This window comes from Aethina tumida, chromosome 4, assembly GCF_024364675.1.
Source record: "Aethina tumida isolate Nest 87 chromosome 4, icAetTumi1.1, whole genome shotgun sequence".
NCBI lineage: Eukaryota > Metazoa > Arthropoda > Insecta > Coleoptera > Nitidulidae > Aethina > Aethina tumida.
In genome coordinates, this window is record NC_065438.1 from 1231205 (window position 1) to 1519562 (window position 288358).

The 288358-nt window shown below is 29.0% G+C and overlaps 13 protein-coding genes and 3 non-coding genes across 20 annotated transcripts; 9 read left to right on the forward strand and 7 right to left on the reverse strand.

Annotated features, from left to right (window-relative positions):
* The first annotated feature begins 69315 nt into the window (after nt 1-69315).
* Nucleotides 69316-133931, forward strand: LOC109600712 (probable nuclear hormone receptor HR38). The gene is made up of 4 exons (XM_020016890.2): nt 69316-70415; nt 116414-116523; nt 126441-127815; nt 130551-133931. The coding sequence occupies exons 1-4, from the start codon at nt 70286-70288 to the stop codon at nt 130805-130807; spliced, it is 1872 nt and encodes a 623-aa protein (XP_019872449.1). The 5' UTR covers nt 69316-70285; the 3' UTR covers nt 130808-133931.
* A 450-nt stretch (nt 133932-134381) lies between these two features.
* Nucleotides 134382-211822, reverse strand: LOC109600716 (5'-AMP-activated protein kinase subunit gamma-2). 2 transcript variants are annotated; one of them, XM_020016893.2, is made up of 13 exons: nt 211510-211822; nt 205951-206709; nt 193138-193524; nt 192488-192679; nt 180808-180826; nt 156415-156548; nt 144215-144263; nt 138445-138582; nt 136927-137255; nt 136659-136862; nt 136452-136598; nt 136256-136393; nt 134382-136196 (listed from the first exon to the last, which is right to left on the reverse strand). In XM_020016893.2, the coding sequence occupies exons 2-13, from the start codon at nt 206707-206709 to the stop codon at nt 135945-135947; spliced, it is 2748 nt and encodes a 915-aa protein (XP_019872452.2). In that variant the 5' UTR covers nt 211510-211822; the 3' UTR covers nt 134382-135944. The 2 variants fall into 2 exon arrangements, with proteins under 2 accessions (XP_019872452.2, XP_049822552.1); XM_049966595.1 differs by lacking the exons at nt 205951-206709; nt 211510-211822 and adding an exon at nt 195549-195667.
* A 7518-nt stretch (nt 211823-219340) lies between these two features.
* Nucleotides 219341-221934, forward strand: LOC109607355 (polypeptide N-acetylgalactosaminyltransferase 35A). Its single transcript, XM_020023851.2, has 7 exons — nt 219341-219733; nt 219790-219928; nt 219989-220286; nt 220340-220702; nt 220760-220912; nt 220966-221439; nt 221494-221934. The coding sequence occupies exons 1-7, from the start codon at nt 219517-219519 to the stop codon at nt 221623-221625; spliced, it is 1776 nt and encodes a 591-aa protein (XP_019879410.2). The 5' UTR covers nt 219341-219516; the 3' UTR covers nt 221626-221934.
* Nucleotides 221935-225360: 3426 nt separating this feature from the next.
* LOC109600718 (nuclear receptor subfamily 2 group E member 1-like) lies at nt 225361-232419 on the forward strand. Its single transcript, XM_020016896.2, has 6 exons — nt 225361-225390; nt 229647-229907; nt 231122-231376; nt 231427-231564; nt 231619-232056; nt 232111-232419. The coding sequence occupies exons 2-6, from the start codon at nt 229661-229663 to the stop codon at nt 232353-232355; spliced, it is 1323 nt and encodes a 440-aa protein (XP_019872455.2). The 5' UTR covers nt 225361-225390; nt 229647-229660; the 3' UTR covers nt 232356-232419.
* A 253-nt stretch (nt 232420-232672) lies between these two features.
* On the forward strand, nt 232673-234633 carry LOC109600715 (zinc finger protein OZF). Its single transcript, XM_020016892.2, has 4 exons — nt 232673-232865; nt 232918-233770; nt 233820-233987; nt 234039-234633. The coding sequence occupies exons 1-4, from the start codon at nt 232728-232730 to the stop codon at nt 234422-234424; spliced, it is 1545 nt and encodes a 514-aa protein (XP_019872451.2). The 5' UTR covers nt 232673-232727; the 3' UTR covers nt 234425-234633.
* A 500-nt stretch (nt 234634-235133) lies between these two features.
* LOC109600720 (protein timeless) lies at nt 235134-246099 on the forward strand. Its single transcript, XM_020016897.2, has 14 exons — nt 235134-235376; nt 240364-240484; nt 240535-241097; nt 241148-241567; nt 241623-241954; nt 242010-242370; nt 242425-242711; nt 242951-243149; nt 243208-243353; nt 243497-243942; nt 244040-244240; nt 244451-244604; nt 244668-244748; nt 245125-246099. The coding sequence occupies exons 2-14, from the start codon at nt 240391-240393 to the stop codon at nt 245375-245377; spliced, it is 3537 nt and encodes a 1178-aa protein (XP_019872456.1). The 5' UTR covers nt 235134-235376; nt 240364-240390; the 3' UTR covers nt 245378-246099.
* Nucleotides 246100-246261: 162 nt separating this feature from the next.
* LOC109600721 (WD repeat-containing protein 55 homolog) lies at nt 246262-247605 on the reverse strand. Its single transcript, XM_020016898.2, has 2 exons — nt 247053-247605; nt 246262-246997 (listed from the first exon to the last, which is right to left on the reverse strand). Exons 1-2 carry the CDS (start codon nt 247603-247605, stop codon nt 246324-246326), a joined length of 1227 nt encoding a protein of 408 aa, XP_019872457.1. The 3' UTR covers nt 246262-246323.
* A 316-nt stretch (nt 247606-247921) lies between these two features.
* Nucleotides 247922-249393, forward strand: LOC109600722 (programmed cell death protein 10). Its single transcript, XM_020016899.2, has 5 exons — nt 247922-248062; nt 248117-248291; nt 248345-248477; nt 248527-248691; nt 248984-249393. Exons 1-5 carry the CDS (start codon nt 247991-247993, stop codon nt 249066-249068), a joined length of 630 nt encoding a protein of 209 aa, XP_019872458.1. The 5' UTR covers nt 247922-247990; the 3' UTR covers nt 249069-249393.
* A 36-nt stretch (nt 249394-249429) lies between these two features.
* On the reverse strand, nt 249430-254161 carry LOC109600711 (fl(2)d-associated complex component-like). 2 transcript variants are annotated; one of them, XM_049966975.1, is made up of 7 exons: nt 252606-254161; nt 252315-252553; nt 251828-252041; nt 251545-251772; nt 250696-251075; nt 250355-250629; nt 249430-250298 (listed from the first exon to the last, which is right to left on the reverse strand). In XM_049966975.1, the coding sequence occupies exons 1-7, from the start codon at nt 253856-253858 to the stop codon at nt 249525-249527; spliced, it is 3363 nt and encodes a 1120-aa protein (XP_049822932.1). In that variant the 5' UTR covers nt 253859-254161; the 3' UTR covers nt 249430-249524. The 2 variants fall into 2 exon arrangements, with proteins under 2 accessions (XP_049822932.1, XP_049822931.1); XM_049966974.1 differs by having other exon boundaries at nt 252279-252553; nt 252606-254160.
* A 219-nt stretch (nt 254162-254380) lies between these two features.
* On the forward strand, nt 254381-257668 carry LOC109600714 (F-box/WD repeat-containing protein 5). Its single transcript, XM_020016891.2, has 7 exons — nt 254381-254593; nt 254766-254976; nt 255032-255748; nt 255805-256065; nt 256124-256355; nt 256412-256624; nt 256676-257668. Exons 2-7 carry the CDS (start codon nt 254775-254777, stop codon nt 256968-256970), a joined length of 1920 nt encoding a protein of 639 aa, XP_019872450.2. The 5' UTR covers nt 254381-254593; nt 254766-254774; the 3' UTR covers nt 256971-257668.
* On the reverse strand, nt 257666-261866 carry LOC109600726 (E3 ubiquitin-protein ligase PPP1R11). Of its 2 annotated transcripts, XM_020016903.2 has the most exons (3): nt 261620-261866; nt 258074-258185; nt 257666-258020 (listed from the first exon to the last, which is right to left on the reverse strand). In XM_020016903.2, exons 1-3 carry the CDS (start codon nt 261698-261700, stop codon nt 257737-257739), a joined length of 477 nt encoding a protein of 158 aa, XP_019872462.2. In that variant the 5' UTR covers nt 261701-261866; the 3' UTR covers nt 257666-257736. The 2 variants fall into 2 exon arrangements, with proteins under 2 accessions (XP_019872462.2, XP_019872461.2); XM_020016902.2 differs by lacking the exons at nt 257666-258020; nt 258074-258185 and adding an exon at nt 258222-259285 and having other exon boundaries at nt 261620-261862.
* LOC109600725 (succinate--hydroxymethylglutarate CoA-transferase) lies at nt 259766-261613 on the reverse strand. The gene has a single exon (XM_020016901.2). The coding sequence runs from the start codon at nt 261561-261563 to the stop codon at nt 260298-260300; it is 1266 nt and encodes a 421-aa protein (XP_019872460.1). The 5' UTR covers nt 261564-261613; the 3' UTR covers nt 259766-260297.
* Nucleotides 261867-263281: 1415 nt separating the features above from the next.
* LOC109600723 (sodium-coupled monocarboxylate transporter 1) lies at nt 263282-268056 on the forward strand. 2 transcript variants are annotated; one of them, XM_020016900.2, is made up of 11 exons: nt 263282-263427; nt 265692-265912; nt 265963-266122; nt 266175-266292; nt 266346-266413; nt 266471-266625; nt 266679-266819; nt 266877-267095; nt 267146-267575; nt 267631-267913; nt 267966-268056. In XM_020016900.2, exons 2-10 carry the CDS (start codon nt 265701-265703, stop codon nt 267907-267909), a joined length of 1782 nt encoding a protein of 593 aa, XP_019872459.1. In that variant the 5' UTR covers nt 263282-263427; nt 265692-265700; the 3' UTR covers nt 267910-267913; nt 267966-268056. The 2 variants fall into 2 exon arrangements, with proteins under 2 accessions (XP_019872459.1, XP_049822994.1); XM_049967037.1 differs by lacking the exon at nt 263282-263427 and adding an exon at nt 263847-264261.
* A 1249-nt stretch (nt 268057-269305) lies between these two features.
* Nucleotides 269306-269377, reverse strand: Trnag-ucc (transfer RNA glycine (anticodon UCC)). Its single transcript has one exon. It is a non-coding gene; the product is annotated as a tRNA-Gly (tRNA).
* Nucleotides 269378-269708: 331 nt separating this feature from the next.
* Trnag-ucc (transfer RNA glycine (anticodon UCC)) lies at nt 269709-269780 on the forward strand. The gene has a single exon. It is a non-coding gene; the product is annotated as a tRNA-Gly (tRNA).
* A 1430-nt stretch (nt 269781-271210) lies between these two features.
* On the reverse strand, nt 271211-271282 carry Trnag-ucc (transfer RNA glycine (anticodon UCC)). The gene has a single exon. It is a non-coding gene; the product is annotated as a tRNA-Gly (tRNA).
* Between the last annotated feature and the right edge of the window lie 17076 nt (nt 271283-288358).

Here is a 288358-nt window from a genome sequence, read left to right on the forward strand (position 1 = left end):
AATAGCAGACTTGAAAAAGTTTATGGGACACGATGGCCAACACGTAAACCAAAGAATTTATTGCATTTGAAACTTCCTGACTGGTGTTGTGTCTTTAGAAACGGCGACAATTGAACGTTTAAATGTTCAACATCGGCCAATTTTTACCAATTCGTGCGGCGTTAAGTGCAAAATCTGTTTCCAGCCTTTGCATTAAACTTTATTCCTTATGCGTGTGCCTATTTTGCAATTACAACGCGTTATTTAATTCGAATACGAAGTGGAGAACGACTGTGTGTTTGTACATTTGTTTTAAGGTGTAGCTGTGGACTTTTTTTTATAAAAATAATGAAGAAAATATCCTTTCTTATTCATGTTTGGAGTTCCAGCGATATTGTTTATTAAAATATTGAATTTCATCACGTTTACTAAAACCATAATTAACATTCCAATCAACATTCGAATAATGAAGGCAATTAAATTGTTATTAATTGCTGTTTTAAAATAATCAATAAATTATAGTAAGGTAACTCATCTGTAACATCTTACTACATACTCATATCAGATATAATAAATCGATTGATATTTTAATCCAGTGACTGTTTCCGATTTTAGTTAATTTATTGGTGGGGATTAAATAATTAATATAATTATATACTGTTTCGTGTGCAATTAATTAAAGATTTACATAAATATTGTTTATAATAAAGTGTTTTTTGTATAGTATATTGGTTTTCTTTTTGTTTATAAATAATATGACTCAATTTTAATTCAATTTAATATAAAATATGGTAATAATTAGAATAGCATACAAACCAGGTGTTCAAAACTTGAAGAAGGTTAGAAATCAAAGACACAAAGTAAGCTTGTAACAAAAATGAACGTGGTAGACATACACCAACTCGCCAAATAAATAATTAGTACAGTACTACCGGTGTTAAAGTTCCAGACAGGATATACGACGTACAAGAAACTGTAGAGAACTTCACGTGTGTGGTTTACACACCCGTCACACAAAGTGCTGTTAATAAATGACGGTAATATTTCACGAAATAATATCATTTGTCACGGCCCACTCATTGTTTTGCTGAATAATTTACAGCACGGACCAGAATGATATGAACAAAAACAGTACCGAAACCCTCCACTTAACACCGAAAACCGTATATACACAGACTTATATGGCATTTCTCGCAGACTTTCACATTTGTTATCAGATCTCCTTTGCATTTTTATTTTGCCCATAAATTGTTACAGAGAATTGGTATCTTCCCAACTATTTAGCGTCTCCTTATGCGCGACTGGCAAAGAGAGAGTCAACGGCGATTTAAAGCAGCATGTCGCGTTCAATGAGCAAAGCGGAGAGTGAAAAATTTCAAAATCCATTCAAAGTGCAGCAACTTGGGGACAATTAATTATGCATTTGCCGATGAAACCATATACTGCCGCTGTTATTCACGATAGATGTGTATCTATGTCTGGCTTTGGTGATTGTATAGGTTAATTAAGATTCGATGATAAATATTGATAAACGGTCGGTTGCTCAAACGAACTTTTATTGCCTGTCTTTGCAATAATAACATTTTTTCGTCGGTCTATTGTGCCCCTACTGTTGTTTATATTTTCCTTGGATTTACATTCAATGGTTTCCTCCGAAGTCCTACTACTTCTTTATGTATTGAAAAGAATTTGTTCTGATCTGAAGTTAACCCACACCAACAATCGTTTGAAAGTCTGAATAATCAATCAATGTTGACTTTTATCCAAAGCATGTGTGGTGATAAAAACAAATAATGATGGTTTCGGTTTTGTTTAGTCCAGGTTGCAAGCTTATATTGCAACCATGGCAAATAAGGAGTAGCCCAAGTCCTTTTCTTGTCGAACTAAGCTCGGCACGAGATGCATGTCACGTTGGATAGTTAAGGCCTACGTATCCTATTATGGTGGCTGTCGCTGAATGTTTTTATTGTTTAATTGGTAAAACCAACTCTATTCTAAGAATTATTATGTGTTCAATTACAGCCATGTTAAATTAATTAATTTACTTTAATTAATGAGAATGTTTGAGAGAAAAGAATGTTGTAATCGGTAATTGTCGTAACAATCATTGCCTAGTGTGTGTTTCTATTTCCAAAGGAATAACATTCCCGAACCACTATAAAAATTCTTGGCTTGTTTCGATCTGCTGATATTGCAATACTGGATATTTATATTTTATATCTTGAATCAACTTTTTTCGCTATTTTTTTACTTCATTACATATATTTAATTTTAAATTTAACCCTTTTAATTATAACTACAAGAAGAAAAATTGAAACTTACAAAGGTACTTAACTGTAGTTTAATTTATTCCACAACCTGTTCCCGTTTCTCCTCTTCCTTCTTCTATGAGGAAGTCTGATATATCCCCTTCAACAGAAGCTAAAGATATAACAAGCACTAATTTTCAGTTATTTGTCATATGCATAGTAAAAAAATTTGAAAAATGTTAAAAGTATTTCAGAATATCAGATATTGACTTCTAATTTCTACAATTAATCCAATTTTCAGTGCCAATAAGTGTCTTAAATTCAATTTTGTCCATTTTGACACTACACAGTTATACACTTGTAGAGATATAAAACATTAATCTGTGATATTCCCAGACATTTTTCATATTTATGGCCAAAAAATTTGAAATTTGTTTAAAGTATTTCAGAATATCAGATACTGACTTCTAATTTCTATAATTAATCTAATTTTCAGTGCCAACAAGTGTCTTAAATTCAATTTTATCCATTTTGACACTACACAGTTATACACTTGTAGAGATATAAAACATTAATCTGTGATATTCTCAGACATTTTTCACATTTATAGTCAAAAAAATTGAAAATTGTTAATAGTATTTCAGAATATCAGATATTGACTTCTAATTGCTACAATTAATATAATTTTTAGTGACAATAATTCATTTTTGTTCACTTTGATCCAACTTTTCTACAGTTCTGCACTTTTAAAGATATTTAAACCCTGAAATTCTGAGATATTTGACAATATTTTTAACAAAAAATGAGAAACAACCTTAAATTAAATAGTGGTTATTTAAACCTGTGTGTCAATTTTACCATAAATAGAAAGAACAAACGAAATTTCTACACTGATACTGAAAAATTTAATTGGAGCGAACCGCATTTTAATTTATGGTCAGGAGACCTACTTATAAATTCCATAATTATACACATCGCATACAAGGCGTAAAATTCGAGCTATGTTTAATCGAGATAATGATAATGCATCCAAAATAACCCAAATTTAAGTTTAAAACCTGTTATTTTTGTAATGAAATCAATAAATAATTTTAATAGTTCACATCTCTGTACACACCACTTAATTACAGTCCATTAGAAATTAGTCCATTAAGTAATACGCCGTAAACACAGTGTTCAATTCCAGTTGAGATTTTTTAATAAAACAACCAATTAAAAAAATATTTAAACAATCTATTTTGTAACAACATTAATACTAACTTGTTGCTGAATTATAATTATGTTTAATTTGATTTTGTAACTTGTTTTAATTAAAATTCTTAACATCTTGGTTAATATTTTTCTTTGTTTCCTTTTGAAACTGTCACTGAATCTCTAATTCATGCAAAAACGTTTTCACTACAAATAAATCACTAGTAGTAACTCTACGTGACAATACTTTTTATTTGGTTGCATAAAAATAACATTCGTCTTAATAGATTCGGGTTAATCTTGAAGTGTAACAAGTTTTCGGGAATTAAATATTAATGGATCGACTACTTTCTACTCAACAAAATTAAACTAGTTTTACTGCAACCACTTAAATAATAACAATAAAGATCTATTTCTATTGAAATTAATCACCTGAATACATTATCTGAATGGATCTTGCACAAGAGTACTTAAAGCCATTGTATGTATTCAGGTTTTGATAACAGTTTTATTATTCCATGTACAAAGGACCAGTACAGTAGTCCGTGATTTATTCGATACCATTTTTCCATGACCATTGTTGTGGTACTGCCCACTCAATACTTGCTGCTGTAATAAAAATATAAACATCTTTAATAAAAAATAATTAGCACTAGAATATCTTATGTTAAGTAAGTAACTTAAGTTTATTACTTAACTTAACTCACAGGGAGAAATATCTGGAGTACACCTTCCTAATTAACATTTTTCCTTAAGACTTTGGTGTCACAGGTGGTTCTGTCCTCACAGGAAGAAGTAAATTTGGCCATATTTATCAAATTAACATTCAAGAAGTGTCAATTATTTTGTTCCAAAAAGTTTTTTGAGTCCATTAAGTATATGAATATCCCATTTTGACCCAAAATTCTTTCAAATACAATGCAGGAACAAATAAAAACCTTTGAAAAATTAAAAAAATTAAGATAAGGGTGGAAACTACTAATTCCAACACCCAGTAAACTGATCACATCTTCGGTGTTCAATGTATTAACTGTTAAAAAAGACATTTTATATTAAACCGGTGGTATTTTATTGAGTGTAGGTATTTTACGACGAACCAGGAATATTTTATGGGTGTACACCCCAAACATAACAGTAAAAGGATCGTAAATCGGATGAGTACATGCGAATTGGTAGCCGACATCCAAACGCAAGCAACAGGTGCAAGATTAATCACTCGATCAGTTTCAATCTCGGGTCGAATCATGTTGTGCAAAATAATATAAATCAATAATAATGTGTGTCTAATGAATTTGTTTCGCAATCGCCGTCAACATTTAGCAACAGGAAGCACATAAATAACAGTAGCATACACGGTAGACTGTCCCTCATATGCGTTTCATTTTCCTAGAACAAAATGTAAGGTCTATTAATTGTACTCGTAGTGTGGGCACGTGATTAGTACTCGGCAAATTTATGATGTCCTCTGTTCCTCTTTACCGATCAAAATTTAACTAATCCCTGAGCCTTGATTGATTTACCGCTTACCCAGTAATTAACTGGTTTATTGACTGCCTACGATATTCTAGAATCCACTTGTCAATTTATTTAAAACGTGATTTAAATATTTGCAGGTTTTAACGACCAATTGTTGCATATAAAGGCCCTTATAGGGAGCGAATTCTTGAAATTTTAATCTGTAATTTGTTCCCATGGATAAATATGTCGGCTTTTTTCCCGGGTATCACCGCGGGACATCTATATTTAATTAATTAAGTCCACTTGGAGTTTATTAATAAAGGCCGTCGTTACTTTGTAATTCTAAATATGTGAAGGATTTGATATATATTAATTTACTACTTGTTTTTATTTGGATAATCTTAATATGGTAATAAGTACGGACACTCAGGCATTTCCATAAATGTGGTTAAACACATCTGATTTTAATGAGGAGTCATATTTGGTGTTAAAAATTTTAATGTTGATAAGCAAACTATTTTTATTTCATTGGTAAAATTAGTCCAAGAAAAACTTTTCAGCATAGTTGTGGACCAGATGATCAAGGGTCATCTCAGTCTTCTGATGAAAGATAATTGTTTAAACTTGGAACTATATGAATAGTCAATTAAGATAATATTTCACTTTTAAATTGGACAAATCTAAGAGGTTTATCCATTTAAGTAAAATTGTATTATTTATTTTGAAAGGAAGATGCCAACCCTAACAACTATAATTAAATAATTTAGTATAAGTAAATAAATAAGCAGTTATTTCACATGTAAAACAGAACCAGGAAACAGAAAGAGTGATGCAAATTGTGGAAAAAATCGTATCAAGACATCACTAGGTGTCCCCATAAAAGAAGACTTGCAGTACCAGTGAAGAAGTACCAGTTGTGCACTAGAATTAGTGCGTCAAGTTAACTACGAAGAATCTGAGGAATTATTCAGAGGTGGACCACTGGAGCTTATAATTGACACCCTTCAGAGTAAATAAACAAGTTGTTGCTGCAACGTGGGTATGAAACAGGAGAGGATTCTTCCTGGTTACCTGAGTACCAAAAAACTAGAAAGTGAAGCAAAATTTCTATTTAGAGTTGTTAGTGTAGGAAGAATTTTTGAATTTTTTTACATACGAAATCTAACATATATACAGTGTGGCCCATTTAATTTTATTATTTTAAAATATACAGTAAAATATGAAAAAGTGATTTTTTATTAAAAATCCTCCTTTATATTTTAAAATAGACAATTTAGTTTAAAAGAAAAATTAAAGTATCCATTTTAAATTTAAATTTTATAAAATATTTAATTTAAATTTATAAATTTTTAAATATTAACCATACAAAATTAAAAAAAAAAACAATTTAAATTTAGATAAATTAAAATATTTTATTTAAATTAATAATATTTTAAATAGTAACCTTAAAAAATTAAAAGTAATAACTTAAATAAAATAAATAAATAATTTAATTGGAAATTTGAAATTAAAAATAAGCAATTTAATTAAAAAATAATAATAATAAAATATTCAATTTAAATTTATATTTGAAATATTAAGCTTAAAAATTAAAAATATGTTAATTAAAAAAATAAAATAATAAATTTAAATTAACAAAATATGAATATTTTTTTTCCTTTTTTTGTGTGCACGATAAGAATTTTTTATTGTTCCATGTAGATGTGAATATTTTTATCAGAAAACACAATCACAAAATTTGTATTAGTACTAATGAATGCTTAACACATGTTTTTTAAGCACTCTTAGTTTTGTAACGTTTATAATAAAAAAAATGCCAAATCACACGTTCTACTTCAACACATAGTTACAAGGAGCATAGAAAAAACCATTTAAATATTTATAAAATCACAAACCAGCCTTAATTATAAATTGGATATGCGATTAGTAAACCTACCATGTTAATTAAATTAAGTATCAATCTGATCTGGCTTGTGATATGCACTTGGGTTGTAGAAAGCTTTTTTTATTGAACATTTACGGAAAATATATACCGGAATACACACCTTTAATATTTAAATCTTGTACGTTTGGAGCAATAATACGAAAAATGGACGGGGTAAATTGCAGCTAGGCGATTATCTCTCCTAGATTACCCACTAGATGTTTCACCACTGACAGGATTTCAAGATTTATTATCGACCTGCGTCAGGATGGTTAAAATGTATCTTTGAAACTTGTTTAAATATTGTTTATGATTCAATCTACCACATATCAAACTGTAACAAGTTTCTATCGTTCAATATTAATTAAATTAATGGGAATGTCGCTCTTAAATATTTGATTGACACTTTGGAAAGGCAAAAAACCGGCAAGAAATAGATGCATTAATTACGTTATTAATTCTATTAGTATAAGATAATTAGAGGTAATTTAATAAATTTTAATCCCCTTTGCAACGTTCCCACTCAGGGCCGATTTTTTCTACGCTGCATAATAAGAGCAATTATTTAAAATATACAGATAGAACGGAACCTTTACAGATCATCTACTTCACGAAAGTTATGTAGTGCAATCATAATTAACTTTAATGTTATAGCATATTCATCATTCGTACTTGAAATACAGTACCAGTTTCCGCACGTTTCAGATTTATGTAAGTGTTTATTTATTGTTTACATAACCAGAACCCGTCGATGAAAAATATGTGTATCGATCAGATTCGATCATTACACGAGGTATACACATGTATGTGTGTATTAGAAACTGCGATGATAATCGGTGAACGGCATTCACACTTTTTATGAAAATTCCGAGTAAGGTCAGCAAGGCCACACACGTCTATTTATAATCGCAGCTAATTTTCTTCGACCGCAGATTATTAACGCAAAATATGCATTTATATTAATACTAATTTAATTATAAAGCGCTCAGGTTTAATAAATCGACCTTAATGGGAACCGAAAGTTTACGTCAAAAACTTTTATCTTGGTTATCACTCATAGTCACTTAATTTAATTTCATTTAACTTGAGTAGAACACAAACGTTGTTGTTAAATTATTACTTTCCTTAAGAGATATATTATTAATTTGCATTAAATTTCTTAAGACCTTTCTTTGTCTTACACTGACACAAGAAGTAGAAGAAAAACGAAGGAAAACATCATCCAACATCAGCTATTTTTATGAATCGACGTAAAAATCTGATCTTCTACAGCATCCTCCGTCTTGGTACCCCATAATACCCAATATTTTACTCTTGTAAACGAAGGAGAAGACTTCCAGTTGAATTGACAAAGTCCAAAAGCTTTGGTTTACATCCAAAGCAACTGGTTAACCCACAGCAAGATAATTTGATCAATACAGACTTCAAAGCTTTTTAATTTTTCGAAAAGTTCAATAATTGAAGGACATGGAGTCCATAATATATCTAATCAACATGGACTGTCTAAAAATATTAAATATATAGTTATATTGTTGAATTTAATTTGTATCTTTGTATCTTAGTGGATTACATTAAAATCCAACAGGAATCTCAGGGACAAATTTATTAAATGTGTATAAAAAAGTACAGTTTATAATTTAAAATCAATAGAACTTGATGTTGTGTAAAAGAAAGGGCAGCCAGACGCAGCTTTTTCAGAAAGTAGATTGATGAAAGATGAAAACAAGCAACACGTGAGCCTAAAATCGAATTTTAAGTACGTCGTAAATTGTATTTTTACAGAAAGTAACTGCTAGCATGAGAAACGATGCACGGTTGAACAGCAACAAAATGCGATTGTAAGTACCGAAGACAGCTTATCGTTAAATCAGCGACTGTAAGGTATAAAACATAGCCGCCTTTGATAAGATACCGATCCTTGTAGCTGATCTGATTGAAAGATGTCAAAGAGTAGTATTTTAATTGGGCTCTTATTGTGTTTTCGCAATATTTACGGTCACCAACTCACCCGATACGGGAAATTGGAGAGGAACATGTGAACCAATTAACCTCGAAAGTGGTACTCAATTATTAAGCTTGGGATTCAGTGGACAGAACTTACGTTGGAAGAATTGATTCATTAAATTAGCCGAAAATGTTATTTGTAATGAACAACTTGTCAATTAAGTTTTTAAACTACCGACTCACTCTCTTAAGCTTTCAGGATGGTGATGTTACAGTGTGTTGACTCTATTCATCAGGAATTAAAACTCCTTAATCAACGAAACGTTATCGTTATTCTTAACTTGTTTTTTTATTATATATTCATCATTCATTCGTCATTAAATTATCTCTTTCTTTGTGGCCACACTTAGCTAATAAGTTAACCATTTTATGCCTTGTAATTTCATCATTCGATCCAGTTTTTATAAGCCTCTGTAATTTATAAGGTAATTTCTTTTTATAATTATATTCTAATGATTTAACACCGAAGTTTCGTATGAAAATAAGGACGACCTGGTTTTATAAGAGTGCCTGAAACGCTTCGAAAATCAATTTTTAATGGTAAATTAGGTGCTCAATGATTGGGTCATGTAAAAATCTAATCCTCCCTTTGTGTCAATGAATTTTTTTTATATCCATTATGTTTTCACATGTTTGTAACATCGTATTATAACGGTTTCTATTTTCAGGATAGATTCCTAAGGTGTTAAAGAAAATTGTGATGTACACTCTTGCATCAACAAAAAGACCTTTTGGGGATTTTTAGTTTATTTGGCACCTCTGTAAATATAATTGATACTTAATAATGGTAAAAACCAAAGTTTTAAAGCCTGATTTGACCCCGAAGCTTTTTACAAACCCTCGTACGAATTTAAAAAGCTTTGAAACCGTAAATTGATGAAGCATGTAAAAATTCAATCATGTTTCTGCGACAATGATATATATATTTATGTACATAAAGTGCGTTGTATACAATTTTTGTTATATAACATGTTTATGGTATAACACTCTAACGGTTACAATAACCTTTATTTGTTTCTGATAGTAAATCTGATGAGTTATAGTTTGAAAATTGTTGTTTGTTTGTCTTATTATACTAATTAACATTAAAAATCCCATACACGAATAGATTAGATACTGTTGTCGTGTAAAACATAAGTGTTAGTGAGGTAAAGGGGATTTTCACATTGGAGATGTTATTAATGATTCCCTGAAAACCTCTTGACCATGTAATATTTGGTTTTTGGAACTGTTTAATTTATTCAGCACGTTATTAAATTCAATTAGTATTGATCTTCAATATTTCACCAATTAGTCAATTAAATTAGTTGATTTTATATTGTTTATCTTATGATTTAATCTGTGATTAATTGAAATAGAACAAAAGGATGGGCTAAAAATAAACACTTACGTATTAGTAAAAGGACTATAAAAAATTTTTAAAACACACTCAATATTGTACTAACATTGTAATTCAAATTAAAAAATAATTGGTTACTTAATTCAAAAATTTAGATGTTTAAGATTGAAATGAAGGACTTTATTTAATTAATACAAGTACTGACCTGTACACTGAATAATTATTAAAAGTTTTTGTGGACTTTTAACTCATTCAACAGTTATTAATAAAAAAATTTGATACTGAAATAAGTTATTTAAGTTTTTGGTTCATGATTTACTTCAATAATTTCTTATGTGTGTTAATTTCTTTGTGCTAACTGTATATATTATTTGAAAGCTTGATTAATGAATTTAAATTATAGAATTGATTAACAAAGATATATTTCTGTATTTTATTATATTAATAAATTAAATTTTTATCTCAAAATTTGATTTCAAATATTGATATGAAGAATACAGATTAATTTACAAAAGAAGGAACAGCATATCATCATTAATAAATTCAATTATATATTTTTCAGTAAATTTGGAAGATTTATATAAAAAATATGTTTTAGAATTACAATAAATTAATATATTTATATAGACTACAGTAACACAAATTAATTTTCAAAATAAAGAGTACAACATTTTTGAAACTATACACAAAACTTGATTTCAAAGCCTGAAATGAAGAATCTAAATCAATTTTCAAAATAAGGAATAATTTTCTTTATAATTTTGAGGGACAAGATGATGTATGTATGTTCTCTTTTGGATAACGACAGTATTTATTTATTTATTATATATGTTCTGTATAATTAAACATGCCTCCAAATTAATCATTTTATCAAATAATCTTAATATCTTTGAGGGGTTTTACAGCGTCAAACGATTATTAATTTCATCAATTCATTATCCTTACCAAATCAAGACCTTTATGTGGTGGTGTATGTAAATTCGTAGATAAGTTTTACGCCAATGATATTATTAAAGTATAATTAATTGATTTTCCTAGCGTGGGTGAAGGAAAAGATGTACATTATGCTTTCAGGTCCAGTCTAGTTAAGTAACATCGTTTGTGTAGAAACAACATGACCAATGATTAATATTTTGTTATCTGATTATCTATAATTTTGTTCGTTGTAGAATTTAATAATCTAGGTGATTTTATTGTGAATATAATTTTATTCATTAATCTTTGCAATCCGTGTTTATTTTCATCCTCATAATTCCTTGATATTTATCATACTTATCTCAAGAACAAATCTATAAATTCCTAACAAGTCCTTTAAGTGTAAACTGACAAATATACTAATTGGTCTATATTTCCAGGATAATTTATTCAAAATGGTCGTTTCGTATCACAAATACATATCAATATGCGTGATTTTTTTTCATCCACATGATTATTATTAAATCGTTATTTGATATGTTCAGCGAGACCGCAATGCATGTGTACTTAATAGTAGTGGCTGTCATTTAAAATGATTTATGCACACAAGAAGGTCTACTTATTGCATTATTTGATTGGTTATTATTTTATTGAATCGATTATGGCCATTCGTATAGCCAGGAGGACCATTTGAAAGACTTTGTGGTCATTAACTATTGGAACCCAACACATAATATGCAATAACATTAATTGCCACTAGACAGTTATTGTTTTAATTACACTGTAATTATACGGGGTGGTCCACTAAACGGTAACGACAAGGCTGTGAGAACCGGGATTATTTTCATGTTAACTTCTTTGGTAGACTTGTGGCTCCTTTTATTAGGTAAACATCACGTAACTGATAAATGCATTTACACCGTATTATAAATTAAAGTGCCTCACGTATAAGTGTAAATTAACCACGGATTTATTTATATATGAGTGTTCGTCGTAACATTTAATTTTTATGAAAATTATTTACAGTAATGGTACATTTTAACATATATATTATATTCTCAATCAATTTAGTAGATATATAAATTCTAACAGTTAATTGAAATAATGCAAGGAACAATAAATTTATAGTAAAATATTGTTTATTGCTTCATGTTGTTTGCAAACCTTATAGTAATATTAGTTACTACTTTGAATAAATTAATTTGTTCATTATGGGTTGCCAAACTACTCTAAAAACACATAATTAATCGAAATCCATAATAATTATTAATTAAAACTCTTAACCATTAATTTGTTTAAACAGTTTCTTTGTTAAAAATGTTATTTTCTTTAATTTTATATAAATACATATTTTTTACTGCAAATAATTAAATAAATAAATGTTTTGTCTGAAATATGACTGAAATTATACAACACAAAAGTTTATACCAGAGAAAAATAATAAATAAATCCTAATTTGTTTGGTTTGGAGTGCTATTTTGTAAAATTAACCTTTTAATGTTCTAAAGTTCAGAAAGATATTATAAAACTCTCCACAAGAGGAGATACTAAATTCATTTTTATTATTTTATATATGTTGTCTTTGTTAAAAAAGTATTTTATGTGAATTTTATATAAATACATATTTTTTAATTTATATAAATTAATAAAAATAATTATTTTTGATATTATAAAAGTGTTTTGTGTGAATCATTTAAAAATATATTATAATGAAATATTTTTGCAAAGTTTTTACCAAAGAAAAATAATAAATAAATCCTAATTTGTTTGTTTTTTTAATGTAGTAAGGCTTAAAAAAATATCATAAAAGTCTCCACAAAGGAATATACTAATTAAAAATGTTTATCTTTATTAAAAAAGAGTTTTTATCTAAATTACTTACTTTTTTCTGATTTAAATTAATAAAACAAAGTATTATAATAAATTTCTATGTAAATTCTATAAAAATAAAATATAATAAAATTACATCACTACTTTTTACAAAAATAAGGAAGAAATACTAATTGGATTTAATAATTTTATACCATCCATATCATATATTAGCTAAAAAACTAAATTAATTAGAGAAATCTGTTTGTGGTTAATGTGTGTGATTTCACCATATATTTTTTATTAGAAACGTTTTCAAAATTATCTCATCAATTTGCCAATAACCATTTTTTTTAATTTTTTAATGTGTACTGAGTACTGTTATAATTTCTAAATCACATATAAATCATTAACATATCACGAGAATCAGTGATGTAATTTAAAAATAGTTTAAAAACATCCCTACCCCATTTGATAAATCGGATAAATTATCCCAGATAATTAAGATTTCGGCGACTATTCAGGCAAGATAATTTAAATGAAGCATAATTACTTGCTTATTTACTAATTACCTTATATGTACGGTGTAAATGATGTCTTACGTCTCATTTACCAATTTGTATAATTGAAAGAGCTAAACATCGGCAATTTGTTATTTTGACATAATTGTGTTTAAGTATTTTCATGTAATTTAGAGCAGAATATTTTTCTAATTGCGGCAACCAAGAAAGTAAGCACGACATAAATTACACCTGTACTTTGGTAAATAAGAGAAATGTTGATTGTGTAAACAACACAAACTTTGGTGATTGGTAATTAACAATAAAAACCATCGGTATGGCTGGTATTCTGAGCATTCACGTCTTAGATCTAAATAACAACAAATAACTTGTACAATAAACAACGTCCTCTAATAAGTATGCGTGGGAGTCAGTAATAAAACGCATTTAATATTCTAAATGTATAAAACAATGTCACTTTAGGGGCTTATCTCTCACAAAGATACAGAGAGTGAGAATTGTCGGTTGTGCGGTTTAAATATTTATTAAAATTTATCTGATTAGAGTTCTGCTTAGTGTCAATGGGAGATGTGTGACTGAATGTCTGCGAAGTTGCTAAAATGTATTATTTATGTCTGGAGATTAAAAAGGACGCATAACGTATTCCGAACGGTATTCCGGAAAACTTTGTAGTCTATTTGCTTTCAATTACTCTTCACGCATGTTCTTGCTGGATGATAATTATACACCTTGCATTCGCACTTTATTAAATTCCTGCTGCATCCGGCAGCATTTCCTTTTGCAGTTGTTTTATTGCCTATCGGTTCTAAGATTAATACGAAAAGTATTCATTCAATTTATTCCATTAAGGTAATTCTTATAAAATATAGTTTTCCTCAAACAGCTGATTAGAAAATTTAATTTATTAAATTGACAGTTGCTAAATCTGAAATCGTTTCAACACCCGAATTAATGGAGATTAGAAAAAGATGCTAATTACATATTATACAATAATTTAATAAAGACGAACAACCAACCATATGTGCAACTGCAACTGTTACAACAACAGCACTTACATCTCGATGTCTTTTGTAAAAGCGTTTGACAATATATCATGGTACCATGGTACATGCTCGTCGATTAGGTAAAAACACAAATGACAAAGGAATCTGCAAACTTTCTAGTCAATTACAATATTAATTGTGCGGCGAATTTTTCCGTGGCTATATGGTTTATTAAATTATGGTTAATTGTTATAAATTGCAATTATTCCGTTTGGCTAATGGCGTGTCTTGCGTTAGGAGTCGTAAATCGCATAACGCTAATCAAAACCAATCGGTAAGCGGTTGCGAAATTTTAATTTAATGAATTGTAAACAAAATTAACGGAAAATATTACTAATAATTTATTAAAAATTTTTATTATCTTATAAACGCAATGTAAATTTCGTAATTAATTGCATTTGTGTGGTTTAAATTGTTCATAACTTAGGATATAAAATGGAACAATAATACGCTTTTTATAAAATAATTTAATAATTTTAAAACCATATAATTATTAATGCATAAATAATACACTCTTTAAAAGGAAAATTGTTTTTTCATTTTGAAACTTTTAATATAATAATCTTAATTAATTTGTAGATTTTAATTTTTGTCTTAATTTTAATTACTTAATTATTTTAATTACTTAAAAATTAAGTAATAAATAATAATTATAGTCAAAATATTTGATAGTTTGTATCGACAAAAAACTATATAACAAACTCCAAATGAATTCCATCTACACAACAGTAAATATTAAAGGCTTGAAATTGAAAATTATTTTTTACTTACGTTTTAAAGAAATTTTAATTTTAGCAGAACTTTTATTGACTTAAACTTGAATTTATTTTTTCTCATAGAATATATTTATTTTATTTAATAAATTATGAGCAATAATTCTGGGATGGCAAAAATTCACATAAAAAATTAACAATTCGTTTTTTTAATAGAAAATTTAGTTTAATGTGGTAACATTGGTTTTTAATTCAGTTTAAATAACTATTTATTTACAACTTTTATATAAAACTAATAATAGAAAAACTATTTTTAATTAAACTAAGAACAAACCATATTTAAATTTTGTCTTATTTATACTAATTATAAAATATATTAATTGAAATAACCCTTTAGTTAGTTGAAATGTTTTTATTGTTTAGCTTAACTAACCACCCATTCACCATTTTATATAAAATTTAAATAAATAATAGAAACAAAATTTTTACTTAAATAAATAATACATAAATTTTGTCTTATTTACACTAATTATAAAAGATATTAATGAAAACCACCTTTTAGTTAGTTAAAATGTTTTTATTATTTAGTTTAACTAACCACCCATTCACCATTTTATATAAAAGTTGGATTAATAATAGAAACATTATTTTTACTTAAATTAAGAAGAAATTATATATAAATTGTGCTTAATTTACACTAATTATAAAAGTTATTAATTTAAAATACTTTTCAGTTACTTAACATGTCATTATTGTTTAGTGTAACTAATTACCCATTCACCACTTTATACAAAATAAAGATTAATAATAGAAAAATAATTTTTACTTAAACTAAAAAGAAATTATTCATAAATTTTGTTTTATTTGCATTAATTATAAAAGACATTGATTGTAACGACATTTTAGTTAGTTGACGTCTTTATTGTTTAGCTTAGCTACCCACTCATTTTTTATATCAAAATTAATTTAATAACAGAAAAAAGCTCTTCACTTAAACTAAAAAGAAAACATACAAAAGTTTTGTTTCATTTAGTCTGATTATAAAGAATATTAATTAAAATAACAATTTAATTAGCTAACATGTTTTTATAATTTATTTTAACTAACTAATTCACATTTTTTATTTCTCATTTAATTGAACAACAAAAAATTATTATAAATTATTAAGTAATTAAAACTTAAAATACCTCTATATATTAAATAAACTCCAAGAAAGTAAAAATTAAGTTTCAATATTAAAAAAAAAAGTAATCATTTTTGCTGCAATTTAATTGACTTAAATATGAAATTATTTTTCCCTCGATGACATAAAAAATGTTTCTCTTAATTTAATGTGGTCGGCAATGTTTCATTTGGAATGATTCCATTACCAGCAATAAAATAATTCGGCCACAGCAGGAATTGACATAAACAAGTGCAAGTCAGGGCTGTGATTAAGCTAAATATGGTCTGTACCTTAATTTATTTCGGCACGTTCACTTTTGCTCGCATTTTTTCCATTTTTAACGGCGCAATCGTAAAATTTAAACACCGAATTGCACAACGAAATAATTTTAATTAAAAAATAAACAACACCTACGGGCTAGTTTGTTTTGATTTTTGACTAATTTGAGGTGCTTATGAATTGAGTGACGCCACTGCGAGGAGATGTTGTTAAAACTGTACTGTGGGAACCAAAAGTTGGCCATAAATCCCGCAAAACCATAAATTCCGCAGCTCCGGCCGTTCATCTTCGGATGTTCCGTGAGTGAGCACTAATAGCTGTCAAATTGAATGTCATGGAGCACATACGAAAGTCGATAACTTAGGCTGTGGCTCAAAGTAATGAGCCTCACTGAAGGATGCTCATAATTTTCAATTATTAATAATGCGGAATGCGAATTAGTGGTAACTCAATTACCTTACAATGTTAAGCGTTAAATCTTGTTTATGTACGGCACCGGTTTCGAAAAAGTCGCTTATTGATTGCAATCAATGGCAATAAACATTCGTATAATTAATCATTAAATGGGGAAATACTTTGAGTTACGATGCCATGATTAAAGATGATGGGAATAAATGCCTCCACTTATTCGGTTCATTAACATAGAAGTAAACACCATCTTGCATTCAAGTTCTTTATGCTTTTATCATTTAGTCAACACCTTTGAACGTCTATTGATTATTCTGGAAATAAACGAAAAAATTCCAACAACAAATATTAGTCTGTGTCATTAAAAATCAATCATAAAACGGAACAGGTCAATGTCACAATTTTCGTCTGGCGTTTTGCATTCAAAATTAATTGAGTGCATTCGATTAAAATAAAATCAATTAAACTATCCTACATTCTTGAATAATCTTGGGCGAAGGTCGGCCCACTATTTTTACATTGTCTGGCAAAAAAACATGTTAACATCTAATCTGCACATACTTAAAACACAAATTACGTTTATCTGCGATCAATTTTAAGATTGTGGTACATTCTTAAGCGTCACCAACGTGAACATCAGTATTATAAATTCATAATTAATACTTCTATCTGTTCGTTTGCATTACTTACATTAGGACTGAGACACCGATTTGCATTTAATTGCATTGAAAAATCAGCGTGTGCATTAATGCATATGCCCATTGTTAGAAGAATAATAAATAATCAATTCCGTTTGTTTGCTCACAAAAGTTAAGAAAGCGTTAAAGCTCGCACACCCACAAGCTGAGAAAGTCTACGCTTCTCTACAATGTTTTTTATGTTGATTTTTTGAAAAAGAAATCCTTGAATGTAAAAAATATTTGACTCCATGATCACTAAATTAACTAACTAACTAACTGTTGAGTAGTGATTTGACATTTATTTTTATTGAGAATAAAATTTTAACAGCAATGTGATACATTATAATAAATTAACGTGGAAGAAAACAGAAACCAATAAAATCTGTTGTGTGAGATCAAAACACATTCGCTGTGAGAAATTGCAAATACTATTGAACATTCCCCATGCGATTATACTAAAACACAAGTTGCTGGGATTTATAATCAGACACGCACATCCTTGTTAATCGCGATAAAATCAGTGGTCATCTAATATGACTAAATGTGATTAATGGCAACTAGTTACAATGCAATTGATTTAAGAAAAGTAATTACATTTAATATTTAAATTGCACATATCCAATCTTGTAAATGACTTGGATAATTTTGCAATGTTATTTTTTTCACGTTATTTTAATTATAATAGGAAGTTTATTACAATTGTCATTAAGATTGATTTATATTAATTATAATATATGTGTTTACATAAGCATTTTTATACTATAAATTACGCTTTTATAAGCTAAACCTTAACCCAATTTGTAACAAAGAGTCTGTGATTTGGTTTCAATGAAGTTTTAATCACCTTAAATATTTCATTTTCAAAACGTTTTTTGTTTTAAATACTTAATTTTGTTTTTGTTGTTCATAATTTCTAATTAATTAATAATTCTAAACAATAAAATAAGTAAATAAATAAATAATTATGTCTTACAAGTAAGTACAGATTAGTTGGTGTGTTCAAACAGTAAATAAAAAATATATTTATTATATAAAGTGTGATTCTATAGTTTTTTTGGTTTACATTAAAAGAGATATATAAAATTGTAAATTTGTACTCCTTTTTTTGAATAAAGAGGAATTCTATATAAATATAAACTATATTTTTGTATAAATAATAATTAATAACTTTAAAAGGAAAAAAGTAACTTTAAATGTTTATATAGGAGTTTAATTACTTAATCTCAATTTTTGTCTTAAAAAATATTAATGTAAACTTCGTGAAAAACTGTATAAACTGTATAAATAGTAAAAAACTACATAAATTATTAGTAAAAATAATTATATACTATTAAATAATTGATATTTTAAAAATAAAATTAAAATCTACAAATTAAAATTCAAATAATTATTTAATTAATTATTAAGTAAAAGTTTCAAAATGGAAAAAAACTTTATATAATTTTATTAATGAGTAATTAATAATTGCTCAAAGCTTTAATAATAAATATTATTAAAAATAAATATTTATAAATTATTGTGAAAATATACTTAATTTTATAAATAATTAGCTTAAAAATGTTGGTGGCCTTAGGTCATAATTTAATTTTACTAATACTAATTTATTAATCATGTTTTCTGAATTTTCGTAATTAATTGACCCACGACTGATTTATTCTTTGTCTTCTTGCAGCATCTAAGGTCAAATGGAACATAACACATGTATTCTATAAAAAGTTTCAATATATTCACACAGTTATGTAGATTAACTAATTTCTTTGATCATTCCAAGAATCTATAAAATGTATATACAAATTAGCATGTAAATGATAATGAATGAACCCATTACACATAACTTATTACAATTAATATTAGAAACGCCTCTTTCTTGTATTCACCTACCATGCACAAAGCTGCAATAAATACGAATTAAAAAATTAATTGGAATAGTAATAGATTTTTTTCCATCCAGGATAATCTAATTAATATTTTTTGCAATGTTATATAAAACTCACAGCTCACAACAAAATCTGGTTCATTAACAATTACCCGCCTTTGTTGCACATTACTAAATTTAATATTATAATTTTATTCACCTTAGTTTATTAGATTTTACCTGTGAATAAATCAATTGTTACTGGATCCAGTTATAATAACAATATTTATTGTTACCATAAATATTTTATTACACGGATTATAAATGCATTTGTCCATTTTTCTGTCAATTTCATAATTTATTGCTTTATATGTAAGTCATTCTAGTACAATTCTCACGCATACTTCAATAATTTGTAACGTTAACTATTAAGTCGACTGAATGATTTATGTATTAATTCAGGGTTTGGTATTGTTTAATTATTAACAATAATAGAAACTAAATATTGAAATCGACCCAAGTTGTTTAAAAAACTTGGCGGGGAAAGTTCAGTTAAGATACAAAACCTCTTTTGATTGAAGAACAGGATGCTTAAGTAGCTATTTAATTATTCATATGAATTAGAACAATAATAATAATAGTTACATTACCATAACAGTTCTCTATTAATTTTTTTATTTGATCGAAGTCGAAAAAATTACATTTACCAATATTTACATAAGCACCATTGTTATGATTTATTGTCATTGAGATCGAATGCAGTTTTCGTACTTCAAAGCGACGCCGTGAACGATTTCGAATTTAAATGAGACAGGATAAAAAAAAAGTGGGCAATAACTTTTGTTGCAGGAAAACAATCGCGTTCAGATGCAATTAAATCTGAATCGAAATCACGCTGAAAATCGTTTCCTTGTAAACAACCAATAATTCTATTGTCTAATCTTGGAGAGATGTAAATGGAACTAAATCGCCGATACGATCTCGGACCATTTCGAATAAACGCCTAATCCGGTAAGTCCTAGATCACGCTAATCTCGTTGTTGCTGAGGTGAATGAAAGGAATGGAAAAGAATTGTATGAATAAAGGAAATATGTTTGTGTTTTTGTCAAAGGCAAGGCTTACAGTGGAGATAAATCTGCAGATATGCATACACTATGTTATTTCTTCAATATTCAGGAATAAAAAACCATTTTAATGGTAAATTATTATTGATAATCTCCTAAGATTTCTATTTCTATATATATGAAACGATCCATGTTACTATAAATTTTCTATAACGGTAACATACCATCCGAAAAAAGCATTATTTTCAAAAAATTTAAAATACTAATGAATGTTTAAAAGAAATTATCATTTTACATTTATTAGTCCTGAAAACGTTGGGCGCCAATTTTATATGACCAAATATATAAAAAACTTAAACTAAGTGAACTATATTAAAATTTTATATAATATTTATAAATAAAATAGTATTACCTTTAACAAAATGTTATAATATATTTTTAAGTGCATTTATTAATTACATTACAATATTTTTAATTTTTATGAAAAATGTTGGGCGCCAATTTTTATGAAAATTTTTTTGTATCTCTTATAATAAAATAAATAATGATGGTCAGAATATTATCTTCGCAATAATAATAATCATAATATATATTCATTAATATTTAATATATTTTTTCAAAATATTTATAATACTAATAAGTGAAATTATTATTTTACATTTATTAGTTGTGAAAACGTTGGGCGCCAATTTTATATGACCAAATATATAAAAAACTAAATGAACTATATTAAAATTTTATATAATATTTATAAATAATGTAATATTAGCTTTAACAAAATGTTATAATGTATTTTTAATTGCATTTATTAATTACATTTACATTAGAATTTTAATGAAAACTTTCTTGTATTTCTTATAATACAATAAATAATGGTGGTGAGAATATTATCTTCACATAAATAATGTAATATTAACTTTAACAAAATGTTACAATCTATTTTTCTAAGTGTATTTATTAATTACATTACAATATTTTTAATTTTAATGAAAAATGTTGGGCGCCAACTTTTATGAAAACTTTTTTGTTGCTTAATGAGCTCATTTAAATTTGTAAAAAAGTAGCTAATTGTTTAAAGAATGAAGTTAGATTAACCAGTTGCATAGTAGACATAACAATAACAGAACATTGGCATCTATTTCAAGTAATACAGCTCTTAGTAATAATAATAATAATAATAATAATAATAATAATAATAATAATAATAATAATAATAATGTTGTACCATTTCTCTGAGCACCACTGTGCATATATTCAGTTTAAAAGCGTAAATCGAAAAAGAAGGTAGAAAGTGACGACAATACCTTGGCAATTATTGAATCTTATAGTCGTTTGGGAAAGTTAAGATGTTCAGGAAATACAGAACTGGGTCGGAAAGAGGTTTGCGTTATTGTGTAACATATGAGTTTTTTTTTGTTCATATTGCACACACAATGTAATCGTCTCTATACATTAAGCGACTAATGAAACCATTTAGCGTTGAAGACGTGAGAAATGCTATAAAATTTATTAAACAAACATTCGATTGTTGCACTCTTCCTTATTAAACGTGTTGCATATCTACAACTAGTTCTAATTCGATTCTCCTTAAGCGTCGTTTCCTGTTTCCATTAAGGATGAATATTCCGAGGAAATAGTCTTCATATAAAATTTATACTCACAGACATAATTGTTATGTCCACGACCATTTATGTAATGGTCCTTCCACTTACCCACCTGAGAAAAACTCGGCTTATTACTAGAAACGGTATTAAAGTTGTCATGAAATATCCACTGTCGTGCTGTTAAATGCTTGAACTGATATGATCTGGTGGATTTATCGCCAATCTGGCCTTATGTATGTGTTGTGGATCAACTATAATAATGATTCTACATGTAAGCTTATCTGTATGAAGATTGGAATCAATTTTATTGATTAATAAAATAGTTTATCGTTTCCTATTTACTTGGAACAATATTTCCTCCACACACACACACAAAATCATAATAAAAAATTTGCAAGAGAAAAAATTATATAACATTAAACGTTTACAGATGTGCTGTCAATAAAATTCATAACCACACATCAATGCTGTATGTTAGAAAGTGCAAAAATTAACACGATGTACCATAGATCCTAATCTCAACTTAATTCGTTAACCCAAACCAAATTACATGTAGAGTATTGGATTGCCATTTCTCAGTAATTTGATATTTTTACTTACATAATTAACTGAAGAATTCGTATGTGTAATTAAGAATTTCTTTTGCGGCAGCTCACAAAAAATTCACGTACTCATCATCATAATTTTAATAATTACGATCATTATCTTTTTAACTTCTTGTTTCTGATGAAAAATAATCAGCAATGTGATGTTTTTGTTACGCAAACATTCCTAACATTTTCAATCTCAGTAAATTAATAATTAATGGTTTTTTTCAGTTAAAAATTATATTGCATAGTTTACGCCAACAATGCTGCTGTATTATGAGGATGAGGACAAAGCTAAGAAAAATTAAACATTAATAATTAAATATATAAATTTTATGCTGAGAAGAAAATTTCAATTTTTGTTTTAGGTACTTTTAAAAGTAATTTACACTTTTAATGTTCATTTTTAAAATATCTTGTATTCATTACTTCTAATTCTACTAATAATTAAATATTTTCTTAACTGATAACAGCCTCCTCAATGTAACCACGAAGAAATATAAAAAACGACTATAATTATTCTAATATAAAAATTTTATCAATTAATTATTTTGTTAATAAGTAAATTTTAAATAAACTTTTGATTTCCTATCAAATTTTTTCCTATAACTAATATAGATTCAGAATACTCATTGATTAAAATTTTTTTAACTGTAAATAAATAGTCTATTCAATGTAATCGTGTGGGAATATAAAAAACAAATAATTGTGATCAATCTTAGCGTCGTGAAAGTATTAATTTCGCATTTGGCACAGCACTTTTTAATACAACAAAAGTCGGTAATTTCAGAATAAATTAATCATGGCACAAAAACTGAATAACCTCCATTATGTTCACAATACGCACACAATCTGTAGATAATCGAAATAATTTAATTAGGTTGCTTATAATAAACACGGACGATACATCTTTGTCAGCCGACACTTTGTTTTTAATACATAATTATAATTTTTTACTGATTCAAAAGGACCGACTTTGGTCTGAGTCTGGAAACTGATAGAAGTGATTTATTAGACTAACAAAGCTAAATAAATTTATGTTAATTTTTGATAATCACTAGAAATTTTTATGTGACTTTAATTTATTGGTGAGTCAGTAATATTTACTGACGCAAATTCAGGAATTTTAATTCCGAAGCTATTACCATAAAAAAGTAAACTGGATACGAGCAAACTTTGGGATAATATAAATTATTTGATTTGTGGCGTAAATCAATTTTGTGAGAGAAATCGTATAATTATGGTACGTAAATAAATCGCACCGAAGCTGATAAAATCTAGAAATTACTGAATTTATGGTCTAAATTTAATTTGTACGAAAACATATTGATTCATTATTGATTTATTAAATACAGTTAAAACGACTGGGTACATTTAATTGGCGAATTATTTAACACTTAAAACGTGTCATTTTATTGGTTTTATTAAATTATACAACACCATAAAAAAGACGAATTTCGTCCTACTTTATATGGAGATAATGATGGCTATTATTTCTTCTGGTGAACGAGAATCCATCAAACAAATGACACAGGAAATTCTAATTTACATGAAACAAAGTTTCTATCGATTTTATTATAATAATTATGATTCATAATGACAAGGCGTATTGTAAGTTCTTACATAAAAACTTTCAAATTCGTCCGTCTGCTTTAACAATGTCCAAAATAACTGGGCACGGTGTTAGATATGTATGTGTTAGAGGAACAATACTGCTTTAGTCTTTTATTCTTTACTTGGTCTTGAATTGGATTATTCAACATTCCAAGAAGATGTGTGTTCTTGGAATTATATCACCAAGTATATCCTTCTTACTAATGCAAATTTCCAAAAATTAAATTTACATTTCACAAAAAAAAAAAAAAATAATCTGTAAATTGGGTATCCCAAAATTATATTATTTATCGATTAACACCATTATAATTAATTAAATTCTAAGAAGAAGTGTGTAAAATAATAAAGGCAAAAGCTCAAATTTATTATATTTTAATAAATCATTAAAAAATAATCATATTAAAATAACATAAAAAGTATAAAAATTGTTAAACCAAAAGATTAATTATAAAATTAAAGTTTTCCTCAGTTTATTCATTAACTCATTCAAATTTAATTGTTTGGTAAAAATCAGGATTGCTTTTTGTGGCCATTAATGTTATAAAATAATAAATAAAAAATGTATATCATATGACGTTTCTAATTGGTTGTAATTAAGTCAAGAAATATGGTGGTAAGAAGCTTACTTCTATTTATTCACATGCACCAGAATAAAATGTTATGTAAATAAGGTAGAAAGTCCCATAAATAAACCTTTTAATTAGCTTTTGAGTTAACTTAAATATGCTAAGTTACACCTTCGATAAGTAGTTGATTGTAGTGTTAATTGATTATTAAGTAAGAGCTTGTCTGATTTAATTTATTAATCTGGTATAAATGTGGTAAAAATTAAGCAAAATTAAAGATAATTTCTATGTTGAAAACAGTAAAATTAATATGGTTTGTTAAATTAATAATAATTTTTAGGGAAGCCATAAATATAATTTTTGGATTACTTTCCAGTTGAAAGTTTTCACCCAAGATAAACATCAATATAGATCTCCGTAGGATTTAATTGATTTTTAAATTCAGTAGGTCGTAAATTTTGGTGCTGATTTATATCACGTTCAGGGTGGTCCCCTCTTCAGCCAAATAAAGAACTCAATAACAAATCATGTCATTAAATAATTTATTTCCGAATTACCAACCGACGATTTTAGGTACTTAAACCAATATTTAGTTTGCTAATTCCACTTTAAGCATTAAAAACTGTGATGCAATGTAACAATCTGTACAAAGTGATTTGTGCAGACGATATTAGGCCTATCTTCAAGGCAAACTAATCAATCTAAATGCAAATTTCAGATACACGTTGAGTTTCTTGGACCCCCGAGCGACTACGTCAGAATTAAATACAAATGATTTTGTCCTCGAGATACGTTAATAGAAAAAATTTATAAATTCGACACATGCAGATTCTTGCAAAATTAAAATCACACCGAAATAGATGGTGAAGGATGTTCGTTGAACGTGGGTGCTGCTTTGGTAAATGACACAAAATTGTTTTTCGAGATTTTAATAACGATTTAATTTTTTTTCTAGCCTCAAGTTATACAAAAGTAATGAAAGTTTGTGAATCTGTTGATGTTTGGCAAGGATATTTCACTGCCATTAGGTTTTTTTTTATTAATACGTTTGGTCTGGGTTGTTCTTGATTTTTAAATGCCTATCAGATTATTAATTTATAACCTTCACGGCGATTAGATTAACTCCTGGGGAAAAATGGTGTTTAGAAAATATTCTAAATTAATAAAATAATCCACACACATACAAAACACAATAAAACAACATTGACTTATATTATAAATGTGAATAAAAGGAAGTCGACAAATAATAATGCTAATATTTTGTAGGAAAGTCTAAATTCAGGCTCATCATCATAATTTATGCATCCATTGTGGTACTAAATTAATCAAGCAAAGACAGAGAAAACAAACAATACTCAAAATATTGTAATAAAAAATCAATATATTGGATGTTTCAATTATGGTTTTGAATATGTATTCACATTAAATAATACCTAATAGATTATAATTTTATTATTGGGAATCTCCCGCTTAAAATAAGAAAGTTATTATAAATTATTAATGCGGCCGATCATATTCGAGTTGCTAAAAGTTACACAATAAAACAAGAAAATTTTGCAAATGAGGAAATTACAAAACAAGCAATACTAGGAGACACACTAAAGCCATTATCATTAAATAATACTTAAAATAAAATATCGTCTGTTTTATATATTTTAATTATATGTTTTGTATATAATAAAATTGGTTTTATCTTTCGAGAAGAAGTGTTTTTATTCAAATTAGTGAATCAAATTACTTACTTAAGTTTTGGACTGTAAAAGTAGGGAAGCACTGTTTTGGATATTTACATAAATTATGAATTTATATGAACGTATGTATAATGTTAAATTGATAAAACAAAGATGGTCGTATGGCATTTTCAGTCACATGCTAAGTAAGCCTGTTTATTATCTAAATCTGATAATTTTTATAACAAATTAAGCAAAACTGGTTTAGGAAAACAATCTATTTTGGAGAATTTCAATGAATTAAGTCAGTAGGTAAAATAATGTTATGGCTAAATAGTAGTTTTATTAACTTGTATTTTTTATTTTGCCCAATAAAATAAAATAGTTTTAAAATTATATAATTTATTCCCAAAATTGATTATGTCAAATAGTTCAGTTACAGCTGTGCTCCAAGCTTTTAATAATATTAAAATTTTACTGATTAAATACTGATTAATGAATAAATTTTAGTATTACCATTAAATTTTGTGTATGTAAAAGCAACAAATCACCTTCAGGAAGTTTCGTTGTCAACAATTCGATAACAAAAATAAGTTAAGTCTTGTAACAGACCCTCTGTAAAATATTTATTTGATTATATTAGTTCTGGGTCGACCCAGAAATATAAAATTAATTTATAATTTATTGTTAGTTCGTAACAGAATAATTCTTGCAATTTTTATAATCATCTTTAACTTTATAAGGTGATGAACAAGTGTATGTATGTATTAAATTTTAGTACTCTTTAGTTAATGCTTACACGATTATTATCACAATCGCTAATAACAGTTTTAACGCCTCGGCCGTTAAAACAACCATTTAAAATCACATTTGATAAGGTAATGAGGTGTTAATAACGAATCTCCGTAATCAAACTTGACAGTAACTAGAATTAAACAGGAAATTTTTACATTTGAATAAACAATATGAATGGGAAAATTGTCTAGTTACATAAAGTCCATGTTGCGCAATTATTCTGCGCGTTAATCCCTATAATATTTCGAAATAGGTAATTTAACCATTTATCGTAATGGCAGAAAAGGAAACACAATCAAACACGTTGCCGTCATAAAATCGAATATATACGACAATTTCACGGGCGTTTGAATACCATTAAGCTAAAAACACACGTTATTAATAATCCGACTGTAAAATTGTTTAGTGTGTAACAATAATTAGTTTAACCTTTCACCCCGTACGCCGTATCGGAAACATTGTGTGCTTTTATTCGTTTACGCAACACCACACGAACCTGATTCTCACGCGTTTCTATCTAATATGATCCTAATTTACCTTAAGAAGGCTTATTGAGATATTAAGCCGTTTCTGTCTAACGTCGATAATTTAATAAATGGTTGAAATTGGATAGGCACGCATGTGTGGCTGTGTGTAAATATTGTGAGGCAAGATGAGGCCCAAAAGCACAACGAAAGGGTCATTCCGATTTGAAACGGTAGTTGTATTACAAGAGATGTTTGCTTTATGGGACAAGATAAAGATTATAAATACTTATGGCCACTAAATAATGATAAGGTTCGTTGGGATTATAGGAAATAATACTTTTGATGGAGATTATGTGTTGTGGAATATTCATACGTACCATTTAAATTTATTTTAACTGCTCCAACAGAAATTCAGTCAAAGTTGTTAAGACATTTAGAATATTTAAGTCACAAGATTTACTACTTTATTAAATGGCCATTTTTTATCATAAGCTCGAATAAAAACCATAAAAAATATTAAAAATCCAACTATATTTTGCCATAAATTTAACAAAATTACTTAATAAAGATGACCAAAACTAAAATTTACTTATTTATTTTTATTATTATTAATACTACAATTCGACATAATGATGTTTTTGGTAGAAAGAATTTTAATATTATTAAAAGATTAGGTTCTCAATAATTTTGGTACTGCTGATAACTTAATATTGAAATATAATTTTTATGACAATCTAAATTAGTTAGAAAAACATAATATAAATTTAATAATTTGGATTTAGTCGGAGAATTTGTTTATTCATCTGTCTTAAATAGATTGCAGTACCCCAGTACTTCCACGAACCAGATTCGTACGCTCCAGCAAAACCTAGACCAAGTTTACATAATTCACCAACACAGACGGACATTGGACGTACCCGAACAGAAGATGGGATCGTACCGATCGTACGGAATGAAAGAGTAGCTCGTGAGACGGACATTACGGAACACAATGGCACAACGTGTGTGGCGTAACCGAAAACGGTGCGCGGAAACGCTCCCACTTGACGACGACGTTTGTCGTTCGCCTTTCTGAGACTTCGCTGGACATATTTTTTTTGCCCCCATTTCCCAGCACATCTCAATAGACCAGTGCCTTATCGGTCAGTTCTGCTTCTTCTCGAACCCGAGTCGCGGCGGCAAAAAGAGGTCTTCGATTTATTGGGATTATCTGTTGCACCTTTTTTTTTACTTCTTCTTCTTCCTGTTGCGCTCCTGCGAGCACATAGCTGCCAGTCACTTTGGCCGGATTGTTTATTGGCAAAGAACTGAGAGATTTCAATTAACTCATGCAGGAAATTATGAATTGGTATGGCTGCTTAACTGCACCTTCAGGATGAAATTAAGTAAAAATTGCTTACTTCTTTCAGTTACTCATTTTTTAGGCTTCCATCCTGCAAGCACATATTATGTTTTTGTGATTATATTATTAAATCACTCATATTACTTCAATTTCTTGTTTAAAATTAATTTTAAAGCATCTACATTGTGGTTTTTCCTTTATTAACTTCTCCACTTAACACACATTGATATGTTTTGTTGTATAGATGATGTAAAACAGGGCCAAGAATTGATATTACTAGCACTCAGAAAAAAGGTGTGGCTTTTGGACCAGATCTTAACAATTAATAAATTATTTATATACATGTATTTGTTATATAACCAGTTGCATACAAAATATATTGATGGTCAAATAAAAGGTATCCTTTCTGACCTACGGTCACTGTCAATTTGCTGAGAAAACATTGTGGGAAACACATTTCTGAAAGTATTTTCATTACTCATTGTCGTCGTCTGTGGGTCATTCATGTACCATTAGACACATCATTTATAAATTGCACTGGAAATATCTTTTACAAAGAACACCGCCATTAATTTTTCGGACAGGTGACTTATGGCAATCCTCAGACAGATAATTTCCTCCTTAAAATAACCGACGTTAATTTGATTAATTTGAGATTTTTAATTAGGCCATTGAGAAAAAGATTTGTGAACGTGAAGAGCTGACTAAGCATTAGAACAGTAAATCGGCTACTGCCACATCATAAAACTGAATAACGAAATCATTAAACAAATCCTTATCTCGTTAGCACTGTCAATACAATGAACAACAAGTCAATCAGTAAATGTCCATCATTGATCAGCTAATTACGTAATGCCAGGTAACTTCTGACTTGGCCTGAGTGCATAAATAAACGCCTTACGAATTAAAATATTCCAACATAAAAAGTGATTAGAGAAATTTTTATTACGTATTTGATTATTTGTGGATGTTTATGGTCTAACATCATATTATTCGTCAGGAGTTTGGAGCCTGAGGCCAGAATCTGTGGCGTAACACCACCGATGCGTTGAATTATTATTAAACTATTTTGGAATATGTTAATTCCGACAATTACATACATAACACAATGGATAAATGTGTGGGTAATGGTTTTTCTTTGCACCTGTTTGTGCAATTATTAATTTAATAAACATTTATTTTACTACCTCAATTTTTTCGATATATCACTGAGGTCATCTCTGAATTTCATACGTATAAAACTATTAATTAGTTATGCATATTTTATAGAATAAATTAAAAATATTATTAATATTCGAATACGTTAGAAATTGCACAAACTGATTTTATCTGTCTGACGTGGTTTATATTTTATTGAGCTATTAAATTTTACATTGAAACGGGAGAAATATCTATGGCTGTGCATAATGCTAATTTGTAATCGGATCCTTAAACAATAAAAATCACAACAAAAATGGACACTGTTAAATATTAAAACGTCAAAAATCTTAAACTGAAGACACCTGCTAAATTGTGGGAAAACGCGTCGAAATTCCGACATAATAAAAATGTAAAACAGCAGCAATTAAATATGTATGTTAAGACAAATCCTTCGAAAAATTTTATTAATATTTTTATGAATTAGATGGACAGATAATTATGAAAAATATGTGTGCCGTAAGCCATTGTTTATATTCCGTGCTGGAATTATTTAGAATATTCTGACAGGTGCCAACACCGTTCCTTGAGCCTTATCACCGTATCTAACACTCGATTTGAATTATGTGAGGCGATAAATTATGGGAATGGACGTGATCTCCGACCTTGTTAGCCCATTTTTACGTATCGTGGACAGTGTCGTTCTTTGGATGTGAGAATGTGCTAAATCTTGCTTGTATCTTACACCATTACGGTTCATGCCGAATCATAAATTTTAATCAATTCAGCACCACGTGAATCACCTCATAATATGAACATAAAAACATAATATACGATTACAGGATGCAAAATTATTATGAACCATTAAAATGAATAACTCTGCAAAATCATTAGTAGTTAATAGGTCTTTGTGTGTCAGGGTACGTTTTCCTTTTGCAGTGGTCAAGGTGATGGAGGCGGAAATTCCTCAGGAAACTATTACAAGAAGAATGAATGGACAACTGCAGTATTTGAAGATTCCATCTGAACAGTGGTGTCAGGACGAAGTACTTAAACTGGAAATACATCATTACCTCATAACAAGAAGTCATTAATCGCATGGTTAATATGTGTGGGTGTAGGCTGCACATATCCCAAAGTTAACATCATTGGTAAATAATTTAATATGTTGCGAATGCTCCATGATTTGTCAGGAATATATGACTCTGAGGAGGAGGAGGACACAATGGAGTATGATGATGAGCAAGAAAGAAGAACTAAGAGGCATTACGATTATAGACCCAGTAACTTTTAGGTTTACCTAGGTACCACCTTGTAGAATTTAATGCTTAACACTTCTTGTCTTACATTACTCTCTTCATTGTTTTCTTTGATATTTTGTGAATGTGACTGTTCTGATTCAGGAGTAGTGTGATGTCTTAGACCTTCAACGATGGTGTAAGTACTGCAACCTTGGTATTTGGTACTAAAATGCGTAACACTATTCCTCCACTTCAAAAAAATGTTGTGAACAAATCGATTCCTTTGATTGAAACCTTCATGTTATTATTCATTTAAATGCTTGAGTTAATATGTTAAGTTAAAGATCTCTTAATTTATTTCTTACTCTAGAACATTTTGTGTAAGGAAGTAATCATACATTGTAAAAACAGGTGTATGAAATATTCAATACGTTATTTATAAAATGACAGTGAACAATGAAAACACCATTTAAATACCGTTTCCCACAATATTATCCAAGCTAATCTCCGGTGTTAAATAAACTGCTTCACAGTTTCCCCAAAAGGCATGCTTTAATTTCAACAGCAAACCGAGTTTAGACAGTTCTCCATTTTGAATATAAAACTAATGGTAATTATCATGGTTTCACGGTCCGTGGTCTCCTATAAAACAAGAACTGTTATGGAACTTCCTTTAAAATGGTGAGCCACACATGCTAATATGTAATTTTCATCGTTACGTTTAGTCTAAAAGCAAAACTAATTAAAAGCCGTTTAATTACAGATGAAAAAGTGTTGAGCTGCAATTGAAGTCGTGATTTTAATTCGTAAAAAGCCTAACCTTTGACTTTATACGGCGTTATATAAACAATTTATTAAATAAAAATGGTAATCTCTTTAAGAACAATGTTACAACAATTATAAGCTTATTAATTAGCATTTATGTAAAAAATATTCAAATCAATCCATGCGAAGATCGTCATTACAGGCTTTGTGTAAATTACGATTTTATTTTTTTTTTTTTTTGTGTTTAATCGGTATGATTTAATCTTTGCTCATAATTTTATTAAAACAAGTGTTATGTAACTAATATTGTGTTACATTGGGTGTAATTCAATATTTATTGAAATTAAGAGAAGACAATCAATTGTTCTTCAAGTTTATATTTGGATGAGCGAAACAAATATCATTTATTTCCGTCACCCGACGTAATTAAGTGGCGAACACACCTTGCAGGACACCCTTAGACTTTTCTAAAAATAAATCACAGACGTCACAGGAACGTTAAGAGTATCTTATTTTATTCCTTTCCTGAAATATAATATAATTAATCCACGTTTTTATACATTTATTACCATTGACGCAGGAAATTGCACGTTATTTTAAATTATTTACGTTAATCCTTAAAATATAAGTCGTAAAAAGTGGCTGCGCAAGTTACTGTTGTGCATATATTAATTACTTAATAAGTGATAACCAGATAAAGATCTCAATTTAGTCAATACAAAATGCATTTAATTAAAGCCCATTAGATTTTATTACTTCTGTCTTATCTCTTCAAGATATAAATCATTAAGAGTCTATTGTTGAAATTTTGATTCAATGAGGACAAAGCCATTCGATGGGTTAATTGTTTTTTACGTCTTCAGATAACAGTGCTAAATAAATAAGTTCTCACGTCAATCATTAACTGAATTGCTGAGAACTTCAACAACTTAAATTTAAAATATTTTTTCATTTAATTTCTGTAATTTATGAATATATATTATGAATTTACTTTTACCCTCAGTTAAATCTGTTTTTGATGTGCTGAATAATAATTATGAATTGCACACTTTGCTTCTTTTGCAATCCTTAATTTCTAATTTAAGAATATATTTTTTAAACAATGGATTTCTATTGTGAAATCTAATGGTCTTAAAATAATAGGTAATCAATATCCAAACTTAATAACCAGTCCATCTTGTCTGCATTCAATAACATTCAACAATAAAACAAAAATCATGAGGTGCAGATTCTTATTCACATAATTACTTTTCGTCAGGACAATCGGCACATTAATTATGCAAACGGATCCGTTATTAATACGAAAAAAATTTAAATTAGAGGCGTTGTATTTTATATGCATTGATCGGTATTGATTCGGGTCTACACCGGTGGCTTATCTAAATTAAAATGTAAAAATTTTTAATTTTATGCAAATGGTTTTTATTGTGCTCGCAGTTTCTATTCTGGTGGCCATAATTGAGACTTTCGTATGCCTATGTCCAATTGGAAATGGGTTTTTAAGATGTCATTTAAATTTAAATGAAAATATTATAATATTATCGGAATTTGGGCTGTGGTACTAAAATTTAGATATTAAGAGATAATTAACTAGATTAAGTTTCAATATTTATGTCATTATATGATATCTTGAAAGTTTTTAAGGTTTTTTTGTTAATTTATAATATATTATTTTGTTTGTTTATATTTACTATATCTTTTTCATTTTACCTTTTGGTAATTTAAAACTAATATCAATATTTTTTATATTCTTTTTATTCTGGATGTCCTAGATATTCTGGATTTTCTTCAAATTCTTCAAATTCTTCAGATTATTCAGGTTTTTCAGTTTCTTCAGATTCTTCAGTTTTTTCAAAAAATTTTCAAGTTTATCAGATTTTTCAGATTATTTAAATTTTTTACATTGTTTTCATTGTTTACATTATCTACATTGCTTACATTGTCTACACTGTTTACATTATTTACATTGTTTACATTCCTTACATTCTTTACATTCTTTACATTCTTTACATTCTTTACATTCTTTACATTATTTACATTTTTCACATTCTTTACATTCTTTAAGTAATATAAACAGTTTAACAAAGAAAATGTCAAAATATAACATAATATATTCAAATAAACCGGGAACCATTTTCGGTACCAAATATTCACAAATTTGTTAAATATTTGTTATCCACATTAAACCTTAAAATTTTTACCAGAAACTAGAAAAAATCTTGTAGTACAGATACTCTTAAAAATAGAAGAATTGAAGACTTGGGTACCCAATAATGCATCGAGGAGAACCACATCAATTTCCATACTCGTGTCGGAGTTTTCGAGCGACGTGAATGATCTGTTATAAATTCGATTAAAGGATCAGTTGCGGCACCCACGAAGCATGGGGCCGATGCAGACAATGCAAATATCCATCAACGAGGAGTCGTAGATGTGAAAAAGTGGCTTTATTGTAAGTGTTTCACCACGGAATCCCATGTAAGTACAACGTAACAAAGTGTGCCGTGTCTGAATATTCCCGCATAAATCTGTCCGTGGCTTTCTCTACTATCTCTATTAGATCCGTATTGAAGTGCGGCAGAGAAGAATCTCATGACCCGCGCCTTTATAACACGACACTTTTAAGCAGAACCCATTGCCGTGGCTGAGATCTCCACGATGTTTATCTAGTCATCCGTACAGGTCCACGGTCTGCTCTTTGCTACCATAATCGTATATCTCCATCGGCGTATCTCTCCAGCCGTTCCTTGCCCGTTGTTTACCTTACAAACGAGAATATTTTCCCTTCAGGTGTACCTGTTCGGTTCGGTTCGGTTTGGTTAAATGCATATCTGCCGATAAAACGTCGTCATGATAAAATTGTTAAAGGAAATAATCGTTAAGGTTGTCAACTAACAGAAGAATGGCTCGGCGCGATGTTAAGCAAGCCCAAGATCGTGGAAAGAGCACGGATGCAGATTGCCATTTACGACATAATACCAGACTTTGAAATCTGGAAAATTTGCATTGTTCCACACAATTTTATTTACGCTTTTATGGATTATTCAAATATATCGATAATGAACTAAATAAAAATTTCCTGCATAATTAGAAGTGACTAATAAATACAACATGGATACGTGAAAACTTTCAGTTTATAAATTTAAGAACATCTAAGGCCTAAAAAATAATGAAACTAAAAAAAGTCCAAAGAAAGAATCTAAATATTCTTTAAATTTTTATATTATTTAGATTCTCTGGATTCTTTATATTCATTAAATTCTTTAGATTCTCTAGATTCTCTAAATTCTCTGAATTCTCTGGATTCTCTAGATTCTCTAGATTCTCCAGATTCTCTGGATTCTCTGGATTCTCTAGATTCTCTAGATTCTCCAGATTCTCTGGATTGTCTAGATTTTCTAGATTCTTTAGAGTCTGAATTTTCTCTGTATTCTCTAGATTTTCTAAATTCTGTAGATTCTTTAGATTCTTTATATTCTCTAAATTCTATAGATTCTCTAAATTCTGTAGATTGTCTACATTCTCTGGATTCTCCAATTTCTCTAGATTCTCTAGATTCTATGGATTCTCCAAATTCTCTAGATTTTCTGTATTCTCTAAATTCTGTAGATTATGTAAATTCTCTAGATTCTGTAGATTCTCTAGATTCTGTAGATTCTCTAGATTTTGTAGATTTTCTAGAGTCCCTAGATTCTCTAGATTCTGTAGATTCTCTGTATTCTCTAAATTCTGTAGGTTCTGTAAATTCTCTAGATTTTCTAAATTTTATAAATCCCCTAAATTCTCTATCTAAAATTCTATGGATTCTCCAGATTCTCTAGATTCTGTAGATTCTTTAGAGTCTCTAGATTATCTGTATTCTCTAAATTCTGTAAATTCTGTAAATTCTGTAAATTCTGTAAATTCTGTAAATTCTGTAAATTCTGTAAATTCTGTAAATTTTGTAAATTCTGTAAATTCTGTAAATTCTGTAAATTCTGTAAATTCTGTAAATTCTGTAAATTTTGTAAATTCTGTAAATTCTGTACATTCTCTAGATTCTGTACATTCTCTATATTCTCTGTATTCTCTAAATTCTACAGGTTATGCAAATTTTCTAGATTCTGTAGATTCTCCAGATTCTCCAGATTCTGTAGATTGTCTAGATTCTGTAGATTGTCTAGATTTTCTAAATTCAGTAGATTCTCTAGATTCTATAGATTCTCCGGAATCTCTAAAATCTCTGTATTCTCTAAATTCTGTAGATTCTGTAGACATTCTAGATTCTGTAGATCCTCTAGAGTTTCTATATTCTCTGTACTCCCTAAATTCTGTAGATTGTCTAAATTTTCTAGATTCTCCGTATTCTGTAGAGTCTCTAGAATCTCTATATAATCTGTATTCTCTGGATTCCCTAGTTTCTCTAAATTGTATAAATTCTGTAGATTCTTTAGTTTCTCTAGACTCACCAGATCCTCTATATTCCTTAGATTCTCTAGATCCTTTAGAGATTTTGTAGGTTATTTAAATTTCTTAGATTATTTAGATTTAAATATTTTTTCATGTTGCTACCATTTTTTTTTGTCATTGGTCAATGTTTGACTTAATAAAAGGTTTAATTTTGAAGTAGAGGTTAAAACTGAGGTTGATTCTTTCTTCATTTGCAGGAACCCACAATTATATTCTCTAGTGGCAGGAATATTGAATATAATTGTGACAATTTTGTAGAATAAAAGTTATTTTAAAGTTAAACCTTCAAATGGTGCATTATAGAAAAAAAGCCAAAGCAAGTTGAGTATTCGAAAATGCCAGTGAACTAAATTGTTAAATAATTATGCGATTGCAAGACATTTCAATTTTGTAACACGCCCAGATTTATTACCTATCAATTCAGTTTTTCGTACGGAAATGGAGTGCATTAAGGATTTTCGAATTCGGTCGATCGCATTTGAAATTGCACAACGAGCAAACGAATTAGTTTTACGTATTATTAATCCTCTCTGATAAAGGTCACTCACCAAACTGGTCAAGATTATGTCTTCATCCATCAGTAAAAACACTTTTAGACCGCTCTCACCGGATTTATCTGCGGTGCATATCGAAAATTGACTTTCGCAATTTATTTTTGTTTTTTCGTGACATGATTTGACACGTTACCAAACCTCATTTGCATTATGCCCCGTTGATTTCCGTTTTTGATTGCTTTGTTTGGACGGTTTTCGTCGGCTAATTAATAAATTATTCCACCCCATCGGAGGAGGTAAGTTTTGTGGTCACGCAAATCGTCGGTCCTACCGCAGACGTCAATCAATCAACGAGCCACATGAAAAGTCACCAAGCAATTCTCATTAATCAATTATTTACCGGTTAATTAACGATGCAAAATATGTTCAATTTTGATCACGAATTCACCTCTTGTCGCGTGAGCAATATGTTAACGCTGCCAAAGGTTTCATAATTAGGTAAAATTACTAAATTGGTAATTAGGTGACGTCAACAATTTTAAACATGGTGCTGAAATATTACAAAACCTTTATCTTACAATTAGATTAATTTACAATAACCATATAATTAAAGATAAAAATACTTGTATAAATTCTTTCCAATTATAGAAAACCGTAATCATTAATTAACATGATTGATACTAAGCCATGTATGCATTTATATTAGTTAGAAAATTCTTTTGGCTAACATAAAATTAATTATTATTGCTATAAAAATGTAAAATATTTATTTACATCGCATGCTACGCATATATTTATTGAGATCATGGAATAATCGTTTTATCTAAGCGTTCTTTCATTAGTTTTTTATGTTCAAATCTTTACGACCAATTAATTTTATTGACTACTCAAAATGCGTTTTCTTAACGATTTTAATTTGCGCGTTGAAACCAGTTACAATATTATATTAAAATAATCAATGAACAGTTGTTTATTATTTAATAATCTTTTAAGAGTAATTTCACTTACGTAACAACGTTTAATGTTGATGAAAGTAAAGATTTAATAAAACTATATTATTATAAATATTACCGGTACCATCAGATTAAATTTATACCTTTTAACTTTTCAGTTAACAATGACTTTATAATTAATGTATTATTAATTTTCCTTACGTTACAATGTTTCCTGATTTATAAATAAATTAAGACAGTAATTACAGAAACACATTACTGATTGAGTTTGATCTGTATTTGTGAGATATACATCTTAATTCTGTTGTTTGTTTTTTATAACTTAATGAATTGCAAAATGCATTGAATTAAGTACTTATGTGGCAATCAAATATGTTAACGTCAAGATTTTTATGATTGCTTTGATACCTTTATAAACTTTAGTCATTTGATTAAAAATAACATGTTAGTTATGTATTAAAACATGTCTAAACAATGATTTTCTGCTTATTAATCTTCGATAATATTTTAAATTCAATTTTTAAGTTTTTTAGATGTCAGAATCTGGTCAATATTTTAATTACTTTAGGTTTTTTTGACAATTTCAGATTTTCAGGTTTTTCCTTTGGAACCCTGGAATCCTGAAAAATCTTTTGAATCATGAAATTTTATATAATAGATTCTTTAGAATGATGAAAAATCTATAAGTTCTAGAGAGCTCATCGGCCATGTTTTTGGGCCAACTGAAAACTAGATTCAACTATTATTCTTCTCCCTGATCAAGCACATCAAAAAAGTAGAAGGAAAGTAACTAACTACGCATAATGAACCCTTCAAACCTAGTTAATGTGATAGCATCAATAAACAGTCACAACACAAGCCCGAAATAAAAAACAAATAAAAAAATTGAGAAGCAGAAGAATTGGTACGACGTCCTCAATCCGCAATAATTGAGTTACAATGATCACAAAGGCGGCATGCGCCGCAAAAAGGCCCGAATAATATTCATAAATCACTCTTCATAATGGACTAATGACTCGCGTACACACAATAACGATGGCTCTTGCATGTTTTGCGTCAAACAGTCTGGTATGTACATGTACATGTACGCACAATCGCCTAATCAGAAAACCACATCCAGAGGCGTACAATAGAGACAGACGACAGCGCATTTCGTGCCCATTGTTCGGCATGTCAATTCCGCGTACGGTTTTGAAAGATGCCCTCTTTCGCCCTCCCCCCCGCGTGCGTGTGTGTGTGTGTGTGTGTCGGTGCGTGCGTTGCGTTCCTCTCCTGACTTCGCGTTGCGGTCACCGACGTGCACCGCACACGCCTCCTGCGGCCTTTCCTGCGCGGGCACCGGCAGGGAAATGGAATTTGTCATCGGGACGACAGTTTGTTTGCGGTTTTTGTTTTCAGGAAAAGGCATTGCGGGTGGTATCAACTTTATTCATGGAATTTATGATGACTGAAGTTTCTTATATATATTTCAGTTACATTAGAAATTTTAAATAATAAAAGAATCCAGAAAAATCTTGGCATTTTTATAGTTCCTTAAAATACTTCAATTTTTGTAACTTTCTGAGGCTTTTTTTAACAATTTCAGTTGTTCAGATTTCTTAAAAATATTTATGATTTTTATTATTTAACTTCCATTTTTCATATATTTCAATTACATTAGAAATTTTATATAATAAATTCTTTAGAATCCTGAAATCCTGAAAAATCTATAAAATCTTAACTTAAAATACTTTAATTTTTGTATTTTTTTAGGTTTTTTAACAATTACAATTCTTCAGATATTTATTATGGATAGTTAGTTAAATAAAAAAGCTCAATAAGCTCACATGGTGTTAAGACTCGCCCCAATAAATATTTCTGGGGAGAAATACAGAATCGTTCCAAAATTACATATCTACCTATAATATATCTTAATAGTTGCTCAAACAATGAGCTCAGAGAAGATTCAAATTATTGGCAATGTCATTGAAATCCGAAGAGATATTTATCAAAAGCTGTATAACCTAATTTAGAGGTTTGTCTAATGTCTAAGTTACCAAGTTGAAAAAGACCTAAATTTCCATTTTTATTGATTTATTTGATTTTTTACAGTTGGAGACACGGATGATTTAAAAATTAATTTAAATGACACATTCTTTAGCCAACTCTCTTTAAGATCATGATCCCATTAGAGAATACAATGGATTATTTTATGCAAACGTGTTTTGAGAAACTGCACATCATGATTGATTTGTTTATCATCTAGGTTATCATCTGGTCTATTTTACTACAACGTTTCAACATACGTATCTTTGTCATCATTATTTTAGGATTAAGAATGTCCATTGGAAGAAATTATTAATTTAATTAATAGATACATTTTTTATCTAGATTTTTGGCCATATGTGAACTGCTGATGATGACTTTGTGCTTGATCCATGAAATTGGTTAATTAAATAATATAATAAACCCATTTCACACACATCAATATCTTGTCATATACAGCCTGAGGCTGTACTTTTGTAGAAACTCATATGAAATATGATCTGAATGTCGTATTTGATGGAACACTTGGTCAATCATAAGCAGTGATAACACAAGGTGTGACGAATGATATTAATATGTCCTGATTTCAATATTTTGTAATAATTTCCATCACATAGCTGGAAGCCAATAAATGTCACATTTGAGATTTTAAAGATAATAATTTAACCATTTTGAGTGTGCTTTGGTGCAGCTTTAAAAGGACCGTCGACTCAGTCCTCACTTTCTAAATATTATGATGATCTTCCACGATTTCAATTAAATTACATAAAACAAAAACCCACATAAAAGTATAAATATAATTAAGTAATTTCGACGAATTCATCCAGCATCCATGTATCCATTGGAAGCTATAATTTGGACCCGTATAATTTCATCAGTTTAACACAGTAAATAAACAGAACAACACAACGTAAAAAATGTTGTAAAGTTGCAAAACGCCTTATCCTTTTCAATATAATAATAGGTATGCCGACGGTTTTTTCTGCCGCTCTTAGATCATGACTGAAGAAAGTGCAAAGTCGAAAAAGCTGAGCATTTAAATATTACAAAACTGCGAACGCAAAAATCGGTGGTGTTCATGATCTAATCTCTCACGCCATGTAACGTGATCGGTGTTATGAAAATCACAAGTTACCTTTACGTATTTGCCGAGTGAATTACCAACCAATAAATTAAAAAATCCTAAATGCGTTATTGGTAGTCGTATCTGATTAAAAATAATTTCAGCGTTAGTTGTTGGAGCTTCGAACAATAAAAGAATTACCATAAGAATAATCCGCAGCGCCCATACATGAGTACAATGGATGTTTGTTATCTGTTCCTACATTTGTAATCTTAAGGAGTGATTAATAAATGATTAATTGTATCGATATAAAAGAAAGCAACTAATAAATTGATTTGTGTGCGTTTGCAATTCTAAAACATGCTAATTCACTATATAAAAAATGAACGTGGGATACAGAAAACGATAATAAAATGAATTATTGGCATAATTGTTTTTCTAGTTGAATACATTGTATTTATAAAAGATATATACTTATAGAAATATTGGGATAACATTTATTAACTAAAACATTACATAAGAAGATAATAATTTACGAGGTATAATTAATTGTTAGTAATTTAAAATATTTGTTGACTAAAAATTATGAAATGCTGAAGTCTGAATGTGAGGTACAAAAGATGTTGCAATGGTAAAATTTTTGTTGTTAAATTAAATAATTAACGGGTATAGTTTTATGTTTACGTAAACCTCATATTTAAATTATTTACTGTTAAAACTTCTTTAATATTTTTAATAATTACGTATTACCACTCTAATTATTTATTTTTAATTTGTTTAATTTATTTAGAATATCAATATTAAAACTATTTTAAAATAACCAACAAATAAATATGTTTAATTTATTAATTAAGAATTTGATTACTGTTTTTATTTTACCTATGTTATTCAATTTCTTATTTTATAATTATTTTCTTAATTATCAAATTAAAAAGAATATATAAATTTTAGTGAATTTTTAATTATTTTAATTATTGCACTAATATTTATATTGCAATTTATATTCTAAATTCCTTTTTTCTATAATAATTTAATTAAAACACATGTTATAACTATTTTTACATATATTCTGATTAAAATATTTTTTGAAATCGTAAATGATTTTATATATGTTTGAATGAAGGTTATACTTTTTATGTATATATAATTAATTAATTCTATTACTATTATTTTATCTATTGTTTTGCATTCATTTAAACAAGTTTTTAGTGAAGTGAACAGCAAAAATGGTTGAATTTTTTGAGCATTCGAATGATTAATGCAAAACGTTTATTTTAAAAAAATTACGAAATCCATCTATAAATACATTTAGTAATATGCAAATTCGATTTCCTTGCACAATGCACAAAATTATGAATCCGCTAATGATGTATCATATTTTCCCAGTCAAACAGTAACACACCTGTCCCGACCAATCCCAGCCTATCAATTACAGAAGTACCAACATTTACCATTGTCTACTTGACTTTGGTAATTAATATAATATAATATTCACCAGCGACACAGGGATAAATTAATTAATAATTATGCATAGATTTCTAAAATCCAACCTGTGTGTTATATCAGAATTGTCGAATTATTTAAAAATATGCAAATCACAATGTAATATATTAATGTGGATGGGACACCTTCCGGCACAAATTGGAGGTCACCAGTACAGGTGAAAGACTCGTTTTTTCAACGTTGTAGGCATTGTTTCATTTTGAATTATCAAATTAACCTAAATACAAAGCCATACAATTTTATTGCTCTCTTATGTGTTTTTTTTTTATTTTTAATTTGTCAATATATTTATACTTAAAATTACTTTTAATACTTTGTTTAATTACTAAATTATGATTTATGACAGTTTTGTGAAAGGGATAAATTAAATATTGCTATGAACATGCTGAATAAACTGTGGTAACAATAAATCATGATCGATTAATTAATCACAATTTGATCAAATGCATTTTTAATTGTACATAATTAACAATCAAATTCTTACCAACTAAAAGGTCGATTGGAGTCATCCATTAATTATTAAATAGGTATTAAAAACTTTTTTTGTTTGCTATTATAGTTGAGACGAATTTTATGACTTTAGATTTTTTGGCCTCCAATAAAACACTTTCAAGGCTTAAAAGTTAGTTAAAGATTAATGCATGGGTATTAAATACACAGACTTATCTTTATTTATATATTTATTTATATATTTTTTTCAGTAAAGTACATGCAAACGTCAAACTTATATTATATATACTTTTTTTGTATTACCTCACAGTTTTAAAAACAATTGAAGTCTATTGTTGGTCATAAATTATTAAGTATTAAACTTTGTTTTGTGTATTTTTTATAAGTAATTTTATGGTCTTAGACATTTCAAAGTTTAAAAATTACTTAAAGATTAATGTACAGATTAATATTAGGTATAAAAAATCAATCTTTATTATTATTTTTTCCATAAAGGAAAAATAAACATTATTAGACCAACTTTTTTGGTATTATCTGACAGTTTCAAAAGAAGTTAAGGTTCACTGTTTGTCATAAATTATCAAGATTAAATTACCTATAACTTATTTCAATTGAAACAAGTAATTTTCGTAGAAAAATTATAAATATAATTCTAGAAAACTGCTTTAATAAATAAAAATGCAATTTATTAATTTAATTATCAACTTATTTTCTTATAAATAGAATAAAGCTAAATAAGTTATTTACAGAACTCTATATAAAGAAATCACACATCAACCACAGATATTTCCGGTAAATGTATTATATTTTTAGCACCGGCGGTTTTTGTTATTTTAAGTGTAAATGTATTTACTAATCGAATGATAAAAGTCCGAATCATTGAAACGATGAGAAAACCACAGTGTTTTATTATAAAAGCACTTAACGTGGAAAATTGCTCTTACCAACGTAGGTAATTTACATACTTAATTAAATAAAACAACCTTTTTTCTATAGATGAATTAACACATTTGTGTTTTTTTTAACGTTTGATACTAATTTACGACAACATTTTAATTAGACAAAGCAGGTGTACTATTGTTTCAGTCAGTTGATTTAAAAATTTATTGTTTACAATTATTAATTGATAGTTTTAGCATAACAGCTACAATTACGAAAAGAACTTGATTGTAGTGTGCTCTTATTAATTAAATTATAAGTTTCCAAGACTTGTTGGTGTTGGCAAAACCGCACCGGATCCAACACTTAATTCGTTTAACACCCATTGTGCTGAAATTAGACGATTACACAGCATTATTGTAAATATACTGGGTTTTCTCATTTCCAACACAAATTACAATATCAGGAAGTAATGCGAATGCCGATAAATCAAAGCAAACATAAATGACTCCTACGTTCGTGGTTACGAGTTTCCCGATGACGATGACTTACTCGTGGTCCAGCTGGGACCAAGGGATTGTTGTCGTTCGGCTCACGGAACGCATAATTAAGTGATTGCCCGGGCATATTCGATTCGAGATTGTTGACAAAATGTATTATGCACACTTTAAGATGTTTGTCGGGTCATTAGCATAGGAATACAATTAAATTTATGGAAATCGTACGAATCGCTTATGAGGGAATGCACAAAAATGTACGCTCGAGAGAATTGTTCTCTTAGTATTTATGAGAATGGCACTTTTTTTCGTCTCAGAAGGATGATTTGTTAACTTAGTTGCATTGTTGCTGTTACTTTTGAGGGGACTGTTTAGAAATAAGAGAAAGTCTATTTAAATATATGGCACTGACACTTTTCACAACTCTAAATATACAAAAAAATAATTTAATTATAAAATACTTACAGTGATGGCCATAATTGTAGGAACTTATTAAGTTATATTAGAAATATACTTAAGTATACTTCTTGAATTGGGTAAATCTAATTATTTTTCAATGAAAAGAATCAAGTGGTAGCTACGAAAAAATTTGTCTGAGTTCAAAAATCTTGAAATAAAATCAATAACTGGATAATTTGAATGTCAAAAAACAATTCAATCTTATCGTCAACTAAAATTAAAGCCATCCTGGAGGAAATGGGACTTGTTGAAGTTAGTTCAAGAACTACAATCCTGATTTCTACTAAAAATGTGAGTCCAATTTTGACTTCCTAAGATCATATTCACTGGAACAGCAGGTACAAGTAGTTTTTAGTGACGAGGCTAAATTTAATTTATAAAAAAATATGATAATGCTTGTTGTACCCACAGTATAAAATGGTGGAGGCACCCTAAGACTGGTTTATATGTAAACAACAATTCGTCCTAATATATGTTTAAAAATCTATAATAATATAATACATTTAATAACTTTATATCCAAATTTCAACTGTAAGGAATTAAATAAAAATTAATTAATTGGTTGAGTACCTCGAACAAAAAATTGATGGTGTCGTTTAAAGATCTATTTGATTTTTTCTTGAATCACTTTCATCACCACTTGTTACCAGCCCATTCGAGCCACTTATTCGAGTCTCGTGTTGGATAATAACTTTTACCAATAAAAAAAAACCATAAAATTTTACAAGCCATCGAACACGCCGAATCGAGGGTGTGATATATTTTCTACTCGTATCGTCCATTTGGATGACACTTAAAATGCGATAAATCCATAAATTTTACATAATTAATCAATAGCACTATACCATTTACTAATGAGGAACTGATTTGAATAAAGCTGGACGACAATAAATTTAAACGAAGAGCAGTTTCACAACTGTTTTTTTTTTGTTAAGTTTTATTTTTACGAGCCCAATTCGACGACATAACTGTTAAAAAAATAAGTACTACATGGCAACTTATAAAAGTACAACATACTCACCTTCCCTTTACAAAAATAACGTAGTAAAAGTCACAATAAACCTTACAAAAGCAACGTAAATAAACCGGCTTGTATGAGTATGAGATTTGCCAAATCATTAATTAAAAAAGAAAATAACACGGACTTAATTTATTGGTATAATAAACCCAACGAGAGGCATACTTATACAACAGGTTTAAAAACCTGCAAAAATTCTCCGACTACATTTTGCCTGTTGCTATTATTATTTTTCGGCGGCCGAATAAAACCGAAAGTAATTCCAAAAAAGCCTGCCCGTATGGTCGTAAGACTCGTAGGAGAGTTCAAGCGTTGGGCTGCATATAATTTATCTCGATTTTATTTAAAATATTGCTAAATCCGTGATTTTCGTCAGCGAGTCTTTCGATTTTAGAAACTCGACGCCCACATTTTATGCATAATTTGATTATGTACAGTTAAAATCGATTTTGCATACCACTCCTTTGTAATATTTTATTTTTATGCAGGTTTTTACTTAATCCTAGAAAAAATTGGGTAGGTATGCGGCTCGTCCGTGTGGGAGTTGCATGCTAAACTATTGTCATGAACAAGTTTATTGGCAATCGACATATCCGGAACTCAAAAACTGTCATCGGTCGATTTTTCCTTGACATAGTTTTGGGGTTTTTAGTTTTCTGCATTTCACTTTTGCCTTTGGATGATCGTTCGGATTAAGTGCAACGTTTTAAGTGATTTAGTGAGAAATTAAGTATTGCCGAACAACGAACATGCGTGTCGGTCAGTTGGCGATAAAGTTTATGATTTTATGCGGAGTGGACGTAAGCGTCGGCCAATACAAATCTTCGTACCCATTTTACATAACAATAACATGTGCTTTATTCTTTGTTTATGCAAATTGAATTATAGTCGGGGCACAATAAAGTACGGTGTTCACATATTTATACTTTAAGTAGTTATTGATGGTAATAAAAGTGGAAATCGAGATATGCCAAACGAAATTGTTGTTTATTATACGCCAGAGGAGGTTTTACGCCTTCAGTAACGATATTATTAATAATTTACATTTAAAATTGAATAATTTGTGTCTGTAAACATTCGCGTTAAGCCCATATAAATATGCCCAACAATTTCAAACTGCATCTGTGGAACGTTACATTTTATGTACATTTTTAGATTTGCACAACATAATAAAATTTACAGTACAGAATGCTGCTTCTTTCAAGTATCTTTAATAAAGATTTTTCTGCTTAATACAACAAAGTTAGAAACATAATCCTCCATGTTTCTTTTAGGGTTAATATTAGCAGATTTTTATATTTGTGTTTGGGATCTTTTCAAAAAATTTAACATATTAATGAATGTTTAAGAGGAATTATCATTTTACATTTAAAGTTGGGCGCCAATTTTATATATATATATATATATATATACATATATATATACATATATATATATATATATATATATATATATATATATATATATAAAACTTAAACTAAGTGATCTATATTAAAATTCCATATAATATTTATAAATGATATATAATCATTAATATTTAATATAATAATATATATAATATATATTCATTAATATTTAATATATTTTTTCAAAATATTTATAATACTAATGTGTTAAATTATTATTTTACATTTATTAGTTCTGAAAATGTTGGGCGCCAATTTTATATGACCAAATATATAAAAAACTTAAACTAAGTGAACTATATTAAAATTTCATTTAATATTTATAAATAATATAGTATTAGCTTTAACAAAATGTTATAATGTATTTTTAAATGCATTTATTAATTACATTACAATTTTTTTTAACTTTTATGAAAAATTTTGGGCGCCAATTTTAATGAAAACTTTTTTGTATCTCTTATAAATAATGATGGTCAGAATATTATCTTCACAATAATAATAATCATAATAAAAGGATGTTACTCACAACACAATCTAGTCATAGCTTCCTAGTTCTCTAATTTTTATTCACATAATGTACGATTAGACCATATTCCTTCAAGCTTCTTGAATTGCTGTGATAAGTTCATTTAAATTTGTAAAATTTTTATGTAGAACAAAATATTATGATGTATTTTTAAATAAATTTATTAATTATATTACATATTTTTAATATTTTGAAAAACGTTGGGCGCCAATTGATGAATGAATGAGTTAATGAATCTTTCTAAAATTATATTAGTTCATTCGTTTTAGAAATTATTATTATTAATTTAAATATTTTTTCGAAATATTTAAAATACTAATGAATGTTTAAGAGAAATTATCATTTTACATTTATTAGTCCTGAAAAAGTTGGGCGCCAATTTTATATGACCAAATATATAAAAAACTTAAACTAAGAGAACTATATTAAAATTTCATATAATATTTATAAATAATATAGTATTAGCTTTAACAAAATGTTATAATGTATTTTTAAATGGATTTATTAATTACATTACATTATTTTTAATTTTTATGAAAAATGTTGGGCGCCAATCATATTAAAAGATGTTACTTATAACACATAATAATATATAGAAGCAAATTGTTGTTTAATATATCCCTGTACATAAATCAGTCCAGAAGAATTGAAGCATCATAATTGAACTGCCACCATGTTTCACTGTGGGTATAACAAGTTTTGACCCTGTGAGATGTTTAACAAAAGCAGAACCATCACATAATCAGTACCGATAAATAATGAAACAAAGGAAAGATAAAATAGCAACAAATTTTTGTCATTTGGAGACCGATTAGAATTGACAAATTGGCAAATACATATTTCGCGTACGGCACAACGGCATAACGGCACGACGGCACAACGGCACCGCCGTCCGGGCAAAGCGAGCCGCGAAAGGGGGCAAAAGCACGTAATTAACGTCCGTGTGGGTGTATCGAAAGTCTTGTGTTTGATTTTTAGCGGTGCGGGCAGGCAGCGCGGCGCGGCGCGGCGCGGCGAGGCAGGCCGTTTCGATGGGATCGTCGGCGATTTGCATGAAGCAGCCACGGCAGGTGAAAATATGCACGATTACATAATAAAGCCAGAACATGCACGCCTACCTCCGAGCATAGTTCTCTCCGCGCTTGCAAAACGGCAAAGCTCCGGCCCCGAACCGCCCGATGCGAGAACACCGCGAACGTCGGCCGTAATTTATCAAAATTGTCAAATAAAACATGAGGCTTCGTTTCTATTCATTATTCACACCTGACTGCCAAACAGATTAATGTGCTGTTTTAGATTGTTCGACATTGGATTTGCAATTCGATTCAAAATCTTTGCTCAAACTCGACTTATATTAACGATAACACAAGAAACATCTTTCTTCATTTATCCTTTCATCCTTAAAATCATTCATTTTATTTCCTTACAAAGATTTAAGTAATAATTTAAGTTCAAAATACAAAAATATTAAAATGCTGCTGAGAATAAGTAAAAACTATCTTTGTTTAAGAAACCATAGAACTCTAAAGTTGTTTATAACCACTTCATCACCAATTTACAGTATATTTAATATGTAAAGATTTAAATATTTCATAAAATTTAGTTTTGCTTTAAATTTATTGATATGGTGCAGAAATATTAAAGTGCTGCTCAAAGTAAGTAAAAAGTAGATTTGTTTAAGAAAATATAGAACTGTAAAGTTGTTTATAACTATTTAATCACGAAATTACATATAGTATATTTAATATATAAAGATTTAAATATTTCATAAAATTTAATTTTGCTTTAAATTTATTGATTATTTTAGTCCAAAAATATTAAAAAGCTGCTCAAAATAAGCAAAAAGTAGCTTTGTTTAAGAAATTATAAAGCTCTAAAGATGTTTATAACTACTTAATCAGAAATTTTCAGTATATTTATAATAAAAACATTTAAATATTATATAAAATTTGTTTGTGTTTTAAATTTATTGCTATGGTCAAGAAATATTAAAGAGCTGCTCAAAATAAGTAAAAAGTAGCTTTGTTTTAGAATCTATAGAACTCTAAAGTTGTCTGTAACTACTTAAACAGGAATTTTCAGCATATTTATAATGTAAAGATTTAAATAATTTAACTTCAAAAAGAAGTATATTAAAATTAATACACAGGACAAATAAAAATTATTAATTTTATAGTGAAAAAATATTAAAAATAATAAGTAACATAACTTTCCACAAAGACTTTATCATAAAGGAAAAGGTTGCATAATAAATATTGAAAATTCTCATAACCTAATTAAACCACCTTAATAAAAAATATTTTTTTCATTGAAATGAGTATTTTGTAGAAAGTGAAGAACTTAAAATTTATTTAATGACTATATAAAATAGGTTTTATGGTTTTCAATACATAGTTATTTATATCTTTTACCTTCCCAAAGTAAAAAAAATAAATTTAATGATCATTAAAAAATAAAATGATTTCATATTAAATTAAATATTAAAGTTAAAAAGGTTTAACATCCAAAAGACAACATTTTTTTATATAAGTACTTAAGTACTTAATATATGTCCCAATATTTTTTCAGTGTCATTTATCTCTTTAAACATAAAAATTGTTGGATGTGAATCATGACGTCCACAATATCATAAAAGAGACAATTTAGGAAATACTTTTTAACATAATTTATTTAGTGTGAGAAAGAGGTGACAGTTAACAAAATACTTGAAACAAAATTTCGTCTAATTATGCATAATATAAAGACCACTGTTTATTTAATTATTAACTATAAATTTAAACTCATTTTATTTGATTAATTAATTAATTGTGGAACAATTAATCAACCCAGTTTGTCAGTAATTAGCATGAATGTTAAAAATTTAAATTTTGATTGTTTTATTAGATTTACATAATAATAACGGTTTGGATTTATTTAAAATTCTTAAGTTAAATATAGAAAAGTCTTAATTTAATAGTCAATACCTAAAAATATAGTAGTGTAGCTTTAGCAACTGTAAATTTACATTTGAAAATCTCATAATTAATGTCAGTTACATGTACATAAATAATTATTTATTTTTTCTTCCTGTCAAATAAAATATTATGTATGTTATGTAGCATAAGTTGTTTTCTAGCCATCAATAATAGCTTGAAATATAAAATACCTTATTTACATTTAATTATCACTTATTTATTTATAAGTAATAATCAAACACGTAAGCTTTAAATCAATCAATAGATTGAAATATGAACAACTAAATTACTAAATAATGAACCAAAATTAAAAAATACAAATTATTAACACCATAAAATTTCGTCTGTGATTTTGATTATATGAAACTTATTTAACAACGTTTCTCTCGATTAATTTCCCATATAAATCTTAAAGTGTGTTAATTTGTATATTTAAACATTTTACTAGAATTAAATTGCCAAATTAAACCCACTTAATTACAAAGCGTTAAATCTTATTTAGATTTATATTAATGCACTTTGCCTTATTATTTGATATTAATTTAAATACCAACGGACCTGTAAAGTAATTTTCTAGAATGCATGTATTAAATCAAACAATTTAGTGCCTGCTAAAAGCCTCCCAATGAATAATGATTACAATATTTTATGTAATACACACATTTTTCATGTGTAAAGTCAAGTTAATTGCAGGAGATTAATTTCCTTTGCAAAATGAAAATACCTCCATTATTATCAGCTTTACTCATCAGGCAAAGTATATAGTTATTCAAAGCTCGTTATATAAAAACTAGTATATATTATATTACCATAAAATGAATGTACAATTTAATGTTTAACCAAAACACACATGTTGCAAAATGTGCATTTATTTATGAGAATACATTTAAAAATAAATGTATGTAAATTGCAAAAATATTTATGTAATCGCGGGACGTTAATTAATTACTTACTAATCGTTTCGTTTTATGCCCCGTCTCCCAAAAAGCTAAATGCATCATTTCACAATGGATCGGTGTCGATCGAACACATCGATTTCTCTATGTGAGCACTTTTTTTTAAAACAATGACAGTTTCGCAAACCCTCAATTCTGGTTTAATTGCGCAACTTAACCGGCGTTAATTGATACGATTTTTTTTGTCACCCAGTAAAATTGTATCGTTGCGAGAGAGCAATTAAGGTAAAGTTTGTGCGTGCCGATAAACGGTGGGAAATGAAATTACAATATGCAAATAAATAATTAGACAAATAGTTTCACACCTTCGGTATTGATAGATAGATCTGTTAATTATTTTTTCATGAAAATAGACCTCAGGAATCGTGCACCGAGGCTCGTTTGTTATTGTTATGGCTAATTAAATTATCGCAACGGTGCTCATTATGTACTTACATCTGTGTTGTGATCATTGTCTTTATTTGTTGCACGTGAACCAATTAAATAAATAAATAAATAAATAAATAAATAAATAAATAAATAAATAAAGGTGGTGGTTTCTGTTTGGTGACGAATTATTCGATTTCAGCTTTAATTAAACGAATGTTGAGTGCAATTGCAACACTAAACATTAAAATTAACAATAATAACGTATTTATAAATCCTTTCAACAATTAATCTACTATTTATGATTGTATTCTTGTCAATAATTAAGAAATTTAATGGTTGCATAAAAAATTTTTTCTGTGCAATTAATTATTAATTATTTTTTTAACGGATTAAATTGCATTTTCTTGTGGTTCTTAATTATTCTTTGTAATCAGATTTGCTATTAACAATTCCACAATTTTTAATAAAAAAATTAAGCAACATTTGTTATTAAAGGATACTTTTATTTGAAATCTAATTTTATATTTTGCACTATTAAAATTGTTACAAAATATAAAAATGAAAGAACTGTTTTAATAATTTTTTTATTTCTAAACGTATTTTCTAATTTAAAATTAATTGACTTAAATGTTAAAAATCCCTTTTAATTGTGATGCATTGTATAAATTGTAAGAGGAAAGTTTGAAAGTAAGTAAAATATAAAAAAAATTATCAAAATAAGAAAAATAAATTAAGTCTGTTATTGCTTAAATTAAATAAGTTTTTTTTGAGTGGTCAACCACTTAATGAAAACGTGTCAGATCATTCGAAATTGTCCACAATTATTTCAGCTTCGTTCAGCTTTAATTAAACGAATGCGCAGTTGTAATTGCAACACTAAACATTAAAATTAACAATAATAAGGTATATATAAATCCTTTCAACAATTAATCCATTATTTATGATTATTTTCTTGTTAATTAAGAAATTTACTGGTTGCATAAAGGATTTTTTTCTGCAATTAAATGTTTATTATATATTATATATATTTTGCGTAAAAAATGCATTTTCTTTCTTCTTTTTTAATTATTTTTATTTTATAATTGGGTTTGTTGTTAATTATTCTGCAATATTTAATAATAATAATAATAAATTTAATATAACATTTGTAGCACCAAATATTAAAAAAAAATAATTATATTTTTATTCAAAATGAAAAAAATCCATTTTAAGTAAAATCATACATAAAAAATTAATAGAAATAAATTATTGTCTTCACATAAAATTATTATTAATTTTTTGGAAATTATGACAATAAATAGGTTTAAAAAATAATTTCAATGTTAACTAACATTATGTTATTCGTACTTTTAAAAATATTTAAGTAATTAATTGACTTTAGTTATTGAATAACAAAATTTATCTGAATAAAGTAAAATATCTTTTTTTATCAACAAATGTCATAAAATTCATCAAGAATTGATTTCTGGCAATATTTTAACAAATGGAGGTTTTTATCACCCGTTATAAGACGGCTTAGAAATGGTTTTTTCCATATAAATAAATTATTTTAATAAAAAATAGTTAAATTTATTTAATAATGGTTTTTAATTAAGATTTATAATTAACTGATAACTGATTCTACATAAAAAGTAATTAAACACATTTATAAGACATCTATACTATTATGATTGTTAATCAGGAACCCATTTTACTACATATTATATTTTTATTATTTAAAGTGTGAGCTAAGAGCCTTGTTAATACACACATAAAGAGGTAATTATGTTTTATATTTTGCGTTTGTGTGGCTGTTTGCATCGTCAAACCAGCTAGAATTATCTCAGAAAATTGATCGGAGGAAGAAATTGGTTGTCTCGAGCTTGGTGAGCTCCTGCTAAGAGATAGAAGATTACGGTATCTCAGTGTGCGCAGTAAAATATTATTTATTAAAAGCCTCCACCGAGGGTAAAACGTAATCATCGTGCAGAGAGAAACATAAATTCGAGTTAAATACCATATAGTTGTTGAAATAGTACAAGGTATAATTTTCTCTTTGGTCTGTCTCGAGTAATTGATTCCATCTCCTCGAACCTTTAAGATTAATTCGCCTTTCTTATTCGCGTCGATGTTTTATATTATTTTTGCTCGGCGCTAACCCCGGCATTTGCCTCAACGTAAAACAATATTTCTACGGTTACAATTGCAACACGGCGAAATTTATTTCTCACAATGTGTTTATAAATCTCACAACACGATGTGTACCCGCATTCCAGATACAATTTAAAGATTGTTCGGGTTCAAGAGGTTACGGGTGTTTTGTGTAGAATTACGGCAAATCGATGCATTCCCGCTAATCCCATCTCAATGTTCCTTTGTTGTAGTTTCTTCATTTACACCAGCATCACGTTTCGTACGTAGAGGGGTAATTCAGAGATGCCACGATTCTGTGATATCCAGATTGACTGCTCCGTAATTATGCAACCGAGGAGTTTTAGCATTTAAGGATTTATGCCTGCATAAACGTCGGGACTTTTTCATTTCATCATCTCTTGTAAAATTTAATGACACTGCGAGACCGCAACAATTTAGACTCTTCCAGAAGATGTGAATAATTATCGGGTACTTTATTGCAAGAATGTCGTGTGCCTTAACGTAGATAATTATAGGAGAGGAATGATTATGACCAACTTAAGTACTTAACAGTATTGATGGTCAAGGAAATTTACGATGGTTTAAAGTAAGAAATGATCGCCATTTATGGTTTGTTCCTTTAATGGGGTTTTTCAATCATCCCGATCTAATACAATTTATTTATTTTTATGCATTTAAAACGATATTAAATTTTTAAATGGAAGATTATGTTCAGCCACATTTTCCTTAAAAATTAACTCACATAAATTCTACATACTCCCTTAAATCTACTGAATATAAATTTCAGAAATTCCTCTACAAATATTATTTAATTAAAATAATAAGGAAGAAATAAAATTAAAGCTTCTTCTAGTAACATTTTGTGCATTCATTATTTTATTAAATACAATATCTATAAAGTCTCTCATTTTTGTTTGTAAATTCTAAAGTTTATAGTGAATATAAATTCTTGAAAAGTATTAATTTAATTTAAAAGTAAGATATTTACAACAGTGTGCTTAAAAATATCATATTTGAAAGAAGGGTTGAATATATACCTCAAATCTTTTATTTTTGTGTACAACTATTAAACACAAATTTCAGGAGAGACTACACCGCAAATTTTCATAAAATCCTACATTAAAATAACACAAATCTGTGTGGAAACATGAATATTGATTATTAAAATAAATATAAATTTAAGTTTTTAATCAAACAAGATATTTTGAGAAGCTCAATGAATGTTACACAAAATCTCAGAGTAAAAAATAATCATTAACCAATTTTAAATCATTTTCTTTTATATATGAAAAAAAGGAAGATACAAGGTATTTTTAAAAGCAATATCAAGCTCTGTGAATTCATAGTCAACAATAAAAATACACCTCAATAAAAGTTACTGAAAATTTCAGGGTAAACAATGTTATATACATAGGAGGAAGATCTGATGAAAAGTTAAATAAAATTGTTTGTTCAGAAAATATCTGAACTAATTAACAGAAAAGCTTCAATTTGATTTGTAGCAGGATCATGTTCATACAATAATGAATTACAAACTTATTAAAATCTGTAGGTAACCAGATAAAATCTAAACAATAAAATGTAATAAGGAGCAGCCTGACATTATGAATTTATTTTAATTAGTTACGAAAGCAGTGTGAATCGAAAACAGTTTCTGGCTCGGCCATCACCATAACTTACTATTCTAAACCAGTTAATGAACGATTCAAGTTTTATTACTGAGAAATCGCCATTTCATAAGTCTTTTCGATCCAACCTATTCACACTGCGGGTTGTTTATTTTTTTCAACTTTGTGCACATTAATATAAATTTATTATTCAATCAGTAATCGGCATATGCCAGATCAAAAGCTGTTTGAACATTAAAATATTTAGTCGGTCTTAAATGATACATAAACCATGTTTCGTTTGCATAATATATGGATTAAAATTCTCCGGGCGACAAATTTATTTTAATTCAATCATCAGCTGGGCACTAATTCAATTGTAATAATGCCCGGCGATTTTTATTTTAAGCAACAAATTGCGCAAAGGTAAGTTTTTAATTAAATAATCAAGTACTAAAGTTGTGTCGTTATACGGAATACGTATTTTCAGTAAATTACACGATGTTGAGATAAATTTAATTAAATACAAGAGTTGATATGATGCATTTGCGGCGCAAACAAAATTGCGTTGTATAACTGCAGGTTTCTTTAATTAAATAATTACTTAAAATGTGTAAAATATGTGGGTCAAGAATTAAAAAGATTAATTAGCTTTTTATCCGGCGAAAACATACATTTAAGAGCCGCATGTCTATCTTTGCCTTTGGGTGAATTATGAAGATCCACACGCATTATATAATTATTAGCATTAGTAACTGCTACACGCATGACGAGTTGTTATTTAGTAATTACTATAATAAAGGAAATTTAATAAAAAGTGTAATTACACTCGTCTTACCGCAATCTTTCTCCACAAACAAATAACATTTAATTTCATTAACATTTTTCTCATTATTTTACGTGCTTTCTGTAATTATTTACTATGTGTTATTTCACTTTATAAGTAATACTTTAATACATTATTTCACATTATTTGGTTTTGCATATTAATGGACACTTTACTTTCCTGTCGGTTTTATTTTCAATTAAAATGTTTGGAATATTTTATGTTTTATTATTTTCAATTACAAACACAAAATGAACAAATTTTAAATTATAATTTAAATTTACAAATATTTTTTCCAAAATATTTTAAACAGTAATGAATAAATATTTGTTAAAGAAGTTTTTCTTGCGTGTGTTAAATTCTTCGACATTACAATGAACTCCAAATATATGCATACATACATACATAGTTCCACTAAATAAAGTAATTATGTTTAAAAACTTTTAATTTTATTACTTTTAATACTATTTAAAATGTTTCCTTATTTGAATCTACTAAAATGGACATCTTTTTATGAGCGTACATAACTTTTATACGGAGTATTTGATTATGTTTATGTTATTGTACAATTTAAAATTTAATTAAATATTTTACTTTCATTATTCATATACCTGTTTGATTTTACAAATAAATCATTAAATATTCGATTGTTTTATATACTAATTTTATTTTCTAAATGTATATTACATTACTATTATTATTTATTATCACATTTTAGATTATAGATATAGAAACATGTGTGAGAATTTTATTTTTTTTAACCTAACCTAACTAAATATTTGCATTATTAATATATATAATAATATTTCATCAAATAAAATATACAATATATTTTAAAAAATATCACTTGTTTTAATGAAAAAATCTGAATAACTTAAAAGTTTAAATTTTACAAGTTAATTTTACCTGAAAGTTTATTATTTTGTTATTTTATTATCTTAATTTAATTATTTTATTACTTCTTTCATTAATTAAATATAAATTATAAAGAATATAATGTTTTTTATTGTTTTAAAGAAAAAAATCTGTATATTTATTAAAACTTTACTACTCACTTATTTATTAAAAGTTTTAATATAAATAGAAAGGAATAGTTTAAAAGTGTTAATTTTACTTAAAACTTTATTATTTTGTTGCTTTATTTTCTCTTGAAGTTAAAATATTCAACAAGTTCTTATTGAAAGTTTTGATATAAATAAAAAAGGAATATCTGAAAACTTTTTATTTTATAAGTTAACTTTTCTTGAAAGTTTATTATTTTAATTTAAACACGTTGTTTTTTAATTTTATCACATAAAAAATATATAATAAAGAATATTATATGTTTTATTGTTTTAAAGAAACAGTTTCTTCAGTATACTTCAGTAAAACTTTTCAGGAGTTTAGTTTACTTGAAAGTTTAATTTAAAATTTTAAAGGTAGTTTCAGTTTTCAGTTTCTTTTCAAAAAATTTCTATTTAAATTTTGACTGAAATACTCATAACAATAAAAGTTTACTTTATAAAAAATGATTAAAACTAGTTTATGGTGTCAAATATTTAAAAGTTTAACATATTTCATTTTTTTCTATATATATATATATTTTCTTAAAGAAATCTCTCCAATTCTGGATTGAAATTAAAACTAGTTTTTTTTATATATTTAAAAATTTAATTTTTTCTCTATTTTTCATGAAAAAATAAGAAAAATATATTAAAAGCGCTTTTAATTTTCTATTTATGGTATAAAAGTTAATATAGTATTTGATTTTCTTCTATATTTTTTAAAAAAGATTCTTCCCAATTCTAGACAGAAATATTTATAATTGAACAAAAGTTTGGAGCTTTTATAGCATAAAATTGAAGCTAATTTATTTTATAAGTTAACTTTTCTTGAAAGTTTATTATTTTAATTTAAACACGTTGTTTTTTAATTTTATCACATAAAAAATATATTATGAAGAATATTATATGTTTTGATTGTTTTAAAGAAACAGTTTCTTCAGTATACTTCAGTAAAACTTTTCAGGAGTTTATTTTACTTGAAAGTTGTACTTAATTAAAAAATATATTTATATTTTATAAAAACATTTAATAGTATTTTTTTAATATATAAACCATAGATATAGTTTATAGTATAAGTTTATTACTGGTGAACAAAGCAACTAATTAAGTCTAGGTAATACGTTAGCGGACATGAGTGCAACATTAATTTATGTCTAATAAATTATATTGTTTGCATAAAGAAAATTTATTGTTCCTATTGGAAAAAATCCGTTTACGGTATATGATGCTATTAATAATTTTTCGCGTTATCCTAACACAATTTTTTTCACGGTGAAGCGCTGTCACAATCGCATGGCACCACAATTTATTTAGAGCCGCGGGAATTAAAATAATTACCCGATAATACTGTGATCGTGCATTGGTTTTTATTTTGCGGCACGACATACATATAAATAAGAAAATTGCACTCTAAATTAATAGGATTAGCAAACATCGTAAATTTCACGTGAAAAATTTATTATTAATGTGGCGGCGGAAAAAATAATCCTTTAAATGTCTTATTTAATTCAGCCGTACACGACGACATGAATAAACGGCGGGAATTAATTGCATAAATAAATATCCGCGCAGGGGATAGTTCGTAATTATTATTTCACAAGATTATAAAAGTAATATGCAGTTTATATCTGTAGTAATAATTTCTTGTTCAATCTCACCAACGTTACGTTGCGTCGTATTGGTTTATTGTTCCGACTTGCCGAAGAGAATAATACATAGGCGTTTTTTATGGGGATTTATCGTAATTAGCAATGTTCAAATTGTGGGGATTTATGTACGCCATAAATAATATCACGGATATATTTTGACCTATATGCACTCTGCGTATTTAAATAATGTAATAAAACAAACAGGTGATTCATCAAATTAACATATACGGTTTTTCTTATTATAGATCTTTATTGCACATCTATAAATAAATAGAAAATATTAATGCAAAATCATTCAACAAGAGTATAATATATTTACCGTTGTGAATTGTAATCGCTAATTTCTTTGTTTTTAACACTGGTAATTTATGTTTACAAATTTTGCAGTTATTTGATTTTTTTTACAAGGTTATTTTTCATTGACACCCACTTTTGTAGTGTAGTGTAATAACTAAATATAGACTATTTTAATTCAACACTTGATACTTACCTGATTCACAACAATTTAGAAACATAATGTACTAACTGTATTATTTTATTAAATAAATATATAAACTAACATATATTTATTTAAATTGTACTCAAAAAAATTGATTTTCATTGACACAAAATTTTTATTTCGTTGTTTGAATTTAATATTTTAGAATTATATTAAAAAATAAGTCATTCCTTGTTTATTTATATTAAAACTTTTAATTAAAATATTTATTTTTTCCTTTTATGGATAAAATTTAATAAAATATACAGAAATTTAATCTTTAAAACAACAAAAAATATGACTTTCTTCATAATATATTTTTTATTTGATGAAATAAATAATATAGTATTTAAATAAAAATAATAAAATGATAAAATAATAATTTTTCAAGAAAAATATGAAAAATTTAAAGTTATATCTTTTTTATTTATGTTAAAGCTTTTATTAACATATTAAAATATTAAATTAATATTTTAAAATAATAAACTTTCAAGAAAATTAACTTAAAACTTATTCAAATATATTAAATATTTTAAGTTTATCATTTTCCTTTCTAATGAAACTATTTTAATAAAATTTACAAATTTAATATTCATTACAATATATATTTTACTTGATAAAATAAATAATTTAGTAACTAAATTAAAATAAAAAAATTAAATAAATTATATAATATTAATTTCAAGAGTTTATTTTTCTTTAAAATTATTACTTTGTTGAAAATTTCATTGATTGACAAAGTTGTTTTTTATGTGAAAGAATAATGCTTGTTTATTGTTTATTTTGTTTTATGCTCAAGAGTTAAGCAAATGCTAAAAAATTAAAGACAAATAATAAATTTTTTACGATGGTTTTTCAATGATTCAATAATTTTTTTTATTTCCAACGCAATGGATAATGCAATAAATAATAATATTTCGGAATTTTTTGAACAGTCAATAAATTATTGGAAAGAACAAATAAAAAATCCAGTTTATTACCTTTTTACACAGTTAAGACTTTGTCAATTAGTATGGATTCCTGAGGTACCTGTATCGGCAAAGCTTAGAATTTAATCTTGAGTAATATTCAGCTCAGTTACAAAGACATCAGATTTACTGAAATGCTGCCTTTGTTACTACCCATTTAAAGAAGCTAATAAAATCATCAATTCAGTTACACAATAATTCATATTATATAAAATATTGACGCTATTCCAAATAACTTCCTGGTTTTTTTTCTCGTCTCGACTGAAAAAATTACATAATTGAACTTAATAAATATCAGGGGGTTAATTTTCGTAACGGCTGACGTTGGTGTTTTGGTTAAGACGGTGGATTCTCTTAAGTGTATTACACAATTTTATAATACGGAAGGGACTGGAGTAGACGCTTTGACGGTATCCGTGATATAATTCTGTACAGGATATCCTGAAGGATGATGTATTTTGTCTGGAAAAGGTTATTTTCACATAATCGAATATTACTTAATAGTCTGGTAAAGTTTAATCTAAAATTAATATTTGTTTCAACGTTTTTTTCTCTCTAAAAAATTCAACAATTTGAAGCTAAATTTGTTTCTTTACAAATATTTGCTCATATTTGAAATTAGAAAATAATCGATAGGTGCTAAATCAGGCGAATAAAGTGGATAATGTCACCTAAAACATGCCTAAATTGGACTTTAATCTCAAACAAAACTGAAGTCAACTGAAATTGACAGTTTGTGAAAGATTATGTTTAGGAAATATGAAACATGGATGGATTCCATTGCAATAATTGCAAAACAAGTCTTGTGTTAGTTAAATTAAAACTGCGAGTACAGATTTGCTCTGCTCACATTTCGTTCCTTATATAGTTGGTTAATTTTTGTCGATGCAAAACGTGCATGCAATTTAGCAATAACACCATTACCAAATTTATTTTAACGTCTATTAATTGCGTGATTTAAAGTGGTAGTTTACGATTAGCGAACAGGTGTGTGAAGCAGGAAAAATCGAACGTGAACACTTGTCTAATTGCTAAATAGTTGGGTAGCAAGGATCGAGTGGATGCACAGCAATTCAGCAAAACTTGCGTGGGATGACTACCCACTGATAATCGTTTCGATAGATTTACTCCCGTTGTGGCGGATCGATACTTTCTGCAGTTTTTGTCCAAATCATATAAATGTCACACGACATATAAAAGATATCCGGATTCACTGAGCACACAATAATTCTGTAATTTACGATATATCTGTGCATTTGACATTTAAAGGCAGGAAAAACTGAAAATAAATAATGGACAGATAAAATTTATTAACTTTTTTCAACAGAATTAAGTTATTAATGCAAACAATAAATTTCCTTTTAATATCATGAAAAACTGGAATGACTGAAGAGCCATTCAAAAAAAGTTATTTAAAATCAGTAATTTTTTTCTCTATTTTTCAGAGAAATTAAATTTAAAATTTTAAAGGTAGTTTCAGTTTTCAGTTTCTTTTCAAAAAATTTCTATTTAAATTTTGACTGAAATACTCATAACAATAAAAGTTTACTTTATAAAAAATGATTAAAACTAGTTTATGGTGTCAAATATTTAAAAGTTTAACATATTTGATTTTTTTCTATATATATATTTTCTTAAAGAAATCTCTCCAATTCTGGACTGAAATTAAAAAAAAAATATTTTTTTTGTTAAATATTTAAAAATTTAATTTTTTCTTTATTTTTTATGAAACAATAAGAAAAATATATTAAAAGTGCCTTTAATTTTCTATTTATGGTATAAAAGTTAATATAATATTTGATTTTCTTTTATATTTTTTAAAAAAGATTCTTCCCAATTTTAGACAGAAATATTTATAATTGAACAAAAGTTTGGAGCTTTTATAGCACAAAATTGAAGCTAAATTTGTTGTTAAATAATATAAAAATTAAATTTTCGTCTACGTTTCAGGAAAAAATAAAAAAAAAATATATTAAAAATACTTTTAATTTCAATTTGTGGTATAAAAGTTAATATATTATAATATTAGATTTTCTTCTATATTTTTTAAAAAAGATTCTTCCTAATTCTAGACTGAAATATTTATAATTGTATAAAAGTTTGGAGCTTTTATAGCACAAAATTAAAGCTAATTTTTGTTGTTAAATAAAATAAAAAATTAAATTTTCATCTACGTTTCAGGAAAAAATAAAAAAATATATTAAAATTTCAATTTGTGATATAAAAGTTAATATAATATTTGATTTTTTTTATATATTTATAAATAATTCTCTTCAAATTTTGATTGAAATATTTATAATTGAATAGAAGTTTGAGGTTTTAAAAACAAAAAAAATAATATTTGTTCTTAAATATTTACAAATTTAATTTTCAGGAAAAAATAAATAAAAAAATATTAAAAGTGCCTTTAATCTTTAGTTTATGGTATAAAAGTTTATATATATATTATAAATTTCAGACAAAATTTGGACTAAAATATATTAAAAATGAGTTTCCAGTTTAAAAAATTTGCCTGAAATTGAAATGATTTGAAAATTTTATTATTATATACATTTGAAAATAAAATTTTACAAGTTTAATTAATAAATTTACCTCTAGAAAGGTACTTATGACAAATTAAATGAGATTTTCTTAATCAATATTTAAATGGCACTCGTGTAACATCCAGGAAACAACGTCAGTAAACCTATACTCAATAATTTTATACCCGTGACCAGTCACCGGATGCTGCACGCACATCCCGAAGCTAATCTACTGATCAGATGGAGCAAATCGATCGCACATGTTTCCATTCATCCGCCCTCGAGAGGGAAAACGTACTAGATCCTCTGAAAATTTCCCCTCGCTTACGCTTTAGCTTTCCCACCGGTAAACAGCTTGATGGAAACACGCCGTTGTCACATGTTTGCAATAAATTACCGAGGACACATTTTACAACACACTAATTTAATCTTGGTGTAACTTTATACCGCAACTATTAAGTAAATAGTAATAACAATTTCGGCTACCGTTTATTCCGGTGATTCATTCATCATTCCCCAAGGATAATTGATATTTAACATAAAAGCAAGTTGGCAACATTGGCCGAATAAAGATTATTTGCGGTACACATGGTCCGGGTTCCAGACCAACAAACGCCACCTACGTACGCAAAATCAGGTGGGGGAGAGAGTCGATGTATTTTCAGTTTCAGCCGGGACATCCGTCTGATGCTGGCTCGTGATTTTCAGATCGTCCCACGCAATTTACCTACCTGATATACGTCACCAGTCCTCCGTTCCCGTGTCTTCCACGATCCCGATGGAAACCGTATTTTTTCCACGATCGGATGTAATTTCATTTGTCAGGTGTATATTTAGAATGGATTAAGGGTAAAAAGTCCGATTGATTCTCGTTAAGGATGGCAACAAAAAATCACTTAAAATGAGACATTTTATATTACTAATAATCTTATTTTCCTACTATTAATATTTCCATTATTACATAATATTTTTTACTCTCATGTTTCTAATAAAACAGTCCTGAAAATACATTTGTAAGTTTTAAAGCTTTTAACTGAAAAAGCTCACTTGTTGTACTTCTTCAAAGCTCTTCCACTGAGTACAAAGCTTAATAAAACATGAAATGTATTGGCTTATTTTTACACATCTTACAGTTATTTTATTATTTAAGGATTATCTAAAAATACAATGGATAAATATAATGACCAAAGGAGGATCCAGCCTTTCATGTGGACACCCACATATTCAGTATGGTAATTCAAATAGTCCCACATGCTTATTTTCCTATAACACACGCACCGTTTAAAAAAGTAAAGCTTTTCTCCATTTTCCCTTTCTTTGTATTAGCATTCATTCATGGAAGCTCTGACGTCACCGTTTCAAGTATAAAAGGATCCTGTTGGTCCTCTGAAAGAGCTTAGCGAACTAAGCTCATTATTTCGCTTCCTTTTTGCACTGTAACAGGTATGTTTGTATAAAAATATACGTTTTCATTCATAAACGAAATTCCCCGGAGATTCACTCGGGAGTTATTTGTGGGTTTTACTTTATTCTTACAACAAATCTAATCACCACATTATTAATTATTTAACGGACTTTTTAAGTCAGTATTATATAATTAATGATTCATACTATTAATTTAAATAACAAGAAAAACATCGTTTCCTAATGTGATATTAATTCGTCTAATTAGTTCAATGTCAGCGTCCCACAATAAAATTTATTCACCCACTATTGACAAATTAGAACAGAATACTTTTATTTGCACTGTTTTAGCTAATTTATTTATTTTCCAATTGGTTTTTTGTTTGTTTGCCTTTCTACCGACGTACTATTGACATTCAAATATTTAATAATCGAGTGTTTACATTTGTGGTGTCACAATTAACGTTGGAAAAAGTACTTATATTTATTTAATTGTGGTTACAGGAATTATTGATACAATATGCTTATTCACTCAATTAAATATCTTAGGAAAATTTTGGCATTCTAATAATTTTGTTGAGTAATTTCATTAAATTTTTCGTTGGGTTTAACATCTGACATCATCGTAATTGAGTTTTACCAGGATACGTATGACATTTGTAGTGACGACACATTAATTATGCAGACGTCATCGATTTACTTCCAATAAGTAACTAATGGATGAAATTGTGGAAAAGTTGCCACATAATCACACATACCGTTAGTCAAAATTAAGGAGCAATTATGGTGAAACGAATTATTCATTAAAGTATGCCTGAAAAAACCTCCATTGAACAAGGTAGATCGTTTATTCCTCAATGAATATGATTTACGGTAAATTGTATTAAGTTTTTAATAATTTTAACGAGGTTTAAATATTTAATTGTGTTTCTATATTGACTGCACATTCAAATAAACCGCGAATATGCGATGCACGTGTATTGATCGGTGAAATCCGCAGAAATTAACTGCTTAAATTACAAATGTTAAAGCTGGATGCATCATGTTTTAAAAGTTATAAATAAATATTTGTACAAATTAAGCATTATTATTTACCCACTTGATATTATATTCTATTTTTATACTTCAGAAGAGACAAGATAAAAATATTGAATTTTTTGGATTTTATTTAGAAATAAATCATTATTAACACCTTTTATAGATTATTTAACTTGTGAAATAATATTATCACAATACAAGTATAATAAACACTTAATATATCCTTAAAATTAGTGGACAATGAAAACTAAAATAAAAAATAATAAATATTATTTATAAATTAAGAATTTATTTAATAGATATGATATAAAATTTATTGAAGCATTATTTTAACGTACGTTAAATTTTTAGATAGATACTATTTATTATAAAAAAATCATCCATTTCAACATATTATAACGTTTCTTATAAATCTGGAAAAGTTGTATATATGACTGTATCACATTTTATTAAAGAGATTAAATGTATATTATTTGCAAATTCATAAAATTTTTAATGATAATTAAATCGATAAAAAAATAAAGATAAATACCTAAGTATGTTTAGTAAAAAGATGATTGGAAAAAGCTTTTATGAAATGCCACAATAATCGCCTGAACGAATCGTTAACATTGAATGCATACAATACATTTTTTAAATACGAATCAAAGTGTTTCTTAATAAAACAATAATTAAATAATTAAAAGGCAAAACATTTTAATTAAGCATGACAATAATTTCCTTGACAAAAAAAAGCTCAATCCGTCGAATTTCTTTCCTTATTTGGTTTCAGAAAAATGGAAAACAAGGTAATGGAATTGCCTCGACAATTTCCAAGCAACCTCCGTCGTCGCGGACGATTGGAAAACTGCATGGCTGCGTTTCCGGAGCCGGTAATGGGAGAAAAAAAAAATGCGAATCGGAAAACTTGCAGGTGCGGATGGCGGAAGTAAATCTCTTCTGGTGCCCCCTGATAGAACTAGGGGGAGGGAGTCGGGGGCTCCTCCAAACTTTAACGGCGCACAGTGGTGTGCATAGGATTTTAATATGTTAATATTACAAAAAAAAAATCAATATTTCCACCCATTTTAATTGTTAATACGGTTATGCATTTATAAATTATTAAAATGGACCGTGATTAAATTAAATTTTAAGCAATTAATATTGGAAAATTAATTCTAATAAAATATAAAATTGATAATAATAATATCCTAAAATTTATTATTAAATTTCATTAAATTAATTGAATTATCTAATTACTACCAACTTAAGAATTTAATTTTAAATATTTCTTAATTTTTTATATTATTAATACGTTTAATTTTTCAAAAATGAAACTTATTTTTTATAACATTAAAAAGCATAATATGTATTAAATTGTATTAAATTAGAATAACTATAAAGAATAATTTTAATATACATATTTTTTATTTAATTAATATATACTTATTATTGATTGTTATTTATCAAAGATATTTTTTGTTATATTAAATATTATTATCTATACTCCATTCAAACAAGGTACGTAGTGACACAAATATTTATAATTACTGGTAGTATTAATTGTGTACGTTTATTTATTACAATAAATATTAAATTATATTATAATAATAATAACTTTTTATTTAATAAATATATACATAATTAAATTTAAAATTTTAGCTATATTTTTAAAATAAAAAATAAAAAAAATATCTTTTTATGGATTTATATGATAAAAAATATCAATCTTTTTATGGATTTATATCATATTAAATTGTGTTAAATTATTAAATAGTAATTTTTATTTTATATCTATGCTCTATTCAAATAAAGGATTAATTATTATAATTATTATATAAAGGTAAAATTTAATTATTAATTATTTTATTAATTTTTATATTTTTAGTGAGAGTTTTTTTACCTTTTTTCAGACAGGTTTTTATAACTTTTATTATTTTTCATTTAATTAATATAAGTACATATTTTATTAAGTTAGTGCTCAAAAAAATTATAGAAATATAAATGTATTAAATAAATTAAATAATGGAAAATTAAATAATAATTTGATTTATTAAAAATAAATCTTATTTTTTATAAAAAATGTTAAAATGTATTAAAATTGACATTTTATTAATTTTTGGTGTTTTTATCTAATTATCACAATGAATGAATATGTTTATTATCTTTCAAAAATTTCAAAAGTTGTTTTAAATATTATGTACTCTTTTTCAACATCAGATTTTCTAAGTATGTAATTTTAATTTGTATATTTTTATTTAATTAATATAATTTACATAGATAAATTTAAGTATTTAGTAATTACTCAAAAATAAATAAAATCTATCAAAAGGTGGTTTAATCAGATTAAAATATATTAAACTATTAAATAATATTTTTTATGTTATATATTTAGAATTTGTTTTTCAAAAGTAAAATTTATTTTTTATAATATTAATAAATAAAATTAATATAATAATTAATAATAATATATTTATTATTATATTTCTTAATATAATAATTAATAATTAAACTGAAACTTTTTGAAATTAGCATTAATTTTTGATGTTTTTATCTGATTATTAGAGTAAATTATAATAAGTTTTTACAAAAGTTTAAAAGTTATTTTATTTATTAAGGTCTCTTTAACGAAATCAGATTTTTTTTGATGAATAGTTTTAGTGTGTATATATTTTTTAATTAATATATATGTACATAAGTAGGCAAAAATAAATTTTAAATTGTTTTATAAGTATTTATATTTATATAAATTTATTTTCCATAAATTATTTTTTGTAATATTAAAAAGTAAAATTAGTATATATTAAATTAATTTATGATTCAGCTAATAATAATAATAATAATAATAATAATAATAATAAATTTTAATTATATGTTATATTATTTATTCATAATTATATTAATTTATGTTTTTAATGTATTTATTTAATTATTTATTTATTTCAAACTACTTTTATTTAATAACTTATAACGATTTTATTTTAAGAAAATGTATATATTTATATATTATATATTTTTTATGTAATACAGAAAATTCAATTATTATATAAAATATTTTAAAAAATAGGTGTGATTAAAAAAAAAATCAATTCTAGTTTATTTTTTATTATCTACATGTTGATTTACGATTTGACGATCAGCCCAGCTTGGCAAAACATGTTAAAACAACAGAAAAATATTTATCTTTCGTGCGCCCTTTGTGTCCGACATAGGAAACAAATACGCGAAAATCCCACACCGTGCGACGGTATCGACCCGTCCCGAGCCCGTCGCACTCCGACCCGAGCCCACAGCCAACGGCCCACACGGTCTCTGCCACGGCCGGGAAGCCACGGCCGGCGGTAGCGGGGCGTCGCGACGCCGCCGCGGCCACGTCACCGTTTCCAAAGCCGGGGCCCCTACGTCACCGTTGTGACGTAGGTTGGCGGGACGCTTCCACCAACGGGATTGATCGGCGGTCCGCTGCCGAACGGTGACGTCACCATGCGGCCGGTGACGTCAGCGCCGGAGCGCGAAAACCGCGGTTTTATAATGGACTGATTGAGTGTGGCAGGGATATAGAGTGACGGCGTCCGTTGGAGAGGATAGTCGCGTGCAACGCTCTCTCCCAGCTGGACCGACATCGAGATAACGCCGCACATAACACACGTTAAACTCACACACACACACACACTCACACACACCAAAAAACACCCAGTGCAGTGACTCTCTTCATGCTTCCTTCGCTCCACGGCGAAGAGGACGTTCCGTTCCGTTGTTCGTTCGTTCGCCCCACGTCGTCCGCGACGTCCGCATCCGGTTCAGTGGTTTCGATTTAGGGGACGCACCGCCGAGGCGTGTGGACAGTGAGACCGAAAGTTACCAAGTGCTTGTATGTGATGTACGCCGGTTCGCCACTGATTCCATTCGATCTATGAGGTTGTTGGCAATCCTCGCAGTGGATTCGTCGTCTTCGGATAACCGGGAAGGCGCGCGCTCACCAAACTCCCCGGACCCATTCCTCCGGGACTCGCCAGGTGACTTAAATGTCGTTGATGTTGATGTACCGAGTTGCACAGACCGTTGTAGTTCCGTAGTTTATCAGTCCGATCATCTCATGTCGCATTCGCCACCACCACCACCTTCACCACCATCCATCCATTGAGTTTATTTATTATTATTATTATTATTATTGTTGTTGATGTTGTTGAATTTGCATGAGGACTAAAAGACTAAGTACTATTAGTGATATTTGCGATGCAACCGTTACGAAATGCGTTCCGGTCCTCAGACTGTCAGACATCACTACAACCTTCCGCAACAGCATTTTAGTGCCCCGCAGCCAAACACCACCGACTCCAACAACAATTCTCCTGCTTATAACTTGCATCTTCAGAATAAGTGTATGTATTGTTTTATTTTATTTTTATTATTATTTATAATTTAAGTGAAAATCAGTTATTTCATTCACTTTTCGTCGAACTTCGTCGTCGCGGAGTTCAGTAATGAACTCATTGATTTTCCTCTTTAGCGTATGCTCACGGAAAGTGAGAGTATTTTCAGTTTCCGTCAGGACAACTCCGTAATTTATTTGTTGTCCCGTTTCGTTGTGGCTGATGCGCATTCACCATTTTTATAACGCTCTATTTCCTGTTTTATTTATATTAACTCTATCCAATATATTTTTTTGATAATATAACAATGTATTAATTAATTATTTAATACTTAATATTAATTTTAATAAAAAGAGTATAATAATTTTTTATGACTTAAATTATTATAAATTATTTAAGACAGAATTTATATAAATTTAAACTAAAAAAAGTTTAAAAATTGTAAAGAGAAAGACAAAATTAAATAAATGTGATTTTACTGTTTAAAAAAACACATTTTTATAAATTTTACTTGTCAATCAAGTATTTCATATTATTACCAATTTTAATATTGTATTATCAATTCATTCTTTTATAATCCATAAATAATATAATATTAATATATGTATAATATTTTTAAAAATTAAATTAGTAAACATTTAAAATATAATACATATATTTATTAATGCATATTGTGAATTTTACAATTAATAAATATTTTATTTTAATTGTGGTTTAATTAAGTGATTAAATATTAATTTAAATTAAAAATTAAAAGTTTTATTACCTTTATTAAAGCCATTTTAAATATTTTTTTCAAATTGCAGTGTCAGTCAAGAAATTGTTTAATAAAATGTGACAATAAAATCTCAATTAGTTATTAAAAAAATTCAACATTAATAAACTATAAATTTTTTAAATAACTTTTCTTTTAATAGAAACAAAAAATTAATATATACATATTTATTTTATAATTATATTATTATTATTTAAAATAATAATTTTAAACTTAAAATAATAAATGTTCAAACTTTTTATCAATAAAAGTGTTTATTATATATTTTTTAGAAATATAAGGAAAATATTATATTTTTGTATATTTTATTATATATTGATTTATAAAGTGAATTTTATACTTAAAAATTAAACAAAGAAAAGTGATTTTAATTTTTTTTGTGATAAAGAAAATGATCAAAAAACTAAAATTCCGTACTTAAATTAGTTTCATTAGCTTAATTAAACGCTTATTATAATTTTTAAGCTTAATTTTATAATAATTAAAATTGTTAAATTTATTTTTTTACTTTCCATTCGGCAATTTTAATATTTTAAGATTAATTTTTTAAATTTTATTAATTTAAAGAATTAAATTTATTTATTTATATTTAATTTGTTAATTTTAATGTTTGTAAGCTTTATTTATTAAAATTTAAATAATAATTTTAATTTTCTACTGGGTATTTTTTATTTTATAAGCTTAATTTTAAAAATTTTATTAATTTAAATAGTCATTTATTTTTATTGATATTTAATTTGTTAATTTGAATTTTTGTAAGCTTAATTTTTTAATTTATAATAATAATTATAATTTACATATAATTTAATTGAGTAATTTTAATTTTTTTATGTTTTTATTTGATATTTTTAATTTTTTAAGCTTATATTTTTAAATTTTATAAATTTGAAATGCAATTTTATTTTTCTATATCAAATTAGTTAATTTTAATATTTTTATTTAAAATTTGTTGGTAAATTTTAATTTTTTTAAGCTATTTTTTTATAAAATAATGTTTTTGTAGTTAAATAATAAGTATTATTATTAATTATTAATTACATATTATTAAGTATATAAATATCTCAATTAATGTTGTTTTATTGGCTTAATTGAACACTAATTAATATTTTTTTAGATTTTAAATTGTACTATCAATCAATTAGATGTTAATTCGTGTTTATAAAAAAATAATAAAATACTAATCGTAAAAAATAAACGTTTATAACCAGTAAAAAATTTTAACATGGTGAATAAATGTTATTAATAATTATTAACAATTGAGGACTGATTAAAATCCACAAACAATATTTTTAATGTTTAATTTTTACAATAATTTTAGTGATAATCTACTAAAACAATTAACAAAAGAACATTAATAAAATATACAAAAAAATTTTAAAACAAAAAAGGGTATTTTTTATAGATCTAACAGATCATCTTCCCCTCTAAAAATAGCGATTAAAAATAGACATGTGCAATCAAGTTTATCGCCTCACTCTTGTTCCTTTGTGCAGGCTTCCCAACGCGGTTGAGCTTCCGCGATGGCGCGGCCAAAATAATAATATTAATAATGATAATAATATTAAAAAAAGGATGACGTGACGTGGTTGGGAAGTAACGCGATGGAACTAATAGCGTTTTGCGGACATTACACGGATTTCTATCATTTTGTAACATCCGCAATTAAAGGCACACACGAAGACAGTGTACAGGTGTAACCATATAATGTCCCAGTGTAATAAATAACGTAAACGCTGATTTCCATTCCCATTAAATAACGTTTAATTGACAGGCATAATGTGCCCCGTTTAAAAGTGTATTATTAATAATAGCTTAGAGTCGAATCGGTTTTGGTTTTTGTTGTTGGTGCTGTGCAACAAGACTGAGACTCATCTGATGATCTGATGATTTGCTGAGTGACGTGTGTCCTCTCACTTTTCGAAAACGCGTTGCACATTAAAAACTCATTTTTGGCCAACATTACACAAATCTATTAGCATAAAAACTGTTTCACAATATGCATATGCTTTCTAATAGTTATTATGGATTTTGGTGACAGCTGATGTAACAGACGTAACACAGATTTTTAGCCCAAAAATCCTCTTTGGCGTTTTACGATAATCTCCATTAATATTGCTAATTAATTCCGACGAATTTTTTGTCGTAGATGTTATCGCGACATCTTCGGTTTCAGGAAGTCTTACGGTGGCTTTTATTGGACCAGTGTCGACAACCAAAATCGGCCTTAACATTAATGCTTCCCAAGAACCCGACCGCAAAAAGCGTTTTTTAAAATTCATCAAAGCGCCACAAACAAACAGCTTTGGAGATGACAATAAAGAAAATTAATTGTAAAAACAGTCAAGGTTAATTAATATATTCGACTATGGCCGAAAAAAAACGACCACAAAATATAAATAGCAATAAATTTGAGGAGTTACAAGGTTGACAACCGAAAATGAGATTTATTTGCATCTCGCGTTTCGTTACTACCCGAACTATTAAAAAAACAAATTAGTGTCTGGCTTAATGCGCGAGTTATATCCTTAAATCCGGATCGGTTATGATTAATTAATGAGGTCCTGAAAAAAGTTTTTTTTTTTTCGTGCTGCAGCTCATTTTAAACGCATTGCCAGACGTTTAAATCATGGATTTTTTTTATTTCTGGTGTGTTTCTTATCACTTAAATAATGTTATTAAGGATTTTTACTTTGTTTATTGATTTGCGAGGTGTCGTTTCATTTGCATACTTGTGTTAACTAGCTGATGGTCCAAAAATTTCACCAACATCATTTCCATGGAGTGTATTACAATTTACTTGAGTTTCTTCTGTGAACTGAGTCATAATTTAAACAGCTAATTAATCAAACAATTCAATTATACCTTAACAGTTTATCTGTATTCCATAAATTATTGCTAACATAATAAATCATTTTCTTCTAAATAAATATTTGAAAGAAAGCAAGAGAATTCGTCAAATTAATAATATATTTATGTTTTTTTAATTTTATGAATTTAAATTATTTTATACATTTAATTTATAATATTAATTTTACTTTTTTATGTTTTAAGCTTAAGTTTATCGATAAATTTTAATTTTCTAAGCTTAATCTTTTAAATTAAATAAATTTAAATAGTTTATTTTATTTATTTTTATTAAATTTTATAATTCTAATGTTTTAAGCTTAATTTTATGGATAAATTTTAATTTTCAAAGCTTAATTTTTGAAAATTATTAAACTTAATTAGTTAATTTTATTTATTTACATTTAATTTGTTAATTTTAATTTTTGTGAGCTTAATTTTTTAAATTTAAAATAATAATTTCAATGTTCATTCAATATATTTGAATATTTTTAATTTTTTCAGATTAATTTATTAAATTTTGTAAATTTAAATTGCTAATTTTTATTTTTTTATATTGAATTTGTTAATTGTAATGTTTTAAGCTGAATTTTATTAGTAAATTTTAATTTTCTAAGCTTAATTTCATAAATTTATTAAATTAAAATAGTTAATTTTATTTATTTATGTTTAATTTGTTAATTTTAATTTTTGTAAACTTATTTTGTTAAATTTAAAATAATAATTTTAGTTTTTATTTAATATAATTTAATATTTTTAATTTTTAAATGTAATTTATTAAATTTTGAACATTTAAATTGCTAATTTTTATTTTTTTTATGTTAATTTTAATATTTTAAGCTCAATTTTATTAATAAATTTTAATTTTATAAATTTATTAAATTTAAATAGTTAATTTTATTTATTAAATTTGTTAAATTCAATTTATATAACCTTAATTCTTTTAATTTAAAATTAATTACAAATTTTAATTAATTAGTTTTAATAATTTAAGCTTATTTTTTTATTTCATAATTTCAAATTGATATTTTTAATTTGTTTACATTTTATTTATTAATTTAATCTTATTTTTTTATTTCATAAATTGTTATGTCATATATTGTTAATTATTTTTTTTAATTTTCAAATTTTTATTGCACTAAATAAACACAGTTATTAAATATAATGTTGAAAATAAATAAATATTTATAAATCAGTGGTGCTGGCACCCCAGGGGCCATCTTAAAAACTTAAATATATGTTCCACGTTGTTTCAGGGCCACTTTTATTAATAATATATTTTTTCTATAAATTTTTGATCAGTAGATTCCACGATATAACTGACGACCTCCACTATTTAGTAATTAATATAAAAACTAGACTGTGTATTAGTTTTTTAAAATCATCGATGTGAAGTAAATAATTAACGGTTTAGTTTAGTTACTTAAATAACTGAATAATGTTGATTTTATTGCCGTTTGTAATTTTGCAAAAGAGCTATTCACCAAGAATAATTCAGACAAAATTAATTGCCATGCATATAAAGCATCCTTAGAAGTAGTGTAGTCAAAAGAGCTTTCTATATTTTGTATTAATTTATCATCATTTAAGCCAGCTGAATCGGTAATTTTCAGCATTCTTCAGCATTAAATTTAAACCACGGACGTATGGATATAGGACATCCAATTTACATAAATCTTTCTCTGTCGTTAATCGGAATGCAACAGGAACATTAATAAAATGTTACACGAATTAAATTATACAGATGTATCATTAAAATATGGAAATGCACCGTTTTCAGCGACGTTTCCAATTCATCATTAGCCAGACGCCGACCGAGAAAGTCGCTACGATTGAGTTGTAAAAAAGTTCGATCATAATCGGGATGTTTTGGCTCCGCACGGCGGCCACAACAATTATTTTTAATTAGCCAAGGATAGATAAATCTGGACCATAACTGGACGTCTCGGAATCCCCGTGCATTACTTCCCTTCGGGAATTTCACGAGATTTAGTTGGCGCGACCGTCAGACTCGTCACATGAACGAACTATCTGGTGAATCACACGGAAATCGAATCGATGACGGGGAAATATGGCACGTGATCCCCGCTTATGGAGGAACGTCATGTGATCGATGTTTAAAATTGGGTTTTTGTTTGTTGCGTATAAATTATGACGGTGTATGATGCGAATTGTTTTGGTTTTGGGTATAAATAGGATTCGCGAATGTTTCGGTATTTTTAGAGAATGGGTAATAGTAAAGCTGTTACGACATAATAAAATGTTTACTGTGACATATCCACTACGTAACACAAACTGTGCACGTTCATCTAACATTTGATAAATCATACGTTTATTTTTGTTGTTGTGCACGTTTTATGAATACCGAGAGAGTATGACTCGTCGTCACATTCGCAACAAATTCATTTTTTCAAATTATTGACGGAAGAAATGCAGGTTTTCTCTTTAAAAAACCTTTAAGTCCATAAATAATTAAATAATAAAACTACAGAAAAAATACTGCATAAACGAGAGAAAATATTTAAATCAAGAAAAATTACTTTAGTTTAATGATGAAAAATATAAATTAACAAACTAAATGAATATACATAATAATAAAAGAAAATTTAAATTAAAAAAGTCCTTCAACTTCCTTAATAGCAAATTAAATTGGTGTAATTATAAACTTGAATAAATTATGTAATTTCCAGTCAATTAAAAATCCCTTAATTCTTAATTTTCAAATAAATAAAAACAATTTAATTCAATAAATCAATTTTAAATTATAATTAAATTACAAAATAAAAAAATATTAATAATTAATGTAAAACTATAATTAAATGGTATTAATCATTAATTGAAAATTGAGGTAAATTAATTAATTTGGTTTTAATAAATATTTTTCTGTCTATAAAATAGAAAAATTGAAAAAAAAAATCTGAAAATATTATTTTTTGTAATTTTTACGAAAAAGAACAAGAATAAATTGTTTTAAACCGGTTTGATTAAGATAAGTAAAATAATTTTCAATATACAATATGGGAAAAAACTGAAAAAAATGCTGAAAATATCGTATTTGACAATTTTTAGTAAATTACAACTTTTCAGCAGACAAAACTGAATAATTGAAAGATATTACTGAAAATCTCATTTTTGTATTTTTTTTTAAGTTTACAAAAAATAACAAAAAAAAAAATTGTTTTAAACTGATGTGATTAAGTAAATAGAATATTTTACAATGTACAACATAAAAAACTGAAAAAAATGCTAAAAATATAATATTTGACAATTTTTAATAAATTGAGGAAAAAAAGAAGAAATAAAAGTGGTTTAGTTCTCATAAATGTATAATTAAAATATTTTTCGACAGAAAAAACTGAAAAATTGATAAAAATTACTGAAAATGTCATTTTTGTTTTTTTTTTTTGAAAGTTTACGAGAAAGAATGAAAAAAAATTGTTTTAAACTGGTTTATTAAAATAATTAGAACATTTTTCAATGTACAAAATAAAAAAACTGATGTAAATGCTGAAAATATGATATTTGACAATTTTTAATAAATTGAAAAAAAAAACAATAAATAAAACTGGTTTGATTCTCATACATGTATAATTAAAATATTTTTCAGCAGAGAAAACTGAAAAATTAATAAAAAATTACTGAAAATGTCATTTTTGTATTATTTTGAAAGTTTACCTAAAAGAACAAAAATAAAATTCTTTTAAACTGGTTTGATTAAAATAAGTAGAATATTTTTCAGTGTACAAAATAAAAAAACTGAAGAAAACGCTGAAAATATCATATTTGACAATTTTTAGTTAATTGAAGAAAAAAATAAGAAATAAAAATAGTTTAATTTTCATAAATGTGTAATTAAAATAATTTTAGGCAGAGAAAACTGAAAAATTGAAAAAAAAAAATACTGAAAATGTAATTTTTGTATTTTTTGAAAGTACAGAGAAAAGAACAAAAATAAACTGATGAGTAAAATATTTTTCAATGTACAAAATAAAAAAAAAACTGAAGAAAATAGTGAGAATATTATATTTAAAAAAATTTTAGAAAATTGAAGAAAAAAACAAGAAATAAAATTATAAATATATATATATAATTAGAATATTTTTCAGCATAGAAAATAAAAAAAAAATGAAAAAAATTACTGAAAATGTCATTTTAGTAATTTTTTTAATGTTTTGATTCGGTTTTATTAAGAAAAGTAGAATATTTTACAATACAGAAAACAAAAAAATTTAAAAAAGTACTGAAAATATATATTAGAAAGAATATTTAAAAATTTTCAGTTCAAGAAAAAAGAAAAGAAAGGAAAATTAGAATATTTTTGAGCACAGCACAGTACAGAAAATAGAAAGAATAATTTAACCCACCACAAAAAAGATTTGTCGTGTTCACATAGAAAAAAAAAACACGTAAGAAATAAAGTTTCGTCAAGTGAAAACAAACTTTAAAGCGTCAGTTTTTCTTTTTCTAAAGAGACAATAAACTCGGGCGCATTTTCTCACGTCCACTTACTCCGGGTAACGCGGAACGGGCGAACACACGTCGGGGGCCGCCGAGACCGAACAGCGGTGCCCGTGACGTCACACGTCGATATTAATAGGATGGGCACCGGCAATAATGACCCATGACGTCAGTGTGACGCCACCACTCACACCCAGCACGCCTGTGACGTCACCGTGGAAGCATTGATCAGTGACGTCACGACGCCGGCCGTCTCTGTCGGGCGCCCGGAGCCGGCGGAGCGGTCTCGCTCTATCAAGCGCTGCCGTCGAGGTCACAGAGAAAGTATTGTGGTAGTTTCGTTGCTGGCCCAATTTACGGCGGACGTTCGTTCGTATTCAGCCGTGGTTTTTTGGGTATAACTTCCAGGAAAGTTGGGAATTTCAATTGGGAAGGCTTCGGATAAGTGGCTAGTCACGTTAACTGTCGGCCAAGCACGATTTGGCAAAAACCCACCGACTTTTTCCGGTAAGATTCGTGTAAACATTCATTCTCCTCAACTTCATTCGTCACCAATCATCTTACCTGGTACTCACAGTCATTGAGGAAGTGTGGTTGGACCCGATGCACTTTGAACCTTAGCCGGAACTCAGACGAGGCAAACACAAAGCTACCCATCTTCAAGCCGGTGTTTACGATCATAAATATTTATGAAAGTGGTCGTTGTCCTTAAATATTGCTCCCGTACCATTAGTCAAAAAACTAAGAACACACACGTGCCTGTCGTTCGTCAAGTGGAAAAAATTACAAGTTTTTATCAGACCACTTTTATCTCCCCAGCTAAGAATTCGTGTGAGTTAGTCAAGTGTCCACCCACACGTCTGCCAGACAGTAGCCAAGCCTGAGATTTGTCATCAAACAACACTTAAGGTCTGCACACATTTCACACATCGCTGGTCGTACGGAATTGACATTCGAGGAGGAGACCACGTATGTGTGGGTGGGCACCTTAACTGTGACCAGTCAAATTCATTTTTGTGCGTACCGATTTTCATTAACGGTATTAATTATGTATACGGACGATTTGTTTATTTGTTTATGTCATCGAAATGTTGTTGTTACAACAGGATGTACCTTGGATTAAGTTGATGATCATTGAGATAAAGAGTTGTGTTGAAATTTTGTCACATGCGGGTTTAGGTGCAGAAAGTTCCCTCAAACTGTGGAAATCAATAGAAGTTTAAGTAGTACGAAATTTACCAACCGGAATTTAAAGTGCGTCATGGGAGTACCAAGTTGATAAATATTCTAATTCGGAGTAATCCACAATTTAACGTTTAACATTAAGGTTTAACCAGTGACAATGTTTTAAATATAAAATTAAATTGCTGAAGAATATTCTAATAAATTAAAGAAATAATTTAGATATTTAATATAACAAAATCTTTTATATTTACAGACTTATTAATTGTCTTCACCAATATTAAAATATTTCTTACAGAATTAAGAGGCAAATTAATATTTTATACAAAAAATCAAAATAATATTAAAATGTTGTAATTGAATTGAATATATTCTCTTCTAATAAATTGAAGAAAATGTTTAAGTACTTAAATATAATAAAATATTTTTTAGATTTCTTAGACCCATAAATATTTATTAATTTTCTTCACCAACAATGAAATATTTCTTACAGAATTAAGAGATAAATTAATATTTTATATAAAAAATCATAATAGTACTAAAATTGTGTATTGCAAAGAAAAATATATCGTCTTCTAATAAATTGAAGAAAGTATTTAAATACTTAGATATAACAAAATATTTTTTAGATTTCTTAACCCTATAAATATTTATTAATTTTCTTCACCAACAATAAAATATTTCTTACAGAATTAAGAGGCAAAATAATATTTCATATAAAAAATTAAAGTAATACTAAAATATTGTATTAGAAATATAAATATATCCACTTCTAATGAATTGAAGAAAGAATTTATAATACTCCATTATAATAAAATGTAGTTTAGAGTTTAGGCACAATATTTATCAATTGTTTTCAGCAGTAATAAAATATTTTGATCAATAAATTAAAAATAGGCATTTATTGAAAAAAACTAAAACTTTGTAGTCTCACAAGCTAATCATTAAATAATTATTGAAGAAACTGAAACTGACGGTGAAGTCTTATTATTTTACTATTGCTGATGAAATTTCAAGGAACTGAAACAATTATTTATCGTGTCTGACTCTAGTAGTACAAATAACAAACGGCATTTCCACGTGGGCATTTTATTTGACAAGATATTATTGTGTCCGACATTGTTGTAGGTGAAATACAATAAAAGAATGCCCTGCCATGTTTCAGATCCTGAACCATGTATTTCATTTGAATAAATTGTTTACGCATGTTATGTTAATCACGTACCATTAAATCTATGATATATTTTGTATTGTCGTTGCTGTTCTAATATACATCTCTAGTGTAATGGGTTCTTAAGGGTATTTACGACGTTTAGATAACTATCCGGCACCATTGTGCTTACCATAAAGCACTGTTTCAGGAACTGTGCAGACCTGCAATTAATTTTTTTCCTTTTTGAACTGTAAAAATTCATAAATACGATCGATCAGTATCTGAATTGAGTGAAAGTATTTGCAGGAAATGTTTTTATAATTATCCCAGGCTAAGCCACAGTAATAATTGTGCGAGACTGGTTTTTTTATAACAATTTAAAACAATTACTAAAAGTAATAGTCACGATAAATAATATTAATAAACGAGGTACATACGCAGTTTTGACACTTCTCGTACATTTCATTATTTGTTTATTATTAATATTAATTGCCAGACCAAATGCAAACAATCTTGGCAAACACTTTTGACACCTCGATGATTCACTCACAGTAACAATAGCAAAAAAAAAATAAATATTTGCACTGACGGTACCCAAAAAGTTGTATTTCTCAATGAACAATTAAACGGTGATTGTGTAAACATGGTTATTTGCGAACTATGCCTGGAAGTCCAAGTGGTTTATTAAATATTTGTTAAGCGTGTTTGCTGAAATTACATCTCCAAACCGTGCATCGGCATGAAAAAGTGAAAGCCAACGTCTTCGCCGTGTGTATTATGTTACATTTAGTAGTACAAAAATTAACCAGTTTCGGGTCTTTAAAATGCAATTTATACATCGCGTACACGTCAATTTAAGGCGAAAAAAAATGTTTTTATTTTCCTTCGATGTTGCGTTATAATTGAGTGGGAACCGGCCGCATAAGAGGTTCCGTTTCAGTGAATGTGGCTTATTTTCAGACGTCGTCAGTTGCGAAATTAAAAGTAAAGGTTTTATTTTATCTCAGGCGATATGCATAAATTTTATAATGTTCTGTGTGACGGAGCATGTAATTTCCTCCATATTAATGTTCTTCGTGTTACTGATCCGTTGTTTCCACGTGCACTTACTTACAAAACTGTGTAACGCAATTAATCCCCAATGATTTACGAATTAACTAATCTGCACGGACGGTCCACATACGGTATCATCATCAAGAACCACAAAATATGTGACGCAACCCAATGCGATTCGTCAGCTTTAATAAATAGTTGGAGTGTGGCGATTTTTCGTCATGGAGCCTCTCCAAATACAGGTGATGAAAAGCGTATTGATCAGTGACGTCATCCTCAAGGACTCGAGGCGACAATGACGCTCCGCGTCGGTTTTTCATGACGGTGTGAACACATCAGCTGGACGAATCAATAGTTCACGACGCCTTCGCGTTTTCTGTCTGTCAGGCTAAACATCCATTCCACTTGAGGATATCTGAAGTTACTGACTTCACTGAATCCAAATCTTTCGAAATTGGGTCCTTTAAATGATGCTGAAGTCTTAAAATCCTTAGAAATCTTTCATAATTTAATGTAAAGATTTTATCTATGAATTACAAGACGGATGAATTAAAAGAAAGCTTCATATTTATTGACAAAATCATTAAATAATAATAAAATATAAATTTTGAATGCTACTTAAATATTGTCATCAACATTTAATTATTTGGTAAATAATTCTCATCAATTTTACTTGAAGGGGAAGATCAAAAATGATTGTAACTTTGGATTAAATCCTTCCAAATGTTCCAAATTAATAAATTCTTGAAGATTAAAGATGAAGAATTCAAAAAAAACATTAGAAATCCTTCATATTTTAGTGTAAAGAATTCATCCATGAATTACAATATTGTCATCAACATTTTTACTTCTTGTAATTATTTGGTAAATAATTCTCATCAATTCTACTTGAAGGGAAAGATCAAAAATAATTGTTACTTTGGATTAAATCCTTCCAAATGTTTCAAATTAATAAATTCTTGAAGATTAAAGATGAAGAATTCAAAAAAACATTAAAAGTCATTCATATTTTAGTGTAAAGAGTTCATTCATGAATTACAAAAGGGTATAACTAAAAAAAAGCTTTTTATTCATTGACAAAATCATTAAATAATATATAAAGTTTGAATGCCACTTAAATATTGTCGTCAACATTTTTACTTCTTGTAATTATTTAGTAAATAATCTTCATCAATTCTTCTTGAAGGGAAAGATCAAAAATGATTGTAACTTTGGATTAAATCCTTCCAAATGTTCCAAATTAATAAATTCTTGAAGATTAAAGATGAAGAATTCAAAAAATCATTAGAAATCATTCATATTTTTGTGTAAAGAATTCATCCATGAATTACAAGACTGTAGAACTAAAAGAAAGCTTTTTATTTATTGACAAAATCATTAAATAATATATAAATTTTGAATGCTACTTAAATATTCTCATCAACAATTTTACTTCTTGTAATTATTTTATAAATAATCCTCATGAATTCTGCTTGAGGAGGAAGATCAAAAATGATTAAAGGATTAAAGTTTCCAAATGTTTTTTAAGTGAAAAATTTTTGAAGATTAAAGATGAAGAACTGAAAGAATTTTGACTTTTTTCTAAAGAATTCATCCGTTAATTATTAATATTTGACAAAAAATATGACCTCTACTAATGGACCAAAGGACCAACGGACATATTGATTAAAATATAAATGAAATAAAATAATTTTCGATTAAATCCTAATCCCGATGATGTCGTGATTTGAGCAGGAATAAAGTGTTAGCCTTGACGCTTAATTCAGAATTGCGTGTGGCTTTATTTATAGATCACGGCAATTATGGATTAGCACCGAAAGATTTGCCCCTGAAATCCACCAGGAATATCGCAACCTTAACGCCGACAACAAAAGCGATTTGTGCGCTTTCAGAAAATCAATTAAAACAAATGCATTTTGTTCGACGTGTACGTTTCGCTGGATTTGATTGGTAATGATGGTTATTATTGTCGATGGTATTGAGGCATCTGGGTGTATCGCAGGGCAGAATTTTATTGATTTATTGTTTGTGCACCTATAAATAAGCAACTAGCCTTTGGTTGGTTAATGGTTAAGTGTGTGGGTTTTAATTTAATTACTAATTTCGTATTTTGATAATTTATAGTTTTATTTATACGCATGTTCATTTTATATTAATAGATCCGTTACATGTGACATAAGTGGTGACAAATGCGGGAAATATTTTCACATGTTTTTTCGCTCTTGTCCAACAGAATCATTGTCATAATATTGTCTTGCAGGTTCAACAAATATTGAATTCATTAATTTCAAATTCTATCTAATATTATCAAATTTCATTAGACTTTTATCAACATAAAACATCTATTTATTTATTTTTATTGCCCAATTTAGTTTTATTAATAAAAACGTATAAATTGAAGATAAACACTATAATAAATAAACAAATAAATAATTATAGCTTTTTAAATACATTTGTATTATTCATAATATAATTTATAAATAGAAGTAATAAAGCTTTAAATCTTCTTCTATAAGTTTACAGTATATAATAATGTTTGAATTGTTTATAAACATATCAAAACATAAATAAATATTTAATAATAATAATAATAATAATAATAATTAATATATTTATTTTTATTAGTTTTATTTTACAGGTGAAATAATTTTTGAATTAATTCCAATTATTAATTGTTAGAAAAATATTTTTTTAATACTTTTATACAGTTTTAACAATTCATATTAGTTTATATTAATTATATTAAGTTTTTTATATTACTTTTATGAATTTATAACAATTTTTTTAATAGAATTGTCAACATATGTTTGTTATTAAAAGTGATTTATGTTACTAATAAAAAAGCAGTATATTACAAAAATTTAATAAATAAATCTCGTTTTCTTTACTGATTTCAATAAATTATGTAAATAAATTTCTAAATTATTAGTACGTAAAAGCAATAATTTCGAAGTTATTCTAAAAAATAGATAAAAACAAACATTTTAAATACTTTTATGACTTGAAAATACATTTTTTAGTAATCAAGGTATTTGATAATGTTAATAAAAGCAGAATAAAATAAAAATTGAAAAAAATAAGTAAAAAAATATCTTAATTTTCAAAAATTCTGAAAAATAAATAGAAACTTTTGAAAACTTTTTAAAATTCAAAATAATTGTGGGACCAGAGATGTTTTATTTTTATTTTTTATAAGTAAATATATTTTATGATTCATTTAATAGTAATAAATACATTTAAAGTAAAAATAATTAATATTATTAAAAATAAAAAATATTATTTAATACTAAATAACAAAAAATAAAAAGAATAAGTTTAAAAATATCTTAATTTTCAAGAAATTCTGAAAAATAGGCAGAAACTTTTGAAAACTTGTTCAAAATTCAAAATAATTATGGAACTACAGATATTTTTATTATTATTATTATTTTATTTTCTATAATAAAATATATTTTATTTTTTATTTATTTAAAAGTAATAAATATGTTTAAAGTAAAAATTATTAATATTATTAACGATAAACGATTATTTAATACTAAATAAAAAAAATTAAAAAAAAATAAGTAAAAAAATACCTTAATTTTCAAGAATTTCTGAAAAATATATAGAAACTTTTAAAAACTTTTTCAAATTCAAAATAATTATGGAACCAGAGATGTTTTATTTTTTATTTTCTATAAGAAAATATATCTTAATAATAATAAATACATTTAAAGTAAAAATAATTAATATTATTAACATAAAAAATTATTATTTAATACTAAATCATAAAAATTAAAAAGAATAAATAAAAAAGTATTTTAATTTTTAATAAATTTTGAAAAATAGGTAGAAATTTTTAAAAACTTTTATTTTTTATTTTCTATTATTTTCTATAATTAATAATACTAACAATAAAAAATATTAGGTTAGGTTAGGTTAATATTTTAAAAACGTAAGAAATTAATAATTTATGTCAAAGTTTTCCTAAATTTTGTATTCATAACATTTTCTCTCATTAGCAACAAAATATAATCAAATTTATAATTATAATTTTCTGAATCCCTTTAAGATTTTGGCAGTAAATTAACATTTTTATTGCCACATAATAAATATCATGTATCAAATTGCAATTTTTTGAGTGGACGACATTGTTTAATTAATTAAAATTTAATTAATTGTGGAGAATCATATTTATAAATAAAGTTTTGCCTAAGCTGATTAAAAATTCACCTGAACGTAGCTTTATTAATTTCCTGCTGGCGAAACAACCCATCATAAACTTCCACAATCTCATGAAACGCATGAACTTTCAGCGGGCACACATTTAACGCTTGTTTTGATGCCTTTGAAGTTTACTTATCATGTGTGCCGCGTAAAACTTTAAAATATGTAATAAATGTGCGTTGCACCTGGCTGGAAGACAAAAGTAGTAAAACCAAGTCCGTCAGTCAGTCGGGCTGTCGTCGGTCGACTTGTTGTGGCATTACAAACTTAAATAAAACACCAATCCACTACACAATTGTACAAGTAATTACTCTCCGGGCCGCTGACCATCGTCCTTAACTGCCGACCAGAATGGATGATGCTCCCAGATGCGATTACAAGTGCACGATTTTTTTTCGCCAGCATCCTGCAATTTTATCAGCAGTCAATCGTTTGCACCAGTTTTAATTGACAACCGGGGAAAAAACAACAGATAAATTATTCCTCGCTTACTTATATAGACGCAATTAGGCACATTTACAGTTTTTACGGCGCACGCCATGTTTAAATTGCTCGCCTTAAAGGTATTAAAGGCTAGGGAATCTTTGCCTAACGCTGATCAATTCCTTTTCGTGAAATCAACACTTAAATCTTTAATGATTTACTTCGTTTTCCGTTTAAAAATACGAAAAACTAGTCCGGGACAAAAACTGGTCGATTGATTTAAAAAATTGACCGTCTATTTAATATTTATGTCAGCTGGAAAATATCAGCACAAATCTAATCTTAACGACATCTAAAACACGACCTGTTATCAGCCGATTTAGCGGCGGAAGCTGTAAAAAATCTTTATGATTTATGCCCACTAATGTTAATTAGTCCGTGCTCCAATTAAAATTGTACACGAACCTAACAATACGTTTCCGCTTTGCTGTTAATCGAATCTTAATAATTTAATTTTGTTTTTAATGAGTTATCCATTGATTTATTAGTTCTTTTGTATTGATATATCACTGAGTAATTTATAGATTTGCAAAAGGGACATTGCTAAGACTGATTTGTTACAACTAGTAATAGTATTTATTATAAATATTAATGCGGCGTAATTATGAATTATTCAGTTAAATATAATTATAATTACGCTTAATTATTTAGTAAACTGTTCATAATAGTCACTCTACAAAATGAAGATTAAAATAGTTAAAATTTCACATTCCTGATTTATGTATGTTATTTACAACACAATTATTATTAACTATTTCAGTAATTTAAACAATGCTAAAGAATTTTTTTTGTGTTATTTAATTTTCCCATAAAAACTTTATCATTGAATTAAAAATAAATGTAATAAATCTTTATTAATCTTTTAATGCACTAAATAATTAATAAATCAACTTCAGAAGTACATACATTATTTATTATTTCGATTAAAATTATGTCAAAGCAGTTGTTTGTTCAGTTTTATATAATTAATTTGCACAAAAATCGCCGCAAGTTTGTCAAGACTGATAAACAAGACAAATGCTCTCATTGTCAGATTAAAATTCTTAATTTGTTTTACTGGAACAAACCTGAAATTCATCAAAATTTAATGTAAATAGGTTTTAAATTAAGAATAAATATTATAAAAAATGTCTGCTACAGCTAAATTCTTTCACAAAATATAATTTTATAACTGTATTCTTTATTAAATACCATATAACCATTATAAATTAATAAAATTATTATAAATTAAAGGTAATCATCATCATTTCAACCAGTTAAAATAAGTGAAATAGTGTTTTTTTTGAGTAATTATTTGGTGAATAGTTGATCAAATCTGTTAAAATTTTGATTTTATGGGATTCTTCGAAATAATGTGTTTATTTTAAATTAATAAATGACTGTTACAGCTAAATTCTTTCAGCAAATATAATTTTATAACTGTATTCTTTATTAAATACCAAATAAAGCTATATAATCTTAACTTTTTTCTTCTTTTATTAAGTTTGGAAATTTGATACATTATAAATTACTATAATTATTTTAAATCGAAGGTAATATTATCATGTTTCTTCATTTTTTGGAACATTTTAACCAGTTAAAATAAGTTAAATAGTGTTTTTTGTCTAATTATTTGGTGAATAGTTGATCAAATCTGTCTTTTTGTAGTTAAACTTATAATTATGTAGAATTATTCGAAACAATATGTTTATTTTAAATTAAAATATGTCAGTTACAGCTAAATTCTTTCACCAAATATAATTTTATAACTCTATTCTTTTTTAAATACCAAATAAAGGTACCTAATCTTAACTTTTTTCTTCTTTTTTATTAAGTTTGGAAATTTGATACATTATTTTCTTTATTTTTTGGAACATTTTAGTCACTTAAAATAAGTGAAATAGTGTTTTTTGTCTAATTATTTCGTGAACAGTTGTCTCTTTATACTTAAAATATATTTCTTATAGCATTATTGAAAATAATGTGTTTATTTTATACTAAGAAATGTTTGTTACAGACAGGCTTAACTTTTTTCTTTTGAAAGTTTTTTAGGGATTTTCTCGCCAGTTAAAATAAGTTAAATTATTTAATTCAGTTTTCTTTGTCCAATTATTTGGTGAATACTTATTTAATTCTGTGTTTTTGTTATTAAAATTATGATTTTATTATAGAATTAAAAAAAAATATGTACATTTTAAATTAAAAAATGCCTCTTACAGCTAAATTCTGTTACTAAAAATAATTTTATAACTGTATTCCTTATTAAATTCCAAATAAAAGTACCTAAAGTTAGTAAAGAGTATTTCAACAAATTAATTTATTGATTTATTGATTAAAATCTGTAAATTGAAACGTATAAATAGCCTTTTACAATTCTCATTTATCCTTCTCTCGCATTATACAAGTAGCACAGACATGTTTAAGCTTGTGAAGTATCAATTACATCATCTAAATAACTGAATAAAGTAGTAAGAGTGTTGCAAAAACTAAGATATAGTGATACTTGATGATGATGTTCATTGTGAGCCTCGTCCAACGATAAAAAGTACTAAGTGAAGAGAAGAACCACTGACCTAAATATACTCCGTATCTAACGTACTGGCTTCTGCCTTTTAATGAGATGTAAATAATATACTACAATGGACGATTATTTTAATTGTGATTGATGAAAATTGGAATTTGTTCTGATGGCGGTGATTTAGATGCCACCAGAATTCTTGGCCGCTTAATGGGATACGTACCGGTTGATCGACTGGTAGACCTTGTGTTATAATCAACAGATGAATTTATGTCGAATTTGTTGAAACGTGTGTCCGTTTTGACGATCGGCGAAATTGCGAGGCACGATTCCGTTCCTGCCTATTTGTCAAAATCAGCATTATTGCCTTCAGTCTTATCAACACGTTACCATCAATTGTGCCCGATTTATATGCTTCGTGTTGTGGAGTTATATACACAGCTCGTATTGTTCACGTATTGGGATTTTTTGCCGTAGAAAATTATAAGCTCCGTAGAATTTCGTAAGAATACAAATAGGATAAGCATAATGCCTGAATTTATAAAGCCGTTGTGGCTCGAACACGTTCTTCAGACAAATACACTGTAGATCCAACGATTAGCCGCGAATATCTCGGTCCCATCTTCCGCTTTACATACAATTCGATCAATAGATCTTCGCTGCAACAAATTCTGTTTGTTCTGCGGCGATTTGCTTAAAGAATTTGAACAATTACTTTTGCGTGACTCATTGGCAAAGACTTTAATCTGGATAGATGAAAAATATTAATTTTAATAAGGAAGGTGTATTGAATTATTTTAATTACAAGGTTTACATATATACATAAAATGCAACGAATGCATATTTGATTAAACATGTTACAGATAATATGATAATTAAGCGTGCATACTGAAAAAAAAAGTGGTAAATAATGTGCGGATATTTGCTGAATTATTAATGTCTGTTGCATTTCAGCAGAATTTTAATTGGTGGCTTCCATATAACTATCCTTAATAACATATTTCAGTAATTTATTCCGATTTATATTTAGAATAAGGTCACGTGTTGTATCAATGTTGATCAATAAATCTTCCAATTTCTACGTGTTATTAACACATCAGAATTCGCGTGGATATTAAAAATTGCTAATTGTATTGTAATAAGACACCGATCTCGATAATTCTCCAATAAAATGTAAAGATCCACGTTAATGATGGTATTTGGAATTCCTGCTCGAAACATTCCACGTTTCCTTTATCTCTTATTGGAGTGAGAAGCCTCCTTTAATATTGACCTGTTGCTTAGTATAAGTATTATTATTAATGCCACACTTAATCGCCAACTCTAATTAACTTTATTATTATTACCACGATTGATTTAAAGTTAATAAGCTTAAGAATCTTATTAGATGGACTTTTACAATGGGATAAATGCTGCTTTAAACTTAGTTATTTATTAAAGAAAGACATGTAAAACATGCATATTGGAAATGTTAATTTAAATCCGTTTGGAATGTAGAACGTCATTTTGTTTTATTTGTTTCAGTTTCAAATAAACAAATCTTAAAGAAAAGTGTTTCAAGTTAGTCCAACTGTATTAATTATGTAAATCTGAATTGAAACGTTTACTTCAGGTTGATCTTATCGAATCTAATCAACGAATGACCTAAAATAAGATTATATTAATAAAAGTTATATCCATAATTATTTTTTATTAGTTTTAATAAACTATAGTGTATCAAATTCCCAAACTTAATAAAAGAGAAGAAAAAAGTTAAGTTTGGGTACCTTTATTTGGTATTTAATAAAGAATAGAGTTATAAAATTATATTTGGTGAAAGAATTTAGCTGTAACTGACATATTTTAATTTAAAATAAACATATTGTTTCGAGTAATTCTACATAATTATAAGTTTAACTACAAAAAGACAGATTTGATCAACTATTCACCAAATAATTAAACAAAAAACACTATTTAACTTATTTTAACTGGTTAAAATGTTCCAAAAAATAAAGAAACATAATGATATTGCCCTTAATTTGAAATAATTATACTAATTTATAATGTATCAATTTTCCAAACTTAATAAAAGAGAAGAAAAAAATTAAGATTAAGTATTTATTAGTTTATTTGGTATTTAATAAAGAATAGAGTTATAAAATTATATTTGGTGAAAGAATTTAGGTGTAAGGGATACTTTTTAATTTAAAATAAACATATTGTTTCGAAGAATTCTACAAAATCATAATTTTAACTACAAAGAGACAGATTTGAACAACTTAATAAATGAAAAGATTGGGTACCAAAAGAACAGAAAATTAACATATTTTATTTTGTATTTCTGTGATTTTTTCACACCATTATTTCAGTAAATACGTCAAGAAAATAAATTAATATTTTTTTTAGAATCAATTTCGATTATCACTTTTTTTCCCAATTGGATTTTCATACATTTGGTTAAGTGGGCGTAGTAAATTACACAAACGTATCACTTTCGATGCGGACTTCGAAAAACCACACTGGCCAAATCTCATTTCCATAAATTAAGACTGTCCTTCGGAAACAAAAACCGAAGGAGGAACGGTCGGGGGTCGGGGGAGAGGGGACAAAGTCTACTCATAAATCCCGTACCATTGATCAAACACACTAGGCACCATACAGAACCGGTCTGGTCTTGATCCTCTAGCTGCGGGCTAAAAACGTGTAGGAAACTTTCGGTTTCTAAAATCTGTGTTGCAAAATGATGATGAATAAGAACTGCTCAACGGGGGGACGAGGTCAATGTGGCGCGACATCGAAATCTGTGAATTCCCTAACATGGAAATCGTTTCCGAGGAATCCGATTCCTTCGTCGTGTGATCAATCGAAAAGTATTTTAATTGAATAGGCATATTTCGATCATAATGACACAAGTAAAACATATATGGAGGTTTGATTATGCGAACATCCGTGTAAAGAAGATCTTTGCGAGTAAATAAAGATTAAATTTACATAATAGCCATAACAAGAATCCTGCAGAAACTTCACTAACTGTACTTTAAGATATACTACCCAACAAAATCCGAATATCAGCCACAGCATCATCAATTTTTCCTTCAGAAAATTATGTTGTTTTTGTCCTATAATAGTGAGTAATGAAGAATTTTTAATAACAGTTCTGCTAAAAATAATAAATATGATCCCACGTATATTTATTCAAGAGTTGCCGGTTTACAGTAATATATTAAAGAACAGTTATATGTTTATAAATACTTTTTACTTGTTAAAATGACAAACGAAGGTTATTTTTATATTTCCATCATCAATACTACGCCAGTAGTGCTTATTAATTTTAATGCAAATTTTATTAGCATTCCTTTGAATACAACTTTGATACATTGCCATTTTTTATGTAGAAATTAAAATATTTTAAAATACCTGAAGCATTAGAGTTAATGCGGCAATAGAACTTAAAGATAATAAATATGTGGCTATGACTATTAGGAAAAAGAAAACACAGTTAAATTAATAGCTTTTCTTATCTTGGAAGATTTAATGGCAATACGTACAATTTTAAAATTATCTAAACAGTAAATGTCCAGTGGACATAATGATAAATAATTCTTATTTCTTAAATATTGACTTTTACAATGGACTAACAAGCAATTTTGTTTTTATTGTGATTTTTTTATTATCTTTTAATTATATCTCTTTTAATCAAACCACCATTTCTATATTTTATCCTTAATGACCTTAATTAATTGAAATCAAAATATTTTTAAGGTTAATATCAAAAAAATATATACAAAATTTTTCCAAATTGATTTATAATATCAAATTATCATACATAATAAATAATTTAATTAATATCAAAGATACAGAAATCTAATTTTTACTTAATTTTATATAATAAATAAAAAAAATTAACAAATGATAAATTTAAACATATGTTTTTAATGGCAAAATAAATATTGAAAATAAAAAAATATATATATTTAAGAGATTAAAAAATAATATATCACTGGTTAGTATTCGAAAAAATAGAATAATGATTAAAATCAAAGAAAAAATAAAAATTTTATGGATTTATAGAAACTAGAGTGAATAATATAAATTAATATACATAATAGAGAAATAAACATAATGAAAATAATTTAATTAATGTCAAAGATACAGAAAATCTGATTTTTACTTAATTTTATATAATAAGTAAATAAATTTGACAAATTATAAATTTAAATATATTTTTATTGAGGAAATAAATATTGAAAATAAATAAATATTTAAGAAATTAATGGTAACTGTAAAAAATAATATTTCACTGGTTATTATTCGAAAAAATAGAATAATGCCCAAAATTAAAGAAAAAATATAGATTTTATGAATTTATGGAAACTAGAGTAAGTAATATAAAATTAACATACATAATATATAATTTAAATTGAAATATTTGGAAAATACACCCAAATATTTGGAGAAATAAATATAATGAAAATAATTTAATTAATGTCAAAGATACAGAAAATCTAATTTTTACTTAATTTCATATAATAAATGCCCAAAATCAAAGATGTCATCATTTATGGAAACCAGAGTGAGTAATAATTATTAGGAAGTCTTAAATATACACAAAATTAAACTTAATATTAATAAATTAATTTAAAAAGCACATATTCAGATAAAACTTATTACAAGAAGTGTACATATTAATTATTTCTTTAAATACATGTTCTAATTTAATAAGGACAATACCATTTTAGACTTGCCATCTGCAATCATCGATTTCGCGTCGCACATGCAATCTAAAATCAGTTTTCATTAACAATTTTATTAATAAAACATGACTTTCTATTTCTGCAAACAATGCAACAACCGAGATATTGTTTGTATTTAAATAATTGTTGTCGCAAGTCGCATTATGTAATGAATCTAAATGATATTGTACAAATTTGACAGTTGTAGAACAACATCAATGGACAATATAACCCATATACGGTACTCTCGATAATTGAATCCTACAAACTATTCTAGAACGCTTTGTTTATAAACAATGTTCGAGTGATACACATTACAATGCACATTTTTATTCTATTTGATGTAATTATATTGTTAAACAATTTTTTGCTCTTGCACTTTATTAAAATATGAGTCGCTGTTGTGCTCAGTATGTTAAGTTAGAAATTCAATTATCGCATCGCCTGCCAAAATATTGCATCAACAGCGCACAGTCCTAATTAAATTCCAGAGGTCGGCTCCAGTAGAAATTGGTGGCTGTGTAAACTTAATTGGAGGTAAAACCGCCTAATGTAACCCAACTAGATGTTGCATGTGAAACATTAAATCATTAATTTTGTACATCGACGATATATTATTAAATTTATTATTGTGCAAATGTGATTTATTGATTAAAACTCTAGCTTTCCATATTTTACGGACAAATTATCTCATCAATCTTGATCTCTAATTTTATATCGTCTTTAATCCGGCGAGTTGCGCAAGGAAAAGTGTTAAAACACATGATTTTGTTGTTTGGGATTACGTAAAAGGCGGTGCAACGAAAGCCTGTTAAATAATTGTTCAAACATTGGTGATGGTGGTGCCCGATTTTTAATTGGGACCAACACTGGAAAGAAAGAAAGAAAGAAAGTATTGGATCGTTTGGAGAAAGTGCAAATAAAAATATTTGCCTATGGATAATTTATTAACCTTTTATCGTACAATGGTGGTCAAATGTGTAAAGGTGAGTGCCGGAGTCTAGACGAATTAAAAGTAAAAGTAATTCCCATCGTCCCGCGAACAAGTTTTGATTTTCACTCAATAATTCTTTAATAAAACTGGTCTTAACAGCAGGTGTGCATATGAGGAAATGAGCGTGTGCATGTATCATGAAAAATGCAACTGGTCACTTTATGCCAGAATTTTGCACAATTGCGTCTTGGACTTGGCTTGGTTGTTAAATTGAATTATTGTGTTAAGTAACAGTGTGACATGTGCGACTTGTACAACTCTTAAAAAATTGCGCTGCCTACCGAAAAACTAATTAAACAATTACACACCTGTTAATTCGAAGCAGTGGGAATGACTTGGTAATTAGTATTCCACCTCACAATGCCATTACCAATCAATACGGATAGTGCATTGCCGATGTTAATCATAATCAATTATATTTATCGTATGTTGCAAAACTATATTATATATAAATTTTATATGAAGCAATTAATTTAATTAATAAAGTATGCGAGGTCTTTCTTATTACATTTTCATGTGAAATGAATCATTTGCTGTTTTCACAAAATCGCATAAAAAACCACTACCTACAAGAAGACAGTTGAAAGAGCCTTGACGATATGATAATGGGGATATATTAATGTATTCCATCGGCTTAGATAGCTCGGTTTTATGGACGATTAAAAAATTCAGCCAAACCTTAATTAAATGCTGCACAACAGCCACTGGCCTAGTTCGATGAGGTGATATGTATCAAAAAAATGTGTTACTGTGTTAAGTAGCCTTAATTGCTTAATAAGGTTTTCGCCTAATTCGTTTGTTGACATTGTTAATTGCTCTGTTCATATTTTTGCAAGGTGTTTCAATTAATTCTAGCTCTGATTCACCGAACGTTGAATGAGGTCAGTTCCTGTAAAGGATCAGCTAATACAACTGTAGTTTTTTCATATAACTTCACATATTGGGAGAAATATTTATGGTTACACTTTAAAATCTAATTAATTTGTTGACATTGTTAACTGTTCTATTGACTCCAATGCCCTTACTTTTAGTCTTGTAAATCTTAATTTGTTGAATGGAATAAATTCTTGTAAACTTCCATCTAAATTTTTTCAGTTGAGTTGAGAAAGAGGTGCAATTTAAGATTTAAATTCAATTAATTTATTGACATTACTAATTACTCTTTTGATTTTACTCCAGTGCTGTAAAAGGTGATTTGTTGAATGAGAAAAATTTCTGTAAAATTTTAATTTTTACATTTTATTTATAATTATATTTATGGTGGCACATTTTTTAATATTTTTTAAATTTATTACTAAAATTAACAAATAAAAGTATATTTTTTTCAATTTTTTTAGTATAATAGATATTTATAATTAGCTAAAATAAGTAATTTATAAATCTTATAAATAGTTTTATTAATTTATTAATTTTTTCAATTTTGTATTGATTAACTATTTTTTAATGATTTTAAAAGGAATAAATATTTATACAGTGAAGAAATAAATAATTTTTAAAATTGATTGATAATTATATTATGAAAAATAATTCGTTTAATATTTTTTATATTTATTACTAAAATTAACAAATAAAACTAAAATTTTTTCAGGTTTTTAGTATAATAAATATTTATAATTAAAAGAAAAAGCAATTTATAAATGTTATAAATAGTTTTAATATTATATACATTAATTGTTTTATATTGTAAGAAAAATTAATTAATATAATAGTAATTAAAAAAATTATTATTTTTTTCATATAAGTTATATGTTTTAACAACTTTTTAAAAAACTTAAAGAAGAATAAATATTTTTAGATTAAAGAAATAAGTAATTTTTAACATTTTATTTATAATTATTCTACGGAGATCAATTATTTAATATTTTTTACATTTATTTCTAAAATTAATTAATAAAATTGTAATAAATTATTTCTAAATATAAATTTTATGGTAAATCTTGTTGAATGGGATAAATTCCTGTAAACTTCCATCTAACATCACTGTAATTTCTGTTAAAAATTTTTTCATTTATTATTCTATTGATTTTACTCCAGTGCTGTAAAAGGTGATTTGTTGAATGAGATAAATTCCTGTAAAATTCCAAATAACAACATACACCTAACCTAACCTATCCTAACCTAACCTAACCTAACCTAACCTAACCTAACCTAACCTAACCTAACCTAACCTAACCTAACCTAACCTAATACGTCTGTAATTTCTGTAAAAAGTCTCTTCATATAAGCTCATATATTGATTACCATCTATAATATTCAGTCGATAAAGAGATTTATGGTTAAATTCTATCTAATACCACTGTAGTTTCTGTAAAACATTTCTTCATCTAACTTCACCACTTGGTTACCATCTTCTATAATAGTCAGTTGTGAAAGAAATTCAATTCTATTAAAGAAACATAAAGTTTTATGATTGTTCTATTAATATTTTTGCAAGACGTTTCAATTAATAGTAAATTTGCTCCAGTGCACTTTTCTTAACGTTGTAAAAGGTGATTAGTTGAATGAGGTCAATTCCTGTAAAGGACTAGCTGGTACAACCGTAGTTCTCGTTACAAGTTTCTTCATCTAAGCACACCGTTTCAGTCGCCATATCCTCCAATAGCCAGTTGCGAAACAAATTCAATTCTATTAAAGACACATAAAGTTTTTACGATTAAATTTACAATTTTACATTTATAATTTGAGCACAATTATCCCGGTGTCATTGCACGTACTTTTTCGACCAATTAAAAAACAACAAGTCTGAAATTAAATTTAGTGCCATAAAGCAAGGTCTTCTGATGAAACCGCAAATTGCCACACTTGTCTTAGAAAAGGAATATTCATGAAATTGTCATCGCGAGTCATTAAACTGAAATTCCTCATCTATGTTACTAAATCCCAGAAGAAATGTCCGTATTCCTTATAGGTATTTTGTTTAATTTATTCAACTCATTTCTAGAACATCCCATTCGATACCCCAGAGGCGTGTATTTACTAACACCTTGCATCTTACAAAATACTTAATAGTTAGTTATCAGTTTTCAAATCAAATCGATATTAGTCATAGATGTTTAATTCGTACGTTTTAGCCCACGCAAATTTATTTATAATTTATTATATTATGTTTGAAAACGCGTACTTTTTTACATAAGACAAAATAATTGATCTTGTGCAATAATATATTAATCCTCAGTTTCAATTATTCTTATCTTTATTGCCTATTATATTAATTTATTGCGATTCAATCGATAACATTTCCTGAATGCAATAAATAAAAGTCGCTTAAGTTTTTTTCCTTATTATTTAATTGAAGCCATCTTTATTCTGCTTATCTTAATGAATTCCAGCGGATTAAGGTAGGAAATCTTACGGCTTTATCACCTTGAACTAATAACAACGTTGCACTGATTTGTTAATATTTATTTTTACAATTAAATTTAAGTAGGTAATTGCCGATTTATCTACCATTTGATCGAACACATTCGATAAGACTTAATATAATTATTGGAATGTTCGTTTCAGGCAATTAGGAGCATAAATTAGTCGAGATTAGTGGAAAAATTAAAGTACTTAGTCTTGGTATCCGTTAATTTTCTAATTGATTGATTTCAGATAAGTGCACATGTTTTGATCAATATTTTAAGTATTAACGTCGATTAACTTATTATACAATAATAGTAAATTGTGAACTAGTTGTGCAAATTTTAAATTAAAATAGAATTATAATTAATTTTGAAATTTTTAAATAATTTTCTCTATAAATAAATTCAACAACCATTTTTTATTCAATTTTTTGTTTAATAAATATATTTAAATAAAAAATTAAACAATTTTTTAATGTTATAAGAAGATTTAATTAATATTATTATAATTAACATAATATTCTATTTATTTTTTTAATTAGAAAAATAAGTAATTTATAAATCTGATAAATAATTTTTTATATTGTAAGAAAAATTAATTAATATAGTCGTAATTAAGAATAATTATAATAAATATTTTTACAGTGAAGAAATAAGTAAAATTTATGGATAATTATATTATGGAGACCAATTTTTTAATATTTTTATATTTATTACTAAAATTAGCAAATAAAACTATAATTTTTTCAATTTTTTTTGTATAATAAATATTTACAATTAAAAGAAAAAGTATAATTATTATTAATTTTTTTATATAATTTATCAATTTTTAAAATTTTGTATTGATTAACTATTTTTTAAACATTTTAAAGAGGAATAAATATTTCTATAGTGGACAAATATGTAAAATTTATTGATAATTATATTATTCTTTATATATATTACTTAAAATAATAAATAAAACTATATTTTTTTCAATTTTTTTAAATAATAAATATTTATAATTAAAATAAATAGTAATACTGATATTAATTTTTTCATATAATTTATCAATTTTTTTCAATTTTGTATTGATTAACATTTTAAAGAAAAATAAATATTTATACAGTGAACAAATAAATAATTTTTAAAATTGATTGATAATTATATTATGGAAACGAATTCGTTTAATATTTTTTATATTTATTACTAAAATTGACAAACAAAACTAAATTTTTTTAAGTTTTTTAGTATAATAAATATTTATAATTAAAAGAAAAAGTTATTTATAAATGTTATAAATAGTTTTAATATTATATACATTAATTGTTTTATATTGTAAGAAAAATTAATAAATATAATCGTAATTAAAAAAAATTATTATTTTTTTTATATAAGTTATATTTTTTAACAACGTTTTAAAAAATTTAAAGAATACATATTTTTAGATTAGAGTAATTTTTAACATTTTATTTATAATTATTCTACGGAGACCAATTATTTAATATTTTTTACATTTATTTCTAAAATTAACTAATAAAATTGTAATAAATTATTTCTAAATATAAATTTTATGGTCTATTTATTTAATATTGTTTTGTAAAGTTGCCATAAAAATTAATTAATTCAATTATAAATAAAAAAAATGATTTATTATTCGTTTGTTTTGTATAATAATTTAAACAGTAAAGTTTTTTCAATTATGCATAAAAATAATTGTTAAAAAGTGTTGTTTAAATGTTGTACCGAAATGAAATCATCACAAGAGAATGTTAATTAAATACAGAGGACTAAATACTATTATAATAAGTAAGTTTAAGTAAAAAAAACTTGGTGAAAACAAAGTGTTTTCGGCGCAGTACATAAAAAAAATAAACAGAGATTAATTGTTGCTAAAATTTGCATACGGAATTAGATCATCACATGATTAAGGCATATCTTAATTAAACACGAAAAACGACACTTTATTATAATGAGTAAATTTGAATAAAAACTCCGGTGAAAATAAAATATATGAGGTGTAAAAATGAGGGGGCAGCTAAACGATATAATAAATCATTCCCCCCTTAATTAAACTGTGACATTTTGCGAAACTGCAAAGTAAAACTCTTCAGTTGGGCTCAAGTCTTATGTAAAATCGGAAAAATTAACCGAAAGAAGACAATATAATTAAATAATTTACCCAATATTAAAGAGTTATGTCATAATAACTCGCAGCCAGCAGTTATAAATCACATCTATTAGAGAGTGTTACGTGTTTTGCCGCACACTAAAAGCTTTGAGCAACAACGAAAATTTATTTGCTGACACAGTTGTTGCATCTTTGGCCTAGTAATTTTAATGACGGCGTCTTTTAAGTAAAAATGCCCGAGTGTTACTTCACGCCGTGCCTCATTTGCATACATGATCCAAATTGAATTTGAACACTCTCGATTTCTATCGGCCCGTCAGTGCGGTGACGCAATGACGGATGACTTCGGGCACGCACCCGGATTGTCTTCGCAGAACATTGCCGAAGACAAACCGAGAGGTGGATCAATTGATTTCTTTTTTTTTTTTTGTTTGTGTCACCGCTCCTCCCACGTACTTTTTTTTATCGTATTGTTTGGTTTGGATCATTTGGGTCAATATTAATAATAATAAATTAAGGTGATGTCACCATGATTTATTTAAGGGGGGAGAAAATATTGACTGACTGACGTACGTCGACCATTTTATAATGGGATTGCCCGAAGGGGAATACGGTAGCTGATGTTCTATTATAACTAAAGATTTATATCTATAAAATGTACCAGTTAAACATGTCTGCCTATAAGGCAACAATGCCGAGGAAAGGTGAGCCCGTAGGGATAAGCTACTGTGCTTAAAAATTATGATTTTTTTCACATCACCGGTAATTTTTTAATTTATTAAAATTCATAACGACTAGTAACTCCCAATGCAGTTAATCTTATGATGACAGTTAATCGTATCGTTGATCTGGCACGTTATATTGCCATTAATTAAATGCTTTCTGAAAGGAATGTCTTTGTTACATATGACTTATTAATAACATCCAAGGGTACATTGAAAGTCCTATTAATTGATAATTATTTAATGGAAACGACTAATATTATCTCGGAAAATTAATCGTGCATTGAACGCACATGAATTATTTATTAATTGTTGCCTGCAATGATCTTAAATTAGATATAAATCGATAACATTTCATTGAGATCTTTTACAAATTATTATCTCTATGGTTGATTTATATTTCATCTCGATCACATATTGTCTTCCAACAGTTTTGCAATAGTGGCTTTCGTCCAGGAGATAAGTAACATAGGAAATAGTATTTATTATGGTAGTAATCCATCCATATTCATGCGTCGAGAAAACTGTCAATATTTCATATCTTAATTACCGTAAAATTATTCAAGTCGATATTATGGCGACCATAAAATACATTCAATTTCATTTTAATATTTATAATATGCTAAATATTTAACAACAGACCCACACACTCCCTACAACCAAAAATCACCATTTCTTCTAAACCATCACATCACAGGTAAATTATGGACAATACAGACATAATGAGTTTGGGACGTTGTTGCAATACATGCGGAATTCATTATGATTATTATGTGTCCGATTTTTTGAGTGTCCGATGGGTTGGGCAAAGCAGCAAAGACTGCTTCAATAACTATAGTTTACATGGTCGTGTTCATTACTGGTGGTGTAATGTTAGGAAATTTGCAAAGGCAGCCAACCGAAACAATAATGTTATATTATAACATCGTTACAATCGGAAAGTGTTATTCTAGACCATAATAAACAAAGGAGTGTTGGGAACACAATGGGACTGAAATATGGACGAACTTAGGTTTCTTGGTCTATCGTTTGTTTATCGAATGGTTCGATCAATTGTTGTGAACAGCATGGCAGGCTAAAGGTTTATTAACTACTTAAATTTTCAGTTTAAATCTTTAATGTCTAATTTTCAGCATTTCTTTCAGCATTCTGGCACTTTTTTGTGTCACAAAATAACCAAAAAATAATTATAATTATTATTTTGAGGTTAATATTTATTATAAATCATATCAAATCAATTAATTTTACATTATACTGCTTTAAAAGTATTAAAAACTATGGATTTTGTGACTTTTCAAACTGATATTTTTGACTATTTTTGACCATCTGCTTTCTATAATGTCAATCCACAAAAAAATATAAAAAATATATAAAGTGCTTCGATTCATTGTTGCAAACATAATGACAGGCTTCACTTTTATTAACTCCTTATATTTTCAATTTTTATCTCTAATGTCTAATTTTCAGCATTTCTTTCAGTATTGTGGCATTTTCTGTTTCACAAAATACCTAAATAATAATTCAAATGATTATTTGGTGGTTAATATTTATTATAATTAGTATTATCAACAAATTTTACATTATTTTTTCTTAATAATATTAAAAATTATGGATTTTTTGACTTTTTAAACTGATATTTTTGATTACTTTTGATCGCCTACTTTTTATAAGGCCAATTCATTGTTGTAAACAGAATAACAGGCTAAAATTCTATTAACTCCTTGAATTTTCAATTTTTATCTCTAAGGTCTAATTTTTAGTATTTCTTTCAGCATTGTGGAACTTTTTTGTGTCACAAAATACCCATATAATAGTTAAAATTATTATTTGGTGGTTAATATTTATTATAATTAGTATTATCAACAAATTTTACATTACATTGTCTTAAAAATATTAAAAACTATGAATTTTTGTTTTTTTTTTTGACTTTTTAAATTAATATATTTGTTTAAAAAAAAAAATATGTAATATAAGAAGTAATATTTAATTAGATTACTTATTATAAAAATCCTGAATATTCAATTTCTTGAAAATTTTATAATTTTTATGAATAATTATAATAATAATTTCTTTATAGTAGAATTATTTAATTATTCAAATAATACAGAATATTATAAATTTTCAATTTTGTTATTATGTAACATTTTATATTCTTATTTCCATTTTAATTTAAAATTGATACTTTTCTTTTACAAAATAATAAAATTTAATGTAAATACATAAGATTTCCTTGTAATTATGAGTTTTTCATTTGAAAGAATATAATAAAAATAATTGTGTTCATATCTCCTGTTTTTATAGCATATATAAATACAAAAATAATAATTTCAAATGAAAGAAACATAAATCTAGCAAAAATACCGTGTAAAAAACAGTTTTAATTTTATTTTAGATATTTTTTGAGTTTTGAGACACACTAAAAAATATAATTTAAATGATAAATAATGAAATCTTAAGTCACATTTACTTAGTTTTGAAACAATATCTGTATAATGATAAATTAACACCTAAAAAATGTTCTGTAGTTTAAAGACATCAATCTTCAGTAACAAAATTAATTAAAACTCATAATTAACAATACAGTTAGTTAACAGTTTTAAAATTTAAATTTATCTTGCTGTCCAAACGGCAGACAAACACAAAACACCTTGTTACTAATCAAGTGCTAAATTGGCTCCATACAGCTACTACATAATTGGACATACAATATAAAAAAATAATTAAAACGTTTATCAAACAAGGTTAGTATTATTTTTCTGACAGGCTCGTTCCGTTGCCCCAAACAAAGACGAAGAGCTCAAGCATGAAAAAAAAAATGAAATTTATAACATCTCGATTGCCATTTTCAGTGTTGGGAGGTCACGTCGTTATGAAAGAGACCAGGAACCATTGGGATTTTAAGAGAAACATTTCCACAAACAATGTGTCAATATATCTTTAGAAAACGATTAAAATAGACGAAGCCGACGTTAAATCAACGCCGAGAGTGAATTATGGATGTGGCCTAAGGGCACTCATTACTCAGTGAAAGTGACCTAGTCATCTTGAGAAAATTAAAAATGGCAAATTCTATTGTCAGAGGAGCACTGTAAATACCGACAAAGGTAAAAAATGATGAGTATATACATAATCCATAAATAATTTATGAAGCATTCGAAATGAACGATAACAATGGCGTTTTAAATCGAGATGTTTGTATTTATATGACACAAAAGTACGTGGAGCAGGTGAATAATTCCAGTCCCAAGGCGACAACATTGGGCAACAAAATCTCGTATTTATCTATTTGTTGAGTGCATTTTTAAACTGGAATAAACAGGCTATTAACTATTTTTTAGCTGTCAAACTGTTATCCTGTACAAGTTGATTAATTATTAATATATTCACGTCATTTTCTGCATGATACAATTGTGTTACTTTAAAAGGGGGCACTTTATATTAAGAAAACATTATACTTGTAACGGTGTAATTTATGTGAATTTGCTACTAGTTGTTGTTGTTGTTGTTGTTGTGTTTGCAAAACACCAAAGCCCAAGATAAATTACCCCACAAAGCCCAACATATATTCTTCAATTACAGCATTTACAACAAAGTTGATAAATACACCCAAGTCTGGACAAAGGACCGATCCAGTTAGGAAAAAAACCATTTGATTGTAATTGAAGTATAATTAATAGTATCGCATTTGACACTAGGTAGCATAAATCCAGCTTAGCACAGTGCATTTTAATGGCTAGATATGTATGTAAATTATTGTGGGCGTGTTGTGTTGTTCGAGTAATTGTTTAAGTTATTCTTGCAAGATTTGCGATATATCCTCGAATTACATCGTGGGAACACTTTCTATCACTTGTAATCAATTTTACAGGCATTTGGTAGTCTGGCGCTTAAAGATGATGATAAGAGAATTATTGCTGGTTCTCAAATACTGACTATTATTAACATTTCCTGTTAAATTTTTACTCACAAAATATTGAAATTTCGGAATTTATTCTATACATATTTATTGTACTTATGTATTATTGACATTATTATTTTAATATATTATTCTCCAATGTTATCTTATGTATATATTATTAACAAATTGCTAAAGTTACTAATTTTAAAATTTTAATTTTTTAATTTTTTATTAGAATTTTATAATTAATAACGAAAGAAATATTTTTATAATATAAAATAACACAAAATTATATTTTAATATAAGATTGGGAATTTTTAAGTAGAGTATCCCAAATATTGACAAATTGGTGCCAAAACTGCTAATTTTAAAATGTTAATTGTTTAATTTTTTATTAGAATTTTATAAAAAATAACTAAAAAATATTCTAATAATATAAAATAACACAAAATCATATTTTAATATACGATTGAGAATTTTTAAATAGAGTATCCCAAATATTGACAAATTGATGCTGAAGTTACTAATTTTAAAATGTTAATTGTTTAATTTTTTATTAGAATTTTATAAAAAATAACTTAAAAAATATTTTTATAATATAAAATAACACAAAATTATATTTTAATATAAGATTGGGAATTTTTAAGTAGGGTTTCCCAAATATTAACAAATTGGTGCCAAAACTACTAATTTTAAAATGTTAATTGTTTAATTTTTTATTAGAATTTTATAAAAAATAACTAAAAAATATTCTTATAATATAAAATAACACAAAATTATATTTTAATATACTATTGAGTATTTTTAAATAGAGTATCCCAAATATTGACAATTTGGTGCTGAAGTTACTAATTTTAAAATGTTAATTGTTTAATTTTTTATTAGAATTTTATAATAAATAATTTAAAAAATATTTTTACAATATAAAATAACACAAAATTATATTTTAATATAAGATTGGGAACTTTTAAGTAGAGTATCCCAAATATTGATCAATTGGTGCCAAAACTGCTAATTTTAAAATGTTAATTGTTTTATTTTTTATTAGAATTTTATAATAAATATCTAAAAAAATATTTTTATAATATAAAATAACACAAAATTATATTTTAACATAAGATTGGGAATTTTTAAGTAGAGTATCCCAAATATTGACAAATTGGTGCCAAAACTTCTAATTTTAAAATGTTAATTGTTTAATTTTTTATTAGAATTTTCTAAAAAATAACTAAAAAATATTTTTATAATATAAAAAATTATATTTTAATATAAGATTGGGAATTTTTAAGTGGAGTAAGTCAAATATTAACAAATACTAATTTTAAAATATTAATTGTATAATTTTTTATTAAAATTTTATAATAACTAGCTTTAAAAATATTTTTATAATACAAAAAAAAATTAAAAATAAGTTTTTAACTATCCCAGATGTTGCCAAATTCAAAAATTATCTAAATCTTCAATTCAATTCTTCTATCTTCATTTATATAATGTAGCATCTTCATGAATATTTTGGCTAACAAGTTCAAACCATCTTTTACTTAAAAGAGCGTTAAGACCCGTTACCATTAACACAACAACAATATTCAAGAGCATTTTATAATTGCCAGTGCGAAATCTTATGAAGTGAGCCGTCCCGCGGCTTAATTTAATCGTTCCCCCGGTTAATTGCTGTTGCATTTCCTCAGGAATCCCAATTATCATAACCGGTACCATCAAAAACCGATTTCACCATTACCACCGGACTTATAGATGTGCGGCACCGCACAAAAATAAACAAAAAACCACACTGGAAAACCTTACGAAAGTTAATTATTAATTTCTAAACTCCCGCTATGCAATCTGAACAATTAATTTTTTCTCGCGTACCGTACTTACGTTCGGTTGCAGCTAATTAAATGTTTTATGACTGTTTTAATATCGCATGATGTTGGCCAAGATGTGGATGCGAGGCAATGGTCTTTTTTAACTTTTTTTGCGTGCGTTCGTGGGAAAAAACCGAATTATCGAATTTAACGGTTAAACGCAAGAACCCACACAAAAGAGCGGGACGAATCCACAAGAAGAAATTCGCATAGTTATGGAAACCGTTTTAGTTTCCTAAAAAAAAGTAAGTGGATTTTTGAAAGGAGCTCCCGGAGAATGAATCGTTCACTTACTCAAACAATTAACGGACGCAATGAGGTCTAGCGTTGCGTTCACGTGACGCGATCTAATAAACAAGATATCTACATACGTACGGCTAATTGCACATACGGCCGCCATAAAGCATTGTAGTGCAATTCCAGGCGGTACTTTATAGCCCGGGTTCGTCGTCTACTCGCCCGTCCGCGTCTCTCCAGTTTGCACTGCAATCGAACGTTGGAATCTCCGCGATATCGCGTTGCAGACGATTAGGAGGAGTGAGTTATGCGTTGCCGGAGCTTTTAGGATGCTTTACGGGTTTTATTGTCTCGATTTACAGCGTTTAAGATCCTGCCGGAGGGACGGAAAAAACGGCTGACAATGCAAAAAGTGGCGGCCGTAAAAAATGACCGTTTCACCGATACGATGTTTTAAAATAAAGTTATTGCGAAACGCGGAGATTATGTTACGCGTATTTGCATACTAAACCGATTTCGAGAATGTCTTGTAAATTATGCTATTTTTTATATATTTATTCAGGATGTTGCCGTTTCACTAAATTTGTCAACAAATTACACAAGCTTTTTCCTGTATTACTTATTTTTATATCACCTTTTACAGTTTGAACTATATAATAACAATAACAATTTGGTTTTAAATATTTTCTATCTGAAAAATACTTTTTTTAATATAATTTATTAGTAAGGTTATCTCTTTTGAGAGTACTGTATTGTTGTAATTGTACTGTTTAGTTATTTTAATTGAAGTATTTATGTGCTAAAATTAATAATTGTTTAGTTTTTTATTAGAATTTTGTTATAGCTAATTTAAAAATAATACAATATAAAATTGGGTATTTTTAAATAGAGTATCCCAAATATTGACAAATTGGTGCTAAAATTACTACTTGTAAAATGTTAATTGTTTAATTTTTAGCTTTGTTGAATGTTGTTGTACTCCAACACACTTTTAAACAAAGATGAATTTGTTAAACAAATATTCATGAAGACGTTACGTTATGTAAGCGTCACGGTTTTGGTCCATAATTAATTAGAGTGTTTGATTGGCGGAGAGTCGTCATTATGGATACGAAGAAAGTTGAAGATTACCATACAGACACCATCGTGGTAACGTTTTTTTTTTTATAACGTTCAACCTACTTGTATAACAACCACAAACGATACGTTCTTCGATAAACTAACTTCTATGTATTTGTGTTTTTGAGTTCATGTAAATGCTAAAGGTTATTAAAGAATTATTTAATATAAATTTATGTTGAGTTATTTACAAGAGTTTACAAGAAAAAGCAATTTGCAGGAAAAAACATTGTCTACTTCAGTAAAAGTTTAAAATCTTCAGCTAAAAACTTATATTTTCAATATATTTATTAGATATTTGTTAAAAAATTTAATTATAATAATTACTAATAAGTTTTTAGTGTTATAAAGTTCCCAAGTTGAGACCTCAAAAAATATAAACAAAAAATGGAAATTAAATACTATTAATATTTAATTAATATTATTAGTACTTAAAATGTATAAAAAGTCTTTAAAGCCATGGTTAAATTAATTTTAGTATATAAAAAAGGAATAAATGTGAATATTTTATATTTTTTAAATAATAGTTAACTAAATAACCATAATGTATAATTTAACAACTTGGTTGATTAGATTTTTTTGTTGAAAATAAATTAAATGATTATTTAATATTTTAAGTAAGTGTAAGAAATACTGTGTTTACATAAAAAAAAAAACACTAATAATGCTGAAAATTAAATTTAAAAAAATAATTAGCAATTTAAATTCATGCAACTAAAAAATTTAAGTTTGAAAGATTAATATTTACCAATCAAATAAGAAAAAAAAATTAAATTATTAATTTAAATGTAAAAAATTAAGTAAGAAAAATTAAATTTAAAAAAAAATATATTAATAAAATGAAGCTTATAAATTGAAATGACTTTTCAGTAATTTTATGAGAATGTGACTGACAAATACTGAAAATTTATACACTAGTTTATCTCATAACTGGATATTATCTGTCTCCCAAGATAAAATCATAAAACGTATCTAGTTTTCCACGGTGTATTAATTTAAATTGAGCCATGCAAAGTGGAGGCAGCTTTTTATTTGTTTGAGTCCCGGTACTTGGCAATTTATCCACACCCACCGTACGGTTTTGCATTAACAACAGCACCGACGAATCTAGTGGTTCACGTGCCCGGAGGCCGCCGATTACTTCCCTGTACCTTGGGTGGCAAAACACTCGCATTGTACCATAAGATTTATGGCGATGGATGTACGCGAACGAAGGAAATAGGCAGATTTTTTTTATTGGCCACCATAATAATTTTATTAGTGTGGTCTGATGGTTACTTTCTACAAGTAATAAATGTAATAAAGTAGATAATAAGACGCTTAATGCGACGGTATTAAATAAGCAACGGAAGCCGGTCTTATCTTGCAGATGTTAGTCCATTATGTGGATATATGGTTTTCTATAAAAATCTTATTAATAAGCCTTAAAATTGTGTAATTGCTGTACACCGTTCAATTTATGGGGAAGGCACACACACTTTCCCACCCACTGATTACTGGTATTAATCTTCTAACTTTTACTGAAATCAAACAACTAATTCTGCAATTGATTAAAACTTTATTTAAAGTGCAATTTATACAAACAGGCATGAGTAATTAGAAATTTATCTACTTGAATAAAAATTTGCTGATGCATTACAATAGGAACTGAAACTTCAGCCACATTTCAGTTTAAAATATCTAAAAGTCTAAAATATAAAAAGAAGAAATACAGGAATATTTATGAAGATGTTACATTATGAAGTAGTCACAGTTTTGGTCCATAATTAATTAGAATGTCTGTTTGATGAAAAGTAGTCATGGATACGAAAAAAGTTGATTTGGATAATTTTAACATTTGTCAACACCTGGGATAGTTAAAAATTTATTTTTAAACACTTTATTTCATAAAAATATTTTTAAAGTTAGTTATTATAAAATTCTAATAAAAAAATTAAACAATTAACATTTTAAAATTAGTAATTTTATCATCAATTTGTCAGTATTTGATTAAAATATTCCCAATCTTATATTAAAATATTATTTTGTATTATTTTACATTACAAAAAAATTTTTGAAGTTATTTATTATAAAATTCTAGTTGTTCAAGTTTTTATTAAAATTTTATAATAGATAATTTAAAAAACCTTTTTATAATACAAAATTATATTGAAATGTAAGATTAGGAATTTTTAAGTAGATTAACCCAAATATTGAAAAATTGGTGCTAAAATTAATGATTTTAAAATGTTAATCGTTTATCTTTTTTTTTAAATTTTATAAAAGACAACATAAAAAATGTTTTTTAATATAAAATAATAAAAAATTTTATTGAAATGTAAGATTAGGAATTTTTAAGTAGATTATCCCAAATATTGACAATTTGGTGCTAAAATTGCTAATTTTAAATAGTTAAATTATTCAATTTTTTATTAAAATTTATAATAAATAACTTAAAAAAATGTGTGTATAATATAAAATAATATAAAATTATATTGAAATATTAGATTATGAATTTTTAAGTAGATTATCCCAAAGATTTATCACAAAATCCATAATAACAATAATTATTATAATATTCAACCATGTAATTTATAGTGGATTTATTTCTGTTTTGAATCAATTATTTATCATCATAAACACTTACACACTCCTTACAAGGAATAAAATTCACATTTAAGTAATGAATAGGGAAATAAACTTTGGTTTATTTTAAATTAACATATGTAAATGCGAAATATTGATGAATATACTCATCAAACAATTACAAAGTGTAAATGCACTACCTTATTTAATATTCAGCAACCACAAATTGTTGAAAGCAAACAGACAATTTAATATTCAATTACGCATTTAGAGTTTCAGATTTTACAACTGATACAGTCATTCGACATTGAACGGTATTTTTAGTTTTTATTGTTTAATTAGCAGTATAAAAATATAACTACATACATATTAAATATTGCATTTTAAACGACTGACCATTTATTTAATATATTTAAGTGAGATTTATGGACATATAATAATAATAATTTAATAATCAAGATTATCCTTGTGTTTATCCCATTTTTATCACAAACCATAAAATTCTCAATTTAAATTTATAGCTGAAAAAAAGCGTTAAACAATTGCATTACCCAATTCACCGATTTAGATAAACAAAACGTTCCTCAACTTTCGAAATGCGCCATTAAATTTTATAGTCGTCTATCTTTAAGACATTAAAATGTTAAATATACATACGAGAAAACCGCAACGGAATATCTAGATTAGTAAATTGAGGTTATCCGCAGAACGAAGCGTGTCAAGAATTTTCCAAACCGTCCAATTATGCTTCGGAAGACCACTTAATATTGCATAAAATCCCAACGACCAACAACAAATCCACCGACAGACAAAACGTGAGCTCGAACTTATTCGCAGCCGTATCATCTTCATCAGACCGACTTTCTTCACCCGCAGTTTCACCTTTCCTCTCGTTCTTCCTGCTCAGTTCTTCCCCTGCGGTGCCCGCATCGGTGCTGCGCCGTTTGGCGATGCCAAATTAATTATTGGTATTAGAATGTGCACGTTTGTAATTACACGTGTCGCACGGACGCAGCGCTGAGTTTAATCAATAGGGCACCGTTTTCGCAGGAATTAATAAATTATCTGCGTATTAGCGTAACGAAAGCGGTACCGCAGTAAATCATGTGTGTGTTTAATATTTCATTATGAAATAACTTTATCCAGGCTCTATGTTAATTAATAGACGCACAGGTGTTTTCTGTGGTGGTCTGTAACGATAGGCTTTTTAGACTAACAAGAATTGATTTTGATTCTTGCTACAAGTTTTCAATTAAGGACTTAACTTATTTTATTGTCAATCAAGCTTTAAACTGATGCGGTTTATTCATTTTTTCTCTCAATTATAAATACCATTATTAAGATACTGAAAAAACAAGTCAAATTTAACAAAATTAAAATATATATTTATTTATAAATACATAAAATCTAATCTCAAATTTAATATATAATATTATTATTTGTTTATGTAAATATGTAATTTGATAAAAACACTCAGATTTCAATTTTATAAAATATATGAACAAGTTTTTTATTATTTATTTAATTAATTATTTTGTGCTGTGATTTCTTAAAAAAAAAAAAAAACTAGAAATATTCTGTAAATTTTTCTCTGAATTATATATAAATAATTTTTAAAGTATGTAAGGAACAAGTTTTTGATGAATGACCAAATATTTTTAAAAATGGTTATTTATAACTTTAATATTTCTGTATTAAACTTTGACAAAAAAAAATCAAAATCTCAAAATATAATACATTTAATTTTCCATATATATTTTTTTCACTGGTTTTGATGATATTTTTTATATTTAAATGCAAATTAACTGGTTTTAATAATTCAACATTTGTTGTTTATTTCCTTTTTTATTTTTATTTATGTATTTATGAATGTTTTTTTTATTTTTTATGTAAATTATTTATATTAAAACGGCCAAATTATTTTAAAAAAATAAAATTATAAAAAATTTATAAAATAATTTTATTTAACAAAAAATTTTTTAAATCAATGTAATTGATATATTCTATATAAATTATTTTTAGACATATTTTTTTAAATTTAAATTATGCAATTAATTTGTTTAAATAATTTTCCATCCAGAAAAACTAAAATTAAATATAAAATTCATTGTTTTTATTAATATTTTTTATTTTTAATATTTTAAATAAGTTAAATAAATTAAATAAATTAAATAAATTAAATAAATTAAATAAATTAAATAAATTAAATAAATTAAATAAATTAAATAAATTAAATAAATTAAATAAATTAAATAAATTAAATAAATTAAATAAATTAAATAAATTAAATAAATTAAATAAATTAAATAAATTAAATAAATTAGAAAATAAATAAAATAATAAAGAATTTATTAGTTTTTATATATTTAAAAAATTTTAATTTTAAAAATATATAATTTGAAATGGAAATATCTATAAAAAATTAGAATCAAATCTGTATAATTTTTAATTTTTTATATATTTTTTTTATTTTAATCTTATTTTATGTATGTTTTTTGTGTTTTTACCTTCAAATTTGTATACAAAAATTAATTTTTATCAAAGAAAAATTTAGTTTATTAATTCATTAAAGTAGAAAAAACAATGAAGAATTTATTAGTTTTTAAAATTTTTAAAATATTTATTAATTTACTATTTAAGAATATATTTAATTTAATATGGAAATATCTATAAAAAATTAGAATCAAATCTGATGTACATAAATTAAATAAATAAACAAATAAATAAATACAGATTTATTACTTTTACTTTAAAAAAAATTATTAAATGTAAATCGAATGAATTACTTTTAAAATTTCTAAATTATCTACAGTTAATTTATTCATAATTACTGTATTTATTAATACCTTAATAAGTCAAATGCATATGTATAAAATAAATATAAGATTTATATTACACATTTTATAGATTGTAATTTTATGAAAAAAATATTTTTATGTTAATTTCTAAATAATAAAACAGTTTTATTCATATTGCATCCTATGAATAATTAGATATTATTAATTAAGTTTATTGTCTTATGGTCAAATATTAATGACAAATAAAATAGTTAATGACACCATAAATTTGTTTAGTCAAATGATAAATAATTTTCTCTAAATACACAAACAAATTCAAATTTTCATTTTAGTAATTTAATTTAATGCATATTTTGAATAAAATTAATAAATAAATAAATAATTTAATAACAAATTGTTACAAGTTTATTGTCTTATGGTCAAATATTAATGACAGATAAAATTGTTAATGACACCATAAATTTGTTTGGTCAAATTTTCTCTAAATACACAAAAAATATAATTTTCTTTTTAGAAATTTAATTTAATGTATATTTTGAATAAAATTAATAAATAAAACATTTAGTTATAATTGTCAATGAAGAAAAATTAATTTTGTCTGTTTTTCTTATTCTATTTCATAAATAAAATATTAAAAATAATTAACAAATACATACTTAAATATTCATAATTTTCTCTTCAGTTATATTATAAATATAAAATATTTATATTATTGTGAAAATGGATATTTTAATCTAAACAATATTATGCTTATAAAATAAACTAATAAAAATCTATTTACGTATTTTATTTTCATGTTTTTCAGTTATTTACAACAATTTATTAGTTTATGGTAAAATAATAATAACAATTAAGATAGTTAATGGAACAGAACCGTTAAAAAAATGTGTTTAGTAATAGCATGAATAATTTTCCTATAAAAATTTATGTAGTTACTTTTCTACCATAGATTATGAACATGAATGACTGTGAACAGGTAAACAAATATATATCATAGTTGTGTGTTATTAAATTAAATTAAATTAATTTAATAAAATGTTATAGTTATGTAAGTGTTATAACCGTTGTTAAAAAATGCAAAAATAAAAATCCACAATATGGTCGCATAATCAGAGAAACAATCGCGATTCCCAACGGTAATCACGGCACAATCATAAAGCGGCAGCGTAATAAAATCGCCCGACAATATGTTTTTCCCGTATAAACATAGCGTGGGCATAAGGCCCCACATAATCAAGGCAGTAGTCGCGCATAACAAAGGCGCCCGTCACGGCTCATAATCCCGCGCCCGTCCTGATTACAAGGGTGCTAAATATCAGTGACTCTGACACCCCAGGGACGGGCACATCATCATTGCCGTTGCCGCTGCCGTTGGAAATTGTTTTTGCTACGGGGCCCCGCCTACCCCCGGACTTATATAAACGCCAGCCACTCGGGTGGCGGTTGTTAATTTAAGGGCGGATTTCGGTGGTGTTGTGCTTAATCGGCAGATCACTGTGTCAAGTGTCAAGTGTCGGTACCGTGTAAAAATAATTAAATTTAGGTATTTTCTTACTTTTCAATCCGGTTTTATGAAAACATGCAAGGCTGTGTTTCAGGTATTTTTCAGTGATTGATGGTTTAGTTTAGCTAAAATTTTAGTATTTGTGTCAAGATTTTTCCAATTAATAGATTAATTAGTTGTAAAATATGTAGGTTATAAGGTTGTTTTGTTAAATGTGTCAATGTTGTTCCTCTATTGACAATCATTATTAATATATTTATCTTTTTACATGGTAATATATTGTTGCTATAAAAATATCTTCTCCAAGCATCTCATTAAAAAATCTTTTGGACACTCATGATTAAAAAATGGAACGATAAACTCCATCAAAATTTAACAATTAATAATAATAAATTCGAAATTTCCATAAGAATGCAAAGAAATTTATATGTTAATATTTTTTATGGTGACAATCCGTGGTTGCTCATTATTATCAATATATGTTAAATAAAATTCCAAAGACATTGTGTGATCACTGTTGATGAATATTTACATACCTTAGGTGTGTTTTTCACTCTATCGATTTATTGATTTTCCATCGACTCGAAATAGGTGTTCCCGGATTAACTTTCTTTAAAAAACGGTCATTATCACGATTAAAATGCATTTTCTCGTCACATTCATCATAACACTTAATGATACCATACGTACACATAATCTGTAGAGTTTTTTTTGAATAAATTTGAATAATTCTATTATTTATGTTGTGAGACATATCGACATAAATTTTATTTACCAATAATAAGTCGCAGTTCCGGATTATAACATAAAATGTGATGACAAACAAATAAAAACACTAAATATTTGGAAACGTACCCCAAGGACGTATTCAAACTAGCAAAACTGACGTCACTTTGCAAAAAATTACAATAAATTAATACTTAATTTTATTTCTAGGCATTAAAATAAAAGTGAGTAAAAATGTGACATGTGAGTGTTTATAATGATAGCCACCAATTTGAATGGTTTGTACCATAGTTGTAGTAAAAACTAATTTACAAATCCGACTCCCGCTTGTCAAAACGCCATTCAGCCCGTAATTATATCAGAAACGTGCTTATTTATGCTTCATTCATCGTAATTACCGCAGATTTGCCACAAAACTTGATTAATTGCGTCTCATTACTCAAAATAATTTCAACAGATGCACACAATAAATTATTACCAAGAACACCAAAAGGTTATAATAAGTTGAGAAACATTAACACAGTGTTTAAGACGAAAATATTAATAAAACACGCTGCGTTTGAGTGATGAGAGAATAACTTTCAGTTTTTAAGCGTATTAGAATTTTTTGCGAATAAATTGAATCGATGATTAATGTCTTATTGTCAAGTTTGAACGTAGATCTAGGCATGGTAGATGGATGTGTTTCTTCATTTTACTCGGAGCAATAAATTTATTGATTGTGATTGATTGAGTAATCTAAATTAGGTATTTTTGTTGCAGGTGCAATATTAGTACAGGGCGATTTGTCCAGTACACCTTTGGTGGCGGCGAGCGCGCAGCCTTCCGCCCCCAGTAGTCCTCAATCAAGTATGCTTCTGCTCCAGACACAGGTAACAACTTTTATCCTATCATTTATTTAAATTAGGTTAAAATAACAAATTAACAGTACTTATTTATAAGTAAAAAGATGGTAAATATAATATTTACCCTTTATATGTCACTTCAAGTGAGCTTTTACTCCAGACACATGCAAAAACTCTTCTAGTCTATTTGAAAATAAAACAGTAACTGTTATAAGAATATTTATTAACAAATTAGCATTCCCTTTACTCGAATTCCAAGTAAAAATATGGAAAGTTAAATATTTACATTTTATATCTGACTTTTAGTGAGCTTTTGCTCCAGTCACAGGCAAAAACTCTTCTACTTTATTTGATAATAAAACAATAACTGTTAAGAGAGTGTTTATGAACAAATTAACATTCCCTTTACTCGGGTTCCAAGTAAAAATATGGAAAATTAAATCTTTACCCTTTACATCTGACTTCAAGTGAGCTTTTGCTCCAGACACTGGCAAAAACTCTTCTACTTTATTTGATAATAAAACAATAACTGTTAAGAGAGTGTTTATTAACAAATTAGCAATCCCTTTACTCGGGTTCCAAGTAAAAACATGGAAAATTACATTTTTACCCTTTATATCTGATTTCTAGTGAGCTTTTGCTCCAGACACAGGCAAAAACTCTTCTACTTTACTTGATAATAAAACAATAACTGTTAAGAGAGTGTTTATTAACAAATTAGCATTCCCTTTACTCGGGTTCCATGTAAAAATATGGAAAATTAAATCTTTACCCTTTACATCTGACTTCAAGTGAGCTTTTGCTCCAGACACAGGCTGAAACACTTCTAGTTTATTTGATAATAAAACAGTAACTGTTAAAAGAGTGTTTATTAACAAATTAGCATTCCCTTTACTCGGGTTCCAAGTAAAAACATGGAAAATTACATTTTTACCCTTTATATCTGACTTCTAGTGAGCTTTTGCTCCAGACACAGGCAAAAACTCTTCTACTTTACTTGATAATAAAACAATAACTGTTAAGAGAGTGTTTATTAACAAATTAGCATTCCCTTTACTCGGGTTCCATGTAAAAATATGGAAAATTAAATCTTTACCCTTTACATCTGACTTCAAGTGAGCTGTTGCTCCAGACACAGGCTAAAACTCTTCTAGTTTATTTGATAATAAAACAGTAACTGTTAAAAGAGTGTTTATTAACAAATTAGCATTCCCTTTACACGGGTTCCAAGTAAAAACATGGAAAATTACATTTTTACCCTTTATATCTGACTTCTAGTGAGCTTTTGCTCCAGACACAGGCAAAAACTCTTCTACTTTACTTGATAATAAAACAATAACTGTTAAGAGAGTGTTTATTAACAAATTAGCATTCCCTTTACTCGGGTTCCATGTAAAAATAAGGAAAATTAAATCTTTACCCTTTACATCTGACTTCAAGTGAGCTTTTGCTCCAGGCACAGGCTGAAACTCTTCTAGTTTATTTGATAATAAAACAGTAACTGTTAAAAGAGTATTTATTAACAAATTTACATTCCCTTTAGTCGGGTTTCAAGTAAAAATATTAAAAAAGAAAGAAATATTGAAGAGCTTTTGCAGTAAGCGTCAAAACAGTGTTAATTAACAATTACTGAGGTTCCACGTAAATTGAACCTTCCAATATTGAAAAAATTCTAATATCAAGGAAAACGAATATTAATTTAAACGAAGGAGAACCATTACTCGCAGCCCAACCATGTTAGACGCAGATTCCCGTACTTGAAACCGGACTGCTCTTGGAAATGATTTGTGGCGGTTAATTACGTCCGACTTATTGTTGCACCGGCGAATAATCCATAACGAGACCGTACGCGATACGATAAAAAAAAAGGCGAGTGATTGACACGGTGAGTAAGACAGTAGCAGACACAGACAGACAATCGCTAATGCTCCACAACAATATGGTGATGTTCGGGGCGCCTTGAAGCCGTGAGAACTTATTGTTGCAACTAAACGGATACTGTTCGTGGCCGATCACTACCGGCGACTTTCCTCACCTTCGGTGATTTAATCCGTGTGCCCCGTACGTTTTGTATTACATTCACGTGTGTGGTTTTAAAATTAGCTAAGACGACCGTAAAGCTTGTCAGCAGCTTCTGCCGAAGAGGCATCGTTGATTATAATAAATGGGCAATAAAAGTATTGCGGTAATTCTTTAATTAGCGACGGCTTCGTCGCCGTGATTGGCGTCAGTGTGTGGCGGATTGGAAAAAAAGTCGCCAACAATACAGCGCACACATGCCCATTAGGTACGGTCGTACACCATAAGTCACTCGCCTGTCAGGACTGGCAATGCATATAGGAGTATAGATGTTACTGGCAGATAAAACCGTAATGCGATAGTTTCCTTTGTGATCATCGAACATATGGTGATGCCACTCATTCACTGGTTCGGTACTTGCCGTTTTTATCGCGATTGAGGGACTGTTATGGAAATCATACTCCTATTATGTGCCTAATTTATTACCTTCAAAATATAGGTGCACATTTCAACGGGTTCTTAATGGACCTTGTCAACTTTGATAAGAGTACCTTATGGCCTCATACAACGTCATTTTAATTAGAGATACTATAACATCAGACCGGGAATCACCATTTTGATTTGCTCCGGTACTAATGCTTTCTAAATACAGCCATTAATATGGTTTACACCTGTTTCTCAAAAGGACAACAATCAACTTTGATAAAAGTACCTTATGGAGTCACACAAATATAGACAGTTACATAATTCTTACCAAGTCATTTTAATTTAGGATACTGTTGATGAAGATGAACATCTTCACATCAAATTCTTATAATTTTTAACATAAGTCCATCACTTTGTTTTGCTCCAGTACTAATATCTCATAAACAAAGTCATTAATGTGGTCGGCAAGTGCTTCTCTAAAGGACAACAATCAACTTTGATAAGAGTACCTTATGAAGTCACACAAATAAAGTCAGTTACTTAGTTCTTACCAAGTTATTTTAATTTGGGATACTATTGATGAAAATAAATATGTTCATGAACCATCACTGATTTGCTCATTTCCAAAATGAATCTGGCCCAAAGAAAGGTGAAATGAAGAAGAAATATTAGTTTCCATGGAATGCACTGAAGAACATTTTATAGAAAGATTAGATTCAAGATTGAAACATTAATTTCGGTCACCCCAGTCACAATTATCTATAAATGTTGTACCAGCAATTTAATTTAGCATTTGATTTGTGTAGTAGCAATCCACGCTCCGCCCAGAGCCGCTCTACCTTTAATTAACATCGCATTCTATTGAATATTAGTAACCGCGGCAATAAATAATGGACCGCTGGAATATTTTTAGAGCCGGTTCAATTTAACGAGCTCGTACCACGTGTCAAACTGCTGTGCAACCAAGAATTACAGTCTGAAATGAACCGTTCTCGTTTCATAGCGATCTGAAATCGAGACATTGACTACACAAATGCACGAGGTATGTGGTTCAGCCTTCGAATTCTTTGTGCGTGTCTCAGATGCACTCACTGTCTTTGCGCTGCGTGCGATCTAAACATGATTTTCAATTTTTTCGTTGGATGCCTCCTCTTCAATGGCATCGATACCGGTGATTATAATTAACTGGTCATTTATTTTGCCGACTTGCGGACAAAGAGTGGAGAGGATTACGCCGATCATAAGCACCAATTTAATCTTTATAACAGCACTCATTAACGGTTTATTTGAATACTAATCATACATTGGATTATTATAAAATTGGTGATGGACTCCCAACAATGACGGCTTGACTTCTGTTATGTAATACGTTAAGTAACAAACAGCAACATTATTACTAATTGATGGATTAGCTTAATCACTGACGCAGAAAAAACGACTTGAGTAATATTTTTCCTTTTATGGAAGGAATCGTATGGTTTCTATCAAATTAGTTAGATGTAGTGCCAGTTTCTCTTCCTCCTTCAGTTCCCTTACTGGTTATTGATTGATCTGGTTTTTCAAGACCAAATTAGTCACCTTCAAGTTCACTAATGCCAAACACGTTCTTGTGATATAATCGGAAATATATTAGATGATGATTTGTGGCTGGGTCTTCAATTGCATCCACCTTCGCACTCCGTACACAGAAGATATTCCAGCTAATATATTACCATTGCGGTTCTGTCTCTATTAACTGCTGAATATGCAAACTGAATTTATGCGGCGATATATCTAAATATTTTATACACACAAACAGTGCTCGGGAACTTTCTCCGGCATAAATCCCGGCCTAGCATACCGTTTGAAATGATATATGGCGGGACATTACAGACGTAGTTATTGCTTTAATGGCAGATAATCCATATCGAGATCGGATTTAAAAAAGACTACAATTGCTGTGATTGACAGTCCCGGGTGACTATTTGAATATGGACGTGATATTGACTTATTTGGTATCAGTTTGTAAAAGTTGGGATTAATGGCTGTTGTCCTTTTGAGAAGCAGTTGCATACCATATTAATGGCTTTGTTTAGAAGGCATTAGTACCGGAGCAAATCAAAGTGATGGTTCATGGTCTTATGTTGGAAATTATAAGAATCTGATGTATAGATGTTTGTCTTCATTAATAGTATCCCAAATTAAAGTGACGTAGTAAGAATTAATCATAAAATAATCACCAATTTCAAAAAATAGTTTTTAATTTGATAAGATGAAGGTATTACTTCAGAAAGTTGCCAATTGTATGACTTTTAAAATATTCAGCAACCTTATGGCAACTATTTTTAGGAAGAGAATCATCGTAATTAATCATAACATAATCACCAGTTTCAAAAAATAGTATTTAATTTGATAAGATGAAGGTATTACTTCAGAAAGTTGCCAATTGTATGACTTTTAAAATATTCAGCAACCTTATGGCAACTATTTTTAGGAAGAGAATCGTCGTAATTAATCATAACATAATCACCAGTTTCAAAAAATAGTATTTAATTTGATAAGATGAAGGTATTACTTCAGAAAGTTGCCAATTGTATGACTTTTAAAATATTCAGCAACCTTATGGCAACTATTTTTAGGAAGAGAATCGTCGTAATTAATCATAACATAATCACCAGTTTCAAAAAATAGTATTTAATTTGATAAGATGAAGGTATTACTTCAGAAAGTTGCCAATTGTATGACTTTTAAAATATTCAGCAACCTTATGGTAACTATTTTTAGGAAGAGAATCGTCGTATTTAATCATAACATAATCACCAATTTCAAAAAATAGTTTTTAATTTTATAAGATGAAGGTATTACTTCAGAAAGTTGCAATTGTATGACTTTTAAAATATTTTTAGGAAGAGAATCATCGTAATTAATCATAACATAATCACCAATTTCAAAATATAGTGTTCAGTTTGTTAATGTGGAGGTTCAATTGTATTTATTGTCACATCATCACCGTTTTAAATATTCATAGACACTCTTTGTTAGCCTTTAATTAAATTGTAGCAAATGGTCACTGATTTAATGCCAGAAAGAATTAAAGGAGAAGCTGATTCTCATTACCGCTTCACACGTGAACACAATGCATTAAACATTATCTTTATTAGTGCTTAGAAGAATAAATGTGGTCTGATAAATTTCATCTAATTTACATGATTGTGGCGTTTGTTTGGCCTGTGAATAAAAGGCGTAACCATCACACATATGCGTTTCAAAGTGTACCGCCCATTTTCCCTATCTCAACCACATGCAAACACCTCTAGACCTATTATTCCGCTTTAATTACGATTATTATGCGACTAGAGGTTAATCAGGCGATCACCTTACGTTTTACGTTGGCGAAGGCCATCAAGCACAAGGAAGGAATTCTGCACAACGAAAATAATTTCGCAAAAGTTATTGAATAGACTCAGGCTGGGTCTGGACCGAAGAACAAAGACGTGATGGGTTGTCGTGCTCAACGTTCTTGTCATTCATACACTGCAGCTAAGAGGAAGCAAAAGATGGGTAATTATAGCAATTATTTTTATCCAATGATATGAATGAAGGTTATTAAAAATATCTTCAAAATTAAAATGACAGAGGAATTGTGGCTGATTCGCCGTGACCTTTTATTTATTTATTTATTTATTAGAGCCTCAGGGTCCTGAGGTAGACAGATTATCCCTTCCAATCATCAATTACTTACTACCAAATTGAGTAGGATAATAAAGTGCCCGGGGTGCATGTACGGTACTGCCCAAATCCTTTCAAATTAAATAACGGACCTCTTACCCAACGAATAGGTTTCCGGTGTGCAAACCACGTCTCTTATGTTAATTACCCACGATTTACCACAAAAAACCCACCGAATTGTCAGACGACTTTGATGAATAGCCACAGTCCCCTAAAAAACCGTCCAATCAATCAAAATCCCCGTCGGTACTGTTGCATGCATATTTTTTCCCATCCGTCCGCGGACAGATGATGATGAGGTGGAATTAGCGGTAAATGGCGCAACGCGGCTACGAACCTCGAAAGTGAGTCGTGAAAGTGAACGATGGGGCTCGTTAGTGGCGCGCTTGGCACTCGCACGGCTCATATTCGCATTAATTGTGGACGAAGGTGGCGAATGCGGCTCCATTGCGTCACGGTTGTCACCCGGCGATGCGATTTGGATGTGAGGCAACCTCCAACAGGTGGCTGCACAGACCTTAAGACAAGCCGGAATGCAAATAACACTTGTGTGGCTTTACTGATTTGGTTTAACCTATCCACCAAGCCTAACTTAGAGTGTCGAAAGGCACCAATTACTATTCTTACTGCTGTAGACAGTAAATTAAACTTATTTTCCTTCATCATTACAAGCCTGGTACTTTTCTTGAGTCGATTTACTTCAGATTGTATCTTAACTAAGTCTTTTAATTACCATTTGTTGGATTGTTTTCCAATCTGGTACTTCTTAGTTGCCCTTGTATTTTTTCATGTCCTTCTAAAGTACCACACATTATACTACATTAATGAAGGTGAATCTTAGTTTGATTGGTGCATTATAAGCTGCCTAATTTGTCTAGTTGTGCCAAAATGTTGTGGACAGTAAATTAAACTTATATATTCTTATTTTCCTTCATCATTACAAGCCTGGTACTTTTCTTGAGTCGATTTACTTCAGATTATGTCTTAACTAAATCCTTTAATTGCCTTCATTTGTTGTATTGTGTTCCAATTTGGAACTTCATAGTTGCCTTTATATTTTTCCAAGTCCTTCTAAAGTACCACTCATTATACTACATTAATGAAGGTGAATCTTAGTTTGATTGGTGCATTATAAGCTGCCTAATTTGTCTAGATGGGCCAAAATGTTGTGGACAGTAAATTAATCTTATTTTTCCTTATTTTCCTTCATCATTACAAGCCTGGTACTTTTTTTGAGTCGATTTACTTCAGATTATGTCTTAGCTAAGTCCTTTAATTGCCTCCATTTGTTGTATTGTTTTCCAATTTGGAACTTCACAGTTGCCCTTGTATCATTATACTACATTAATGTAGGTGAATCTTAGTTTGACTGGTGCATTGTAAATTGCCTAACTTGTCTAGTTGAAAAAAAATTGGGTCAAAATTCACCTTCTTCAACACCATTACCAAAAAAGCAAGAAGTGCTGCTCATCTAACTATGACCTAAAGATGGCATGACTTGCTAATAATGGGCATCAGCAAACCCGACCGACGTGCCCCGGTTTTGGCTATTGAAAAAGCCATGGAAAGCCGCAGCAGCACCGTCCAAACCAAGCGACGACCCGTCACGTCGCTGGCCGGCGTCTGCGGCCGGCTTTTCCCATCGGCGCGAAGCCACCGAATTTCCACCACTATGGCGTATTTCGGCCATGTTAGACGTCGCGACGTCCTAATAGAGACGACGACGCAGGCGAGGCGGTCTACCAATGGGACATTGGTGGTGATGGCCACGCCTCTAGCGCGGTCGTGTTCCCCTGTCTCTTTGGAAACAATGCCGACTGATGTGGAACAACGCACGGCAAGTCAGCAGTAGTTGTGTACGCGGCGTGCAGGCCAAAGAACGCAAACCAGATAGCAGGACTGTGTACCACTCGTACCACTGTGTGTGTGTGTGAGTGTGTGTGTGCGGAATCGATCACCTGTCGGTGAGATGTGAGTTGTGAGACTCGGACAAGTCATTCACTTTATTATTAGCACGACGGTGATCTGTCGATAGGACTAAATATAATGAGCTGTGAGGCCCTATTTATGGCTAGATGGCCAATTATTTTCGGGTTTTACATCAACATTCGATCCCCTTTTGTTGTCGATTCGTTTCGCGGCTGATATGGTTCCACGGTTTTATGTGGTAGCTTGAAAAAGCTGTGAGTATTTTTATCATTAAACAAACACTTCTACACCTCTAATTTCAACAATACACCACATTAAATCATTTGTATTAAAATATGAACCAAAACTTATTCCCAAGACATCTTCAAAAATGGTACTTTTCTCAAAATTTGATTTTCGAGTTTTCTTAATGTTTTTTGATCTCCTTTAAAAGCCTCTAAGTTTCTTAGATTCCTTCAGTACCAGTAATTTGTTTGTTTTTTTTTTTTTAAATTTCCTTATGAATCCGGTACTTGGAACCCGTAGAAACAATCTGTATTAGTTTAAAATATATTATTGAAATTTTTATTAATAGTTCCTTCGTTTCTAAAGTCAAGACCATTTTTTACACCTCTCAGATAAAATAATCTTAAGGTACTTCACATTATAAATGGAAATATTGATAACTATATAAAATGACATAAAATATTCAATAAAGAACCATAATCTACTTTCAAGAAATACCATATTCTTCAAAGATAGTAAAGTTTTCTTAAATTTTAATTTAGAAATTATTAAATGTTCTCTTATTTCTTATGAATCCGGTACTTGGAACCCATAAGAGGAATCTGTATTAGTTTAAAATATATTATTGATATTTTTATTAATAGTTCCTTCGTTTCTAAAGTCAAGACCATTTTCTACACCTCTCAGATAAAATAATCTTGAGGTACTTCACATTATAAATGGAAAGATTGATAACTATATAAAATGACATAAAATATTCAACAAAGAACCATAATTTACTTTCAAGAAGTACCATATTCTTCAAAAATAGTAAAATTTTCTTGAATTTTAATTTAGAAATTATTGAATGTTCTCTTATTTCTTATGAATCCAGTACTTGGAACCCATAGAAGCAATCTGTATTAGTTTAAAATATATTATTGATAGTTTTATTAATAGTTCCTTCGTTTTTAAAGTCAACACCATTTTTTACACCTTTTGTATATATTAGTCTTAAGGTACCGTATTTAATAACTGGAAAAATAAATAACTACATTAAAATATACAGTAAAGAACCAAATTTTGCTGTCAAGAAAGACAGTAACTATATTAAAATATTTAAAAAGAATTTTTACACCTGTTAGATGAAACAATCTTAAGATAATTACTGGAAATATATAGAAGACCTCTTCAAGGCAATAAACTTCTACAAAAGTATTAATTTTATTGGTGTTATTGACAATAATAAATTTTATTATATACTTTCAAACGAAACTTTCCAAAGTATAAAATTAAACTAAAATCGTATGAGTGGATACATTTTCCACATGTGCAGATTATGGCATATAATTAAAACCATTTGTTGCACTGTCTTTTCTAAATTTATCAGATGACTAACATTGCGAAAATCTAAGCCTTTTAATAGACTTAATTTAATTTGAGTAAAGTAATTACTGAACTAATTTATTTAACACAATAAAAAAGACTAACGGTATACATAATTTAATTATGTAAAACAGAATTATTACTTTAACATGCAGTTATGAATTTTAATATAGTTGCATTCCAATTGTAGGGTTAATTATGCACATTTATTGTCTTAATTATTTTTTAATTGAATGAAGTTGGTTTACAAATTTGGTTTCCTTCTGTTCCAGACCTCGTTTGGCTCGAGCAGTTTCGCGGATCTGCTGAATGCACCGTTTTCGGACGACCCCAGCGGAGTATTACCCCCTGAAGATCTCGATCCCTTCCCAGACGTCGCCCTTCACTCTCAACCCTCCTCCCCTGCGCCACTGCCCAGTTTCCAAGAGACCTACTCGGTCCGCTATCAGACCCCCAGCTCCACGGCCACCTCTTCCTTCAAGATGGACGAAGAGTGCTACAACGTGTCCTACCATCACCCCCATCACGTCGCCGCCCCGCATCACTATGACTATCAACAGCTTCAGTACCCACCCGCAAGCCCGTATTACCCACCCCCTCAGACTTGCAGCCCCAGCTTCGAAAGCTTAATGTCACAAGAGCCGTACTCTTTGCCTTCCTATCAATCCACCACGTCAGAGCTTCACGTCAGCACCGCTTTAAGTCCCAGACAGAGGCGGGCTTCTTTACCGCTGCAACGATCAGAGTCCACCAGCAGTAGCGAGAGCCCGAAGCTGAGACTCGCCGGACCTCCACCATCAGCTTCAGCCTGTTCTTCAGCGGCCAGTTCACCGGGAGGCTCAGTCGACCAGCCCACTTCTTCCAAAGGTCCCACTCCACCATCCCCATCGCAACTGTGCGCTGTCTGCGGCGACACCGCAGCCTGCCAGCACTACGGAGTAAGAACTTGCGAAGGCTGCAAAGGGTTCTTCAAGAGGACCGTGCAGAAAGGCTCGAAGTACGTCTGTTTGGCGGACAAGGCCTGCCCCGTTGACAAGAGGCGAAGGAACAGGTGCCAGTTTTGCCGGTTTCAGAAATGCCTGGCCGTCGGTATGGTTAAGGAAGTGGTACGGACGGATTCGTTGAAAGGTCGGCGGGGGCGGCTGCCATCCAAGCCCAAGTCGCCCCAGGAATCGCCGCCGAGCCCACCGGTTTCTCTCATAACTGCTTTGGTCCGAGCCCACGTGGACACAACCCCTGATCTCGCTAACTTAGATTACTCCCAGTACTTGGAGCCCAGTCCTATTGAGCCCGTCATTTCCGAAGCTGAAAAGATCCAGCAGTTTTACACACTCCTCACCACCTCGGTGGATGTCATCAAGAACTTTGCGGACAAAATACCCGGGTTCCAGGAGATTTGTCCGGAGGACCGGGAGCTTCTTTTCCAGTCTGCGTCTTTGGAGTTGTTCGTGCTGAGGCTCGCATACAGGACGCACCCGAACGACACCAAGTTGACGTTCTGCAACGGGGTTGTGTTAGATATTCAGCAGTGCCAGAGGTCTTTTGGGGATTGGCTGCATTGCATCATGGAGTTCTGCACGGGATTACACTCTATGGAGATCGACATCTCTGCCTTCGCTTGTCTTTGTGCCCTCACCCTGATTACTGGTGAGTTAATTAATCACTTCTTTTGATGACTATATTGGAACTAATCCTTTTGCCTCATTATATAATTAAGTTGGGTCTTAAAAAACTACCGTTAAAAATAGTTTTCACGCTATTAAATCAATATGTAATTTGATATCGCCGACGAAATCTGATCCATCACATTCATATTCTAATTCTGGTTTCGAAAACTTCTGTTGCCCAATGACTGATTGGAAGCGAAGAGAAGGACGATCGCTGGACAAGTGGATAAAGGTGAAACTTAATAAGTAATCTTAGATACGGCTATTATTGGTGTTATTGATTAACGTTTCCTGTGTTTATTAGATTTTTTTTAGAAAACTGGGTAATAATGCCTACACTGGTCAATTTGACCCAAAAACTAATACAATGTGGGTTGCCATTTTTACATTAAATCTGAAACTGGGACTTGAATATAAATCGTTAACAACGACCTTGCGTTTGTTGTAAATTAATATAAGTAATTAATTCTCAAGTGAATTTATTTTTTGCATGCCCAGTACATTCGTGGAATATTCTTTGAGTGGAATTTAAGACATGTTTACAACGTGCCATAATAAAATAATATAAGAACACTAAACTGGAAGTTATTACTTATTACTAGATATTTTTAAATCACTTGGACAACTTAAATTGTTGTGTGTGCTGGAGTATGTGTTTATCAGGGTCTCAATATGTTCAGCGTTCTCTAATTTCTTATAAATCCGGTACTTGGAACCCATAGAAGCAATCTGTATTAGTTTAAAATATATTAATGAAATTTTTATTCATAGTTCCTTCGTTTCTAAAGTCAAGACCATTTTTTACACCTCTCAGATAAAATAATCTTAAGGTACTTCACATTATAACTGGAAAGATTGATAACTATATAAAATGACATAAAATATACAACAAAGAACCATAATTTACTTTCAAGAAGTACCATATTCTTCAAAAATACTAAAGTTTTCTTAAATTTTAATTTAGAAATTATTAAATGTTCTCTTATTTCTTATGAATTCGGTACTTGGAACCCATAGAAGCAATCTGTATTAGTTTAAAATATATTATTGATAATTTTGTTAATAATTCCTTCATTTCTAAAGTCAAGACCATTTTTTACACCTCTCACATAAAATAATCTTAAGGTACTTTACATTATAACTGGAAAGATTGATATCTACATAAAATGACATAAAATACTCAACAAAGAATCATAATTTACTTTCAAGAAGTACCATATTTTTCAAAAATAGTAATATTTTTTCAAATTTTAATTTATAAATTATTGAATGTTCTCTTATTTCTTATGAATCCAGTACTTGGAACCCATAGAAGCAATATGTATTAGTCTAAAATATGTTATTGAAATTTTTATTAATAGTTCCTTCACCATTTTTTACACTTTTTGGATAAATTAATCTTAAGGTATTGTAATTAATAACTGGAAAAATAAATAACTACATTAAAGTATACAGTGAAGAACCAAAATGTGCTATCAAGAAATATATTAAAATATTTAAAAACATTTTTTGAGTGGAATTTTTAATAAAATAATATAAGAACACTGAACTGAAAGTTATTAGTTATTACTAAACATTTTTAAATCACTTACACAACTTAAATTGTTGTGAGTGCTGAAGTAAGTGTTCGACAGGGTCTGAACATGTAAGACCAACTCGACGTTGTAGATTATTAATTTCCATGTTGAAATAAACGGAAAACCACTTACTAAATAATAGTTTAGTTAGCCTGGACGCAATTACCACAGGAGGGGTCATAAATAATTCACTTGTTGCTGCTTGTCAAAGTTGATTGAAACCCGATGATATTTGAGAATTAATCGAGTTTCAAATTGGATCACGATATGGCACCAAGACCCAACGTTAACGCATGAAATGCATGATTTTCATTTAATACTCTCGGCCGTCCGACAAATAATTTATTCATCCACAAAGACCATGACTCCACAATAATTTCCACATAAATTAAATTCACGCCGGTTATGTGATAGAGCGAGAAAAAATCCGGCTCATTTCTGAAGTTGAAATAATACGTTGGCACGGGGAAATTGCCTGGCCGAGAATAAATTATCCGCAACGATAAATTATTTATAAAGCGAATTTGTATCGGGGCATTTTAAAAATATTTGCCCGTTTCAAGGATTACAGCAGGTGGCAATTTCCTCAACTGATCCATATCTGTGGCTGTTCCGACAGATTTAACCGATAACTTGGCTGGGAGAATCGAAAAACTGCTTTATTGTTGGACATGTGCTAAAAGTGTTGCTGTTTCTAATTCTTCTTTGGCCATTCCTCCGATTAAAATATCCTTGGCAGTAAATCAACAGTAAAAATTGGCCATTACAAGGATTATTTCTTAACAGGTGGTAATCTTGTTATATGATTCCTTGTATGCAATACTCAAACACACTTTTTCATAATAAAATAGTTATTTAGCTTGAATCATTTTATTGTGTCATTAATATATTCTCAAGCCAAACAGGGAATTTATTGCCAGATGTGACTAGTAATAAATTTGTCGAGTTCTAAATTTGGTCAGCTTATACCTATTAAAATATGATATTACGGTTTGTGTTAAATCTTAAAAAGTGAAATATTATTGTCTGAAAATTTATATGTATAGTATAATTATAATTATTAACGTAAATATGGAAATACTTCTTAATAAAACACGTGCAACAACATCGCCAATAATTTTCTGACCATTTGTTCCAGAACGCCACGGTCTCAAGGAGCCGCACCGGGTGGAGCAGTTGCAGATGAAGATAATATCGTCGCTCAGAGACCACGTGACGTACAACGCTGAGGCACAACGCAAGGCCCACTATTTCAGCCGATTACTCGGAAAGTTACCAGAACTGCGATCTCTGAGCGTCCAAGGGCTGCAGAGAATATTCTATCTGAAGCTGGAGGACCTGGTGCCCGCCCCACCCTTGATCGAGAAGATGTTCGTAGCAAGTTTACCTTTCTAAACAACAAATTGTTACTATTTGCCCTAAAAACGTGATAAATTATTCTATGTGATTTGTTAATAGTTTGTAGGTACATTTTATCCTTAAATTTTTCTTGTTTTCTATGTAAAAAAAAGTAGTCGAATGATTTTAGTTTATTTTTTGAGGAATTTTATATAGGTACAGCTAAGTTTTTATTTTTGTTTAACAAGGCAATTCGGTTGGGTACCTAGCAAAAAAGGTAAAACATAATAATAATGCTAGAACAGCTCTCTTGAAATCATTTAGTGCAATATATCTCTATGAGTTATCTAGATTAGATTTTGATGGGTAAATATATTTTCTAAAGTCGATTTATATACCAGTGATGGGCCACCCCTTGAATCAATCACGTGTTTTAACTGGTTTTACTTGGGGGGGCCACATCAGTAAGGGTTTAAACATTCCAAATGTTAAGCGGCCTAAAAATTACTTTAATTTGTAACAAACAAGATTCTTGTACTATAATCAAACTTTCCAGCTTTGCCGTTATAAAACAAACCAATTAATTGAGGCATTTACACCAGAATCTTGAACATTTATATGAAATCTTGTCTAAGATTAATGGAACTAAGTAAAATTAGCCAATATTTCATTTATATTAAATGAAATGAAAGCAAGCGTCTCTAAAATATTCGGCTACTTTCAACCCGTATTATTTGACTTCTTGGTGAAGTTGATAATTTTGATGTCGCACAGTTTAGATGATCGCACCACTTTTAACTATATGTGTAACCTTATCGTTTGGACCTATAAATAAAGTCGTCATTTTCTAACTTTAGAATCGTACAATCAAATTACTTGAGATTTTCATGTTTAAATTTTAATTGTTGTCAATTTGTTTGTGCATGATTAAAATGTGAAAATGGATGACTTCTAGTTGTTAAGAATTGTATGCCTTCTCTTCAGTCTATATGTTAATTACTACAATTTCTTGAGTAGTATAAATAAGTGTCTTCACATCTTCTCGTATGTCTACTTAAATGTGAGTATATTTTTTAGAGGTTTGCCTTCAATTATTTAACACAAAGAGTAATCAAAGGCAAGTCTAACTTTGTTTTTGTATATTAAGTAAAAAAGCTATTTAGCACAACTTTCTAGATTATAAGATAAAATAGCACAATATCCACAAGTTTTCTTTTGTGTGATATTTAGATGTTTATAAAATGTTGAAGGAAATTATGGCAAATATTGTCAAATATTTCTTGTTGGTAAAAGCCTGAAGATAATACTCGAAAAACGTGCAGAAACTTAAGTTACAATTTTACGTGATAATATGTAGTTAAGGTTAAAGTTATACATTAAGCTTTTAATATTTTTTCAATGTTACCACTACACATCAAGTGTGGAAATTACTAATATATGCGATATAACTAGTCAAGGCACTGTATATATTTAAAAGGAGATATTTTATTTACATTGTTTAAAAATAATATATTTTACTAGTATTGTAAATTTACCTGTCAAAAAGTTACCTAAAAATATATATAAATATATTTATTTTATGTATATAAAGAAATTCAAAAGTTTGTAAAATCTTCTCAATCAATCAACTTTTATTAATTAATTAATTAATTAATTAATTAATTAGTTAATTAATTAACGACGTATAAAGTTCTTTTTGAATAAACTTAAATTTTCCAAATCAGATTGAGCAGTTTTAAACTTGATGTGCAACAACAACAACAACAACAAATATCATATATTTTAAAGATGTTTTATTTTATTGTTTATTGTTTTTTAATTTTGTACAAATTATATAAAAAAATATCGTGCCATTTTTCATATCTGATCTTTATATAGTTTCATATCAACTACTGCCTTGAATAAAGCAACGGATGGACTGAAAAGTGAGTTACCTGAAGGAACGACATGAATTATATGAAAATAGTTTTTTGGTGTTCTCTTGCACCTCTCTTATACACCGTCCGCTCAAAGAAAATAGCTTTTTTCCCATAGTAAAGTCAGTAAAGTTGCAAATCACCACCTTTCCGATTGATTGTATTAATTTGCAGCTATTCTTGTATTGTTTCAAATGATGCAATAGAACCTGTCCACAGTCACGTAACGTTATTCACCGGTATTCATTACTTAAGGGGCATTAAAACTAGGAATACCCATTGTAACTTTACTGAATCGCCGCCCGGTGATTCCCAAACTACCCCCCGAACCATGCGAGGGTGAGTTTCTGAATCGCCGGCTGCCTAAGACATCCCATTGATGTAACCGACATTGAATGTGCTTCTAAAAGGTAAATCTAAAGTGTATATAATTATTTGGTATTGTAGAAAAATTGCTATTTTTGTAGCATAACGGTTCGGGAATAACGGGGACCTTGCAATATTTGTCAACTTACAAAGTTTTACATGTTTGTACCTGCTTTTTAGTTTTCTTTCCAAAAAAAATAACTTTTATACATTTTACAAGGCGATTTATGAATAGTCAAAATTGAAAGTTCGTATTCAGCGTCGTTTGAAGAGCTTAATCTTTTACCCATTCACAGTGTAGAAGCTGAATATAAAATTTCATTATTTGCCAATAGATGTAAATCTTCCTAAATAACCAATATAAGTTTTTATATTGCTTATACAATATTAGGACAGGTTTTACAAGCTTAATGTATCCTATTAATGTTAATCAGGTGCATTTCTGGTTTGTAAAACAAGCTCTTGGGGTGCGTGCACCCTCGGTTAATCCACTCTATTCAAAACAATCGTACTTTAAGTTAACCTTGTGTACTTAACTTGTTAACTATCAGAAACATTTATTAAAGAGATAAACTTGCCATTAAATGCCAGTTTTTACTTGCTATTATAACTAGTTATAGTTTTTTTAAGTTTAAATTATATTAGATTATAGTTACCATCTCTCTACTAAATTCTATTGAATTTATAGATGTATAATCTCCATGCTGTTAGTAAATTGTAATAGTATCAGTGGATATCCTTTATATTAATTTCAATATTACTGGATGTATTTCAATGTGTCCTTAATTTACAGATTTTTGTTTACTTATTTATCTTTATTATTGCTTTTTACCTTTTTGTTAGTTATGTAAAGATATATTGTAACAATTTTATTTCAGTAAATAAAACTTATGACTTAATTATCTTGCTTAATTTTATTAATCCCCAACTATTTAATTAAAGAAGGTAAGTAATTAACACGTACCTTAAACAATGATAATATTTTAATACTTATCTGAAAAAATGAAGATAAATTAACAAGGGAATGTTAGGGGTATGAAGCAACCCACCTTTTGTCACCGCTGATGGAGCCCTAGTTGCTTTACAAAGGTGAGGATGACTTAGGATAACACAATTAATACGCGACGTAAGCTTGAACGTTTTAAACTTTACTGAAATAATTTAGTAGCTTTTTTTTAGTTTTTCTACTTCCAATTTGCACTGCCATGACCAAAATAAAGGGGAGTAAATGTACACTAATTAACACAAATATTATAATGTTGATTGATTTGATTCCTATAACAGTACCAGAAATAGACCTTTAGTGGTTTAATCGAAGGAAAGGGTGTGGGCTAAAAAAACTACATGAATTGACCTACTATTTTTTACTTAAATATGTAATAGGTATTAATTTAAACTCACGCTAGGCCTCAATGCCTTACAACTATGAAACTACATCGTTGTACATCTTAACACTAATTTAATAACTCTTATAAATACCAATTTTTGAATTCCAACTGGTTCAATAATAAACGTTATCTAAGATTATTTACATATTGTATTCATTACTTATATAAAACTTTATAAACTGTGCATTTTCATACTTATCTCACATATAATACACCTGATTGGAGTTCTTGCTTTTTTTATTCTGTATTTTTATATTGTCAGCTATTCTTATTTACAAATAATTAAAGTGAACCCTGAAGTGTTTGCTTAAAAAACTAAAAATATTATGCTTGAACAATAAATACAATTGAAAATATCAAATACAACATCTGATTTTGTATAAGGCAAATCGTTATTAATATTGTTGTGTTTGTCAGAATTTTGTATTCATTACTTTCAGTATCGAAATTTTTCGGTAATGTAGATTTAAATTTAGTCAAATCATAGGTCATTCCTGATCAATACAAACACTCACTAAATATTCATTGAAAGGGTTTTTGTTTAACTATTATTTATCCAGTTGCAGCATGTTTAATAATATATAATACATGACTTTCAAGAGTAAATATACATATAAATAAATAAAGCACATCTTGAGTTAATAATTATTAACTGAATTGTTTCTTGCAAAGTGTCATATTATTCAGAAGCAGTCTTTGGTATAATTTATTAAGTACAAAACTTATCTCAATGTCCGTTTTTACCTTCTTCAGGACATTACACAATTAAAAAACAACTTTATGGCACCGTAACATTTCTCCTTCCTCGCTATTTACATATTTTACACTTTCAACAGCTTAACTTTAGAATAAGGAAAGCACTACCGTATAAAAATATCGATTTTAGGGATTTGGGTTTTAGAACAGCATGTATTGCATTGTATATTCGCAGCAGGCAACATGCATGCATCGATTCGTTTAAAGACAAGAATAGTTATGACTAGACTTACAAATTTTAACAAACGCTATTATCAAGTGGCATAAGTACTAAATATTTATTAACTTTTAATAGAATACCATACAATATTAGTTATAATAAGCAAGACTTGGAAGCTATCACCACTACACTTTAGGTACTGCACTATTTACAAAGTATTGCCCCAAGAGTGGTATAAAAACTACTAGGGTGGCGATCAGTTTAATAAAACAATATCACACTCTTAAAAAAAAACCTGTAAAAACATCAAATTATTCACCTGAGTCTATAAAACTGACCGCAACGTGTCAAAGACCAAACGAAATTAGAACAATGCCATAAAATAAAACAAATTAAGAAACAATCCAGTAAAATTAGTTCAGTTTACATTTATACGAACCCGCATTGTTCTTAATCACCAAAAAAATGATAAATCACTCATCGATTTAGTGATGTGGATTGTACTAAAATGGTTTTATTTAACATTACATATATGACTCGTTACATTGACAATCATGCTCGCACTCGTCTCGACATTGCTCGTGGACCACATCACTAAATCCATCTCATCAATCGCCGCCCGTTACGGTGACCTCACGGAACATGGCGTTATCGACGGGCAGACTGTTGTTCTGCATCACCGGCGAGTCTGGCATGCTCATCTCGGACTCGTCCTTGTCTTCTTTGGCGTCGTCGTCGTCGCGCGCGTTCTTCTGCGCGTCCTCCTCGACGTGCTCCTCCTCCTCGGGAATGGCTTGCGAAATGTCTTCGTTCGACGAGGTCCTCCCCGACACCGACAGGCTCTTCTGGAGTTCCAAGTCCTGAACCAAATTTAATACATCAGATTTATGTTCAGTAAGGAAAAAAGGGGGAGGGTTACCTGAGCTCTCACTGACGCAACACCATCCGGAGATTGGTCGTCTCCACTTGGCCTCAAGACCAAGTATAAAAGCAGATCTGACAAAGAAATGATTCCTATGACTTTGTCCTCGTCGTCCACGACGACAAGCCTGTGCACCTATAGTCACAACCATTAAATACCACATAAATTATTTGTGAAAGGGTTTGAATGTTACCTCAGCTCTGACGATTTTCTCCATGATGGCAAACAACGTCTCATCCAGCTTGCACTTGTGGACGCCCTCGAACCACTCGTTCCTGTGCTCGTTGGCCTTCTTTAACGAGACATCCAGGTCATTGTAGGTCTTCTCCGCAGCTAAATTCTGTGACGAGCATATAAATTGTTAATGCTTAAGCAACTAGATAAGTTTTAAGGCACTTACTATTACATCAAATTTGGCATAAATATCAACAAGTCGACCGTCTGGGTCCACGATGGGGAGGGCCGAGACTCGCCTCTCCACGAACTTCTTCAGAGCTAAAATTATTGAAGTGTCTTCTGTGGCTGTTTCGATATCATCGTACGTGCCTATTTTGACTTCCCTCAAGGTCTTATTCATGTAACTGGGTTTTGGTAGTTCATTTATCTGAAAAACAATCACAATGTTGGTTAAACTAACTGTTTAAAAACAAAGATTCTTTGACACTTACATACAAGAAGAGGAACCTCAGGATCCGCTTGTGGGTGAGAATGTAGAGGACATTCCCGGTGTCCGGATCAATGACCGGCAATCTGTGGATCCTGTTGTTGACCAGCGTTTTAATGGCGTCGTAGAGCGACGCATCTGGACTGATGTTGACCAAGGGCTTCTTGTCCTTCAGCACTTGTCGCCAGGCGTCGAGCTTGTGCTCCTCCAGCTCCTCCATGGCCACACTGGGTGACTTGTAGTACATCCGCAGGATCTTGATGAAGTCGGTGATCGTCAGCATGCCCACGAACTCCTGCTTGTTGCTGTCCCACAACGGTGCTGCTCGAACCCCTGTAAAAGGACAATGAAGTGAAAACAGAGTAATTGAGACCTTAATGTCTGTTTCTTTTTGTCCTTTAAATGTTCATAGGTAGGATTTGCTGAGTGCAAACTTGTTTAAGGAAACACCTCACGCATACTCACTCACAGGTTGTTTATCTTGGATCGGTGTACCGTTTAAATGTGCAAATTAATATTGATCAAGGTTGCACACGCGCCAAGCGAAAATAAATTGCTTGTGCAAGAATAAAAATGACTCCAGACACATAAAACTTGAGTGAATAATTGGTTTTCGTACTCAATTAGTCGAGAGCGTATCAACTTTGAGTAATGGTGCCAATTCTGCATAATAATGTACAATACAATAAAAAAAATGGCAATAATATAAATTGGCAGCTTGCTCCTCTCATGAATAAAACGAAACTGACTTGATTTGCTTCAGAAGTCACGGTGTTACGAGGAGAAGATTAATTTATAGCCTGGTTGCATAATATTTTTAGAACAAGCTCAGGATATAAATCACATAATTTTTCTTTGATGACTTAATCATGTTAATTCAGTTTGTTTTTAATTTTTTTGTATACATGAATACTCTTATAATTAATAACCGATATTTTTAGACCGAGAATATTACTTTTGTTGTTTATTAAATAAAACACTTGAAAACAAGAAACTATGAGTAAGAAAAATATCAATTTTGTTCCATGTTTTTGCATATAACCTTGAGTTTCTTTAAAAAGAGAAAAATAATAATATTTTAACAACAAAGTGTTGACATTGACACTTTTAATTTACAGTGTTACTGTTCAAATGTAACATAAACATTAAAAATTAAACAAATAGACAGATGCTGCAAGACCACAGATTTTAAACAAAAAATGCTCAGATGAATTTAGTTTAAAAATACTCAAAAGTTAGCTAATTTATGTTACTGTTCAAAGTAGCAAAAATATTATATTCTTAAAATAAACAGATCAAGATTTGAAACAAAAATTACTCAGATTATTTTATTTTTTTCAACATTTTTAGTTATAATTTAAATTAAATCTCTGTATTTTAAACAAATAATTTTAATTTAAACTAACTCAAAAAAGTCCTTGACACTTTAAATTTAGTTTAAGTTGTTTAAATGTGAAAAAACATCAAAACAATTGATGGAATTTAATTAAAAAGAAAATTAAATTGAAGTTAAATAACTTACCGTTATATACAAGAGCAAAAAAGGCCTTTTTGACCAGTAGTTGAGTGTCGAACACAACCAATTTGGCTGAAGTCGGGATGAGATCATAACACTTGTGAAACTTGAAGAACTTGACGAATATCTGCGACTCATCCTCTTCTGCAAATGAAAACCAATTATTAAACACAATATCAACCACAGACTAGTCTTTATTATTACTTTAAGGTCAGGCACAGGTTTATTAAAAAAGGACCCACATAAAGTAAATGAAAATGTAACAACAAATCCGGCTTTATTGGGCTCACAGTGGAATCTCAATTTATAAAACGAACATACGTGATACACAAAGGAGCTTTGTGGAAAGCTCATGTATTTTTAAAACAAAATCTTATAACTAGAGAAACAAGCGTTTGATTCGTAACCTTTATAATATCAAAGGAAGAGTTTCCTGGAAAACGTTACATCATTTATAAAAGGTGGAATTGTTTAAATTCACACGTCTGGAAAAATGGAAATCGCTTTAAACTAACGCCTCAGAGCTTACAAATTAAATTTTATAATAAAACTTCAGAGCTAGAAACATTTTAAGCTAAGAAGTAACTTCAGGCGTTTTATATAGAAACGATAATGCTGAAAATGTTCCCCTTAAAAGCACGTAAATAAAATACGTCTTTGAAATGTTTCAATATATTTTAAAGTAACAAAGACTCGGTCATTTAGTAACGTGTGAAAGTACGAAAGTTTCAAAATTGCACATCTGGGGGAAACAAAAATAACGACCATAAAAATTCAATTAAAATATATTGAAAGTTTGAACAGTCTACTTCAATTAGTTTGGCTATATATTGTAATTAAAATGATATTGATTAAAATGAATCTAATTCTAAGAAATTTTATATTACATTACTTGAATAAATTATAAATGATTTATTATTGTGAAATATTGACTAAAATTGTGCTCTTAAGTTTTTAAATTCATCAAATATTCTGCACCAACTAACAAAACTGAAGCTAAATAAGTATATACAACTCTGTATATAATTTATCATTATATTTGGCCATAATTTAAATTATTTAATATCAAATGAAGTATGTTTTTATTCCTATATTTAGAAGCACCTTATATTAATTTCTTTGTATATTTTGATAAAAATAGTAAATAGAATATGTATATTCATCACTGTATATAATTTAACAGCTATTAAAATATTGTATTTGGCCATAATTCAAAGTATTAGTAAACCTGGAAAAAATATTAAATGAAGTATGTTTTTATTCCTATATTTAGAAACACCTTTTGTTAATTTCTTTGTATATTTTGATATAAATAGTAAATAAAATATGTATATTCACCACTGTATATAATTTAACAGCTATTAAATTATTGAATTTGGCCATAATTCAAACTATTAGTAAACCTGGGAAAAAGATTAAATGAAGTATGTTTTTATTCCTATATTTAGAAACACCTTTTATCAATTTCTTTGTATATTTTCATAAAAAAGTAATTAAATTAATTTAAATTGGTGACAAGCCAATTTAAGAATGTAAATTTGTAAGTACAGTTTTATTCCCATAAGTAAAAACAAACCATTTGTTTTAGATAAAACATAACTTAGTTATACAATGTCTGAATTTGATAATTATTAAAATACTTAATCATGATCCTATTTATTATTATGAACCAGTTAACGACGAAGAATTGAAAAATATAAAGCTCCAGCTGTAAATTGGTTATTGTCCTTTGTCACATAAAATTTCCAATTTCATTCATCAAAATATGCTGTAATATCCCCCAAGGACGGACTGTAATATTTTTATGTAAAATTTATGCAAAATTTCCAGGATAAACAGCCACCCCGGAGCATAAAATCCGTTCAGCATGTAGGAACTTGTTAGAGCCAGATGGCTAGGCAAACATTGATTTTCCAATTTTATAGGGAAAATATTTTTATCCCCATCACTTTATAAAAAGCTATAACCGAGTGTCGTTTCAAAACAAACCAGTGATTTATTTATAGAAGCACTTTTTATCCATCACTCATCGGACCACACAAAATCAAACCTTTTTCGAGTAACTCGGCGAGCCAGTCTTTGTAACCCTGCGACACGTCCTCGAACTCCTTGATCTGATCGATGCTATAGATCTCGCGTTCCTCCTCGACGGTTGGTAACACGACATGAACATGATTCGAGTAAATATTTAGACGTAGCATGCCCCGTTTTCGCAGTATTCACCATTGCAAAAGTCTGCACTTCAAGTCTTTGTTTATTCTTGTTGTTTTAATAATAATAGTGGAGTTGTGGGGGAGAGGTGGTGTAAACAAGAGGTTTATTTTATTTGTTGTTGTTTCTTTGCTGTTGTCTGAGTTAATTTTAGCCTGGAAGTAATTTATGGGTAAGGTAGAAATAGAAATTACAAAGAGGAGATTAAGTGAGGCACGTAACAGTGGAGTGGTCAATTCCGACACTCAAATGTATTTCTGGGGAAAATGATGAGAGCCAGATATTTTTGAACCATTTCTTGCGACACACATTTTAATAATACTTAAAACTTAAGCCGGCAAAGATGGACTGATTGCCTTTGACGACAAAAGCTTAAAGCTTTAACAGACATCAAATGTACCTCGACCTCTCTTTGTAATTTCATCTAAGCCCATCCACTGTAAATAAATATAAGTTTGAAAGGAATGTAACCGATTGAAAACAGGCACGTAGACCGCAGTTCACCAAAATCACCGACTGGCAACAACCGTCGAATGTTCGCCGAAGAGGTTGCGACGCTGGAAGGCAAACATTTTTCACATTTCCGTCGCCATTTCCACGGGGAACGAGAGGTAACCCGGCCGCGGTGCAACGTCGACTGACAAACACCGGGATTTATAATTGGACGCCGACCAATTGCCAAAATACTGTCCAGAGAGTGCGGCCAGGCGTCGACACACAAACTTGTAGACGGTGCCCGCCGGTATCAGTTCCGCGTCCCGTAAGGCCAACGCCGAAAAAAATCCGATAACCGGCCAATTTCGGCGTTTCATGTGCATAACTTATGGTTTATAATGAGTTATTTGAATGATGTCTTTTGCATCTGTGCCTCCGAGACCCGGGGTCTAAAATAGTCGGTGGTTATAACATGTTTTGACGGTCCATAATGTATTTTTTGGCAGGTGCCACCGGCCAATATCAATGGCACGCTTTGACTAATTATAGTACCCGTTATTATTAATTAACCGTTTCATGAATTGTCGTCCAAAATTATTTAATGTTTGGTTTTATTTCATTGTACACTTAGATGAATAATAGGTATTAATATTCCTACAGCTGGGCCGTAATAGAAGCTTTTAAAAAATTACCATGTTTTTATATTTCGACCAAAAAGCTAATGAGTTGGTGTGTTGTTCCAGACGTGTGCATTAGTCTGTCTGAACGTTAAATTATTTTGCTGGCATGCAAACAAAATATGTTTAAAAATTGTGAAAAAATTAATCGAATTCCACGGCTGGTATTACATTTATTTTCGAGTACCTTACATCATTACAAGCAAATTGATGTAAACATGTTAACATTTAATTGACAGGAGCTTATTTTATTTGAAAATGGTTTTTATTTATATTCGTAAAGTGGCCAAAAAATAACGAAGCAAACTGATGTAGACATTTAATTGACAAGATTATATTTTATGAGAAAAATTAAATAATATCCAGACCATAACTAGTCTAGAATATTTTTATTCATACATAAAAAACCCTTAATAATACCTTAATTATATTTGAAAAAAAAAAAATAATGGATTGAGCAATCAATAAATATTAAATGAGATATATTTTTATTTCATTTTTTAAAGTACATTAATATTAATTAAAAATTATATCAGAATATTTTGATTGATATATTAAAATAATCATTAATAATATTTATATTATTATGTATTTTTTAAAGCACATTCATATTAATTTATTTACACATTTAGTAAAAACAGTCAGAAAAATAACTATGTTTTAGGGACACATTTGAAAACATATAAGCCAGAACACTTTTAAAAGAAATAAATAAAATTAAACCTATGTCAGAATATATTTTTATTGAGATATTAAAAAAAACATTAATATAATTTTACTTATACATTTAGAAAAAAACAGTAAGTAAAAATATATTTGTATATACTGATACATTTAAAAAGACAAAATCTGAAGTATTTTTGAAAGGAAAAACATTAAGAGAAGTCTGTTTTTATTCCATTGTTTAAAGCACATTCATATTAATTTATTTACACATTTAGTAAAAACAGTCAGGAAAATAAGTATGTTTTTAGCAAAACATTTGAAAACATACAACCCAAAGAGCTTTTAAAAGGAATAAATAAAATTACAGCTATGTCAGAATATATTTTTATAGGTATATTAAAAAAAAACTAAAATTATTTTACTTATTCATTTAGAAAAAACAGTAAGTAAAAATATATTTGTATATACTGATACATTTAAAAAGACAAAATCTGAAGTATTTTTGAAAGGAAAAACATTAAGAGAAGTCTGAAAGCACATTCATATTAATTTATTTTCACATTTATTAAAAACAGTCAAGAAAATAAGTATGTTTTTAGCAACACATTTGAAAACATACAAACCAGAGTACTTTTAAAAGGAATAAATAAATTATTTAAAGCACATTCATATTAATTTATTTATATATTTAGTAAAAACAGTCAGGAAAATAAGTATATTTTTAGCAGAAAATTTGAAAATATAGAAGCCACAATATATTTAAATGAAATAAATAACTCTGAATCTGTCAGAGTATATTTTTCTTTATATATTTAAAAAAATATATATTACATTTAGTCCAAAATTGAATTTAAAAATAAATAAAATGTTTAATATAGTATATTATTCATATTATTTTTCCCATTTGAAAATTCCATTAAGTCACATGATATTTATAGCTCAACTGAAGTGAGCTAGTTCATTATTATTTGTTGCACTACATTAAATGTATTTTTTTTATTTATTAAACATAAAAGTGTCATATTATAGGACTATTATATTAATATTCAGGAAGGAAATTGAGAACCGTTACCACCGAGCCCGCCAGTCTATAAATAAATTACATAAACCTATTATTTTGCATCTGTTACCACTACAAAAGCCAATCGACGACCAGAACAAACACTCACATCGACAACAAAATAAATCACTGTTTGCAGATTCTCGGTCAATGTCACATTCGCAGATCAATTTCTAAATATATCCCGCATTTCCACATGCATAAACACGTCGAAATGCGAAATTACACCACCAGAACCCAATATAAATCGCATTAAATTGCACTAATGAATTTATTTGCCGAGAGCTGAATAGTGTGGCAGTAAATCAAAATGTAAAACGCCAAGAAAACGCATCGCTAATTTCACGCTAAATGCGTCGGGATGTTGCCTAAAAATATGCCGAATGCCGTTTCGATGCAATCAAATTCCCTCAAATTGTTCTATTCCGGGCATTCCAAAAATACCACAAAAACTTACGGAAATATCGATCGGCGCTTTTGTAATACATTTTAGTTGGGCACTATTTGTTGTCGACTGCACAATTATTAATTTGCGACTGAATGAACGTATCATCAATTTGTTACAGACTCGCTTAATTTTAACATTTATCTCTGAAGAGTGTGATGTTAATGTTTGCTCGGGGCAAACAATAGTAAAGTGATAAATGTTGTCGCTCCATTAATTAACGCTGTTTAGCGTAAATTGTGTGAAACGGGATCAGGATTTTAATTCGTATGATGAACTTACCTAAATCAGAGATGTTAACTTTCTCCAGGAATGGATCGGCCACGGGCAGCTGCAACAAAAAGGACATTTTGATTATTAGATGAGGCCAGAGGCGAAAAAAGTTGATGGATTTGTTAATCGACTTTGAAACAGTATAAAGGATTAAAACGAAAGGGTTAATCCTGACCCGCTGGAATAACAGGCAGCAAAAGAACTAATTAACAAAAAGCTTTATTATGTGGCGTTTATATAATTTAACTTTTGACGTCAAATAACTTCTGTTGAGAGGGAGAGGAAATTAAAAATGTATTTTTATAATTTGTTTTAAATTTCTGTAAATTTATACAATTTAATTTTTTTAATGATGTTTCATAAAAACTGTAAAATATTCTGTGGGTTTATATAAAATAATATTTCATTAGAAAGTCCTTCCATTTCCATATAGTAAAAGAAATATTCTGTGAGTATTTGACTATAGAAATTATAAACTAGTTCACCCAGCTAACAAATAATACAGCTGAAAATTGTATAACTATAAACTTTAGAAATATTATTCTCGTTTGGATTTCTTCTAAATTGCCTTTTCATGAAGAACTCTGTCTTTTCTATATAAAAAATAAAATATTCTGTCAGTGTTTGGTTAAATAAATTTCCACAGTTAATAAATAATACAATTGAAAAAATGAAATAGTCTGTGGGCATTTATTACAGGTTTTATGAATAAATTTACACATTTAATAAAAAATACAACTAAAAATTGTATAATTATAATTATATTCCATATAAAAAATAAAATATTCCGTGCATGTTGAATTATACAAATTATGTATAAATTTAATTTTATTATTTATAGTTTTAAATTATAATTTTAAACATATTATTAACGTTAGGCATTTCCTACTCTCGTATTTCCATATAAAAAATATAAATTATAGGTTTTAATTTATTGAAATGGAATTACAGCATAGTCGAATGTAAATTAACTTATCTAAGTACTATAAAATTGCGTAAATAGTTCAGTCGAATTGATATGAAATTACTTGTGTCTTCTCAAATGACTTAAATCAATTGACGAGAAAATTTGCTCAATCAGTGTAAAAGCTCCGGCGTACCTAATGAATATTACATTATGGGATCAATTCCGTCATAATGTCGCCCTAAATTAGGCACGTACACTTAACGTCAATTCATAATTTATGTTTTAATGTCATACGACCCCGTTCAGACATACCAAAGCCCTCCGAATGAAAGCTTTCGGTGACAGCAACTGCTTCTTCTTGACGTTGGTGGCGAATCTGGTGTACCAGTTCCAAATTCCTGTGGAGACAGGGGGTGTGTTTGGCGGGCTTGGGCCTTTGTATCTTCTGTCCAACGGCGAACCGTCCACCGAGTGTAAACGTTTGAACATTGTCTAAGTAATAGCGTACACCCCAACAAATTTAATCGTGTCCAGTTCACGTTATATCCATCGATTTGTCGTGGGTGGTTACGATGAACTTGTGACTTGTGGATTCATTGTTCCTTTTAGTTCACTTTTAAGTCCAGTTTTAGTTTATCAGCATGGTTTTCCAACGGTTTAAAAGGGCTGTATTAAATATTAATTGTACTCCTTTGTTTTTATTAATAATTAAGTATTTTGGACAGGAAATATTATATATATTCAATATAAAACATTATAGGACAAAATAATGTTGTGTAGGTTGAATTTTTTTCACCCCATTCCAATAACCCTGATACCTTACTTCTTTAGTAATTGAATTTTGGTAAAATTGTTCATTATTTTCTAAATTGGGAGTGAAGTAATCAGCTTATAGAATTGAGGGTCTTTAAACAAAGGTTATTTAATATTTTAAAAATACAGTTTCATAAAAATCTTGATAAAATATTGATGCAGGACCAAAGTCTATTTGAAGAGGATTTAAGATAACTCCGCTTGTTTCAATAAGAGCTGAATTAATAATATTTATTAACTTGAAATATTTAACACAACATTTGTTTAAATATATTTTGTAATTTTGATTAAATAGACATAATATTCCATATCTCTGACACACTTATTTATTAAATTTAGGAAAGTACGTATTGTTTGAATCAATATAATTCTCTTGAATGTGTAGGAGGCATATTTTTAGAGCAGTTCACTCAAAAATCCTTGTCACATCAGTTAGAACGCATTTTTTTGTGTTAAAAATTTATAAATCAACCAAAACCTTTGTTCTTAAAATAAATGCAATACACTTTCCACGCTAATTGTGTCGGGCCTTAAGCTAATTAAAACAAATAGAAAACCATCGACGGTGAAAAATCCATTTGCATCGAGGACCCCTGAATTACGGCTCATTAAAAACTCAATCAAACTAATTGGACGAGTTAACCTTATTACACTTCTCGACAATTACACAATTTATAAAAGGCGTCGCTTGGCACACGGTAGGAAACAAACAAATCGATTTTTTTACCAAACGAAACTGGTCGTAGGATCTGGTCAAAACATTCAATAACTTCCCATCGAAATAGCTCGTCGAGTAAACGTGCACGATGTACACAATGATGTCATGGAATATATAATATTTGTTGGCAATTTGTACGACAACAAATACAAATTAATATGTGTAGGAGTTGTTGAAATTAACTCAACAAACAATTTAATTAATATTAAGATAAAGCCTGCACAAATATTGACGTCCAATAAAAAATTAGATTAACATGTCTTTATGAGTAGACAGACAATCTGTGACAATCACTTTAGTTTAGTTGTAGAACTGTTATTGGAGTTTCTACTCATTTTTCATTAAAACATTTACTGTCCTATATATAAATTTACTGTCCCAACTATAAAAATTATGCGGTTGATGAATAATACAATTGACAACTGAATAATTGAAGTTTTAGAACTGTTATTGAAGTTTATACTCATTAATCATTTTTCATTAAAACTTTTACTCTTCCAAATAAAGAATAAAATGTTATGTGCATATTCAAATGTAAAAATTATGAATAAATTTACCCAGTTGATGAATAGTATTGTTGACAACTGTATAATTGAAGTTTTAGAACTGTTATTGAAGTTTATACTAATTAAATCATTTTTCATTAAAACTTTTACACTTTAATATAAAAAATAAAATGTTCTGTGCATATTCAAGTATAAAAATTATTAATAAATTTACATAGTTGATGAATAATACAATTAAAAACTGTATAATTGAAGTTTTAGAACTGTTATTGAAGTTTATACTCATTTCATTAAACGATTTATTCTTACAAATAAAAAATAAAATGTTCTGTGCATATTCAAATATAAAAATTATGAATAAATTTACACAGTTGATGAATAATACAATCGACACTTGAATAATTGAAGTTTTAGAATTGTTATCAAAGTTTATACTCATTAAATCATTTTTCATTAAAACATTTTCTCTTCCAAATAAAAAATAAAATATTCTGTGCATATTCAAAAGTAAAAATTATGAATAAATTTACACAGTTGATGAATAATATAGTTGACAATTGTATAATTGAAATTTTAGAACTGTTATTGAAGTTTATACTCATTAAATCGTATTTCATTAAAACTTTTACTCTTCCAAATAAAAAATAAAATGTTCTGTGCATATTTAAATATAAAAATTATGAATAAATTAACACTGTTGATGAATAATACAATTGACGTTTGAATAATTGAAGTTTTAGAACTTATCGATACTCATTAAATCATTTTTCATTATTCAAGTATAAAAACTATAATAAATTTATAATATAATTGTCAGTTTTTATTTCTTATATACAATTTCAGAATTTACTTTTTAAGCATCACGTCACCGACCAAACCACAATATTATTCGAACTGGAACGGATTTTAAACGATGAGTTTAAATTGTTTGTTGCATTTTTTTTCTAAACAGTGGCCAAATTTAGCCAAGGTCGGCGTTTCTCGAGAGGAGCACATGTCACCAAATAACTTCGAGATCCATGTATGATTCATTGGTTTTATGAATGTATTGCACAATTATTGCACGGCCATAGAAAAATGTCGCATTTCAAGTACGTCCAAACCTTATCTTTATTGTTGTCCCACCGTGCCGAATTTAAATATAGGCGAATGCTCCTCGATTTTATTTTCATAAAAATGTAATAAATCTCGCAGACTTCAAAATAATACACATACAGTTCTGGTGCGGTGGGTACATAACTTTGATCCTAAAATATAGATTCATAAATCTTACGTGCAGTACTCGATAATATAATTCTTTAATTTTAAATTCCTGAGGCGTACCGGATCTATTTATTAATAACCTTCATTTAACATCAGGGTATAGTATAGGGTTTCTCTATATTTGGACAAGTTGTGCGTGTTTCTAATTATCTATCAAGATGTATATTTATTGGTTTAATATTTAATGATTCGAGTAATGGAAAAAAAACGAATTACGAAGTAAGTATTATATTATTACTGATAATTAACTATTTTATAAATACTCTTTTATTTAGGTTTTATTAAAAAATAATAATTCAAATGTATATTTATGAAATTATGAACAGGTTATTATTTATTGAAGTTGGATGAGAATTTTCTGTATATATCGACTGACAATTTTATATTGTATTGTATATACACGGTGTTTCAATAAAGTGTTAGAAGTCCAACTTTTATTATAAATCTTAAAATTTACCTTAAATAAGCTATCACAGAACTGATTTCAATGATAAATAAAAATACTAAAAACTGACAATAAAGACATATATATTATATATATATATATACGGCGTTTCAATAAAGAATTAGAAGTTCAACTTATTATTGTAAATCTTAAAATTTACCTTAAGATAAGCTTTCTTAGAGCTGATTTCAATGATAAATAAAAATATTAAAATATGACAATTTTATATTATATACATGGTGTTTCAATACAGAATTAGAAGTCCAACTTTAATTATTGTAAATCTTAAAATTTACCTTAAGATAGGCTCTCTTAGGGCTGATTTCAATGATAAATAAATACATTAAAAACTGACAATTTTATTTATATACACGGTGTTTCAATAAAGTATTAGAAGTTCAACTTTTATTTTTATAAATCTTAAAATTTACCTTAAGATAAGATGTCTTAGAGCTAAATTCAATTATAAATAAAGACATCAAAAAACTGCCAATTTTATATTATATTTACATGGTGTTTCAATAAAGTATTAAAATTACTATAGTAAATTTTTGTTAATTATGTTATTATGTAAAAAACTATCAACATACATTAAAATGTAATAAATATTAGTTAATTTTAACATACGTAGTGTATGAAAACTGTAGAAAATATGACAGTAATTAATGTTTAGGAGTTAAATATTAAATACACTGTATTGATAAACAACACGTAATAAGTTGTTTATAATAACCATTTTATGGCAGTAAATATACAGAGCAATACAACCATCTTGTATCTCCATATTTGGATGTGAATTCATGAAATTTTCCTATCATTATTGTAATATACGTTTAATGTTTCAATATTTGACGGAAAATTCTAATAAAACCTGTTAATAACTAATCAACCACATTTTTATGAATATTTAGAATACATTATAACAAAGTAATTTATTATAAAGTGCCTTTTTTGAATAATAATTAATGGAAAGATTCGTTAAAAGCTTTTTACCTTACACTTTAAAGTTTCCTGGGATTAAAAACTTAAATTTAAATCAGCATCTTAAGTTATGGACGGTATTATTTTATTTATTGCTTATAAATTAAAAATAAATCCATTAAATCATGCTCCTTTATGTGTACACAAAATTGAAATTATATTTTATGGTAATAAACGTGGGTGTTTGCCCCTGTCAACCTTACAACAAAATAATATTTAAACGGACAGCCTGAATAGCAGTATATTATATAGATTTTTGGCAACAGTGACCTACATAAAACTCAACCGGAAGGAAAATTTGACCCAATTTCGAAAAACAAAGTAAGTTATCCAGGTCACCGCAGCCAAAAGCGTTGTCAACAAATTTTGGACCAATAAACCGTTTCAAAAACCACCGCAACCGACTAAATAAATTATAACCACACTTGTTGCACTCTCCGCCGACTCTCGCCGTCGCTCCGGCCGTACCTTTTGCGCCGCACTTTTACCGCACACCGCCGACCGGTCCGGGGCCCCAACACGAAGAACCGCCACGAAAATCAACCGCCGCCAAGTGTGTGTGTCGTCGCACACGTTAATGCGAACGAAAACGCGAAAAATATGTATCACGCCTGCGTCGGTAATGAATTGATAAACATTTGAGCGAACGGCGCACCGGGAACGTCGTTGCCCGTCTTTGTTGCTCCTGTTTCGGCGGATCCGGTCGACCTTGGAAGTGTGGACCGTACCGACGCACAAGAGCGGGTCCCCCGGGGGGAGAGTCGGAGTGCACGCAGAAACGGGCCGATTTGAGGGCCGACGGGATGCAACCGGTGATTAGTTGAGCCGATTTGGGCAGATGGGGGACCTAACGCCAGATGTGGCCGATTAAGAAAATGGTGGATGCGCCAGTATTAAATACTTTACTACCAAGTCTTATTTGTTTATTACATAATAAATGTTTATTAACTACTAATTTAAATAATTATATAAAAACCTCGACCTTTTACTAACAACTAATGTTTTTACACAGGCCTACAACAATAACATTAAACAATAACACCGAAAATGAAAAATGGAAGTTTTATATATTCATATATCTGACTAAAATAGAAAATTATTAAGTGTATATAGAAATAATAATTAAAATTTTGTGTAGATCTAATTTAATTATAATTCACACAAAAAATAATTGTTTACAATATTGATTCATGATAACAATCATTAAATCAATCATGTAAACATACTTCAGCCCACAAAATGTCAATAGAAAAGAAAAAATTGTTTTGTGAGAGTATTAAATATTCTTAGCACATTAATTTGTTTAAAAAATTTTATAAACATTACTAAAAAACTTCTCAACTTTGTTTGTATATTAAAAACAAAAAAGATTTATGTTTGATGATTGTACCAAATTACACAAAAAATGTAAATATTTAATATTAATTATTTAAAAAACTTTTTAAACAAAATTGAATTCATTTTACGTCACTAAATTTGTTAATATTTAACTATACATCAAAAAATATAACCAAAAATTAATAAAAAAATGTTTATTTGAATTAAAATAGACTTATAAATTATAAATGTTCATTATGTTTGCAGAAAAAACGAAAAATAAGAATACTGATCATAAAGAAAAATATATTCTCATTTATTGAAATTTTGGTAATTAAAAATTATCGTTAAAACGAAAAATTTGATTAATTTAATAATCTTTCATATTTAATATCAAATTATACATAAAACTCACTAAAAAAGAGCAAAAATATAGTTAATCAAATTAAATAAAGTCTTATGAAGGATAATAATTAATAAATTAAACAATATTAATAAAAAATATTATCCTAAAAGAATTTATTTTTATTTTTATATTTTTTCCAAAAATTAGAATATATTACTAATATTTATAAAAAATTATCAAAAATAAATCCTGTAAAATTATAAACGAAGAAAAAATCTAAATATATAGTTATTTATTGAATATTTGATCAAAAATAATCAAAAATAATTTTTTTTTAAATAATTTTCAATCCCGGATTAAAATAATTCGTTTGAAAACCATTCATTATTTATTAAAATAAACAAAAACTAAATAAAAAATATTTAATATTCATTTATATATTAAATATAAATAAAATTTGAGTAAAACATTTTCCAAAATTGAGTAATTTTAGTAGTAATATAAGTCAAAAATAATCACATCACTGAAAACGAAATTAAAATCTTGTTTATTCTTGTAAAATAGTTTTATAGCAACAAATTGTTAAAATATAATTATAAAAATTAAAAGCATAAATGAAGAAAACAAATTTTCACATATCTTCATTCACCAAAAATAGAAAAAACAAAATAATTCGTTAAATATATTTTAAATATTGGTTAAGATAATAATAAGAACATAATCTTGACAAACAATCTTATGGCATTAATTTTTATAAAAATTGTTTACAATGTTAAATAGAAAAAATAACTCAAACCCTGATAATAAAACTTCACTATAATTCAACATTATAAAACTAAAAATAACTGAAACTAATTTAAAATTTTAGAATTAAATTAAAATTATTAATAACTAAAGTTGAGTTATAAGTTATATTAAAAATACATGTTAACAAGTATATGGTGATGACATTTAAAAAATCAATCACGTAAATTTACTTCCTTATTTTATATTACTCAATAGTTCTGGGAAATCCCCAGTTAACATACTAGAGCCTTTCAGAAACAGCTCATGAACTCACTGTACAACTTCTGATGACGGAATTAGAACTTATAACCGTGCGTACTAATTTGCCGGGAATTTCTGTAGTAAACAACCGTCCAAGATAAAACATAATTATACACATTTATGTTTGCCAACCGAACAATTATTAGATCCGTTAAAAGTAGATGCACATCATTTAATATTAATGAACCAGCTTTTCATGCCCCGAGAACAAAGACCGTATTATCTGTTTGTTATTTACAGACAGTAATGTCCAACTCAAGGATAAGTATCAATTAATTGAAAAGGAAAAACAACTTGGAAACTGAGGAAATAAATTTAAATTTTAGAGTAACCACTCAGGAAAAACATTAATATTAGTTGGGGTTGAGTAAAACTGGCCATAACCGCCAAATTATACCGGAAATAATCATTAAGTTTGCATAAAACGTTTAAATCAATCCAGATACGAGTTTACAAAATTCGATTCGAGAGAGCAGCACCGACACGAAACCGACGACAACGGTGCAGAAAACTTTACCTATACAATGTTCGACGAATTGATAAGCGATGTCGCTGCGAGCGCCTCATTGACGCATCAAAACCAGAGCCGTACTCCAATTTTGTGGTCGTATTTAAATTAAGGAGACTAAGTTACTAAATGAAAATTTCATTAGCAAAACGCACATGGTTATATACAAACTGTTTATAGTCGAGTTGAGCGTTGAAGTCGGTTTTAATTTAGATTAATTCTAATTTTAAAGCGATTTTAATCAACTTGAATAATTGCCATGAATTTTGAAAACACTTCGTTGGCTTAATTATAATTAATCTTAATGAATTTGAGAAAATACATCCACGGGGTGTTGCCAAACATTAAAAATAGGCTTCAGGCTATTTATTTAGTGTTTATCAAGACAAATAACTAAAATTTGTGCATTATCTACGTCGTAAAAGCCCATTTAAAATTTGAAATTCCTCAAATTGTGCATATTTTGGCAATTAGCCTGCTAAATATATCGGATGCTTGTGTTGCTTCAATAAAGGCAACATAAATAGGATTGTAATTCTGCACCCACGCTAAAATATTCAACACGATCTTATTAAAATTATGATTTAATGCAGTCAATAAATTGATTGAGGAAGCAATTTGCTATACTAGATATCGGAGACGTGAAGCTGCATAAAGCGTTTTATTGCCGTGTTTACAAAATTCCTTTCGCATTAACTGCCGGATAAATAAACGCAAAAAAGCCCGTCCGAAAAGTTCTTTAATATGAGTCCGACGTCGATTTTCCATCACGTAATGGTCAAAAGTTTACGGACGGAATGCGAAACAGCTCAGGCCTTCCGAATATTTTAACAATCAGCTTCGTATAACGTAATAGAATTCTGCGGAGTGAATTGCGATCACACTTCACTGTGCCACTTCCGTAGTTCGCCACAACAGGAGGGCATATTTAAACTGACAATTCTGTGAAATGGAACTCGTTATGCTGAAATTACCGATTCGGTTTGATTTACGTTAATGTTTTGATGTTAAAATGCATGTTGAATAATTGATTTGGAAATAACCGCAAATTGGATTGATTAAATCCAAGTTTCTCTGATAATTATCTTGATACTCATCGTTATATTTATGCCTTGAGAGTCATCAAGTGATCAAAATCACATTGGTTTTTTTTACCTTCAAGATTATGTCAGGGAACTTCTACACTCAGTAATTGATCCAAGAAATACAAATCACTACATAAAATTATCATAAATTAATCATAAAAATAAATATCTATCCTAAATGAAATATAAAATTATTCATGCATATTTTCAGAATTAAATTTATTCTGTACATTTTGTCTGGGTTCAAAATGCATAACAAAATGGTATCATGTAACACAAAAAAGCTGTCATGAAAGCTTTTGAATTTTTTATTAGTAGTTTGTTTCAGATTTGTTTATAAACATTGAGTTCATCAAAAAAAAAAAAAACATTTTTCTATTAAAATTTATTGACTGTATTATTTTATTAGCTTATAATACTGATTTTGTTGATATTTTAGATCAATTTAACATATTTGTCACCAAATTAACTACACAAGATTTTTTTAAAAATAAATAAAGTTATAAATTTGATGATTAGGGAATGTTTATTGTAAATTTAGTACTTTTTAATCCTTCTTAAATTAGACTTCCTTTATAACAATAATAATAATGCTAAATTATTAAATCCAAAACGATATTTCCTTAACATTTGTCTAAAAATATTATTTGGAAATATTGTGTGACACTGCGTGAACAACGTATGACTATTGCTTCACTCAATACCTTTTGTGAATAGAGTATAGGTAGTATAGTATATTTGTAATATATTTATAGAAGTAATTAAATTTATTAATTATTTCTTTGCTTCAATAAATCTTATAATTTGTTTCAGAATTGTTTAGAAACACTGAGTTATCCAAAAAAAAAAAAAACATTTTTCTATTAAAATTTGATGTCTGTGTTATTTTATTACCTTATATTGATTTTGTTGATATTTTAGAACTATTTAAAATATTTGTTACCAAACATACGTTTTTTAGCAAAGCAAAAATTAAATAAAGTAATAAATTTGATGTTTATGGAATATTTATTCTAAATTTCGTATTTTTTAAACTCTAGTCTTCCTTTATAACAATAATAATAATACAAAATTATTAAATCCAAATCGATTTTTTCTTAATATTTGTCTAAAAATATTATTTGGAAATCTTTAATTAAATACGGCCCTGGACCGGACAATCACATGACAGTTCGTGAACTACGTATGACTATTGCTTCACTCCGTACTTTATGTGAATGGAGTATAGGTATTTTAGTCTAGTTGTAATATATTTACAGAAGTAATTAATTTTTTTAATCATTTCTTTGCTTCAAGAAAACTTATAATTTCACCCTTTTAGTGCTAATTGTTTCAATGAATTTAAAATTTATATGTTAGGAAAATGAACAAATACTCTATAACAATGTGAATTCTTTTTTTTTCCTAAAGCTTTGAATATTTTCATATCAGTATCCCTGATTACTTTGTTCACATCCCTTATTATTCCCTCAATATCTTCGTCACGCCATAATTCAAACTTCGGTTCTCTCCTATAGCCCAAGAGATCAAAGTTTTTCCACAACCATCCCTAAGCACGTGAGAGGCCAACTTTTTATCTCGTTGTGAGGCAGAAAATTTGAAATTTGAGTAAGTTCTCTAAGTGATTCCGTTATCGAATATCCTTCTTTGACATAATAGTCCACCACAGTCATTACAGGAAGGGCAGGATGTCTTTTACAATTCTTGGAAACTTTGATGCACAAATTAAACTGTGTATACACAGTGATATAAAAATAGTAATTATAACTGCTATAAAAAAGATTATGTAATTTATATTACCTACATATTTAAATGTTACTTTCTGGGTTTTTTGCTTTTCTAATAATAATGACAGTGTTTCTATGAATTGTTACATAATTTAAGCAATTTTTGTAATTCACTTGGTTTGCATTTTTACGTCATCAGTCTAAAATTGTTGCAATAAATATTAAATTGAGGCTAAGGTTAAAAGTTTTATGTCTAAAATATGTTTTTTATTAACATAAGATTATTTCCTTAGATTCAAGTCCAGACAAGCCTTCCAGAACATTCCTTAATTAACTTTAAAACAATAGTATTTGTAGGCAACAGGTTTATTTCCTGAGCATATCATAAATATTAAATAAAACACATCCAATTAATGGCTCAGCCCACTTAATTAACAATAATTCATCGTCGTTAAAGTGTCAGCCACTCGACATTCTTCACGCCTTTGGCAACGTAACGACTCGTAATGAGCCCGACGAAAGAAAAAAAAAACATCAGTAACTCACCCCTCGGGAATCTCTGAATAAGATGGCAGCGTGATGGGGATCCAAGAAGGCGTCCGACGCTCTGTGCGGCAGAATGGTACCGAGCGACTGACGTCGCCTTTCAGGATCCAACGATCTTTGTCTGATGTGGGCTCCTGAAACAATTAAAAATCGCTTTAGACTAGACTGGATCTTAATAAGAGTTTTAAGCAGCATAATTGGCCGTATAGGAATGATGTAATTTAAAGGCAATAAAAATGGAACGAATCGAGATGGATTAGCGTCGATGAAACTGAAAAGTTGATTAAGACAAGGTGACAACGATATGGGGTCTCGGAGATCACAGAGCTAATCAAAACAAAGACGTCGTGTCTGGTACGTCATAAATTAACTTAATTGCGAGATTATAATATAATAGCCGCGACACAGTGAGGAAGGATTATCCGTAATTAGTACGTATCTTCGAAATAATGGGTAACGAGTAACACAGCGTTGGAAATTTATAAATCCCCGACTCTCAGTCTTGGCTGTGTCGACTCCGATGGTAAATCATAAGAGTAATATAGTGAAATTAATCTCATCGATCCGGACGAGTATTCTAATAAATGCAAATATTACGGCAAATCCAATTTGGTCTCCGCACGATAAATAAATGAGAATGCAGATTAAATTTCCTGGTTGATTTCGGTCTGTAAGACAATACGACTAAACTAGTAAATTATGGTGTATTAGGTGCATCCAGATTTCGTTTTCCTGCAGAATTGGATGGCTCTGTTCAGTTCGATATTCAATAAAAACAATATTCAACCAAAATATGCCATTAATATTTGCTATCGAAGGCTTAATAAAAATAATCCATTTCAATACAGTTATATGTATATTTATTTTATATATTTTATTTAATTCAATTATTCCGTGGATATTTATAGAACTTTTATTGGGGATAAAATAAATATGATAAAATTTTAGTAATTTTCAATCAATTTAAAATATACAGTTAATAATAAAATTCTTTTTAAGTTTTAAGTTTTAAGTTTTAATAAAGCTTTGAGTGATGTCTCTAAACATAAAAAACACAGAAAATATAAAATAAAGATTTTTTCAGGTTTTAAAGAAAAGTTAAAATAAAATTTAAATGTATTTATTTGTCTTTTTATCTACTCAAATGTGACAACATACTTTTTCAGGACCCATTCTTCTGAACTTTTCCAGAAACACATTAACTAACAACCCATAAAGTAATCATTTAATTTGATTTGATGAGACATATAAAAAGTTTTGCCATAAATCATATTAAAAATATAAAATTCTGAATGACAAATGAAAAAAGTTATCTAATGACTTTATAGAACAATAAAAATTTAAGAATAACATAAATAATCGGTAAAGTTCTGGATAGAAAATAAAATATCTAAAGCTTTGTCAAATTATCTATTTCTCTTTATAAAAGATGTATTTTTTAGGTTTTTATAAAAAATAGATTTCATTAAAGAATATTTACAAAAAATATCAAGAATGGGACTTTATATTTCTGAATGAAAAAGTTGTAAAAGCTTTATTTTCAAATAAATATAAGTTCAACAATAAATAACTAAATATACATCATAAATATTTTCCAGAAATCTTTCTTCTGGTTTTTCCCAGAAACACAACCAACGTATAAAATAATATTTAATTTGATCTAATGACGTAAATAAAGTTTATCATAAGTCATTTAAAAATATAATAAATTGGTTCTCTGTAAAAATTTAGACGACAATTGAAGAAAAGAACAAATAGAACTTTTTATAAAAACATGAAAACTAATTTAAGAAAGTTTTGGATAGAATATTTAAAGCTGTGTCAAATCAAATCATTTTTTCCCAAATATTTTCCAGGTGTTAAAAAAATTACCAATTTTAATAATTTTATTAATTTATTTCACCTACTTTAAATATTTTTGTCTAAAATTTAACTTTTTAAAGCAAAAAATTTTTACTTTAACAGCTTTTCTGTCCTTCAGAACTGCAATAAATATTACCGTAAAAATATTTATTTAGGCATTGTATTTGTCAATTTAAAATCAACATTACAAATATAAAAATAATTGTACAGCAAACAATAGTTTTAAGTGGGCGATATCAGATAAAAATGTCACTTTCAAGTTCATAAATGTCATCCAAAACTGATTTAATACGATTCAATAAAACCAATTAAATTTCAAAAAAAAACTAGATTGAATTTGTATCAGTCATTTACTCCTTAATGGTTTTCCGATACACCTTCATAATATAGTTTGTTATTCAAATAAAACTTGTCATTTTTTCGATAAAGAAAAATAAATTACTTTTGAAAGTAATCAATTCTGGAGTAAGACATAATTTGTGTGCCGCTTTTAGTTGACAGTAGGCTGCGGTGTTTAAGTATGTAAGAGGAACAAACCCATTTAGGCAGATATTGGATACATAAGGCGACGTTAAATGATAAAAGAGGCAATAAAAAAGTTCATCTTCCCTTCTTTACCCTTTTTAGGAAGAAACAACCATGACAAATGGAGGTGTCAACGAAAAAATCAATACCATCTCACCTAAACCACTAAATATTAGCTATAGTCCATTCAACTGTGACGCAATTTTTTCACCGAGGCAATTTCGGTGAAGGTAGAAATTTAAAGCACTTGACCCGAATCCGTCGGTACGGAACGAGGCAATTCCCGGTCAATTTCAGGTCGATCTGCGGCATATAATTGAATGGAATTGTTGGCTTGTAATTAGCGACCAAAATTTGATACGATATTGCCTGCGAACTGACTGGTTATGTCTGGCGCACAAAAACATGCCTGAATCCGAAACCCAGCCAACGGGAGTGTCTGTGAAATTATTGTACATCAAAACAGAACCGCATCAGTGGATTAATTTATAATTGGACCGTTGCTGAAGCTGAAACTAACTGTTTATCTGGTGGAATACAGTTGAACCTTGATACCTCGGATGAAATTAATTGGCAATAACCAAAGGTTATCAGTTTTAAGGGGACAATTAGTCTCCCTGACAGGGAAAAAAATCTCCCATTTCTGTGCTCCCACCAACTTATTTATGTCAAGATGTGTATAATGAAAAATGAGGCAAATATTTCTAAGATAAAAAATCCCATGTTTAAATGTTCCTTCAGTTGGTAAACTAGAAAAAATTGATTTACCTGAGAAGCACCCCCTAAAACATTTAAAAATATTTTCCACCACCCTGTAATTCATACTACACCCTATTTACTAAAGGGATTAATATATTTACATTTATTCTCAGAAACTAAATACGTATATCCTTAAATTAACTCCACTCTAATGAAGTTCCACTTTGTGTTTATCTTCCAAAGACTCATATAACAAATTAGTTGTTAATTCAATCCTGGCCTTCGACATTGCAATTCCGTTGTATACGAAACAAACAAAACATGTTTAAATTATTTCGCCGACGATGCGGAGGGATCGAAACAACATTATTCAACATACCAGCATTGTTATTACGGAGTTTCAGTTCCTTGTTTTCCCTGCCATCCAATTAATTAACATTAATTCAATCCGACCGTACATTTATTTTTATTAACACAACTGCAACAAATGGGCAAACTTTATTTGTGTGCTAGGAAAATAAATTAATACTACGAGGGGCTTTAAATTAAAAAAATTACGCTCACCGAAGCTATTGTGACGACGATAATACGCCATTGTAGCCACACATACAACGACTAATTTTTCATTATTCGTTTTGTACTTTTAAAGTGATAACAGATAAGTTTATCGATTTGTAAGAATTTATTTATTTAAGATTAAGGAACCCTGACAATCCGAAAACTGAGTCAAATATTTTGCATGCACGTAACTGAATGTAATAATTTATTATCTATCCAAAAGTAGTTATCTATATTAATAAATTAGGGAGTGATATTAAAATTATTTCTAATTAATCTTAAAATAGAAATTTGCATAACAAGAGTGACTAAATGATTTTTAAACTTATCACATTTAATATTTGGCTTATTTCAATAACTGGCTTAAGTACTTAAGACTTAAGTCGTGTTACTAATAAAAAGTAGGAGAGTCTCCTGCAATAAACCTATGAATATTTTTGCACAACCTCATAAACATATTTATAAAGCTTTTTAACGTGTACATAAGTTATTTATACACGTGATACTGTTTAAAATCACGGACAAACAATTAACAAAGTAACGATGTATTTACGTATAGAGTAAATGTAGTTTTCCTTTGCAAATGCCATTCATGAAATTTATTATAGGGCAAGGTAAACAAGCTTGCATCCGACGTTAGAACGGAGCTCGCCGGCCCTAAAGCTTCGGAAAAAACAACAACACAATAAAATTGCCCCGGCAAAATCCACTTATAAACAAATTGTTTGTTAGCCATGCTGGGAAATATCGGTGTGAGCTTAAAATTATTAATGGAACACGCTTTTATTTAATATAAGCTTACATTTGAAAATAAAAACGGGGCGAGCTTTTTTTTTAACTATTCCAGTCTATTTTTATGGAGCACTTCCGTAAATAGAACGTTAATATAGGACTGAACATTTTATTGTAGTATAAAAATAATTTACTACAAAGGTGTTCAAACATGTAAATAGTGATAAGAATAATTTAAATTGAAAAGTCCCCAGCTTGAGCTTTCAACGTTCCTGGGGCACTTTATTACTGCATTTTTTGCGTCTTTGACTTTATATTAAAACATTTAATGTAATATTAAAGTTTCCTACATTTTTCATATATTTTTATGTTTTATTATTTTATGTCTTTCTGAATATACTTCTTTATTATTCGAAAGATATTTAACAGGAAGATATTTTTTAGTTTAAAAATTATATGTCAATGCAAGTACTGTAAATTTAATATTGAAAGAATAATAAATATTATAAATACAACAAATACTGTAAATACTGTAAATATTGTAAGTACTATAAATACTGTAAATACTGAAAATATTGAAAATACTGTAAAGACTTTAAATACTGTAAGTACTGTAAATACTGTAAATACTACAAATATTGTGAATACTGTGAATACTGTAAATACTGTAAATCCTGTAAATAAATATTGTAAATACTGTAAATATTGTAAATACTTTAAATACTGTAAATACTGTAAATAAATACTGAAAATACTGAAAATACTTTAAAAACTGTAACTATAGTAAGTACTCTAAAGATTGTAAATGCTATAAATACTGTAAATACTGTAAATACTGAAAATACTGAAAATACTGAAAATACTGAAAATATTGAAAATACTGAAAATACTTTAAATACTGTAAATATAGTAAGTATTCTAAATATTGAAAATGCTATAAATACTGTAAACACTGTAAATACTGTAAATACTGCAAATACTGTAAGTACAGTAAGTATTGTGAAAACTGTAAAATGTATAAACTATAAAATGTATATTGTAAATTCTGTAAAATTACATATAAATTGTACATCGAAAATTTATTACATATTTTTACATATTAAAATTGTGATGAAACTGAAGACATACTCACTGGATCCACATTGGCTGAAGAAAAATGATTTAAATAAATTTTGCTCAACTCGTAAATATACCATCAAACCATCATAACTATGTCACCATAAACATACCCTCTTTTAAAATGGTATTGTATATCCTGTAGGTGGCCTCACAGTCGCTGACATTGGGCCTCCTGACGTGACAATCCAAGGACTTACTCCTGCCCCGAAAGTCACTTTCAGTCGGACTGTTATCCTCGCTGCACGAGTTCCGCCTGTAGCTCTCCGACGACCGCCAATTGTGCACCTTTTTACCGAAATGTCTGATCAGTTCTTGTATGGAATGGTGATGATGGTTGTGGCTTTTCTGCAGCGATTTCGGAGACGACGAGTACTCCGTTTTGGGGGACGAACAGAACGGCGTGGGTTCGAGTAGGTCGCGCGATGGGGTCTCCGGGCAGCTTTCGATGCTCAGATTGCTGGGCGGCGTTCCGGTCCGGAAGCCGTTCTGGTGCACGAGCTGCGGGGGGTGGTGGAGGCCCACGTGGCGGCCATGGTGATGGTGGTGGTGCTGGGAGTTGGCGAAGGGCAGGAGGTTGCTGAAGCTCTGCATCTTGGCGCACTACATGCCACGAGGTTCGGGGAGGCTGAAACGATAGGTTGGGCTCGTGGTCACCAATTGACCAGATTGAGCTGGTGCTGGTTGACGTTTCTTGGCGCGTGAGAAGGGTTTAAGAGTCGGGCAACAAAGAGGAGGGCTGTTGCCAGGACATTGTTCCTCGGTACAACGAATGATAAATATTTGAAAGGTTCCAGAAGGCGAAGTGCGCAGTAGTAATTAATTAAAGTTGATGAATTGCATACGGGTTGGTTGTCTGCATATTTGGATCGCAAATTGTAATGTACCGCCAAGTTATGCATAGATGTAAGGAAAAATGTAAATAGTGCAACACGATATGGGGTTTAAAATAATAACGTTTATTAAACGGGGGCGTTTTCATTTTATATTATGCTCGCCTCAGATTTTAATATAACATCTTCTATTTACATATTCATTCGCATCAGATTGAATTACAAAAGCCATAGAAGGAGTAAGGCGGTTGATGAGATGGAGAATTTCATTAGGATATTTCCACATGTAATAATCATTTATATCAAATTTGTCAAGTTGCACATTTAATCTCTTATATCAACCACTTGGGACGCTTTAGCTATATTTAGACAGGGGGTATGTCTCTATCCAATTAAAATGGTTAATGTGGAACACTTCCACACATTTAATTGTAAACCTTACATTTTACTTTGCCACAATTCTCAGAGGAAAAAGTTGACGAAAGTAGGTTATCTGTGTCATTAAGGAACTTTAGATTTAATCAATTTATGTTATTAAAGTATTATTCCTCCACTTCTATGACATTTTAAGATGACTTTTTTTATTCTAATATGTTCAGGTTTTCAAGAAGTTCTTCTACTATTCATATACGAGGGTGGTTTTGTAAGTACTTTGATAAAATATTTATATTTCTATTTATAGTTATATTGCCCAAAATCACAGACATCTTCTATTTTTTCAATATTTTACTTTGAGGTCATTTTTCAGGTTTCAACAGGCAGAAATGTATTAGTTTAGTTTGAGGCCCATTCTCCAGTTTTTTGTTCATGATTAAGACTGCTTCTTCGGCTCAGGTGTGACGTGAAGGATCCTTGGTTATTAATTAAAATAAAAACTCATCTTTTTTGTTGTGGTACAACGCCAAACACTCGATTGAAATATCATGACAAAGCTCTTTTTGTTTCGTTATGATTAAACGAGGCACTTATCTTACACACAGCTTTTCCATGACCAAATTTTCAATCAATATTTATTCCACGTAACTCTCTTTTAGTGCCAGCTGGGTCATGCCATTTTAGGAATTTTTTTGGATGTTTTTCTACATGTTAAAGATGACCCAGGTCTTCCAGGATTACTAATTCTTTCTTGAAACTTTCAACTTATGTTTTATAAGTTTCTGAGACTACTGATACTGATCAAGGATTTGGATATTCTTATTTTATTTATGTCTTTGTTATATCTCAAATTTTTTTCTGGCTGGGACATGTCATTTCAGGAGGTAACCTTTAAAGTTTTTTTAATATTCTTCTACTTTTCTAGAAAAGCCAGTATTTTCTAGCCTTGACAGTTCATTCAAAGTATTCACCTTTAGTAACAATCACTTAACTGTTTTAAGGTTGGTACTCGTCCATAGGAATTTTTCTAAAGCAGTAACAGCCATCTATTTGTCATTTACTGTATTTCTATCATAATAAATCACATTTCATAATTATTTAATTCACTTTTTACCTTCAAGATATTTTTTAATAATCAAAATAATATTTTTGTACAGGAATCAAAAACTGTTAATTAGAAATACTTAATTGAGTTATTTTAAAACAAATAATTCTCTATTACATGTTTTGAAAGGCATAGCTGATAAACATTGTTTACAACCATGTACAAATTAAATTAAAACGTGCAAATTAAGCACAATTACAACTATCTTTGAGTGCCAGCTAGGTCAAGTAATTTTAGAAGATTTTTTAGATATACTTGTACATTTTAAAGATGATCAATACCTTCCAGGTTTACCAATTCATTCTTGAAACTTTAAACTTAAGTTTCTGAGACTACTGACACTGATTAAGATAACTAGCTGCTTTGAAATGGATGGATTAGGTGTTTTAAGGTTGGTACTGGTCCATGGGATTTTTTCTCAAGCAATAACAGCCATCTATTTGTTATTTATGGTACTACTAATACTATTTTCGACATTATTAATAACCAAGTGAAAATTTAATTTATTATTTTAACCTTGAATTAAGGTTTTTAAATAGACATTTGAATTTCACCATTGTTTTTAAAATACATCAGTTATTTGTATATTTTTGCTACGTTCAATCAATCACTTCAACTGATGATTATATAATCAAAAATAAAAATTAAACGTAAACGGTTTGATTGATGTGGAACAACGCCAAACATTCTTTTGTAATATCACGACAAAGCTGTTCTTGTTTCATTATGGTTAACGAGGGACTCAACTCACACACAAGTTTCCCATGATCAAAGTTCCAATCAATATTCACTTCATGTATTGGTCTTTGACTGTTGGTTGTTGGGTCGTGCCATGTCATGAGGTAATCATTAAAGATTTCATCAATGTTCTTCTTACAATTTGACCAATGTTTCCTGTTTACTAATTAATAACAGATTACTTAAGCTTTTTAAGGTTGGTATTCAACCAGGGTAATTCCCCAAACAATGACTGCCATCTATTTGTCACTTAAGGTACTTCTGAGACTACAGATCTTTATTAACCTTGAGTTAAGTTTTTAAATTATTATTTGTATTTTATAATGCCCATAATATGTTTATGTTTATGTAAATTTTAACGCCTAAACCGCAGAATTCAGTCAATAAGTGTATGTATATTTTTGCTACACTTAACCACTTCCTCTTTCTTGTGATACAACAATAAAATTTAAAGTTCCGCAACCGAATTGAACAACAGCGTAACTTTAAATGCCTCACTATTCTTTCAGGTCGAAGAAAGCGAAGGGGATCTTGTTTACTTTCTTGTGGCGTTTCGCAATCAATCTTCGAATTGCGATAAACTACGGGATAACAATGGTGTCGTATTGAAATATTTACAGACACATTCCGTTTGTTTGAAATGAAATTATCACGTTGACGATGTCAACGACTCCGAGGCGGCTGCAATTTCACTCGCAGACTTCCTCGATGCCCGAGGACTTTCGCAACAACATAGCACGACTGTCGGCGGTCGTGGCCAAACGAAAATGAAACCGAAAGGAACCGTGACCAAGTTTTATAAATTAAAATTAAGTTTGTCACGTCGCGTAAACTTCGGATGGATCACCCCGCGAGTACGGATTTTAAAATTCCTGAAAATTCCGATTTTGCCTTAAGTTACGTTGCTTACTGAGATACTATTACAATTGGCCCAAATGAACGGCACGTGTATAAAAATAAATTGTTATTTGCACAAAATTAAAAACACTCATGTTTACAAAAGTATGTACATTTATGAATAATTTAATATTCCTGTATTGATATTTACATACTAAAAATAAATTGATATTCAAGAATATTAATTAGAAAGGAAAAATGCTTAAAAATAACAAAATTAACATAGATTAGGTGACTAATTTGTTTTGATATTGCAATTTGTTTATGATTAACGAATTTTCAACGGTATTTTTTTTGTTGTCAAATTATCTAAGGCGACCTATTCAGAAATTCAAATTTGTTTACAAGGTTACAAACAATACAGGTTCGATAAACTGAAATATCCGGTCAGGATTTTTATGCATAAATCATTAATAAGTATAATAATTAGTTAATAAATTCAAGAAACTATCTATTAATTTATTACATAATTCAGAACAACTGAATAAATTCTACTTGATTTTCAATCAGAGTCAAATATACATGTTTATTTCATAAATTGGAATAAATAAATTATAAATAAACCTTAAACTCTTAAATTTTTCGACCCTCTCCTGAAACATCCTGTATTTTGTTCATTTAAAAAACTATACAATTATTATTTAATTACTCAGGTTCACAATATAATTTTTGTTGATTTTTTTAGTATAATAATTTGATCTTTATTAATGAGCTGATTATAAATTGTAATAAATCACATTTAATAATTATTTAATTAACTTTTTATCTTCAAGTTATTTTTAAAATGACCAAAATAATATTTTTTGTACAAAGATATCAAAAATTGTTAATGATAACTCTTAGAAATACTTAATTAATTGCGTTGTTTTAAAACAAACAATTCTCTATTACATGTTTCGAAAGCCATAACCAATAAATATTGTTTACATCAATTAACAAATTAAACTAAAACGTGCAAATTAACAAAGCAAAATAAACCACTAAAATGTAAAAAAGTGTCATTACTTAAAACTTAAATCGATGGTTTTTAATGTCAGTAAATAACAATAAATTTAGTAGTAAAATACGCATTTAGAAAACAAATGCAGAATGGCTGACATAAGCACATTATAAATATAAAACAGTTATTATGAAAAGATCAGCAAAAGTTTTCTGGTTACATCACGCGGAATTACTTTTGAAAAATGCGCAGTATTTATTTATATTGATACAGTTTAAAATAGAATAATTATTAACCTACGACTTCAAGCGACGATAAATGTTATAATAATAATGTGTTTTTAAATGAAAATGCTGAAATACTCCCAAAAGAAGATGCTGAATCACAAATTAATAATAAATAATTGTGTTCGATGATGATAAACAAGGTGAATGGTCTTTTCAATGTTACTTCAAGGATAAGCTGCTGTAATGGGAAGGAAACCTCAAATTCGGTCCAATTAAAAAAAATCCAATTATCCTCAGCAACCAAGAACCATCAAGATATTTCAAACACAAATCAAAGTCATGAATGAAACATCAAATAGATGTCAGAGTGGGTGAAGAATTGACGGTTTTAAATTTAATGGATTTTCAGCAATTAATTTTAAAAATATTTCAGTTACAGATCTTTACCAATACACCTTTAAAACATCTTATAAATATAGAATAATGATCACAAGACTTAAATATCACAGTAAAAGTTAAGATCAAATATTTGACAGGGTATAATTCAAATATGTTGTTATATTTAGAAACATATTTTTTATTCCTGCTTTTTAATTTTATATATTTGTAATAATAAATGTGATATAATAAATTTGGGCTTTCCTGGCAAATTGCCATTTCTAGTGTTTGTTTTTTAGAATGAGTTTATTTAATTTTTTTGAGACTAATAAAACATTTTATCACAAATTTTCATAATTTTAGTATTTGTAAATCAAATATGAAAGTACTTTTCATATTTGATTTGAATTTTGTGATCTAAAATCTAAATTATGAACAAAATGAAAAAAAATTGGAGTTTATTTAATTTTTTGAGACTTATAATAACGATTGAAACATTGTTTTTATATTTGTTAGTACTTGATAGTTAAATATGAAAGTACGCCACTTAAATTCTTAACTTTTTTTAACTTGAATTTGTTTTATATTTATTTCAGAACAAAATGAAGAATACAATATTTGTATTTGCAATCTTTGACGTTTTTGTATAGTTGATAGTTAAATATGAAAGTACGTCTTTAAAAATTGAACAAAATGAAAAATTTAAAATGATTTATTTTGTTTTCTTTCAATTTTTGAACAATGGAATAAGGAATAAAACTTTTTATCACAAATTTTTATGTTTTTGGTAGTTATTTATCAAATATGAAAGTACTTTTTTCCAATTTTGTGACCTGAAATCTAAATTATGAACAAAATGAAAGAAATTTTTAGTTATTTTTGAAATTTATAATAACCAGTGAAGTGTTTTCATATTTATTAGTACTTAATTGTTAAATATGAAAGTACGTAACCCAAATTTTGGACAACTTCAATTATTTGACTGGATATAATACAAAATTTCTTGATAGATCAAGTTCAATTAATTATCATAGAATAATCAATTTATGTGTTTGAATTTAAAAGAAAATTGAGCTTTGTCTTACTTTGTTAATATTTATTTAATGGATTTCGCGTGACCGTAGAATATACATTACACGGATTAAGAACTATCAAACACGGACATTTTATTGCAATAAAACCACGGATCATCTGTCTCAGCAACGATCCATTTAATACCGCACATGGCACGTTTTCCCTGAAGATCTTCGGTAATTAAGGTTTACATTTTATTGAAATATGGTTTAGTGTGTCATAAATATTGACGAACAACATTTAACTATAATTAGCCTTATCAAAAATTATGTTTATGCGACCGAATAATCTGTGAATAAATTCGACGAATGTTGAATATAATTATTCAGGTATCGGTTCATTTAAAAACTAAATTATGTTTTCACCTTGCTTATCAATGTTAAAAAAAAATTTCCGCTTGCCAAGCAATCCAAAGGAAAATATCTGTTTCGACACGTTTTCCCATAATGGTGTGACCAAACAAGGTCGAATGGCCACTGAGTTAAATAAAATATTATATGTAACATTTTGTTGGTATTAAATATAAACGCCCACGCTGCAAATTTCATAGGTGAAAGTCAATGCACACACAATAACGGGATTATAATGTAACCCTCATACTATCAAATATTTATAAAATTCATAATATGCATTATAATTTAATTGTGTTGTCCATGTATGTTTACAATGTATATGCAAAGTCGTAATATGGACTTAAAAACGTTGATTAATAACATCGAATCATAATATTTACAAAAAGAGGCTTCAAAATTGGACACATGAGCAGATAAGTTAATGTGTGAAAACGTAACAAAACTAATATTTACACATTCACGAGATTTCCTCTTAAATGTGGTACATATCAGTTGAAAAACAGTGACATTTAAGGCAAAACCGACGCTTCCAAAAGTTGATAAAACGGTAATTAGTTTAAACGTCAGAAAATAATTACGACAGGGCCAACACTGCCATGGAAGAGCTTTATAAATTTAATGGAGTCCCGTCAACTATTGCGTAATATGCGACATAAAACGGGCAAGTGTTCGTCGTTTGCAACAATAATATTTATGCGGGAAGTTTTGTGTAATCGTAGCGAAAATTTCCCGAAATAACTTTGACACAGTTCCATTTCCAGCGTGTCCACTGAACAAATTGTAAAACCGCAGCGCCAAGGTATTGTGTGCAGTTCAAAATGACTGAGTACGTGGTCAACAGAATAATTCGTTTTGTATGCACATCAACAGAACGAAATTGGAAAAACAATTTGTAAATATTGCGTCTTGTTGTTTTTTAACTGTGCATCAGTCGAATGTAAATTTACTTTCATATTTAGCTGTCCGCTACTAAAAATTTTTTTAACTAACAACTGCCAAAAACGTCAAAAACTATCAGTAATTCAGAGTTGTTCAAAATTTGAGTCACGTACTTTCATATTTAACTATGAAGTACTAATAAATATGAAAACAATGTTTCACTCGTTATTATAAATTCCACAAATATTTAATAAACAGAAAATTTCTTTTATTTTGTTCATATTTTATATTTTAGACTACAAAATTGGAAAGAAGTACTTTCACCTTTATTTAACAACTACAAAAATCATAAAAATTTGTGATAAAAAGTTTTATTCATAGTTCAAAATTTGAAAGAAAACAAAATAAATCAATTCAAATTTTTCATTTTGTCCAATTTTTAAAGACGTACTTTCATATTTTACTATCAACTTTAGAAAAAATGTCAAAAATTGTGAATAATATACTTTATTTTATTGTTCAAAAACCTGAAAGAAATATCAAATTAATTCAAATAAAAAAATTTGTCCAAAATTTAAGTCACATACTTTAATATTTAATTATCAAGTAATAATAAATATAAAAACATAGTTTCAATCGTTATTATAAGTCTCAAAAAAGTTAAATAAACTCAAATTTTGTTTTATTTTGTTCTTATTTAGATTTTAGACCAAAAAATTGGAAAAAAGTACTTTCATTTTTGATTTTGACAACTCTCAAAAACATGAAAATTTGTGATAAAAAGATTTATTCCTTGTTTAATTGTTCAAAAATTGAAAGGGAACAAAATAAGTCAATTCAAAATTTTCATTTTAACCAATTTTCAAAGACGTACTTTCATATTTAACTATCAACAGTCAAAAGCGTCAAAAATTGTGAATTATTCTTTCATATTTAACTTAACACAAGATGTGACAATGCAAAAAAATTAAATAAACCGAGACAATTTGTCTCATTGTGTCCAAATTGTGGGTCACAAAGAGTGCACTGAAGTACTCTGGCATTAAAAACACAAAAATTGGCATTAAAATAACTACGTACACTGTCAATGAAATAATTCACCTCGTATGCACATAGACGAAATGGAAAACGGAAAAACAATTTGCAAATATGACTAGGGGAAAAGGCTTGTTATTTTTAAACTGCTGCATTAGTCCCAATTTAAATTGGGGAGATGAAGTGGAGCCATTTATAAATGTTGCACTTTGTTTATACACGCTTCTACAATAGGTAGTGAATAAATAATACTGTCAGACACGTTTAGTGAGGCGGGAATTGTTTATACTTCGTATAAGACACACTTGAAGTGTAATTTTAAATGTACACTTAAAGTAGCCACAAACAACATTTTTTAAAATTGATTAAACAACTATTAAAAGTAAACGTTGCGGTTGTTAATTAATTATAATTATTTACTTTTTGTTTACACGTGTCACGGATAATTTTAAATCCTCCATTAATTCAATTAAAATATATAAATTAGTTGAATGAATATCAAAAAAATTCCAAACTGGGTTCGAATTTCATTAAACCGCCGACAATTTTAACGACAATCATAAATTTGGGTTCAGTTGTCCCTAAGAAATCAAATTATAATTAAACGTGGTTTTATTCCTGCGGGACTTCGATTTGTTTCAGGAGGCCGGAACAAAAACAGTTAATAATGCAGACAGAACTTTCGTCTAGTAAATGTAAAGGTAACTAAAATTATCTTGACCGCAATTTCTTAAAATAACTGCAGGAATATTGAAGTTGGTTTAAAAATTGACAACAATGCTTTCTGTAAACTGTTCCGCTTACAATGAAACCACTAAATGTGATAAATGTGGATATTTACACAGATGTACTTTCATATTTGACTAACAACTACCAAAAACATTAAAAATTGTGAAATCGGCGTTTAGTTGAACAAAAATTTGATATAAATTCAATATAAAACCACATCAGTTATAATCATTATCATATACTGACGTACTTTCATATTTAACCACAACGTACCAAGAATATAAACAATTGTGCACATTATGTTTTATTCGCTATTTTATTGGTATAAAATTAATATCTATATTAATAAAATAATAAATAATAATAATAATGACAAAATTATTGAAGAGTACTTTCGTATTTAACCATCTAATACCAAAATAATTGTGAAAATTACGTTCTATTCGTCTTCTTACTGAATATAGATTAATATTCTCAGTTTGGCCAAATTTTAGATCACAAAATTATAGATGCGTACTTTCATATTTAACAACAAAGTAGCAAAAACATATATAATTAGGAAAAAAATTAAAATTATTATAATATAATTATAATTATTGTACTCTTTATTAAATTCAAATAATTTACATAAAAGAAATACAGATTAATTTTTTCAGTTTGTCCAAATATTAGATAACAAAATTATATGGGAGTACTTTCGTATTTAACAACAAAGTAGCAAAAACATAAACAATTCACGTTTTATTCGTCATTTTATTATTCAAAAAAATAAATAAATAACATTACATCACAGAATTATCGAGGAGTACTTTCATATTTAACAACCCAATAACCAATAGTATAAATAAATGTAAAAATTATATTCTATTCATTACTTTTCTAATTAAAAATCTCAGATATTTTTTTCGATTTGTACAAATATTAGATTATAGAGGCGTACTTTCGTATTTAATAAGAAAGTAGCAAGAACCGAAATAATTGTATATTAATAACTAATATTTTATTAGTTTAAAAAATTAATTAAACAAATGAGATGACAGTATTATCGAGAAGTACTTTCATATTTTACTAAACACTATCCAATAATATACAATAAATAAATGTAAAATATATATTCCATTCGTTATTTTACTGATTAACAGTAAGATAAATAAATTACAAAAAAAACAGGTTAATTTTTTCTGTATATACAAATATTTGACAAAATTGTAGAGGCGTACTTTCGTATTTAACAATAAAGTAGCAAAAATATAAACAATTGGAAAAATTAGATTTTAAACGTTATTTTATCAATAAAAAAAATATTTAAAAAAATTATATCACTGAATTATACGGACGTACTTTCATATTTAACCATAATTTGGTTTCTGTGCACAATCGAAAGTAAATTATAACCAGAGATACTTTGATAATGATGAAAAAACAAAATAAAACCCATAAAAGTGTATCGACTCAGTCAGTTAGAAGGTTTACTTTCCGTTTAAGGAGTTACAACTGTGACGAGAAATAAAAACACGAGTGAGCAACCCTTGTCATAAAAATTACTACAAATCGCACATTCACTCCTTGACCTGAACAAAACGAAAACCCTTCCACTGTCCAAGAAACCGTCGCACCATTTCGCACACCATACATCAAAACAAATCTCCGTACCAACTGACAGAAAACGTTCCGGAAACTGTGCGAAACCAGCAACAACTAAAAAACAACAACCACCGAGAAGAAGCACCACGTGTCGCACCGAAACAACAACAACAAAACGGCACCGCGTCCGAACGACCGGAGACGAGACGGGACGCCGGCAAACACGTCCACGCCGCACAGGAAAGTCGAGCAGCAGGCTACTGCGGCCTTGAAACCGCTTCTGGCACCGATCCCGGAGGTCGACAAACCGCGTGTACGTGTGCGGGGCAAAAGAACGGACCGAACGCGCCGTGTCGTGCGACCGAACCGTACGAGATCTCCGGACTGAGTGTGCGAACCGGCCGAACCGACCCACGGGGTTGGGTTCGAAAACGGGCGGGCGGGCGTGCGCGGGGCCGTGGCGTTTTTGGGGACGTAGAAAATCGGCGACGATTTTGGCACACGCACACGCACCCCCCCGCGTGTTTTCAGATCGCGGCCCCGCACTCGGTCAAGTCCACTGGGTCTGTTGTCGGGGAAGTGTTCTTGGCGTTTATAAACGGGGCGAAATGCGGAAATTCTTAATTAGGGAAAAAATTCGCACAAATTTAGGATATGTACAAATATTCATGGGTAACATATTCCTTGTATAGTGAGACCTTTAAAAGTGATAAAATGGCCCAAAGTACTTTCATATTGGACCATAAACTACCAAAAATATAAAAAAACTGAAGCATCAATGTTTTGTTGTTTAAAACCTTAAAACAAAATCAGGTTAAATTTTTCTTATTATTTAAAATTAATTCATAAAATTTATACTGAAGTACTTTCACATTTTAATAAAACTGAACAAATTGTAATAAAATATTTTAATTATTGTTATTTTTATATTTACAAAACTATAAAATGATCCTGTTCAAATTTTAAATAAAATGTACACAGAAGTACTTTCATATTTCACCAACATAAAAAATTGTAATTAATACAAAAAAATTGATTTTTTATTTATTTTTCTTCTAGATTTAAAGTTTAGAATTTATACTGACATACTTTAGTCGTGTTTAAAAAATGTTTGGGAACGAAGAAATGTCCTTGAACTTTGTAACCACTAATTTAGAATAAGAATTAAATGTTTCCCAAACCTAAACACGTACAAACACAAATGGGTAATCTGTTCCGTCTACAGTGAGATACAGGTGATAAGGTAATACAATATTTACACATCTGTAATTTTGGAATCAACTATCACATATTAGAAGTATAAAAAAATTTGTCATATTTTTTATATTGTTAGATCATAAAATTTAAATAGACGTACTTTCATTTTTTTAAAATCAGAAAAAAATTAATAAATCGTCGATGTGTTGTCCAAAAACATCATAAAATTTTAAATTTTCATATTATATATTTTGTCGGATTATAAAATTTAAACCGACGTACTTTCATTTTTATTATTAAATACGAATAGTTTAAAAAATTGTGTAAGTGAAATTAAAGCTTTATTTGTTATTTGAATAAATTAAAGTAAATTAAGAATGATACGAGGTAAAATTTTTCACTTCGTGCAAATATATTTAGACGTACTTTCATATTTACTATAAAATAATAATAATAGTAACATTTTGCACTAAATTGTTTAAAAAATGAAGTAAATAATAAATAACAAGGGTTAATTTTTTCATTACGTTCCCAATTTATGTCAAAAAATTTATATAGGCGTACTTTCATATTTAACAACCAAGTACAAAAAACAAAAAAAATATAATAAAAACAAATTTCCATTATTTTATTGTTCAAAAAGCTGAAATAAAAACTAAATTATAAAATTAAATATCAGAATTTACATTGACGTACTTTCATTTCAAGTCCACAGTGTTTGTGAACAAGAAAATGACCTTGGCATTTATAAATAGAAAATGGGAAAATTCTAATTATGGAAAAAATGCACACTAATTCAGAGTTAGAATAAAGTGCTGAGTTAAACAACAGCAACCCCTATTCCTAAACAAATATAAGTGCCCATGGGTACATTTTTCCTTACATTAATTCATGAGGTCGGCATTTCCGTGAAAACTCAGGTAGAAAATGTTTGGGTAATAAAATGTTACTGTAAAAAACAGACCTGATAAAAGTAGGGGAATTTTATAGGGACAGTTATTTCTGTGAAATATTATGATCACTAAACAATTTTACGATGAAACTTATTTTTAAAAATATATAATATATTTATGTTTACATTCGTATTTAAAATATTTATATGAATTAGAACTAAAAATTGTTTTTATTGTTACTAAATAATTTTACAATAAGAGTTTATTTATTTTTATTTGACATTATTCATTGAATTAATTCCAGTTCCAACAGAATATTTTCTTTTTTTTTAACGAAAATATTCTTATTAAATAAGTCAAAATTAAAACAATGTACGTACATATACATAGCATAAAAAATATTTTACAATGACAAATATTAATTTGAACCAGTTTTAATTATCAATAAATTTGTCTGGTTTTAATCCAAAAAATGTATTTTTTAATGCTGAAAACAGTGACTACAAATTTTAATATTTTCCAGTTTTAATTTTCAATAAACCTGTAATATATAAGCAATTTTGTGTTTTATGAAGCATAATCTGCATAGATATTGGAGAGAAGCTTAAAATAAAAACAGGAATGGCTAAAACTTTAATAATTAATAAAACCATCGATTTTTCTTGTTTTTTTAGAAATTTTGATTGTAAATTAAGTCAGAGAAATCATATTTTAAATTTTTGTTTTTATGGTTAGCTAATTAATTAAAAGTCGTATTTTACATATTTGACATTTATTACTGTACATATATTTTCATTGCTGAGATTTTCATGGTAAACCTTGACATTTAAATAATTATTATTATTGCTATTGAAATTCCTAAAACTTTAATATGTTAAGCCTATATTTTTTATTTTATAATAAAATCAAGTCAAAATATGTTATTTTTTATAAACTGTATCCATTTTTAATTCTTTTATTTACCACTTGAAGGTTAGTTTTTAAGATATTTTGCCCTTCACCCCGTCATAGTGACATACAAAGTCACCTTGAAGGTCCTCCAGACGGTGCAATTAACAAAAGACCATCTGCCAGGTCACTTTTTGTCAATGTTAATGAAGGGCCCAATTTAGTCATCTGGAATTCACCCATTGAGAAAAAAATCAGATCGTCCCACCACTAATTTGAACAATTATAGCACACTTTCCTGAACAGCCAACCACTGAATTAACACATTGAAAACTGCATGTTACAAATTAAATATTTATGAACATGTGGCCTAAACCATGTGTTTACAAAATGTAAATTTAAGATGCGTGAACTGAAACTTCGGTTTAAAATCAGAATACAATCAACATGAGTAACGCCACTCTGAATAATGTATAAGTAATGTGATAAAAATTATATTAAAGCATCAGTTTTACTGATTCCGTTTCACAATAATAAAATAAATTATACGCAATACATGGGCCGAAAAAAATTGCACTGATAACATTGCATATTTATCGTTCACGTGAATATGCACAAACACATCCTTGAATGTCGTCGAATCTAAGGAGGCATTTAAATAAAACCGGTCATGTATGCATACGACACGAGACAGTTGAACAGGAAAATCGAAAGAGAAAACATTTCCGGACCGGCGACTCTTCCTGCTTATTATCCTGTCAGGAAAATGCATGAGGTGCCGGACATTAATCAAGCTGGAGTGCTTCTTCGTATTCATTTCGGGGAGGAATTGGTCTAATGTTGGCTTAACCCACAGGATGAAAGAAAATTGGACACGTACTGAAAGTGTCAAATCATAAACTGGAATCAAGCTCAGGACCTCAACTTTAAGGACGCAGAAGAAGCTCTCCTTGGGCTAAAAAACAAATATATTAAAGGGTACAATTTAAACTTAATATGGTCAACACAGAAATTTTTTTATGAATTTTCTGGATAAAGTGTCACAGATCAAATATCAAAAAGCAGGGTTTAGTTTGACCACAATAAATAAGGGCATTTTATTTTTATGGCTTGAGTGTTGGTCAATGTTAAAAATATAAACCCTGTCAGTAAAACGTGCCATCATATTTCATGACGTATTGGACATTAATCAAGTCCTGGTGCCTGTTCAAATTCATTTCATGGGGGAGAACTGAGCTAGTTACAAAGGGGGATAAAATTGGGGGGCATGAAGGCCATGTAACGTACAGAGGAGGACACAACTTTGGAAACAACACACTTATAGTATTGAACAGAATATTTAAAAGACAAAAACAAACGTTTAAATAAAAACGATTACAAAGTTTAAATGGCATCAATATTTTTAAGGGTCAGGTCGCCGTAAAAAAAATAACTGACGTAGTTAGAACTAATTGCTTGAGAAGCAATATATCGGATGCACCAGATAACCTCCGACCTCCACAAAGGATATCAATTATTTACGTGACTCAACGAACGAATCCGGTTAACTGGTCAATTGTAAGACCAAGAGTAAAACAGGCTGTTAATAAATAATACGCGAATTGTCGTTGTTTTCCCATTTGTTTAGTTGTGCACATTTGCACGTAGACAGGCTTAATATAAATCGATATACATGGCGAGATCCTTCTGCAAAGAGAAGGAACAGAATTCCTTGACAATAAAACAAACGCACATTTCCATGTCTACAGTTGCACGTTCGTTCTTTGTTGGACTGCAAACTTAGACGTTCTAGTAGCCATAAGGGATTAAAAGCGTTTCAAGATCAAAAGTAAATAAAATCATGTGGGTTTTGTCGTAAGACCTTTGTGTTTGTGTTGATGTTGTTGTGAAACTTAGGTTTATACATAAAGAGAAATAAAGTTGGAAACGCTTTTCTTAACCAGTTTAGTGACATTGACAATATCGAATGATTTCATTCGATTCTCTTCTAAGCGACCCATTAATTATTAATTATGTAACTTGCAGTTATGTGACGGTTTTATTACTATTTGATGGAACAATCTAGGTGTCAATCTGTATCAGTTTCGGCCTTGACGGACATTACAGATGTCCAAGTGGAGGAAGATGGATTGTTTCATGTTTCCTTGAGTCATTGTTCACTTTGTTCACAGACTCAGAAGATTCGTGAAAAAATACTTTGTCAATTGTTGCTTGCAAGTTATATTTCTGCCGCCTCGGAATTGCTCAAATAACTGATTTATCGCCGTTTTGCGTTCCACATTTTGTGGCATTACAAAGAAATGGCATGCAATATACAAGATAGCTACTTTTGATGTTATAAATCGTTTAAATTTTTGTGCCAAACATTCCCTAAATTCCCTTTACACCCTAATCTTTTTATGTTACATTATTATATTATTAAATTTCATCGCCAGCTTTTAATGTAAGTTTTAGTAAAAGCACTATAGAAAAACATCTATTCTATTAAAAGATTTCATTATTTACAGATTTTATGTCTCCAACTTATTCTTACTTATTCGTTTAAAAAGAATTTAAGTGTGCTTTAAATGTTACCATAATAAAATCAGTCGTAAATGGACGAATTTACTTATTACTTTCACTTTTCAAACACATTAAATAGAGTTTTTACATTACGAAACCAATTCTGAAGTTTAAAGTCACCTTTACTTTAGAGACTTAAATCAATATGATATCAATTTTGGAACTTAAAGTTACTGTACTATAAAGACTACTTTAAACATGAGCAAAAAATTAATTATAATTGGACGAATTTACTTATTATTTTCACTTTTCAAATACTTTAAATAGATTTTTCACCTTACGAAATAAATTTTGAAGCTTAAAGTCATTTTAACTTTAAAACCTGCTTTAAATATGACTTTGAAATCGGTGGCAAATGACCAGATTTCTCACTTTTACTTTAAAGGAGCTTTAAAGGGACTTCTATCTTTATGACACCAATTTTGAAACTTAAAGTTACTCGGATTTTAACAAGATATTTGACATTATAAGCCAATTTTAGTTAAATTGAGTGTTAAACTACATTCAAACAAGATTATGAACTATATAATATTAAATGGCCAATATTACTTTAATTTTAAAAGTACTTTAGACTTTTGATATTATGATATTAATTTTGAAACTTACTTTAACTTTTAAGCTTGCTTTAAAAATGATGAAATGGACCTTAAGGAATAAAATATTTTAAAGGCAACAAATAATAAAACCATTTTACAATAAAATAATAACAAAGTTTTCATTATTCCAAACCAAATCAGATTAAAACTTTACGAAGCTGATTGTTATTTTATGAACTCTTCTCCCGGATAAAGGTTAATAACTTTACTTATATTTAGTTCCCTAATTGAGGATTGATTTGTTTCTACCGACGATTCATCAATCGTACATACGAATAAAACTTCGCAGATAAATCAATGAATAATAGATGTAATCAACTGATCCTTTAAACTTTGCCCATCACCTGCAAAATGTCAACGAGATAGACGAACCAAACCTGCTCCCCATTTGCATAGCGATGCAATGAATAAGGGGAATCCGGCCGGCAGGACCGCAATTGACCTAGGAAGCGGGCATATCTGGTTTTGGAGCGTGCAAAATTACGTCACCGATTCCATGCAGTCGCGAAGAAGTGCCTACGTGACCGACGAGCCCCCCAGCTCATGCGCCTGCCAGCCAAGTCATCTCCCACATTCTGCGAGGTCGATAGCGAAGCAGGAACGGACCGACTCTCCACAATTTTTTATTCGTCAGTAACTGAATTAAAACTCCGGTGTAGGATGACTAATTTAATTTCGGGACGGTTTAAAATCGATGACGGAATTAAAAGGCGGCTCCGGTTGTTTATGTGGCGCAATAAATTGCCAATATGAAATTCAGCAGGGACGCATTAAAACACGAAATTAACATTTGCGGTGCGCCGACGAATACAATGATTATTTGTGTCGCGTTTGTTTTTTTTTTTTGCAAATCCGTGTGCGCACTGCGAATGATACACAATGTGCATCAATCAGCCTTGATACACTTTTCGCGTGTAAAAACATGAACAGGGGTCACGGAAGCAGCAGCAGAAAAATCTTTCCATTCAAGGGAAATGTCAAGATGAGCCACCATTGACCCGGATTTCTCCGGCGAAAATTGCTTCCCTTATTATTTTCTATTCGTGGATCTTTCATCACAATCGTTCAATATTTCATGGTATCAATTATTTGTTTTTGTGTTTTGACCTGGTGTAATTGAGGTAGTGCAAATTGTTTATATTTATCTAAACTACTCTATTTTATACTTTGTAATCATATTGGAACTTTTTCAATAGTAAATAAACATTGCGAAACTATCTAATAATAACAACAGCACAACGCAAAACTACAAAAACTATAACATCCAAGTGTTATTTTAAAATTAAATATGTAACATAACATAAGAAAAAAACCTGTTTTTATTAATGTTTGGGTCCTTGAACTATATTTTTCAGTAAACAACAATTCGATTAATCAACTCAGAAATTTGTGTGAGAAAAGGCAATTCAAATAAATAATGGGTTTATCGGTATTTAAAAAATGTACCGAATCGATTCAGCAACTAGTGCTGCCATCTATGTTACGGTGCCCACACTCATCGAACTACATTACAGGTTTCTATATTATTTGACGAGATTATAAAATAGTTTTTACATCATTCCCATTTTGATTCATTAAATGAATAATACAAAAATAAAAATTTAAATAATTGCTTACCAGTGAAGTGTTGCGCTTTCTGAAACAAACAAAAACTTTATTATTACACCACAAAAATTATTTTAGTACCCATTACACATATATCTACACAAAATACAACTAAAATTTATTTATTTATTTATTTATTACATGTCATGGAGTAAAATAAATATGTAAATATATAAATTATAATTAACAAGATAATTATCAGTTCTGATATATTAAAAAATAATATTTTGTTTATTTTAAAGATATCTTGAATATTTAAAAAAAAAAGTTTTAATATGAAAATTAGAATCAAAATATTAATAAAAAATGATATAATTATAAATTGATAATTATAATTTGACATCTAATAAGGCATAAATATCAAGATAATTATTCACAAATCCTGATAAAAACTGATTTAATTTTGATAATTATTTTTTCTTAAATATAATAACAGACATTTTCATCTAATTTGTGTTTTCAGCTAAAATTTAGATAGATTTGATATAAATATCAGTTGATAATTATAATGTGAGAGGCATAAATATCAAGATAATTATCAACGAATCCTGAAAATTTAATTAAAGTTTTATTCAAATCGACTCACAACGAAACGAAATAAATTAAAATTTCAATCGTGCCCCACATGAACTTTAAACTCCTAAATATTACTTGAGAAAACATTATTTAAAATGCAAATACAACACATGCAAATTCATGGTCAAACGATACAAATAATATTTTTAGAATTATTTAGAATCGATGAGAACAAACATTGCTTTATTCATTAGTAGGCAAGACTAAATTTAGGATTCAGGGGTGTTTATTAACCTCGGTAGTTTCACAATGGAAATGTTTCCATCAATTAATTATTATACGGAGTTACTTGGTGCGAGAAATTTGATAACTTTAGGAAACGGATGGGTTTTATCGGGAGGATTTGCCACACAACTTGATTAATGAATCAGTAATTTAGTTTTGACTGATTTCAATTTAGGTAAACTATTCGTTTCTTCTGTTTGGACATTAATTTGGAGACTCATGTTTGTTCATTATACAATCTGGATATCAATGTTTATTTTCTAAATGATTTCGGCTAATTATTATTGTTATTAACTACTTGTTGTCATTTTTATAATGAAATGCTTAACGAAGTATTTTAGATAACAGTTTTTCAACTCGTGAGATTACACACTCAATTTGATCCACCTTAAATGTGATGTTCACGGTTAATAAACAATAGCAGTAAATGATTTATTGCAGGAGATTTATCGTCGAACATTGTTCCCTTTTACAGAGCAATTTTTCAGTTGGACCATAATACAACCCACAATTTATCTTGTCCTGTCTAAATTTAACCATTGACCAAATGCACCAACCAGTTCATGGAGGTGTTATAACAGTTTCTGAGAGATGCGACCTTCGCACATGCAATAACAGGGTCTCGTGCCCGACGATCTGTCATAATTTCCTAATCCAGATGTAGTGTAATTCTCACCCATAAACTGACCTTGTTACTTGCTAAATGACCAATTGCACCGCAGCTTCGGCGCTGCAAAATCGTTCTAAATATAGATGGGCAATGAAAATTTTATAACTCGTCTGTTTGTGCCAATACGTTGCGTCGGGGGCGGGGACGCTAAAAAATCCTGTTGTTGTTTCACGATGAAGAGTTCAAGTTCTTGATTATGAGCTGCGATGGCAAAACAAAGTTGTTTGTATGCAGATGAATCCCGATTACGATACGGTTTATGAATAGCAACTGACACTTCCATTCTGGCACGATGATTTGGGTATGAATGCCCACCAAATTTTGTGGATAATGTAAATTTTTACTTTGTTAATCTATGTTAAATTTAAAAGGATTTGGACGCAGTTCTTGATAATGGGGAAATAATCTCTGCATCAAAGTTCCTCATCTATTGTCTTTATTGAAATTTAAATTAGACAAAATTTCAATGAATTATTACTATATTAAAAATTATCCATCTTTTTTTTTGTTAATAACATTTCCATTGATCTTATAAAATAATTTAATAACATCAAAAATGCTGATTAATGCATTTAATTGATACAAAATAAATATTGTTTTTGTTTTTTCTTTATTAAAAAATAAATAATCCTCACTAACGTATGTAAATATAAATATTTTGAAAACTTTTATATTATCATGTCCAAATAAATATAATTACATATCTTAAACTGTATATTTTATTTACTTCACAGAACAAATTATAAAATTAATTTCCCTTTTAAGAATTTTGAATTAATCTAGTCAGCTTCGGACGTTAAACTTTAAATTTAAATAGATAAATTAATTAAATAAATTTTATGAAATACAATAAAATGTGTGTGTCCATTTTAAACATTTTAAAACTGTTTAATGAATAAACTTTAATTAGAAATTTAGCACTGCCCGAAAAGATTTATCTACTTTGATTTCACTTTAAAAAAATATTTATTCAATAAATATGATAAATAACTTCTGGTTTGTGTATTATTTGGGAGTAATTAGAATATATCAAATACTGAAGAAAATCTAAATTATTTTCCCCCTGAAAAGTCCCATTTTATATGCCACTGAATATTTTTTAAAACTATTAAGCTTTTTACATTCCTAGAAGAATTTAGAAGAAAAAAGTTCTCTTGATTAATTTTAATCAGCACAATCGTTTTCGATATATTTCAGTTTTAATAATTGAAGAAATTTAAAGTTAACATAAAATCTGCTTAAAATACTGATAAATTGTTATTATTTCGTAAAACGACATTTCTAGATAATTAGATGCCACTCACTATCGTTAATTCTGTATAATTTAAACCTCAGTAATGATTTATCTTGCAACAATTGCTTTAAATTGGGAGTTGTGGCAACAATAACCCAAACGAATCTGATTTATTACCAAAATATGACTTGTTTTAATAAACAATCACGTAAAAACTAACAATAATGATGGAGTGAAAATTGTTGAAGCTTGATGATTAGTCACAAAACATTAATAACAATCAACGTTAATTATAAACAAAAACATACATAAGGTATTGAATTATTGACTTGCGGGGAACTATTGACCGGCAACGAGTTATTAATCAGTGCAAACTTCCTGATGCCGGTCGCCTCCAAGCTCTTCGCGTCCAAAGAGTGGCTCCTCGGCTTCACGTAAGGAAACTCCTCCTTGTTTTTGCTTTTCATCCACCGAAAGTAGTTCGACATGTTGGCTGCAAATAGGCCGGCACTTCATCACAGTTACATTTTCACCTACTATCACAACCACCGCGAAAAATTAATTTCACTTATGAATCAAGCTGCCTCGAAATATCCTGTTTGACGACACTTGTTTTTACTTTTTAATTGCGGACAATTATGGCAATTTGCTGTCGTTTCTTATCGCGTTTGGGCAAAGTTCATCAGTTTTCTAAATTGAATGCGAGAAAAACATTGGAGTGTCCCCGCGGAAATGTCCGCAGTCGTTCAATCCGACGTGGAGTCGTGCCCTTATAAAAACTAATTGAGTCGGTCCACTCCTAATGTGAAATGAGACCGGACTAAATGATTTATCGAGTCCTTTGCTGCAACTGCAACACCTGTGACACAAATGTTGGGACAGTATAAATTATCGTACGACTGTATTGTTTATATATTGTTACGGCTGGACGAGAAATAAAGAAACGCCTTAAATGTCACAAGGACAATATTCAGGATTGTGATAAATAAAAATGCAAATATGCGCCATTGCATGTCATTAATTATGTGAGATTAATTATTATCTTTTACTGAATAAGTAAATAACATCCAGATAATGATTTAAAACCTCCTCGTGATGTGACATATCCAGATCAGACAAATTTGCTTTCCCATTCCAGATAAAAATATTAACAATTAATGTAAAACTCGTTAATCAATGTTAAAAACACGAGTAAATAATCCACGTGTTGCCCATTTTCGACTGTGCTTAAAAAACATGTGATGGATGGCTATTTTTTTCGTCTTAACGTAATTGTTAATTTACTTTAATTGAAATTTATAAACAAATCGCATGTCCTGATTGATTCCGATTATCAATGTTTACAACCGTCTTGTTTATCATGCTTTTAACTCACAAAGATAATAAACACGTTTTAGCACTTCTAAATATACAGGTATTTTGGGTTCACAAGTTTATGTCATATACAGTGTACAAATTAGTTTAAATTTAAATAGTTTTTCAAATTGATTGATGTAAAGTAGACACGTAAGAATTACAGGTTGTGAAACTATAAATTTTATACCCAGTTAATTACTGGACAACTAATAGATAAAACAATTTTAAAGGTTGTCAATTAATTGAATAATTTTCTTTAAATTTAAGTCAATTTGTTGTCAAATTATTAAGGTATTACAAAAAATTTAAATATATATTGTTAAAAATTTGTTAAAGCTCATTATTTTATATTTAAACTTAAAAATACAAAAATATGAAAAAATTTTAAATGGATAGTCAATATTTGGGAGTAGTTAGAACAAGTTTAATAATATTTTTTCTCCTAAAGAAAATATAACCTTTCAAACTTAAATTTCAAGTTTAAAAAAAAAATTATCTTTAAGCTGCTCAAAAAATCACTGTAGAATAATTATGTTATAATAATAAATTTTGAAAAATATATAAGATAATTTTCTAACATATATTATACATAAGAAAATATTTATTGGATATTGTTTCTATTTAGAAAAATAGATGTACATTTTTAAATTTATTATGCATTAATTGAATACTTACAGATTAATAATAATTAAAAAAATGTCAATAATGATATAATACCTCATTAAAATTTATGGATAATTAATATCAATTAAAAAATTTAATTAATTAACTTTATTTAAACAAGAAAACACAAAAATTTTAATATAATTTATAAAAAATAATTTGATAATCAATAATAAATAGTTTTAATATATTTTTTATTAAATTTATTACCACCAAAAAAATTTAATTATAGTTTAATTAAAACCTTTAGTTAAAGCCATATTATATTAAACATTAGAGATATTATTTAATTGTTAAATGAATAATTAGTTGATTAAAAGCACTTATCATTCTTCAATCTACCATATAATATTTGTTGTTGTATATCACTTCAGCTTTCAAAGCTTATCATAATCATTATAAAAAATCTATAAATAAAAGTTAATATTTATGACTCCCATTGTCCGCAATAAAGTGCAGACATAATGATAATCTGTTAACTATTTTTATTAATTAACTACACCGATTAAGTCCTTAAATGTAAATACAATAATAGTCGTATCGACACATTTGGATTGGTTGAGGCCTGTTTATTTACTATGTACTTTTAAAACCATTGATATAATTTTGCATTATCATTTGCATAGTCTAAATTTGAAAAATATGTGTCTCCGACAACTCGGTAATTTAATGCGACACCCACAAATATAATCGGCACAAACATTTTTTAGCAAAACGTAAATATTTACTTCGCACAGTGTTTTTATTATAAAACAATAGTGCAGGACGTGGGGGTCTTATCTTGGATGGATTTATAACTTAATTGTCCTTTTATGTGGTGTTATTCCACTAATTAAGGACCTGTCATCAATTAATATTTATGAAAAGTACCGCGATTTTTTTATTTCATGGAATCTTGGCAATTTCCAACGTAGAAAACACTTAAAAATTGTCGTACGTGAGTTTTCAAACCATGACATAAATATAATGTATTTATAGTTGTACATGTAACTTATTTAAAGTATCATTTATTTACTGTGTATTAAAAATAATGATTTAATAATTATTATTATAATTACATTAATTGAATCATTTCATGGTGGTTGTTCCCAATGACAGAAAAATGGGTCTATTTACTGATTTACTCTAATTTTAAATGTTGATATCGTTCAAAATTTGTGTTCAAAACAAATTGTAGCAATTCTGACATTTTCCTCTTACCAATTTAACGACCTTGATTAAATTATACACTCATGTAATTGTGAAAAATTGCCTTCCATTAATTATGTGATCAAACTAACAAATATACTGACCACTAAATAAAAATCACTAATTGTGATATTTACAAATATATAAGTACAATTTAGTTTAAAATGTAATTAATACCAATAATTACTTGGGAAAACACTATTTTGTGAGTAACTGACCTTCAGTGTGGAAATTATATTATGATTTCAAAATATTAATGCATATATAAATTATTCATCAAACTGAAGTGGAATATTTTATTAAATAGTATCAATTATTTTACAAACAAAAAGTGGTATTAACTAAATATTTTATTCAGTATCATGTCATAAGTGTATGTCTATATTTGGATATCTAAATTGAATATTTCAATAACTGTTTATTTATTGAGGTTACAAGAACATAAACTACTAATATTTTTAACAACTAGTCGAAAATATAACAATGCACCCATAATTCTTCTGTGAAATTTCTTAATTCTTAATTAAGGTAATTGTGTTGAATTATTTAATTATGTCTAAGATGTACATTTATTAATGGACTTTAATAATTTTAATACGTAAGATAAATCTGTGTTCTGGAATGGACTAAATATTGCAATAATAAATTTAAACTAATTAGAGTAATAAATTGTTTTTCTACCTGTCTCTCCTTATTCTAACATACAGTGTATTAAAACAAGTATAAGAGGAAATAGCATTTATATTATCAAAGGTGAAAGTTTCTTCTAGAAAGAAAAAGTATTGGAAGGAAAATTTGTAGTAACAAACTCAAGAGTTACATTTAACCATGTATAAATTTGTTAAATAATAATTTATCTTAAAAAATTATTTAATAAAAATGATTCTTGAAAATAATATTACTGATAAATAATAAATTATATTAAATACTTAAATAATATAAATAATTAAAGATTCATTGATAAATTATAAAAAAAAATATTAAAAAATATATTAGGACACTTTTATAAACAAATTGTGACAATTGTAACAACAAATCTTATTCAAAAGTGACTTAAATACTTTGTAGAATTAACCTCGACTGTTTACTAAGCTTTATCTTATTAAAATATTCATTGTTTATAAAACATAAATTTATAAGGCATATTTTGATAAGGAATTAACCTTAAATAATAAATTTTGTATTCCCTTTATCTGTAAATATTATTTTATATAAAAATTCATTATTCACAAATAAAAAACAACAGAAATTAGTTAATATTCCATATAAAATTTCATTGGAAAGTATTTAAAGAGGATGATTTTGTACTTAGTTTATCAGTTGCTTTGGTTAATTAAGTACAAAAATAAGTTAATAATTGTGTTAAATGACTTATTTATCTTTATATCACATATTTCTATGTGTATTTTTAGATTAAATCATAATAATCACAGGATGAATCGGAATGGTAATAGTTTTATATAAAAAATAAATAAAATAATACCTATACAAAAGTGATTAAAACTCAAAAACAAAAAACATATGACTAATGCCTCGTCCAGGCAGGATATTTCTCGTGCAGCATCAATTGGTGCAAATTAAAGACGCCAATTAGAACCCGACACCGACACTGATCACCGAAACCGGACGGCCGTCATCCCCTGCACTGAACCGGGGGACGAAAACCTCTGTCGCACCGAACGAAGCACGCGTGTCGCCGCCGTGGAGGATTGGAGTGTGTGTGCGTGTGGAAGGAGACATCAACTGAACCGGGCCCGGTCATATCAACACAGAACGTCGGCCACAGTTTCATCTCCCTACCGTCAACGAATGCGGTTTGTTGGTTCGCGTCACGGGTACCGCCGACTTGCAGGAAAATTCGCCGTCTTTTGCACCTAAGCAGAAGCTGACGGGAGGAGGGATTCGGCGGCGATTGCACCACCGTTTGTTTGGCTGTGTGTTACGTCAGATGGACGGTTCGTGGGATCCGGCTTGCGAAATGAAGAGTAAGCAAATACACGTCCCGAGAGTCTCAGAAATATATTTATTTTGTGCTGTGGAATATGCCTAAATAGAATTGTGAAAGTTTCGTAATTATTTCTTTTTTTACTCTTGAAGATGGTACCAATTTGGCTACCAATAAAATACTATTTGGTAAACTCTTTTTTATTCAATATTTTTCCTTATATATAACATTTAAACAGTGTATTCCCTTCTTTAATAATAAAAAATACAGTTTTAAAATAAAAAAGTAACATTATACTGAAGAAAATTTTTAATATATATTATAATAATAGTAATAATTAATAAAAATAATTAATAAATAATAAAATTAGAGGAGATATTGTATTTCTTAAAAGAAGCAATTTTATATATATATATATATATATATATATATATATATATATATATATATATATATTTTCTAATATTTAATTATAGAAATCTTATTCATATATTGATTATTTCTTAATATATTATTAATAATAATATAATATTAATATGAACAAGAGAATATAATAAAATTATATTATTATTCTATTTTTTAAACCAAACACAAACTTAAACTTTAAATATTTTATAAGAATTAAAAAAATGTGGTTGAAATAAATTTATAAAAAATGTATAAAAAGTTATTTATTCGTAGATTTAAAAAAAAACAACATTTAGAACAATTTTTTCAGTTAAAATTTAATTTAAAAAGTTGTTAACTAAAAAAAAACAATACATTAAACTTAAAAAATTATATATTACCACATATAAATATTTTTAAAATTAGGTTTTTGTAAAATTCACATTAAATGTAAAATTTCAATAATAATTATATTATAATTAATAATATATAGTATCAGTGAATAGAATAAATTTAGAAAACAGAAAATTTGTTTAATTTTTGATCAATTTATAAATAAATATTGAAAAAGCTTAATTAATTCGTAGTTTTTTTTGAATTTTTAAATAATTTAATAGTAAAATTGTTAACATTTTTTGTAATATTGGAAAATATATATTCTTTTTCTTTTATTTATTGCGAAGAATATTGTTTTCAATAAATAGATAAATAAACAAATTATTAAAATTAAAAAAAGTGGTAATAAATTTATAAAAAATGTATCAAAAGCTATTTATTCGTAGATTTTCAAATAAAATAAACCAATTAGTACAATTTGTTTCTGTCAAAATTTAATTTAAATTAAAATTTGTATTTAAAAAGTCATTAATTATAATATATAATACATTAAATATGAAAAATTATATAGTTTATTTATATTAGTTATTTTTCATACATTTTATTTCTAAAATTGACATTTAATATAAAAATAGATTATAATTATATTATTAATTGTATCAATAAAAAGAATGAATTTAAAAATCACAGAAAATTCTTATAATTTTTTAACTATAATAAATCCAAATATTCTCTAATAAATAAATAAATAGATAAACAAACTTAGTTAATTCATAATTTTTTATTTATTAAATAATTTAATAAAAAATTTATATATATATTTTAAATTTTGGAAAATATATTTATTTATTTAAGTTAATTAAATTATTAACCTAAAATTTTAAAATATGCTCTGATTAATTATTATAAAAAACATTCTTAAACCAAATGAGAAAGAAAATGTTAATTTTATATTATTAAGTAAAACATGTGTTTTAACTAATTAACAATTTTTACCGATTAAATTGATAAAATTAATTTTGAAAAATTAATAAATAAAAAATATTTTATAATTTGTTTACTATTTAAATTAAATTAAATTCAAATTATGTATCATTAAATGAAATTAAACTGTATTTACTTTAAGTATTTGTATAAATATTGAACAAATTGAATATTTTGAAACATTGTCTCATTTCTGTAGTTTTGAACATTTTTTTCATATTTTCTCCAGACAAAAATTAATTATTAATTGTTTGTATCGATAAGTTTGGAGTTATACCATGTATGTATTTAAATCTCAACAAAAAGTGTTGCCCAAAGGAGGTATTACACAAAATTGTTTATAGTTTAAAAACAATATGTCACAAACATGCAGCCAATGTTTTTATTTAGACTACTTATTATATTAATTAACGGACAATAATGAACTTCCACCGCATATTTATTGCCCTCAATTAAAATTTTATAAAAACAAAACTTGTCCACAACATGCGTTTGCATAGCAATAAACAAACTTAATTATTTGTACAGTGGAAATTATCGAATGCAACTCTAATCGATATTATAATAATTTATTTGATTTTAGTTTCTGTGACGTCAATAATGTGTATTAATGTTTATAATCAACATTTAATTGTTATGTTACAACATGCTAAATTAATAAAGACGAGCAAATATTTTTCTTGCAATTATCATCAATATTGCAAGTTGTGACAACATTTTTATTTTTATTTTCTACCATATTAATTACGACCCACCCTCCACAAAACATACATATACAGTACAAAAGGTGTTTGAATCATCTGAATTTTGAATCTGAATTTATTTTTTATTAGAACTATTACAACAAATTTGTCAATAATTATGAAATCATTATGATGTAAACAATTTTACGTTATTTATTATAAAAAATAATTATGTTTATTCTTGCTTACTATTAAATAGGATAGATAGCTTATCTTCCTAGTCTAAAACTTTCTGAAGACCTAAATTAGCTTAATTTTTAAATTATTTATTAAGCAAAATATTATAAATTGTGCAGTAAAAATTAAATAAAAAATAAACAGAATATTAATTTAGAAATACCAGTATCATTTAGACTGGAAGGCTTTTTAATACAAATTAGTTTGTAGTTCCAATTAATCATAATCACACAAATAATTGTAGTTGGATGTCAAGGCACTAAAAAAAGTAATAATTCATTGTAAATTTTTTTTTAATCAATTTCTCACTTATGTATATCATTGACCTTTGTAGATATCACTTCTGGACGTACACAATAAAAACATACTTATTTTCGTTGATGCAGCTTATTAATTTATAATTTGGCACGTATAATGTTATTTTAAGAACGTAAAAGTACGGTGTTGATATTATTTCAGCCAAAATTTACAAATGCGCCCGTTTATCATCCGCAACAACAAGTTGTTAAAAACAAAACCATATTAATTAGTTTTATTTTTACAACCGATAAATTGATCGGGCAGCCGACTAATTCCATCATTATATAATATTGTTGTTCCGAATTGACGTAACGAACATCTATTAATCGCAATTAGTTTCATAATACGTTCGGAAGACTTATCTGAAATCTAAAAATCCAACGCAAATATTTATTGTTTTCTTCTTAACTTCGATCCGAAAATAACTGGATGATTCGTTTCTCGTTGGGTTTGTCATAAACAAAAACTTATCAGTTTAAGGGGATTAAATGTTCATTGTTTCGTTGGTCATGTGAGGTAGTTATAGTATTAATGCTAATGGGTGTAATTGTGCTTCTTTAATTAAGTAATTTTCTACACGTGTTCCAGATAAAATTTGTGCATTGGCTAATTTTCACTTTTAAATGCAGATTTTTTCTTTTATTTTTAGTTATTTTAAACTATTGGATATATTTTGACCCCCCTCGACCCCTCTGTACATGTACAATATACAGGGGGATTCATTAAGAAAAATAAAATAATAAAACTAATTATAAAAATTTAGTTATGTTCAGATTAAATTTTATACCATGACTCCATTTAAAAGTTATCTTTATAATACTGACATTATATATTTAAAGCCTCCATGCAAAAAAAAACAATTAAATTAAATTTCAACCCAACACCCGTATAAAAAGTTCTTTTCTTACCTTCCTTCGGTCCTCTGGTGGCATGGCGTGCGGCCGATTCCTGAAGATGTCCATGACTTTGGTGATGGGACTCCGACTGGACGATGCCGCCGTCACCGTGTGGTAATATTGCGTGTCGGAATTACCATCACGGACCGGATGGGCGGATCCGTCTCTTGGCGCCTTCGGTTTCGCATGCATCAGCCCTGTGTGCTGAAAAAAAAAAATTAATTGAAAATATAATTATGATTAATTCGAGTCGGTTTCAGTTTGGTGGGCAGGAGATCATAAGAAGTGCTTTGAAAGTAATTTTATATCTAGTATCAGGGTGACATTTCATGGTGACACTTGAGATGAGCAAAGTGATAGTTTTGCACTGTTGGTGTTTAGATAATGGGAATATTAAGTTGTGAAATATTGTGGAAATATCATGTTTCAACTTTTAGTAACGTTTAGTAAAGAATATATGTTAATTTAACCAACAATTTATAACAAAACAAGCTTCAGTCCATAACTATAAATGTTAGAAGAAGTTTTTTGCCAATTTTTCTTTAGTTTAATAGTAAAATATAGAGGAACGTTGAACACAATCATCCTCAACATTTAATTAAATAAATTATCTTAGGAATCTCCTGGGAACCACCAAAGGATCATCAGGACCAAAAGCTTACCAGCATGGCACTCTTCATCGAAGCCATAAAAGCGCTGCCCTTCTTCTTGCTGGCGTCCGAGTTGGACCTGCTGCGGAACCCGTCCAGCAGTCCCGCCTTCTTCGGGCTCTGCACGTCGTCGGACTTCCGACGCTCGGCCGAGTTCGAGCGGGACGTGCTGCCGCTCCGCGTCCCGTGCTTGTCCTTGTCCTTTTTCTTCTTCGCCTCCGCCTTGCTGTCGTGCTTCGACTTGTGCTTCTCCTTCGATGGGACGGCGGCCTGCTTGTGTTTGCCGTCCTTGTCCTTGTGCTTCGAGTCGGACTTGCTGCCCCAGGTGCCGGACCGCGGTCTCGGCAGTCCGCCCTCCGCATCCTCGGAGGTCGTGGGCAGCGGCTGAGAACCTAGTTCCTGAAACAAAGTACCAAAATCAACCAATTGTCTACATTGACTTTAGTAGGACTTTGCTGAAGGTACCTCTACTGGTTTTCTACCACCCACCGCCCTTTTAACATTGGAAAACATCATCAGAAAGTGACACTTCAATTATCATTGTTGGAAGAGTTAGGTTAAAACAACAAAAAACATTTAATTCGAAATCGAATTTCCCAATAAGCTCAGCATATTGTTTAAACGGAAATTGCAATCAATGAATCGATTGTTACTCCAATTAATAACGCAATTAAGTCAACAAAGTGCATTGAAAAATGCTTGAAGGAATTTTATAGAGTCGATTTCCATTATCAGGAGTGTTTTAAATTGAATGACACAAACGGAAACCGTTTCCATTTTAGTTCACGTCGAAACATCAAGAGATCCAGTGGCCTGGAGCTGAACGCTGAAGATATGTTCCAAGTTCGATAGCTTGTTTTTTATTTCACTTGCAATCAGTGCACTTTGTTCCGTTTGTTCGGTGAAGTTTTACATTTTTACGAATGTCAAAGGCTTTTTTCCTTGTTCCAATTGCGATTTTTGATTACATACTTTGTAGGTTTGCATGTAAAATAAATTATAAGGAAAGAAAGTATTACTTTCTTTTCTTAATGTACAACCAAACTAGTTTTCTGTATGTGGCAATTTTATAGAAAATATTATATTATGTAATTTCTTAAAAATATTATAAATCAATTTGATTTATCATTGACATTAATTTGAATATTTTAATAATTTAAAATATATAATATATTGTCACTTTTTATTGAACGACAAATGTTTTACATTAATTTAATTTATAATAATTTTTTTTTACTTTTTATCTCAAAAAAATAAAATTAATTATGCATTGTAATTGTATCCAAGAGTTTTTTTATTATTTTATTGACATTTTTTTAATGATTCTAATATTTATTATGTATTTTTTTATTTTTAATATTAAACTAAACTAACATAACCTAACATAACCAAACCTAACCTAACATTACCGATTCTAACCTTACATGACCTAACCTAACCTATTCCAACCTTACATTACATAACCTAATATAATATAACCTAACCTAACCTAACCGAAGTTAATAACATTTGTTCCTTACTGTTAACAATTCAAATTTTATTACCAAATAAAATTGCAGGAACGATTTCTTCAGATTTTGCAGATAATTAACCGCTTCTATCAAGATTTTTTAATGTTTATATATTTGTATAAATATTTTTAACTTTTCTCAATGTTAATGAATAAAAGTACTAAAAAATTTTCAAGGAGATTGTTATTTTTATAAATATTTAGTAAATTAATAATAATATAATTACTTTAATACGCCATAGAACATTAATTCTTAGAGTAAATTTATGTGGACAATAACAATAATTAAAAAGGTGAGTCAGTAATTTTTAAGTCAAACTTGTAAATTCACAACCTTCTTAAAACTAGTCAACAAATAGATTTCTACGAAATTCAATTTAGCAATAGCTATAAATTAAAGTCATGCTAGAAAAGCTGACTATTTAATAAAATGACTAATATCCTCATTATTAACAACGAAACAAGTACTGTCCCTACTACTATGCAACCCAGGATACACAGCTGTAAACATTTTGCCTACAACAGATGTTCATTCAGAACTGGAACAGTTACTATTGGCGTAGAATGCAACGATCCATTTAAAAACACATTTATGAATGGAGGTTGCATAATTATGCTAATAGAACCGGTATTATTTATCGAAATGTTTGCTAAGTTCTGAGGCTATAAAATAGAAAAAAATAATAATAATAATGGCATAATGATAGTTGGCAAATTAATAATTTTCTGACCATTCCTTTTAATTAAGTCCACGACTTTGTAAAGGTAATTTCTACTGGGTGTTTTCCGTGCACACTTTCTCGACACATTAATAACAAAATTGTGAAAACCGCGAATTAAACGTCGCCTTTTAATAAATCATCGATTTCCCATGGCTATTACAATTTTTTATTAAATTTGTTTTATTACAGACCTTTCTTCTTGAAAGTGCCAAAGATTCCTCGATACGAGCGTCCAAATTCCTAATAAACACCTCCCTGTACATGTCACTTGAAAGCACTCACTGCTGTTTTCTTTCGAACACTAACGCAAAACCACTGTGTAAATCATTAATTACCACCTAACAAACAATAGATCTTTATGGTTTGTTCCAGATAACTTCCAACACACTAGAAAGAATGTCAATAGCGTGGCTCAGTTTTAAAATGCACACCATCAAATCGGTTTTTTAGTGATGATTTAGCATTTTATCGGATATCTGAGACTTTACTCACTAGTAAGTTGTTTCGTGGGTAATAAACGGAATATTTATGGTACTTTCAAACAACACCGCAATAGTATGACAAATCTTTTACTATGCTCTTTTTGGATGTTTGTTTTGTTGTTAACTGGCAATCGCTAAATCCTAAACATAATACTTAGAAAATGGTGTACATAAAACAAAAGGATAAAACGAAATTTGATAATTAATATATTGAATTATAACAATAAAATAAATAAATTTTAGGCTAAAAATAACCCACTAAAATATATATTTGAACACTATATACCAACTGAATTAAGTCTGCACTTACAAATGTGTATCTGAATGTTTTTTTATGGTTTTATTTTTGTATATTATTTACACAACTATGTACTAAAAATATAAAGCGTCTTGTTATGTTCTAAAATAAGTTGAAATTTTTAATTTTACTCGTTAAAAATATACAATATTACGTTCTGTTTTTCTATTTTATTTGATTTAATTGTTTATTATTGTATAAATGAATATAAACAACATTAATTAAATAAATACCTTATTTTTAAAGAATAATTTATGAATAGTGTAATGGAGTAAACAGAATGATTACTTTTATATTTTTTGATTTTCAAGGAATTTTCGTAAATATTAATAATACTGTTCTTTATTTTAAAATTCTATATGAATAAATATGTATAAATAGATCTAATCTTATCTTACGATTATCAATTATTATTGTAAATAAAATTTACTTTTTTGTACTTGTTAATGTAATTATATAAATATTTAATAATCAATTTTTTTTATCACTTGTCTTATATTTTAAATTAATTTAACAATTATTACATTAAATTTATTATTCTACCTTTATTATGTATTTGTTCAATATTTCTTAAACAAAGTTTTACATTTTTTATTAGAAAATTCAATAAATGATTTTAAATAATTTTTGTCACTGTTCTATTTTTTAATTCTTCTTAATCTTTTATATTTATTAACAATTTATAGATAACTCATGTTAAGTTCAACAATTTCTTTGATTTTAGCAACCTTTAAATCATAAATTAACTTCCCAAAAATATAAATAATAATATGATTAATTATATTTAATAATTTTTTGTTATATTTATTAATAAATAAACATCAACATTTTTATTAATATTATATTTATTATTTATAAATTTATTTATTTTAATAAATAAACATAATTTTTATTAATAAATAGAGTACAAATAGCATTTTTTTAATTTTTCATTATTTTTATTACTTAATATTGGTATTCAAATAATTTATAAAACAAATTTCAATTCAAAGTTTTTAATAGAAAAAATAAAGATTTATGCATTTTTTGTATGTATAAAATTACGTCAATGTATAATAAATAAATTTTATTTAAAATTTCATTAAATGGTAAATTTTACTATTTTCTCAGTAATTTTCTAACCAAAAAATTAATTACAACTTAAAAAATTTCTCTAAATATAAAATGTAATTATTTTTCTATTAAAAAAAAAACTAATAAAAAAAGATTAAAATTATTTATTCAATTTTATTACAATAGCTATAAATAGAATTAAATATTAATAAGAAAATACGTATATTGGACTCGAATTTACCTTTTACAGATTATTGGCGATAATAATTGATTAATTTGTATTTTAAAATACATTTTTAAGTATTTAAGTACCCTTCAAAATACTATTTCAGTTGGAGAACTGAACAATTGACTTAAAAAACTATAATTTTAGTGACTAATGATGGAAATCTTCCACCGTTTATCAATTAATTCAAGATAAAAACGAGATTGGAATCGCATCACGATAAGCCAAACTGGAATACCATCCAAACCACACGTACAACTGCAGAACTCCCTCGGACGTGCACTTCGCGAGTCGTACGCGACTAACGGAACCCGGAACGCAGCCGTTCCGTTGCACTGGCACGAACATCCGGAACGTAGCGGCAATGTCGCCTAACTGTACCTCGCGTACGCGAAATCCGCGAAAGGGGGCCCCCAAAGCGTCCGTCCAAGAGGCGCCCACACACTCATATACAGATCAAAACCTCCACTTCATTATCCCATCACAGCGAATTGGTGCGGTTAACGTTAATCGGTCGGGACGTAAACGGGTATTAAAAATGGAGTAATTTGCGTTTTACGATCACTCACCTTAACGACGGTTTTATCACTTATTCGGAATAGTTTTAGGATGGTTTGACCCATTTATTTTGTGATCACAACTATAACTATTTGTAAGTTAATAGTATGCACGTACATACATACTTGGTATCTGTTGTAGTAACTTACTAGATTATGCTATAGATAAGGATCAGTGATGGACTGAGATTTCATGATGTATTTTTACTAAAATGATAAGTAGAAATTAAACAATTCACACTATACAATGCAAAATCACTCATTTCAGTCAATTGTATTTATAGTACCTAATTATTAAAAATTTAAACAATTGCACACATGTTATAACAATATTTTTATAATATTAAATAATGTAAGGTCTGTTTTTATAAAAAAAAATTATTAAATGATGATTTTCAGGAAACAAAAAAAATAGTATAGTAACAATATAATAAAATATTGGAGTTAAAAAAATTGAAATTATTCCAATTAAACCAGAAAATTAACTATAAAAAACTAACATAAAAAATTATATATTTACAAAATATTAATTAAATATTTTATTCAACAAATTTTTACATTTTTTATAAGAAAAATCAATAAAAATCTAATTTTTCAATTTATAATAAATATAAGTTGATAAATTTTTTAATACAACAATTTTTTTGTTTTTTTCTTATTTTTTGAATTTACTAAATATTAATTAAATATTTTATTTAATAAATTTTTACATTTTTTGTAAGAAAAATCAATAAAAATCTAATTTTTCAATTTTTAATAAATAAATATAAATTGATAAATTTTTTAATATTTTTAATTTTATATTTATTTATTAAAAATAAATGGAATTTTCTACATCATTTAATGAATTTTAATTTGTTTAATTGCCAAAAAAATCATAAGACTGTGAATTCAAATAAATTGGAATATTTCTTGTTGTTAATCTAAATTCATTTTAAATATTTCAATATTTCAATCTCAGAAATATTTTCGTAATATTTATAAATAAATTAGTTTTCTATAAAATTATAAGAGAAAAAGAGTAAATATAAATAATAATAATACTAATAATAATGATATTAATGATAATAGTGATAATAATGATAATAATGAATTATTATGTATATAATAATAATAATATATTTTAGTTATTTTAATTATATTTTAGATATAAAAGTAGTTAAAATGAGTTAAAAACTGAAATTTTATTTTACTAAATGTAATAGAAATATAAATTTTGAGATTTGGAATTAAAAAATAATCCAATTAAATAAATTTAGTACACATTCAATTGTTACATTTATATAAATGTTTAGAAAATATATAATCAAATAAAAGACATTAATTTTTTAAAAACATCTTAGAAATAAATAAAGTTTTCAATACCATTTAAATTAGATTACACAATTTTTTTTAATTAAAAATGTCAATATTATCTTAACAATTAAAAAATTCAAATAAATAAAGTGAAGTGAATGGAAAAAATAAATCAAATTTATTGAGTTATTGGAAAAATTGGAAATTCATGAATTCAATGTGTATTTATATATAATTAAATGCTTTTTATATTAGAAATTATTTTACTACAATATATGTTTTAAACCAATTCAAAATTTAGTTAAAGACACATTAATTTATTAATAAAAATCGAATATTAACAAACGTAAAACAAAAATTAGCCATTGAATATTGGAAAAAAATTTTGAAAATATTGAAATATGAATAATTTTATCAATTCTATTAAAATATATTTTAGCACCTACAAATAATAATTAAATAAAATTTTTGGTGGTAAAAATGTTTCGTATAATGTAATTTGATTTGTTTATATAATTCTGTACCATAAACAGAAAAAAATTGTTGATAATAAACGTTGTATTTATTTATTCGTAATCGTTGGCAGCTTTTGTATTATTACGTGAATAAATTTGATTTTTCTAATCTGCCTGTCTGAGAACAAAATTCGCACGTTCTTCATGACACAGCACTCAGCAAAATGTCAATGCAACAACAATAACCAATCAATTATGTAGACAATCAATCAGACAGCAACGGCACAACACGAATCAGTAGCGGATGACAGTGCAACTCCCATAAATCAAAGACGATTCGGGTTAAGGCTGGCTCACCGGAATAGGCCGGTCACACCTGTGCTCGAAGGTGAAGCGATAAAGGCGCAAGCATTCCTGAACGGTGCCGTTTTGCACGGTTTTATCGATAGCAAACCGCCAGTTCCTGTTTGTGTGGTAAGTGTGCGACGTAAATTAGAAAGGAGTTTAATGCTGGCGAACGAAACAAACAAAGATCGATTTGAATTGTTGCATTGGTGGTAAAATTAGATTGATTGGAGGGAAATCGTTTCCTCATTGATTTGTGAAACCCTGGAGCAAGACTCGGAATTTTTCTGTATATTAAACAATTTCAGGACATAATTAACTAAATTAAAACATCTATTTATATATTAATTAATTATTAATTTTCAAATATATTCATATCTTGTTGAAAAAATATAAAGTGCATAACAGAATAACAGTTTATGCTAATTTTTATTTTAGTTATGGCTATTTTAATTTAAATTTTTTAAATATATTATGCTAATAATATACATAAGACATTATACTTTAAAAATACATTAATATACATAGAGATTTAATGTTAAAACTTAATTAAGTAAGATGTTAAGCTAAAATGATTTATATTAATTTTTTATGGAATTTATGGAAAAACAAAATATATTACAGAATTTTTTAAATTATTATTGAGATTTTCAAATGTATTTTATTCAAATTTTACTTTAAACTGATTGATTTTCATTATTATCAGTATTTTTTTCAATTATTCCTGTCACAAACTGTAAAATTGTATAATTTGAAAATATATATACCTAATTAATTGTATTTGAAATGGTGGGAACAAAATAAGCTTCCCAAAAATATATAATTGTGGATATGTTAAATTATCTTTAGCTAAGATTATTACCATGTTGACCTCTGGACTTTTAAGTCAATTAATTTCTATCTGGTATGGAAATATCCACCAATTTGGGACACCCTGTACAACCTGTGTAACCCATGGAAACTTCCCTGTATCTTTTTTTAATTTATAACTCAATTTAATAGGTCAAAAGATAAATAAAGGACTATAAAAAATCTGAGACATGCCATAAAAAATGTTTTTTGTTATCAATGGATAATTTTTTGATCCATTGAATATACCATCTGTATTGATATAATTCAAATTTTGTCTAACTTTAATTTAATTTTTTGGTTAGTGTAAGTTACAAATAAAAGTTATCTGGAGACACACTGTGTATGCTTATTCCCCAGTTTATTCTCAACATTTGTAGGTATTTTCTTTTTAGTGGGTTGGATAAAAAAATACAATATTCATAAAGCGTAGGTGACATGTAAAACACGGTTTCATGCAATATGTAAATAAGTCGTCGCACTTACGTAATCTTTTTGAAATGTTGCTGCGTTAAAATAAATAGCCAAGCAACTTCTTCTTATTAAAATGAAAGTTGCCAACGTAACTTTTATTATCTCGAATGAAATGCGAATAAAAAAAAAACATCGATTAAATGACAATTATCAACATCCGAGATGATAAAAAGTCATAAACAAAGCAGTTTAGGATGGCAATTAAGTTTAATTTATACATTGTATAAATTATAATAATAAAATAAAATGTTGTTTTGCAAGTTTGCTAATTTTTCTAAAATTTGCATCCCACGATAAAACAACGCAAAACAAACTATGTACATAACATAAAGTAGAACATTAAATAATTCATTTTATGTGAATTTTACCTAATTTTTTAAAAATAATAATTTTGTAATACAATTTTGAGTGTTATCAGCAAGTTACTAATTTTTTTGGATAAACAAATGTAGCTATCTGTTTTGTTGATATCTGAATTGAAATTATTTTTATCTCGTGTGTATTTAGACTTACTATAATTAATTTTACCAGTTGCTGTTTATGAATAAGAATTTCTATACACGTGTTAATTTAATAAAAAAAATAATTTTTGCCTTGTATGTATTTTTATTACTTTACTTTTTCATTTAATTCCATAATTTTATAATGTTTTTAATTAGAGAAACTGTTACTGACTTTATAATTAAATAAATAAATAATCTTTTGACATGTTTAGCATATCCAATTTTGACTGAAATAAACAATTATAATTAATCTTAATTGGATTTTAAAAATTAAGATTATTTAGCCTAATTATTTTTTGCCATATTACTAATATCCATAACTCAATAAGAGAGTTCAATTAAATTTCACAAAATAGAAATGTATAATAAAATTGGCATTCAACACGGTTTATTAAACATTTGATGTCAACAAATGGGCGTAACTTTTGAATTCATTTTGAATGCAAATGAGCTGTGATCTAATGTATAAATAACAAATGATTAAAATGTGTTTGTGGATTTGCTATGTAATCAACGCTTTTATAAATGATACTTCATTTGATGTTTTAAAAAATTATTCTTATACTATCTATATTTTATATGTTATAAATTTTTATATAAATTATTATATTTTTTATATTTTATTTATTTTATATATTTCATATATTTTATATATTATATATATTTTATACATTTTATATATTTTACATATTTTATATATTTTTTTATATATTTTATGTACTTTATATACTTTAAATACGTTATATACTATATATACTTTACTTTATATACTTCATATGCTTTATATATATAATATATATTATGTAATTAATATATTTAATATACTTTATATACCTTATATACTTATATATATTTTATATTTTTATATTTTTTGTCAATTTTTTGTACATTTTATATATAATATTTTACATTTGTATATATTTTATATGTTTTTTTATACTTTAAACCTTTTAAAAATCCATATTGAAGTGTTTTAAAGTATAATTTACAGTTTTAAATAAAGTCAGTAATGAGTAATGCAATATTTTTGTAAAAAAATCGAATACCAAAACTTGCGTGTTTCGAAATCAGAAATTAACTTGCGACAATATGCGGTTGCATGCGTTCTATGCATTTTTTGCATATAATGCATGTCGTGTAAGGTAAATTACGGTTTGGCGATTAGATAAATCTACTTACAAATTATCTATTCGTTCTAAAATGGCAGCAACTAATTATTGATAAACGTACAGTACAAAGGAACCGGCATAATATTGATCTTATGTCGGGCAAATAAATTACACAAAACAATAATTTGAAAACGTGTCTGAATTTTAATGGAGGGAAGTGTTTTATTCCATTTTCGCGAAATTCGCCGTAATTTTGTTAAGAACGGTACGATGATTGTCGGATTAACCTTGAGCCAGATCACGATTACATGTTGCATGTGATTGCATCAAATAGCCACGACACGACTTCTTCGTGACTGCGGTCAGTTATCCCAATTTTCAGGCGAAACTGTTCCTTTCATTTTGGAGGCGGCGGTATCAATCAATTTCGGCCGAAACTAGACTGCCAATGACCTTTAATTTGGTCTTGCTAAATTTGTGTGTGTCTGTGAAATTTGCGGTTGAAGTTACTCAATCAAATTATCAAATTGAAGGTTGCTAAAATCGAATTTCACATCTAATTAGTAACATAAAATGCTTTTATGTATTAAAAGTTTGTCCATTTTGACCATTTTGAAAGAAAGCTTTCAGAAAAGCTTTGAAAATGGAGAAAAATAAGCTTTGTTAAACTAAAACTCAGGTTGAACACTCACTTATATCAATTTCTCAAAATTCTCTTTGGATTTATTAATATTTATCATTCATCATTTATTCATATCTGATTTTGTTTAATTTTCTTATCTATAAATAAATATTTGCTATGTCATCCCATATTACAAATATTGAGTCTTAAGACTATTTAATATGACTCATAATAAGTACAAGTTATTAACTTTAAGTCTGGATTAGTAACCTCCATCCTGAATTTTTCATAGTCTATAAATAACCACATTTTCTTGCTTCGTTCTGACGTCGTTTCAAGTTCTTTGCAGGTCTTAATCGAAGGCTGTAACGACGTACCGCATTCGCCTGACGTCAGTAAGTCAGTAACTATGCCCTACGAATTAGTTGACCGTTACGAAATGGTGATCAATACGGCCATCGAAGCCTGGATAATTGAGCAACGATATCTTTGTTTGATACTGGCCAATTATGCCACCTACGTTCGATACAATGAAAATCGAACTGCACGAGTAATTTCTGAGCAACACGCGACTGGTTTCCATTTTAAAAACGGGTCAAACTAATTTAAGTACAAAGCAACAAGTACTGACTTACTGAGTATTATTAAATAACTTTCGACTTAATCTTTAGTACTTTTTGATTTGTTGTGTTTATGCGAAACAAACGGATTACTTATCATCATTGTTTATAAACATTGGAATCTTTAATTAATGGATTCGTGTCGCAATCGTGTTGCACACTCATTATGCAGAAGAGTCGCCAAGGTTGCCAAAATTTTCGACGCATCCGTATTGTGGACCGAAAACTATTGTATATTCATTGAAATTTTGGCATTGTAATACTCTATTGTATTCCGTACAGGTAAAGTGCACAGGTGACAAGTTCACATTACATATGCGATGATTCACCGAATGGCTTATTCATAGGAAATAGTTTATTTAAATGTGTTGATGCTCATAAAAATGGTCTATTACATGTCAAATTGACCAGATAATTAGGCCCCCTTAACTAAAATGTCTGTAGAGCCACCAATTTTGATGCTGGAAAGTCCATTTTTGAAATAACCAAGAACCATCCAGTATGGAGCACTTTTTGGCACAGCCAAAATTTTTACAGGGTGTTGGTTATTTACACTCAATTTTGTGCATATTAAAACACTGATAACTCCATTAGATCTTTCCCTGGTCCTGATCATCTCACTCCTATTCAGAGGTTCCCCAGGACTGGGTCCTCGACGAAGATGATTTTATCCCCCAGGTCCTGGGGAACCCTCTGAAGTAGGTTCCCCTATGGAGACGGCGTCCATGCCCCAGGTCCTGGGGGACCCTCTGAAGAAGGTTCCCCTATGGAGATGGTGTCCATGCACTAGGTCCTGGGGGACACTCTGAAGAAGGTTTCCACTACGGAGATGGTGTCCAAGCACCAGGTCCTGGGGGACCCTCTGAAGAAGGTTCCCTTATGGAGATGGTGTCCATGCCCCAGGTCCTGGGGGACCCTCTGTAGAAGATTCCCACTACGGAGATGGTGTCCATGCCCCAGGTCCCGGGGGACTCCTTGAAGATGGTGTCCATGCCCCAGGTCCTTGGAAATCCGATCTCCTCTATGGAGATGGCGTCCATGAAAGAGGTCCTGGGGCAGGACGTAGCTACTCTTCGCGAGTTAGGAAATCCTAACCTGTTCGCCATTGGTGGCGTAGTTTATTGCCCCATTTTGCTGCTTATACATTACTATATTATATACTTAGGGAAGAAACATATTTGAAGTACATATTTGAGAAACTAGTTATCATTAATTAGTTTTCTGAAAACAGAAAATTGAATTGTATCTTATTAGAATTAGGAATATACAAATGAATGTACAAATGATGTTGGAGAATCACGATTAAAATAACATTCAGTTTCGATGAAAATCGAATATCAATTTCCACACTTTCCATTGTTCCTCGATTATTCTGTTCCAATGTTAAATTTAATATAACTCAGAATCGGACCAGTGTTAATGGATTCCAATTGTGCTTTAATCTTAATTGTGCGGTTTGATATTTTAATCAATGCAACAATGGACTAATTTCGACGGTTTCCGGTTTTCCTCTTAACAAACAAGTGATTAATATAATATATATATAAAGTGAATTATGAAGTAATGCAGTAATGCGGGTATCTAGGTTACAAATAAATTTTATTCAAATTCCCTCCGGTCAGTGCAGTATGCATTCCGTGCCCCAAGAGGCTATAAACTTGACTTTCGTCGCATGTTAAAGTCGTCACGTTTAAAAATACTCACCTTTTTGATTTCTGCATCGGGCCTCCTGACCCAGATGTCCTCGGTGCTCCCGTAATCGATGGTACTGCTGCTGGAGGTCTGGCTCTTCATCTCTATCAAAGACGAGTCGAAGAACTTGGAGTCCTTGTGGGGACTAATCAACGGGGACCTGGAGAACACGGAGTAAACGGACGGCCTGTTGGACACGGAGGGCACGCCGTGCACCGTGTTCGCCTGGCGGTACTGTTTGCGGCTGGCGAAAATTTTGGCGGCCTCCGAGGGCTGCTTCTTGGGCCCGTCCTCTTTGGCCTCGGCTTTGCTATCTACATTGTCGGGTTTAGCTTTGGTTATCACGAATTTATGTTGTGGCCCCGTTACGGTGTCGATCACAGACGTTTTGGAACCGCTCGAGGATTCCGACAGACTTTTGTCGCTGCCCGAGATGGCGGCTAAATTTTTAGAAGGCACGTCTTTCTTTTCCTCCTCCTCGTCCTCCTCGCGGCATTGGGACAGCCTGCGGGAGTTGACCGCCAGGCGGGAGGGCAGGCTGTTGCTGTGGTTCTGGAAGTAGCGTTGGAAAAAGTTGTTGGCGTCCTGCGGCATCAGTTCCTGGATGGACGAGACGGTGTTGTAGTGGATGTTCTTGGCGAGATTCTGCTCTGGATCGCTGTCGTCCGACGACGAGCCGGTCGACGACGACCCGTTCTTTTGGCTTTGCTTGATCTGTTCAGGTTGCACCCTCATTTTTTTCGTTTCCCGCACCGACACATCCGAGTCCATCTGACGAATTCCGAAAATGGTGAGCATTAGGTCAACGGTTAGTTTGTAGAACGTGTGAGTTTGTAGAACGTTCGCAGAGCATTTCTTGGCTTATCCACGTTCGTGCGGTCGGCTGCGATATTTTATGCCGGTTAGTAATATTAATGGCACTCAGTTAATTAGTGGGAGTGCCACTTTGGTGACCTTGAACTTGACGGTGATAATGGAAAGCAGCTTTGGAAATGTTGTAAACATAACGACAGGGTGCACGAGCTGAACAAATAGCCGAATAAGAAAATTAGCGGAGTGTAATGTTTATCAGTGTTCCGTTTCGTTTTCGTCGGCCAAACAAGATTAACTTGCACGCAATAACGATAACGATAATCCGATTTTCTAGACACAATACTTGTGGTGAATTAATGTTATTATATTTATCAATATAGTAAGGCTTTTTAGTTTTCATTTCTATAAATATTCAAAATATACAAAAAAACTCGAAAAATTGTGAATTTATGAACAAATTTTTATTATTTAATTAAATAGTTATTCTTAATAACAGCCACGTCAAATAATTGTACACAAATCAAGTGAAAGTTGAGAGTAAAAGTTGTATGAACATATTTAATTTTTAACAATTCTCAAGATTTTAAATAATACTTTTTTGAATTACATATTCAAAGTTTTATTAATTTGAGAATTTTAGATATGTTTAGTAATGAATTTTTAATTTGAAATTAATATTTTTGAGTAATTATAATTTTATTTTCTATTTTGATTATTTTACTACTTTCAAAACTTAACTTTCTTTAAGAATTTTTAAATTTAGCTCAGAAATTGTACTTACTTAATGTTATACCTTTAAAAATTTATAACATTTTCGTATTTAATTTTAATTAAATATATATTTTTTAACTTTAACTAAATTAATATTATATTTTTTTAATTTTAAATTGACTAATTTATTTGTTTTTAATTTAAATTAAATATTTTATTATTATTTCATTTTAAATTAAATCAAATACTTTAATTTCAAACTAAATATATTTTTTAATTTAAAATTATTATTTATTATTTTTTTTTAATTCTAAATTAGATAATTATTTTATTTATTTATGTTTTAATTTTAAATTGAATATTACATTTTTTTTAATTTAAATAAAATATTTCAAATTTTAAAATTAAATTATATACTTTATTTCTTTTTAATTCTAAATAAAACAGTTTGTTGTTTTTTTATAATTTGTATTAAAATTTTTATTTATGTATTTATTTAATATTAAACTAAAAAATATTTTAATTTGAATTAAATATTTTATTATTTTTTTTTAATTTTAAATCAAATATTTTGTTTTGTTTTTTTTTAATTTATATTAAGATTTTTATTTTTTATTTATTTTTTAATATTAGACTAAAAAATATATTAATTTAAATTAAATATTTTATTATTTTTTAATTTTAAATTATTATTTATTATTTTTTTAATTAGATTTTATTAGATATTTTACTTTTATTAATGTTTTTAATTTTAAATTGAATATTTCATTTTTTAAAATAAATAAATATTTTATAATTTTTCAATTTTAAAATACATTTTTTTTTGAATTTTGGATTTGATTGACATTTTTAACTAATTAATCATTATTTTTAAAATATTTTTCTAATATAATCAATATTTTTAAAATACAGTTTTCTTTATAAACTATTTTTTTATTTTTTTTTGGCAATACAAACAATTATAAAAACTTAATTATTATCTATATTTTTATGAATTTTTTGATCCTACATAGTAAAAAGTTAATTATTTTTTACTTAATTTAGATATTTTTTAGGTTTCACCTTTTCTTTGTTGATGTTTTATAATACTATAATTATTTATAACATATAAATAGAATTATTGGTATTATCAATTTTTTTAAGGAAAAGATTCCCGTCACGATGACATTTATTATATAGCACAAGCAAGTCAGGAACATGCAATTCGAGGCGTGCTTCCTGGAATCCGCTCCCGAACGTCTGTTATTATCTGTCAGATGTAATTACTTAAATGTTCATCTCATTAGAACGAACAGAGCTATCGGATAACAGTGGACATCTGTTTTTGTGTCGCGCGAATTTAAAACGACACAGCGAATTGGCATAAATATGTACGCATGGGAAACTTTATAATTCTAGGAAAACTGTGTCACAACTTGTTTATTCATTATTCGTTGAATGACTACTCTCGTTGGCGAAACGAGATCAATCAATAATGGTGCGAGTGAGCAGGAAACAATACGAATACAGTCCGCAAATTTAAATTGTAACAGCAAAATTAAAAATAAATTTAATTATTGCGTTGAGTCACACCTAATTTTAAAGTCGCATTACTGTCATTGATGTTTACCTATTTGGTTAAACTAAAGCAGTGAAAATTTTCCGTTAAAAATACGTGATAAAACAACTAGATTCCGAAATTCATAAGCAAATGTTTTTGATAAAGTTAAACTTATCATAAACTTCTCAATAACAACCGGCTTTTTAAGCAGATTAACCGGTTAGTTTGGTTAACCGAAGTAAAATTGTCTAATTGGATTTTTAGTATCTTATTGGATGTGACCAAAAATTGTCAAAATTATCTGTATCTTTAGTTCTCTATGGTATCTGTGATTAACTACATATCCAGGGGAGTCACTCAGTTGATTCATTAAAAGTTTACAAAGAAGTAAGTAAGTTTTCCAACAGAATAAATAATAATTCGAAACGTAATAAAATTACATTTTACAATTTAGATAAAAGCAGCTCAAAATTGTAGTAAACAATAAGATATTCCTTTGACGTAACCGACTAAATGCATATTAAAATCCCCTCGAGTAGAATATTTAAATAGTGTTGTTTATTTAAATTTGATCCTGATAAAAATTATAATTTGGCAACACTATTAATGAATGTGAAACGTTTTAACACAGTGCACTATAATTTCTTTAGTAAATCAATAAAAACATCACGTTTCATTGGCATTTATAAATCAATACACGAATATTCCTCTTATCAAAGTCTCAATTAAAAACAGCCCGGGTCTAATTTAAACCGTTTATATTTAAATGCCAAGCGTTATCTCTCAAAACTAATCATAAATGATCAGTGTCATTAAATATTGATGATCGAATAAAAGTAATCGTTTTTTATATCTAGATTTGAACGCGTTCAAAGTACAAGACGACCCAGATTTCCGTTGGAGACACTGTGTCTATGTGACTGTCTGTGTTTGTACGACTAAAACTTAATATTTATAAATATGCTTTTTGACGTTTTTACTTCTATTATTAGGTTTACTGTCCAAATATATGAATTAATGTATCTCTGTTACAAATTGGCTAAACGAAATTATGTTTAATTTAAATTAACACTTAATTTGTTAAGTAAAATATATTTCTCATTGATGATTATCATTTTTATTCGTATTTTAAATCAATATTTCTTACAATTAATTAGTAATTAATTATATTAATTAAAAAGACAAAATATTTAGGATAAAATTTGATGATTTTTTAGTGATGACTGATTAATTTAAACTTAAATTATATTTTTTGTAAGTAAAATACGAATTTATTAAGCCCTAACATTAAAACCATCATTCCAAATATGTTTCTACTTGATGATTATCATTTTTATTTGTATTTTATAAGGTTTTATATCAATATTTATTACAATTAATTGGTAATTAAGTGTATTAATTAAAAAGACTTAAAGATTTTTAAGATAAAATTTGACGATTTTTTTAGTGATGACTAATTAATTTAAACTTAATTTATGGTTTTCTAAATAAAATACGAACTTATTAAGTCCTAATATTAAAACCATCGTTCCAAATATATTTCTACTTGATGATTATCATTTTTATTTGTATTTTTTAAATATTCAAGTCATTATTTCCAACAATTAATTAGTATTATTAAAAAATTGTATTAATTAAAAAAACAAGACGTTTAAAGTAAAATTTAATGTTTATTTATTGATGACTGATTAATTTAAACTTAGTCATCAATAAAAGACCATAAAGTTACAAGTTTTAAGCATAGCAACGTTGAGAGAATATTTGCATGTATTTTTAAAAAAGAAATATAAAAGATGATTTGTTTTCTATACATCAGAATATGTATTTAACAGGATAGTTAATAATCATTAAAGAAATGTCAAGTTTTACTCATTCATTCTGTGGTTTTCAAAACAAAAATAAACGTATAAATAAATATGTAATGTTATTTAATTTTTAAGTATAATGTTTATTTGTATAACAATAAGTCATAATGAACTTTGGTTACATATAAAATATGTAATTTTCTTGTAGTACAACTCCTATAATTGTAAATAAAATAAGATTTTGCTTAGAGACAGTATGTCTAGAAGTAAAGCCCAATATTTTTGGACGGGTTTGACGCTTTCGCCATTATTATTAGCAAAGTGATTCGTGGTGTCCAGATTTTTTCGGTGTCAATGGCTGGCGAATTTCCGCATTGCAAAAAAAACCGCCGGAATGCAATAGAAAGTGGCCGCACGATCACGTCTTATTGGATATGAAAAATGACTTGCAAAACGACTGTGTACAAGTTGTTTTTTCTTCTAAGCTGGTGATTTAAACGTTTGTTCAATGATACGGTGTGTAAATAATGGATTCACACTTGGTAATGTTACAAAACTTTCACCCAAAACGGTACCGGTTTAATTAGTAACATATTTTTAGAAATTATCCGGCCATTATGTCACACGATTACGGTTACGGATTCTACAAACTCACACGGGACTCCCAAACAACAATCGGGTCGAGTCTTAAGTTTAAGTTACCTTATTTTTTTTAATTAGAATAATTTTTTTCGGGCCGCACGAGACAATATTCACATGTCCAGACGGCCGAAACTGGTATATTGGTCAAAACAATCGAACCACCGCAACACAACAAAGCAGCAACAACGTCGATCCGAAAAAACACTGCACACCACAACTTTGTTTACTTATCGAAACCGATTTCTTTTCGCAGCGACCGACCGGAAATCGAGACAGCCACGGAACCGACCACCAGGCTGGAGCCGGGGATTTTTCGCCGAAAAAAAAAATCGCCCACTAATTGCGGTTCAAACGGGGATCGCGACCGAACGACGGATTTGTTTTGTTGGCGCACTTCGTAGCGACCGTATTCTTGGCGGAACCATGAGTAATTCGGTTTTAATACGTTCAAGAGTCCACTGGCGGCGATGTTGTAGCCACAGCTGATCGCAGCCAACGTAAAAATGCCAACAGTTAAAGTCACTAGGCGGCGGTGTACTGGCGGTTCAAAGGTTGCCTGCCGTTCGTATGTTTGCCGCATTTTAATTATTACTAATTATGGGGCTGGCGTTAATTTTTTGTTGTTACTGTTGCAGTGTGTCATGCAATAAAAGTAAGTGTTTTCATTTGTTTAATACGGTTGGGCAGTTTACGTGGCAAAAATGTCCACATTTTATTACCCCCTTTTTTACTAAATTTGTCCAATATTTCCTTCATAATTTGTAGAACCTGAGTAACGAATAACTTGTTAATTCAATGTTTTTATCCATTATAAAGTGGTATATAAAGTACGAAAGGTGAAAACTTGAGTTTTAAATAAAATATTGTACACCTCTCTTCCGATTATCATTTCTATATATAAACAAGATGATTTAATATAACCTACAAGTATAATAACAATTGTTAATGAAATTATAACTGTAGTAACTTTTTTTACGGTTTTCTCAAAAATGTTCCCAAATTCATAAATTTAATTGTTGTCAACGTGGCGCCCTCTATCCTCAGACGTGCAAACTAATTAAAAAAGTATTCTACATTTCTGCATAAACCAATTAGAATTTTGTTCAGTGGCGTCTCGTGAGGTTTTACTGTAGGGAGGGATATTATACATAAAAAAATAATATTAAAACAAACAAAACATTTACTTAATATACTTGTTTATTGTACTCTATTGGTATTAAAAAAATATCTTTTGAAGATTTTCAACTTTTAAAAGACAATATTTCTTATCAAAATGTGGTTTATAACCGCAGATTTGGTCAACGCAAGTAAATTAATTATTTCAAATTAATTTTTAACTGTTAAGTTCAGTTCAGTTGTACTCTTTAATTTTCTAATATTTTTATAATATTCAATATTTTTAAATTTTATTTTTGAGAGTTTATCAAAAACTTGCTGTTTCTGATATTTTTATTTCATAATACTTTTAATAAATAAAATTATCATTTATATATTTTAAATTATCATCCTTTAAAATAGATACTCAAATTTATTTTCGTTTTTTGTGGTTTAGTTTTTAAATAATATTAAAAATGTTTGAATAAACATTTTCTTAATATACTTGTTTATTTTATAATATTGGTATTAAAAAATATGTTTTTGAACTTTTAAATGACTATATTTCTTATCAAAATGTGGTTTATAACCGCAGATTTGGTCAAGATGTAAGAAACAATGAAACACATGTAAATTAATTTATTTCTAATTAACTTTTAACTGTTTTATCATCAGAGTTGAATAAATTATCTAAGTTTTTGTTTGTATTATTTTAAGTAACAAAACAACTAATTGGAAGTAACATTTGTTACAAATTTAATTTTATGTGTTTTTCTATTAATAGAAAATATTTGAATAACAACATAAAATATTCAATACGCACGTACAACATTCTTAAATCAAGGTTGTAATAAAATTAATTTTTCTTATAAATGTTCAGTTCCAAAGCATAAAATGGGCAAAACTAATTGATAGGCTAAAATTTAATTAGAACATTCGATTAATAGTATACATAATAATGTTATATTATTTTATTTTATAAACAATATTAAAAATAAACAAATAAATATAATTTGGTAATAGCAACAATTGGTATTGGTGGTTTTTATATCATTTTCTATAGAAATAAAACCGATAAACCATTTTAATTAACCTTTAATATATATATATAAAATTGATACCCCAATTAAAAATATTTTCTACGTGATAAATTAAAAGACTCACAGAATCGCTGTCCTCGAGACTGAAGTCCCACGAGGGCGCCGGCGACGCGCACCTGCTGCTGCTCGACAGACTCTGCTGGTGGAGGTTGTGCTGGTTCTTGACCGGATCGTCGTCGAGGGCGTGATCCTCGGGGATGCTGGCGAACGGCTGGCCCCTGTGACGGGGCACCGGGGACACGGAGCCCCCGGCGGTGCCCTCCGTCACGGAGGACGTCACCACCGTCACATTGAACCGTCGAACGGACACGGTGTGGGACCCTGAAACGTAAATAACCAAACTTTACTCCTTTGTGGTCAACATTTATTTATTTTTTACATCTTACAACATATAATTTAACATAATTTTCATCAATTTTTAATTGTTGCCGAAGTTTTTTAAATTTAATTTGATGTTAAAAATTAAATTGTGGCATTTATTTTTCCTTAAACTAATTTATTTTGTTAGGCAAATTTTTTCCAACAACTTTCCAAGCTCTAACTCGTTTAATTTTAAATTTTAGCTATTTTAAACTCAGTTAAAGTATAAAGGTTTTAAAAACCAGTCTCAAACAATGCTGAAAAATGTTTAAATACTTTTCTGCTGTGGGGAATTCGAAAACAAAGCTCCAGTAATTTTCAGCTTTAGAAAGTTTGTGAACGTAAAACCTTGTTTTGCCTCAACCAACTTTAATTATCTTTAGGAATTAAAGCTATTTTCGTGACGGATTATATTAAACATGGAGTATAATCGATGTAACGCGCAACTTTTGTCCAAATGCAGCCATTAAAACGATTACATTTATTGAAATTGTTCTGTTGTTTATTATTAAATGTAAGCCCCGTTAAATTTAAGTTGTAAATCATGTTTGACAATAAGTATATTGCCTTTATCTTCGTTGTAAACCTAATAAAAGTGGTATCCAATTTAAAAATATGTACGGATTCACTGTTTATTTTAATATTCCAACGGGTTTGTTTAATATTTTAAACAGATTGAGTGTCTGGGCTGCATAATATTAATGTAACAAATTTGCACACACTTTTATCTGTTATGTTATTCGAATGCGAATTCTTTTTAGTACACTTAATACGCCCGGTTATTTATAGAATGACGAATTAAAAATATAGAATCGTGTTTCTTTAATTGTAAATAATAATTTATTACAGTGTGTCGATGTTTGTCGGGCGATGTGCTGTGAAAAAAATTGTTTGGCAAACGACATTCTAAATATAAATGTTTGCCTGCAACTTACAGATGTGACATTTGGAATATTGTCAAAACTATCCCAAATAACCTTTCAGAGGATTACAACGATAAACAATATTTCCACCATTTTCTTTTATTTCATCCAAAGAAGGCATTTAAAATTCGAAAGACAAAGAAACATTCATTCGAGGCAATTTCAAACGAAAATGTTGTGACATTTCTAATTTAAATGGAATCCTTCATTTTAATGAACGCAGCTTTAACACGTGTCCATAATTTGTACCGGGCAGTATTTCAAGTAGCGAATTCATGAACCATTAATAGATTTCGTATGAATTGAGTGGAAATTATTTTTTCTGCATCTCACGTGGTTCAAACCAAATTAACTCTGTAAACATTGTGTATCTACTTAGTTTTAGAGTAGTACATTGGTATTAGTATTACCAACACAATATATTATTTCACAATTCTCTTAAATTTGTTTACTAATATCTTCTCTTAGAGAAATTGAATATATTTTTTCTAGATCTAAATTTGAAATATCACACTATATCTATATTTTATAGATTTTACAATAAGTCATTTAACTACACATTTTATTTTTTGATAAAGACGTTGATTTTTAATCATACTCTTTCTAAATTTTTTTATGGAAGTATTACAAGTATTACATTGTAAGAGATTCACAGTATTACATCATTATCCAAAACAGTAAAAAAATATTTATTTTGAGTAATATTTCTTTATAAATATAGATAATCATTTTTAATGTGAAATTAGGCAATTAAAAAATTCAAAAGAGTACTTCCAACATATTTAATTACATTAGAAATAAAATTGTTAAATTCATTGAATTTTATTTAATAATATATAAATAGTAGCATTTAACTACACATCATATTTTTTGTTAAAGACGTTGAAATTTAAATATATTCTTTCTAGATTCTTGAAGGAAGTGTTACAAATATTACATTGTATAAGGTTCACAGTATTACATCATTATCCAAAACAGTAAAAAAATATTTACTGTGTGCAATATTTCTTTATAAATATAGATAATCATTTTTAATGTGAAATTAGGTAATTAAAAAAAACAAAAGGGTACTTCCAACATGTTTAATTATATTAGAAATAAAATTGTTAAATTCATTTAATTTTATTCAATAATATATAAATATTAGCATTTAACTACACATCATATTTTTTTGTTAAAGACGTTGAAATTTAAACATATTCTTTCTAGATTTTTGAACGAAGTATTACATTGTATGAGGTTCACAGTATTACATCATTATCCAAAACAGTAAGAAAATATTTACTGTGTGTAATATTTCTTTATAAATATAGATAATCATTTTTAATGTGAAATTAGGCAATTAAAAAAAACAAAAGAGTACTTTCAACATATTTAATTATATTATAAATAAAATTGTTAAATTCATTTAATTTTATTTAATAATATATAAATAGTAGCATTTAACTACACATCATATTTTTTGTTAAAGACGTTGAAATTTAAACATATTCTTTCTAGATTTTTGAAGGAAGTATTACATTGTATGAGGTTCACAGTATTACATCATTATCCAAAACAGTAAGAAAATATTTACTGTGTGTAATATTTCTTTATAAATATAGATAATCATTTTTGATGTGAAATTAGGCGATTAAAAAAAACAAAAAAGTACTTTCAACATATTTAATTATATTAAAAATAAAATTGTTAAATTCATTTAATTTTATTTAATAATATATAAATAGTAGCATTTAACTACACATCATATTTTTTGTTAAAGACGTCGAAATTTAAACATATTCTTTTTAGATTGAAAACAGTTAAAAAATATTTACTGTGTGTAAAATTTCTTTATAAATATAGATTTATTTTTTAATGTAAAATTAGGAAATTAAAATTTAACTACACATCATATTTTTTGTTAAATACGTTGAGATTTAAACATATTCTGTTTTCACAGTATTACATCATTATCCAAAAAAAATTAATATGTTACAATTCTATAAAATTTGTGTAAGTATTACAGGTATTACATCATTATCCAAAACAATAAATTATTTTAATAAATAAAAATTATGAGGACATACATAAGATACACATTATATTTTTAATTAAAAAGTGAGTTTGAAATATATTTCAGATTTTAGAGGAAGTATTACAACTATTACATTGTAATTCACATAATTACATTATTATTCAAAATTGCTTATTACAACTGTTGTTCATTTATATATAACATATTTAATCATATTTTGTCGTTTTATAAAAAGTTCTTGGTATAATTTTATATCAATATATCATTACAGTATTAAATTAATATAAACAATTATATATATTTTAAATACATGTGATAAGCGACTATTTATCAACTAACTGCATATTTTACACACCGCCTTACCTTGTCGTGGCTGTTTGCGCCACGAAGACTTTTGAGACGACGTTTTGATGACTTTCTCACTAGTTATCACAATAATTTACATAAAACCGCCGATCCACTAGAACCAACCAACCCACCGATCATTTTACTGAGCACTGAAAATGCAAAAACATTACAACAAATTACAAACCGTCACAGCGAAACGTGCAAATCCAATTAGTGTATCGATTCGATTTTCGGCGTCGGTTCTGCCGTGCGACCGCTGAAGAAAAAAAAAAACGGCGAGCGTCGCGACCGAGTGCGACTTTTCAGCAACCGATTTCAGATCGGAGTGTGCCACGGCGACCGGACCGTTTCGGCGTTTCGGCGTTGCGGACGCAGACGGTGCCCGGTTCCAATTTTAGAGCGGACTCGGTAAATATTTTGACTGCCGCCGGACAAAGGAGGCGGCGGCGGACGTGCGTCGCGCTGCGCCCCCGTGTTACGTAAATCTTAGGTTAGGATGCGACCCCCCCGACGGCGGATACGCTTCCCGCCGCCGCGAATCGATACACCGATCGGATCCGCGATCACCGGGACGGACGGATTGAAGTGCGAACGGCACCGTCGTTGTGCGTGTGGCAATAAAAATAAAATAATAATAACCGACCAGTTTGCGAATAATTCGAGTTTTGACTGCGGGCTAATGTGGCGCCGCGGTTTCTAGGTCACGGAACTAGCGACGCCGGCCCGACTGGCTGAAAATCCCGAACGCCGTTCCTGAAAATTGATTGCGTCGCGGTCGCGGGCGTACTCGGGCCGACGACTGCATTTTGCACTCGGTCACGATGCGACTGGCACAAACTTTTTTCGACGATCGATATTCGCCGTTATATTATGCGTGTTTTTCTGAATTTATCTATTTTATACATACTTGTTTCAGCAGGTCACAGTTAACCATTAACAGCTAAACCATTAACTATGTTAATAGTTAACAATTTAAGAAATTATAAGGGCAGTTTTACATCAAACTGTTAATCTAAGTAAAGACCAAACTCTTTGTTTAATATTTTGGAATAACATTAATAATTCCTGCTAGGAAACTTTTGAATACCATGAACAAATTTGGTAATACTCACATTTTAGTTAATTTTGAATGTCTGTAAATCCTTTGCAATCCCCTAATGATTCAGTTATGTGAATCATCCTGTATATTATTTAATAATTGCCTTAAGTTTTATTATTAATACTTATACTTATTATATACATTTTTATTAATGTTGGTTGCAGTTAATGAATAACTTAAGCTCATTAACAGTTAAATCATTAATACTATTAACTGGTTACAGTTAATGAATAACTTAAGCTCGTTAACAGCTAAACCATTAAGTAAGTTAATAGTTAATACCAATTATAAGAGCTATTTTACTCTTAACTGTTAATCTAAATAAAGACTAAACTTCCTGTTTAATATTTTTGAATAATATTAATAATTTCTGCTGGGACACTTTTGAATAAAAGGAACAAACTTTTAAATTTTAAAATTATTGGTAATACTGACATTTTAGTTAATTTTGAGTGTCAGTACTTCGTTTATAATCCCCTAATGATTCAGTTAAGTAAATCATTGTGTATATTATTTAATAATTGTCTTAAATTTGATTATGAATTTGTTTATAATAGATTTTCATTAAAATTAGTTACATGATACCTTTCAACTTTAGAATTTTTGGTAATACTGAAACTGGTTAATTTTGAGTGTCTATAGATCCTTTATAATTCCGTAATTATTCAGTTAAATGAATCACCCTATATATTGTTTAATAATTACCTTAAATTTGATTTGATTATTAATACAATGTTTATTGGCTTATTATTATGTAAATTCTCCGGAATTTATTATACATTTTTATTAAAGTTAGTCACAGTTAATGAATAACTTAACCGTATTAACAGCTAAGCCATTAACTATGTTAGAAATGTATAACTTTTTAATTCTTTTATTTATAACTCGAATTTAATTTAATAATAAAATATATTTATAGATATTAATAATATGTAAAAGGAAATAAATATTCATTAATTAAGTTAAATTTATATAGTACCATTTTTTTAAAAGTATAGGTTGGGCACATTGTTTCGTAAGCAGTGACACCTGGAGACACCTCAGGAATTTTAAATCCTAACCTCACATATCGTAAAAATGTAGATATATGTAAACAAACCAATTTTATTTAAAACAATACTCAAAATGATCAGCTTGAACAAATCATTTTTATACGGCACATTTTTCGCCTCCATAACATGGATCATATCCTTATATTTGTACGCGCAACTAACTAAAACCGACACCAATATAAATTTGCCTTCCGGTATAATATTAAGAGCAAATAATCATGTGAACAGTGAACAACTTGTAAACGACTTACAACCTGATGTATTAGAAAATGAATCGACAAATGATGAGGGTTAGTTTTGTGTTATAAAAATAAAAATTATTTGTAGTAATTCAATCAATTTGTAGACCTGGTACAATTGGGCATGGTTAAGACTGTTGAAGAACAAAAAATTAAAGATGATGGTTACAAAATACATGCCTATAATGTTTTATTAAGCAATAAACTAAATTTGCACAGGAATATTCCTGACACGAGGAACAAACTGTACTTATTTTTTGTTTATTAAAACTGTAGTTTAGTACTAATTCATTTAATTAATTTTAGATGTGGTGATATTAAATATGAATCTCCTCTACCTACAACCAGTATTATTATATGTTTTTATAATGAACACTACCAAACTTTACTCAGAACCATTCACTCAATTTTGGACAGAACTCCAGAAGAAGTACTTCAGGAAATTATATTGGTAGATGATTTTAGTGATCTCGAAGGCTTACATCAAGATGTAGCAAGCTACATAAAGGAGAATTCTTTAAACAAAGTTAAATTGCTAAAACCTGAGAAAAGGGAAGGCTTGATTAGAGCTAGAATGATTGGTGCCCATGAAGCAGAAGGCGATGTATTATTACAAGTCACCACATTTTGAAGACATATTTTAATAATTATTTTTAGGTGTTGATATTTTTGGACAGTCATATAGAAGTGAATGTTGGATGGTGTGAACCTCTTCTTGCCAGAATTAAAGAGAATAACACTTTTGTAGCAATGCCCATAATAGATATTATTAATCCTGACACCTTTGAGTACAGTTCAAGTCCCTTGGTTCGAGGTGGGTTTAATTGGGGGTTGCATTTTAAGTGGGACAATTTACCCAAAGGAACCTTAGTCAACCCTGAAGACTTTATTAAACCTATCAAGTCTCCAACCATGGCTGGGGGGTTGTTTGCCATTGATAGGAAGTATTTTAAACATTTGGGGGAGTATGATGCTGGAATGAACATTTGGGGTGGAGAAAACTTAGAAATTTCATTTAGGGTAACAACTCACCAATTTTTAATAACTCAAGTACATTGAATTATATTTTTTTTATAGATTTGGATGTGTGGGGGCCATTTGGATTTAATTCCTTGCAGCAGAGTGGGGCACATCTTCCGCCACCGCCGTCCTTACGGTTCCCCTGATGGTCAAGACACCATGTTGTACAACTCCCTGCGGGTGGCCCACGTTTGGATGGACGATTACAAGGTACTCCTCCATGTTCCCCCAATTTCATTTGATCATCCTTTAATTTTATTTAGGATCACTTCCTCAAACACAACAAACTTCGACAGTCAACCGACTTCGGCGACGTCTCATCCAGAATCCAGCTGCGCAAAGAGCTGAAGTGCCAAGACTTCGACTGGTACATAAAGCACGTGTACCCCGAACTCATCCTCCCAACCGACGATGAGGCACGCCTAAAGAAAAAGTGGGCCGCAGTGGAGTCCAAAGATTATCAGCCCTGGCATTCCAGAAAACGAAACTACACAGGCCAGTTCCAAATCCGACTGTCCAACTCCACACTCTGCATTGAGAGTGTGCAAGGGTTCAAAACGAAAGGCAGCGAGTTGGTTTTGAAGAACTGCATGCGAAGCAAATCGCAGATCTGGTACGAGACTGACAGGCACGAGCTAGTTCTGGCGCAGCTGTTGTGTCTCCAGGCGAAGCCGCGTCCCATTTTGTACAAGTGCCACGAAATGGGCGGCGATCAAGAGTGGAAGCACAAATCAGAGGTAACCAAAAATGGAATGAATAAACATTTGTTTCAATACATCTGTTTTTTCCAGCACAAGACTCCTATATACAATTTGGGAGCGGGTACATGTTTGGGTGTTAAGAAGAAAGCTACTGAGGCAGCTGTTATAATGAGGCTATGCACGGATCCGGATCTCAACATGTGGGATCTAATTTCTCAATAGTTACTCTTGATGGTGCTATTATTGTAGCAATATATTTTTATAAGAATTTCACAATTTTAATATTTTTTATTACAGATTTCAATTTGTTATATAGTTTATTGTATTACTATTTATTGTCTATTTATATTCTATTTATTTACTGTATTTTTTATGACTACACAAAATGATGATTTTATGAACAAAGTCTTCCTAACAGAGTTTATTAATAAAAGAAATGAATATAGTTATTAATTATTGTAAAATGAATCTTAGTAAGGTGGAAGACTGAAACCATTGGTGAATTTTTATAATAAATGTTTTGGGTTATAAGATTTGTTTTATTCATATTTGAAATGAAAATATTTCTTTGTTTTTTCCAAGGAATTATGAATATGCATAATTTTTTTATGAAACTTAGTATACAGCCTATTCAGAAAATTGCGGGGCACACTGTATATACAAAATAAAATAGACTAATAAAAAATCATCAGGATGAGGATAATGAATTTAATAAAATTTCAAGAACACCTTATTTTACACATGTGAAATAATATTTAGTCCAGATTTGAATAAAATCAAATACGGGTAAAGTACAAGTGCAGTAATCAGAGTTGCCTAACTTCAGAACTAGGATTATTTCAAATAAATTCAAATAAAATTTATATACTTAAAGATATAATGAAAAAAATTTTGATTTCCAAAAGAAATTAGTTATTATAAATTATTATTTTATTGTTTTGTAATTTGTTAATTCATATAATAAATATATATTTTTATTACAGTAATTATTTATATAATATTTATTACTCACAGATGTTTTTAAATATAAAATATATTTTTTCATTTAATATTATGGTTATAATTAATTGTTAATAATTAAATCTCTAATTTTTATAATAAAAAATCCACAAAATAAATAAATTATGAGTAATTTTATTTCTATTTCCCATCCCTTTCAACTCCCTTAAATAAATCATCATAAATATATCTCCACAAGCACTGTTTGTCAAACAGAACAAATTGGCGTTGGTGCAAATCCCAAAGACAATTTAATCCCGACGGCAAGACACCATCCATCGCACGGAGCGTCGAAAGTGACGGCCCCGGAGTGAAAAGCCACCCCCTTTCAACAACTAGGCCGCGACAGATAAACAAGAAAAGAAAGGAAAAAAGCGGCGGTGGAGGAGGAGAAGAAAAGAAGTGATAGCCGGCGCAAAGTGGTGCACATGGCACGGTTCACATACGGAGTGGTTGTCAACACTTCACCGCTATTATGTTAAACGGGGAAACCTTTTATCGGAAATCAATTAAAAGCAATTCGTGGTCGCGGTTTTCCAACCGGAGATCATAGCCCCGATAAAATGTTGAAGTAATGGACCCGAATTTGCGGGGACAAGAAAACGATCTTTATGGATAAGGTTACATGAGAACTTTTTTGGGACACCTGAATAAATTATGATAGTGGGTGAATGTGACAAAATTTGGCCAAAAAATATACCACATATTATATATTATATGTATTTTTAATTTTCCCCCATGAATTAGATAATTTTGTATGAAATATATAATTTCTATCAATTTTCGACTGATTTTTAGCTTCCTCGAGTAAATTAGACTCATTCTACACATGAAAAAATAATTTAAACAGTTAATATTTAATAATTTTAAGAAAAACTGAAGACAAAAATTTGATTTATAACTAAAATTCTCATAATATTATCTTCCTAGTTACTGAATTTGTCTAAAAAAGTAAAAATTAATAAATACGTAATAAAAAATTATAGGTATCAATATATGTAGATTACATATACTTTAGATTATATATAATAAATATTATTAAAATGACTCATAAAAATAGAATTCAAAATAATAATAAAATATATTATAATAAAATCCTATAAAATTATAGATATTAATTTGATATCTCAGATAAATTTGTGATTATTGATAAAGTTCTACAAAATTTAACAAATTTGTTTGTCGTATCTTTCAGCAGAAGTAATATTACTGCTTTGACATCCACATTTTCAGACAGTATTAACATAAAAACCCGCAGCCCAGTATAAACAAATAAAAAAGTAAAATCGAAAGAAACGTGGTGTGAAAATGACAAGTGACGTCGCCGATTATTTGCCGATACTTGTCCTGAAAATCCCCAATGTGTACTTTATTAGCACTGAAAGTTGGGTATTGATGGCGTGAAAGGATCGCATCCAGCAGGCATTTGACGTGGAGTGTTTCATTGTTGCCCTTTCTCTAATGGGATCACAAACACACGTTCTACCACCGATCTTCAATTTGTCCACATTAATTTTTTTCATTCGTTTTCCTTAATTTGATAGTTTTAATTAACGTCTAAGTATCCAAAACTTTGAATAGATTAAAACCATTTTTTGTATGTAATTTTAGATTTCATATGTCAGCACAATATTAAAGGATAAAATACAAAATTACAATACATGTAATAAATAATTGGGATACATAAATAAATGAAATAATGTAGTAAATCTTAAAGTTATAGATAACTTTCTAAGTTCCCACAATAACTTTCTTGAAAAACCAAAATTTATGAGGTTTTTAAAATGCTTTACATCTTTTTCAATTTAAATTATTGATTATATTGAATTAAATTGTTTGTTTTAAACCATTTATATAATTAAAATGAAGGGTAACAGACTTAAAATACAATAATAAATTCTACTTTTAGTAATAAAAATTTTATAAAAAATATATAAGATGAATGAATTGATAAATTGTTTAAATTGTATTTTATATTATTAAAAGAAAACACTTAAATAAATCCTTTAAATATATTTGTAAAGATTCTACAAATAAAACTAAATTTTTATCTTATCCAAAATTATTGTTATTTTAATTATCGAATTTTTATAAATTTGATCATTAAATAAAATATTTTTATATATTTAATAAAAATATATATTATTTAACTACATTATTATAAGTATTGTAGACATTATATTTAAAAAAGTTCTTAAATAATTTTAATAAAATTTAGAATTTAAATATAGCTTTTGACCTTCAAAACTTTCCAAGCTTTCAAACTAATCAAGAATTGTAAAAAATATACGTAAAAGTTTATAGAAAAACAAAAGATACAAATAAAACTGAGTTTTTATCATTTCCAAAATTATTGTTATTTTTATTATTTAATTTTTATAATTTATAAAAAACATGATTTGTTGAAGGCTTAATTTTATTACTATTAAATTAACAAATTAATTCTAATATAGACTATATACTATATATAGATTACTTTTAAAATTGGGAGACAATTAACTGTTAAAAATGTCATTTCTTGTACTCTAATGTATTAATTAAAAAAATTATAATTATCAATTACAACATATAGTTAAATAATTTCAAAAGCAGACAAGCGATGTGCGTCCATTTTAATTACCCCGTAAAAACGCGACAAAACCAAACACAATCGATGTCGATAAATTATTCAGCAGTGGCACAATTTTTTCTCGACTTGAACGAAAAATAAAAAAAAAAAAACCGAATGTTCATTGACAGATCGAAAGGGTGATCGGCGCCGGCCAATCGCAGCGCCGCAACCCCTGAACGGCCGTCCAATGGGGCCGTGTCGTTGCCGGGGCACGGCCACTGATCGGCGACGTTTTAACCCTCTGGCGGGTCGTGGGCGTGTTGGGGCCGCGGCGGTGGCTCCACGAGGCGCCGGCCGAACGCACATTAATCTTCGGGGTGCTACGCCGCCGAGTTGTGTGGTGACTTCGAGTGGTTTGGGGTGGTGAATTTTTGGAGGTAAGTCACATTACCAAAAGGTGCATTTAAAACTAGTGTGATGACTGTTCAAAATTATATTATAATTTTATTCTTAAAAAAATATTGATAGAAATTAAATAAAATGTTTTATCAATATTAAAAACTAATAAATATTTTTTATCTTTTATGAAATATCTTCATATTTATTTATTATACTTAATTTTTTATTTTATTTGTCATAAACTAATGAAATTTATGGTAATTTAATGAATTATTAATATTTATAATTATCATATGAAGTTATTTTTTAAAATTTGTTGTACCTTAAAATGTTTTATCAAATTCTACCTTAATATCTATATTTTAATAAAAAATTCTGTTAAATTAAAATTTATTTAATTTAATTAATAAGTATATTATTATATATTTTTTGAATGTATGTATGTTTATCAACCATAACACCTACATTTTATTTAATTTACAAATTTTTAAATATTTTTTTGTTTATTTTAAGGAAATTTTTCTTAGTATAAAATAAGATAATTCAAGTTTTAGAATGTTCTTGTAATTATAATTTTTAAAATAAAAGTTCATTAAGCTTAAGTTAAGGCAGATTATGTTAAGTCCAGTTAGGTTGAATTGAGGTTAGATTGGACTTAAGGTTAAGTAATAGAGGGAGTTCCCCAATTTTTAGATAAATGTTGTAAAGTTTGATAGATCAACTTTTAAAATATTCAATTTGACCTTTTCTTTATTTTTACGAGATCTTTCATTGTTGAAGAAGGTAAAAGATAAAATAATTCAAATATTTCTTGAATTTTCGGACATTTTTAATTATAATTTCATTAATAAAAATGTCCAGGTTAGATTGATTTATCAGTAAATCAGTTAGTCAACAGATTATGTTAAATATTCCTTTTCTGTGTCAATTTAAGTAACAATATAGTTAGAAATGAAGCTTAGGTTAAGGCAGATTAAGTTTGGCAGATTGGTTAAGTTGAATTAAGGTTAGATTGGACTTAATTGAGTTGGGATATGAGTTGGGAAGACTTGACTTGTAACAAAAATATGAAAATGAAAATGAATGAAATTTATTATATAATAAATCATTAATTAAAAAATATTGTTTAATTTTATAAGGGAGGATATAAAATTTTTTTATGATAAGACGATATATTAAAATAGAAAATAAAAGTCAGCTTAAATTTAAGCTTTAATTAATTATTAAATTAAATGGTTGATTATTTTCCAATTAAAAATAAAAATTACTTTATCACCAATCTTCTAAAACTCATGTACATCATCAAAATCGACGTTTAGAAATAAAACATTAAAATAATTTGTCTGGATATCAATAGGAGATCAACCATAAACTGTGAATTATCCATATCCCAAAAGTTAGTTCCACATAGAGAACAACACATGCAAATTACCTTTTCATCCATCAATATTCACCCATCATTTTTTATGTAATAAGAGTCATCGTTCGATAATTATTTTTTAAACTTGTCAGTTCAAACCTCTATTGATTGATTCCATTCATAAAGTCAACTCGTGTGATAATTTGAATTTTAAAGTAAGCCCATCTAACGAGGGTGAAAAAAAATGCAACTCATACGACAAAGGTAGGACGTGCATTTTTTTACAGCTGTTCAAGCTAATTTACATACATATTATATTAGACTGCACTATCAAAATTCTTAAAAAACATCTACTTGTGAAAAATATTAAGTTTATCACCCGGGAAAAGTTGTGTGTGGTGCAGTGTATAAGGAAAGTTTGGGTCTTTAAAAGTAAATTACTCTGCATTATTCAGATTTCAAACTAATACTCTTTAAAACTTACTCATGTGTTTTAAAGGGTCAGATCGCACGTGTGTTATGTATTAATATTAAATTTAGTTAATAAAAGTGGCCCTGAAAAAACCTGAGAAGTATATTTGAGTTTCTAAACTGCCCTCTACTAAAGTATTTTTTTCTTAAGAATTTACCAATTAAACATGTTTTAAAGATTTGATTACTTATCTTATGAATATTTTCCTTATTTCTCCTTTCAATTTGGTGATTTTAGAAACAGTTTTCTTTGATCTTTCATCTAAAATTTGGTGGTGGATATTTTGGAATTATCAAGTTAGATTGTACATTGTGACATCTTCTTTCAATTTGGTGATTTAGGAAAGAAAAAATTTTCTTTGGTCGTTCATCTAAAATTTAGTGGTGAATATTTTGGAATTATTAAGTTAGATGGTACATTGTGACATTTTCAATATTCAAAAGAGTAATATTTGTGTCCAGCCATAATAAATGACTTTTTGAGGACAAAAACAGCAAAGTAATGACCATAAACGATCGTAATCACAAAAATGTCAAATAACATTGACACTCTATAATTAAATCAAGCGCGTGCTGTTAAACCCTTCATTACGTTCATATGTTACGATCCTCAAACGATATTTTCCTCTACGTGTGTCCTTGTTTAACCCCCCCAATTATTACTGTTGCCTTTTCAATCACGAATCGTCGATTTCTGGGGTGACTGATTGCCACTGGGCCCTCAAATCTGACCACATGGTAACATATTGCGTAATTTGTACCTGCATTATATAATTAGTGGACAAATGCGGGATATACAGGGAACGTACAGGTGTTAAAGTCAAGTCGGACTCTGGGGGGCCCTCCAACAACCCCCTTACAGTGTTTACACACATGAACGGTTCACGCTACCAAACAATAAGGGGGTAAATAGTCAACCTTTTGTGCACAGATAAAAATTTGAAAAATGCATTATTATATTCATTTTTATACATATTTTTCAAAAATATACTGTACATCAAAGTTAATTAATAAGTTTTATTAATATACAAAGTGGCTATGGTGGTCACTTCACCTTATCTATTTTATTTAAAAATATGACTTTTTTAAAGTCTGTCCTTGTCAAAAAAATATCAAGAAAATCAGATAATTGTTGAGCACTATTATTATTTATTGTTGGAAAACAATTTTTTATTTAATTTTATTAAAAAGTTATTTGTTATGAATGATTTATTATCAGATAATTTTATTACTATGAATAAAATCTATTAATATTTTATAATAATTTAAGTTGTAATATTTTTTTGTCTTTTTAAAAAGATGAAACTAATAAAGTTTTCATAAAAAAATGAAATTTACTAAAATAAATTGCTATTCAGTTAATTAAATTCTCATTAATATACTTGAAAAGAACACAGAATTATTTTTGTACTTCTACTTTTCCTTTTTATTTAAAAAATATTAATTTTTTATAGTTTTTTTGTCTAAAAATTTGTATATCATAAAAATATAAGGAAAACCTGAAAATTATTGAGTGGTAACATTATTTATTGTACCAAAACAAAGTTATTTTTAATATTATTATAATTTTAACTTTTTATTGTTGTTTTTTAAGGCATAATAGTTTAAACTTTAAGCTTCGAAGCCTCACAAGTCATAAATTTATTATAATATCATTTTTTACAGCTGCTGAATTTAATTTCAGTGAAAAGGGGTTTACCAAATTTTATAAAAAAATTAGTGTATATTAATAAGATTATGATAGTTAAAAATCATGTTTATCTAATGTAATTAATCAACTAAATTAACTAAATCATTAATAAAATGTGTAAGTTACCTGAAAATATTAAATACTGACTTTTCAGCATCATTTTTTATAAAACAAAATAGCGAAAAAGCTTAGATCAATCTCTTAGATCATAGACATACATTAGCTCATCTTACAACAATATTTTTAATAAATAACAAATATATAAGAACAATAAAATACAAATTTTAATAGTTAAAAGGCTCCATATTTATTATTATAACAATTTGTCTCGTTCCAATATTATATTTTTATAACAATTATGAAAATACCGCCAACATGAAAAAATTGATTTAGATTAACATACACACAACTTTTTACCGAACAATTTTGTACACATTATCTCATAAAACATTCAGGCTAATTGTATCTCATGGCGGATTCCCATGCTGAATATTTTATGTCCGATCCAGGGATCGCCAATGACTGGCCAGCCAGTCTATGAAAGTAATGGCGGTCCGACCGGGTAGTTATTTGGAGACATCCATTAACGATTCAACGTGGAAAATACAAAAGAAAATGTTCGACACGCCATTGTGTACGTACCACTGTAAAACTACATAGGACGGTTAAATATTTTATTGTGTTTTGTTAAACTGCAACTAAGGCTTTTAGCAATAAATCATTTAATATTTATAACAATTAAATATTCATTCGAACTATTATTCAATTTACAGACAGATAATTTTCGATGGAAGACTCAACGTCGTGTTTGAAAAGCGAAAATTTGTGCAAAGTATGCGGGGACAAAGCTTCTGGAAAGCATTATGGGGTGGCCAGTTGCGATGGCTGTCGGGGTTTCTTCAAACGCAGCATCAGGAGGAATTTGGAGTATGTGTGCAAGGAAAATGGAAGGTGCATCGTTGACGTCACGAGACGCAATCAATGTCAGTCTTGCCGGTTCAAGAAATGTCTGGAGGTGAACATGAAGAGGGACGGTAAGTTGGAATTAATTTAAAACATCTAAAAACATTAATTATCTAAGAGAATTTAAGGGTAAATGATCTAAGATTATAAAAAAGAAATCAATCAAGCAAATTTTCTTAAAAATTTAATAAAACTAAAGAATATAAACAATTTAAATGGTCCAAAAATTTTGAGGGACCCCCATAATCTGAAGAATTTAAAGGCCCTACATCTTAAATATACTTCAGTACCTACAAAATCTGAACAATTTCGATGGATTGAAGAACTTCAAGAATACAAAGTATTTAAATAATTGAAAATTTATAAAGAGTTTAAAATTGTCATAAAAAATCTAGAGAATCAAAAGAATATGAAGAAATTAAAAAATATAAAAGAAAACTAAAATAATTAAATAATTTAAACGACAGAAAAATTCTACAAAATTTAAAAGGCAAAGAATCCAATTTCGAAAGTGAATATTTATAATTAATCAATTCTATCGGAAACATTTATGATGACAATTGTTAAAATCGGCAAATTTGTTCCTCCCACATATCAAGGGCCGGAACGGGGGACTAACGAGAGGCCAGTCCCCGGAATACAACCCCCTGAGAAACCAGCACCTGTGCTCCGGTAATCATATACGCAAGTGCAATAGTCCGGTCGTGTTTTCGTGTCGTTTGCCCCAACCCCGTTAATGATGATTACACAAGTACACCACTGAATATTTGATGAGGTGACTTTCTGGCTTCGGACAGGCGGCGGCAACGAGGGCGGGCAGAACGCGATGAGTCCGACCGGTTTGTGCTGTTCTAATTACAAAGTAAATGCCTCTGCGCTTTTGTTTAAATATTTAAACGGGCTTGTTATTCAAATGTCGAAGCGGTTCACCAGTTTATTGATTTTATTTTATTAAAATGCGACTATTTATACTGTTTATTTTAAAATTTCACTTGTAAAATCAAGTAATTTTATTATTAAAATGTTTAATAATGATTGTGTCATCAGGGCACATCTGTTTAAACACTTACTAATACCAAAACAAACACAAAAATCGCAATTAAATAACCTTTTACATGTAAGAGGTGTCAAATGCACCAGTGTTTACTTCACCTTTTGATTCTCACCCCCCCAACTACGCCAACTAATTGATTATTACAACGCCTACAACCCCAAAAATAAACAGTTTCAACTATTATAACACTTCTCGAATAACATAATACAGATTCATCCCCTTAAATTATAGCCGTCCAACATGAAAGGGCACCCAGATCAACTCAGACCAACATTCATCATTATCCATTGGGACTGACGGCAAGATATAGGACACTCCATGGGTCCGGATTGTTTTCTAGCTTACCTCTCCATCTGCAAAACCCTCCAATTCTAGATGCACACTTAAATCCACAATCAGGGATACCATCACACTATTTGCATCAAGGACTTCTGTATCCAGGAATGCTGAGCCCTTTTACGAAACCTTTACTACATCCAGGCTTGAGTAAGCAAATTTTTTAATAGATGGATCAATATTTAACAATTTTTCTTTAGCTATTCCTCCTTCATCACCGTACCTTCAAAAACCACAACACACCTTGTTCAGTGCAAGTCTAAACTCGAGGTCAGGAATAAAGGACGATGAAGTCAGCAGTTCAGAGGAAATAACACAAGAAAAGTGTGGTGCAGAAGGTATTTCCAGCTCACAACACTTACATAAAGCAATTTTAAAACTATTTTTTTTAGATAATTCAGGTGAAGACACAAAATCTCGACTAGAGTTGCCAATAATCCACGACTCCTGTACCCAAAACACCAGACAGTTCGACTTGCCGTCTCTTAACTTATTCCCCACTGAGAACATATACGAATCAGCAGCTAAATTATTGTTCCTAAGCATAAAGTGGGCCAGAACTATCCCATCGTTCCTTCAGTTATCTTACAGAGACCAATCGATTTTATTGGAGGAAAGTTGGAGTGAGCTTTTTGTGCTAACGGCTGCTCAATGGGTGTTACCAGTTGATGAATCTGTACTGTTGGGCAACATTGTGGCGCCAGCCTCACACCAAAACTTTCTGGAGGAAGACGCCAGGAAATTAAGGGAAATAATCACCAGACTAAACTTGCTGAGAGTAGACCATACGGAGCACGCGTGTCTTAAAGCTCTGGTTTTATTTAAAGCAGGTAAGATATTAATTTATTTAATTATTTAAACCGTATTTATATGTGTTATTTTAGAATGTAGGGGTTTATGTGAGCCAGCTCATGTGGAACTGTTGCAAGACCAAACCCACGTGATGCTCCATGAGTACTGTTCACAGAGGCAAAATCACAACAAGGGTAGATTTGGGAAGCTTCTCCTAACATTACCGGCAGTACAATCCATTTCTAGGAGAAGTTTAGAAGAACTATTGTTTCGACAAACAGTAGGAAATATTTCAATTGACAGACTTTTGGGGGAATTAGCTAAGTCCACTCATTGATTGTTTCATTTTCTGTATCTATATCAATTATTGTATATAAAATATTTGTTTTAAATAAAAGTGGTTAAACAAAACTAATTTTATTTAGGTTATTAAGCAAATTTGATTATTTAAATGTGGGCTACACTGTATATTCTTAAATATTTTAAGAAATATATAATGAAATAATCTACTAATATGTTTACAAATTTAATTTTTATCATGATTTTTTACTTACAGTTAATATTTCTGATAAACGGCAGAGAAAAATTAATATATGATACTTATTTGAACAGTGTTGTATAAAAATAGTGCTCTGGTTTGACAGCTAAATCTAACCTAACTTAACCTAACTTAAATTCTAATCCAAAATAAATAACAATTTATTGTAAAATGGAATTAAATTTTGAAAAAATATGTAGAATTTGTTTAAATTTATGTGGTGAAAGTGTAAAAAATATTTTTGAACAAACATTTACGGACAGCCAAATGAGTTTGGCTAATTTTCTCAGCAATTTAACACAATTAAAGGTAATTACACTAATTAAATAATTTTCCTTTAATATTATTAATATCATTTTAGTTTTCTGTTAGTGATTCCTTGCCTAAAAACATTTGCAACAAATGTACAGTTATTGTTACAAACAGTTACGACTTCTCCCAATCATGTATCAAAACAGAATCTCTAATACGAACAGAAGAAACACGTCGTATGTTACGTAAAATAGAACAAGAGGCGTTATCAGAGGAACAAGTAAAAGAGGAAGACTGCTTCGATCAATATGATGAAAGTTCAGACAGCTGTTCTGACCAAAGCAATATTATAGAACAAATTGTGGTCACCATAAAGCCTGAAAACAATAAAGTCTGTGATAAGTACGCATGTAAATTTTGCTCACAAATATTCAATAACAAGACTAAGCTGGCAAAGCATGAAAAAACCCATGATGACAGTAAACCATACAAATGCGAACACTGTTCACAAACTTTTTCAAAACAAACCCATTTAAATGTGCACTTAAGGAGTCACATCAAAGACGAGGACAAGCTCTTTGCCTGTAAATTCTGCAACAAGCAATTCACGTTTAAGTACCTGTTAACACAACATGAGTACAAGCACACCAATGAAAAACCGTTCCCTTGTCCAAAATGTGACAAAGGCTGCCTAACGGCCGAAAGTTTACGGCGGCACATGAAAATCCACGACCCTGGCTACATTAAAAAGGTGCACCTGTGTGTTATTTGTAATAAAGTGTTTCCATATCCTAGTTATTTGGTCGAGCACATGAGAAGCCACACAGATGAGAGGCCACATCTGTGTTCTGTGTGTGGCAAAGGTTTTAGGCACACAGGGGCTTTACATTTTCACCAGAGAAGGCATACTGGACTAAAGCCTTTCACCTGCACTGTATGTAATGAGCAATTTATGTCCAAAAGTAAGTTCAGAAGTTTCAGTTGAGTTGTTGCTAATGAGTAACATTTTAGGTAACTTGAATGTGCACATGAGGAAGCACACTAATGAAAGGCCTTATGTTTGTGATGTCTGTGGGGCAAGCTTCAGACAAGTAACTGACTTGAAAAGTCATCAGAGGACTCACACTGGGGAAAAACGGGTCTTGTGCACAATTTGTGGCAAGAAATTCACCACCACTGGTATTTAATTTATAAACTAACAATTTAGTATATATAAATTGATTATTTTAGGGCAACTAACAGTCCACATCAGGTCTCACACAGGAGAGAAACCATTTGCTTGTAGTGTTTGTCAGAAAGCTTTCACAACAAAGACGTTGTTGACGAAACACGTAAGGATACACACAGGTGAAAGACCCTACACTTGCACAACTTGCAACAAATCTTTCACACAGAGCAGTACCTTAAAAACCCATCAAAAAACACACGCCAAAGTAAAGCCGTTAAAGAGACGACGCTGCAGGGAATCATCTGGTGATCCGGTTAAGTCAGAGGAGATGTGCGACGAGTCTACAGAAAAAAAATATGAAGTGTGTGACAGTAATAATACTGAAGAAATGAAACAGGAATTGGCCGTAACTTTGCCTTCACCTGTTCCAATTTTGGTACCAACTTGATTTCTTGGGAATTTAATTCGGATAGACTTCTTATGCAATAAAAAAACTTAATATTATATATAATAATATTGAAAAATACACATCTCTAAGTATGAAATTAATTATTAACAATCAGTATTTTTCACAGAATCAGATAAATATTGATTGAATTGACTGAATTATAAATATCTTTATCCTGTATTTAAATAAAATGTTATATATTACATTGATAGATATTTTTACTACATAAACCTTCCTAAGCATATGACTCAAAAATTTGATTTGATCTAAACTATTTAAACATATTCAGTTCTTTAATTGTGGGAGATAAACTAAAAAGAGATAAATGTCAGCAAGTATTTATTGAATGAGTGACTCTCCAATATTCAACAAAACCGTGTACACAATAATATAAAATTTGCGTAGTACTATAATTCAAGCTTTCATCAAGCTCTCAAATTAAGCTTGATTGTTGTGACGCTGAGCTGTAAGGAAATTAACGCACATGGAACACCTATGATGCATTTCCCATTACATTGTTACTGAAAAACGTGCTGCAAACGTAATTCCCCCGTAAGTTTATTCACCTAAGTGAAAAGGGAAATTTCGAAAAGCATGTGCCCGATCGGCGTTTGCGCAGACCGTGACACGGGTTTCCACCGCACATGTTTCTCTGAACGTTCGGTTTTCATTTGCGTACGAGTCCATCACGTTGTCGCCACACGTGAAACCACTACGTTTTCCGAGTCCGCATCGCCGTCTTGCCGATATCGCCACAATAAACTAAACTAGTGATGATCATGCACCTCATCTCGATTCAGATTTTTCTACATCTATGATTTTGTTCGTTTTTCGAATGATTTCGTAAAATTATGGTTTGTTAATTGATTGATTATTGTTGTTTGATGTAAAACGCCTTCATTTTTCACTGCGTGTGCATTATTGTTTGGTAACCAGTTTTGAGTTGTTTTGGGTAAGCAAAATTTATGATGTTCGTTGATGTTGATGTTATATTAGACTTTAATTAGAGAATGTGTTGCTATGTCTATATGTTTTTGGTAGGTAGAAGTAAATTGAAATTAGTATACTGAAAAAATGAAAATTTTATTAAAAAATATTAATTCAGAGTTGCTATTAACATTTTTTAATATGAGATTCTTATATTTTATTATTTATGAAATTAAGTTTAATATATCTAATATATTATTTTAATTTATTTAATTAATTAACTAATTCTTGACTAAATAACTAAAAATAAATAAATGTTCCTAGTTGAATAGACTATAGGTAAAAATGTAAAGGTTGAAATATTGAAATTATTTATTGTTGAAAACGAACGAAATATTATAAACAGAGAAACAAAAAATTTACTAATATCTAAACTACCAAAAAAAAAACGTTAAAAATTCTATATTTAAAGCCTCATAATTAATATTATAAAAAATTTTAAATCGCTGATAATTAATATACGTAAATTATATTGTGGATTTGATACAATATAAGATGATAAATGTCAAAGTTGATCTATCTCATTTCTATACAAATTTATATAATAAATATTTATTTAGATATTTAATATATTAAATTCTCTTTGACATAACTGTTATTCCAATTTCTAATTTATATTATTTATATTTTTGAAACAAATTAATTAACCAATATATTTATTATCTTTATTAATTGAATACTAAATATTCTTACATAATATAATTATTATTTTTAATCTTTTATAATGATTAAATTATTGAAAGTAATAATCTAATTATAAGATTATAATTGCAGGCGTGTGACAATGATAAATGTGAAAGTTGAGATTTCCTGAATACGTTTTTATTTTTATGACAATTTATTTTAGAAATAATTAGATTTAACGTCACCTTTCAAATGAAATATGTAACAAAAGAATAAGATATTTATTGTATCTATTTTTTTAAATAATTTATATTAGATATTATCAATTAATATTAAATTAAGGTTTGACTATTAGAATAATTATTATAGTTCTTGCTTCTTAATTAGAAATTTATCTATTTTTGCCATAAATTAATTAATATCAGATATGTATAACATTTTTTATAATAAAAACATTTATATAATTCATCTTCAATTGTTTAATTCAAGTATGTATTAGATAAAATAAAATAATTACTTTGGACACTAATTAATAAATTAATAAAAAATATTTAAAAATTTATGTTTTTTGTAATAAATTGTCTTTTTATTGAATATCAAAATATTATTTCTATTTCAAAACTTTTTATTATAGAGAGGTTGTTCTATAATAATTTTGATTCTTAAAAGATGTACATAAAAATAAATAGTTTACAAAACACTCTGTAATTGTGAATTCGCCACAATATGACCTGATGAATGTCACCGTTGAAGTTTCATAAATAAATTCTTACTTCTGTCATTATTGATTAGATAAATATCGAGACTTTCCATTAATTCTCAATAATAAAACTCGTATATTAAATTCACGAACTAATATTAATTATAGATAGTAATTTTTTTATAATACATTGAGGCTGCAGAAAGTCCCTGTAACTTTTGGCAACAATTTCGAATAAAAATCAATTACTGAGTACCATATGGGCTCCATCAATTATCTCTTTTAGTGAGAAGAGGGATCCTAAAATACTTCATTTTAAATGTATTTTTATTATCTATTTAATACTTTTCTCTGAGTAAAACAGGTTAAAAATTAAGAGAGTTAATGTGTTATTCAATTATTTATTGATTATTGCTAATAAATTCTGTATTTATACAAAATTAGGTATTAAAAGTAAATATTAATACAAAAGAAGAAGTTTTAGTATCGTTTACTTGTGAATTGTTGATTGAATTTAATTATAATAATTTCTAGGAGGATTATTATGACCTCACTGTATATATACGTTTATTATTAGTTAATAGAACAATTCAATTATTATATAAAATAAAATATTATAAAACATTTTTTACATCAAATTATTTGCAACAATAATAATAAATAAAATTGTTGATGTTTATTAATGCCAAAGGACCTAAATGAATTAATGAATTTGAAAATGTAGTTAATGCATTTTATTAAGTAATAATTATTATTATATAATGTTTTCAGATTATTGTCTATATCTTGAATTAACAGGAGAAGATTTTTTTCTTTAATAAGTTCTGTTTCACTGATATATTTTCTGTATGAAATATGATCTCTTTTTGAAAATATACCATATTAATAAAATTAAGTAAATAAGTGAAAAATATATAAATTTATAACATTTCTAATGATAAAAATTAAAAATACAATATTATTTAATTAATGAAAGAGAATTTCCATTATAAATAAACCATTTATCTCGTTATTGGAAATTCAGATGAAATTAAGTAGGAAAACCAAGAGTACGGATCTTATAAAGGAACACGTGGCAGAACTCGTGTACCGTCAATCTGCGGCAACGGACATTCCTGATCCTTTCACAGACATCTCCCTCCAGTCCTCCCTCGTCTGTCGCATTTGCATTGGGGGGGAATAAGTCGGTCGGATAATTTTTATCATCTATAAGGCGATGAGGTGTTTTGGGTGCGATTTTATTATAATCTCAATGTTGTTATGTAATAATATGTTGATGGATTCGAATAAACTGTTAAATAATATCAATATTGATTGGTTGATTGGATGGAACATGGAAATTTACTCCTTAATTAAATTAGATTGTGACGACTTAAATGTGTCAGTCACAACTAATGGTTATTCTCAATATTTTATTGTAATCTTCAATTAATAAAATTTCAACACTTAAAAATATTAATTTACAATTTTTTGCCGTACTCATTATTAATAAGATAGAAATATTCAAAAAGATATACCTCAAATTTTTTGATGATTTGAACAAATTTACAGGGGAAGTCCCTAATTTCATTCGATGGTGTTTTGTTTTAAAAATGGCGAATGCGCAGATATACTTACTATATATGCAAATGAGAATTTAAATAAAATGTATGCATATTAATTATTATTATGCTATAATTATTTAAATAGATGTTTTCATTCTCAAGTAATTGAACTGAACGACTAAAACAGTAAAATAATTAACAACCGGTTTTTCATAACGGAATATGTATTAATTATAATAAATTGTTAAATCTAACGGTGCAAATGTCTATTGTATAATCAATAAATAATTTAAATACAAGTCTGCGTCATGATGTGAAGAAAATTTTTCCAAAATTATTATATTATAATAATAATTAATTATATAATAAATTACTGATTTAAATTAAAATTATAGTTTACCCTGACATTTCGTTATATATTCAAATTTGTCTATAAATTGATAGTCACGTAATTTATATATATTTTTTGAGACCCATTACGTGACACATTCATATTAATAGTAACCACCTCTCCAATAATTTATTTTAATCTGACGCCATAAACTATATATATGTAACATTTATAATAACCATTGAGATAAATTATTCTTCACCTTGGGGTGCGTCCGACAATGAGTTACATATGATCGCAGGAATGAACAACAAACACCCGTTATTTGTAATGTTACACCGATTACATATTGCACTTAACGGTACAGCAGAAATTATCAGAATCTAACGGTATTGCGAAAGTGAAATGCAACCCATTTCAAGGGCGTACCTAAGAGCAATTCTAATTCCATCACGACCAATTTGCACTGGCAATTAAACTAAAACGTATCTGTGTTTACGTGCTTGTGATGATTAAGTGTGTCGACATTTTTGGACTCAAAAAGTGGTGACTGTGTAAACTGAACTTAAAAAAAAAAAATAATAACAATGAATTGATAAAATTTGTAAGTATTACTTTGTTAATTAAAATCCAATTAGGGATTATTAAAAAAATAAACCAATTTTATCATTTATTATATTAAATTTTAAAAATTCTGTTGATTTTTATTATTTTCAGTTGTTTGTAATTTAAGAAAATAGCAATATTAGATTAAAATTGATCAAAAACCATATTTTTTAATTTTCTAATTCTTTAAACTAATAACAATTTGAATTTTTGGTCTGAATTTAGAACATTTTTATATAAATTCAATTTTTGAGTACTTTTTTTATATGTTGTTAAATATATATTTAATTCATATTACTGTAATATTTTATTCAGATGAAAATGAGTAGAATTGATTTTTTACCAAAAAAATAGTTTTCCATTAAAATTAACATCCTTTAAACTACTCTATTATTAATAAGTTTGACTAATTGAATACTCTTTAGTCAATATTTCACTCTTTAAGTTATATCACATCTAATATGGTAGATAAAGTTAAAAAAAATATTAATTATGTGCTCAATTAGTAAATACAAATTAAGATTTGATTAAGGTTGTTTACAAGTAATATTAACCTAATCAATCAATATTCAAATCATATTATACAATGGTTGTTTACCAGTAAATTTCCCAAATTTATTAATTGATCATTATTTGAGGTAAATTGGGGAAAGGTCCAAACAATACCACAATAGAGTCAAATTTCTAATCGACTCATTCGTTCTATAAATACATAAATTTGAATGGGTCAATATTAAATTCATATTCACATGCAGAAGTGTTTGTCGCAAATACGTAAACATAAATTTATTTATAACCTACAGATTCATTTTTTTATTTGGTCGTTACGAAAGTTACATATATACTTTTTGCAATTGATGTAAAGTTCACGTCTGCTTTTGAACTGTATCGATTTACTTAACAAGCAACACTTGAACCTTTCAGGGGTTGATTACTATTAATACAATGAGTATTTAACACATTTCTGGGAACAGGATGTTTATCCAGTTTACTACAGCCACGTGAAGTCCTTAGCCTCGGTTTCCTATTTCGCAGTCAAACAGGATTAACAGACCGTTGACGTCAATAATTCGTTTTATTTCCTGACAACCATTTTTTTCAATACGGATTAAAGACAAAATATTTACGTAGGCATTTAAATTTGTAGTGTAAATGAGACCACATCAAAATAAAAATGGCATGGGCTCCAACGATACCAGTAAACAACACGTTTGCGTCTTTGTGTGTGAGAAACGGAGATACATTTACAGTAAACGAGGACTGTTTAGGTAAATTTTTGAAGTTAAACCTCCACATCACATTTCAACGTGTTATTTAGCTATTTTAGAAGAAATTTTAAGAAACCTTGCCTCAGAAGATTGTACACTGCGCACATTTCGGCGTGCCATAGGATTTGGCCAGAACATCAGAAAAGATCTCATCCCCCTTCTGTTGTACGTTAAGGATGACACGAAGATCACCGACGCCACCAAGATCATCGACACCACAATTAAAATATTAGTCAACCTGACCATCCCAGTGGAATACCTCCTCTCCATTGAACGGATGTCCAGAACGGACGTTGGCAAGCACACAATTTTCGAATTGAACAAACTTTTGACAACCAGCAAGGAAGCGTTCATTGATAGCAGAAGCACCAAAGCTGTGGTCGACCACATGAAGTACGTCGTCGAAAAATACTCGAAAATGAGCCTGGAACAATGCGACAGCATCAACAATTGTCTATTGTTGCTAAGAAACATCCTCCACGTCCCAGAAACTAAAACGACCATCTCCAACTGTCCTCTGGCGCACAGCAGCATGCAAAATCAGATTATTTGGAATCTGTTCACTCAAAGCATCGACAAAATTATCATATACTTGATGTCTTGCCCTCAAAAAGTACATTAATCACTTAATTAATTGCTAGGACTTACTTTATATGATTTTAGATGTATTGGGGGGTGACAATGGTTCAATTAATTGCCCTAATGTATAAAGATCAACACGTGGGGACTTTACAGAAGCTTCTCAACCTTTGGCTCGAAGCTTCCTTTAGTGAAAGTTCCGAGGACAACGAGAGCAACACCTCACCGCCAGACCAAAACAGTGGCGACTCATCCCCAGTCATAACTTCCGACCCCACCTCCGACTCCAGCGATAATGGAGGAAGTGACAGGAATAAAAACGTTAACAATTGCAACAATTCGGACAGGAACAAAAATAGTACCACCGAAGTAGTTCGGGCTGCTCAAACCAGAAGCAAAGCCTTAGTGGGAATGAAAAGGGTTAAATCCACCGAAACTGAAACCAGCACAAGCAGTGGCATTTCCAGTATGGGCCAAAGCACTGATTCAATAACCTCCACTAAGGTAAAACAATGGTCTACTATTAACGGGCAAATTATTTACATGTTTATGTGTTTAGTCTTCTACTGGAAGTGATAAACAAGAATCACTGCCGACTTCTCAACAGTCTCCCTCTTCGAATGTCTCCCAAATGACCGGGGGTAAAAAAAGGGAGTGTCCGTCATCACAGAGTGAAGTTTCCGACTGTGGCTACGTGACTCAGGTTGAGAATCAAGAGTCTATATCCACTTCCAGCAACGATGACGACCAGCCGCACCAGAAACCAGTCCATCAGAAGCCGCACACTTTTCAGAAGTCTAGGTACAACACCAACAAAACTAGAGCCACCACTGCCTTGGAAAAAAAGGAGTTGAGACGCAAAAAGTTAGTAAAAAGAAGTAAAACCAACAGGTATTTATACTAATAAGTAATTTTTAGCCACTAGTAACGTTATAAATAATTACAGAATCAATATAAAGGGTTTAATGCACCACCTTCCAACTGACGAAGACATAGCCAATATCTTAAAGGAATTCACTGTCGACTTTTTACTGAAAGGCTATGGGACTCTGGTGCAAGACCTACACTCGCAGTTGTTGACCAACATTCACATGCAAATTGACACGTCACATTTCTTCTGGTTGGTCACCTACTTTTTGAAGTTTGCAACTCAATTAGAGCTAGATCCAGAGCATATCAGTCCAGTGTTGTCTTTTGAAATATTGTCCTATTTGGTATTTCAAGGAGTCTGGGTTTATGAAGAGTTGGAGATCAGCTGTAGGATCCCAGACATTGACTTGAAGCCTTGCCTTAGAAGACTTCATTTGGTTAGCCATGTAAACATATTTTACTATTATTTTCTAACAATTTTTGTTGTTTAGGTGGTTACGGCCATCAGGGAGTTCCTACAAGGGGTGGAGACTTATTTAAAAATGATTCACTTGAGCGACGACGACAGGAATAATTTATTGAAGTTACAGCTGCATATAAGTGAGACGGAAGATCTGAGGTCTTTGTTTGTCCTACTTTTAAGACAATACAACCCAAATCTCCAAAGCAAACAGTACCTTCAAGACTTAATACTGACAAACCACAATTATTTGCTATTTTTAGATAATACGTCTAAAAATATGAACAAAGAGTTCAACATAATGGAGCATCTAAAACAGTAAGTTTAACTGAAGTATTTTAACCGATCGACAAACCAATTCAAGAGTCTTTGCCTAAAATATCTTAATTTGTTTATTGGTCTAAGAGAATTTGACTTCTTTTCAGCTGATTAGAGGGAGTCAATTTCTCAGTAACAGAGTAAGTAAACGGTTTAGCCAAATTTATCTAAAATTGTGATCGTGTCGTGTTTTATTCCAACTTTGAACCAATTTCGGTGCGTTAATAGTGGAATTTTAGGTTTGCAACTGTGGAGATTATGAGACAGTATGGATTATTGTTGGAGGATTTCGAACAAAATGGCGAATTTGTTAATAATTGTATTTTTACAATGATGCATCACATTGGAGGGGACCTAAAGCATGTGGCGACTCTATTTCAGCCCAGCATTTTAAAGACATTTTCTCAAATTTGGGAAACTGATTACGAAATTTGTGATGTAAGTGTATTAAATACTAATTAATCAGTTCAGTGCTTGCTGGCAATTCGAATTTAAGGATTGGTCTGACTTAATTGAGTATGTAATACACAAATTCATTAACACACCAAGGACACGCTGCTCTGAAATGACCTCGCCTGCCATACCGGAAAATCCGGAACAACTGGAGGATCCTGAGTCTTCTTCGGAGAACGATAAAACTGAGTAAGTCGTTGTAACATTACAAAGTGCATCATAAACATGTTTTTTATCACGAATATTATTTTTTTTGCTTATAATTTTGTTTTATTTTTATTTTTCACAAATCGCAGGACATCGACCATCGACGAACTTATATTTTTATTTAGGTGGACACTCGAAGAGAAGGAGAACTTGTTGAGCTACTACAATCAAAGTCGTGACTCGCAAGACACCATTGCAAACATTACTAAAAAGTACGAAGAATACGGGACAAAGCATAAAACGCAGCTCTCAATAATCCGGGAACTGTTGGAGCAAAATATAATTAATGAAAGCGAATACAATGATTTTATAAAAGTAAAGTACCCCGAGAACTATTTCGAAACTCCCCAAGAGGAGGAGATTTTAATGAGTAATGATGAGACGAACTGCGAGGAACATTTGGTGGACGGTGACATAAAAGTGTTAAAAGAGTACTTGAATAAAGAAAACAAGGGACGATTTGTGCTTTGGTTACAAAAGAATCTCATAGAAGCTTGTTATGTTAAATTAGTCTTATCTAATCCGGAGCTTAATAGCAGTGCTATGGAGCCTTGCGTTTATTACTACGCCCGTAAGTAACAAAACAAAAAGGTTCACTAACTGACTAGTTTTATTAACAACTAAGTAAATTGGTGGTTTAGTTATTTGATTGTCACTTTTTGTTTTAGTTTTAAATTTGCCAATCCCAGTGATTCCTTGGTCAACTGAACAGACTAACATTTTTAAACACCAACCCTTTGTGCTCCTATTGCACAAACTTGGATTTTATTTACCGGTGGACACGGGGAAGATTTTTGTCAGGATCCCCAACTTCTGGAACGCTGAATACATTTTCAGCATAGCACAACAGTTGGGCCCCATCGATCCAGGTATTTTTATAAAAACGGCACTAATAATGTTAACCCAATAATTCGTAAGTAACTAATTTTACTAATAACTATCTATAGCACTAACAGCAGGTCGGGTCACACAGAAGCAGGATTCAGCAATTCAATTTTAAATTTAGCTAACGTATTTAAGGGTTCACAATTTGCTATTACTTTAATTACAATCTACTTTCTGTTTACTTTAAATTACAGCTAAGCTCAAATTCGACGTGTCCATGCTAAAGGGGACCAACAAAAAAGATTCTATTGTGACGACCATCAATAACCCAACAACGTTCACTGAACAGGGGAGGTTTTCCATGAACGAACTGAAGAGAACCCCATCAGTGGTTAGATACACGCCTTTGTAAGTAATTATTGTTTTGTTACAAAACGGTGCATTTTGTAACAAAACAACATTGTTTTCTAGACCTAATTCTTCCGAATGGTTTCAAAATATGTTGCAATCAAAAATTGCTCCAATTATGGACACAACTCTGCATATCAATAGGTACATTTAAGTGTTGTGTTTTCTATTGCTAGTTTCAGACAATCACTGGGAACTGTATAAGTAGAGTTGATTAAACCAACAACTCTTCATTGTTGTTCTACTTATATTATTTCCAGGATTCAGCTCATCAAACTTTTCGGTTAATTTCTAACACGAAAAGTCCACTGAGGGTTTAGTCTTATAGACATTGTACTTATTCCTGTATTTTAAACTTCTTGGTACAATTTACGTGTCCATTATTATATTGATATTGATACAAAATCTTTTCCTCTTTCAGAATATTCTAAGTATTGATGTATTCAACCAAGATTTTTCTAAATACAACACACTTAAGACAAAAATTCTAAAGGAAGTTGACTTTATTTATTCTCTTTAGCACCAGCCAGTTAACAATAACGATCCCGGAGACGGAAATACTGCTCAACGAACAGCCAGCACCTCAACTGAGAATCGTCAGTAACGACCACACCAACATGGAATGTTCCCCCATCCACGAGTCCCTGGACGTGGACACAGAAAGGAACAGCATTTGTGATACAGCTTCGGTAGCTTCGGACTTGACTAGAATGTGTGTAAGTGACGAAGACGAAAAATGTCTGCTGCTTTTGGAGAATACCGAATCCAAATAACCAATATGAAACTAGGGAAAATTATTCTGCTGGTCGGAAAATTACCTTAAGTAATTCATGTTAAAAACATTTTCTGTACTTTTTTACTAATAGATAGGTCGTGCTTTATAAGTTGTCAAATGTTTTGTGTCGCATTCGTTGTAATTAATATTCTTGGATCAATATAATGCGTAATAATTGTTCACGAACTGAGCAACATTGAAGTGTTTTTGTTATTCACACAATACAGTCATTTAAACACAATACTCTTTGGATTTGATACAATTCCAAACAAATGAAACTGCCATTGACATAAATCACTTTAATTTTGATCAGTTGCTTGGTTTAATTGATGGGCTATATATTATAAAATATATATTTTATAATAGAATAATAATTATATTTTTATTAGTAATAAAAATCATGTTCATAACTGTTTATTTATATTTTGATGTGATTTATGTTATTGTACTTTGTTAGGAAAACGTAGATATTCTTTAATTTAAAGATTTGTTTGTAAAATCTAAATGTTTAATTTTTAAGAATTGGGTTCCCCACATTGGGTTGTGTGTTTTTAATTTATGTATGATTTAGATGTACGTGTATAACATAATTTAATGTTATAGATATATTATCATACTTTTTTATACCAAAGATATTTTTATATAATTTATTATACTTAATTTATAAGATTGTTGTATATTTTGTAAATTATTTATAGAATATAAACATATTAAATATTGCTTACTATTATTAGTTACATACATTAATATTGTGTATATTATTGTTATCTTAAATAATTGAATAAAATTTCATTAAGTTAAAATTATACTCAATTTAAATTGCTTAGCTTCAAAGTTCTAGAATATTTTATTAGGGATAGGTGGCACAAAATATTAAAATACTTGTTTCTTAATAAATTAAAATTATTTATTTATTTGTACAATCTTGTTCATGAACCTTACAGTTAACATAAACCACTGAAGAAATCTGAGGCATTCTTTACCTTTGATGAGGGTAAGTTGTGCTCCAGTTCCTTCTTTTTCTCATGTTTTTTATGTTTGTGAGAAACCTTTTCAAAGTCTTCAAAATACTGAATGTTCCAAAACTTTATGTCATTGTTGTGACTACTGGAAGCAATAAACCTTCCATTATTACAAATGTCAAGGTTTTCAACAGACAAATCATGCTGTCCAACAATTCCCAAGTGCCTGTGAGGGAACAAGTGAGTAGCCCTTAAATTTCCATCTTCACAAGCAGTCACAACAATATTTTCAGTGATTGGAATTAAGGAATTGATTGATGTTTTAGGTCCAGGGAAAATATCACTGTGTAGGCCAAATTCATTCCAGTTAAAGAGCAAAAGCTTACCCTTGGAAGTACCAGACAGCAATTTTGTTTCTCCTCTAAATATACCCAAACAGGTCAACTCCTCTTCATATTCTTCTGACTGCATATGGAATTTTCTGTTCTGTAAGTCAACAGTTGTGAGAGAACCATCACCACTGGATATTAACATGTACTTTTTATCTTCATTTGTGACTATATCACTGATATAATCTTCATTTCTTTTAATCCTATATATTTGTTTGTCAGATCTATCTCTTAAATCCCACAGTTTTACCATCCCATCATCATCCCCTAAAACATAATGACATTAAACCAATCTGGAAACTACATATTTAAGTTTACAAACCTGTAGCAAATAAATTTTCATCCAACACAGTCAAACAATATACAGGAACATCATGTGAATTTTCATAGAACCTATTCAACTTCCCCGTGGCCACATCTGTGAGCATTATACACTTATCCTTTGAAGCTGAGAACATAATTTTGCCATCAAAACTGAACTCCACATCTCTACATGATTTTGAGTGCAATTCATGTGTGTCCAAAAGAGTGTTCTCTTCATTTGTGTACTTGTACAGAGTGACATCACCCACAACACTAGCAACAGCAATAATGTCTTCACAGGGGTGAAAAGAAATGTCCGTGATGAAATCCTCACTAATAATCGGTGGCGGATGATCACGTTTGTTTTCTGCATTTTTCCTTATGGCTTTAATCACTTCGTCCTCTTCCTCATCCTCAATTTTCTCTTCTTCAGCATCTGATTCTATGGTTTCATTCTGGTCGACGGTTATTTCGTTTTCTGAGCTGTCGGAGTCTGTCATGCTAACATCGGAGTCGCTGTCGGAGTCCTCCATTGCGTTGTCTTCGATGTCACTTCTTCGCTTATGGCACATGTTTTGTTTTTGGGTACCAGCGACAACGTGTTTTTATATGACTGACATGCAAACACAGGCACATAACCTCACAATTCATTTTGTTATTAAGTTGGTTAACTTGTCAAAAATACACATTTTTTATAGCCACTTTGATAATTTGGTGCATAATTTTTAATATTTCAATTAACTTCTATTATTGCACATTTTTGGTTTGAAAGCTCCAAATTGCACAACACTCAACGCTGGATTCAACAGTTGGCGCTACTTATTTCATTGTGTTTTGACGTTTGTTGACATTTTATATTCATCAGGACCTTTATTTATTTCATTTACAGTTAAATTGCATTTACAATCAAGAAAATCGCGTACTTTCATAAGAAATTTCAGTTAAACCACTATAAATATGACAATGGGCGATGAAACACCATTAACATCATTAATTTTGCCCGTATTAATACGCCCCATTTTATCTCAGGTGAGTCAACAAATAATATTTATTTATTTAGCATTCATTCAACGTTATTTTCAGTTGGAAAAGCAGGATGTGTCAGCTTCACAAACGTTACGAGCAGCACTCACCAAGGCTGAAGCCTCACATCCGGGGCTAACATATGACTTGGTTGTTGGCATTTTAAAAAGGGGTGAACTTGCTGTTAATATGCATGAAAGTATTCTTCGATTGCAGTCAGCATCAGACACAGATGGTATCTATTTCAGTATGTGATTTGAGTGTATTAATATGTTAAACAATTTACAGTTGTTGAGTACAGACTATCAAGGTCTGAAGATGCATTCCAAGAACTGAACAGAAAGTCTGCTTCATTAAAAAGGATATTGAGCAGAATACCTGATGAAATAACTGATAGAAAAACATTCTTGGAGACAATCAAGTAAGTTTATTCAAACAAATGAAGGACTCAACTATAATGAATTTTACAGAGAAATAGCGAGTGCCATTAAAAAGTTGTTAGATGCAGTGAATGAGGTTGGAGCTTTTATTCCGGGATCAATTGGCAAACAAGCTTTAGAACAGAGGAAAAGAGAATTTGTCAAATATTCTAAAAGGTTTAGTAATACACTGAAAGAATACTTCAAAGAAGGGCAGTAAGTATTTTTTTCTGCTATTGTTTAAGGCTTTCTAATCAAATTAATAATACACCATAATTAAATATTTTTCCTATCTAATCAATAACTACTTAATTTATTTATATTATTTAATTTTGTGAATATAAAACATACTTCTGAATAGACAGCTCAAAAATTCCGGTAATTCTGATTAAAAACTTCAAATTTGTGATAATTATTAATATTATATAGATATGATATCATTTAAATTTATTATCTATGAATGAATTATGAATAAAATTAAAAATATTAATGTTAATTCTTGTTTCAGTGCTGATTCAGTGTTCCTCAGCGCATTGTATTTGATTCACCAGACAAACATGATAATATCAACAGTCAAACATAAGTGCGAATAGCACTAGATGATCTAATCTATTCCTTTAGTATTTTCTTGACAGTTCAAAATAATTTTATGTTTATAGACCAGCAAAGAACAACATTAGGATGTGATGGATGCACTATGCAGACATTAAAAATTGACTAACAGGTCTTTGTTACAATTTTGTCTTGTAATATTTTGGTTAAGGATGGTTATGTATAAGTGATACGTTTTAATGTAATATAAAAATAAAGATATATTATAGTATTATTGTTGAAGTTAACACAGGTTGTGTTAGTTTATATAAAATAAGTTGTACATTATTATTATATTGAAAACTAATAAAATATTAAAACCTGCAATTTATTATTTTGTTTTTCCAACAAGTATAAATCTAATATAATTAAAAGTTGTTTATTCTGTTTCGTTCGAAAAATACATCATTTTTCTTATATAAAACTAAAAAGGCTTAAAATAAATATCTTAAAATGTTTTATAGTGACCTTTCAAACAGCATTGTCGCCATGCGTAACAACTCGGGATCATGTCTTTTAGGTGATTCAACATATGAGTCATTTACTGGAAGGTTGCACAAGTGTCGCCTGATCATTAGATCCCTTCTGGCCGACAAAGCCCTTCTAAATGGACCCACACTACTGAACAAAGTTCGCCTAATAGTCTGTTGATCACGGTTCCAAGTCTGTATGGCACCTAAAGGATGACTAACAGTAATGTCTTCCACTTCCACCGCATTTTCAGTTTTTACTTCTTCAAGTTCATCTGGAATTTCTTCTTTAATTCCGTTGGTATTAACTTCCTCCGGTTCCTTTTTAACCGACACATCCTCTTCTTTCTTTTGTTCAGCAATTTCGGCCCGGGCGTGCTGTTTCAGAATGTCTTTGACGAACTCCTCGTCTGTAAAGTTGACAGACACCCCCAAATTCGCCAAAACATTGTGGCTTTCCCATCGCCTTTTGGCGGACGAGACAGGTTTGATTCTGGGCCGTGATTCGGCAACTAGGCTGGCCCAGTCAACACCCAAGGCGTCACCAATGCCTTTCAATCTAGATTCCTCCTCCAATTCGTCCTCGGAAATTTCTTCGAAATCTAAGTCGAGGTTTTCTTCCATTGATTCTTCTTGCTGTAGACGGTTTTGCTGTGGCGATCGTGATGGGGACTGAGACGTTGTGGACGTATTCTGGTCCTTCACACTATTGTTTTCAGCTGCCTCCACTGTGGGTTCATCCGGAACTATGTCGTTGATTTCCTGAAGATTAAAAAAAATATTAATATTAATTAAATAGGCAAGCTAGTTGAAAATACCTCATCTCTATTGAGGATTTCATCGGCGTCATCGCTGATTTCGCTGAGGTCGTCTTCGAGGACTGGTGCCTCTTTAATAAGACAAGGCTTTTTGGCTGGATCCACGGGACTGTCCACGGAATCCTCTGCTGAGCGTTTCACACCCGCAATATTGTCCTTTTTAGATTCAGATTCCGGTGCTGAGGACTTAGAGTCCGAATGATCTGATCTCGTGTCCACCCTTGAAGGTGCGTTGGACGAAGGTTCCTTCCTTCGGGATTCCAAATTCGAGTCTTCTGCAACAAAACGACAAAAAACAGTCAGTTGTCGTCCAGTTTGTTTTGTGTATATTTGGTTCTTACCATCCCTGTTGTGCGAGGTGGAGCTCCTAGGCCTGGACCTCTCCCGGTCCCTCCAATCCTGCGGCCACCGCCGCCTCTCCTCGCTGCTCCACTGATCCAAAGACCTGCCACCCGCACCGTAGTGCGCCCGCCATTCGTCATCCGGTGGACCGCCGTGCTTGTGGTCGATCATCGAGCCGCCACCCCCGTCGGCCCAGGAGTCGGGGGGGCCACCGCGGCTCTCCCAGTCGAGGGGCGGCCGTCGGGACCTGTCCCAGTCGCCGTGATCTCCTGGGTAGTCTGACGCGGCGGACGCCGGGTCCCATTCCCGACCCTTGAGGGAGCCGGAGCGGGAGTCTTCGCCGCGGCCGTAGCGTCGTGCATGCTCCAGGTCTCTTTCCCTAGTAATTCAAATAAATAAACAGTTATTTAGTAAATTAATAAAAAAATCTGCAGTTTAGCCTTCAAAACTAAATAATATTTATTAATTTTTCTTTAGAAACTTTAGGAAAAATAATATAAATTGAAGTATACCTCTCTAATCGTCTTGACAGTGTATAAAAATTAAATGATCGGAACGGACTCATTTCAACAAATATTTAGAAAACTATAGTTTTTATGTTTACATCACATACTTTTTTTAATGGACTATACCCTGTGTACTTTTACCATGTTTTGTTAGAATTAAACGTATTTTAATCTATATACGTGCCTAAGTGTACTTTAAATAAATAAATAATTATAATATTCATATGAAATCTGAACATATCTAACTTTTGAAGATTAATACTTACAACATATAAGAGTATTAGGATTAATAAAAATCTTTCTATACCAAAAAACATTTCTTTAAGTGTATTTTTTAATTACCTGTCTAAATCTCGTTCATCCCACAGATCCCTCCTTCCTCTTCTGTCATCTAAGTAATCCCTGCTTTCTATGTTCATGCGATCGTCTCTTGAGTTGTCATTGTAGTGGTCATCCATGTCCATATACCTCCTTTCGTCATGTCGAGCTCTGTCATAAGGAGAATCGTAGTCCTTATCATCAAGTCTCCTTTCGGAATCCCGTAACCTGGGCGGTATAGCCCCATAGTCCCTACCATCACCCCAAATTTATTAAATGAACTGAACAAATGGAAGTGACAAGTTACCTGTCGTAGTTACGATCGTACGTCCGGTCGTAGTTGCGGTCTTTGTCGACATCCCGATCCGCTCTTTCATGACGATCCGACGACTTTCTGGAGCTACGTTCTTGGCTTCGGTCTCGTCGGTCCCTTCGATCACGGTCTCTGTCCAGTGAGTGCCCTTTGCGGCTTGGTGGGATGCGGTCTTCTGGAAGGGGCAGCAACCTTTCTATACGATCTCCTGAAATTGAATAATTATATAATGTGAGGTTGTCCGTTATGAAACGCTGACGTGTGTTAAAGTTATGGAATTACTCTAATAATCAGGCTGTTTAAACATGTTCCAATTAGAAACTTATTAGTAGTAGTAAATTCAATTAATATTAATTTATCAAAACTACTAAAGTAAAAGGGAATAGAAAGTTTTAAATTGTTTTGTTCAATATCCAAAAACTTTAAGACATTTAAGGTGTGATACCTGAGGGTTTATCAAGCCCGCGATCTTCTCTTCTACCTCTATCTCTCGCCCTGTTGCGTTCCTCCTCCTTCTTCGCAAGTTCTTTCAGTCGCTCCCGCTCCCTTTGCCTCTCTTGACACCTAGCCAATGCTTCCTCTCGTTCCTTCTCCCTCGCGGCTTCCCTTTCTTCTCTTCTCCTTTCCCTGTCACGTTCCCTTTCCCTTTCTCTGTCTCGGGAATCCCGTTTGTCCTTCCTGTTGCTCTTGCTGTCGCTGGCGCGATCCTTCGTTCTAGACCTAACAACAAGGCATTAAAAATCATAAAAATATATATTCAAATGTTTGATACCTTGGCCTATCATCTCTTTTATCGCTTCTCCTGTCTTCCTTGAGGGACGGACTTTTGTGATGATCTCTCCTGGTGCTGCTGCTACTACTCTTCGGCCTTGGAGACGCTTTCCTATCCCTCGAATGGCTAGAATCGGGCGAGTCCCTCTTTTTGGGATCCTTCATCGAACGATTTTCTCGTTTTGGAGACCTAGACCCTTTCTTCTTATAGTCCTTGTCCTTTTCGCGTTCCTTGGCCCGTTCTCGGGCCTTCTCACGTTCCCGCTCTTTCTCCTTTTCACGTTCCTTCTCCCGTTCACGTTCTTTTTCGCGTTCACGTTCTTTTTCTCGTTCCTTTTCACGTTCTCGTTCTCGCTCCTTTTCTTTTTCGCGTTCCTTTTCTTTCTCGCGTTCCTTGTCCTTCGTGGGCTTTGGTGATGGTGTCCTGTGCTTCTCCTTCCTTTCTCCTGATCTACTGACAGGTCGGGGGGATTTGGTTTCGGAGCAAGCCTTTTTTGGAGCCAGCTTGGATGATTTTATTGGGGGAGTTTGAGACCGCTTCCTTGTCGGACTTGGGGATTTCGCCGGCTTCACTGTGGGTTTACTCTTTTTAGTCTTTTCACGAGTGCTACTTTTACTAGAAGTCCCCTTCTTAGGCTTGTGCTTCTTCAGTCTTTCTTCTGATGAAGTGCTGCTGTTTCTTTTGGTTTTGGTTTTTTTAGATTTCTTCCTCCTTTGCTCAAGGGATGAAGAGCTGGAGGAGGTGGATTCGTCACTGCTACTGCTAGAATCGCTGGAACTCGTCGACGTCTCGGTTGAAGGACTACTTTCTTTTTTAACCTTCTTGTCTTTTTTGCGAGCTTTATTTTCCATTTTCATTTGCAACTCTAATTCTCTCTGTAACTCCTGTCTGCGTTTTTCTAGATCATCAGGATCGGCATCCTCTAGTTCATCAGGATCCCACTGGTCGTAATCTTCAGGCTGCTCACCAGGGTGGAGCCTCTTAAGGGCATCCTTTGCGTGACGCCTTTTGGTCTCAGCAACACTCTTGGCTGCTCTCTGCTTCGAGGGGCTGATCAAAGTGTGGGTGGCGGAATACTTACAACCTTTGCCAAACGGACACGATCCGTTCTGAGCCCAGTGGTGGCAAAAATCTTTGAGCGCAGGGTTGGCTTTCGTGCCAAGACGTTCGAAAACACTGGGACGTGATTTCGGCTGAGCTTTACTTTTTGGAGAGAGGTTCACCGTTATTTTCCGTTTAACCTGTTTAGACATTTTCACTCTTAGTTCTTAGATTGGTTGGGATAAATTGCGAAAACCGAACACTTGAGCCTACCATATTTACTGAGTATTTTTATTATTTTTGACGGACGTGCATGAACCTTCTGCAGAGGACGTAGGCATAATTCTATGCGGCAGATGGCGTCAGAATGTGGCCCGGCATTTTTACAACCTTTGTAACCAGTTATAAGTCGTTCACCACCCAATCTTCAGTTAAACTTTACAATTAACTCGTTCATTGATTCACTAATTATAACAGCAACTATACCCTCTCTACATAACACCTACTGCATATGCCAAGCTTTGCTGACAGTAGGTCAAATATCAAACCACAAGGGATGTCAGTAGGTCAAATGTTACACAATGGTTTATTTCAATTTTTGACTAACTCAGATCTTAAAATTAATATTTTTCCAAATAAACATTTAATTACTTAAGCATTCTATTAAATATTAAGTAGTATTTAATTTAAAATCAAATTATATTTTATAACAAATTAATTCATTTTTGATTGCTCGGTGAAAGGGCGCGTGTTTTAAAATGCACAATAACAACAAACATTTTTTCCAGATTTAATGAACATTTTTGTCGGTCATACATATACGCAGAATAAATTACGCATGTATTAAATATTCAACAAATTTCTCATTGTTGACTAGAAGGTTAAAACACCATATTATCCCAGTTACCTATTTCGGACTAATCGCGCACTTCCTGATGCAATAGAAGGTAAATTATAAGATTAACCTTTCATTTACAAATCTTAATTACTGCGGTAACCATCGAGTAAAATATTAGTTTATTTTTCATTTGTGACAAGAAACAGCTGATTTCTGTTTATTTGACATTTAAACATGACATTTGATCAGCATACATGACATTTAATAAGTGCAAATTTTAGTCGACCAAAATGGAAATAGACGACCAAAGTGTGTGGTGTTACCTCCCATATCCCGGTCTGATAAACATCTTCCAATATTTAAACTACAAGGATCTTATATCTGCCAGTGCAGTCTGCCAAAACTGGTTCGAAGCCAGCAGAAATGATATGCTCTGGAAGGAACTATTTTACAAAAACTTTTTGGTTGATAGATCAGTCACTAATGTTCAAGGTAATTAAATAGCCTCACATGTGTAGTAAAATATACCTTAATTACTTTTGTTTAGGTAAAACTTGGTACCAAGAATTTAAAAGGCTGTGCTATAACATACCGGTAGTACAAACTGAAACTCTAGATAATCATGGAAATCAAGTGTTGCATGTTAGTTTCTCACACAATGGAAAATATTTTGCCACTTGTTCCAAGGATGGTTGCATTATAGTCTGGAATTCAACGTACCCAGCTTCAGTCAAATACTCAACAGACATGAAGTCATTTGCCTGGAAGTACACACAGTTCTCCCAGTTCAATGAAACTGACACTTTACTCTTAGTATCTGGTGTACATTTTGGCACACCCCACAGCACTTCAGGAGAAATTGCTGTGTTCAGTTTGCAGGATGGTTTCCAACTTCAGTGCAGAGTGGTCAACAAACCGTATGATATTTTTGGCACCTGGTACAGTGATCAGTATTTACTATCTGGAGATCTACACTGGTTGGCCCATTTGGTCAGCTCGTCATACTTATGGCTGAACAAAGCATCACAAGAAGCAGATTCTGAACTTGTACCCATCACACATAGTTTATATAGGTTTTACAACAGAAATGCTAGCTCAATTAGGTCCATAATGATTGCCAATTGTCTGCCCAATTCTGAAAATGTCACAAAGGAGGAGACTGAGAGGGAAAGTGTGAGGAACATGAACCAGGCTGCGATTTTTGAGCACGGGAATCCCGTCAGTCATAGAGAGTTTAACATGACATGCACAAGTAGTATGAGAGGTAGGCTGCATATCTTCATAAAACTGTTGTATTCTATTTTGTTATGTTCATTTAAGGCCCTGTGGATACAATTGCCAATCCCATTTGGTACAATTCAGAGTACAGAAAAGTGGAAACAGAATTAAATGAGAATATGACTGAACAAGAGAATGATAATGATATAGACATGGAAAATACTAAAGATGAAAAAGAGGAGTATGATGAAGAGGAAGATGATGCCTCAGATACTTCAACAGAGGACACAGATAATATTGTTAAAAATGATAAATATTTGATTTTTACAACAGGATTTAAAACATATACTCCTCATCAAATAGGTAAGTTACTATACAGAGTTATAGAAACAGTTATTTACTTATAAATATCCTATTTAAGGTATAAAGAGGATTAAACCGTTCGAATTTCCGAAAAGGATGGACTTAGGACCATCCTTAAAAGAGAGAATTTTGTTGCAAGAACAGAGAAAAGAACAATTAAAGTCTGGGTCTCCACCTCCAGACCCAAACTGGCTAAACTTTGATGAAGTAGCTGATAAATTCGACAAAGTTGACCATTTAATTGATTTACACGGACATATAGTGGGAATGGGCTTGAGTCCAGATCACAGGTGTGCATAAAACTCTCCCTGTTAAACAATCAAATAAATAAAACCTATTTTTACAGATACTTATATGTCAACAGTAGGTCTTGGCCTGTAGGATATCAAATTTCCAACCCTCTGGATCCTCCCCCAATTGCACAGGAGATTGACATTCACGTAATTGATTTGGTCACCTTAAAGCAAGTGGGAACGATGTTGAGAGCACACAAAGCCTACACGCCCAACAATGAATGTTTCTTCATCTTTTTAGACGTCTGCAACGAATATGTCGCTAGGTAAAACCTAAATCACCTCATTGAACCAACCATTTATATAAAATTTTATAGTGGTGCTGAAGACAAACATGGGTACATGTGGGACCGACACTATGGCGTCTGCCTGGCAAAGTACCCCCACTCAGACGTGGTAAACTCCGTAGCCTTCAACCCTAAGGACCCGGAAATGCTCGTTACCACCTCCGACGACAACAACATCAAAGTCTGGCGCTCCAGGTCCAAAGTCAAGGAGTTAGGATTGGACGTGGCGCAGTTCTCACAAGGAATCGAATTAAGGAAAGGCAGGAACTCGAATCAGAAACTCAAATTCAGCGTTAAGTGTTGGGATCAGTACACGTTGTTATGACACCCGCACAATAACGGACCATACGCATTTTGTGTGTGAACCATCAGTGTCTTTTTCTGCACTGTCTTTTTGCTATAAACTGGTTTTATTATGTGAGTTTTAAGGATATAGTTGTTTAAGTCCTTATATTGGTCTTACTTATACAATTTTATTTATGAATAGTAAATATATAGGTAATCCAGATCAGTAATTTGAAGTGTGATGATTGTAGGTAATTAAATTAAAAAAAAAGTTCCGATTGGCGGTTTTCTAGTGTTCTTTCGCTATATGAATTTTTGTGTGAAATCTATGTTTAGTCGAGTCATTTCAGCGTAATTGTCTGGGCTTTATTTGATAGTATAAATCCTGTTAAACAGTTGTGATAATATTGCAATAGTTTCTGACTGTAATGATATTAAATTTTAACTTATTGAAGTGATTTTTAATATACTAACATAAGTTAATGTTTCAAAATAAATTTGTGACAAAATTGAAAGGAAAAAAAAAATAAAATTTTGTTATTTGATTAATTTTGAAAACGAATTTCAGGAGTTATATCTGTGATTTGCTTCGTTTTATAATAATGTCTTGTTAGCATGCAGTCAACTAATTATAAAATCTGTGTAAAACCGTCCATAATTCGGATTGTTTTCTATTATGAAATGAAATATTTATTGAATTTGCATATTTATTGTATAATAAATCATTTTAGTTAATAAGACGACTTTTATTAAATATATAAGTAGAAACGAAATAAAAAGTAGTAGAATAAACACATTTTTGGACCCTACTCGGGAGTTTTTTCTTCCACCTCTTCAGTAGAAGGAACATCTTCAACAGTAACACCAGAGTCCACATTTGGCTCAACCTCTGTTTGTGTTTCATGATTTACAATGAGTTCTAATTCTGGTACCAAGTTTGTGGTTTCCGGTGACTGTTCCTGACTGCTGGACGCCGTTTCAGGATTGACCACCTTCTTTTTCTTCTCCACATGCGTGTGACAATGTTCCTCTTCAGACTCAGAGGAACTGCTTTCGCCAAAGTCCAAAGGTTTGTGATAAATACAACAACCTGGAGACGAAATATTTGATAATTACTGCGAAAATTACCAACTCAACTCATACATTTAGATTTTTTCCTATTTAAATGTTCATTATCAACTGTTTCTTGCGCCCACTGAACTTTCCTCGTGTCATTTGCGCTTCTCCTCAGTTTTAACGTTACCGATTGCTTTGGCTGAAACAATCAAGGTGTTTAAAATAAAATACTCAATTGATCTTTAGACAGTCATATATTTAAACAATGCAGAAATGGAAATATGTGTACAATAAAAAATTATTGTTATTTAATACTCTAAGTCTTCTCATGATGGACACAAGTAAAGGGAATATATCAATTAGTTTACAGGGGATTACATTGTTTTCGATTTTTTACATCACAAGACTAAATGCGGAATACGTAGCGAAGATCATTATTACCTTGTAAACGACGACTTAGGTTAATAATACGTTCATTGTATAATTTCTCTATCTATAAAATGGTCCAATTAATATGTAATTATTTGAATGGAGTCTAATTTTAATATAAAATTGCGATAAAATATCCATTCCATAGCCTTAGTCCTCGGTAAGATCAATTAATAATACGTATATAAATACTAGAGTTATAAACAGCAAGTTTTACAGTTCATACAGTTGGTAGAGTAAAGGTAAATAAATTACGTTAAATTTAAACTTGTTTAATAAATTAATAATCTTATAAATTATCCAACTTCTGCACTTAAAAAGTATGTTAGGAACCAATTACACTGTACAACCTTAATAATCAATTTAAATTCTTTGTATAATTTTAATATCTTAATTTTTACACTTAAAAATACTGCAGAGGTTGAAGTTAACATTAACACACTTCCACGCCCATTAAAACCTAGCCATTTCCTACGGATTCTCCGACGTGGAGTCGGGTTGGGGTGGAATGTCTTCGAATCTCGTCTCGGACACCGACGCCTCCTGAACGGGCCCACTCGAGTCGGGCCCGTTCAGGTGGCCGTCACCGTCGAAGGGGCTGGAATCTGGCAGGTCTGGCGGTCGGGACGGGCTGCTTGAGCTGTTGCACGGACCCCTTTTCTTTTTCTTCTCCACGTGTCCGTGGCAGTGTTCGCATTCGTCGTCGGACGAGTCGGAGCTGCTCTCGCCGAATTTACGCGGCTTGTCGTAGATGCAGCAGCACTTGGACTTCTTGCGGTTCAGGTGTTCATTGTCGACGGTTTCGGAGCTCCACTGCACCTTCCTGTCCGTCCTAGGCTTGCGGAGTTTTAGTCTAACCGTGTGAACGTCCTAGAATAAAGATTATAAATGAGCTTAGGCAGCTTAATGTGTTCTATTAACGGTTTATACTTAAGTATGTAGTTTTAGAACTCTTTCTTGATTTTTTGACACAATTTATTGGTTTGTAACTCCAAAAATGTCTTGAATTTTTGTGATTAGAAATATAAAATCACAATAAAATGTTCAAAACTACTATTAAATGTAATTTAAAATTGGAAAAGACTTCCTTGTAAATTAATTTAAATACATTAAATACTGTTCTCTTCATTTATTATATAATTGAACAAATTCATTGACATTATATAATTTTTTTCTTATTAAATATATCCAGTTTAAATTAATATGTAAAGCTTTTATCAATTTACATAATAGATACATGGATATTCGTTCGTTTGGGCGTATTGAAATTAAATATAATTCAACGTATTCACATTTCACACAAATGCGAATCCAATTACCGAAAATAAAGTGTAATAAATATAAAACAGGTAAAATAACAAAAAGATTTATTTGTTGTATAAAAATAATACATGTAAATATTATAAATAATATAATGGTAAAGAGTTTTAAATAGACAACACTATAAAATTTTAAAAACAATAACAGTATATTTTTTAGTACATATTGTTAAAAAATTATTTTTGGTTTAAGGTAATTTATTGATTTATACTTGGCAAAACTGTTTTAGTTCAGTTTTCTTTATTTTCTTCACCACATTTTAACTAAAAATGATGGAATTTGATAAAATCTGTATCTATAGTTTAGTTTAACTGATTCAGAATTATTTTCTGATTACAGCATAACTACTATACTTAATATATAATTATTTTTTGATTGAGCCAAAAATAGCCATATATATGTGAAGAAGAGAACATAGAAAACTGAATTAAAACAGAGTCAAAATCAGCTTCCAAAATCTATTTTTGCCTTATTAAATAAAGCTTTCAAAATATTTACAGTTAATTGTCGTCATTCTTATAATCTGTGTTTGACGTGGAATTTGAGTAAATATTGATAACATTTAATGTATAATTTTTTTATCTTTCAACTGCAATATTTGATCATTTTGCAATCCCAAAACGTTTTCCAGAACCTCCACAGTGTGTTGCCCTAAAGTGGGTGGAGGATTTCTGACACAGTTTCCTCCTTCACTGTACTTTACTGGCGGCCCTACGACTTTAATTTCGCCAGCTATTGGATGTTGAATAGTTTCCACTAGACCAATTTCTTTTATATGGGGGTCATTGAATGTTTCTTGAAGTGAATTTATTGGCCCACAAGGAAACTGCCCACCATCAAATATTTTAGCCCATTCTTTGTTGGTCTTTTCAGCAAGTTTTTGCCTTAAAATTGTAATTAATTCTTGCCTGTTTTGTACCCTAAGTTTGTTAGTTAAAAACTTGTTATTTGTGGATAGTTCTGGTTTACCAATTCTGTTACAAAAGTCCTTGAATTGCAAGTCAGACCCAGTACCAATAGTAAAGTAGCCATCCTTAGTAGGGAAGGCTTCATAAGGCACAATACTTTCATGTGCAGTCCCCCAGCGACTGGCTTCTTTATTTGCATTCAGATAATTGGACCCTATGTTAATCAGACTGGCAACTTGTGTTGACAATAGATTGCAGTCAATTTTTTGTCCTCTGCCAGTTTTGGCGCGTTTTAGAAGTGCGGCCATAATTGCCCCATGTGCATATAATCCAGTGGCCAAATCAGTGACAGCAACCCCCACTTTGACTGGCTCCCCATTTTGGGGGCCTGTTATGTGTAGTAGTCCTCCAACAGAGGCAGCAATCACATCATATCCTGGCTTTTTGCTGTAGGGCCCTGTGGGGCCATACCCAGTTATGGAGCAGTAAATTAAATGTGGAGCAATTGACTTAAGAGTGCCGTAACCCAGGTTGAGCTCATCCAGCTTCCCAGGCACATAGTTCTCAACAAGGACGTCACTCTGCTTGGCCAGTTGGTGTAATATGTCTTGTCCTTCTGTTGTTTTCAAGTCAACGCATACGCTCTTTTTGTTGCGGTTCAGGGCGACGAAATAGCAGGACTCAGGTGTGTTGTTGATGAATGGAGGTCCCCATTTGCGTGCCTCGTCGCCAGCCCCAGGCCGCTCGATTTTGATGACCTCCGCGCCCAAATCGCCGAGTATCATCGTGCAGTACGGTCCGGCCACAATTCTGGTCAAATCCAGGACTCTGACACCGTCAAGTGGCGAGATATCGTGTATCGATCTTTTAATAACCTGCCTGGTGGTTAGGTATAACAGTTTCCTCGATACGCGGTACATGTTTTTGTTAAGCACGCAATACGTGTTTGGTTATGTAATGTAAATAGGACTATTACCTGTGGCTGTTCGCTTTCTGTGACTGTTAGCGTACTGGTTTGTGCACCCTCTTGCGTTTGTGATGACATCGGCTCCGTCATAGCTGGATACTCTTATCGCGCGGGTATGTAAACACTGCGTGGACTATCCACTTAACATAGTCTTTGTTTTTAATTGGCGAACGGTGAATTCGCGGATTTGTTAATTTGCTTTCTGTCGGAATTTGACTAATGTCACTGACTTTGCCGGTAACACATTGTTCGCAGATTCCTGTTTTGTCAAAATGGACAGGTCAGGACTACAAGTTAAATAAACTACAGGTCAGGAGTCCAGATTTACGATCAATAATCCAGTAATAACTTATTAATTACTTATAGTTGAATACAATTTAATAATTGTAACATTTATTGCAATATAAAAATAATACATGTTTAAAATTTATTTGTAATTATATATAATATTATTGTATATTAAAATATTATTAGATTATATAAAAAAGAAATTGGTTTTAATCAAAATGAATAAATATAATGAAATATAATTAATATTTATTATATACTCATACATATTCATTAAAGAATTTTACTGACATTTGATTTATTACTTTTGATAGACATTTTTTATGTTATATAAATTATGTAATATATATTTTACCTTGTAATTTACTTTCTAGGAATTTTTTAGAATTTTTTTTTTATAAAATTGAGATATTTTACTCTTTTACCCATTTTATAAATATTAAGAGGGTGAATATTACTCAAGTTTATGCAAGTTTTCTGAGATTCGCCTGTTTTCTGGCATAATTTAATAAAAACTTAATTTTTTTATACGAGTAAAATAAGATATGAATAAATGTTGTGTGTGTTTTAAATAATCATTGTACACAATTAATCTCATATTTAGATTATTTTGTACACTAACTAATAAATCTTATAACAATATATCTGACCTTTCAAAATATTTATATTTGTTGCCATTATATCATTTGATAAATACTTATTGCATTGATTTAAATAATATTAAATGTACATGTAATTTATGATAAATGTAAAATCTCTTGTCTTAGGGAGCCAAAGTATAATAATTTATCGAAAGACCCCTTGATTTAATTTCAAAATATACTATTAAATATCATTGTGGTTATTATAGTAATTTAATTATTAAGGCTTATCTTGGAAATAATATACATTTCCAAAACATACATTTACTCAAATTTGTGAAGATGTTGGACAGATGTTTTGACATTTGTCTTTAATATGGACCATGGACTTGCAATAAGAACGAACAGTACATGTTAATTGTTGTTCAAATTAACTTAAAATTCCCAAATTAGAAATGAACTAAGTGTTTCTTAATCAAGTTGATTGAAATGTGGCATCTCTAATAGAATATTTTCACATAGAATTGAAACCAATGATTTTTTTCCTAAGTAATAATGTTTTGTGGTCAATGATTTCATCACCAATTATCTGAGTATATAATTTCTATTTTGTTTATTTAAATAATTTTATATATGTATGTACAATCCCAAATTATTTGTACTTTGAAATTCCTAATGAATCATTTTTTATAGCCTGACATAACGGACAACAAATCAATCTCTTAACCGTGCATTATATTAAACAAATTATTGCTTAAATTAACTGTTCAAAGGCCAGTCATCATGTGTTCAGAACTGGATTTCCATCGCGTTTTGCTAAAATCGTAATTGTTGTTTTAAATTTAGTCACATTTAGAAGTCTCGTGCGTTAGTTAATATTGCGGTGAGCAGTGGAAAGAAAATTGTTTGAACAATGGAAAAATAGTTTGAGTCATTGAAAACAAAAACGTATGTAATTCATTTGATTGGTATGTAGATTAGAGTTTTTTATCCTATCTTTGTTGTTGTGTATTAATTTGAGTAAGCAACCAATAAATAATTTATTTGCTGTGTTAACTTTTGAAGTCTGACATTATATATGAGGTATGACACATTAATTTTATTTAATAGCCAATTGTTTTATTATCTTGATGATAACCTACTTATTGTTTAAAATATTCTGAAAAATATTTCGTAATGGTTAATAATAAATTAATTATTATTTTTTTTACAAATTAAAAATATTAACAAGAATATTATAATAAATATTAATCTAATTTCATAATGTAATGTGTGATTAAAAGATGACACATATGATAAACATACCACAATAAATATTTTGTCTGCATTCAACTCAGTGACGCTCATTTTCTGCGTTATTGAATGCACTTTAACATAGTTGTTGTTGTTCGTGTGTGTTAAGTAATATTTTTTCTTAAATCTATTATTAAATTACGAATAATATGTGTCTTATCTAATTTTAACTTTGTGATACTTCTATTTTAATCTTAAGTCAGTATATATACAGTACGTACGTACTTATCTTTGCCCTAGTATTCTGACAAACTCATTTCATGCAGTGAATTTTCAAAATTGTACCACTGCAGTAGACTATTTCCGTGACGATAACATTATACTTTCTGATTTTACCTTCGGCAAGGTCATTGTTAAATCGAAATGCACATGATGGATATTTACCCGATTTCATTGATTAGTGTGTTTCTCTACGATGTGATTGAAATTCAGAGGTGGCATATTTGTCTGGTTTCTCGTGGTCGACGGAGTCTTGATTAATTATTTAAGGTAATTTTAGCAGTCATAATTTATCAAATATATAAGAAATTTAATTTAAAACAATACCTAAAGAAAATATTGTTTTTTTATTTAAAATGATTGATTTACGTAAATTCAAATATTATAAATTATTCAATAATTTATTTTGGTTATATACCTGAATAAATTTTAAATGAAAATACAAAATTAAATAAATAATTTTGTTTTAAAAAACTTTTTGTCTTTTATGATAATTTATTAATTTATTTACTAACCAATTAAAGCTTTTTAATTTATTTATTTTCTTTTTACATTTGGTAAATTGTGTTCTAAAATTAAAATTTAGTTAATAATTCAAATTAATCAAATTAATATTTATGAATATGAATATTTTTAATATTTTTTGTTATGTGACAACCCTTCTTATAAAGTTTAATTTTTCTTCTTCTAACTTGTATCTAAAATTGTTTTTATTTATTTGCTCTACAACGAAAATTTTTACAATATGCATAAAAAATGTTTGTTAAGATATATTTAGCATTTATTGAAATATAATATCAACAATTACACAATAATTGTTTAATTAATTAGAATAAATATGAAAGTTATGGGAATTTAAAAAATATTCTAAGAACCCAAGTGCTGAAGTGGCAGGCAAAAAAATAAATAATATATTAAAAGTTAATATTTCAAATATCTCTTTAAGAATATAAAACATTATGTATAACATTTTTTTATACATTTTAAAAATGATTAAACAACAATAATTTAATAAATACATATTTTTAATTAATGTATAATCTTGTTCTCTTTTTAATTTCTAATTTAAATAGTTGGTTGATATTTAATATTAAAAGTAAACTAATAAAAAATAATTTGAAAGCCTTTATTCCTAACCAAATTATGTCTAATACATTTCGGCCTTATTTAGTTAATATTCAATTAAAAACACAACATTAAGCTCGTTTAGACAATTTCCTAACATAATACTAACAATAAGTGGCTTCCATTAAAGTGTATTTAGTAAATATAATTGGATATTTAATAATTAATCCGTACTCTAACATTTTAACTTAAATTAATATTTAACATATTAATCAAGAAACGGATACTGCGGAGAATTATTGCCAAAGGCTGTTTCCTATCCGGAGCAACGATATGTTAATCTAACATAAGACCAAAAGCGATATCTCAGTATAAATTCTGAGATTTACAAAATCAGAACAATAACTTAAGTTTCCACGTGTAATTTCCATACGATAAAGAATTATCGATAATTTTGACTAATCCTGAAGGGCATTAAAATTGTTTTTTAAGCTTAAATCTGATGTAATAAAATTTTTTAGTGCACACAGATTTATTCTCCATTGTTACTAGTCTGTTAATTGCTTATTGTTCTTTTAAAAATAACCTTTTTGCAGGTAACACTTTTGTTTCTAACCACAGTTATTGCGTTACAGATTGGAAGAATGGAAGAATTTTATGATAGTACAAGGTATCATTTTGGCAGTGTAGATTATTCTGTCTTTGGTTTTATGTTAGGACTGAGTGCTCTAACTGGGCTGTATTTTGGATGCAAAAGCAGAATATGGAGCAAATCTCAGGATCAGTCTCTAGAAGAGTATCTAATAGGAGGCAGAACCTTAACATGTCTTCCAGTAGCCATGTCTTTAGTTGCAAGGTAAAGGTACATTTATACATTTAGAAACAATTGAACAAAGATATTTTTAGTTACATTTCTGGGGTGACTGTTTTGGGAAGCCCCACAGAAATATATTATTTTGGCAGCCAATATATGTTAATAGTAGCTGCCATATTTATTAGTGGAACAGTTATTACTTTTGTTTATTTACCAGTATTTTGCCAATTGAGGGTGGCTTCCTCCTATGAGGTAAACATATTTAAAAAAAAAAAAAACATAAATTTTAACCTTATTATTTTAGTATTTAGAAATGAGATTTAGTACAGTTGTTCGAATAATGGCTTCTGCCTTTTTTGTATTGGATGAAATTATGTTTTTACCAATAATAGTTTATGTTCCTTCCTTAGCATTTAATCAAGGTAAATTTTACACTAAATTCAAAGTTATTTAAATTAAATAATATATTTTTTAGTTACTGGTTGTGATATACATATCATAGGTACCATAGTTACTCTTATTTGTATATTTTATACATTTCTGGTAAGTTATTATTATGTGAATTCAATATTTATTGACTCAATTATTATATAATTTAAGGGTGGTTTAAAAGCCGTCGTATGGACAGACACTTGGCAAATAATAGCAATGTTTTTATCCACAATAATGGTCATAATCATAGGAACTATATATGCAGGTGGTCCAGGTCCTGTCTTTTCCAAATTTTCTGAAGGTGGACGAGTTATTTTATTCGAGTACGCATATTTTTCATGCACCATACTTTTTATCTAACACTTAATTGTTCTAGTTTCAACACCAGTATGTATCAAAGATACACGTTCTTCAGCGTTTTAATTGGTGGCTTCACCTACTGGACAAGCTTCAATGCTGTCAATCAAACGATGGTGCAACGGTACATGTCCCTTCCCAACTACGCCAAAGCTAGAAAGTAGGTAACTCAACAAATAATCAGAATCGTACACGAATCCCAAATAATTTGTTTCAGGGCAGTCATATTCTTCACAATTGGTGTCTCAAGCTTTGTCTGGCTGTGCACCTACGTTGGATCTCTGTTGTATTATGAATATTCCGGATGTGATCCCATGGTTGCAGGAAGAATAACAGCTGCAGATCAGTTGGTGCCACTATACGTCATGGACTCAGCTGGTAATTTGTCCGGGATTCCCGGCCTTTTTATTTCCGGAGTGTTCGGCGCCTCATTGAGGTAATTACCAATAATAAAAACTTTAAGGTGGATTAACTGGTTGGTTTCAGTTCTTTGTCCGTTGTACTTAACTCGACCGCCCAAGTCATCCTGGAGGATATCATAAAAGGATGCCTGAAAAAGAATCCGTCCGAGGCAAAAGGCAAGATTATTGTCAAAACGATAGTTTTAATTTTGGGGGCTGTTGCTTTAGGTGGACTATATGTGGTTGAACACATGGGTGGAGTATTGGAGATGGCCACTGCTTTTACTTCGATAGCTGCTGGCACAACTTTCGGGATCTTTACTCTTGGTATGGTGTTCCCTTGGGTCACTAGTAAGGGTGCAATTGTTGGAGCATTAGCAGGTATGGCGATATCAAGTACCATAACTTATGGAAGCGAGTACATGGTAGCCACCCATCAAGTTGTTGCTCACAAACTTCCAGTCAGTATTGATGATTGTTACAAATATGGTGTTAACACCACAATGGTTGATCCTGTAGGTAGTTAACCATTTATTTCTGTATCAATACTAACACCAATTATTGTTCTAGGTTTATCCAGATGAATCTCATATCTTTCCATTGTTCAGGCTGTCTTATTTATGGATTACACCTATTGGTGTTGTCACTGTAATTACAGTTGGCCTAATTACAACTTTATTAACAGGAAAAAACGATATAAGAGAAATGGACCCAGACCTAATTACACCTGTGGCTCATTGGATGCTCCCTCCTGAATCTCAAAGGTACAGGGGGGCGGCAAAAACTGCTTTCTTGAACAGGTTTTCGGATCGAGAAAGAATGGTTCAAGAAATGAGATTAACTGAATAATCATGTAAGCTTGTTCAACCTTGTTAATTTAGATAATATTCCATGTTTTGTTTTAGATGGCCCAAACATCAACATCTTCCGAGTACAATGACACGATAGTATTATATGTTTTATATTTATTATAAGAATAAAATTTTAATACACGTTTTTTATTCCACTATTTAAACCAACCCTTATCTTTTATGAAATGAAATATAATGGGAAATTCAATTTTAATTAATAAGTCACATAGAGCTTTGAAAGTAGATTAAATAAAATAACGAGTGAAAATTAATGCGACGTCAACGAAATTTCCGAAGTACATCGATGTGTGTATTAAATATTAATGTCTCACTGCAGCCCATTACGTGCAACCAGCTTCATATTCATCAAGAACGGACATTAATAAATCAAGTGGGTACGGAGTAAAACAAGCAAATTAATGTGTAATTTGCAACGGGAGCAAACACAATTATCCATCAAAGGCCAAGAACATGAAAGGCACTGAAAGTACAGAAATCGGAGTGTGGATTGGCACGGGGGTGGGGGGTGTACATGTGCTGCATCAGAGTTGGCAAATATACATTGTAGCCCCTTGACCATGGATAGAAAATCGTTTAAGTTCAACGTTTACTGCAAGAACCTCGGGGTTATAGATTAAAGCGAACCATTTGTGTACTTATAGGTACAAACGGTTTAAGATCAGATTCAAAAATTAATATCCAACCCTCACTTCAAAGTACTCCTCAATTAGTAACACAATGAACAAACTAATTAATTCAGATCATAAATAACTGGAAACTGCACTGTTATATTTATCTTTGGTTATTATTTACACACCACTGATCTCGCATCTATTCGCAAGTAACAAATTGTGAGAGGGATTTGCATATCTCCATTCGCTGCGCCAAAATACTTTTAAACCGTGTATAATAATTAAACTAAGTTTATTGACAATATCTAAACAGTTAATTTCACTTGCGCCCTGAATTTAAATGAGGGAGACGCAGGACTCGTATCGCCATTTACTGTGCTTATATATAATTAGTTGTATAAGGTTACAAATTATACTACTTATTTTAAAAATGTAAAATAGTGGTATAAAATGGCGCATGCGCCAGTGTATTTATTAATATGGGGTAACCCCCGGTACAGGCTTTAATATCCATTTTATATTTTTCATTTATAGGATCATATATTTAAATTAAAGTAAAAGCGAATCTTCTTAAATTATATTCAGAAGCAAATGTAACTTTCTTGTTATTTAACTCAATATTTAAAGTTTATAGATTGATGAGTGTATTCTGGGTTGCCTACTCGTAAATTGTGGTTCTCACTGTCCGCATTAAATAAATATTAATTTGTGTTTAACACTCAATTAAAATCAAAAAATAAATCATAACTTACAAAAGAGTTATGCGATGGCCGGGAATCGAACCCGGATCAACTGCTTGGAAGGCAACTATGCTGACCATTACACCACCATCGCACCTTATATAATACCCAATTTGATTCAATGATGAGGAGCTTGATTATTTTTACAGATGCATATCCATGACGAATTTCTAATTAGCGCTATCCTATCTTTTTATTTGCATATTTTAATATTTAAATATTCGCATAAATTTGCATGTAATAAAACTTTTTATAAGGCAATGATATCTTCTCAAAACAATATAATATTACAAAAATATTTATATAGAGGTTTAGAAAGTCATAGTAACAAATTTATTATATTTGGTGAAAGTAAAAGATTAAATGCTCTTCATACGTGTAATAACGTATCATAATATCAAGAGAAATTGGGTATTTTTCAAGGTGCGATGGTGGTGTAATGGTCAGCATAGTTGCCTTCCAAGCAGTTGATCCGGGTTCGATTCCCGGCCATCGCATTAATTTTTATTCATCAAGAAAACGGATTAACAAAATAAAATTAATTTTTGGTGTCGGTAAACAATTAACTGACTTCAAAATGTTTTAAGTAAATACATAATAGCCCCAAAAGTGTGTCAAAGAAATTTCCTCTATTTTTTCTGTAATTCTAGTTTAAGTTCAATATAAAATTTATATTTATTATTTATTGAAATGTGAATTTATAGATATAATTAGATTTAAAATTTGAATTTAGTATATAACTGCGCATGCGCGGCACTTGTAAATAGACGCCTAAGAAACAAAAAAGTGGGGGGGCATAATTGTGCCGGTGGAGTAAGTGGTGCATCTCACGTAGCGTCCCTTTGTTTTTAAGGTAATATTTAATTATTAACAACTTTTCGTCATTGACTTGTATATCAGTAGACAGAGTAGGAAGTGACAATCAGTTTGATATATAATTTATCATCAATCATGTCATTAGAACTGTAGAAATTCATATTTTGGTATTTAATGATAAGTAAAGCCCGGATTTGTATGCATTAAAAAATATCAGGAATATTATAGGTCCAGTAGAAAAATACTAAATCCTAAGAATAACAATACATACTTTTTAAACCTTTAAGTGTCAGGATGGGGTAGGAAGTATTTTGCTGCAGGGTTTCATGCCTGCGGATAGAGTAGCATATATTATACCTATTTACACCCCCCTAACAAAAATTTATGGTGGCACAAATATGCAGGAAGTAAAATTCCAACAAGGTTTAAGTATAATCAAATTAAGGTCTGTCCGATTGTAAGATTTTAACACAAACATCATCAAAAGTGTTACTTAAGAAGAAAGAGGGCAAAACATAAAATAGAAGGTAAACTTAGAAGCCATTCTGGAAGAAGCAATAATAAATGAGAAGTGGATTTTCTAAATAAATAAAAAATGAATAAAAACAATAATTGGAAATAGTTTTATTTAGTAGAAATAGCAAATATTTATTGGGTGTTACATATTTTTCATGTTAAACTAATTGATCATTTTGTGGGATAAATTAGTGGAGTTGGCAAATTAATAAAATAAGAAGTAAGAATATTGTTTATATGTGTGGTTAAAGTGTTAATATTCTTTTATCTGTTCTTCAAAACTGTGATTTTCTAATAAGACTAATATTTTTTAAATAGTATTTGATTTTCTCTCAATATTTACTATTAAAATACTTTTGTTTTTTAATAAAATCAACAAACTAACAGATGAGGGTAAGAATTTGATGTAAAAGATTCTGTTATACAATGATTTCAATACTCAATTCCTCATATTTTTGCGACTGAAGTTGAAGTTGATTACTTTTCCATCAAAAGTTTAAATTTGGATAATTATCAACTTTTTTTTTTTTTTTAATAAATAATTATCAACTAACTAAAATAATAATGGATAATTATCAAAAAACACAAAAAGTTATGCGATGGCCGGGAATCGAACCCGGATCAACTGCTTGGAAGGCAACTATGCTGACCATTACACCACCATCGCACTTACTAAATTTGTTGCAGTTTAAACTGAAATCAAAAAGTGTAAACCATACTCAGATGTCCAATTCTTTTTCAAATACAAGTCACCAGCCTCTTCTTTTTAAATGACATTTTATTGATTCAAAAACATTAACAGTTTTATATTTTATTTTAGAATTTTGATGTTATAATCTAAAAGGTAGTATTAAAATAAAATAAAAACATAAAACTGAAACTCATTGATTTATTGAACACCGTGTGCCTTTAAAGGTTTCATAAATGCACAAATAAAATGATGTTAAATAAATTATATGTACATAAATTAATTTTAAAACATATTGTAACGAAATTATTTAGTGGCGTTCCATCATATATTTATGAAACATTGAAAGATTCATTTAATGGGAAAAATGATTTCGTAAAAATGTGCCGTAAATTATTTATAGTCCATTTCATAAAATGAATTAACATTAATGTATTCGATAGCTAAAAAATTAAATATTCTTTTTTAAAAAGACAAACGAGTTGTGAGTGTGGGTGGGCGAAGCACCGGCTTAATTTAACATGTGTCTAAATAATTTGTTTGCCCAAACAAAAAAGTTAATTAAGCGCTTATTTGAATGGCGAACGGGGAAACAGAGAAGTAATAGAAGAAGAAGATGCGGCAGTGAGGCGGCAAGGTGGCGGTGGGGCGGCGGGGCTCTGTACAAATTTAAAGGGTTATGCAATCAATATATTAATCAAGAGCACAAACACAATTACACTTCATTAACGAAGTTTTAATATTTACTAAACTTCTAATTAATACTTCTCAGCACATTGGTATTCAATAATGTTTTAGTTAATTAGTAACGTTGCCTGCTTATAAACCAGACCGGGCTTCTTTAATTATTCTATGTAAACTTTTAAAGTCTTATTTTTAGAGCTTTTAATTAAATTATCATTTTACTTATTTATTTACAGTCTCACTGTTCGTTCGAGAACAACGCGGAAATTACTGCTCTAGCGCCTCTGAATAATTAAGCAACTTCTGTAGTACATCAGTTCTCTGCCTGTCCTTAAACTGTTTATTGAATATTTCCAATTAATACTTAATATCTCATCAATTCATTTAATTTTCCATATTAGAATCTTGATTTGGTTGGCTTTAGATCATTACCTCCATCATGTTTCAGCTTTGAGGATGTCGTCTGAACATTACCTCAATATGGAAAACAAAAGCAACGTGCATTATTTCGTGGGGACCCGATTGAATAGAATGCTTAATAAATAATATTTTGATACCGCCGGGAGATACAAAGCAAAGTTAATTATCCGTGCGAAGTAAATGATTTGAATATTTCAGTGGTCCTTGTTGGATTTCAGAATAATTGTTTACTTTCCATTAAGCCATATCTTTACCTATACTGTGTGTATCTAAGTCTATTTGCCATGTCCTATCTCTTCAAATATTACGCCTGACCGGTATTTGCTTTTATATATCCTGGATCCCACCAAGGGCGAGTGCCCAATGAAAACATTACTTGTTGGTGGATGCGAATAGTTGGTCTTTGGTCATAAAGAAAGTTAATTATGTATGTAAATATATGTATCAGTGCAGATTGCTTTCAACATTTTGGAAGTACGTTTTAACTTATATCAATACAAAATGTTTGAAACACTAAGTTTGGCAAATGATTTACAATATTTATTTTAGTATTAAGTTTTTATAATTTTAGATTTTCAATTGGAAATGGTAAGAAATTTTATCAAAATATTTCTTCTATCCAATTTTTTATAGAAAAGTTAGACTCCTAACAACAGTAATTAAAATATTTACGAATTTAACTTTTATAGTATTAAGATTTGTTATATCCTAGTACTTTTTTTAAAAATGGTCAGAAATTTGTTCAAAGGGAACGAAAATAAAAAATAAAACCAACTTTTTCTATTGAAATTTTATTAGAAATAGTATACAAATATTTTGTTATTTTATTCTACCTAAATGGTTTCTAAAATAATTAATTAACATTAATTATTATTATTATTAGTATTAAGGATATTTTTTGTGTAATAATTATATAAATAAAAATATTTAAATTTATTAATATTAGAAGTTTTTATTTAAGGATTATTATGATGTTATAGTTCCTAAGAATCTTCTGTGTTTGTTAGATTACACAGAAACAAAAAAAATATTTGTATATTGAAAATTATTACAAATTTGTTAAAAAATCTAAGAAATTTCTATTCTATTAAATATAAATTAGTTCTTAAAACCTTTAACTCACTCTCAGAGACTTGGTTTTTTTTTTGTTTTTAAATAAAATTAATTATACTACAAATTTTTCAATATTTTGAAAAACGTTGGGCGCCAATCGATGAATGAATGAATTTTTATAAAATTATATGAGTACATTCGTTCCAGGAATTATTATTATTATTAATTTAAATATTTTTTTAAAATATTTAAAATACTAATGAATATTTAATAGAAATTATCATTTTACATTTATAAGTCCTGAAAACGTTGGGCGCCAATTTTATATGATCAAATATGTAAAAAACTTAAACTAAGTGAAAAAAAAAAAAATCATATAATATTTATAAATGGTGTAATATTAGCTTTAACAAAATGTTATAATGTATATTAAAATATTAATTACATTACAATATTATTAATATTTATGAAAAATGTTGGGCGCCAATTTTTGTGAATCTCTTTTAATAAAATATATATTACTTTTGTTTCCAATAAATATTCAAAGTTTATTAAAAACCAGTATACATTTAAAACTAATATTATTATAATTTTTTGATTCCCTGAGGATTTTTATGAAAAATGTTGGGCGCCAATTTTATCAGAAATAATATATATATATATATATATATATATATATATATATATATATATATATATATATTATATAGGTCAGAAATTTCTTCAAAAGCAACGAAAAAAGAAAAGTTAAAAAATAGTTTTTTTCAAACATTTCGATTAAGCAGGAAGTTAACCCAGTTGGTAAATTTTTCCAAAAAAAAACCGGAGTGCAAAACATTATTCAAATATACAGTCGCAATCAGTCGTATTTTAATGGTCAATTCCGGGAGAACGGTCAGCTTTTTACTGATTTTAAGTACTCGAAACAATATTTTGATACGAAATCCTGGACAAACATACAATTATGGACATCGAGCACCAAAATATTCGCATTCCGCTGCACAATAAAATAGAATAATCCGCAACAGAGCATAGTTGTTGAACAATGCTCGAACAATTCAAAATACATAACGTAAGAGATTTAAATTCGTATTATACCTACTCGAATGGATTTTATTTCAACAATGGCTTAGGATTTAGAATATTCCACATTATTCGAAATATTGTTCAGTAAACCTTTAATTCTATCAAGCATACTTTAGAGTATTCGTTGTGTGCTGCTGCATTTTATAATACATTCCGCTAGGTAAAACACCGACCGATGTTTTTGTTTCTTGCCTTGCCTTTTTGCTTTCCCCAATATTTAATAATGCCACTTTATATTCGTTTGTTTATATGCACGTCAGGGATTAGGGCCAAGCCATGGAAGGGGTTTCGGATACAATTAATTTTCAGTTAAGCAATAATTAATTTTTAAACTGCTAGTCATAACTTTACGATGAGTAATTATGCAACGGAGTTTACCGCATATTTAATTACTCTCATTAATCATCGTACGCCACGCATTGTACTTCCAGATAAGTAAGCCAATTAAATTGCAGCAAGTAACAATCCGAAATCGCTTAATAGCCAATTGAAAGCAATAACGTAAAAAAGCGGCAATTTACCTTGAACATGCAAACATGAATTAACATGAATATTGAGAAATTGTATAGAACGTGATTCTTTTGAAGGTGCATGCACGACGAGTGTTCTAATAAAGGATTCCAAAGAAGTTCAAACAAGTGATTGAATGGTCGTTAGGTAGTGGTAGTGAATAATAAGTTAACGAGTCTTTCACGACGACTAATTGGTCGGGTTTACCGGCACAAAACCCAGGAAATTCTCTAAACAATTTACTGTTCCCATTCACATTCGCCCGCTGCATCTCCGCCCGCGTCCTGCTATCCTGCTACCGCCTCGCTCTCCTGCAAATGCCTCTTTTGTCCCCTTATAATTTTATCTAATTACTTGCTTATTCGCGCAAATTCACAATTAAGCTCCAGTCCAGGAACGGGCGCGTTTAACCGTTATCTGCAGTTTTATCTTGCGGATGGTGTGCACGCTTAATTTAATCAAATTTTCCAATTGAAATAAATATTTACCAGTGGCCACGCTCGTTTCCACTAAAACGATTTTGTTTACACGAATTTTATGCACTCCATATTCTCTACATGTGTGTGTGTATAAATTTAACTTAATTAATTAATTAATTAAGGTTTACGTATTTCAAATTAATTTGGATACTATTTATTATTTTAAGAGTAAAAAGAATTGTTTCTTTTTAGTTTTTTGTGGATGTATTTTTAAATAAATTTATTCATTATATTACAATTTTTTTAATATTATGAATAATTCGTTTTAGGTATTATTATTATTATTATTACTTTAAATATTTTTTCAAACTATTTAAAATACTAATGAATGTATGAGAGAAATCATTTTACATTTGTTAGTCCTGAAAACGTTGGGCGCCAATTTTATATGATCAAATATATAAAAAACTTATACTAAGTGAACTATATTAAAATTTCATATAATATTTATAAAGGAATTAATATTAGCTTTAACAAAATGTTGTAATGTATTTTTAAATGCTTTTATTAATTATATTACAATATTTTTAATTTTTGTGAAAAATGTTGGGCGCCAATTTTAATGAAAACTTATTTATATTTCTTATAATAAAATAAATAATGGTGGTCAGAATACTATTTTCACAATAATAATAATCATAATAAACGAATGTCAGTTACAACACAATTTAGTCATATTTATTTAAAGTACTATTGAATGTTTAAGAGAAATTATCATTTTACATTTATTAGTCCTGAAAACGTTGGGCGCCAATTTTATATGACCAAATTATAAAAAACTTAAACTAACTAAACTATATTAAAATTACATATAATATTTATAAAGGATGTAATATTAGCTTTAACAAAATGTTGTAACGTATTTTTAAATGCTTTTATTAATTACATTACAATATTTTTAATTTTTATGAAAAATGTTGGGCGCCAATTTTAATGAAAACTTTTTTATATCTATAATAAAATAAATAATGATGGTCAGAATATTATCTTCACAATAATAATAATCATAATAGACGAATGTTACTTACAACACAATTTAGTCATATTTATTTAAAATACTACTGAATGTTAATAGAAATTATCATTTTACATTTGTTAGTTCTGAAAACGTTGGGCGCCAATTTTATATGATCAAAAAATTAAAAAACTTAAACTAAGTGAACTATATTAAAATTTCATATAATATTTATAGAGGATGTAATATTAGCTTTAACAATATATTGTAATGTATTTTTAAATGCTTTTATTAATTAGATTAGACCCCATTGGCTTAACAAGACTTAAAATAGGTTCTTCATATCCTTTTTAAGGTTGTAAGGTTTGATCTCTTGCATTTTTTTAACGAAATATAAGTTGCCAATGATGTAAAGAAAAACGTATTAAATATTATAAATATATCTGGAAAATTTGATCAATAAATATCTTATAATATGGTATATTATTATTTTATTTAACGTAGAAGTAATAATATAATAAAGTGGAATAATTCACTTCATTGGTTTAGTCATTGAACCAGTGTTCATGTTTGTGTATGGAAAATATAGAGAATAAAATGTATCGCCTGGGGCGGTACAGCGTACAAAAAACACGAAAATTTTGTTTAGATAATTAATTTTTAATATCGAATTTAAAACTACACCGCAATTTAAATAATGAAATACGTGGCCGGCGTACAGAACATTCAGCGGCAAATATTTATCAAAATTGTTCAATGGAATATCACTTTATTGTGTGGCAAAATAATTATTTTTGTTTATTCGCTTGGACAAAAGTTAACAATAGAATAGGTTTTTAATTTTTGTGTCCGTTTTGTGCGCCGCTCGTGTGACTAAATAAACGTAAATTTTTAATTATTGACCATCGATGCCTTCGGCTGAAACAGAATTAAATTTCTAGCCATTGTTAAATACACCCGAACCAGTCCGGCCGCCCGAATGTCTGTGAAAGTTACCGTTGTCTCCATTCTAATTAAAAAATGTCCATTGCATCCAATTTTGCAACACTCTCCGCCCCCAATATCCAGTTGCATTTCCGCGAATTACTGCCAAACCGAACAATGTTTTCACTTCTAAAACCAATTCATTTATTATTAAACTTGATTTGCTGGCTATCAAAGTCGTTTTCTCTGCTGTGGCTTCATTTAATTTACACGAAAACATCCTCGGTGTTCCAAATTTGTTTTATTCTGTTGATGATACTTCAATATTTTAGGTCATGACTGTCTTGTCTCAAGTTGAGTTTTTGATAATTTAATGTCTTAGAACCTTGAAGTTGAAATTTTTAAAGACATCAACTTCTTAAGGAATCAATAAATATGCATTTTATTTTTAAATATATACTGATTTTTAATAAACTTTGAATTTATTAGTATAGTATAATTATTTGTATATAAATATTCATAACTCGTTCAATGGAAAAAGAATCATCATATTTATTATGTCGTTAACTAACTTATTTCACCCTTTATCATATATTCATCAATTTATTATTAAGTTGATACGAAATTTAATGTTTTAGTACTTAGAAGTCATTTAAAGTTATTTAACCTACATATGAGTAAAATTACTTCAGGGGTAGGTAGGGTATCAGTTTATATATTAAATTATCTATTAAATAAATCGACTTTCTGAAAGTCGTCTGAAGTGTCTTCAGAAATACTTAGTGATAATGTTACATTAAATATAAAACATTTCTAGATTTAATCTATATGTGGGTAACATTAACTTAAGGGTTGGTGTTAAATATTAAATTATTTATTAAATAAATAATTTTTGCTAAAAGAACTGAGATGATTTCCTTGACAATTAGACAGTGTCTTCAGAAATATTTAGTGATATTGGTTTAAATATGAATCACGTATAGGTTTAACCTACATGTAAGTAACAGTAACCGCGATAACTCATGTTCAATACATGTTCCTCGCCGATTGCGCCCAGCTTCTTTGCACAACTTAACGTTGACAGGAAACTCATTAAAATTCAACAGTTAGCGAAGTATTTCATTATAAATGTACGTTTATAATTTAAAGTTGATGTAATTTAATAATGTAGATTTATGTTCGTTTTTCTAGGCTCAAATCTTTGGTTATAGTAGTGTGTACCTTGTTTCAGCGTTTCCCTTCGGACACCGCCAAGATTAATGCCCCTATAATTCACTTCGTATGCAATTTCTGTGGTAAATTCCTTTTCGGAACAGGTACAAAACATTGCCGGTCGCTGCGACGCTCTCCACTCTCTTCTCACCACCGCATCCACTGCGCAACGCACCCGCTTTATTTTATTATATTTAAATTGCGCCCAAAAGGACAAACGCCACTTAAACACTGGTTATTTATTGCTGTCGCACTTTTTCGCCAAGGCATGTGTGTGCCCTGCTGTTATTTATAAGTGCAGAAGTCCCAATTCGTGTACCTTTTTAATTATAATCCAATGCACCAGAAAACCACAATATTTAACGGAATTAATGGGGGGAAATGTCCAGAAATTATGATAAATGACTCGCCATACGTACCTTAATTTTATTTGCACCATAAAATTACTGTAATTTCACACCACGTAAAAACAGTTGATGTTTATGGACGGACAAGACTGACAACTCGGGGTGCAAGTCTGGCGAGGTGTTTCCGAAAGGGGTCCTCCGAGGATATCCCCGCGTCAGTTCAACGTATTTATTTTTCAGGTTCTTCCGACAAGCGGCTCCGTGAAAATACATGCCAACCCCTGAATTATGTATCACAACTTATGGAATTACATATATACACTTTAAGTGTTTTGTGTAATTACTTTTCCGAGTGGTGTTGCAACATTTTAAAATATGCAGTGCGATGTTTTCGGTCCCTGACGTCTTTTAAAAGTATATGCGAATGGTGAAAATTTAAAATGACATCTCGTACAACGTGTGTAACGAATGAAATCAACGTTGGAACCTTCGGATAAAGACTAACTACTTAAAAGTGTGTTTGTTTAGTGTCACACTCGTTTAGTGCACTGCACAAATATAAACGTAATCGAGGCAAACGTGTATAATAACCACCTGCAAATTAGAAATAATAACACAAACTATGTAGTTAAATTGTAAAGATCAATATGGGTATCGTTGGAGGTCGGCCGACACATATAGCGTAGCACAAGCACTTCAGTTTGTTTTTCATTAAGAAACACTAATGGTTGTTTTAAAACATTTGCCTGTACGTTGTGTGTTTGTCTTAGTCGGGTGTATTATTTGCGTTCGGTGTTTCAAATGGACACACGCTCATGACTTAATTCCCAAGAAAAACAAATCCGTATGGGTCCCCCTTTCTTGTCCCTCGGCGACAGCGACAACAGACTGCGACAACTATTCATAAGCGAAAATCAACAACACACAATAAAATTAGAGTAAATGGATCATGTGAAACAGTGGTATAATTAAATGTGGCTGAAAGATGTTTCTTCAACACCACTGAGTAAAAAACTGTTTTCCATAAGCGAAAATCAACAACAGTGATTTAATACGAAAAAATTAAGATTGAAGGAAACTGGGGGAAGTACTTTATAAGTAAAAATTAAAGACACAATAAAATGTTTGTGTAAATGGATTCCAGGTATTTTTACCTTCCGTTTAAAACTATTGTATGAAAAGGAATCATGTGAAACAGTGGTATAAATTCAGGAAATTTAACATTAAAGGAAAGAAAGAAACTGAAAGAATTCTCTTGAACAGTACTGAGTAAAATCTTTTTTTATAAGAAAAATCAACAATAAATAATAAAGTTAGAGCAAATCAATTTGCTGTATCCCTTTTTCTTACAATTATATTAAATTATTAGAAATGGAGTCATCTGTAACAGTGATTTAACACAAAAAAATTAATGCTGAAGGAAACTGGAGGAGTTCTCCATGAAAGTACTGAATGAAATCCAATTTTCATAAGTAAAAATCAAAGATACACAATAAAATTTTTATGTGAATGGATTCCAGCTATTTTTTCCTTACTTTTAAAACTATTGGACGAAGAGGAATCATGTGAAACAGTGGTATAAATTCAGGAAATTGGACATTAAAGGTAACTGAAAGAATTCTCTTGAACAGTACTGAGTAAAATCTCTTTTTTATAAGAAAACTCAACAATAAATAATAAAATTAGTGTAAATCAATTTGTTGTATCCCTTTTTATTACCATTATATTATATTATTACAAATGGAGTCATCTGTAACAGTGATTTAACACAAAAAAATTAATACTGAAATAAATTGGAGGAAGTCTCCATGAAAGTACTGAATGAAATCCACTTTTTATAAGTAAAAATCAAAGATACACAATAAAATTTTTGTGTAAATGGATTCCAGGTATTTTTTCCTTACTTTTAAAACTATTGGACGAAGAGGAATCATGTGAAACAGTGATATAAATTAAGGAAATTTGACATTAAAGGAAACTGAAAGAATTCTCTTAAACAGTACTGAGTAAAATCTTTTTTTATAAGAAAAATCAACAATAAATAATAAAATTAGAGCAAATCAATTTGCTGTATCCCTTTTTCTTACAATTATATTTAATTATTAGAAATGGCGTCATCTGTAACAGTGATTTAACACAAAAGAATTAATGCTGAAGGAAACTGGAGGAAGTCTCCATGAAAGTACTGAATGTAATCCACTTTTCATAAGTAAAAATCAAAGATACACAATAAAATTTTTATGTAAATGGATTCCAGGTATTTTTTCCTTACTTTTAAAACTATTGGACGAAGAGGAATCATGTGAAACAGTGATATAAATTAAGGAAATTTGACATTAAAGGAAACTGATGGAATTCTCTTGAACAGTACTGAGTAAAATCTCTTTTTTATAAGAAAAATCAACAATAAATAATAAAATTAGTGTAAATCAATTTGTTATATCCCTTTTTCTTACAATTATACTAAATTATTAGAAATGGAGTCATCTGTAACAGTGAATGAAATCCACTTTTTATAAGTAAAAATCAAAGATACACAATAAAATTTTTGTGTAAATGGATTCCAGGTATTTTTTCCTTACTTTTAAAACTATTGGACGAAGAGAAATCATGTGAAACAGTGAGTACTGAGTAAAAAATATATTAATTAAATAAACAATATAATTAAAAAAAGCTTTGTTATTTAAGTTTATCAAATAAGTTTAATCTTAAAATATAATTAATATATCTAGAAGAATATAATGTACAAAAAACAAACATTATTTATTTCAAATTATGGTAACTGAGTAATTTTAAATATTTAGGACTTTTATTTATATTAATTTATTTAAAAAAATATATTAATAATAATTGAATTATAAAATTATTTAAATAATTTAATAGAATAATGTTCAATATAATAATTATAACAAATTCTACATTCGGTGAAGTAGATTTTAAAAAATTTATAATTTTATATTTTACATGTTCTCGTGAGAGTTTTATACCGTGATGTATGAATTATTTATTAAAACAGCGATATATTTAAACATATCATTTCAAAATTTACATTTTTACGTGGTTATGAAATAGTTAGTAGTTATTAATAAATGATGGAAGTCACCACATTTTATGCAACGTACGAACTTTTATAAAACATGTTATACAAAATAACCGACCAACTTTTTTAAATAAATTTTAAAATATAATAGTGGTATATTTAATACATTCCTGCTTTTTCGTATACAATGAATATTTAAAAAGTACTCCATTTATTACATCCGGTCATTTCTTTAATTTGATCGCATGTGAGTCGGACGGATAGATTTACAGCTTTCCATTCCGCTGCAGAAAGCCACAAAAATAATAGATAAGCTCATCCTAGTTGAGTATTAACTAATTAATACCCCCAATTTACTAATTTGTTTTTTTCGGGCTGCTTTATACTTAAACCCACCTGTTTGTTTTATGATATATTAAAGCAATTAGTCCGAGGTTGCTTTATTAGTTGATCGTAAAGGCTTAGAAATAAAATTAGTTGATCTCACTAACTGATACCAACTAAGGTAGTTAAATCCTCTCACAAACACACACCTCTTAAAATGCAATTTATATTATGATAATGGAATTAATCATCAACAACGATAATAAGACATAAATTTATGTTAGCTACATAACATAAAAGCAACGATTTCCGTTTGTGCCCTAATGCGATTGGATCTTACGCCGTACTCATCTATTGTTTAATATGATTCCACATTGGCAAACACCGTCATGATGAAAGAAGGACCGTCTATATCAAAGACATATTCCCAGAAGGATTAGTCGAGTAGTGTGAGTAGTGGAGAATGGAACGAAAGGCATGGAAACGGTTCAGTTACGGAAAATACCGTAGGAAAACGGCAGGTGCATTTAAGCCCCTTTCCACCGATATCGGGAGTGTTGAATTTGTAAAAATATTCCCCATTATTGTCGCCCCCGCTATTTGTCCCGGCCAAAATCAGATGTTAACAATTAATAAAACACCCCCGGGGGGGTTGAGGTACGCGATCGTGGCAAGAACTATAAACTCCGGTTGATTTAAACCCCTTAAAAATGATATACGCGGCCGACACATAAATTAGCGGGGGTCGGGGCCGGACGGTTAATAAGCACCTGCTGAAATTGATGCATGAGGGCTAAATACAGGACTGCACGTACCGCCGTAGCCCAAAGCGCCCGCTCGCCAAGATATATTGCACAGATTCACATGTACTTCCTAAGCATCAAATACTTCTTTAATATGCTAATGGTATTCAATACACTTCGGTAATTATACGGTTTTGAAACAATATTTAACGGTGCTCTCAGCTATGAATCAGACAAAGAGTGGTGTTCGCTTGAAAAAATAATGCGAAGATTATCTTTTCAACATTAAAAGATAATATCGGAGCGGCCCGGCCGTAATTATGCAAAAGATAGACGATCTTGAAAAATGGAAATCTATTATAGTATTTCCAGTCTATTGTTTTATGGGTTTGGTACGATGCTTTTGCGGAACAGCCCAAATGGGTGACAACTCTTGTACCATTGTAATCGGAGATAATTTCAAAATTCATATTTAAATATGTATTTATTACACAAGGATGGATTAAGGAAGACAAATCTACTCCAGATTCTGTGTTAACCACTATTTGAGGGAATATAGAGTCAAATTAGAAGGATTCAAACTTATTCTAGACGTTAATACACCAAAAAATCATTTACAAAATATTTGAAATTGTATAGAAAAATGAAAAAAATTATGAATATTAAAACTGTTTATCACAATTTAAAAAATAAATAAGAAAATATGAAAAAATATGCAGTAAAAAAGTTATATATTTTAAATTGTTAAATTTAATATTTTTGTTTGTTAGTAAAATTCTTTGATTCAAACAAAAAAGGGCTTGAAATATTATTTTTTATAAATATTAAAGTAGTTTTCCACAATTTAGAGGTAAATTTGAAAATATAGCAGGATCCAAATTTATTATATATGTAAAAATGTGTAGTTTAAAAATATTTTTTGATTGTTAAAAATGTCATTTATTACAACAAAAATTATTTTAAATAGATTTTTTATGTTTATAAATATTAAAAATACTTCAGTTAAATAAATTAACAGGAAAATATAAAAAAATAAAAAATGTGAAGAAATACACAATGTAAAAACTACATATTTCAAATAATTATTGTTAAAATTAAATATTTTTGTCTGTTAGTAAAATTTTTCTTTGATTAAAACAAAAAAAGGGATTGAAATATTATTTTTTATAAATATTAAACTAGTTTTCCACAATTTGGAGGTAAATTTGAAAATCTAGCAGGATCCAAATTTATTGTATATATAAGAATATATAATTAAAAAAAAATAAAACATTTTAAACTTATGTTACTTAAAAATATTTTTTTTAATGTTAAAAATGTCATTTATTACACCAAAAATTATTTTAAATTGGTTTTTTATCCTTATAAATATTAAAAATATTTCAATCAAACAAATTAATAGGAAAATATAAAAAAAATAGAAAATATGAAGAAATACATAATGTAAAAATTACATATTTCAAATAACTATTGTTAAAATTAAATATTTTTGTCTTTTAGTAAAATTTTTCTTTGATTAAAACAAAAAAGAGCTTGAAATATTATTTTTTATAAATATTAAACTAGTTTTCCACAATTTAGAGGTAAATTTGAAAATCTAGCAAGACCCAAATGTATTGTATATGTAAGAATGTGTAATTAAAAAAAAATAAAACATTTTAAACTTATGTTACTTAAAAATATTTTTTTATTGTTAAAAATGTCATTTATTACACCAAAAATTATTTTAAATTGGTTTTTTACCCTTATAAATATTAAAAATATTTCAATCAAACAAATTAATAGGAAAATATAAAAAAAATAGAAAATATGAAGAAATAAATAATGTAAAAATTACATATTTCAAATAACTATTGTTAAAATTAAATATTTTTGTCTTTTAGTAAAATTTTTCTTTGATTAAAACAAAAAAGAGCTTGAAATATTATTTTTTATAAATATTAAACTAGTTTTTCACAATTTAGAGGTAAATTTGAAAATCTAGCAAGACCCAAATTTATTGTGTATGTAAGAATGTGTAATTTAAAAGAATTAAAACGTATTTTAAACTGATGTTACTTAAAAATATTTTTGTATTGTTAAAAATATCATTTATTACACCGAAAATTATTTTAAATAGCTTTTTTAACCTTACAAATATTAAAAATACTTCAGTTAAATGAATTAACAGGAAAATATAAAAAAATAGAAAATATGAAGAAATACACAATGTAAAAATTACATATTTCAAATAACTATTGTTAAAATTAAATATTTTTGTCTTTTAGTAAAATTTTTCTTTGATTAAAACAAAAAAGAGCTACGAATATTATTTTTTATAAATATTAAATTAGTTTTCCACAATTTAGAGGTAAATTTGAAAATCTATGAAAACTGATGTTACTTAAAAATATTTTTTTATTGTTAAAAATGTCATTTATTACATCAAAAATTATTTTAAACAGGTTTTTTAACCTTATAAATATTAAAAATATTTCAATTAAACAAATTAATAGGGAAATATAAAAAAATAGAAAATATAAAGAAATATACAAAGTAAAAATGACATATTTCAAATAACTGTTGTTGAAATTAAATATTTTTATCTGTTAGTAAATTTTTTTTTGTTTAAAACAAAATGAGACTTGAAATATTATTTTTATATATATGTTAAACAAGTTTTACACAATTCAGAGTTAAATTAGAAATTCTAACAGAATTCAAACTTATTGTAAATATACAGAGAATATTTAAAAATTAATAGAAAAAATCAGGAACAAAAATTATATAAATTCAAAAAACAAATATTATAATAATATTAATAATAGTAGTTCCAACTCAGTAGTTAGCAAAATGTTTAATTAGAACAAAAACACAAGAAATTGTTGGTCAATATTTATAATAGATATATTGTGCATATGTCTCTGTCTGGCATGATGTCCCTCTCAAAATTCAGTAGAATCAAACGCTTTTTGATGGATACATCTATGTAATATAATTATAATTGGTCTATCAAAAATAATAATTTTCTGGTTTTTGAAGTATATAATATAAAATGGTTGATTAATTTGGCAATAATATTATATAGGAGGGTTGAATGAAGCCAGACATACATGGACAAATATCAAATAATAATATAATTCAACTGAATAACCATTAATGATCTCTTTAAATTGTTTTACGATTATTCCATTGTAAACAGACACACGTCCACACATATATTGCGTGATGGCGCTATTGAAATTTAATTCGGCTCGTCAATCGGTCCCGATATCGCATGGCGTGTACAAATTTCGGCTGATTGTTTAATAATCGGGGTGGCTGAAATTGGTTTGAAGTTTGAATAAGAGCTAATAACATATTAAATAAAAATATATGCAAATTCGCCGCCTGGAGCCAAACATTGCCCCTGGGCGATCGCGTACGCGATTGCCATATGCTGTTTATTGAGGGTATGACAGCAGGGACGTAAACTCAACTCAACTGCGCTCAAGCTTTATCCGCCATTCGATCTGCCTTTTAGATGCGACCCGATAATATTGTGTTTTCTAATTAAAGAAATTTACTAGTATTGGTGTATTGGTGGCAGACTGATTAAACATGTTGTTGTGTCTGTTCAAAATTGGTTCAATTCATCTAACCGTTGGGCAAATAAATTTAACAGCCCAACTGCTAAATAGACTAATTATCATAATGATTCATAAAGATTAAATTTCAAAACAATTATTTATTGCACTATACTTATGATATCACATACAATAAACATAAAATAAAGTTGTTATCAGTCATGTTTACAAAAATTATTAGAATTACTTAGATTCAATTTTAATGTGAAAGGTATATAAAGACAAATTTAGTGTGAAGTTATTCTTGATTAAGTATATATGTCAAAGAATTTACAGAAATTGTAAACTAAATAATTTAATATTTCATACAGTACGACAGAAGAAACTTCTTTCAGTTTTCTTCAGTATCAAATTACCTAAATTATACCACTGTTTCACATCATTCCTCTTCATCCAATAGTTTTAGAATAAAGAGAAACAATACCCAGAACCCCTTAACTGTATATTTATTATAAGTTATTAATAAATAAATTATAATTAATTTGAGATTTAATGAATTTTTATAGTTTCTTGTTGTTGATATCAATAATGTTTACAAAAATGATTGAAAATATTTAATTTGAAAGGTATATAAAGGTAAATTTGCGAAGTGTAATTTAAAAGAATTAAAACGTATTTTAAACTGATGTTACTTAAAAATATTTTTGTATTGTTAAAAATGTCATTTATTACACCAAAAATTATTTTAAATAGCTTTTTTTGAACTTATAAAAATTAAAAATATTTCAAACAAACAAATTAATAAGAAAATATAAAAAAATAGAAAATATGAAGAAATACACAATGTAAAAATTACATATTTCAAATAACTATTGTTAAAATTAAATATTTTTGACTGTTAGTAAAATTTTTCTTTGATTAAAACAAAAAAGGGTTTGAAATATTATTTTTTATGAATATTAAACTAGTTTTCCACAATTTAGAGGTAAATTTGAAAATCTATGAAAACTGATGTTAATAAAAATATTTTTTTATTGTTAAAAATGTCATTTATTACACCAAAAATTATTTTAAACAGGTTTTTTAACCTTAGAAATATTAAAAATATTTCAATTTTAATGTGAAAGGTATATAAAGACAAATTTAGTGTGAAGTTATTCTTGATTAAGTATATATGTCAAAAAATTTACAGAAATTATAAACTAAATAATTTAATATTTCATACAGTACGACAGAAGAAACTTCTTTCAGTTTTCTTCAGTATCAAATTACCTAAATTATACCACTGTTTCACATCATTCTTCTTCATCCAATAGTTTCAGATTAAAGAGAAACAATACCCATAACCCCTTAACTATATATTTATAATAAGTTATTAAAAAATAAATTATAATTAATTTGAGATTTAATGAATTTTTATAGTTTCTTGTTGTTGATATCAATAATGTTTACAAAAATGATTGAAAATATTTAATTTGAAAGGTATATAAAGGTAAATTTAGTGCGAAGTGTAATTTAAAAGAATTAAAACGTATTTTAAACTGATGTTACTTAAAAATATTTTTGTATTGTTAAAAATGTCATTTATTACACCAAAAATTATTTTAAATAGCTTTTTTTGACCTTATAAATATTAAAAATATTTCAATCAAACAAATTAATAAGAAAATATAAAAAATAGAAAATATGAAGAAATACACAATGTAAAAATTACATATTTCAAATAACTATTG

Excerpts from the sequence above, each read along its gene's own strand:
- LOC109600720 (XM_020016897.2), top strand. The coding sequence starts at position 240,391 with ATGGCATGGGCTCCAACGATACCAGTAAACAACACGTTTGCGTCTTTG. Across the intron at positions 240,485-240,534 it reads AGTAAACGAGGACTGTTTAG|CTATTTTAGAAGAAATTTTA; the intron begins GTAAATTTTTGA and ends CGTGTTATTTAG. Across the intron at positions 241,098-241,147 it reads TGATGTCTTGCCCTCAAAAA|ATGTATTGGGGGGTGACAAT; the intron begins GTACATTAATCA and ends ATATGATTTTAG.
- LOC109600726 (XM_020016902.2), bottom strand. The coding sequence starts at position 261,700 with ATGACGGAGCCGATGTCATCACAAACGCAAGAGGGTGCACAAACCAGT. Across the intron at positions 259,286-261,619 it reads CAGAAAGCGAACAGCCACAG|GACGTTCACACGGTTAGACT; the intron begins GTAATAGTCCTA and ends TCTTTATTCTAG.
- LOC109607355 (XM_020023851.2), top strand. The coding sequence starts at position 219,517 with ATGATCAGCTTGAACAAATCATTTTTATACGGCACATTTTTCGCCTCC. Across the intron at positions 220,287-220,339 it reads CCCATGAAGCAGAAGGCGAT|GTGTTGATATTTTTGGACAG; the intron begins GTATTATTACAA and ends AATTATTTTTAG. Across the intron at positions 220,703-220,759 it reads ACTTAGAAATTTCATTTAGG|ATTTGGATGTGTGGGGGCCA; the intron begins GTAACAACTCAC and ends TTTTTTTTATAG.
- LOC109600722 (XM_020016899.2), top strand. The coding sequence starts at position 247,991 with ATGACAATGGGCGATGAAACACCATTAACATCATTAATTTTGCCCGTA. Across the intron at positions 248,063-248,116 it reads TACGCCCCATTTTATCTCAG|TTGGAAAAGCAGGATGTGTC; the intron begins GTGAGTCAACAA and ends CGTTATTTTCAG. Across the intron at positions 248,692-248,983 it reads GAATACTTCAAAGAAGGGCA|TGCTGATTCAGTGTTCCTCA; the intron begins GTAAGTATTTTT and ends TTCTTGTTTCAG.
- LOC109600721 (XM_020016898.2), bottom strand. The coding sequence starts at position 247,605 with ATGTGCCATAAGCGAAGAAGTGACATCGAAGACAACGCAATGGAGGAC. Across the intron at positions 246,998-247,052 it reads TGAAAATTTATTTGCTACAG|GGGATGATGATGGGATGGTA; the intron begins GTTTGTAAACTT and ends ATTATGTTTTAG.
- LOC109600712 (XM_020016890.2), top strand. The coding sequence starts at position 70,286 with ATGCGTTCCGGTCCTCAGACTGTCAGACATCACTACAACCTTCCGCAA. Across the intron at positions 70,416-116,413 it reads CTTGCATCTTCAGAATAAGT|GTGCAATATTAGTACAGGGC; the intron begins GTATGTATTGTT and ends TTTTTGTTGCAG. Across the intron at positions 116,524-126,440 it reads TGCTTCTGCTCCAGACACAG|ACCTCGTTTGGCTCGAGCAG; the intron begins GTAACAACTTTT and ends CTTCTGTTCCAG.
- LOC109600711 (XM_049966974.1), bottom strand. The coding sequence starts at position 253,858 with ATGTCTAAACAGGTTAAACGGAAAATAACGGTGAACCTCTCTCCAAAA. Across the intron at positions 252,554-252,605 it reads AAAAGAGATGATAGGCCAAG|GTCTAGAACGAAGGATCGCG; the intron begins GTATCAAACATT and ends CCTTGTTGTTAG. Across the intron at positions 251,076-251,544 it reads GATGAACGAGATTTAGACAG|GGAAAGAGACCTGGAGCATG; the intron begins GTAATTAAAAAA and ends TTGAATTACTAG.
- LOC109600718 (XM_020016896.2), top strand. The coding sequence starts at position 229,661 with ATGGAAGACTCAACGTCGTGTTTGAAAAGCGAAAATTTGTGCAAAGTA. Across the intron at positions 229,908-231,121 it reads GGTGAACATGAAGAGGGACG|CCGTCCAACATGAAAGGGCA; the intron begins GTAAGTTGGAAT and ends CTTAAATTATAG. Across the intron at positions 231,565-231,618 it reads AGAAAAGTGTGGTGCAGAAG|ATAATTCAGGTGAAGACACA; the intron begins GTATTTCCAGCT and ends TATTTTTTTTAG.
- LOC109600725 (XM_020016901.2), bottom strand. The coding sequence starts at position 261,563 with ATGTACCGCGTATCGAGGAAACTGTTATACCTAACCACCAGGCAGGTT.
- LOC109600715 (XM_020016892.2), top strand. The coding sequence starts at position 232,728 with ATGGAATTAAATTTTGAAAAAATATGTAGAATTTGTTTAAATTTATGT. Across the intron at positions 233,771-233,819 it reads TGAGCAATTTATGTCCAAAA|GTAACTTGAATGTGCACATG; the intron begins GTAAGTTCAGAA and ends GTAACATTTTAG. Across the intron at positions 233,988-234,038 it reads CAAGAAATTCACCACCACTG|GGCAACTAACAGTCCACATC; the intron begins GTATTTAATTTA and ends TGATTATTTTAG.
- LOC109600714 (XM_020016891.2), top strand. The coding sequence starts at position 254,775 with ATGGAAATAGACGACCAAAGTGTGTGGTGTTACCTCCCATATCCCGGT. Across the intron at positions 254,977-255,031 it reads ATCAGTCACTAATGTTCAAG|GTAAAACTTGGTACCAAGAA; the intron begins GTAATTAAATAG and ends ACTTTTGTTTAG. Across the intron at positions 255,749-255,804 it reads ATGCACAAGTAGTATGAGAG|GCCCTGTGGATACAATTGCC; the intron begins GTAGGCTGCATA and ends TGTTCATTTAAG.
- LOC109600716 (XM_020016893.2), bottom strand. The coding sequence starts at position 206,709 with ATGGACTCGGATGTGTCGGTGCGGGAAACGAAAAAAATGAGGGTGCAA. Across the intron at positions 192,680-193,137 it reads CGATGAAGAGTGCCATGCTG|CACACAGGGCTGATGCATGC; the intron begins GTAAGCTTTTGG and ends TTTTTTTTTCAG. Across the intron at positions 136,197-136,255 it reads TTGCGTCAGTGAGAGCTCAG|GACTTGGAACTCCAGAAGAG; the intron begins GTAACCCTCCCC and ends AATTTGGTTCAG.
- LOC109600723 (XM_020016900.2), top strand. The coding sequence starts at position 265,701 with ATGGAAGAATTTTATGATAGTACAAGGTATCATTTTGGCAGTGTAGAT. Across the intron at positions 266,293-266,345 it reads TTCCTTAGCATTTAATCAAG|TTACTGGTTGTGATATACAT; the intron begins GTAAATTTTACA and ends TATATTTTTTAG. Across the intron at positions 267,096-267,145 it reads GTGTTCGGCGCCTCATTGAG|TTCTTTGTCCGTTGTACTTA; the intron begins GTAATTACCAAT and ends GGTTGGTTTCAG.